Below are 270,403 nucleotides of genomic sequence, written 5' to 3' on the forward strand. Positions count from 1 at the left end.
ATTTTCATTTATTTATTTTTGTTTGTATTGGAATTTTAATGGCATTGGCTCAATAGCTTACATACAGTCGATTAGTCTGATCAGCAGTTTACTATTTGAGGTTATTTCCTTTTACAGTTCCAATAAATGAACAATTAAAGGGCTTTCTAGGATAGTTGAAGAATAAGAATGCGTATGATGTGAACTCATTTTCCAGAATAGTACATTGCCTGTGCAGGAGCTCATTTTCCTGTTATAAAAATAGATGTGAATATGAGGCGCGTACAAACTCAAGATGAGTGATATAAAAGCATACAGAGAGACTGTGAGTGTGTGCATTGAAATGAAGCAGTACAGCATTCATACCATTTTCTGTGACATAACAGCGGGTTTCTGGGTTTGTGTTTCTGAATACAGTAGATTTCTGCTCTAGGCAGTGAGTGGCTTGAGTTGTCAAGACAACCATGGATACTGCAGAGAAATTCAGCCTTTTCTCTCTTTCTTAGATTATGGCGGTATAGAGCAAAATCAGATGGAAACTCCTTCATGTTTGGTGAGAAGCTGAAGGGTAAAAAAATATGTCTGTCTCGCTGGTATCATTTAGAAAGCCACTTGTCTTTTTGTGGCTTACTTGTGACTTCGGTTTCCTTTATCTCAAGAGAGTGTATCTTGGTTACATGTCAGCAATTCACTGGGCTAAGATCAAATGCTAAAACAGTTGCTAAATATAATTAGAATAAAAAGAAGAGCGTGTACAGTCATGTGAAAAAGTAATTTTTGTATGTCACAATGTTTTGGCCATAATGCACAACATATCAGCACGAACACCTCATACTAACTCTTAAGCACGGTAGTGGTGGGATAATGAATTGGGTTTGTTTTGCAACCACAGGACTCTCTTCTAGAATCAAATGTGAGGCCGTCTGTCCTAAAGCTAAAGTAAAGCTTGGCAGAATTTGGGTCATGCAACAAAAGGATAGTGATCCCAAGTGCAGCAAATCTACGAGAGTATAGCTGAAAAAGAAAAGAATCGAGGTGAGGCAATCGCCCAGTCAAAGTCCAGACCTCGAAATGCTGAAGTGGAACATGAAGAGAGGTGAGCAATAAACAACAACATGCCCACAAACCTCAATGAACTGAAACGCTGTACAGAAAAATGGGCCAAAATTCCTCTGCAATGATGTGAGAGACTGATAGTCATACCGAAACTGCTGGGACGCCCACTCCCGCAGAAGGTCCTGTTAGAAGCTACTGAAGCATGTGGGGTACACGCGACTGCATAGTGCTGCAAAAACGTTCTTTTTCACATGACTGTAGCTGGGCTTTAAGTTAGTTAGATGAGCATAATCTGCAGCTTTTTGACTAAATGTGTTTATTAAACTCTTTAGTTCAAAAGGGGTCATGAATATTTCATAAATTTAATAACAGTAAATTTTGAGAGTTTTACATTGCTTTAATCTGATTCCATATGCCTGTGTTTATAACATTTACTCATATTGGGATTTGCTGGATGGCATAAGGCAGTTTAAAGCATAAGGCAGAGACAAATGGCAACATACTGAAGTATCTATCCAGCTCTGAGCTACAGCTCAAGAGTCACAGAGGCTGATGAACAGCCCCCTGCTGTGTGAGTTTGGTATTGAGCCTACAGTCCAGTATGACGGGAGGAGCTGGCAGTCTGTCACTGGGGTCACTGAGGTCACTTCAGTCCATGATGGATTTCTTGACAGGAATATTCAAATGTTGTGCTCATAACAGAGGAAATGTGTCTGTAGTAACTTTGACTCTGTCGTAGTGATAAATATAAGAAGACTGTGTTATTAGGGGAGGTTATTACTCATTACTCTTTCCTGTCTTGGCTCACAAACCACCCAGCAAAACACTTGCGAATGTCTTTAGAAACTGCGATTAAAAGGCCAACATTAACTTTACTTCCTGGCTCCACAGTGTGCTTATTTATTTATTTATTTATTCACAATTTGGTGTCTTTCTGATTCATTTGGTTCGAACCCCACTGAGCTCCTGCAGTGGCTGTATTCCTCCTCCACAAATCACTCCCACCCAATCCTTTAGTTGCCTAAACTATGTTCTGGAGATGTGCGTAAGCAGTGGCTTGCTATTTTCAGCTGAATGAAAAGAGTCTTGGCACTTGGACTCAGGATGAAATCTGTTTTGTTCTGCTGAATTTGGCTCCCACCACATGCACAGTATCTACATGAAACAGAGTTAAAGAACTCAGTTTAATTGTGTCCTGCAGTAAAACCACCACCATCTGACTGAGAGGAATGACTTTTAGAGTGATGTTTTGTCGCCATGGGAATCTGTCGTATATAACGATGGCAAAAATAAACCCATTTTGATAGAATGCATTTGTTTGATGTCTGTTGAAAATGTTAATGCTAATCTTTCTGATCTTTCTGATGTAACAGGTTGATTAAAAGGTTGTCTACTCCTCCACATCAAGCATCAGCTGCTTAAACTATGAATCATTTTTTAGCTCTTGTGTTTTGTAGGGAAAACCTTCAGACCCTGAATCAACAAAACATTTCCTAAAATCTACAGCTGACCTTGACACTATGAAAAGTTTTTTCAACAGCTTATTTTTTTTTAAATGTGCTTATTTATTTATTTTTTTTACAAAGACCCAGGGTAACATTTTTTTTTGAAACATTTCAGTGCTTCATCCTCTCGCTTACACGTCATTCCTTTCATCTTTAGATACCCAAGGACTCTGTTCAAGGTCACTGTGAGCACAACAATTGCTCTATTGTAATTAAACCTCCACTCCTGTGATAATCTCTCACAGAAGCCCAAAGTGTACAATATCCCCCGTTCAAAACAGTGAAAACTGAGTCGATTTAATATTCGCACACCTCTCACGAGAGCACGCAGGACCCAAAACAAGAGGACGGGTCGGTATCGCCTGCCTCGTGGACCTGCTGTCCCTTTTTGCTCTTTTCATTAACTGCTAAATTCACTGGCTTTCAATAGGCTCTTTCAGCATGTCATGCTACACCACCACTGAGCTACAGCCACGTTGCCACCCATCTTTCTTAATGGGGACTGGAGACTGTGGAGCTGCCTTGTTGCCATGGCAGCAAGCGCTTTCACATTCTCCCCACATAGAGTGGAGTATGCATGTTGTCCTTCCAAACTGGAGCGCGCCACAGCAGAGACAGGTCTGCTCTCAGACAGGACTAAGCCAGGGTTATTTACCTCCTGCTCTGATACCAACTGCCCTCCTAATCCCACCACCCACACTCCACTTTCCATTCTCGTCATTACTTATGCATTCCCTGTGGCTGCTCTCTCACAGAGAACTTTGCTCCAACAGGTGCTTTTTAAAATATTTCTTAAAGCTTGCTTGTTATTTTTCACAAGGGTGTAGCAGTGAAGTGGAACTAGTCATTGGGGGCTAGGAACTTATCTATTGTTTAGATGTTGTGAAGGAGCCTTAAAATGAAATAAAAAGTCTGGGTTTTAACTGCATTTTCCCCATCTTAGTAAAGATAATGTTAAGAATAATACATCAGTAGCCCTTTGAGTGACCGGTAATCTCCCCAGGGTGTTCCTGGCATTATACACCTTGTATCTGTTGCTGACTTTAGCTCCCCTACAATCCTCTAAAAGATAAGAAGGTCCACGGGTGAATAAATCAGGTTTGTATTATTAATAGTTTATTTAATTCATGTTACTAATATATCTCCAACAATATAAGGTAATACCAACATGGTAAATCCTGAAATTAGAGGAGTTGGGATGTTTAGTTTAGTTGTTGTATAGTTTTCAATTGTTTTGCTTGAAAATATTAATCAGTTAAATGGTAAATGGTAAATGGCCTGTATTTATATAGCGCTTTACTAGTCCCTAAGGACCCCAAAGCGCTTTACATATCCAGTCATCCACCCATTCACACACACATTCACACACTGGTGATGGCAAGCTACATTGTAGCCACAGCCACCCTGGGGCGCACTGACAGAGGCGAGGCTGCCGGACACTGGCGCCACCGGGCCCTCTGACCACCACCAGTAGGCAACGGGTGAAGTGTCTTGCCCAAGGACACAACGACCAAGACTGTCCAAGCCGGGGCTCGAACCGGCAACCAAGGCGAACGCCCAACTCTTGAGCCACGATCGCCCGTTATCAAATTTGATTGTTATTTCCTGTCCATCAGTCCACCAAGGAATCTGTTCAAGGTCACTGGGAACACAACAGCTGTATTGTAATTAAACCTGCATGGGGACATGTGCATGTTTAAAGCCAACATTTTCATGTAAAACTAATGAAGCCTTAAAATGCTGACAAAAAAATTATAAAAGGCTGGCATAGAACATATAGGTAAAACAAAATATTGGTTTTTTTGCAAACCTCCTTATAACACAGTAATAGGGGGTTTATTACAAGCATAGAGTGTCTAACGAGTGCTGAAAAGAAAGTAACCCAATTACCATTCAGAAGTATTGTATTTTTATTTAATTTTGCATGCTACTTCATCTTATTATTAATGTGACACTTTCCACCCCACTCTGTTCCCCTGTACAGGTGGCGTTTTTGATAAGACTACTTTTTCAGACAGCTGATTCATACATTTGTTTCTTCTAGGCTGGCCTATTATACATTCTTTCTATAATGTTTTTCTAAAAGTTCCCTGAAAAAAAGCCTGCAGATGGTAAAAAAATGTTGCAGTGAGAGTACTGACCGGGGCTACAAAGACAGATCATATTTCTCCCATATTGGCTTCTCTTTATTTGCACCCTTTAAAAAATGACTACTTGAATTTAAAATCTTTCTTCTCACATAAATAGCATTGAATCCCAATAGAGCACTTCACTCTCACACTGCTGACTTAACTGTGGTTTCTCGAGTTTCTGAAAGTAGAATGGGGGGCAGATCTTTCAGCTTTCATGCACCTTTTCTGTGCAACCAGCTCCCAGTTTACACTGGGGAGACAGACAACATCTCTATTTGTAAGATTAGGTTTAAAACTTTGCTTTTTGATGAGTCAGGACTGGATGTCATGACCCCGAACTGTAGTTTAGTTATGCTGCAATCAGCTCAGACTGCTGGGGACTTTCCATGATGCACTGACCCTTTCTTCTCCACCCCCTCTTTTCACCACCCACATAATTTACTACTGCTTGCTATAAAGTTTTGTCTTCTCTCTCATGTTTGTGTTCTGTCCTCGTTTCACCAAGCCGTCCTTTTTTTCTCCCTAACCGGTCCCGGCAGATGTCTAGCTGCCTTCCCCCCGATGCTGGCTCTACCAGAGGTTATACTTCCTGTCAAAAGGGAGTTTTCCCTTCCCACGATCACTAAGTGCTTGCTCATAGGGGATTTTATGATTATTTTCCCTCTAACATTTTTTATGTGTCTTTTACCTTGCTGTATAAAGCAAGATGATGTTGTAAGTCGACGCTATATAAATAAAACTGTATAATTTCATAATTCATAATTTTTTGATGGGGGATTTTTGGCTAAATATTTATTGCATTATGTCAGTGCTGTTTTAGCTCTCTGGTTTATCTGAGTGTGACTTATTGTGTGGAACACCTATACCTGCTTTGGACAGATGTTCTGGGGAACATTTTGAGAAACGATAAATGACCTAATGGCTACAAAAACAACTCACTATGGAAAAACAAACAAACAAACAAACAAACAAACATTCATTTCGTTTCCCAAATCATGTGACCATTTGCATCGTGCAGGCTTCCCCTTAGTTGTGTGTAGTAGAAGCGCTTTTGCATGTCTGGACATGCCTTCCGCAGTAGTGGATGCTCACTTATGCCCGGTAAGTGGTGTGGATGCAGGACAGAATGCGGGTAATGATGCTTGGATAATTGTTTCTTCGACACCCACCAGGTTCAAGGTAGGCCTAATATGATGCATCTCTTTACATTTAAAGCTCAACCTTGAAAGAGTTGCCCCAGAACTTAAATTGGTACTTGGACATGTTTGGCTTTGGAGTGAAGGTCATACAGCGTTACTGCCCACAGCAAGTGGAACCCACTTGAGTTTTCACGGTTTTTTTTCCCTCGCTGAAAACTACTGAGTGCGTGAGTAGGAGAGAGCGTAGACTCAGTGTATAGGAACATGTGTGTGTTTACAAATGAAAGGGTACGTTGTTTATTTTGTTAGAACGATGATATGCTGCTGCTAAAATCACTATCTATTACTAGTGCAAGTACTCCAGGACTAGTACTGTCGCTACTGCACTACTACAGTGTAAACATTTGGTTTCATGCACTCACTCTCATTATGTGTGTACCATACTGAGAAATGTTGCTTAGACTGTGCAGCTAGGCTAGCAAAACAAACATATCGGGTTGGACCACAATAATCAGCATCCGATATTATTCAGTGTCTGTGAAGATGTCAACAGGGACTCAATATTCTGATCTGTGGTGAAAGCTTTCCCGACATACTAATGCAAGGAAGCCTTTGATCGAGATACAAACAGCCAGACACATTTGAAAGCTCTGTCTTTATGCGACTTCACGCTTGATGTGATCTCCTCTATACACTGCACATTTATTTCACCCCATGCAACTTAAGCTGGATTTGTGAATTCTCGGAAGGCAGCGTGTCAGATCACTTGTCTGACATTAATTCTGACCTTCAGTTTACAGTGAGCCATTTTATGGCAGTGCAAACCTCTGTTTGTTGTTGATGCTTGTTTCACAGCGGTTTCGCTTCCCTTTCTGTGGGGATAGTGTTGGTCCTGAGGTTTACATTGGCTTGGCAGCGTCTTGGTAGTAATATCAGTCATTGTAGGAAGATGAGGCTGTACCCCTTTGGCAAGAAAGACACACTGCAAGTTTATTTTCTTTTTCTCTCAGGTTCAACAGCTGGAAAAACACAGCTTCAGTTTGTACATTTGGCATGTGCTTCTGCATGCCTGTGGTCATTTGTATCTCTGTCTTCCAGCTCGCTGAAGCTTCTGGCAATATATTAGGGTTTAATGTCTACATGGAAAAGTATGCATTTATGGTTTCACCCATGCAACACAAAAATTACAACTTTATACATATATATATTCATAGGTCCCACATCCTTTTCCTGCAACACTGGGATTGCAAATATCTGTAACACTGGGATTACATTTGCAGTAGCATTCCAACAGTTCCCTATTCTCATCGGTTGTGATGCCTTCTTGTTCCACTAGCTCACTTCTCATCAGAATGTCCTGGTTCCTTAACACGTGCAGCTGTGTTCAGTCATATTCTTCTTGATTGTACCGAGGTAGACTTGGGGGGCCTTGCCAGATGCCACAAGCCCTGGTTAGGATTTGAACTCCTGACCTACAATCAAGTGACGCCCTATGAGGAAGCACTTGGTGACAGTGGGAAGAAAAAACTCCCTTTTAACAGGAAGAAACCTCCAGCAGAATTGGGCTCAGAGAGGGGCAGCCATCTGCCACCATTGGTTCTGTATAAGTTCTATATAAGAAGGACTCATGCAGGCTGGAGAAACTGATCAGGAAGGCTAGCTCTGTGGTCGGCATGAAGCTGGACACTCTGGTGACACTGGCAGAGAAAAGGACACTAAAAAAACTGCTGGACATTATGAACAATGCTGGGCATCCTCTGCACACGGCCATTAACAACCAGAAGAGTCTGTTCAGTGACAGGTTGCTTCTCCCCAAGACAAGAACTAACAGACTTAAAAACTCCTTTGTCCCACACGCCATCAAACTGTTTAACTCCTCTCTGGAGGGGAGAGGGAGGGGAAACAGGAGGACAAAGGAGGGGGAAACAACAAAGCTGTAGTGCCTCTTCACCTCACTGTGCAATACCTTGTGCAATACTTTTTGTAAATAGTCAATGGTGCAATAGACCTCAATACTTGAAATGTGCAATTCCCTTCGTATATTTTATTTATATTTGTCTCTGTATTTATATATGTGTGTGTGTGTGTGTGTGTGTGTGTGTGTGTGTGTGTGTGTGTGTGTGTGTGTGTGTGTGTGTGTGTGTGTGTGTGTGTGTCTGTCGGTGCTGTGCTTTTGGAAAACGAATTTCCCAGAGGAACCCACCCGAGGGATTAATAAAGTTCTATCTTATCTTATCTTATCTTATCTTATCTTATCTTATCTTATCTTATCTTATCTTATCTTATCTTATCTTATCTTATCTTATCTTATCTTATCTGTATAAGGGGAAGAAGAGAGGAGAGAAGATACACTGTGGAAGAGAGCCAGAGATGAGTAATAACTAATGATGAAAGAGTGGTGTGTAAAAACACAATGTGCGAAAAAACGTGAGTGAAGAAGAGACACTCAGTGTATCATAGGAAGCCCTTGCAGGCCAAGGCCTATTGCAGGCTAAGTAAGGGAGAATTCAGGGTCACCTGATCCAGCCCTAACTATAACATAATATATATATATTTGTGATTTTGCCTGTGTAATACTGGGCTTATTGATGCAGTAGAAATGATTTGCTGTATTCTATAGCCTGTTTTTTCCCCCTCATTCAGCATCCTCTAAGAGCCTCCCCTGCTTGCCTCACCTACAGAGGCCCAGGAAGCTGGCTGGTCTGGTGCTGAGTGCCTCCTTGTCTTTCTGTTGTGAACTGCACAGGATATGCAGGAAGCCTTGAGGAGGGCCCCGGTGCCAACTGGCCCTCCCTGCCTGCACCAAGGGAAATATCTTTGGGGAGTCCTGGGGAGACCTATGGTGGGTGTACTCTGAGCCATTTTGCAGCTGAATAAAGGCTGAGAAAGTAAACTGTAGACCAGCTCATAGGGCAGATTAGGAGATTTGGCTCTACAAGAGGAAAAATGCATATGAAAATGAAAAAGTGCAAGGCGGAGCATTAACAAAGCTTTAGTGTACTGAGCACCACAATCCTCCCCTGGCTTGTGTGTGTCTGCATGTATGTTTGCAACATTAATATCCCACGGTTGTTCTCATCCATGCAGTATCTGCCTGTGCAAACCCTTTCTGAATCTCCAGCTCTCCCTCCCTCGCCCTCCGTCTGTTGCGCCCTCCCCCTCCCTGCTCTCGCTCTCTCTCTGTGTGAGCGTAGTCTGGGCGCTGAGCCAAGTAGAGTGTGTTTTTTTGAATGAATACCTGATGCGGCTGATGAGGCTGGCTGGGGGAGGAGCTGTGTCAGTGGAGTACTGCGAGAGAAAGAAAGAGGAGGGAGGGAGAGGGAGAGGGAGAGAGGCAGAAACACACACTGAGTGAGAGAGAGAGAAAGCGAGAGAGAGAGAGAAGCAACCAAGCAGAGAGGGAGCTGGCGGTCTGGTGGCCTTGCATAACACACGTTAGAGCAGCCTTGCACGTAGGTCTTGGTGTGAGCTCTAGAAGTGGGGAACTTCCTTTACCGTCAGCTCGTTGCAGGGGCAGCATACCCTCCAAAAACCGGAATTCAGAGGCAGAGACAGAGAGAGAGGGGGAACGAGAAGGAGGCAGAACAGGAGCAGCTTTACAGCACAGGCTCCAGGAGAGGAGAGCAGCACAAAGGAGAGAAACGGGAAGAGGAGTCCTACTAGGAAACACGTCTCTAACACAGACGCACACGCGCTGACAGGCAGGAAGAATCCTCGGACATGCTCTGCAAGCAGTGGCTGTGGTGAGACTGGTGAGCTATTCTTAGTACTTTAAACAGAGGAGAGGAGGAGGAGGGAGGAGGAGGAGGGGGGGGGTCTCTCTTTTCTTCTTGATTTGTGGCATAGTAGTATTTTCTGCCCTGCTACTACACTCATGCGCTCTCACTGTCATCCTTAAGCCCCCCAGAGGCTACAGCTACAGCCACAGCATCAGTCCCACTGATCTGACCACAGTCACAACCAGCCGCTGGGACTGAACAGCAGTGACCACGCTCGTTTGCAGGGGTTCTCGCTGAGAAGGGGACGCATGTATGCATGAACCGTCTGCTGTGTGTCAAGCCGTGATGCAGAACTCTGGAGTCATTGTGAAGACAAACAGCCTGAACCCCAGTGCCTGTTCTTACTGTCTGCTTTAGTCTGCCACACAGTTAAGTCCGCCTCTTAAAGGCACAGGCGGCACTGTTGTACAGAGAAGCGGACAGTAAAATGGCTCTTTTGAATATTAGAAAAAGCAGTACGCTGTATTGATTTTTTTCCCCTGTGCTTGAAGCAGCAGTAGGTGAAGTGAGGTCCTATTTGCGTGCAGCAAATCATAAAACCGAGGCACACATTGTCTTCCACAATACCTCCCCTTTCTGTTTCATGCCAGAGCTCAGATTGATAATGATGTTTTTGTTTTCTATATATAGCCATTTGCTGTGCAGGGTATTCACTAACTGTCTGTGTCTGCTCTAGCAGGTGAGCCATGATGTATAGTCTTGACAACAGGTTCATCACCCCGGGGTCATTGCACTAGCTTTCTGTGTAAATATTTGCCTAGATCTAAAAGATATTGTCATCAAATAATGTCAGTGCCTCTCTGCATAATCTGACTCCAGAGTAATGCTGCTGCTATGAAGCTGTGATCAATGCAAGGAGTAAATAGTAGGTCTAGGAGAAGACTCGGAGCTCTGGCGGAGGAAGTTAAGAGGCGGGGGGACTGGAAGAGCTGGCAACTGCTGCATAAGAGAGGAGATGTAAGTCTGCTCGGGGGGGCCTCTCACCTGGAGACAGCACACAGAAGAGGCTGAATGAAATCACCTCATCCGGACACACACCGCTGCACAAACCTATTTCTGTGGTTTATGTAGCTTTTTGTGAGTGTGTGTGGGAGTATGAAAAAAAGGGAAAGGGTGGCTCCATCACTCAGTCTGAGCTGAAAAGCATCAGTGTGATGAGTGGAACAGAGACAGTTCTGTCCACCCTCTCTCTCTCCCTCTGTTGTCATCCCTCCATGCATGTCTTAAAGGTGTCCGTCCCGGTCCGGGAGACTGACTCGGGGATCCCGTGCTGCGTGGCTCGGTGTGACACTCACATCTTGAAAGCTCGCCTTTGTTCTCCATAGTATCGCGTAGGCCTTATGTTTGTTGGTGTCAGTGTTCTAATAATAGGCTGACGGTGGAAAATCTAGAGAGGTTTTGGCTGCTGAGCCGTATGCGCGTGTGTGTATGTGTAACTGTGTATAGCGAGTACTGTGTCCAGGAAAGGAGAGACAGCTTCCTGTTTTAGTCTGTTGACACTGATGCTGCGTTTTTGTGGCGTTTGAGAATCAAAGCGTGCTGGCTTTGTCTTCCAGTGCTGCTGTGATGATAGGAGGTCCTTGTGCTTCAGATGTGATGTCATTACGGTGTTGACACGGTGTTGCTGAGGTGGGGTTGTTGCCGCCGAGCGATGCCGCACAGTGTCTCTCAGACTATAGCGGCGGCTGCGCCGCCGATGGGGGATCTCTCAGCGAGGCGGGGGCAATGGCGCTCTGATGCTGCAGGCGCTGCTCAATGTGGGTCAGGAGAAGCAGCGTTCTCTGTCTCCTTCTCATTCCCTATTATTCCTCCTTCTTCCCAATTCCTAATCTTCTTTTGTCTCTCCTCTCGCTCCCTCGCCTCCTTCCACATCCTGTCGTTTTGCTTTGCATTTCTCCTTCTCCTCCCCCTCATTCTCCTTCTTTCTTTTTCTGCTTCTGTTTCTATCTCTGCTGTTTCCCCCCCCCTTTGTTACATCTGGTGGCTCTACTTGTCTGCAAGGCTAGATAAATTGCACAGGGGTTGTTGCTGCTTTTCGAGACAGTGACCTTGCCAAAGCTGGTGTCAGGGGTAGATGTGTTTGAGTAAAAAAGGGACCAAGATCGTCTTCTGTGCATTTTCCCCCCCTTTTTTTCTTCCTTCTGTTTTTATGTAACATGTCTGTGGTTGCCTGCTGTAGTAAACCTCGGCCGTAAGATGAAAATACACTTTAGCATTTTCCAATAGTGGAGCTTCTATGAAAGGAATGGAGGAAGAGAAAACGAATGGATGGATGGATGTGTGTGTCATATAGTCCATTTCAGTCATTCCTCTGGCTAATGAACAACTCAGAGTCTTGTGCATTGACCCAGAGATAAGCCTGAAGAAAAAAAAACTATCTCTCAGTAAAAGAAATAAAAGAAACACAGAATATGAGCCAAAATACTGCATGTTATTGTGGTTTGAATTTATGGAATTTGCATTTCCCTCTATGTGCATGTTTTACAGATATCATATCTGCGAGTACAGATGCCTGAATCTAAACTGAACCTTCCACTAGCTACTAACTAACCGACCCCCTACACATCAAACTTTCCTCCCTATTCCTGTGAATAAACACATTGTTTCACTTCTCATTTAACTCAGCTTTCACTCTGCCTCTTGCTAAACCGGGCTGTTACCAAACTCATTCATTGTTTGCTTTCCGTCCTGTATTACATTGAACTTTGATACCCTTTATAAATAAGGTATAGATGAAAAAAAAAAAATCAAGGATCTTGCAGAATGTAATACAATCAGTTTTCAAATTGTTGAAATCTTGTGTGCATATTGTTTTTGCTTCATTTTCTAAAGTACTCATGATGCCAAGGTCTTAGACTCTTAAAGTAAAGACAAAAACATATGGTCCTCTGGGGCTGTTTCTCTGTGTGCTGCTATCCCTTCACTCTGCCCTGCTTTCTTACACTAGACCCTGGAGCAAGATAACAGCCAATAGCAGTGCACATGAGACTGCACACAGACACGAAAACACGGCAGTTCTGAAAACTCCTGCCTGGTGAAAACATGAGAAACCCTTTCCACATTATGCAAATGGTGACACACAGCATTGCACTGTATTTTCCTGTGTATTGCTCGTGGAAAGGCAGGCTGAGGGTTGAACTATGACTGACGAGTCTTTGTAGATCCTTGCAGATAGTATTTGGAGTCTACTCACAGAGCGTCATGTAGCCTACACAGACTGCACTACGTGTTGTGTTCAAGCACATAGACCGACACGAATTACCTGCAATGCTTACACCAGCTACCACCTAGTGGCAAAACATGGAGCAGCAGCTTCACAAACATGGAAGCAAGGGGGTAGTGGTTTTGTTTTTCTTGTTTCCACCTCTGCAGAGCATTTTGAAAATATGTTTAATAATCGCTGCCTGAGCAGACTGGGATATTTCTACAGTGCCATTAGACGAATGCGATTTAATTCTAATTTCAGTTTATTTGTTTAGCACAAATGCTGACGTTAGCTTCTCTCTGCCTTCAGATTCCCATTGACATTGTGGAAGAGGCGGCTCGATCAGAGATGATTCCTCATGAAGTCTTTGGGGCTCATTTTGTGAGCAGGAATGGCTCCGTCTTCTCCGGTGTGAGACCCTGAACAGTGAAAACAAACAACAGAGGCAGAGTCACCAAGCCCAGAGAGGCTGGCCCTGCATATAACCACTGAGGGGAGGTGAGATAGAGAGAAAGTAGCCTCAGAGGGACCTAGAAGCAGTGCCAGGGAATATTAAAACTGCAGCGGCACAATGAAATCTAACCAAGAGCGAAGCAATGGATGCCTTCCTCCTAAGAAGCGTGAGATCCTGGCTATGGAGCAGAGGCCAGTGGTAGTAGCAACAGCAACACCACCTGCTGCAGTTGCGTCTGATAGTCCCCACACAGAAAACCTAGCATGGCTGGCCAGTGTAGCCAGTGAACGCTGCAAATCCAGGGAAGTAGATAGCCCTAGATGTCCCATCTCCTCTGCTTCCTCCTCTTCTCCCTCTACTTCTATTCCTTCTTCAGCCACACCTATATCTGCCCTACCCTTGGCCTCTCTGCCTGCAGTTTACCCCGCAGCTCTACCCCAGCAAGCTGGAACAATCCAGTTTGCTCAACTGGGACCCAATGTTCAGTTCATCAGCTCTGGGCCCTATGCAGGATACATATCCTCTCATATTATTTCAACAAATGCTAATACTGTGCAAAACAGCTCGACCATAGTCGGACAGCGTCCCCAGCTGGATGGTTACACCACTGCCCTTATCTCGCCCAACACCAAAGGGGAGCAGCAGTTTCAAATAGGCCTCTCCCCCACTGAACTGGCCCCCGTGTCACTCCCAAGCTCTCCTCAAGTCACCAGCCAGTACATCCACCTGGACAGCAGAGCACCTCTGACTGTCAGCGGAAATGCCGTCGCCTCACCTACGGCCCAACTTCAGCTCCACCCTCACACAGCCGTCCTCCCCCAGACGCTTACGCTTGCTCCTTCCCAGCTCGTGGTCCAGTATGCAGATGGTTCTGCTGGAAAGAAACCAGAAGGGCACGCTAAGGCTGTGCTGAATGGGGAAGTGGAAGCAGCCAAACAGGCAAAAGCCACTAGTCAGCCAGCAAACCATCAGCAGGTGCAGAGTTATGAGGCCAGACATATCCTCCTACCTGCTGACTATGGCCAAAACCCTGCAGGACTCCAGACCTCTTTGGTGCTTGTGGCCCAGCCCAACCATGGAGTTGAGCACGAAACTGGCTCAAATAAGATCTCTTTAGTCCAGACTGAGAAAGGAGGGATTTGCTTGGGAAAGCCAGTGTCCAGACCTTCGTCTTTTGCCTCCTTTTCTTCGTCAGAAGTGGTGAAGTCTGTTGCTCCACATACTGTCATCCAGACCACTCTACCCCCTGACGAGATGCCAGCCAGTCTCTACTCTTCCACACAGGCACCGATCATTGGCTATATCACAAGTGCAAACCAGCATACTGTCAGCTACCACGCAGCACTGCCTCCGCACCTGGTCATCCCGAGTGGTCAGTCCCTTCTCATTCCAGTCAGCAGTTCCAATAACTGCACAGAAATGGAGGTTAGTCGTACTGTAAGTGCCCTCACCTCCACTACTACCCCTCAGATATCCACCGCCATGCCTCATGCCTATCTGGCCACAGCCCTGTCCAAGTGTGAGGCACTAGGGCCAGATGGAAATCAACCACCCAACGCAGTTGCTCAGGCTCCAGCATTGTCAGTACTGCCTTCAAACCCGATTCCTGCAGTGGTGGCTACTCCCTCCCCGACTCCCACTCCGGTTCCCGCTTCTGTCCCTGCTGCCATCCAGGCCTCCCCCTCGGTTTCCGCTTCCTCCTCTCCTGTGGCGCTTCCTCCTTTCTTCATGCGGGGCTCCATCATCCAGCTGGCCGATGGAGAGCTGAAGCGTGTGGAGGACCTCAAGACAGAGGACTTCATCCAAAGCGCTGAGATTAGCAGCGAGCTCAAGATTGACTCCAGCACCGTGGAGCGTATTGACAATGGTCAAAGTCCTAATGCTGTGGTTATACAGTTTTCTGTAGGAGAGCTCAAAGCCCAGGTAAATGATGTCACATTCATTTTATTGTTTATTTTTTAAGAGTCTTTGCAATCTCTAGTCTTTGGCACCCCCTGGTGAAAATCTCAAAAGATACATTGGCAGCAAAAATCTGTATTGCTTCCAAACAATGAAATCATGAAATCGTTGACAGCATTTCTGTAACAATCCACTTTTGCTTAAAGCAGCAAAGTACTTTAAGCTGCAGTGTTTCAAAATTCATCCATAATTTAGAAATGAATTAAATTTAAATTAAAAACACTCTTCATGCTGCGCATCTTTATTTTCCAAACCTCTAACTCGCTGTTTTAGAACAGATGCTAAAAATAGATTTTACACAACACAGCACTATATTTGAAAGGCTAAAAGTCATTACTTTTATAGATGGGTGAATCTGGGCATGTTACAGTTGTTTTAAAAGCCATATGGACTTCAGCCTGACTGATTCTAGAGTATTAAGGTCAACAAACGACACCACAGCTAAAATAAATAAATAAAATCTAACATAGAAATCCATGCTCAAGTGGAATATATATATATATATATATATATATATATATATATATATATATATATACATATATACATATATATATATATATATATATATATATATATATATATATATATATATATATATATATATATATATATATATATATATATATGTGTGTGTGTGTGTGTGTGTATATATTAAAATACATTATATTGAAAAATGTCACTGGTGCTCAGATTTTGACACTTTAAAAAAACAAACAAACACTTTTTATTTCAGTCAATTCAGTTCAGTTTTATTTATATTGTGCCAAATCACAACAACAGTCACCTCAAAGGTGCTTTAGATCTGTGAGCAAGCACTTGGGTACAGTGGGGACGAAAAACTCCCCTCCTCATGGAGGGCCTGCCATCTGCCTCGACTGGCTGTGGGAAGAAGGGAAAGGAAAAAAAAAAAGCAGACAAGCGAATCATACAGTAGATGTGGCATCACTGTACTCTTTTTAGTTGTTCATTAAGTATGGATTTATGTTAAATATATTATAGAGTGAACAGCTGATGTTTATGCATCATTAACACACACTAAACACAACTTTGTCATGTTTCATTACCGGTGCAAATCTACCAATGCCGTTGACTTAGGCAATCAAGCATTCGTTTTTCAGTTGTTTTTTAATTGTTTTTTTTAATTGTAAGGTAAGCATTTCAACTCCAGGTCCCTATGACTCAATTTTTTCCCCCAATTTCTTTTGCCTTTGTCTCTTTCTTAAGTGAATTATTTGCTGCTCTTGGGGCTCACTTCAATCCAGCTGGCCCAGTAAGCAGTGACAGTTTGACAGTGAGCTACCATCCACCTTACGGGGACCCTGACACTGAAGCAAAAATAGAATCCACCCACTTGAAACTATTTTTTTGGTGTTTTTTCTACTTTTCTTTTATTATTAACATGCTGTATGTATTTGGCTTACGATGGTTTTTGTTTTCCTGTGGTGGACTAGCGACCTGTCCGAGGTATGTCCCACCTCTCACTCCAGGACAGAAAAAATAGACTCCAGTCCCCTTGCAACTTTAAGTTGGATAAGCAGTCCAGAATATAGATGGATCATTGAGGTGGATGCATAGATGGTTAAAGGTTTTCTGTGTGTCTTTTGCAGAAATTTGACTGACTCTGTTGTGCTTGTTCTCCTGTCCAGGTGTGTGTGGAGGTGCTGGTGGAGTATCCTTTCTTTGTCTTTGGCCAGGGCTGGTCATCGTGCTGCCCTGACCGGACCACACAGTTGTTTGAGCTGTCCTGTGCTAAGCTCTGTGTGGGGGATGTGTGTGTGTCTCTGACCCTCCGTGGCATGAGGAATGGTTCTCTAACAGACAGCTCAGCTTTGGGGAAAAAGCTAAAGCCTGGCCACCTCTCTGACTCCTGTCACAACATGGATCCCAATCTAAGGAACAGTATGAGTGCAAACTCTGTGGGCAGTAACAACGGTCTTCTCATGAAGGCTTCCAATGGAGACAGACTGGAGAGGCAGCAGGCCACTGGTCCGGGACCAGGAGTAGAGCTACCAGCAGGATTGGGAATACTTCCAGGACAGGCAGAAGGGATCTACAGAGCTGGACCTGTGCTGGCAATCTCTGGGACTGGAGACATAAGACAGGAATCAGTGAAAACAGACATGTCTACTCTGTCTAAACAACAATGCAGTGAGACAGAGAGACCTGCAGTCCGCAAGAGACGCTGGTCAGCACCGGAGCGAGACCAGACTGAGAGAGCTGAGGACGAGCCTCCCGTGACTCTGCCCAAACCTTCCTTCCTTCCTCACGAGGTCAAAATCAGCATAGAGGGCCATTCACGTACAGGGAGTGAAAGATGCTTGAACAAAAGAGTAGACTGTTGAGAGAATTTTAAACACCTGCAAGATGAGTTGTGTTTAGTCCCCACCCCCAACCTCCTTCTTGTTTCTCTCTATCCAGACTACTGTAATATAAGACTAAGTTTACGCAGTATTTACATGTTTTCTTTTCTTTCATACAAGTCTGATACATATAATTAAGGACAGCGGAGTACCTTCATAAGTGGTATCACACACAAGATCAGTGCAATCAATGCTGAAAGCAAAAATGAATGCAGAGTGAATGTTGAGTACGAATGGCTGGCACACATCTGAGAGTCATTAGGTTTGCGTGTCACATATCATAAGCTGGCTCTCCGTTGGAGATGGACTTTAAACATGGTGGATGCAGGTCAGTTAACCATTTAACAAGAGCAAGCACAAACCCTGACGTCAGTGTTTAGAAAGTTTGGTTGTGATTCACTGTTAATTTGGTGTGTTGTGGTGCAAGGGAGTCGAAGAGAGACCTTCTGATGTTTTGATGAGAACGCTCAGTCATAACAACGATAAACTCTGAGTTTTAGTTGGTTTTTTTTTTTCATGCCGTTACAAATCCATATGCTACTGCAGGTGGCCTTGTCTGTGTATGTGTGTGTGCGTCACTGACTGTTTGTGCCTGAGCGTTGGTCTCTGTGTGTGTGATTTTTTTTTTCCATGTCTGTTAAACAGACCACAGGATTAAAGCGTACATGTTGCTGGAAGCTATGAGCTCAGTTGTTAACCTGTAAATCAAGACTGATAAGGCCTGAATGTAAACCACTCAGTCTGTCCTCAGTACTGACTCGCGTTTGCCACGCCACTCACAAGATAAGGTGACGGCAGCTGCACATAGATGCATTCCTCTGGTAAAGTTCCTTTGTTGACTTTGCCTCAATACCTTGACCTTGAGTTTTAGTCTCATACTTTCAGCGATTGCGTGCTTCACTAAATTACATCTGTCGTTAGCTGTGGCTGCTGTGTACAGTGTTTCAGATCCATACAAACAGAGATAATTCAAGTTTCAGCTAATTCCTGTGTGGATTGAGCCCTAATACTGCAATGCAAAACATAGCTGGCTAACTGCATTAACTAATGAGGCACCCGGAAGACACAGAGCAACATTCATTTGGGGTGTTTTTCAGACAGCCAGGAAGACGTTAAGTCCACTTTATCATACTTTTTAGCTTTTTTTTGTAACCACTTCCTGAAGAGTATATCTGGCGCTTGCTAATCTCTGCATCACCAGCTAGTTGCTGAGATGCTTGTCTGCTGTTTGGTGCTGGACGAGTACAAGCTAACTGAAATCAGCTGCCAGTAAGAGTGTAGAGAGTATGTTGCAGGCCACAACTGCACAATATTAAACTGAACGATGCTGAACAGCTCTGTGGCTCTCTTATTATTGCAGTGAGCTTGCTTTCATTACAGAATCTATGGCCTTAGATCTATAGTATGTATGTAGTTCACAGCAGCACATGGTTCTTTGGGTTTTTCTGTTAAAAACCTTAAAGGCGGTGTGCCTTTCTTAAGCCCATACATGTATTTCAGAGCACTGCTGTTCCGATTAAAACAGCAAACTTTACTTTCTGACAGTAGATTAGTGGACATGTTATTTCTTTCCTAAAGAAATATCCTACAATTCATACTCAGGAACAATATATGTCTGTGTGCATGTGAGCAGCCAGTGTATGCTGTGTGTGTGAGTGTGTGTACGGCCTGAAACAATGTTGTTTGTCCACAGTCATGTGTACATGTGTGTTTTGACAGCAGCACTTTGATGAAGCGTCCGAATGGAGTGTGGTGGCGGTGTCCCTCCTACTCAGCTACTATGAGATATTATGAGAATAACTGACTGTTTTTCATCGCATCGCATGTCCTAAAGGTTTATCACTGAGAGAGAGAGAGAAAGCATTATATAGCGGAGCAGGGAATGTAAACACACATTGGGTAAACTTTATTTTTGATGATTTATAGAGCTACTATTCAGAGAAAGAAAGAGAGAAATGCAGAGTTAACTAGCCAGCTAGTGTTGATCATGTACAGTGCATTGTAATCTAGAAAGTGTACAGTGTGTATTTAACCCTTATGTAGCCTATGTACTGTATGTGCCACGGCACCTCCTTCTTCAATCATTCCATTAATGCACCAAAACCAAGTGGTCCTATCGTTTCCGTCACTTCTGGTATTGATCAAATGTCAATGAATGTGCTATACATCTTCATAATTAGGGCCTCCTCAGACGTAGTTTGATTTGCACACTGCAACGTTACAGTATGTGTGAATATGGACTGCAGTTTCTCATAATAGCCATTGAACTCCTAAAAGGTGTTTATTGTAAACCCAAGTAACCAGACTGTTCTGTTTGTGTTTGACTGCTCAGGCTAAACACTGCCCAGTGACTGTTCTCCAAAGCTACGTGGTCTTATATCCTACTCACTGTTACAAAGCAGAGCTCCTGTTTGATCCATTTCCTTTTCCTAGCCTGGCCCATGTTTGTATTTTCCTAAAGCAAATTATTTTTCAACTGTAAGGACTCCATGACACAGGAAAAACATATTTGAAATGTCAAGTTAATGTTTAAAGGAAAAAAGTTTTTTTTTTTAACTTTTTCTTATTGTCAACAAATCTCTTCGCTGCCCCCTGTCTGTGGCATCAAACTATACTCATTTCTACTGAATAGTTGGTGTTAAAGCTAAATCATAGTTTATATTTCATTGGACATAAATTAGGAACTGAACCATATGGACAAAAGTACCAGACCACTGCACATTGGACCTACAGGAGCTGCTCGGCCACGGAAACCCATGCTATGAAGCTCCACTTTTGAATGTTAGTCACGATTTCCTTTGATTACGAATCGTCATGTTTTTTTCACGTGTTTTTGTTGACAATAAGAGAAACATGTTACCAGTCTTAACGTCAAAAGCCCTGCAGAGTCACACAGTTATTGTTGTTAGTCAGTCCTCTACTCAGCTGTGCGTGCTGTGAATTAAATGGTGTGTATTAATAAAGGTAAATAAAGGTGGACATCACCACACTAACGGGGGCGGAGTTTGTACTTGAAAGGTTGGTCTGCACTTGTAACCACACGTGTAAGCGCTTTACTGCAAGTTCAAGACCATTGGTTTCCCCCCACAGCAGCCATTATGACACAAAATGACACGTAAACGCAGAAATCACATGAATTATAACGCCGCACCTAAACAGAACAGATGGTTCAATAATGTCAATAATAACTCCTGCGTTTTCCAGCTAATTCATGCCAGAATGGCTGCTGTGAAGTAGGTCTATATCACACTGTTGGAAAGGTTTAGTAATAATATAGATCCAACCCCTTTAACTCTAATTTATATTCTAAAGATGGGCCCCTTAGAATATGTAATTTTCACAGCTGTTCTGTACAATGTTGAATATGGCATATAGGTGCTGCATTGTGGTGATCTATGGAATTGCACTTTGACATATGGGTGTGTGTGTGCGCGTGTGTGTGTGCGTGGGGAGGGGTGAAAGCGTAACTGATAAACACAAGTAATGTACAGCATGTCTGGGAGGAATTGTACGCTACCTGTACAACATCTCAGCGATTTGTAAATAGCCAAAGTCTTCCATTCTAACGTTGGTATGACCTTGTTGCCAGTGGAGAGGAAAAACACTGATCCCCATGTACAGACCTTTAAAGTGACATTTTATTTCTATAAATACTTCATCATTTATTTGACAAGGATACAAGATACCGCTTCACCTAAGATATTTTCTTTTTGCACCAGCTCAAAAACCCAGGAAATAACGGGAGTCAAAGACTAAAATAAAAAAAATAAAAAAATTTTTTTTGTAATTTGGGTCTGTTTGGATAAATCTTAGCTAAGATAGAGTATGTCCTATATGCGTACATTATGTAGTAAGTATCAATAATGTTCCTTTATTTTGATGGTGTTGATATTTGCTAGTCAGAAAACTGTTAAATCTTTACTCCAAATGTTTGATTTTACATTTGATCAAATATATTCAAAGAAATAAAGAGATGATAAAGAATAAATGCAGCACGTGTCTTTTCATGTTTCCTTTCCACAAGATGTCCTTGCTTACCGTATTGTAAGGGTGAAGGTGGGGAGGGGGTGTTTTTGTGTTTGTGAGTGACAGAGGTAGAAGGAAAGGGTCCGTCAGCTGTGTTTTCATGTTCAAATGAGGCTTACCATCTGTGAGAATATGATAAATGTTTCCACTCGAGAGATATCCGATAACGCCTTCGCTTCCACTCTCCTGCTTTGATATTTCTGACAACGATCTTTCGTATTCTGAATAGCAGTCACAGCGCTGCAGAGAAGCTCTTTGAAGATTGTGATTGCCGAAATCTTTGCTAAATAACACAATCCCATTTCGTTTCTTTCTCATAAAACACTAAATAGTGTGGGTTTAGTGTGGTGCCCATTAAGTCTCAGTTCATATTGAGAACATGCACACATTCATATTAAATGAGCAGATTTACCTCTTGCAGGATATTTTATCAGGAACATCTTCGTGTCCTGAAAACCGAGAACTTGTAGTGTGTATTAAATTTGAAATAGCTGCTCCTTAATGGAGAAACTCCCAAGGAGCAACGCTACTCTCAACAGATGTTTTCCTCTTCAAGGTAAGGAACTTCAATGAAGAAATCAGCTTTGGAAAAATAAACTGTATACAGAGTGTCTGTACATCAAACTAGTTTTACATTCTTAGCCACACCCACTTAAATCTTTATCTTTCTACGTGATAAAGAAATGCTGCTGTAGTAAATGAAAGAAGTCTCTCAGTACGGCTTTTTGGCCTTAAACTGTAAGAAATAAACATGGAAAATGACAGAAATTTATTTTTTTAAAGCCACTGTAAAAACACACATTTCTATATTAGATAAAGGAACAAAACAGAAACTTTCTATAATTTAATTGTTTATTTATTACTTATTTACTTGGTTCAGTATGAGAAGCCATAGGTGAGGTCTTCAGAAAGGACGATGCAAAATGTATGAAAATACATTTAAATATCCAAAGTTTATGCCTTCCTCCACTTTTACCAAAGCCACCCCGCAGGCCCCTGGACCTTATGTTGGACACCTCTGACACAGAGTGTTGTAAATAACTGTAAATTAACTATAAAGAGGGAGTTGCTTGCATGTTCTCCCCGCACTTTTGTGGGCTGTCTTAAGGTACTCTGGCTTCCTCCCACAGACCAAAGACTTGCATGCATTTGGTTAATTAGCAATTCTAAGCTGATAGTAGGTGTTAACGTGAGTGAGAACAAATGTCTATATGCGCCCTGTTGAATTGGATAAACGGAGTATTAAAAAAATGGATGGATGAACTATAAAGCCCTTTACATGCCATCATTATCCTCTATGCAGAAAGTGTATGGCAAATGCACGGCACGAGATGGCACTGTGTTTCCTTAGATAACATAGTTTCTTTGCACAGACACTTCTACACTCCACCACCTGGGGGAGCAAGAGTCCTTCCTCTGATTTGGAGACAGTAGACTTAAACACAGACTGAAATACCCAATTTATTTATTATCCTTGGGTGCAAAACTTCTTTAAAACTTTGTAAAGAACTGCAGAGGCTGTCATATTGGAAAATGAACTCGTTAACCTTGCTCCTCTGACAAGGCACAAAGCTATTGTACACAGTCTATCATGTACAAAAAGTTCTTTACTGGTTTTCTGTGCACTTTGCAGAAAATACATTTACTATTTCTTTAACTTGTAAGCGGACACGGCAATGTGAAGTTCAGCAATCAATCAGTAATCAAGCAACACTTTATTCTAATAAAACTTCCCAGGCGATACAAAAATCGGAAGCAGCTCAAACGTACACGTTAACTTTTAGTTTTTAATTGAGGGAAATGCTGATGTTCTCAGTGCTTTGTTCTCCATGTCTGTGCAGGATACAGATAATTAACAAACATTAAATGTACTGTTAAGTAATACACAGTGCACGCAGTAATGTACACCATCTCTGTCTCGGACTGCGTTGCGTTTCTGATACGGACTGTGGCTTTGCAGCAAGTTTTTGAAGTCTTGTCAACCGCTATTTTTTTTTTAAACATCCAACATGACAGACAAAACTTTAATTATCAGGACAGCGCTTCAGCCGTGAATATGCGGCCTGTTCCTCGAAGATAAATTCTATACTCACTATAAGAAAATAATAAGTTATTTTGTTCTAACTGGTATCGCTTTGTTCCTCTCTTTTTGATTGTTACGTGTTGGCTTAAATCAGTCTAAAGAAACGCTCCATTCAGCAACAATAATATCACAATTAATCAATTACAGTATGCACACAAACAATGGAAACGTTAAGCTCTAATAAAAATAATGCCAGTGTAAACAAGCTTAAGTATCACACAACTCTCAAATTATTGCACATACATTCATAAATATACAATTCAACTTTGTGCCTTTTCTGTTTATGCATGTGGCTGCATCTCATGTGTGTGTGAACTTGGATAAATTAAATCTGGTGGTGATAGACATCAATAACTGAATGACACAAGTGACACCTATTAGACACGTATGTACAGTACCTGCACACACACCGACTTACACATACACACACTCACAACAGCACTTGTGCATAGATCTAAAGTCTCTTTCTCTGTTACTCAAACAAAAATGTGCAGTAACACATTTAAAGCATTGTTTTGGTAACAAAGTCCAGTCTGTCTTCAGTTCTGGTGCTTCATCGCAATCTATAAACAAAAGACATGTGTGTGTGATGGAGCTTGTTAAGTGTGCTGGTCCAACTTTGCTTTGGTCCCAGTCTGTGTGGAGCTGCAGTTTTCGGTTTGTCCTTTCAGTTCGGTTGATTCACAGAGAGACCTCGAGCCAAGGAATGTCGGTCCCGACTAATACAGATCCCAGATCTGATTTAAGTCATTCAGAAGGTGCGCATCCCTCCTAAACCGCTGTCTTACAACCAGCAGCTGTCACGTCTTATGCATCACCTGTTTGATCAGACGTCAGTTTCTCCTGGTCAGAGATGTCATCATCGGCAGGTGGCCGCGCCCGGTCAAAGAAACCACACTGAGGGAATCACATTAGCCAGTTAGTAGAGTTTTTAATAATTAAACTACCACAAGGAGTTCTGAGGATAGTGGATGATCTATGTACCTTCCACATGGCTAATGTCAGGATGGCCAGGACCAGCAGCCCCAGCAATATGGCCAAGATGATGACCCAGAGTGGAACAGCGAATGATACATCAGGAGTCCCCCATAACACCAGAGTCCCCATCTGCAGGGAAAAAAAACTGTCTATAAATTTTTCCTTATTTCTCGAAGCTTGGCATAAAGACTCATTTTTATTGCTTTTTATCATACCGCGCTTCTGTGCTGAGGCAGCGTGGCGGGTTGGATGCGATAAGGCATCGATGTGACCGCAAAGGACACGGTAGAGTTGAGAATGTAGGGGTCATTACGCCGCTTTAAGATAAAAAAGTTATTATTTTAAAGGTGGCGTGTTACATATCAGACCTTCCTGCTGAGTGAGTTGAGCGATTAAAGTAAAACAAAAAGTTAACACAAAAAAATCAACTGACCTGCAGGAAAGTGTGCGCCCAGAGTCGCGATCGGATCTTTACCACAGCACTCTGCCCGCGATCCAACCGGCCGACCACACACATTATCTTCAGACAGGAGACATTAGTGCAGTTCTGCATAAGGAGAGGGTTGGTGGAGGGAGAAGAAATATATCAAACACCTGTGAATGGCTAATGAACATTTGGCTTAGTTTGTTTTCTTTAGAGACTTTACAGTTGGCTCACCAAGGTTTTATTGCTGTAATCCTGAGCGGTGCTGATAGATCGTTTGTGGCGGTGAGGAGGACTGCTGGTGTTCCTCAGGAAGCCCAGTAATTCTGGTGTGTCCTGGAGAGTGGAGATCTGAAACAAACAGGGAAATGTTATCAATGCTTATTGTTCAAGCAAGTAAAAATGATCATTTTACATTTGAAAGAAAAGAAAATTTGATATATGATTCTCCAACTGGTCCCGGCAGATGGCTGTCCCTTCCTGAGCCTGGTTCTGCTGGAGGTTTCTTCCTGTTAAAAGGGAGTTTTTTCTTCCCACACTCACCAAAGCACTTACTCACGGGGTGCCATATGATTGTTAGGATTTTCTCTGTTTTGTCTGTATTATTGTACGGTCTTTGCCTTACAATATAAAGCGCCTTGAGGCAACTTGGCGCTACATAACTAAAATTGTCTGCCTTTTTGTATGAAAGGTACCTTGTAAATTAACTTGCCCTGTCTGTTTCAGTGCTTACAGTTTATAGTGCCAATTTAATCGTACTCTAACATGTGTTAGTGTATTCTGTCAGTCCAGACACCTTATTAAAACTCGTTGTTTCACTGCGGCCTTTTTTAGGATTTTCTAAGATGTTTTAGAAGACATAATAATATTACGCAAAACCTCCAGCAGAGGAATAAAAAAAGCAAAATGTTAAGAAATCTCATCGCTGATCTTTTGAAGGGTTGAAAACGATTTAATTTCCTGGTCATACCATGAAGCTGAGAACAGCGAAAAGCAGACACGAGCGAACAACCTGAGACTCTTGAAGTCACAACTCTGAGATTACAGATAAAGAGCCAGAATGGTTTCTCCTCTAGGTGTTTGTCTTCACTGTATAATTACATTTAAACATTTTAAAAACTGGACCAGTTGTGCAGGACATGAAACTACTATGACTCTTACATCAGCTAAGAAAGCAAAGGATAGCAACAACAGGTATGCCTTTATCTTCCTGCAGCTCAGTGATTAGCATCTCTGCCCCAGAGATGGCACTCAGAAAACAAGCCACAGATGCACGGGTAACTGATTTACCGACTGTAAGTAACACGGATGTTGAGACGCCAATTACATAGAAGGAATTTGGAGAACATTATGTGAATCTCTTTGCTTGTGCGATCTTGGTATAACACTTCGCAGTCAGGTGAAAGAAGTAACTACTGTAATCAGTCTCCTCAGAGGATCTGACACATGCTGCTGTTTTCATAGATGATTACACATTCACATTTTCAAATAACTCCATGTTTTCTTTTCCAATTATCCTACGCGTGATATCATAGATACTGGAAATGATTCCAGCTCTCATTTCTGCTTGTAAACATAACAATCCATCTTACTTGTATGGAGCCTATTGGGGGAAAAAAACACACAAAGAACACAAGAATAACGGCAATAAGAGTGAATGGCATAAATGGTGCCATTAAGGGATAGAAAAAGATATAACTAATGGTATGAATAAAAAAATGTACCTAAGCCGGTTTGTATGAGTAGGTGCTGTAAATGATCAGTTAGAAATGCACAATGTGCAAACAGACTCATTCTTATTAAAAGCAAAACACCCACATGTCATTCTTGAGATTGTTTTTTGGCTGCATACTTGTATTGCGCACTGTATATTTCATGTTACCTCTAAACCATGCGGGTTAAGGCTGGTGTTTGTCCGGCAGCTCACTGGTCCGTCAGTTTTAATCTCCATGGCATACAGCAGGTTCTCATCGCGGAAGCGAGACGGCCAGCCAACGTGAAGCTCAGCCTCCCCGATGCTGCTGGGACCGGAGTTATGGAGCTGCGGGTGAGAGCGAGGCGGCAGAAAAAACAGCGAGACTTGTCAGTATTCTCCGGCCTCGGTCTCAAGCGGCCAAAGCTCTAATCAGGTTATCATAACTGTGGGATGATGAAACGGGCCACCTGTGTTTTCATAATAATGAAGATAATACTAATGCAGCCTCGAGTCTCTCGGGATTGAAATACAAGACAAGTAAAACCTACACCATCACCAGCTTCATCATTCCATATCTAATTTAGGATGACTGAATTATGAGCTTAAATGAACCATCAATTCAATAAACCCTCTTTTGTACTCGCCCCTTTCTTTGTCTATTGCTCTCTCACACACACACACACACACACACACACACATATATATATATATATATATGTCCTCACATATGCACACGGTCATTAACACTGAAGCAAGTCATCCAAACAGGACATGATCCTGTTGCTGCAGGGCAGGAATTCTGCAAGAGGAAAAGAAAAAACCCCCTCTGTCCTCTCTAACTAGAAGCAGCTGCCCACTGGGAAAAGTACGGCAAATGAAAATCATTATCAGCTGCGGGACAGACCAGACACCGCAGCGCTCCGGTTCAACAGAGTGAGAAGTGGTTTATGCCAATGAAGTGGTTTAAAGGGTTTTCCGCTGACAATGTAATACTTCTTGTCAGCATCACAAGGTGGTTACTATTATTAAAATTTCAACTGACCACAGCGACCGTGTTTAAAGACGGATGAAAGTGCAAACTTTGAGCAACCAGCTGGAGGATTAAAAGTGATTTCAAATCAAGATCATGGATCACGTTGAACTCACACTGCTCTCTTTTTCCCTGCACACCTGACTCTAAACTACACTACCTGAACAAAAGTACACATTACTACTCATCATTGCTACAAGAGCTGCTTGGTTAAATACCATGAAGCTCCCGGCTCACATTTTGTGTGCTGATGTTAACGTCAGAGGTTTGGAGCTGTTACTGAGTCAGCAGAAAGTTGGTGATTTTTACACACTGTGCGCCGCAGCACTAGGAAACCTCAGTTTGTAACTTTACGTGGTCTGCCACTTTGGGGTTGAGTTGCTGTGGTTCCTAAATGGTTCCACTTTGCAATAACAATTCAATTCAATTTCATTTTATTTATATAGCGCCAAATCACAACAACAGTTGCCTCAAGGCGCTTTATATTGCACAGTAGATCGTACAATAATAGATACAGAGAAAAATCCAACAATCATATGACCCCCTATGAGCAAGCACTTTGGCAACAGTGGGAAGGAAAAACTCCCTTTTAACAGGAAGCAACCTCCGGCAGAACCAGGCTCAGGGAGGGGCGGGGCCATCTGCTGCGACCGGTTGGGGTGAGAGAAAGAAGACAGGATAAAGACATGCAGTGGAAGAAAGACAGAGATTAATAACAGATATGATTCAATGCAGAGAGGTCTGTTAACACATAGTGAGTGAGGAAGGTGACTGGAAAGGGAAAAACTCAATGCATCATGGGAATCCCCCGACAGCCTACGTCTATTGCAGCACAACTAAGGGAGGATTCATTCACCACATAAAACCACTTACAGGTGATCATGGAATATCTAAGCTGCCATCTATTTAAAATAAAAAGAAATCACATGTATAGGAGACAGATGCACGTATGCACATGCCCCTATTGTTAAGTGTCGCCGGCCTGTCTGCCACCCCCCCCACTATCCTGTTTGACCTTGTTTTTCCTCTTAATAATTATTATTTATTACACTATGACCCCAGTTAAGAATGTTTGCATCCATGCTCCCTGCTCGCCTTGTTTTCTCGTTGCTCCTGGTTCCCGCTGTCTTGCTTTTTCCTGCCTTTGCAGCAGTAATTGCTCTTCAGCTGGAGACCTTCGATCAGCCAGAGTTTAATTCTTTATAGAGCTACTGGTTTTACTGTGTCCTTCATCTTGCAGAGCCCCTACCCTTTGATGTGGCCTAATACACAAGTTTCCACACCTATTTTCCGCTCTTTTCATCCAAGACGAGACTTTCTGAACAGCACGATAAACACAAAATAGCTCACCTTTCCATTTCTCAATCTCTTCATCTACAAATTCATCCTGTTCATTTCCTCACAGCTGATTAGACTGCCCAGCTGTGTTTCAGTGTAAGGGAGGGAATTTACCTCATAGATGTGTGTGACTTGTGGTCCAACATCATCCTCTTTAATGGGCTTCTCTTTCGGTTCCCAGTTTGGGAATGGCAGCACCACCTGAGAGGGATGAGACACCCTGGAAAGAAGAGGGAAGAGAAACAGTGTGGTGATAATAATGCATGTACACATGGATAGGTTTGGACTTTTTCTAAGTGCATTTGCACATATAAATCCTGATTTAATACTTTTCAGTTTTTATTAGAAATATTGTGTTTAAAGGCAACAGGAACTTTCTAAATTTGTATTTTTCTTATTTCTAAATATGACAAAAACAGACCATTTAAAATATCCCTGACAATGCTGCCTGATTATACAGTGCAGCACCAATACTAACTACCTTAGTTTTAACATATACTCACTGGCCACTTCATTAGGTTCACTTGTTCAACAGCTTGTTAGCACAAATATCTAAACAGGCAACCCCACATGTGCTGCAATTCAGCACATTTAGACATGCAGACATAGCCAAGTCGATTCGGTGAAGCTGAAACTAAGGATCAGGAGATTTATGCAACTTTGAATGTGGCATGTTTGTTGGTGCCAGATTTTCCCACACAACCATCTCTAAGGTTACAGAGAAAGGTCCAAAATGAGAAAACATCCAGTGAGCTTTGCTGATGTCAAAGGTCAGAAAACAGCCAGACTCCTTGAAGCTGATAGGAAGGCAACAGTAACTCAAATAACCACTTGTGGCAACCAAGCTTTGCACAAGAGCATCTTTGAATGCACATGAACCTTGAACCACAAGACCACACCAGGTCCCACTCCTGTCTACAATTCGCGTAGACTCACCAAAATTGGATAAAAGAAGACTGGAAAAGTGTTGTCTGGTCTTATGAGTTTCGATTTCTGCTGCAACACTCAGATGGTGGAGTCAGAATTCGTTGTAAACAATTTAAAAATTTAGATCCATCCTGAATTGTTGTGGTTTGGGCTACTAGTGGTGCTGGTGTAATAGTGTGGAGGATATTTTCTTGGCACACTTTTGGCTCTGTAGTACTGAGTAAACACAGTACTACAGCCTGTATTTTATGATCACAATGTACCCATCTTCTGTTGGCTGCTTCCAGCAGGATAACACACCGTCATAAAGCTCAAATCATGTCAGATGGTTTCTTGAAGATGACAATGAGCTCATTGTACTCAAATGGCCGACACAGTCACCAAATCTCAATCCAACAGAGCACCTCTGGGATTTGGTGGAACGGGAGATTCCCATCACGGATGTGCAGCTAACAAATCTGCAGCAACTATGTGATCCTATCGAGTTAATATGGACGAAAACCTCTGAGGGATGTTTCCAGCACTTTGTTGAATCCATGCCATAAAGAATTAGAGCAGCTTTGGAGGCAAAGATGTACCTAATGAAGTGGCATTGTTAGTGCAGTTATATATATATATATATATATATATATATATATATATATGAAATAGTAAAATGTTTGAAGATTTTTCTGGTGTGGAATTGTCAGTACTGTGGGCTATGATTGCCTCTTGATGATGACATTCTGATAATTTCATGGTAGTCTAAGCTAAGTGGGCAAAAATGTTTACATTCCCCACTGTGGGCATAATGTTTGCAGCTAAGTGGACATAACTGAGCCAGTTTAGCAAACAGCAGCTCTCCATGATGAGCTTAATTAAAATATCTTACTTAATTCCAGGATTAAAGTAGACATCGCATCAGACTGAAGCAAACACCACCCCCACTAATAACAGAGAATTAAAATGTGAATTGCTAAATTTTAAATGTTCATCTGAGCAGGGACATTTTTACAGTGCAAACATAGGAGCATGCCCTCGTCTTGCTTATACCAGGTCCCGCTGTGTTTGTGTGTACGGCTGACCACACCCAAACAACAACAAGTAAGGCTCCAAGCTTTGAAGTGTGTGTGTGTGTGTGTGTGTGTGTGTGTGTGTGTGTGTGTGTGTGTGTGTGTGTGTGTGTGGTGTGTGCGCTTGTGTGCATCAGCAGGCATACGGGAATCCATGAACATGCCAGCGGCTCCAAGGTTTTCCATGTGCACGTGATTAGCTTAGATTTATGACTAGAGATGTGTTTTTATGCTCTTTGTTTCTATCTGCAGATGAACAGGGAGCACAAATTCAAGCATTTTAATAATATCCTACAATAAAAATAAAGAAGTTTAGCCTGAAACAAGATTGTCATATTAACAAATTATCTTTAGGATAATTAGAATAATGCTTTGTTTCAAGGCAACAAAGCATTCGGCGACCGTGTCTCAGAGACTTAAGCAATGGTTGACTCACCCACGTAAATCAAGCTGAGCTTGGGCGGTGACAGACAGATTCAAACTGACCAGGTTGCTGTCGGAGTTATCTTTGTTGGAGCTGTGGAGACATTCATACGGTTAAAATAAAAGAACTATAAAAAGAACAAACTGATTTTATTATTTCCAGTGAGGCTTTGATACAGTGCAAACAGAACCAAAACTCAAGATGAACTCATAATAAAGCCGGATTTTCAGGTTCAGATGACTCTGACAAGAATTCCCCTAGCAGGGGGATTGCAAAAGTCAAACATCTGCATCTAGCGATGTGAGATATTGAAAATAACGCTATTAAGCACACAGTGGGCATCTTGTGTAGAGCTTGTCTCCTGTCTGGAGCTCCTCGGGGCCATCTGTATTTTTCTGCGTCTGCGGTTAGTTTCATCAAACCACAGACAGCAACATGATCGGGACAGACACGAAACGTATTTACATGGATCAGATGAAACACAAACAGCTCTTTGTGCGTGTATGAAAGAGACAGAAACAGTGACGATGGTTGGGGGGGGGGGGGGTTGAGCATGACTGCTGGTGGGTGTGTCACCTGTGGATCTGTAGTTCAAAGCTGATTTTTGGTCCAGCATCTTCTAGCCTTTGGACTGAAAACCTCAAGCCAACAGACAGCTGGTGAGGGCAGGAGCATGTAAAAAAACACACAAAAAACAGGGAGAACTGATCAAAAACATGACAGAAAGAATGGGTGTTGGGGCAGGGGCTGTTAAAGAAAGATGACAGAGAAATAAAATCCATCTGTACATAAAAAGTCACATTAACTAGATCAGTTTCTGAGTTCTCAAAGGCAGATTATCAAAGTTGTGTGTGTTGATAGCGCGCGAGATTCTTAAATCAGAAAAAAGCCAGACTACAGACACACAGACACATAAAAGCCACAGTTAGGTTTCTTGTGTCTCCTCAGTTTAAATTCTCTGGACTAACTCGAAACACATGCAGGAATTAGTTCATCATCGACGGCATGGCAGCGTGCGCATGTGTGTGCACGGGTATGTGAGTTCTGCTGAACAACAGGTCAAGCACATGGATCAGAGAGGAAAATGACAGCATGCAGACGTGCACTTCAAGAGGGAGACCTGGGGGAGGAGAGGGGGAGTGATGGTGGAGTGTGGGACTACAAAGTCAAGTTATCTTTATGGATACACATGTGAGAGATGAGCAAGGCAGAGAAGCTCTACAGAGACAGGCACCAAGTGAGAACAAACCATTTGGAGAGAAGTCATCACTTTTACCTCCCGTTTCAGAGAGGGTGAAGCTTAAAATTTGTCTTTAGGGCACCTGGAACTCTGTGGTTGAAAGCTGGGAGTTAATGTTTGCAGTACTGTCCTTCAGTCGCTGTGGTCAGCTTGAATTTAGGTCGGTTAGAAAATGGGTTGTGCTTTCATGGTGCAGAAAATCTTCAAAACATCCGCCTAAACCTTCTCAAAGCAATGCATCTTTGTTATATTCTCTGCCTTACGTCAGCGCACTGTGTATTCCAAAAACTGCAGCTTGGCTAAAATACTCGGCTCCTGTGTTTGGCAGCCACAACGCTTCGCGCAGTGTGTTTAGCTCATAATTTAACAGAACAATGATTCTTTGGAACGACAGAGTGAGAAGTGGTTTATGCCAATGAAGTGGTTTAAAGGGTTTTCCGCTGACAATGTAATACTTCTTGTCAGCATCACAAGGTGGTTACTATTATTAAAATTTCAACTGACCACAGCGACCGTGTTTAAAGACGGATGAAAGTGCAAACTTTGAGCAACCAGCTGGAGGATTAAAAGTGATTTCAAATCAAGATCATGGATCACGTTGAACTCACACTCCTCTCTTTTTCCCTGCACACCTGACTCTAAACTACACTACCTGAACAAAAGTACACATTACTACTCATCATTGCTACAAGAGCTGCTTGGTTAAATACCATGAAGCTCCCGGCTCACATTTTGTGTGCTGATGTTAACGTCAGAGGTTTGGAGCTGTTACTGAGTCAGCAGAAAGTTGGTGATTTTTACACACTGTGCGCCGCAGCACTAGGAAACCTCAGTTTGTAACTTTACGTGGTCTGCCACTTTGGGGTTGAGTTGCTGTGGTTCCTAAATGGTTCCACTTTGCAATAACAATTCAATTCAATTTCATTTTATTTATATAGCGCCAAATCACAACAACAGTTGCCTCAAGGCGCTTTATATTGCACAGTAGATCGTACAATAATAGATACAGAGAAAAATCCAACAATCATATGACCCCCTATGAGCAAGCACTTTGGCAACAGTGGGAAGGAAAAACTCCCTTTTAACAGGAAGCAACCTCCAGCAGAACCAGGCTCAGGGAGGGGCGGGGCCATCTGCTGCGACCGGTTGGGGTGAGAGAAAGAAGACAGGATAAAGACATGCAGTGGAAGAAAGACAGAGATTAATAACAGATATGATTCAATGCAGAGAGGTCTGTTAACACATAGTGAGTGAGGAAGGTGACTGGAAAGGGAAAAACTCAATGCATCATGGGAATCCCCCGACAGCCTACGTCTATTGCAGCACAACTAAGGGAGGATTCATTCACCACATAAAACCACTTACAGGTGATCATGGAATATCTAGGAGGGACGAAATCTCATGTACTGACGCGTTTGAACAGTCACATCCCATTACAGCATCATGCTTGATTTCAGTGTGCTCTTTAGAACGAGCCACTCTTTCAAAATGTTTGCAAACCGACTGCATGGCTAGATGTTTTTGTACAACTGTGGCAATGAGACTGAAAACACCTGAATTAAGAGATTAAGACTTCTGTGTGTTTGTTTGAAAAACAAATGTATTTATTCAAATGTGGAACTGGCGACTTCTTTTCCAAATGGTGGAACAAACCGAGAAGCTGCAGAAACTCTACTTTGGAAAAGAAAAAGAGCCACAGTGTCAGAGTAGTCACAAAAAAAGATGAAGCAAGAGAGCAACAGAAACTAAAAGTAGTGCAAAAGAAGAGGGAACCACTAAAGTGAAATGTAAGATTCAGATTTCTTCCTTTGCCTTATATATGTGAGCAACAAAAGCGGTTAGCTGAATACATCTGGGTGTTTTAAACCTGAAATCAGTCTGGATTCAACGGTGCTAGGGTGGGGAGAGTTTTTTTATTGCCATTATAAATAAAATCTGTATTTCTGATGTGATGTGGCTAGAACTGATACTTATGTTAGATCACTTTGTGGTTTGGAAACTGTGTGCAGCCATTACTCATTCCATTAATGCTCTCCAGTAGCCTCCAGCTACTATAAATATGATATGTGTATAACTGCATTTCTCCTATAGCAAAAATTTGCAATCAATTAATTTAGTATTTTTCATTTATATTTTGCTGGAATCAGTAATTTAAGCACTGCAATTTTGTGAAACACTAACAAAAAACACATCTTCAAAGTAGGACTCCACTGATTGATAAATGACTGAAACTAAGATTCTGACCAGTAGAGGAAGAATGATGACAGAGATGCAGGCAGGCAGATGAATGCAAATACCAAAGCCAAAAAAACTGCTTCCCTTCAGGCGTGTACCCTTAACTCATCGCTCTGTTCATGCAGCAGAGGGTTGACCACCAGTGATGAGAACTATTTAGCTGCACAATACAACCAGAATCTGTACGGGGGACATGGAGGTATGTTCTGCATCAGCTCATGGATTCCTGAACGTTCAATGGGGCAAGCGCAGAGTTCAATATGGGAAACATCTGGATAGCTGGAGAGCTGCGCATGCACACACACACACACACACACACACACACACACACACACACACACACACACACACACACACGTGTATGCATGCCTTGTCCTTTTACACGCTCTTGTTATGCTCTCCTCCCCCAACAGTGAAACATGACCGCATAATTGATTTATCAGAATGCTATGTGTCACCTCCAAAGAGCAAATGCACCTCTCTGCCAGCCTTGACGCCTTTAAAAAAACAACAAAAGCCCACATTCACACACATGTCATGCTTTGTAGCACATCTCTGTGTATCTGAGTGGTAGAATTTCATGTAACATGGGACCGCTCTTTACTTTACAAAGCCTTGGCTTCCTGCATGTGTCAGCCACGCACGACCTAAATGGATTATTACTACACATGCACGCTTGGACTGAATGCAAAGCCTAGCCCTGTGAATCAGACTGTGTGGAATGGAGGTCAAGGTGAACATCAGCAATCACTGGAAAGCATCAATCAGGGCGAATTAAACCTGAGGCCTAACAGTTGCGCCTTCTTAGCGTGGGTGTTGTTGAAACGTTTGTGTGTGCGTTTGCGCTTACGTGCGAGAACTCACCTCCGTCTCGGCCACCATCGGGTTCCCGAGGTCACACACCACCATCCTGGACTCATTGATCAACTTGTACTCACAGTTTAACTGAGAGAGAGACTAGAGGAGATCCAAGGTACGGAAAGACAGTAAGAGTGGGACAAGAACAGTGAATGAAAGTGACAAATAGAGAGCAGTGAGAGTCAAGTGGTGAGCGAAAAGACAAAGGGAGGCAAGTATAACACCATCAAAGGGGGATGGGAGTGAGAAGGGTGAAAAAGAGAAGGAGAGAGGCAGGGGGGAGGACAGGAGAGGAAGAGTGATGAATGCTCTGACAGTAACAATGTCATCAATCAAACAGCCCCATTACACACTCATTAGCGCACACACGTGCAAACACACACACACGCAGACGTAAACACACATATGCACACAGAAGTTGACCCTATCCATTTCCGTGGTCACTAATGCAGCTTGTAAATCATAATAGGGGCTTTTGAGCTGTTGCCAGTAGAGCATACCCGGCTGATAGCCTTGCCTTAATCATGTCTAACAAACACAAACCACAAAGACACAACAGGATGTGATGCCGGACTGTAACTGAAGCCTCAAATAGCCCACTTCCCAGTTTTTGAACTTGGCTTCAATGATGATGAGACAACAGTTTTGGTCTTATCTATTTTCAGCATCCACCCTTCTGGCCCTTAACATTAAACTGGGATAATTGATGTCAGACAAATCTGTGTGCAATGTGTGTAAAAGAGTGTGCGTGAGTATTTACCTCCACCCTGCGCTCTACTCCGATGTAGTCAGCTTCAGGCGGTAGCAATGCGTAGAGCTCTGTCTCGTAGGCTCCCTCTCCTCGGTTCACCGCAGTGATGGTCAACATGACCAGGTTGTCATCTGCAATCACCACCTCTGTGCGGTCCCTGTGTTTGTGCGTTTTATTGCAGGAAGAGAAAAAAGCAGAGGCAGGAAATAAAGCACTTTGCTGTAATTAAATATAAAAAAACAAATGTGTTTTTTTCCCCTGTAAATTCTAGTTAATAATTTTCGGGACTGGACATGTGCAATCTCATCAGCTGCAAAGAATGCAGTACCTCCGACCCCAACAATAACCCCACCAGCACACGCGTGTGTGTGTTAATCAGTCAGTAAATGCTGACAGGATGTTTGCATAATGCTGCCATGGAGATATCGAACAGCTGGAAGCACTGTGGAGAATAGGTTAATTCACATATGCAACATGCACACGAGCACACTCACAAACACACGCTCCGTGGTAAACGGGGCCATAATGTGAGCAACTTTAGTGTAAACTTGGCGCATTGTGTGAGGAATAACAGACACAGTTGCTTTGGTTTCGCTGTGTGTGCGTGGGTGCCTGCGTTTGGCTGTCTGAAGTGTTGGGTGTTTAGAAGTTCAGGTCAAAGGGTGCCGCCGCGTCTTACATGCTGGCAGAGAGCTGGAGGTCCGGGATACAAATATTGTCGTCGCCGCAGTCGAGGAGGATGTAAGCCTGAGAGGAAGAGGGGCACAAAGAGAGGACTGAGATGAGGACACGGAAGGATGCAGGTGCTCTATATATATAACATATACACATTCACACAGGCCTTTGGTTTGTTGTGTTGCTGCCTGATTTGGGCAGAGATCTGACTTCTGTCTCTCTGCGGCTACTATGATAGTCCTCGGTTTGTTGCTGTTTTGTTTTATTACGACACTTAACGTCCAAAAATTTAAGGAAGTGTAACTGAGCGAGCTAATTTTAATGGAAACAATAAAATAAATCCTTCTTATTAAAAACGATAAACAATATGGGCAGTGCTCCTCTTTTCACCATGACCTCATATGATCCATGTTTCCAGTGAACATAGTTCAGTGCTGAAAAGCTTCTTAATGTTTATATTAACTCAATTCACACATGGGAGCGCAACCAAACGAGTGCATATTCTTCCATCATAACAAGTCTGAAAATGGCCTAGAGCTGGATCTTAGCGTACATCAGGGCCTTTCTTAGTTTTTTGCTATTTTTATTAAGTAAATATACTGCTCCAAACTCTAGATTATAACAGTTTCATCTGCAAAGGTAAACTGCGCTGTCCCATCCCGGGAAATGATAGACTCCAAGTTGATTTTAGGTGAATCAGATGGTTTATATTTGGGAGTCAGTCTTTTTGTGTCCAAGACAAGCATTTTAAATCAAGCAATGACTGAATAAAATATGATCTCAGGTCGATTCTGGATCTCTTTTGGGCTTAGCGAAGTTGAGTTAGTTCAATTTTTACAGCCCAGTGTCACAAATCACAAATTTGTTCCATAGGTCTTCAACAACCTAAAGCCTCCTTTCTTCTGATAAAGAAAAGCTCCCCCAAAGAATCCATTAAACAGGGCCAACTAAGGGGAAATCCTTCTTTGATGTGCCGTGTACACTGTACTGTACAGCATTATGTGTTTATATGTACATACAACATGTATGCTTACATGCTCTTGGAGGAAGGTGCTGCTGTAGTGGTTAAGGACAGGTGGAAGACTTTGGTCAAGAGTAGCTGGAGCCAGGCTGTAGTTGAGAGCGAGTGAGATGGGGCTCAGCTTGTCCCTGAACTCATCCTCCTCCTGGAATAAAGTGTGAATGAGAATGAGAGAAACGTGCTGTCAGTCATTCACAACCTCACTTACAAAGCTCATTAACTATTTCTTGTATGTGTGTTCGTGTGCACGGTTTGATTTGCTCACTCTGAGGTAAATTGTGTAGCTCAGGCATGCACGTGGGCGACTGTGACCCAGCCTCAGGAGTCCCATGCGCTGAGGCTGCTCGGTGTCCAAGAAAAGCACTCTCTTCACTCCACCCCTGGAGCCTTTGAGCCAATCGAGCTGCAGCTCCGCTCTCAGGTCTGCACAGAAGATAATAATAAATAAGTAGAGATTAAATTTGAGTTAACAGGTAGACGATTCAGCCAATCCGACACTACTTAACTGTTGAACCTAAAGCGGAGATGTCAAACTCATTTGACATCACGGGCCACATTCAGCCCACTTTGATCTTAAGTAGGGCAAAGCAGTGAAAGACATTTAACTAAATATTTAATTCCTGAAAATTTCTTATTGTAAGTAAAAGAACTGCAACTTCAACAGTGGGTGTTTTCTTTATAATAAATAAATAAAATTACAGGAAAAAATCTGTTAGCAGATTGCCCAGGGTGCCCTGTACAAAGAGAACATACAGTTTTTATTAATTCATATTTTTCCACTGTGGACTGAAGTCTTTGTTGGGCCTTATGTTTCACAGCCATGCTCTAAAGGGTCTGGGTTCGATGTGACTTTCCATTAGATATGGGATAAAGTCCTATTTGCATTTGCGTGTTTGTGTGTCTTCTATCTCATCTATTGCTCCTCACACCCACCTTTGTTCTCCACTCTGATTGGTGTATAAGAGCAGAAGATTCCCAGCAGGAAACTCTAATAATGATACAGTATGTACAGCAGAGCCGATTTCAGCTACTGCACAGCTGCTTACCTACAGAGCTGGGGATGCCCACACCACTCACGGCTGCACAAACATCCACTTTGAGGCTACGAGAAAGGAAAATTGGAAAAAGAGACAAGAGGTAACAAATTTGAGTCTCACTCATATGTGTTCCGATGGTAGTTCTAGTTAATTTGTGTGTAAGAGAACGCAAACTGGTGCACACTACTGGAAATGTCAGGGTTTTTTTTTTAAAGGGATTTCCCAAGTGCTGTTAAAGAGAAAGGATTTTTTTAACATGGCTTTTCCAAAGATCCTAGCTAGAAGTTTCATTTTAATTTAATTTTTATTATTTATTCATTTATTTGCTGCATGTGTTCTCCACACATTCTCATGACATTTGTATAAATGTTAAAAAAAAATCAGAATGACTAAAAAAAAACAACAACCCACAAACAAGGCACTTCTTCCTTCCTGCACTCCACGGGGCACGGGGAATTACCACAGTGCCCCCTGCCCATTAGACACACAGATATGGGAGACTGGGAAACACTTCTGCATTTCCTCAATTTATGTGGGTATTACCCTATGTGCAAGTGTTTTTTCTGAGCGTGCATGTGCGTTATCGCCACTTTAATCAAGGACAGGAACTCTCACACAGGAAGGCCTGTGCTGTTAATAACCAGTAATCTGGGGAAGCTTGTGGATGCAATGCTCCTCTTACACTGACGACTCAGCAAGTGTGAGCCAGTGTGAGGGAATTACAGTGCTTCATGTGATCATTATTTCTTTGGTTTCAGTTCACCAACACTAACAAGCAGAATGCAGCTGTTGCAGATTCCTGTGTTTGCTAATAATTAGGTTCCCAATTAGATGACACAATGATGATGAGCTGGTTTTTCTTCAAGTGTGATGCAGATGTTAGTTTGCGTGTGTGTGTATGACAAAGTGCAGGTTCTCTTTTGTTAAAAAATGCTCCCCTGAGTCATTATAACCTCTTCAGGTAGTTTCACACGTAGTAAATATGTGTTGCATGTGTGCGGTGTTCGAGGGTATGCTCGAGTGTGATGTTAATAAGCACTGTGTGCCAAACTTAAGTGCACGCAACACAGAAATGACCCCTAGTTTACTGCCGACAGCCCCGGCTCTTTATTTAGCTGTTACTGTATAGAACTTTCCTCCTCTAGCCTTAAATAAGTCACAAAATAGTTGAAATTAACTGATATTCTGCATCAGAGCTGCTTCTGAGGTTGCACAGTGTCGGAAACCCCCCTCCCCCAGACCATTATGACATACAATTGGAGAGGGGGGGTTAATGGTTTCTGTTGTCGCCGCCCCTCTTTTTTATGAGTGTTTCTCTTGACCCTGGCCTTGAGTGTAGCCATTTGGTTCATATATAAACACTTACATTTCCAAGACGACTGGATAACATGTTGCGCAGTTCTTTTCTAAAATAACAGGCCCTAAAACTTGCTACAGACCAGTCGCCTTTTTCTCTTTCCTCTACTTCTTCATCCTCTTTTCCCAGCGCCAGTTTGTGCCGCATCTTAACCACTACATTGAAATCAGAGAGCTGAGCATGAGATTTTCTGAAAAAATAATTACCAGCTAATCTTTAAAAGGGCTGTTTAAGCTTGGGACAAATTGTTTTTGGCCTCACAAACAAGCTATGAACAGAACATGCCGTTGCCTCTTGGGTTCATAGGGAAAACATGTCAAGGCTCAGTCACACCAGAGTAAAAATAGGATCACATCCTCTTTGTGTCTAGGAAAATCGGTGGCTGTCCGGTGATCGCACCGAATGTTTTTGCTATCACAGGCCGATTGCAAGTAGCTGCAGCCAACACTTTTGATTGCAAGGCAATTACAGACGTCACAAAGTGAGATGTCACTATTTGTGGGAGGATTTCAGAATTTCTGTTTCAAATTTGTGAGGTTCTGTCCATATATGAATTTCTGTTTAATGTGAATTTCTGTGTCTGTAGATGGCAAAGATCTGCGATAAACAGCAACAGATTCATCACATTGACTATTATCAAAAACAGACTACGTGTGATTTCCAACTGGACCCCATTCAGTTGCAGACTGAGAGCAGACTTCACCTTATGGCTGACTGTGAGTGGTCACAGATCTGGTAACCACCATCGAAGCAACCATTGGAAAGGCGATGAATGAGTTTGCACAAAGTCACAATCATTTTGTCATTGTTTTCCCTCGTGTGAGCGTAACATCAACAAAGATTTCCCCACTTACCACCAAAGAAGTGAGTGGGTTTCCTTTTAAACTTTGCCTTTTCGTCTCCTCTAACTGATCTGTCAAGCTAAGAGAACCCACAGTTAAAAAGCTCATTTCCCTCACATTTAAAAACTGGATAAGAAAATACTGGTTGAACGTCTCTAACCTCTTCCAAGTAACAACAACCTAATCAAGGAAGCTGGAAATGACAAATAAAGAACAAGCATCTTATTTAAAAAACATGTAAACATAATCGACGTATGCTTTAATTTCAGTTCCTGTTGTGCAAGAACCTGTTTCATCTAAAGCTACCATGTCTGTTTGTATTTGAGGGGGGAAAAGTACAAATGTTTTATTCTTTTGATCCTGGAGCAGACAGAATATTTTAGAAGACAGTGGAAGCACTTCAGACAAACACTCAGTGTTGTTGTACCACCTTCAGAGTCAAAGACCGCTGGGTAATTATTTTTTAGGAAATCAGATACTTAACTATGTGACTGAAATGTAATGGAGATGTATGAAGCACAGGCTGGAGATTTCACCCTTTATGCTCCTTTCTAGTTCAAATTGCAGGGAAATGTCTCTGAAACACAAGAGACTCAAACAGCCTTTAATTCTATTGCTGCTGTTTGAATCACTGCGTGTTTGCATATGTCCAAAGTCCTATTTGATTCCATACCTTGGACCATAATTTTATAGCGGTTTATTTAAATAGGCTGAGTTTTGTTTTGACAATACTCCACAGTATAAGGCTCTATGTCAATCCAGCCCAAACCCCTTTCTTTTTTCTCTCACTGCCAATATTCACACACCACTACGCAGACACCGCGATGGCATAAAGCCGAGCCCACTTCTCCGTCCAAACAGTCCTACAGCAGTTCCTGTCCCAAAAAGTCAGGACCAACAATAGACTGAAGCGAAGCCGCAGGAGCCTTTAGACTGGCTCCCCTCAACTAAACTCACCCCCAGACCGTTCAAAGCCAGCGTGCTCACCCCCACCAACAATAATATAATCAAAACAGAATTATGCCGTTTCAGATTAATTGCAGAGCCCCGTAAATCTGAGGTTCCGGGTCATATGAGTGGGCTTTTTCAGTGGGCTGCTGTGTTATTGCAGCAGAGACACTGACAAACGGACTTTGGCCGATGGCAGACATCTAGAGCGCAGAGGTGAAATATTTGTCACATGTGTCAGTGAGGGTGTAATTTGTAAAATGGGAAACTTTATACTGCACAGCATATTAGGATACAGTACGAGCAGGATTGTTTCTTTTACAGATCTGAGGTTCAGAGCAGCAGTGGGCCTCATTAGTCTTATGTTTGCTTAAGACTTTGATCCCTTTAACTTTCATTCACCTGCACATGCACTCACACATCTGCGCACACACAAACACACGCAAGGTCCGTTTTTCCAAACTGCGAAATAATTTACAACTGACCAAAGGCGTTAACGCTGGAAAAGTGTCTAATTTAGGTACTAAGAGCTGTCACTCTTCATTTTTAACTCGACCGTAGGTGCGGATTCGACTGCCTTTTTCTCACCATGCCATGCCAAACGGAAGCGGCAGAGTGACCCAGCTGGAAAAAATTACAACAAACTGTAGACTGTGGTGACGAGCTAGAGAAACATCTCACAAAACAAAAGGAAATCAACGTTTTATTCTGTGGGAAAGGATTCGCCTGTTTAATTGCAAAATGTGCAGCAGAGTCAGAATATAGATTTCTGTAATGATGCACGTTCTTTTATTGTACTCTTGTAGATTTCTGTTTTTCTTTGATTTTGTTTATTTAACCTTGAAAAAAAATCTGACTGAGATCAAAATCTCTTTTTCAAGAGGGACCCTGCCAAGAGTGCTGCATGAAAACATTGGTACAACAATAAATATCCAGTTAAGATGTATAAATAGGTCCGTTTCCAAAAGTCAGATTGAAAGTAAACAATGGCAGTGAAATTAGAAGTGGATGAAGGAGGTTTTTGACTAACCTCCTTCAAGCTCAAGGAGTCAGCATCTGGTCAGAGTAGTACTGGTTTCAAAAAATGTGTAACGTTTATGTCTATCGGTAAGGAGAGGGCAGCTGAAGAAGTTAATATACTGGTGCTTTCAATCACAGTTAATACACTGCCTGGCCAAAAAACAAAGGTCACCACCTGGATTTAACTAAACCAACAGGTAAGAGCCTTCTATTGGATAATTACTGCAGTGATTAAAACATTTCGGCTGGCAACTAAACGGCCAACCACCTTCAAATTAGAAATGTAGATGGAAAAAATCTTGACTGTGATCAGGGATCATTTATGCTGGGAAAATCAGACTGTAAAGAAATCAACAGTAGAACGTTCATGTTTAACAGTGAAGGTAAAAACATTTCCACATGCACAATGTAAAGACGGCTCATGGAGTTTGGGACTAAACAGCTGTGTAGCCTTAAGAAAAACACTTATCAGTAATGTTAATTTAAAAAAAGTTTCAATGCGCCAGGAAGCATAAAGATTGGACTCTGGAGCAATGGAAAAAGGAGTCCAGATTTACCCTGTTCCAGAGTGATGGGTGCACCGGGGTAGGAAGAGAGATGGAGTGATACACCCATCACGCCTGAGGCCAGATTTACTAACACTGGATTTTGGCAAAAAATCCAGTGTTAGTAAAAAAAAGAAAGAAAAAAAAAAAAAAACAAATAAAAAAGAAACTGCATAACTTTTGTAACCACACCTATGAGCACTATTCAGGGATTGTGTTCACACACAACTTTGCCCCGTCTAGTGCCTGTCATACAAGCCTGTGGGGCAGTGGAGTCAGTTTAACTATCTGAATATACAGACTCATCGGGTTTTTCCATCAACAGATTCTTCTTCCCTGATGGCAGGGCCACATCTGTATATGATAATGCCGAGATTCATCAGGCTCAGGTTGTGAAAGAGTGGAGAATATTATTGTAACAGTGCAGAAGCTTATCGAGACGATGCCATCGTGAATGTGTGCCGTCATCACCTGAAGGTGGTCCATCAAAATATGAATGTGTGACTTTATTTTGACCAGGCTATGTTATATTAATACATGGTTATGAATCGGAGAGACTGTAATTACCAGGTAACCATGATATTCATCTGAGGCAGGTGACACTGTCGGTCGTCGGGATTAAGGATTTTGGGGGTCAGGATCATTTCAGCTTCCACAGATACCACAGCTTGTGACCTGCACATACACAAACAAACAGATGCATACCTGTAACACGATCCAAAATCCCCAAACTTGGGAGTCTTGCACATTTTTTTGTGTTTACCTGTACACTGACACCTTGCCCACGCCAAAAGCCCCCACGAGCAGATCTGCGTAGTGAGAGAGCAGCAGAGAGCTTCAAAGAATGCCACAGATGGGACTGATTTCAAGGTCTCCAGCAATCTTCATCAGACACAGACTTCTCAAATCAACTACACACAAATCAGCTACACACACACGCAGACTGTCATATAGAATTGATATTCTGATATCGTGTTGCTTTGCCTTTCACACATGACCCTCTTCAGACTAAATTCACAAACAGCGTTTGCACGACTGTGTCATGCGTGTGCTTTCCCTGTGTGTTTGTGCTGTCAGACAGGGACCCCACGCTGCATTCCAGGGCCATTAGAAAGCTCACAATCACATTTCGCTAAACAGCAACATTTCCCAACAGCCCGCGTAGCAACGACTCCTAATTGCAAGCAGCACCAGATTTCATCTATATGTGATTTTTATTTGTTTTCATGGGATTTGTGATGAACACACACTTTTAATTGGCTCTCAAAGTTTAAAATGGAGCCGGTATTTAATGGCTGCGGTCGGGGGACACATACCAATGAAAGCCGCACGCCGACACGGACTCACATATACACACACACACACACGAGAGCTGATTAAAACAATGTGAAACTGAAGAGAGGCACTTAATGGATGCAAGCCACCGCTGCCAGATGCAGCAGAAACCTAAGCCGTGTGATGTTGAGAGAGACTGCACAGCGAGAGGCCACGGGGGCTACAGCAAATGACTATTTTCATTATTAATTAATCTCTTATTATTCTTATGATTAGTTTATTAATGTTGGGCCTTTAAATAATTTAGTCTCCATGGTTGGGTATAAGGGCAAAAGTTCAAATCTCCACGGTGGAAAAATTGCAGCATCTCAGATTCCATCTAGAATTTCTTTGATATATCATAACAAAACTGTAAAGACAAACAGCGAGAGACACTTAATCAGTTTTGTGCTGATAGCATCATTAATCAGCTGACTATTTCAGCACTAATATCAACTACCAGCCCCTTCGTGTTGTGGTAACCTGCTGCATGAGGACAACGGATGGAAGCAAGTGGAAGTGTAGTCTTGTAACCCTCGCTTGTCATTTGCTGTGCCACTCCTCTCCTGTGTATTTAAGAAGAAAGGGACTAATTGAATCTGAGTGAGGCACATCTGTTTCTGCCTTTGGCTGCAGTCGCAGAGTCCCCCTGACACCACAGCATTAAACATTTAGGCCTTGTCTCTTTTCTCCTGGGGTGTGCTATGTCACTATGTAAGTGTGTGTGTGTTATACTAAAAATGCTACAATGAGGACGGATGTGAAGATGTTGGTATTTTGGAGTTTGGGAACGGAGGGGGAAAAGCAGAAGAAGGTGAGGTGTAGACAGAAAAGGATGATGTTTGGCTTTTAAATCACAATCTGTGAAAGCCATCAGAAGAAGGTGTGTTTTTTAGCAGAAACAGAGAAGGAGGTGAGAGGGAGAGCCCATCCAACTGTAGCAGTTATGTAACCTGGAAAATGTAACTCCACTCATGTCATCAGCTGGCTGTTTTATTTTAATGCTTGCATTTGCTAAAAAAGACGCATGACATGAGGCTTATTTGAGGATAGGGTGCCTTCAGGGTTAAGAGTTTAAGTTTGCACATGGCTTCATCTGGAGCTAAATCAACCAACGGCCTACTTTCCTTTTCCATGTCATTTCCATTTCCGTATACACAGGAAAGCTTGCCCACCACTGTTGATTTGAGGTTGGTGTGTGTACAGAGACCCACTGAGCCATAGCCACACACGAGCAGGCTGCATCACTCAACGAGGGCATCTCTAGGTGCAGGTATGATTTCGGTAATTGAGCTGCTAGCTGATGGTGTCCATCCTGGGCTATGAAAACACAACCTCCATCCAGAGTTTAGACAGACTGTCAAGCTGTCAGTGGATGTATGCCCTGAAAGCTGCGGGGGATCGGACACGATGATGAAATGCCAAAGATCAGTGGCTCTCAGTGGAAAAAGAGGTAGTTTTTCAGAGAGAGGTTTTCCTCATTCTTGGATTCATGTGTGGTGTTTTAGGACAATTCAATAAATTGCCAGCCATTACACACATTTGAAACACTATTTTTACACCACAGAGCAGGATAATTGCCTGGATTATTTCTAGATTGCATAGTATGGCAGGTTTTGTTTAAATTGCACCTATTACACACTTAGTGCTTTTATTTATTTTGTCATATATACCCAGTGCTGAGAGGTGGTTTATATTAAACACGTCAGAGATAGTAATCCCGGTGTGCCAAAAGCTCAGATTACTCTAAATGCTCTGTTTCAGGCAGTTTTTGCTACTTTCTAGGCTCCGTGAGGTGTCACTGAGAGGTTAAATCCTTAATACGGTGATCTCAGGCACTGACGCGCCACCCACCTGCTGTTCAAAAAACCCTGAGAGGGGCAGCCAATCAGAGGAAAGTTACTTAGAAGGAAGGTTAACCTGTGCTAGACTGAGTGGCTGTACCAAGGCCCTGTATCATGCATGAAATGAGAATAAAAATGGGCGCCAAATATTAGAGTTGATTTGGAGGCCTTTAATCAATTTTGCACTTTCCAACCAAATAAACACGAATCAAAAAGTCTTTCAGCGAGAGCGACTGTCGGGTAAACATTGTGGGTTTTTGGCCTTTAACCTGTTAAATGAAACCAAAATTGCATTTGAAGGCAATGTGATACACAACTGACCCCGGCCGTTTTGCACAAAATCAGATATGTCTGTGATTTAATGAAGCTTGATTTGAAGCAGTGAGCTGTGTGTGTTATTTTGATCCCTGTACCGCCTGCTTTTTCAGGTTTTGTCCTATCTACCTTTCGTTTAGTTCCACGCTGCTTGATCTGAAATCCAAAGACAAATATCTGAAATGATTCTTAAAGATAAAAATCCATAAAACTGGAGCACAGTCATCATCCATCTTCCTGTGGTCGACTAATGACATTTAATCACAATGAGAGCGCATGGCAGCTGTAGCAGGCCTCCCAGACGCCTTTGCAGTCCTCTCATAATGCTGATCAAACGTCTCAGGCTCCTTTGAACAGTGTGACTTTACTAGCCTGCCAACGACACACCGTGTGCGTGTGTGTGTGCCTCACTTCCGTCAGCAAGCTCTCTAATGACAGACGACACGAGCCCTGCACGTCTGTGTGCGCGCGTGTTTATACGTTTGTGTGTGTGTTGGCAGAAAGCTGTGCCACCCATGAGTTTCTTCTCTGCGTGCTCCTCCCAAAGGGCCTCCGCCAGTTTTAACCTGTAACTCCTGTGTGTGTATTTATTGTACACTGTTTTTAATTCTGATCTCTGATTTGCAGTGGGTCTGCGCAGGTCTAACTATGACCTGGAGCCTGGCCCGTGCTCAACATACACTCTGCTAGCTGCCAGTGAAACTGATCACAAGCCATGCATGTGAACTTGTGCGTTATTATTTCCCTTTGTATCCTGTTTGTGGAATGAAGAAATCTGTTATTGCAGCAGAATGAAAAGGGAAACCGCCAAAGAGGGAGTAGGAGGGGGCAAAGACAAAAGGTGAAACTAAACAAATTCTCATTTTCAGCCCAATCTGTGGAAGCTTTAAGCAAAATTAATGCTGAGAGCCGGATGGCTCCAAATTGGGGAGAAAATGAGGTAGTAAAAGCGTGGTTTTACAGACCTGCTTTGTTTCAAATCTTTTTCGTGGACTAGAAACTTGTGTGTTCTACAAAAACCTCCAAATGGCCCCTTCTCTGTGTGTTCCAGTTTAGTTTTGACATTATATTCAGAAGACATAAGGTGAAGGTGTGTGGTATAGTAAGAAGGTGCCAAAAAAGGCTAGGGAGTTGCTGCATGTAAGTTGATTGAATGCTGCTTTGTCTGCTCACAGTTTTGAGGTTATACACAGAGGCTTGTAGGTCTGGCAGACTGAACATGAGGAGAATGTGTTATTGTGCTTCTTTTTTTTTCTCCCACTCTCATGTCTTCTCTCCTACTTGAGTACTGTAAATCTCTAAAGAATGGATGCGGCAGAAGTTCATGGCACAAATCCCTATACCCGCTTCTGATGACTTTACCAGAGAAAAGGAGGAAAGCAAAAATGGGGAGAACATGGAGATGGTAGTGGAGGGGTGCATGGGGGAACGGTGAAATGTGGAGGTTAAGAATGAAGAGGAGGAAGGCTGTAATGAGAGGAGCTGGAAGGAAAGTCGAGAAGCGAAAGAATGCGAGCCTGAGAGAGAATCTTGATTATAACGCGGGGAGCTGAGTAGAGACGGGCCGATTTGTTGAGTATTTACCAGGGTACTGATTGTTGTCCACATCTTGGCCTCCTCTCAGAGTGAATCCAAATCCAGGCAAACTGTCACTTGGGGCGTGGGCCGCCCTCAGCTCCTGGCTGAGCATCATACCTTGTGTGGATATGTCTTTGTTGCCATTAAAGATCAATACTCTCCCTCCACGCTCCTCACCTCCGAACGGACAGCCCACTGCCACGTCTGAAGGATGACAACACACACACACACATATGCATGGTTTAGACATCAACAGGGTTAAAGTCCCTTTGAGACGGGAGCAGAGGAAATTATACAGGTACAAGGAAATGGAAAGAGGAAAGGAAAAGAGCTTGACCGTCATAAACTGAGCGATCATGGCAGCTAGGCCATTTACTTACGTCTTTTTTTGTTTGTTTTTCTACTTTTTTTTTACAAATTTATTTTTAATCTTGGCTCAGCTTTATCTATCCTTATCTCTATAAACACTGTTTATGTTATGCTCAGCATGGGAAATATTTGTTTAAATAGGAAATGGAACAAGGTACCAAGTCATGGAAACAGAGGAAAAGAATATTAACTCGTTTTCTTATCTGCTTAGGGTTATGGCAGGGATGGAGCCTATCTTAGCTGTCACTGGGTGAGAGGCCAGATGAAAACCGGAGCATAGCAGTTAACCTGGCTAAATGTAAACAAACCTGCCTCTCTAAATTGGAGTCATTACCACCGTATGCTTTAAACTTCTAAAACAGTGCATAAACAGCTTGTTGCATTTAGCGGTTAATGTCTTGGATGAAATATTGTACTCTAAGTGTAACGTGTAAAAAGTAGGTAGTTGTATTTTGTTACTCTGGAACATATTTTCTGATTTAACTCTCAAGAGGAAAGCAAATCAGCACATCGTTCACCAAAATATTAACCTTTCCTTTAGAAATATCTTCAGACATGTAGATATATACACTCAGCCAATCGCAATGCATTTAGGTGTAGACATGGTCAAGACAATTTGCTGAAGTTCAGACTGAGAGTGATCAGAATGGAGAATAAAGGTGATTTAAGTGACTCTGAACATAGTATGGATGTTAGCACTGGTTAGGATGGTTGGCTGAGTATTTCAGAAAGTGCTGATATACTGAGATTTTCCCACACTCTGACATAAACATACCTTGTTTATGTCAGAGGTGAGAGGAGAGTTGCCAGGCTACTTCGCGCTGATAGGAAGGAAACAGCAATTCAAATGCCCACTCGTTACAACCAAGGTATGCACAAGAGCATTTCTGAATGCACAGCATTTTGAACCTTGAAGCATATGGGCTACAGCAGCAGAAGACCACACCAGGTGCCACTTCCATCAGCTAAGAACAGGAAACTAAGGCTACAGTTAGCACGTTCACCAACACCGGACAATAGAAGACTGGAACAACGTCGCCTGGTCTGACGAGTCTCGATTTCCACTACAAAAACTGCTGTAAACAACATGAAAGCATAGACATGAAAGCATCTTGCCAAATCTCAATATAACACCTTTGGGATGTGGTGAAATGGCAGATTTGCACCACGTACTTGACAAATCTGCAGCAACTATGTGATACAATTATGTCAATATGGACCAAAACCTCTGAGGAATGTTTTAAGCAGACTGTCGAATTTATGCCATGAAGATTTAAGGTAGATCTGAAGGCAAAAAGAACCAACTCGGTACTAGCAAGGTGTGACTAATGAAGTAAGTATCTGTAAAGGAAAGGGGGATCTAAATGCAAAGAAAGAGATATAAGCATTCGGATACAGTAAGCTCCTGTGCAGATGAAGTAGAAGCAGATTTGAGTTTATTGTTTTACCTCTAAATTTCTGTGTCACACCATCCTGTATTAAAGTACCCATTAGCACTGTAGCTGTCCAAGCACCTCGAGATATCCTGTTTGTCTCCGGACCCCCCCTCTCTCAGTCTAAACAACTAGTTCCACATGAAGCAGATTGTGGGGTAGAGACGATAAATGCAACCATGTGTGTGCGCAAGTGTATATATGAGCCTGTGTGAGAGTCTGTATGTCTATGTGTGGGTATGTGTACATAACTGAATAGCTGAGTTAAGAAAATTTTTTTAAAAAGTCTTCACATAATGTGAAAGTCACTCATGGGCATTGCTCAACAACATCTCAGAATGTGCAGCAAAAAGAAGAGCATCAAGAACACCCACTGAACACCCACTGTGATCACTGAGACCAAAACTACAGAACTGTTTCTCAGACAAAAACAGCCCGACACTTTGTGAAAAATACTGACAGCGTTGGCCGATAAAAATGAAAAACAAAAGAAACCACATGGAAAATGAAATTAGCTAAATTGCAATGTGTTGACAGTTGACAGCAAGTAAAGCCACGGAGATGAGACAAAATGGGTATGGTTCCACTTTTAAGAAGAATCTTGGAAATGGAGTGATGATCATGATGTGGAAGAGCTCATCGGAGAGAAAGAAACCGGTCTGTTTCTGATTATACACGGACACACGAGGGCACAGGTATGGTCCACGGTTTGGGTTTGACATTAGCAAAGAAAAGCCGCTGAAAGCCTTGATCACAGTCCCTCCTTTGAGATTCTACACTATAATACTGAATAATGAAATCGTGCACAGACGTGGATGTGCACTCAATAGATTAACTCTCAGTAAGTACTTTGTCTCCATGGCACTTCAGGAGGCAGATCTTAGGTCACATCAGTGCCCCTCAGAGACTGTTGCACGCTAACAGAGAGCAGATGTTATTTACATTTCTAGTCTGAAAAACCATCAGTATTGATCCAGTGGTTATTGATCTAATGGTTAATGACTGTAAAGGCGTGGTAGGCTCATTAACACATGCTCTCCATAAATAAATAAAGGACAATTCAGCGGGATTGATGTGATGGGAGGCTTAGATGCGCCTTCATTCATTCAATTTTTTTATAGCTGCAATCAACAAGCCTTAGTTTTGCAGAACATTTGGGCTCCAGGCTACATGGTGTGCATTTGTGTGTGTGTGGCTGTATTTGTACAATCAATATGGGGATAAAACAAACACATCGAAGAGGAATGAACTCCGGGCTGCAGGACAAAAACTCCCAGATGATTTTTATCTCAGGGCACATCTGGTGAGCTAAAAATAACTCAGACACACATAGACACATGGCCTTTGGCGGATCGTCACAGGAAGACACCACTCACACGGACAACCTTTCATCACTACACTTCCTGATTGGCAGGAGAACTTTAGGTTTTCTCACACAGCAGCATCTGATAGCATTTCCTCAGCCAGTGACATAACCATGCAAACAGCACAGGAACAGAAAAAAAGATTTGTTCTTTTATCACGTTAACCTGAAAATATTGGCCCATAAAAGAAGGTTCATTCAGGTTTAGGAAAAATATAATCAAACAAATTTTCCCTTCTCCATATCTGTCCCCTTCTATAGCTCTACTTGTATCTTTTCATTTTTCTGATTAAGTTAATCCATGTCAATTTATCTTTTTTTCCCCTTTCTCCTTTACTTGGAAAGGCTCAGACCTACCATTGTATCCATCTTGGTTGACATCTCCTAGCGGTGCGATAGCTGTGCCGAAGCGTCCAAAAGTGTAGGTGCCGGTGAGAGCGACAGGTTCAGAAAAAGTGAGTGGAGCCAGCTGGAGGTACAGGTATACCCTGCCCACCTCCTTGGGTTTGCTCTCCGTCTCTCTTTCCATGAAAAGGGGTGCTCCAACCAGCACGTCATCTGTCCTGGGAGGGCAGGGTGAAGAATTAGTGATCATACATAGAATAGAAAGTGTAAGCATCTGGAGAGACCGAGATGTTTTCTACTTACTCATCTCCATTTAAGTCAGTTACAGCCACAGAGTAGCCAAAATAGGAGGCCATCTGATGGACAGACAAGGAAGGAAGGCTACAGCACTTTAACCAAACCCCGACAAAGCTGCATGACTTTCATCTAATACTAATTTCAAATACGCTGCTTCGTATATGTGATAGTCTGAGACTGTGATGTGTTGATGGCCCTACCTGTTCCCCTGTGAAGTTCTGGATGAACGTCATGTTGGTGGAGTTGATCATCGCCACCTAAAGCAAGCAGACATGACTAATAAGGCACCGAGCTTTGTCCCCCTAGTGTACGAGCAGTAAACACGGCGGAGCAGTCTGACAAACAGGCACATAAAGAATGTTGGAAAAAAGTCAGAAACCGCATAAAAAAACTGTTTTATTTAACCGAACACCCCCCCCCCCCCACCACCATCCTCTTTGTGCTTTTACCATTTTCCCCTCATCCCCCCCCCCCCCCCCCCCTTTTAACCCTGGTTGCAGGGAGAGATGGAGGAAAGGGGGGGAAGGCTGAGAATTCCTTCATAAGAACTGAAATAACAACCACATGGAGGGAGCCGGAGGCAACACATACACACACATGCACAGACACACACACACCCTCACATGTGGAGGATACAAGCTGACCCAATCACACATGTCTCAGAGACGTACTAAAGAGGGATAGACTTATGAACACAGACGGATGAGGACGTGTAAAAAGAAATATTAAATCAACAACTTGAGATTTCATTTTCCTTTGCTGTCAGTTGTCAAATATGTTGCAGAGAGATTCTGATCAGGACTGACAGCTACTCCACTGTCAGGTCTACCTGCATCACTCCATCTACTGCACCAATTACCAGCTACATCCTCCTACTCTGTGGCATCCAGTCTGTACACCAAGGGACAGTCTTGCAGCAACTACAACGTCGGGATGAGGAACACACTGTCACAGGTCGTGTGTTTGTGTATTTGTGTGTCAAAGAGGGCTAGCGGGGTTACGTGGGGCCACTGGCCTTCATATGCAGCAGAAGCTGTGTGTCATTACGGAGGATTGACACAGTGAGCCCCGGGGACAAGTTCCCATACAAGAAAAAGAGGCAAACTAAAGTTTACTGGCATACGCGCAAACATAAGTAGATTTCTGTGTCAGCAGACAAATTTCAAAGACTTCATGTTGCATGTTTGTGTCTGAGTGCAGGTTTTTCACACATCTTCACAATAAAAGTTTACATGCAGATGGAATACAGATGCAAGACAAATTAAAGGAAACATCTGCATGAAATGTCTTATTAGGCTACCGAGCCGCCAATTATATCTAAGATATCTGTCGACAAGTCACTGGCACTCAACTGAATGAACATCACTCTTCTCGAAGATATTTCTTTGAAAAGTGTTTGGTCATGGTGGAGTAAAGCATCAAAAATCCCACATATGCAATAAGTTGATTCAAGATCTGGTGACTGTGAAGGCTACAGCATATGATATTTCTTCTTATTCAAATATTTAACATACTTTAAATAAGCATCTATATTTGCTGGACTTCCCACTGTTTCATTTTTCTTTTGTCTCTCAGTTGGTTGTTTCTAAATGAAACTGCGATCTTCTAACTGGCTTGTCCGTCCATACTCACATATCCAAAGTTCTGCGCTCCTCTTGGGACTCCAGCTAACAGCTCTGGAAAACATAAAAATAAAAGCAAAGAGTCAAATTGGTGCGAGAAAGATGCACAGCGGAAAAGACAGTGGGGGAAAAAGTGACAGAGGTTTGTCTCAAAAGCCTGAAACCCCCACCGACCTCACAGCCAAGTGTCGCAGAGAACAAAGTAAGTGATTGGATGCTCGGGCTCTGCGTGTGTATTGATTGATGAGTGCAGTGTTGTGAACTTAAAGTGACGATCTGAGGGTCCCACCCAGAGCGAGAAGACAGAGTCCCCACTTCCTGCCTTCTGGCTCTACTCAACAGGCTGAACCGCGGGCCTATTAACCAGTAATTCTCAGCTTCATCTTCACTCAGAGCTCCCAGTTACAACCAGTTCTCCAGTCTGAAGAGGGTTTAGGGAACAAGACCACAACAAACTTTGCACCACAACACAGTGCATCAGCAGGCATGTGTAACCTCTTTAGGCTCTCTTTAAGACTCTCTGACATGTGTTGCGCTTTAGGCGGTTCAGGGCCTTTGCAGGGTTGGTATGGGGGTATGTAAACACAAGGTTGTCCCGTAAAAATCCCACTAAATGCTGATTAGCAAAGCGACACTGGGGAGGGGGGGTGTATAAAGCTAACGTGAAACCGTGTGGTGACGCTGTTTAAAGAGGAAGTAAAAAAAATTGGTTTAAAAAGTGATGTGGTGACACTGTGGCTGGAAACATTTTGTTTTCTTTTAGTTTTGGTTGAAATTGTCCCGTTTGAAACACACACAAAGTTATGGCATCAAAAAGAACTTTAGCAGCACCTAAAGAGAAGCCACGATTATATACCAGAGTGTATCTACGCGGTACAATACTTAAAAAATGAAAGGATTTGTACATTTCTAGTACTCATAACTTCTATGAATTTATTCTGGCTCTAAAAAGCACACATTTGAAAAGCTGAAGATAAATTCAAAGGCACTTTTCCCCACCTGCAAATCCTTTATAAAACACAAATATGTGCATGCCTGAGCGCTTTTTCACCTAATATTTCAAATCCAGACGTGATTCTGGACCCACTCTAGACATGAAGAGGTTTGCAGAGTCTGCCAATAATCATTCTAATCACTCCAAATGGAGGACAGGAAAGCCCTTTATCAGTAGTCCTTGAAGTCCTGTCCACTCAGGGTCATGACCCAGACGTACAGAGACAGTTTTAATTACTGCTGCTAAGTTCAGACAAAGGCAAAGTCACACAGCTGTCCACTCTCTATCGCTCAGAGAAAGCGCAAACATGCAACGTTTTAGACGGCGCTGCAGGAGAGACTGCCGATGTTCTCAGGAGGTTCCTCAAATCTAATGAATTCTTGCATTTCTCACCTTGTTCTGAGTCTCCCGTAAACTCTCCCACTGCCACAGAGTAACCTGCGGAGAAATCAGTTGCACATGTGGTTATAATTCATTTGCAGTTGTCTAATATTATCAATTGTGTTATGATTTGTTCATAAAGTTGGGTCCATAAGTATTCCGACATTTCCAGAGGCTCAAATGTAACAGGGAAAATGAACTAATTTAAAACATGAAGGTTTTTTAATACTTCAATGAAAATTGTTTGCAGTCAATGACTGCCTGAAGTACAGAATGAACCACACACTCTGTAGGGTTGAGATTATGTGACTGACTTGGCCACTGAAGAATATCCCATTTCTCTGCCATGACAAACTCCTGGGTCACTTTTGCACATTTTAGTATCCTCATCCAATCAGTTTCGCTGGATTTGTCTCAGAGCAGAGAGCACAGCCCCCACACCTCACATTTTATAATGATACTTCTATCAGTGGTTATATCAATGAGCAATAGTGACCCACTTCCACTGGCAGCCATACATGCCCATAACATAGTATTGCCTCCACTATGTTTCACGGGTGATGTGGTAGGATTCTGATCATGAGCTGTTTCTCTCCTTCGTCTTGCTTTGAAAATGTTCAGCGTCTTTTAAATGTCATCTGACAGTCAAATCGGATCTTCTTGTCCTTGAGTGTAAAGAGTGGTTTGCACTATGTTGCAAAGCCTCTTGACTTTCCATCATGAAAGTCTTTTTTATTGCAAAGTATCAGAAATACACAATGTTTTTGCTTTAGTGATGTGTTTGAAGGGCTTTTTCTTAACCAAACAAAGAATCCTGCAGTATGTTTACCTCTGCGGTCATTCAAGCCTCAAGGTGTTGCTGAGCTGACCAGTGCACTCCTTTTTAAGAATGTACCAGACTGTGGATTTGGCCACTCTCTTAGGGCGTTTGCTATCTGTTTGATAGGTTTATTTTCCTTTTTAGACGAATGATGGCCTCCTTTACTTGTATCTCTTTGGACCTCATATTAAGAGTTTCATTGAAAAGATAAAAAAGAAAGCTTAACAATTTGCGTTTAATTTCTGTTTAACTTAAAATGATGTGAGAACAACCTCACCTGCTTGTCAGTCAGCTGTCCAGCTACATTTGAGCCTCTGCAAATGGGGGACTGTGTATAAAAATGGCCGTAACTCTTAAAGAATAAATAGTAAACTTTTGTTAAACCCCTGGAATTAAAGCTGAAACTCTAAACTTTAATTAAATCTTGATTGTTTGATTTAAAAATCCACTTTGGTGGTGTACAGAGGCAACAATTACAAAAACTGTCTAAATAATTATAGACCTGAATGTAAGTTTGGGTGTGTGTTTGTTAATGCATGTTACCAAGGTAGCTGTCGTCGTGTGTGTCTTCAGCAGCTCTTGTGTGTTTCTCTCCTGAAACCTGTCTCAGCACTGCCTTTAACGAATAGCCATTCAGTATCTCGGCTATCCCTGCTGTCATCACCTGACCTGCAAACACACACACACACACACACACGGATGGAGAAAAACAATCAATCTGAAAGCCACATCTGTTTATAGGCAGCGGTTTAAGCTCAGACTCCGTGTAGGGAGCCCTGCTGTCCACTGTTGCAGATAACTGCTGGAGCTGGACGGCTCGCTCCACATGAAAGACACAGACAGCGCACAATCCTCTCAGAGGCAGAAACACTTACACATCTTAGTTCTTGCAGAACAAAAAGCTGATACGTTTGGCCAATACGCCTTTAAAAACTCCCAAGAAGAATGCTGCCCTCTCCATCACAAGGTTTCTGAATTATAGGTGTGCGCACACAAACAACACCCTTCCTCTGCTGTAGAACAAGAGGTCAGACAAACAAATGATTTTATCTCTGGCCGCCTTCAGCCTTCCATAAATCCTCCTTAATGTGTGTGTACTGATGGGGAGGGAAATGTGCCCTCTTAACCCTCCCCTCAGCTCCTCTCGCAGCCCTTCATCCTCCCTCTCTCACACACTGTGCCGGCTTTATCTCATATCACCGTGTCGACTCATTATTAAACTACAACCTGATTGAGGAGATAAACTGTTAACAGAGATGCATAAATCAGTGCTGCTAATTTCGAGTTATTTTTCACTCAGCGATAACAAGGCTTTATGTGAGTTTGTTGGAGGATGAATCAAGCTGAAGGCTGAAGATAATTGTTGTATATTAGAGGCCATAAAATCCAGGCTGAGTGCTTTTATAAACATTTGGAGGAAGTGTTTTAACTGGAGGCAGGCTGCCGTGCCAGTGCCAGAGAGCAGTCCATTAGGGTGTGTATGATGTCTGTCTAGTGCAGTCCTTTATGCCACAGCATTCATTATTTAACAATAAGTAATCATTGTAACTCTGAATAAAAAAATGAATCTATTTCCTTTCTCTCTTTTTTGAAAAACACATTATGTCTTACGTTATTCTTTTTTTTTAAGCTGCTGATGTGCCTCAGAGGTCAAAGATCATTAGGTTACAAAGAAAGCAAAGAGAAATGAGTTTGTTCAAGTGATGAATAATTGTGTCCTTTCTCCTTGCAAGCAGCTGCACAATGTTGGATAACACACACACACACGCGCTGTAACACCTGGAGCAGGGGGAGTACCGCTACACTTCCCCAGCTTAACTATGACACACTCAAGCTGTGTCTACACCTATTAAGACACTTCATCCCTCTGCTTAGACTACCCATGCATATCCAGCAATCTGACTGACCTCAGCTCTGACTTTATCAAGGAGATAAATCGTTCTGCTTCTTTGCTCTGTGTCTGACTCTCATCAACATACTCCATCACTTCTCTCTCTGTCATCTCCATCGCCGGGCTCTATCACTCAGGCCGTCCTGTCTGCTCTCTCTCTCTGCCACCCCTTTCCTTTGTCCTTCTCAACCCTGCTGCCTCGGCTTGAGGTTCTTCCTCTCCCCTCAGAGCTCCCCAAGCTCCTCTGAGGAGCAGAGGGGCAGGTCCTCCACTCCATTACCCCCTGATCAGCTCATTACAGAGCCCAAACACCAACTTCCTGTTACACCGTTTCAGACAGAGCGACGCATTAAGTAAAAAAAAAAAAAGGAGGAAAGGAAAAGCGAATATAAAAGGGTTGCAGAGAAAGGGACGCATTTTTTTTCCACCTTCGCTTAGGTAAGATTTGGAAAGTGTGTCCAGTGTGCATATGTGTGTAGGTGGGCTGTCCCGACTGCTAAACTCATCTCCATTCTTTTCTCTGATTTGAACACTGTCCCACTGATGAAATCACTGCAAGAGAGAGAGCAAACAAAGGTTTACACACTGCTGTTTCAGTTACCTTGCCAGTAAAAGCTTCCAGGTCCTCCTACCACCAGCTTTCCTTCCTGGAATAAATACAATTAAGTAGGCTTAGTCATATTGGAGGAATTGTTATTAAATAAATTGTGCAAGTGTGACTAGAGGTTTATAAAATGTGTATAGCTGTGTGAATGTGCCCATATGATTCCCACTGCCTTCTGACATCTTGAAGAGAATGACAGCTTCCTGTACGTAAGGAGGGTAAGGCCGGACCATGAGTGAAAGGTCAAGGTTCATACTGACTATACAGTGAAAGAATGCGTGTGTATATGTTAGTGTGTTTATGTGTGCCTGGTCTATTGTGTTACGAGGCGATGGGTCACATCGGGCGTGGAGGCTTCTCTAGGGACAAATGCTCTCTGATCTTCCCATTGCCCATAAATTTTGATGGGAGTCTTCTCTGCGTGAACTCTGAGAAGCGACAAATTGTGTGCAGGAGGTTTTTGGGTAATAAAGGGTAACTGCCGCTCCAGTCTATACCTTGGTGAAATCCACACTGAAACCAGCCTGGCAGAATCCCTGTCCCTCTGGGTCTGGATCATCTGCAAGCAACATGAACACACATGCAAAAACTGAAACAACAGAAGCGCTCAAAGGAATATCTTACTTATTTTAGGGCAGTACTTTTGGCTTGCACATAGAAACTACCTGAGATTGAAGAGAGAGCGAGAGGGCAATTAGGTCTCACCCACACAGGAGGGAAGAACAGTTCATGGTTCTCCACTGACTTTCTTAAGCACAAAGGGGCCTCGTCATCAAGTTTGCAAGAAAAATACTGATAAATGCATGTGGAGTGGGACGCACGCAGACCTACACACAGTGCAGCTCTAGTAGGAGTGTTTTTTGGGTTTTTTGAACAAACCGCATTTTACCGTCTCATTGGGAATAATGCAGGGCACAAGTCTTCACAGGGATTAAGTAGAATTAAAAAAGAGGGAATTTGTGATTCTGCTGTATTAATGTTGAATGGTCTGACAAAATTCCAACAATGCAACAATTAATTGGTACTTTTTTTTGTCTTGAGACAATTTCCTGGTATTCAACTGTGCCAAAATCATAGCTTCTAATAGATGAAACCATGTAACTACAACCTACTGTCAAAATAAATATTTAGATAATTAAGATAATCAAGCACTTACGGCATACATAAAAATGTAAAACCACTGATGTGTGTGTTTCTGTTTAAATTACTTCATCTAACAGCGCATGAACACACAAAACATGTGCCAATCATAAATTGTTCTCCATCTCAGTGGCCCCCTGGAGTGACCTTTAATGATGCGGAACTACACAAGCGCACTTATAAACAATGTGTTACAGCCTAACACATTGTTTATAAGTGCGCTTGAATGGTTGCACATACATGTTAAGATAAAGAAAACTAAAAAGAAAAAGCTTAGAAACACGACGCAGAAATACTTCCCCTGTAAAACAGGGCACAGTCGTTCCCTCCTCAGGAAGAGCTGAGTTTACGGCTTTGAACCAACGACCAGAGGGAGCACAAGTATGAATGTCTGTGTATGTGTGGACAACAAAGGCTAGGTTTTCTCTGCTGTTTATGATGTGCCACCTGATAGCCTTCATTTCTCCTTATCAAATTTTAATGCCGGCTCATATCGCTGCACAGGGGGAGAGAGATCACAGGAAGGAAGTGAGAATGAAAAAAAGAAAATCCCATAAATTCCATTTACAGAACTGATGACAGAAAGAAGAGGGCCACAGAGAGAGTCTGATAAACTGTTAGTGACGGATATATTTTCAGGTTACTGTGGCAACTTGTAAAACATCAGAGAAAGTGATTTATTCTGGAAGCACAATTCCATACCTTCCCTACCCGGACCTCGCCACGCACACGGTTTTTGTTTTGTTCGTCTGGGTTTTCAGATATCTTTGTAATCCTGACTGTGATGGTCACGGGAGAGAAACTGAGGATTATTCTTGCTCCGAGCAGCTCATTTTATATACGTGCTGGAAATCTCAGGCATATATCTCAAAACCAAAACTAAACCAAATGCTATCTGTAGGTGCAACAACATCACAGATGATGAATGCAAGTTTTTATGAAATTTTAGTGAACATCAGCTTTTTCCTGTCCAGTAAAATGAAAAATATGCACTTTGTATACGTCATGTGATATCGTGGTGTCTTACTGGTCGACGCGACGTGGTTAATTTTCTGTTTATCCTGATAGCAGAGGCAGAAAACAAAGGGAGGAGAGGATGAAAGGAGCAACAGGTTGATGGAAACATTTCCAGACAGGGCTGCAGAGTGACTCACTGGTCCTGCATGGCGAGTATTCTGCGTAGGCGCTGAAGTTCTGGACGGCTACATAACAGGTCCCGACTGGGTCTTTCTCCCCACTCATCTTCACTGTCCGCCAGTGGTACAGAGGAGCGCATGCCTGCCCAATGAAAAAAACCCCACTTTGATTCCGGTTTTAAAAACAAATGACGGCCATAGTTAGTTTTGTTTATTATCCATTTGGAAGTTCCCTTTCTGTCAGTGCAACTGCCAGATAAATACAACCACAACAGAAAGGACATTACAGTTACAGGAAATACATTTAAGAACAAAGTGCTCTGCAGCAGCGTCGCAACAGTACACAAAAAACCAAAAACTGTGTGACACCGCGCGAGTGCCAAACTCCTCAAATCACCTGGATTTGTTTAACAGTTATGTTGGAAGGTATGATGGAGAAATTGGCCACAGGAAGTCTGCAAAGGCGGTGTCTTGTACTCCCACCCTGATGGTGACAATTTCTTTTCACCAGACAGAGTGTGATATATTTCTGAGGAATGCTTGCTCTTACGCCATTACATGGAACTTTGTCATTTCCATTTATGAAAAAATCTTGCAGCTTTTGCATGAAATTGTAGTGCCCTTGTACCTGAATCCCCTGACACCAGTTAATCACCCTAGATATTCTTATTAACTTACGACTTATTATAATATGGTCACCATGAAGAGCTACTTGCTGGTGCGCCTTCCCTCTTGATCTGAAATCAGTTAAGATTTCATCAGTTTTCTTTAGAAAAGAGGGGAATGTAGGGGGAAAATCTGTGTGGGATAAGTTAAACGATTCAGATAATATCTGACTTTATTTCCACTCACCACCACTTCGCCTCTGTGTGCTCTGACCGATGCTCCAAACCACTGGTGCGACTTAAACTCCAGAGGCTCTCTGGTACCATTTACCTTAATCATTCTGTTATCTGGAGAGAGAAAAAAAATAAAGACATAAAGGGTATCGTAAGAGTACAGAAAAGATATAATGTATAATGGATGGCAGTAAAAGCGATATTGAGATATTGACCATTGAGGCTGCCTGTAGCTCTGCTTGTGAGCACAGAAAACATTTGCCCTAGATACAATAAAGAACAAACAGCAACATCATAAACAGACCAATAACACACATCAGAACAACATCTGTCCCCCACAAACAGACATTTGTCGAACTACAGAGACTTCGTTTTTAAGTTAAAGCTCATAAAAAATAACAAGACTTAAGAGACTCATTCTGACCCTACACAGATACATAGCGCCCCCACCCCCTCCCCACAAAGCGCACATGGACATGGTTCCCCATTGAGATTACAATTATGTGTCGACTTGGCGTTTAGTGTGTGTACATGTTTGTTTTCGCTCTGTTGTAGGTAGTTTTCAGTGTTAATAAAGTCCAACCATGCAGTGCAGACCTCTCTTCATTAAACACCTTCTTTTAGCAAGCACACACTAAAATTACAGACAACCAGATGTACAGTACAAGTTTGCCAGCTAAAGTCAAGATTGATTTTAGATTATATATAATGTAGATTATATATATATATATATGAGAGTGTGTGTGTGTGTGTGTGTGTGTGTGTGTGTGTGTGTGTGTGTGTGTGTGTGTGTGTGTGTGTGTGTATTTTTAAAAAGGATTGTAATCATTAACATTGCAGTGTTGGCAATACAGGTTCAATTAAGTATCAGTGCCACTTTTATTCCCAAAGCCTGAGTAATAGTGGATGAGGGTATTGAATGATTAACTTCACAGCATAAAACCACGATCGGGTTATGCGAGGTGTTGCTTTCAGATGTGCATGTATTTTGTGCGATTGTGAACATTAGCTACATTTCTTCTTGGAAAAGGAAAATAGAATTTCAAAAATATTCATCATTTTTAAGTGTTTCTAAATGAAAACATCATTTTTCTGGTAAACTGAGTAGCAATGCATCAGCAGAGCAGATGTGAAGCAGTGGAGTATTCAGCTTTACTTTCCAGACTTCTTAACTCACACGGACATCCAATCGATCATTAATCTGTGATAGCATATCATCCCCTCTCCTGTTCACTTCACTTCACTGGCATGACTTGACACATCTGCATAATGTCACTGAAACCATGCACACGCATAATCAGACGCACGTGAAGTTGATATATGGACATTAACCAGTCAAGTGCACACAGATGCTCAGCACTCTGCTCCGGATACTTTGTACAGTGTGCATCAGTGTGTGTATGCATGTGCCTCCTACCTAGTCTGGTTTATACCTGTAAGAATGGGTCTGCTGTAACTCTAGAAATATCCACAGTGGCCACGGTCATCAATCAACTTGTGCATAACCCCCCATTGTAGTGGAAAGATGCACACATGACTTCACACACAAATTTGTTCCACTAAGTTTATGCCTCTGTCCCTCAAACCTGAAATTAACCCCCAAAACACTTCAAATTAAAACTAAACCCCCCTCGGTGAAAAATAACTGTAATTAACTTTAGAGAAAACAAAACATCTCAGTCTTTATCTTCATGGAGCCTTGCTGTAGTTCAGGCAGAACACTGAAGCAGTGCTTTTATCAGCTGATCAGCTATCAGCAGTTGCATTTCCGCATCAGCTGCTTGTTGATAAATTATCCAGTCATAGTCACACTGTGGTATAATAATATGACAGATATACGATCTCTGCAGCAGTATGGCTTCCAACTGCAGCGTCATCTTCAAAGGTTTTTTCTTATGGATTGAAGGTTTTTATGTTAATTCAGTTACAATCTGCTGTTTATATATATGTACATCTTTCTCTGGATCCTGTTGGATATGTTAGATCTGCCCATAACACTACAAGAGAGTAGAGTTACTCCTATCACTGCACTGATAAGCCAGTTGCTTCACCACTTCACTTTTTGTGGTCATCACAAAGATGTTAGAAGTCCTTGTAATAGGTGAGAGAGAGAGAGAGAGAGAGAGAGAGAGAGAGAGAGAGAGAGAAGGACAGACTGATGGAGGGGAGGGAAAGGAGACGGTTACATTTTCAAGATCTAATAAAAAGCAGACCTCGCCCAATCCCCCTTTCTTCCGAAGGGAAACTAAATTCCCATGTGCATTCAGTTTACCCCCTCCTCTCTCTCTCCGTCTTTCTCTCTCTCTCACACACACACATGCCAACTCAGATAGAGAAGCGTGTGTCAGAAACATTAGACCCACCAACAAAAGTTGATTGGACACCACTGTTGATAATATACTGGATACCATAATCAACATGATGAAGAAATCCACCAGCAAACCTGCCATACTTTTTTTTCCTTTTTTTTATTGTTACAGGAAGCTGATGAGACCCACATGTCTCATCTCTCTCTCTTTTCATCCAATAACACTTGCGCCAACTTAAACAGACACACACAGGTCATAAAACAGTGGTTTCAATTCCAGTAACATCTGGGGCCACCTATGATTCTAAAAGGAATTATTACAAGTGAAATAAATGATGGTTCAATTTCATCTCTGGTATTAAATAAAACACTTATATGAGAACTCATGAAACAATGACTGTGACAGGTTCACGGTTTGTCCAGCTCAAACGGGTAATCCTTTCTATTTACTGCAAAGAAACCAGCAGTCTACCTCATGTTTATTCAGGTCAGTGAGAAAGACAGAGAGAAAACAGGCTTCAGGTAACTCACTGGAGTTGTCAAAGGGTATCTGTCTGCAGCTCTCAGGCAGCCCAGGCCAGGGGCAGTAATAAACGGCTCCAGCCTCTACGATGCCGGGCTGGGAGGTGTTGGCTTTGGGAGCCCCAACCAGCACACTGATCCTAATAGGCAAAAGAAAAACCAAGACATATGCAAGACAATGTACTCTTCAAACAATGCATAAACTCTCATACATGGCAGGTCCTTTTACTCTGTTTTCCTTAATCTGTCAGAGGTAAGACAGATAATGACGCTCATGGATTTTCATTATTCCCCCCATCACTCTTTTTCTTTATTATTTTATTAGTATTAGTGTTAGGCAATGTGTTGAATTTGTACAGGTACAGTTTAAGAAGAACTTCTGCAGGACAGCTTCAGCCCTGATGTTGCCACTCACGTGTTGCTGTCGGCGGTAGCTTGGTAGAAGTCCACAGCATAACCGAAGTAACTTCCATCGGGTCCCCTATAAACTGTGGGATGCTCTGCGTAAAAGTTAAACCCCCAAACTCCGTTTAGCGCCGACGAGAGCACGGACAGAACACCCAGAATACACATCCCAGCATATGAAACACCGTCCCATCCACGCTCCATCCCAAGGAACAGCAAGCTTCCCACTATTCCCAAAAAGTGAGACAGGGGGTGAGAGAGATTCCAAGATGCAGGTGAGGTTTGCTCGCACAGTCCAGAGTTTAAGCCCGCCAACTCTCCCTGCTCCCGGTTTCCTTCATGCACTCTGCTGCGCTCGCCCAGAACTGACTCTTGACACCCTGAAACCACCAGTCTGCCCAGAGCCTCCACACTACACAGCCGCGCCCCCGCCTTCCGCACAAAACTTTACCCCCCACACATGACAAGGCAACCCCCCCCCCCCCCAAAAAAAACAACAAAAAAACCCACATCTGAGCGCGCAGAAGAGACTGGCGCGTCACCGCTCCCTTTATAGTACAGGAGCTTTTCTAAGACATCCCGAAACAATAACTAATATTAAACACTGGGCCGAGCACGCGCAGATATGGCCAGTGCGCACGCAAACGCAAAGAGACTGGTAAATTAAAGCACATTAGAGCCTACTTTTACGGGCTAACCATGCCGTTAAACAGGGCTGCGTTTCCTTCCGTGGAGAATAATCACTTGTAATTATGTCAGTAATTATTATGTCGACTTGCAGGGGAAAAAGAAAAGAAAAATCGAGGTATGTGCTAGTTTTGTTAGGCTGCATATCTTAGAAAAAACACCCCCCTTCAAAAAAAACTTTTGAAGAGGTGACAGACCACGCAGTAGAATATATTTAGCTCAGCACACATCAGAGCCTTTTTTTTTAAATTGAAAATAAAAGGAAGGAAACAAAAAGACACAAACCCGCAAACTGCCTCTTATTATCATGGGGAGTTTGTTTTAATTAAACCAAGCTTTATGGGACGTTAGTGATAAATTAAGTTCCCCTGGCAGGCTCGCAGGGTTGTAAAAACACAGTGAAGCAGCGCAAAAGTGAAGCGTTTTTTCTCATCCCCCCCGCAAAGGTGAGAAGATGTAACCGTCACCTAACAGATAAAAAGAAAACTTCCACACCTGTACAAACCCTGCCTGTGTACCTGTGTCCTCTGCTTCATTTTACTTTATTATCACAGACTTGTTCGACTTTGTCTGCACATCTCTCATCCCCCTTTTCCCTTTTTGTAGAGGAGTGAAAGGTTTGTGTGTCTGCCCGTTTGTGACAGAGAGAAAATGGGTTTAGGGAATGTCTCTGTTCTTTCTCAGCTGTTTCAAAGTAAATCTAAGACGAACAGAGGAAATAAAGAATTGAAAACATGAGCAGACAGAAGCAGGCGCAGATGTGTTTCTTTTAGTTTCGCTCGCAGGACGACATGGCGAGAAGGATGATGGAGTGAAGAGACACCAGACGTCCTGCGCTTTTTGCAGTCTGTGTAACGCCATCATTCTCCAGGTTTAGAGTTCAGTTTGAGTATCCGGTGTGCACATTTCCATCCGTAATCATTTTGTCCACTGCCTTGCCTCCAATAAAATGATCACAGACGTCCTATTTCCAAACGTGGAACCATTACTTCGCATACAGTTCGTGTTACTTCCTGTCAATCTGCCAGTGTGTCCTGATCAGAGATTTACTGCAGGTCACTGTGGATTGATGACTGCACGAGAACAGTGGTGGTTTATGTTTTAAACACTTTGACTTCATTTCTCTTCTCTCTGTAAAACCTCACCATAAGACTTTTAAAATGAGCGTTATGTCGGATTATAACCACATCCCTTCTCCATTAGAGACACACCCAGGTAATATTACACATCTCCTGTGCATAGACGGAGAGAGGAACAAGCGTTCTGCATCCACATATAAACACACAAATACATGTGTGCTGAGCTACAAATGCTGCTGTCATAACCCCGAATCGAGACTAAGTAGCTAAAATGGTACAAATTTTCACTCTGCAAACATTCACCACTTGTTTTGAATTATGAGGGACCAAAGTGTGAGGACATACAAGACCGAGTACAGACTGTCTCGTTTGTCTTCAACTGGGACAATTTTGAGCAAACAGAAACATGCATTTTTTTTCCTCTCCTGTTTATAGGAAGGTACTTAAGTGACCATCAGTGTCTTGTAGATTTAGAGTCTCTGGGGAACACAAAACATTCGTTCGTGCAATTTAGTGGTTAAGGTCCTGACCGAGCTGGGATATCCGACACCTTATGTTGTCCCATGTTTGGTCATGACAGGATACTTAAGAAGGGAATTTCTAGGATTTTAAGTTACCAAACCACACAGCATGTCAACAAAAAAAAAGGTGTTTATTTCACAATTTTTGAGTGTTGGTAATAAATACATGAGCACATGTCCAACATCCAAGTGTAGTGCATGAAGCACTCACACAGAGCACCTAAACCAGCTCCGTCTTGGTTAAAACACGGAAAACCTCCTGTCATATCTCTGCGTCCGGGTTGGTCCCTTTTACGCTGTAAACTCTAAGCAGTCCGTCTCTGTGTTCTCTTATGTGGAAGGCTTTGGTAGGTTTTCCCTTGAACAGTCCTATAGCTGGGTTAACAGTAGTGTTTCACAGTCGACTGGCTCTACATGCGATTCAGCATTTGATTTGATGACATGCTCCAGTCGAATCAAACTAGTATGCTAACGGTTTACTACCAAGCTGTAGCACAGGTGTCGGCACAGAGCAGACCTGTAAAAATAAACAGTCACTCTTTTTGTTTTAAATAATCACATCATAAACATCTTCAGTGTCAGTTACAAGCACTGGTGTACAGACAATAGCATGAAGTGTAGAGGTGAGTTTGTGTGGAATGTGAGAATGACAGAGTGGATCTCTGGCTTTAATGTTTAGTCCATGAACATGTATCGCTTGAGTGCATTTGTGTCTTTTTTTGTTTTCCTTGTTCTCATTCATCTGTGTTGCATGTGTTTCAGTTTTGTAGCCTGCCGACCTTTTTGGGGTCATTGTGCAGAGAGGCGTGCTGTGACACAGTAGTGGTCCATCTGCATACCAAGGACCACGCTGCTTGTTGTGTCAGTGCTAGTTTAATGACGGAGAGCGATCGGTAGTCCACAAGAGCTCGATGTATGGCCACTTGGTCTGTAGGCAGCGCTTCACTGGAGTGTCATCCGTCCGCACCATGGGGTCCTCAAAACCAAGCACCAAAGCAGTCCCCTCCACGTACTCGACCTGAGAGTGCACATAAATGCAGGTTAATACACAGCAAATATCCTCCCCCCAACATCTCTTGAATGACCAATTAACCTAACCTCATGCATGTCTTTGGGCTGAGGGAAGAAGCCAAAGTACTTGGAGAGAGCCCATACAGACATAGAAAATATGCAATCTCTACACAGAAAAGGCCCCTGTTGGGATTTGAACCAAAGACGTTCTTGTTGTGAGACGATGGCGCTAACCGCCCTAAATGCAAATCAGTGTACTTCAATTCTGACTGTTCCTCTGAGGGTGTCAGCAGAAGGGATGCAAGTACACAGCAGTCTTACACAGAGACACAGGCACACAGTCAGCAGGCCTGTTATTCCCATTTGGAGCTATAGGAATGGAAATGCCATCACAACCTGCCTCTTATGTGAGTAGGTGTGCACTTTTGTGTGGGCACACATGGTGCCATTCCTACAATTTCAGGTAGCGGTATGGGAAAAAAATTAGCAATTTTACACACCAGGAAACGTGACAGATGAAGAAACTGATATTTTTGACTGCCAGGTTTGTGCAAAGCCACCAATGGCATCTGCTGATAATCATCCATCAAACTAATCCTGCTTAACAAGCCTGTGTTTGACCATTTATCACAGAAAGCCTGCTGACAGTGGCCTTCGTGTTGAAATGGCTCAGAGAAACGCGAGGCTAAGCCAGGGTTTTCTTTGGATGGACGGACAGGCTATTAGGCTCGCAACAGCTACTGTTTATTTTGGAGTGGCCGGCTGCCACCAGCTGTGTGTATGTGTGCGCATGTATGTATGAATGATGACGGGAAAAGGAGCGGAGGTAATTGGGAGAGAGACAGAGAATATGAAAAGGGAACCAGTGCCATTAGTTACCGTGAAAACCCTGAGTGTCTTACCCTCTCTTTGTGGTTTGACTGTTTAAGACCATTGTAGTGGTAGACGGGAAATGAGTCTGGGATTCCTGAATCCTGAAAAACAGGCACAGAGTGAACGGGGTGAAAAACATGCTGTGTTGTTGAAGACTCTCTGAGCAATCTTTTCTCACTGAGATGGAGGCAGAGACCCACAGAGGCAGAACCTTTGCCAGCTGAAAAGCAAAAGTCAAACTGTCACATCTCTGGCTGCAACCGAAGCTTAATGTTAAATCCCAGGCGTTAAACAGAAATGCGTGCGTAACTCCAAATTACCACAAAACAGCCTACGCTACAAAAAAAATGATCAAAACAATGAAAGTGAGCCAAAACACTTCCAATGACTTTTCTTGAAGGTGCAGAAAGCTAATTGGGTGTGTTTTTTGAGAGCGTGTCCAGCTTCTCGTGTTTATACGGTATATATGAAACTCTAACCCTCGCCCCAATCCCACGTGTGTCTGCATGTGTGTGTGTGTCCAGTTGGCTAATGGTAGTATAATTTTTTTGCGGCTCGGGGCCATTCTTCTGGCGAGTCCCTAAAGCCCTGATCACTTTAACACAGTTCCCCTCTATCTCCCCCACCTCCCCGTCTTCCTCATTCGCCCGGCCTCATAAAAGCATCTTACTGCTCTTTCTTAAAACTTCTCGGCAAGCAGCATCATATGATGGTGAGCACACACAGGCACACATGCATTTCACATGAGACACCACAGGAATGTTATTGGCATAATGCTAAAGCAGCACTCCACATATTCTTTGAAAACAGACCTAAGTGTCACCCATATGTGTTTGGGCACAAGGCCTCCTCCATATGTTTTAACTGTGATATGGATTGTATAACGGATGGAAGGCATTTATCATGCAGGGGCTGTATTGTAGAAGCTGTAGTTGACCTCCATCTTCATGCGCGCGCACGCACACACACACACACACACACACACACACACACACACACACACACACATACCTGATCAGGGAAAAACTCCAACAGGAATGGGCCCAGAAGAATTATGCCCAAGTTCTCTGGATCCAGCTTACTCTTAACCAGAGTCACACTGAGAAGGAGAAGAGATTAAAAAAAAAAGGGGGAGTAAACATACAGTGAGCAGACGAAAACAGACTTACAGACAAAAACAGACCAAAAACAAAACCCAGCATAAAATGCCCCAACAAAACAGATAAAAACAAGTTTCAGGAGAAAGGAACTATCAGCACAAAGGAAACAAGATTTGTGTATGAAAGTTGATCCAAATTTACAATCACCTCATCACTCAGTGTGGATTCATGATGCATGTTTTGGGAAAGCGCGTGCATATTTTCGTGAATACTGTGGTACAACTAAATATACCTCTGTCCAGACATTCCTATGTGTTAGATCAGTGTTATTATTATTCCACTGTGATAGAAAAAAAATCTGATCAGATTGCCCTTTTAAGGCAGTGAGGAGAAAAGTGAGGAGTATACGCAGACACAGAAGGAAAAGAACGATTATTTCTTCATCTGCCGATTTGTTACCAACTGTACATGCAGCAGGAGCACGCAGAGTAAGACTCAGTGTCACTGAGCAACCCTCTGAAATACTAACAGCTTCTAGCTGACCTTCTGCACCTTTTGTATGGAGGAAAGAAAAACACGATGAGAGGAATCAATAAAAAGAAATAAAAATCCCACTATGAAAAAGTTGTGTTGATGGGGCTCAGCAGGGTCAGTTGTTTTTGGTGGGTTATATCAGTAAATGCTGCATGACTTACATCACTTAAAAACTGACTGGACGTGAGATTAATCTGCACACACTGAGTATGCCACATTAATTTCTTCTCAGATCATGTTTGTTTGTTTAGGAATTGCACAAAGACAGTAGATTAGCAAGATTGGTAATATTTGATTAAGATTACACCTAAATATCAAAATGTAGACTACTTGAATTGTTCGTCAGTGAATTTCTTGCACTGGATATGCTGGATTTGCTCAAAACATAGTAAGGGTGCAACAATGCCATCTAAGTGCTTGTAGATCGCAATAAGGAGACTCGTTTATATTCTTCTCACCCTATAATAACATTTCACCTCACTTTTTGGTTCCCATTATGCATCACAGCTGATTACTTAATTTCCAGACATACAGAAAGTGAATCCACATGGAATCCACATGTTCACCAAAACAGTCTATAAGTACATTTCTATTAGTACTTATAGAATCAAAATCAAATTATATAGAAATGTATCCATGTGTTTAAAATCTCAAGAAATAATAATTTGCCAAACATAACAAAAGTCTTAGAGCTGCTGACTGTCAAAGGTCACAGGATAGATGGAAACAAAAAACTTTCACTGCTCTCAATGACGATGTTTACTTCCTAAAGTCTCGATACTGCTATTAAATACTGATGTAATCAAGATGCTATTTTTAACATAGGAATCCCGGTGAGATCTTGTAGTGTGGTAAGGAATGAGACTCTCCTGTTAGCACTGGGAGTCTCCCGTCAGTTTGCTGTGTTTTGTTGTGATGTATCGGCCATCTGGGGGTCTGTAGACCAGATTATTGGTCCGGTTACTTGGCAAGTCCAGTAACTACAGCATTAAGGCTTACTGTTCCTCAGAGGAGAACGTGCTTCTGTTTGAAGCGGCACTTTAAAGTGTTTCCTCGATCTCTCAGTCTTTCTTCCTGCAGTTAACGATCTCCCCGTAAGCCTCAATTTCTGACTCTTTCTTCCCCAGCCTTTATAGCGGGCTCTCTCTGGTCTTGCTTTATAGCAGCCTGGTAGTGAAACATGAGCAAGGAGGTGCTGACCTGGCCTGCCAGTGACTTTGGAGGTAGAATCTAAGAAGCTCTACAGGTGCCACATGGAGACGGACACACACACAAACATGCACACACAAACATAAAGCGTTGAACATGCAAGCACTTACTATTCAGGCTCTGAGACAAGGTCAAGAGCTTTCATCACATCCTCCAGCAGAGACTCTGGGATGAAACCATTATCTACAGAGAGGGAGCGAGAGAAAGAGACATAAAGAAAGGGTGCTGACTTTAGACAAAACATAAGATACAAACTTGAATTAAAAAACAAGGCAAAGCCTTCACCTACACACATGTGGCATAAGAACTATTTACATCACAAGCCTGGGCAATGAACTCATCTGACACACATTTCACACAGACACCTTGTCTTTTCTCTCTGACCTACATTCCTTAAGCGTGATGATCGCTTTACCTGAGAGGAGAAGCTTTAAACACTAACATGTGTTTCTGTCCGCTGCTGTCTGGCCGTGCAGTTTTATGTCATTTAAACATCAGCATGTGAGCCTGTGCGGTCTCGTGTTTAGATATACACATAAACCCCAAATGCGATCGAAAGAACACTAACTGACAAGTGTGCTGCTAGTTCGCTCTCAAAAACTCAATCTCGTTCTACCAAGACGGAGAGATATTTTCTTAGAGTGGCAGCTGATGGTGTGACAGCGAGCAGAGGGCAGACAGCAGGGACAATGGCAAACAAATGTTTTTTTAAAAAAAAGTGCAGTGGGTTACTGAGTTTGTAGTTCTTGTGAATCACTGTCGTGCGTGTGAATGTTTCTGGCGCCATTTTTCCAAAACACAAGGGGCTGTGTTGACCGTACATGCGACACAGACAGATTTATGGCCCTGTTACGCAGCACTCATCTGTACAGTGCATTCTTCCTTCATGTGTGTATACGTATCCCTATAAGATTGTGGGTCCAACTACTGGAGCCCACGCATGTGTTTGTTTGAACAAGTGTTTGGGAGAAAAGACCATATGGCATGCAGAATGTCCTGGCAGATGATAGCAGAAGCGGATTTGACAACAAGCAAAGTGGTATTCTGTGCAACAGGAAGAGACAAATGAAGAACAAGGAAAGTGCAGACGATGGTTGTGTTTACATATTTGTTGTAAAAGCTGTTGGAGCCTGCAAGCTTGTTGTCAGCTGGTAGGATTTAATCATGCGGTAACATCACATCACACCACATTAAAGCTGCGCTATATCATATCCTCAACGTAAAAACATGATATAAGCAAATGTAATTTGGAGATATAATTTCAGCAGCCAGCCACGTGTCAACATCCTATGACAATTGACCTGAAAAGGGAGCTACTTCAACAACCTCCAACAAAAGCACAATGCTTTGAAAAATATGCACGACAAGTGTTCCTGCCAAAAGCTAGAAACAACACTCGCTTCACCATTTGAGGCAAAAAACACTGTTGAGAACAACCAGGCTACAAAAGAGGAGACACTAGCAGCTGGTGATGCGAGACCCAGATGTAAACAAATGACTCCACCGAGCTTTGCTGGAGCACTCATTAGCTGCACGCCATATGACAGGAAGAGCAAACGGTGGATGGAAATTACTGATGCGGTCAGATCGTGGAAAAGCAGCGTTTTAAGCAGCTGGTTAAAATCCCTCAATCCAAGATTCAGGAGTCAGTATCCCAGGTAGAAAATATTTTTATGTGACCACCTTGCACAGCTCTTGAAGTGTTACACAGGAAAGTTTTGTTATTGTTAAGTGTTAATCAGTTATTATGTACTTTCCATTTAGAGTTTCCAGGTAAAATACTACCAAGGCTATTTTTGGGCTTATATATAATTTACGCTGTTATAACACCACTGCACTATAGCGCTGGCACCTTCAAAATCAGAAAGCGTGTCATCAATGACAGTTATTAATTGTTAAAAAAATAAAAATAAATAAATGCTGCTGCCTGCAAGTACGGATAGTACTTTTGTTTTCCTAGATCGTCATAAATATCTGGATATCATTTAGAGAAACCCGCCCCTATACAAAATACAGAAAGACCTCGGCACATATCGTGAATAATGCAGCTTACAGCAATGAAGAACAGCACAGTTCCTTTGAAAATAGGAAAACATAAATATGTGTTATAACTGGTTCCCAGCTGCACACTTTAATAATAAAATAGTTCATGCTCACGTCCTGTGTACGACTCCTGACATCTCTTTACTGCTCACTTCACTCTCTTGTATTCAAGCAGGAGGAAAAACACTGCACGGCAGATGTTAACACTAAATGTTTCATTGCATGTTTCTCTTCTCTGAGTGAACATAAATATCTAACAATATAATCCTGAAGCTGCGTGAATGAAAATTACACACAACATTTTCATTTCTACTGACATGACAACCTGCTGCCTCTGCTGTCATTGTCCCACTCTCTCTGTGTCTTTCCTGTGGTCTTTTTACACAGTGACTTGGAAGTGACAAGAAAGGTTTAAGAAAATGAGGAAGAGAGGGGGAAGAAGCAGGATGGTTGACTCAGCTGTTAGCTGAGCTGATCTCACTAACCTAAACAACAACAATGAAGATCAGAGGAGGGACAGGGACCCTTGTTCTCTTTGCAGAAGAAAATAATGGTGATGAGAACAACAAAGAAAAGAGGTTATGACTGCATCTGCAAGCAGGGAGAAGGAAGGAAAAGACAGTTGGGCCAGGATGTCTTTTTCTCAGTTTGTGTGTGTAGCTGTGTTAGTGAAAGTTCGGAATAACTAAAGTACATCCGTGTGCCAGGTTACATATAACTGGTGTATTAATAAGCAAATAAAGTAAAGTGCTCAATCAAAACCTGTGCACAGCTGGTGACAGACAGAAGGTGAATAACATGTGGACTGTATATGAATCAAACTGAGGCAAGCCAATCAATACTTAGTGTATTACTGGATCAATACTGGATAACAGCCTCAGTGCTGGTTCAGGTGTTCAGGGCAGGGAGCCGACCTCTTAAATTCAAGTCTGTGTTATTCTAAGTTTAGTATGTCAGCCATCAGCAGCAGTGCGCCCATAAACTCTTACATTTTGCAAACAGAACTTATATAGCATGGAGAGAGCTAACAACAAAGGGTGAGTGGCCTGGATGCATTTCACTTTTACTGCTAGAACAAATTCTGTTAGTGGTTTTTTTTTTTGCACTGTAGTCTTTGATGGTGAAATCCTTTTTGGTTTCTCTCCTCCAGTTATTTTAGTTTTTTTTTTTAAATTATTTATTTTATTTGGTCAAGTTTAGACTTTTGCTGCAAAGCTTTTTAAACTTCACCCATGCCTGGTCTGCAGATAGTGAAATAGACACATTCACAGACTTGGTGAAGCAGGGAGCAGAGGAAGAAACTATTGCAAACATAGTTGAAAGTCTCTTGTGTTTTATCAAACTGCTCTCAAATGAAATAAGTGCAAGTAAATTAGGCATTAAAAAACATTGAAAAGTTTAAAAAAAAAATGCCCATTTTACTTTTTTTCCTTGGCCTTGTTCCTTAAGTAAAGCCTGATGCTGCCTTACATATAGAAGAGTCATGCAGAGTCTCTTCTTCTCCTTCTGTAGTGAGGACTACTAATTTAAAACTGGTATCAGTCAAAGCTTAAACAGAGCTATCAGTAGTACATCTTAAATGCAAACACTTGATTTTCCGTTACCTTCAGGATCAAATGACTGGAAAACCCTCCTTGCCTGTTCTGATGGAGACTCTGGACCAACCAGTGACATCTCCTATTTGGAGACAGTAGGGACAAAGAGACAAGACATTAAAAGACAAGAGCAAGTAAAAAACACGTGTGCACTAGAACGTGAAGAGGTTTAACCCTAAAGTGACCACACACACATCCAATATTTGTATGCAGAGTGAGGAGAGAGAAGGAGAAGAGTTAGGTCATATTTCTGTCATTTCAGATGATCGTCTATATATCGCTATCTTTTTCTTTATCTATATCTCTACTAAGAGCAGATTTCAATTGGTCCTGCCCAAGTTGAGCAATACTAATGCACCAAACCCACTCTATATTCTAAACATGCAGCCAATACAGAGCACCACTCATAGCAGTAGGTTTGTGATTCACTGTTGGTACATTAAGCATGTATGTGTGGAACCTAAGGGGCCTGTGCAATCACCAGAGTTCATTGGGTTATTAACTGATTTGCTGATAAAGTTAGATGGCTTGTTTTCACTCCAAACACAGTGTCAGGAAATCAAGTCTTAAATATCTAGCTTGTGATTTATGACGAGCTCTGCAATGTTTGTATGTTGGTAAAGTTTGGAGAGAGCAACGCTGACAGGCGCAGCAGATGTGAAGAGTTGTGTTTATCCATCTATAAGTGGTTGATACATCGTACAGCATGCTTATGCAAAGCCTTCATTACTCTTTCTATACTGAGGAAATTGGGAATAAAAAAATAAAACAAAAAAACCCCCCCACAACTTATCAGACTGTTAGACTCTGAAATTCTTCCTCCCACTGCATTCCATTTCCTGACTTTGTAATTGACATTTTGTCTTACTTCCCAAAACTAAAAATATGAAAGCATGAACTAAAATCTTCAGGGGTGATAAAGGTTTAGACCCCTTTTTTTGCACACAACTGAGTTCCAATAGTAAAATCAGGAAAGTATTTTGACCCACAAGGAGGACATGACCGCAAGGTTTTTTACCCATTTGGAGTATAAACAATTTTGCCTCTGGACGCTGTTGGATGATGTGTTTGAAAATCAAGTTTGTTTAAAACATACCAAACCCTTAATACAGCACTTTAACCCCAGAGGCCTGCGATAGATCTTGTTGGACACTCCCCCCCAAAATGAAAAGAAACGTCCTGACTTATCTTATCTTGCATTTAGGTATTATTTGATATTTTCAAACTTGGTGTCAGATCTTGTCAAGATTATACAGGTTTTAGAGTCGAATAACCAAAGTGTCTGATAAGCAACACTGAAAGCAATCAGTGATAAGGAGAGCGAAGGTAAATGTTAAAGTGCCCTATAAATATTTTTCATGTGTAAACACTAAAAAGAGTTTAAGAAAAAAAAAAAAAGCTCACGGGAGATGGAGGGAATATTTTTAAGAGAAGAGAAGGTAAAGATGAAATACTTGTTCAAAACGTGAAGACAAGAGTCGGAGGGTTCTCACTGTTCTTCTTTACAAGACTGTACTTATGACAATGAATCACTGGACAAACACATAATGTTTTGGGAGAGCAAATGAACCCTCCACATCTCCTTTAGCCAGCCTTTATTAAAGCTTGAGCCTCTGATCCACACAAGCTGCTTGGGTTTCATGGTCCACTTATTACTGTATTCGGGGCTTATTTAAGGAGAGAGGAGGCTTTTTTTTGGGGGGGGGGGGGGGGGGGTTAGGGAGACACGTCCAAGAAGAGATGACTCCCAGCTGCAGGCTCTTCAGATGCAAAGAAAAACAGTCACACCAGCAAACGTACGCTCACACACTTTTCTGTGACAGAGTACAGCAGAGGCCTGATGTGTTAACATTACAGGCTCCATAAATCTGACAGAAGATTTTTCATTAGTTAGATGCGTCTATGCTTCACTTCCAAGATTGAACAATTCCCAGGGGAATCAAGTGCTGAAAAAAGTTCAGAAGGAGTTGAACAAACGTCCGTATCATGAAACATGAACTGTTTTGATAAAATGTAATTAAACCTTCTACCCCAACTGAGAAAATAATCCTCATTTGAAAGACACGGGGCTTAATTAATTTAAGGCTACATATAGAGGTCGAATAAGCCTCGTGAACTGAGAGTCCGTTTGCAATGTTCACCTGATAATCTAACATTTACAGATTGCGTTCCAACGAAGACACAAACACTACTAAGTGGTCATCAACACACTAAACAAAACATATCATTATGGCCGACCATTACACACAGACTCACACCAATATGAGCACAAGAAAGGGACTAATAAAGACAATGACTCATGTGAGCGTCAAGACCATGCACAGGCACATAAAATGACAGCAAAGCCTACATGACTGTGTGTGCAATGATAGGTCTGCTTGGCCATCTTTGATCTGTGTTTTATTAGAGGCCTGGGGAAGACGCTGCTGAGTTGGAAAACATGTCATGGAGCTAACAAACTCTGCAGGGAAGTGTGTGCATGTATGTTGTGTGCCTCACAATTTCATTCCACTCAAACTAATTGAGTAACAGTTCATGTCAGTGTGTATGTGCGAGCGTCTATGCAAGAGGTAGTGTCAGTGCAACAAATAAATTGCATCCTGTGATGAAATTCATTTGGTACAATGCTAATGCAGAGAACCAGTGCAATGATACACTGCAGCACCAAAGCCAGGTCTGAGATGCAAACGCTGTTTGTGAAGGAGCACATTCCAATCTCTGCAGTGCAACCTTTTCTGTGCAAACCCGTGACCTCAGCAAGGGAGCGAAAACAAGCTTCTCTAAAGGAACAAAGCAGGAACTACAGTCATGCAATCACAAGGACTTAAATATACAATGTAATGTAGAACATTTGCTCCAAGTAAAACTGGAATACATTTACGGTCCTTGCCAAAAAATTTTAAGAGACCGGAAAGAGGATCCGAGTAAGAATTCAGGAATGTGCGTTTGTCTTTTAATCAACCGTCCTTTTCAGCAAATGTCTTTTTATTAGATCAAGAACATTGTTAGACAAAACAAATTACAGATAGGAAATAAAATTTGTAATTATGCGTATTTTAGGTAATTAACTCATGTTACACAGAGAGGAAGTCTTACTTTAGCCAACAAAATATTTAAGATCACAGACCTACTTGTGCAGTAGCTATTAAGATGATGATAGACGAATACTAATTATTTAGGTTTACTTGCAACCTTCGATTTCATGTAACAGGTGATGATGTTCTTATTCTTTTCAGATGAAAATACTAATTTCTTTTTAAAAAGTCATGAAAGCAAACACATACAGCAAGAAAAACCCTAAGAACAAACATTAAACTGGATGAAGGAGTGTTTTGTGTACTATTGTTATCTGATGAGCACAACCCAATTTTAGGAAGTAATGCCTGTTGGATTTTGCGATTGCCACCTCCGTACCCAATGCCGTAAGAGTACGAGAAATGAGTGCATATCTAATGAGATCAACCATAAACAATCTAATTTTGTATTTTATCAACACAGTTAAAAACAAACAAACATTATTTTTCCTCCCTAGCTTAAGAACAGCAGCTCAAGATTTACTGCAACATGTTAGATAAAGTACAATGCTCGGCTGATCTTTATTATTTGTGTTATGTTCAAGAAATGTTTGCTGACTACTGTCTTCAACGTCACCTCTATCCATCTGCTTTCATGCTGCACTGTGCTCACCAGGCTGAGAGGCTCTCTTAGGTTGACGTCTCATGTCCTTCCTTCTTCCCCTTTCATTCTTTCTCCCTGCCCAGCTCGCCCCCCCTCACTTACCCTTTTCTGTGCTAAATAGGTACTCCAGTTTTGGAGTATTTCCTCCCCTCCCTCCCTTAACTTTTGTTCCATTTTCTTTCCACCTTTCAGCCTTTATCTCCACATGCATGTAGCTACTTCAGGTAAGACAGGTAGACATAGCACTTTACTAGAATTACTCTCTTTCTCACCGGTCCATCCAAAGAGCTATTGTGTTGCTGAGAGGCTTTGAGTGGCCATAGAGTGCGTCTGTAGAGATCAGTTTCAAAACAACAAAGCAGAGGTCTTGGGCAGTGTCTCCCATCTTGTTCCTAGCAGGTAACGACAGACTCACTACATGACAGGCTGAGAAGAGAGTCTGTGAGTGAGGGCTTGTTATGTAGACTGTATGTGCCCCTTTAGTTCATCTTAACTAGCCTGTGTGATCACAAGTACAGAGAAGAACAGAAGCTCCGTGTCTCTCTTGCTACATAATGAGTGAGTGCAGTTTCAGGTGTGACAAAGCAGGATAAGCAGTGATTTATGAAACTGTCTTAGATGGGCAAAAACGTGTCTCACCAGAAAAGAAAGGAGACACCAGAGAATAGTTATACAGTGTAATGATGCGTCTTATAACAAAGAGCAGCACCTGAGGGAAAAGGAAGAATAATGCACACATACAGTGACAAAGATAGACTTTTATCCTACTACAAAGACCTTTGGTCTGACCTGTCACAGATTATTAATGACTGTTAATGTACACCGCTTTGTTAGTTTGTGTTTGCGTGTGGCCCGCGCCCACTGATCATATGGAGACCAGAAATTAATCGTAGATGACCAAACAAATTTCATAAAGGCCCCGCAGATTATTTTCCTGTTGTTGTTTTAAATATTAATTCTTTAAGAACGCAATACATATGTCGTTTTGCAAACATGCACTGATTGAGTAATGATTTGCAATTTACTTTATTACATCAAACACACGAGTTGAAATAATATGTTACACATTACACTGAAGAATACTGTGAGCTGCAGACAAGATATTTGAAAAGGGATGGCAAATGCACCTTAAGTTTGGAATATTTTATGTTGAAGATTTAAGCCATATTCCAGTAGCAGTAAAACACCAATGAATTAAAGCTAACTGTGTCTGCACACAGCTTCTTCCTCCTTACCAGTCCCTGAAAGACATCCTCTGTCTTTGCAGACAGAAGCTGGAGTCTTATGGGACACAGAGCGCCATAGCGGCTGCTCGCTCTCCTAGTAAATCACTGACCCAGAGCACAACTACTGTACACACATGCACACACATAACTCCCCGGAGAAGCGCAGATACAGCCTGTGAACCTCATCACTCAGTGAGGGCAGAGTAAAGAGCGATGAGAAATGTCACAGGGGGGCTACCCCCACCTCCTTTCCTGAGTGACCACCACACTGCTCTTTAAAGTGCATCCTTCCTTTCTACTTCCTTTCCTCCTCTTTCCTTCCCATGAGGGATCAACAATCTGAAGAGACTGGCTAAGGTGCGCTGGGGAGTCCTTCACTTGGGCAATAGACCAAGCTTCAGCTACTTCAAAGAAAGAAGGAAAAGGAAGGATGGAAGAATCTTTTTTTGTTTTTTAAAAAACATACTATATGATACGTCTCATCTGTCACCCATCTCTCCACTTCTTTGCTTTCTGTCCTTTTTCCGGCGTCTCAAAAAACTCTCGTCCAGAAACAGATCCCATTACATGCCATTATACACACTCAGACTCTCTCTCTTTCACATGAACACACACATTAATACAACTGAGAACAGAGTGCAGGAGGTATTGTGGGTACAGATCAAAATTGGCAGGATGGTCTTTGTGTAGGCAGATTAGATAAAAAAACAAAACAAAACACTAATGGCATTAAGCCGATGGCCTGAAAGCCACAGTCACACTGACAACCACTCAGGGGAATACACACCCGTCCCCAGTGACAGAAAGAAGGAGCCACTGACACATCAGAGGCGGGGATCAGGTTTTCTGTTTTTGTGGCGATGGTTCTATATCGGAGCTAAAAGCTACATAACCAGGCACGTTTATTTTTGTACCATAAAGCCCAGAAAAGTATTCTCGAAACACAGATTCACTTCACAGTAGGACAAGGTCACACTGAATGAGGCCCCACATCTGCCTTCCTGACCTCAAGCTCAAAGTTGTAGAGCTCATTACTGTTGGCATAGTGTACAACTAGCCTATGTTCCTCAGTACATGTGCATACATGAATGAGTGTGTTCAAGTGTGTTTCCAGTGTCTAGAGGTACAAATACATCCAGATGAGAACATGGGAGTCATATTTCCTTCAAGAAGCCATCCACCTAAAGCAACACACACACACACACACACACACAACTAATGCTAATCAGGATTAGGTTTCATGTGCTCTGGAATGTGTGTGTATATGCGAATATGTCACTAGTGCTGGGGGAATTGTAGAAATTGGTAAGTCATCTGTTCACGCATGACAACTTTAGGTCATAGCGGAGGCAAAATACAATCCACTCACATAGTGGGCATGAGATTATTCTCGTAACTGAGCTTTTAATCAATGATATATTAGCAGGGTAGCGTTATGATGGAGATGATTACTTGGGAATTTTTTCCCCCCTTCTGGTGCAATTTTCACAACAGCAGAGATAATCGATTTGCTACAACTGAAACTTCCAGCTTTAATTCACAAGCTAAAGCAGCATATTAAATTACATGTTCACTAATGGAGAAGGCTTGAGTGTATAACTCAGATGCAAGTTGATACAAGTAAAAATGGGACAATAATTCATTCATACTCCCAAAAACCAAAGATTTCTTTTTCCTCCCCTCAGATTTCCAATAACATGTTTGGCCACAATTAGAGCCCCTCTGGTATATCAGGACTGAATCAGTATAGTGTGTTACAGAACACAAATCTCCAGAGCGCCTCAACTTGTAAAGCAATCTCACACAGTGCTACAGTAATATACTAGTGCATCTCATCTTCCTCTTTACAATGTTCCATAGGTTCTCATTTGGGTTCAGGTCAGCTGATTTGGCTGGCCAATCACAGACAATAATAACATGATCAGCAGCATGGTAGCAGTTTTGGGACTGTGGCCAGGTGCTAAGTCCTGTTGGAAAAGGAAATTGACATCTCTATAAGATTTGTCAGCCAATGGAAGCATGAAGTGCTCTAAAAATCTCCCGGCAGTTGGCTGTGTTGACTTGGATGTGATAAAAAAAAAGAAAAGTAACAACTGTTAACATCAGCAAGTGACATATCCATCCTTGCCACTGTTCCTTCAGACTCCAGGACCTTGATTTTCAAATGAAAAGCAAAATGTACTTTCATCTAAAAAGAGAACTTTGAACCACTGTGGAATTTTTTCCAGTTTTATTTCTTTTTAAACCTGGTAAGACGTTTCTGATACTGTGTCTGAGCGGTTTAATATTAGGAATGTGACAGTTGCTGCTCCTTTCCAGAAGAGATCAACCTCAGTCAGCTCTTTGTGGAGCTCTCACCAGTTCTTGAATGGACTTTTCTCGACAAGGTTAGGGTACACCTTTTCCTACCATACTTTTCCCTTGTAGTCGGCTTGCTTTGAAACGTGACTCTTAAAACAGCCAGCCTTTTCAGCAATGACCTTCTGTGCCTTACTGTCCTTAGAAGGGTGTTGATAATCGCCATCTGAACAGCTGTGAAGTAACCAGGCTTCTCTGAGAGAGAAGACTGGACAAGCTTTTATACTGCTTGATTGGCAATTTTCTCAAACTTAAAATATTCTAATAATCTGGGATACTGGACTTCAGATATCAGAGAGTTTTACATGCAATTAATATAGAATATAAGTCTATATTTTTTAACCAAACTACCAAAAATATATTTTCATAATATCCTAATTATTTGAGATACAAGAGTATGTGGGAGTGCATTGACATCTGGGATTATTAACATTAAAATAACTATTATTTCCCAAGTACTAACAAAACAGACACTGGATTAAATACTTAGACCAACATTCTTTGTGCTGTTTGGGGCAAAGTTTTATCTCACTATCTTGTTTTTAGTGTCATTCAGATTATTTTGGCATCTTGGCTCACAGTAAAAATCTCATACCAAACCACTGCCAATAATCAGTTGTGTTCCATTTGCTTACTTACTTACTGACATTTCCTGAAATGCAATGGAAAAATCGTACATGCACTGGGAGCTACTTCTGATTGTTGTTTCAGAGGCTTTAAAGCTCTCGTGACAACGCTGTATAAAAAAACTTGTGCCAGAAGAGAAAAATCTGTGATCCATACTGATGGATTTAACCTGACAGTGAAGGTGGTTAGAAGTGCAGACTCTTGCTGGAGCACAAACTCAGCAGTTTGCATGCTTGCAATACTTTAAAATAAACCACATATTGTTTAGTTGATCACAGATGGTTGATAAATTAAAACTTTGTGTGTTTGTGTTTGAGAAGTGAGAAGGAGCGAGAATGCAGACCATGTCTGTGTGCCAGTATTTGTTAAGTTCATCTTTGGGAACTGAGCATTTTTTCCCCCATACTTGTTAGGTGAAAAGCCAAGAAAGAGCACCGGCCATATATGACTATCTTCTGTACTCATTTTTCTCCCCCCCTCCCTCTGGTTTTCCCCCCACATTGATATCTGATCTGCACTATTTTAAAGCACCTTCCATATTCTGGTTTTTCTAACCTGCTGAGAACACTGGCTTATGTTACACATTGTATGTCTCTGTGTGTGAATTATATGCTACCTCTCCAATGGATGTGTGTATTGAACTTGCCTTGGTGAAAAATACAGAGAGGTGAGTTTCACTGCCAAGGATCCAAATAGGGAACTTTGGAGACTTGAGGAACGCCCCGACCTGCAACACACACACACACACACACACACACACACACACACACACACACACACACACACACACACACACACACACACACACACACACACACACACACACACACACACACACACACACACACACACACACACACACACACACACACAGAGAGAAAAGGAATGCATAACCTGTGAGTGTCTATTTCAGTAAATTTCATCATGAATCAGTAATTGCTTGAAATGTAACATGCAGATTTTCCATTCAACATTAATATTTAAATAACAGCGGCATGTTATTTCTCTAAAACCCTCGACAATAATATGCATAATGAAATGCTGTAAAATGACAATGATAACTTAAACCGCCATGAATAGCATATAAATGCGCTGCTTTGTAACGTCGATCTTAAGAGCTCTTTAGTTACATTGGCAACCATCTACTTGCCATTAACCTATTACAGCTGCTTACTCACTTTACCTGTTCACAGGCTCCATATCTCAACTTCAGCTATTTTTGGCTTGCTTATATTGATAAATGAGCATTCCTGTTTTTCAAGCCAGCTGAATTATTTTGTGGTACAAGCATTTTTATACGTTTTCGTTGTGATTGGTCAGCCTTTCAGTACACGTTTTCCAAAAATAACTGTTCCTTCCAAACATATTTTCCCCTGGGAGTACAAACTTTGGCCTATGGTTCACAGTTTGAAATGTCAGAATTACAACTAACAACAAGTGTTTGTGTCTTTATTTGTATTTGTAGTCCTCCTTTCAGTTTTCACAATGGGCGTCTTTATTTGCATTCAAGCTTTCTTGAACAAACACAAATCCTCTGAAAGCTCACAAATGACCACCACTGGACAATTTGTTTATACTTTTAAATTATGCTTCGTGAACCTACAGAAAAAAGTTGGCAAGCTGTGTAAAATGTAAATGAAAAAACTGAATGATTTGAATCCATTTCAACTCCATAGCTAATTGAAAACATCTTTAATGCTGGAACTGTAGAAAACTGTAGTGGTTTTTGAAAAACAGAATTGGGACAGCAGCTTTAAGAGACTGGAAAAGTTGGGCAATACTAGACAATCACTTTGTGGAGAATTTTATAACTGATTAGAAACTGGAAACAGTCAGGATGATGGCTGGATATAAAAAGAGCACCCCAGAGATGCTGAATCTTTCAGAAATAAAGATGTGGAAGGCATCATCATTTGTTGAGAGACCATATGGTCATAATGTTAAATAATTCAAGAGTGTTTCCAAACATAAACTACCAAAGACTCGGGGCATTTCATCATCTACAGTTCGTACTACGGCCAAAAGATTCAGAGAATCTGGAAACATATCTGTACGCAAAGGACAAACCAGAAAACTAACATTTTTCTGATCACTATTATTATAAATGGACATAGACTATTGCTGGTAAACACAATTTGCAGCTGTATCCACAAATGCAAGTTAAAACTCAACTATGCAACCAGAGAAAAACAAACATCCTGACAAATCCACATTTAAAATTCCTTTTTGGAAATCTTGGACATTGTGTCTCTGAGGAACAAATGAAATGGACTGTCTGGCTTGTTATCAGCATGAATTCAAAATTCAGCATCTATGATGGTATGGCATTATGTGTTTGCATTGGTGCATAAAGTAAGGGCATCTCAACTTAATTCAAATGCATTTATAAAGCACAAAAAACTGAATAGATAAGAATGTGCTAAACATAGGAGCACAGGAGACACAATGGGCAAATCAGACACTCAAATGCCAATTAGTACAAATAAGCTTTGACTCAATGAAGGAACAGATTTGACTGTGAGGGGAATGCTGTTCCACAGTTTGGGGGAAACACAGTGAATGCATGACCTCTCCCAAGTTTAAATCTAGAGCGCAGGACAGTCAGAAGCATCCGATCGATTGAGCAGAGGGACCTGGAAGCAGCACATTGATGTAAGAGGTTGGACATGTAATAATGAATCAGACCATGAAGGGCTTTGTAAACAAACAGAGCCTTGCACATCGGGCAAATAATCATTATTTCTTAGCAATATATGCAGGAATCAGTGCTACACTTGCTAACCACATAAAAATGTCAAATGCATTTTCAAGAAAGACCTCGCTTGCTTCACTAAGACAATCCTAAACCACAATTTGGACTCATTACAAAAGCATGGCTCTTTAGCGCCCCTGCAGGCCAATCTGTTGCAGAGCGGATATTTTTCAAAAGCCAATACAATTTCTAGGCTTCAAAATTTGATGTTCACGTAGTCAAATGACATGCAACTACATGTAAGTTTCATTTGATTTGAAAACGATGTTTTGTGACATTTTAGAGAGCTTCCAAGCTTTGTGAAAATGTAAGTGTATCTGTGTCTGTACCTTGCAGTAGCGTAGTGATTCCATCAGTGTGAGAAAACCAACACATGCCTGTTTATGAATTCCCTGTAGTTCTGCAAGACAAGAATGGGGAGAAAAAAAACAAACAACAACAACAACAAAATAAGAATTCCAATGATGTCAAACTGGTATTCATTTTTAGTTTTGTGCAGTGCTGTGAGGTTTAAGAGTTATGACAGTCTGGTGACCAGAGTTTAAATCTTAGACCACAAATGACTTCTGCAACTCTCATATGTGTAGATGTTTCTTTTGTGCGGATTTGGTGTCTTTAAGCATCTCCGTGCAATGCTTAATTGAAGTCTTACTCATTCCAGAGCACTCCCTGTCTCCATCCCAGACATTAGAGACAGCATGACCAGTTATAAGAAGGTTCACCAGGCTTTGACTGCAAAAGAGGGGAAAAGACGCATCAAGAGGGTGAAAAAAAAGAAGAAAAAAAAAAAGAAAGAAGATTTGCTTCACTACCTCCCATGGCCATGTACAGGATCTATGAGAGGCTCCATTGTGTCCTGGATCTCATTCCTTATATTTTCAATGCCCTGCACAAACAGAACCAAAGGAAATTAATGTATTTAATTTTTGGTTAAACTGATGAATGACGATGATTTAATGTAAAAAATCAAGGTCTTAAAATTCAGTAGCAGTTTCATTCACATCATAATTATTTCAGTATTGCATTTCTTTACCTTAGTGAGGATGACAGAATAAAGGAAAAGCAAGACTCCACAGCACCCCCTCCAGGTGTGGTAGAGAGACAGCACCTCCTCTCTGAGATGGGCCACTGACATGACCGTCCGTTTGCTGCAGGAGGGAAACAAACACAAGAATGATGTATGAAACACATGTGCTGGGCTTCAGGAGGTGTCAATTTGACAAATGCACTAACTGAGTTTGTGATGCCCAGATGCCCTTTCACAACAGGGCAGGCATCAAATAAATGAGAGGTTGAAGAATAATCTGATCTTTTGTTTGGAGCCACTTCCCTCCTTTGTTCAACCTTGGAAAGTTTGGTAGTGAAGCTATTCGTCTTGGTTTGCGTGCACTTCCTCACAGTGAGTCAGCACTGCTTTTTGCTGACTACCGTCTCAACTGCCAGTGCGCTATTTGATGAAATTTCAATATTTGTCTGGCAAACACACCACTGCATTTATTTGGCTTGTGTTTGTGTGGCAGACGGTGTGAGAGAAAGGTAGTTCTTTTTTATTAGGCAATCAGTGAAAATGCTGAATCAGCAAATTGTGAGCAGTGAGTGAGTGAAAAAGGTAACACCGATGTGAAAGCCAATTCTTGCAGGCTTAGATTAATCTAGTTGAAATGTGCTGCTCTCTAGTACAGTAATGCATATTGACATCTGTCCCACATTGACTTACAAAGTCCAAATCCCTCCAGAATACCAACAGTAATTACTTAATATCAGGATTTTATGGGAATTAAAGAAGCTAATTGTTATATATGGACAGAACATTTACTGTCACTTACTGGAGAACACTGTGAAATTGCTCAAAGCCAAGCTCCTCAGCAGCCAAAGCAGCTAGGCACAATAAAACACACAGAAACCATAGTGTTAGAGCATGTCACATTAAAATACTGGATCAAGTGATTAGTCATTAAAAATTTCTATTTAACAATTAAATATTAAGACAAGTCTTCATTTAAACAGTAAAAATACTTCTGCAGTTTCATTTTCAACGTGCATCTTTTATGGAAATGTGACAGACGTAGGACTCACTGGGTTGCTGTTCCTGTGGTGGCTGACTGCTTGCTGGCTCTGGCATGTCCTGTGTTTGCGACTGTGCCTGTGTGATTGTTTGTGTGCTAGTGTGTGGGCTCTGTCCTTTGGCCCAGGTCACCAGGCAGAACCCCGTAGAGGTGCTGGAGCAGACAGACTCCAGGATTTCGCTTAGCGTCGAACAGAGTGCCATTTTCTGCTCCTCCTCTAACATACACAAACATAAAAACGTGCTTTAAAAAAAAAAACAAAAAAACAAAAACAAAACCCAAAACCAGGCAATTCAGTGAATGAGTTTTTTTTTTTTAAGAAATTACCTGACATTTGTCTCCAGTTGGAACTCTCTCTGCTAAAGAGGACATTTTTTAGGAGGAAAGCCTGCAAAGAAACAAACTCTGTAACCAAATTTGCAAGAAATATTGCATGGTGCAATGTGCTTTATCTCTTAGACATTGTTTGTCCAAAATCAGCAATCACAGACTAACAGAAACTAATATTTACTTCATTTTATACAAGTAACCATTTGTATGGGGCAGTGTTGGGACTAACGCATTATTAAGTAACGCGTTACAGTAACTACGTTATTATTGTGGTAACGAGCACGGTAACTAGTTATTATGCCAAAACCAGGAACGTGTTACTTGTTACTGGGATTTAAATATGCTCGTTATTCGTTACTTCGTGTGGTGGCTATCGCGGAGCTTCCACAGATTCAATAACATTTGCAAGTGGTGAATGCCAGCAGGTGGATGGAGGAAAAGGGAGGCAAGAGGAGAGACCCGAAGCGGCCGCCGGTCCGAGTGTCAGGTGAACTGAACTTCAGGTAAGAAGTTATGACCTGCAGTCCATCTGGGTCAGATATAAACCAAGTTTAGGTGGAGTTTATTTTCGTTATGCTGACTTTTTCGTACTGCGTGCTAGCTAGCATGACAGAGTTTCTATACAGCTGGGTGGGTGCTATGTTACTGATGTTGAACTTTATTTTGTTCATAAGGTTAATTATTAGAGTTGCCAACCGTCCCGTAAAAAACAGAATCGTCTCGTATTCAGAGAAAATATTACGCGTTTCGTATTGAGGTGAAAAGGAACAGTTTGTCCTGTAATTCAGCTACAATGAAAAAGACACAAAGCTGGAGTTATTCTGTGTTTACGCTGCACAGCTGCCCCTTTTTCCTCTCATTCTCTCCTCTCCTGTTTCTACTTCAATCATAAAACTTATCAGTGATCAGCGTATCGGCTTTAGCGCAGGTGGCAGAGCAGGTCAGCCACTAATCAGAAGGTCGGTGGTTCGATCCCAGGCTGCTTCCTGGCTGCATGCCAAATATCCTTGGGCAAGATACTAACCCCATGTTTGCCTACTGGTGGTGAGGGCCCGGTGGCGCCAGATTAATTTCTAGTACAGCTGATGTTTGCTGGAGCCACAGCTGTAAAGCTGCTGGTCATGATGTCAGTTTGGTTATGTGGTGAGAGGGAAACATGAAGATGAAACCAGGAGACGTCCTTACTGAATCATCAGAGCTGAACAGGTGATGGAGAAACAGGTTTACCTTTTAGGTGACATGAATGAGTTGAAGGGAAGTTATGAACTGTTTCTGAGAGACAAACAACACCAGGATCCTTTTTTTACTTAGCTGACAGCTGGTAACTGTGCAGGGGCGGGTCTAGCAAAGTGTTGCCATGGGTCCATGTAGGGCATTAACGGGGAAAGGGGGGCACAAGGAAATACTTTTCTTTCTTATTCTCATTTAAAATGTCTAGCTTTTAAAAAAATAATTATCTGAGTTTTTACAACAAACGATTGATAGATTGATGCATATATATATACCATCAGAACAGTGTACATCACTGTCACAACAGCGTTTGTTTTCATTCAAAGGCTTTATGATTTTTCCTATAATGGTGGGCTAGTCATATTCCCCGGGACGATTTTTTTTTTGTCCCAGTCCAGCCCTGTATGCAGCTCATCTGCAGTCTGGTGTTACCTACATCTTCCTATTCCGAAGGCAGAATTTCCGAGTTCTGAGTACAATCGAAAGCACCTCGACTGCAGTTTTTGTGTTGGATGTAAAAAGCAGGCTAGAATCATGCGGCGGTCAACGACGGTCCAGGCATGGGATTTCTCTCGTGGAAATGTGCACATTATTTTTTTCCTTTCTATTGGTAGGTGGCACAGTACACTTGTGGCAAGTAAGCAAGCTAGAAGACTGGCAAACTTGCTGGGTATCCAGTTACGGAAGCAACACATTAACAAGAGAATTCTGAGTAAAACCAAAGTTACTTTCCCTAGTAACTAGTTACTCTGAAAGTAACGAGTAACTTGAAGTAACTGAGTTACTTTTGATAGAAGTAACTAGTAATGTAACTAAGTTACTAATTTAAAGTAACTTACCCAACACTGGTATGGGGTGGCCAGTTATACAAATTTTATTTTTGATCAAAACAAGATGGTCAAGATTAGATTTTTCACAATATTTGTCTCACTTTGTCTTCTTTTATAAATCCAGTGTACTTTTTTTCCTCATGATGGGATCTATTATACTTTTCCTTAATGGTGGATGTTTACATAAAACAAGGAATATGTTTCAAAATGTGAGGTCAGCATATGTGCATATAACGCCTCTTAGCTAAACGCTCAGGTGCTCTAAAGTGAGCCACACATGTCTGGCTGTGAGTAGCCCTACCTACTGTTAAATAACACTCTGTGTTTTAAAACAGAAAATTGTGTTCAAGGGAGGGTAAAAGTGGCTAAAAATGTTTTATAGAATGTGGATAAACTGAAGAGCTACACTACAGCCCAGTGTAAGATAAAATACAATTATTTTAAACTATAAGTCAAACAAAGCTATTTTTGAGACGAAGACCACATCTCCTTTAAAGCAGAAAACCTTATTGTCATCACATAACAGTTGGGGCACATTTAGTTCAGTTTGCATTTATTATAATCTCAATTTTAACCAAAATAATTGCATACAGATATTTTATCATAAATGAGCAGGACAAATTGTCAGAAGGCTGAATACGATCTTACCTGGACAGGTGCAATTACAGCACAGGGCCCTCCTTCAAACTGCTCCAGTGCTGTGAGCTCACTTTCACTAAAAACAAATCCTGTGATAAACAGCAAAAAGATTTTGTGTCAATAACAACTTACAAAAACAAAACAAACAAATGGATATCCAGCTGAAGATCTGAGGGCCACAGACAAAATCAGGGCGTAAACCTCAACAGGCAGGTAAGTATTTATACTTTCATTTTCAGTATTTTACATTTTAACTTTGTTTCAGCTAGAATTTCAAACAAAATCACTGCTTCCTGTCTTTTGGTCTTAAAGTCTGGATACAGTGGATTATTGCTTCATACCCCTTTTGGGGGAAATTAGTTTAAACTCTTATCAACATACTGAGAAAAAGTATCATACCTTGGGCCCATCTGCGGAAAATGGAGACAGACACTCCACTGGAGGGTCTCCCCCAAACCAAATCCACCACATCTTTATTTAACTCTGACATGTTAGCTTTCAGTGTTGGATGATCCAAAGTCAGTCCCTCTTCAGTCCAACAGCCAGGTGGAGAAAAGATAGGTCTGTTTACGCCAACTTGCTTTTTCCTCTTGCTGCTGACAGTTTACTTTTCCGGGCAGGTCGAAACCTGTGGCATTGGCCACAAGCTGCCTGTACACGACAGCCTGACTACAAGTACTGACAGCACACTGGCGGGTAGGAATGACATCAACGTAACCACAGAAGCCTACCAAGTGATAGAAAAGACACCGTGCAGTTTATGAGAAAAACACATATTCATGTTTCGGTCTGTGGCGGAAAATGTCCATTAGGAATGGCAGATTACTTTCATATCCTCGATGAAGACCAACTAGTTTTTTACTTTGGTAAATGAATACTAATTTATACTTCCCGGGGTTATAAACCAGCTAAACATCTACCAGTTACTTAACGGCAATTTAAGAATCGTTTATTAAAAACTGATAACTAGATAACAATTTTCTTGTTTTTGGCGACGTTGTTACCTTGCAAGACATTTAAGAAAATAATGCACCAAATTTTGATCTTAAGAACCGAGTTAGTTTGGTAATGTCAACAGTTAGCATTAGCATCACTACTAGCAGCTAATTTTTCATTGCTTTGTCACTCATTTACTTTGCACATTAAAACGACGGCTAGAATCGTTACATGAACTCGTAGGTTTTCGTTAGCTTTATATTAGAGGCCTTAATTACCTTAATACACAGTCCGGTAATGGTATCCTGTATTGATGAAATTTTCTGGTAGCAATTTCACCGTCAACCGCGTCTCTGTCATTCGTTTATTTACAACGGAATTGTGTGGGAAAAAGAGAAGAGCGTACAATTGACGTACTTGCCCATTGGTTGAAATCCAGAAAGTTCCAGATGCGTCAAGGGCTGCGGCGCCAGCGCGTCGCCTCAATAGTCTAGAGACTTGTCAATCATATTAAAGAACCCCGCCCATAAATGGAAAGTGGTTTAACCGAACTAAAGCTCTCCTTAGCAACTTGGAGAAAAAAAATATCATTATTAAAGTCTCGGAAATCTTCTCAATTAAATATTTTTTAAATAAACGGGCTCATACCAACAGGCATATAAAATATCCTCGTTCAGCGTTTCATTTTACCAGCTTTAGTCAGGACCTTTGCTTTTTTGGCCGCTACCCCTCTCCGTAGGAGCAATAGAGTCACCATCCGGCGCATGTGCACTGTATACTTTAAGCTAACTTTAACTTACTGTCCACGCGTGTTTAGAGTCTCACTTTGGGAAAAGTGGGGTTTGAGCCCAGGGATTTTAGAAATATACGACGCGTTTTTCTTCAGAATGGGTGGTCAAGCTAAGGGAAAAAAGAAAAATAAACCGAAGAGGAAAGATAACCGTCCAAACAGGGGTGAGTTCACTGGTTTATCATTTTATTTACTGTGTATAACGTCAAATTCGTACACACGTTTATAGAAAGGAAGAACTGTTATGTTTTGTTTTGAGTGCAGCTCTAATAAGAACTATTGTTACACGTGCACTTGTGACATCTCAGCAGATGAAGGATTTGTTGGTTTATCACCTCAAGAAAGGATGAAGGTAAGAATGCAAGAAAAAGCCAAGAAGAAGACAGCGGAGAAGTACTCAGTAGAGCAACTCCTACAGAAGGTAATGTTTACTACATATCCACAACAAAGGCAGGACCCAAATATGTCATTGCCTTAATATCCTTTTATTCTTTAAATTCTAATCAGCTACTGAGCTTTCCTTATGTACTGTGGTGTACAGACTGAAGAATGCATGGACAGTTTTGACTTTGAAATGGCCAGCCTTTTCTGTCGAAGAGCCCTGGATGTGGAGCCCACCAACCTGCAAGTTCTAGACATGCTGGGACACGTTTCCTCTGAATTAGGAGACACACAGAAAGCTAAAGAAATATCCTTTCTCGCTGCTTGTGTCCATAATTTTGTAATTTCACTACACTGCTGTGATAATTTCATTCTACTCTAATGCAGTGATTGTTGTGGCTTTCTTGACTCCCCTCTCACGTATTTCTACGTGCTGTGGAGCTTAGCCCAGATGTTGGCCACAGTAAGTACATGTACCTGGGACAAATCCACACAGGCCGGGAGGCTGTGGACTACTATACCAAAGGCATACAAGTCCTACTGAATACATTGGAGAAACAAGGAACAACAACAGTAAGTGATTACACATAGGACTACCCCTCTCTGTTTCTCTGGTTATGGAAAGTGAACTAGATGTCATGACTTTGTGTTCAAGGCTCCTGATTTTTTTTCATTTTCACAAGAGGGTGCTATTGGACAATGCATGTCTTAGTGACATGCATTGTTATGACAGATTTATGTCAAACCTATAAGCATCCTGTTGTTTAACTGTTACTGCAGACCTGTATTACTAATTTTAGATATTTACAAAACACTTTATCGACACTACAATGCACTAAAAACTATGAACTGTGAACTCAACTTTGAAACAAAACAAATTTTACACCGAAAATGTGAAAGAGTAAAATGGTAGTTTTGGAAATGGTCAGATGATGGTAGTTTTACAACTTCTGTCTTTTTCCCCCCTCAAATATAGTTATTTATTTAAAAAAGAAAATATTGCTCATTAAGCTTTTTGCAAAAGCAAAGATAAAATGTTTTCTCATTTAGAGGACATAATAATGTGCCATGCATTACAATGTTAACATTAAATTAGAACAAATGGAAGGAAAATAGAATAGAAGAATAAGGTTTAAAAGGTTAGGATACATTGTATTAATTGCACATGTATTAATGGTCAATTTTACATTCACTTATTCAATATTGTTGTTGTTTAACTTTGTGACACCATGTTTATTAATATCATTGTGAGGTCTCTTTATTACTCTCATTCAGATGTCTTAAATATATTAGCTAGAAGTGTCACTTCTAGCTATATAAGTGTGTCAGTACTCAATAACTGTGACAATGAGTCAACATGAACAGAGCAATGACTCTGAAAGTAAATTGGATAAATTTAATTCACGCAGTTTGCAACTCTGATGTTACTGCTTCCTTCCTGCTGTGACATGTTAATATGATTTCAGAGGAAAAGGCTTATTCAGATGGTGTCCCTTTTTATTCTGATCATATCAAAAAGAAAACCTGTCTTAGATTCTGTTTCATATAAGTCTCGTTCAGTCTCTTTTGATTTGTAATGAGTAATATGAACTTTAGAAACTAAAGAAGTCTGCCCTTTGATTCATTCAGGCTCTGGCTGGAGCTGCTGCCCCACCAGATGAGGACCCCGAACTCCCCACAGAGAAGGATGTTAGTGTAGCCTACTGCTCCATCGCTGAGATTTACTTAACAGACCTCTGGTACTGGAGCACACAGAGTTATGCACTTGACACTGATAGGCCTGCCTTTGGTAATATTTTGAGATTTTCTTTTTCTGTGTGTGTGTGTGTGCATGTAGCATGGAGGAGGGGGCTGCCGACAAGTGCAGGGAGTTCATAGAGAAAGCATTACAGTATCGCCATGACAACCCAGAGGCTCTACAGCTTATGGCCAGTTACCTGTTCAGTACAGAGAGAAACCAGGTCAGTCCTCTCTCTCTCTCTCTCTCTCTCTCTCTCTCTCTCTCTCTCTCACACGCACACACACTTGAGATGAGTTATCACCACATTAAAGCGGGAATCTGCTGAGTTAATAATTCTGAGCAAATTGAATCGTATGCGATTAATCAGCAGATGGACAGGTCATGCCGATAGGAATGTTAATTACTGGGCGGATCATTAAGGTCATGCAGTCATCTGCTAAAAAGAGAAAAGATGAGGGAAAAGCATATTGGACTAAATTTAGAAAACATTCCACAGGACCTTTTGAGTGTAACATTTGACAGTGAGTTTAGAACAATATCCTAAATAAACTTTCTGTATTTTTACATTACATGTATATTTGTGCATGCGGGAGACATTGCTAAATGAAGAGCATCTTAAACCACTGTTAATAGAAGGCATTCAAGGCAAAGGCTTTTTTGAAAGTATTTAAACATGTTTATTGTTTACTTGAAATGTAATCTAATTGAAATATGGCCTTAAATTACCACGTGGAAGTATTTGTTGGCAGTGCTGTCTGCCTCAATCATCCTCAACATGCACTGATGATACAACGAACAACATTCAGTTCACCTACCACTGTTTTTTGCAAGCTATATGTAATGGGCATTTTCAAACCTCTGTACTGTCTCTCCATACTCTCCATGCACTCATATCACCAAACTGAGCAGCGAAGGATCTGTAATACTACCTGTAAGCTGTAGGGGTCAGGCTGGTTCCAGTCTCACTTCACACCTTTCCACATCCTGTGACAAAGTCTCTTTTTCTTTTTAATTTTTTCTAAGAAACAAGAAAAAATAAATTGTTCCCAAATTAATCCAGGGGTTCTTGGTTTCTGTAGAAAATCCAATAGCTAGTCTGTGGAAGTAAATTATACAGTGGGATTAGTCTGTAGGAACTGATTTGTGTGAAGAGTGCATTCTCCAATTACTAACCCTTACTCCTTACTTACTCCTAACCCTTGCACAAGAAATGAAATGCATATTTTTTATAAAGCCTTTTATATTTATATGCTCTTTTTCTGTGTTCAGGAAGGCAAAGATTACCTGTTGAAGAGTGTTGGAATGTGGCTACCTGCGCTTAAACAGAGAGCAGCTTCGTCCAGCGCAGGGGAAGACATTCAGGTAGGCTGTAGCTGTGGGCTGGTATTTGTCTCACTTCCACCAGCCCCAGTAAGATCCTGGTTTATTTATAAAGCCCCTTTAACTAACAAGATTTTCACAGCATGCTATGCTTTATGCGCAAATATAAGGACAGCTGTACAGATTAAAAACAAAAAAGTAAGAGATAAAGAGGGAATGATAGAAGATGAAAGGTGGAGCACAGACTTCACAAACCTGTATGTATTTGTGTTAGAGTGCACAGAGAGAAAGCAAATAATAAATTCAACACCAGGAAGGGTTTTAAAGTATAAACAAGCAAAGTACAACGTGGAAATTGATAAAGGAAAAATGGCTATAATGTCAAAGCTGGATGGGCTTTGAATAGCTCAAAATAAATTGCAGATTCAAATAATAAAAAAAGTGATGTAAGAGGGTTTGGTGTGATGATTTGATACAATAATCCCAGTGACACCACTCTTATGACTCTTATCTTCGGGAGCAGGTTGATGTGAACACAGCCTGCTGACACTTTGGCTGTGATTAACAGCCACATAGCTGAAAAACGTTTTGTACCTTGAAATTGGATTGTGTTATTATCAGACAAAAGAAGAACTATGTTTGTGGATGCCTGTGAAAGCACTTACTGCAGAGGTGGTTGTATTGTCCTTGTTTTTTGTCTTCTTTCTTTCTCTCCTTCAGAATGAGATCCCTCCGTATGAGTCTCGCATCACCACAGCCAAACTGCTCATTGAGTCAGAGGAGTACGAGGTAAAATGTTTGCTGTGTCGTGCTCGTACACTCCCTTGTTGTTGTTGGTCTGTGTTTGTTTCGTGGTGGGAGGGCAGCCTGGCATTTTTTGCGTGTGCGCACATCTGTGTGTTTGTATGCTTTCCTTTCTGGTGAATAGCACTGAAGGTGGGAAGGCCATGCCTGGTCTTTATCCCCTCTGGAGTTTAGTGTCAATAATTGAAGAGTGGTATTTACAAAAAGGGATAGGGCTAAGGGGGGCACACAAGGGTGGAGGGATTGGGAGGAAGAGTAAAATAAAAAAAAAATAAAAAAATTGAAGCTGTGGTCTGATGAATTGCGGCCATATCTCGAAACAGCATACTTCTCTACTAAATCACTCAGGAATTTCTGGTATTAATGGCCTTGATTTCAGTGGCTCACTGCCTTCAGTTCAGTGCTAAAACTCCTAACGCTGTCATTAACGCTTGAAGTCATTTTCGGTGATTACCGCCACACCAACAGCAGTTTAGCTACTTTCTATTGTGATCCAATGATTAATTTTCAGTCACTCTTGTTGGGTGGTTTATGGTTATTACTTACGGGAAATGAGAACAGTGTCCTTTTTCCCCCCCTTTTTTTTCTCCTCTTCCCCCTCCTCACATCCAAATAGCTCAGCTGCAGTTATATCTTTGGGTGCATGTGTGCGGGAGATGGGCTGTCAGGTGTATCAGTAAAATGACAACGTCTCGGTCCACAGTTTCTGACATGTCGTTTGTCTTCATCCTGCTGTTGGTGTCATGAAACCCGAACCACAAACCGCACCCATTCCTACTGCTTTATAACGTCAAATATTTTGCCATGTGCTCAAGTATGTGTACACACACACACACACACACACACACACACACACACACACACACACACACACACACACACACACGCACGTGAAGGGCTATTTGGAGTTTCTGGCAATTGCATTTAAGGGTGAAAGTAGAGTAAAGGCAAACAATTTTCTGTCTGTCTCTCCCAGCCTGGGATTTGGGACTTGGATTTGATAGGATCCTCTCAGCTCTTTGCTTCCGGTACTTCTCTGTCACACATACTCACACACACATTCTCTCACTTTCACATTTAGCATCTCTCACTTAGAAGGATCTATGCACAGTTTTATGCTCTTTGTAAACTTTGCGTAAAGTTGTTTACTTCCAGTAGAGTTATTAGTTGGAAGGCTGTCTTTCGAAAATGGTGCCAGAATATAACCAATTGTCTCTTTCTCCCCATTGAATAATTTGTTTGGTCCCCAAAGCTGGGCCAAGGCTTTGAAATTTGCATTAATATATTTGCCAAAAAATAACCCCAAACATATTAAATAATTTTTTTTCTTTGTTTGTTTTCTGTAACTGCATACAGCAACGTCTAGTAAATAAATGTTAATTTTAGAATGGCACAAGGTGTAGCGGTACTACCATGTTCTTTGGCAGAAACTTCATCTCATGGTCTTTGTCTGTACTTTTGTGTTATGTGGATTGAATTCAAATTAACTAGGCCACAATAAGGCAGTGTTAGTGTGGTTATTATAGTGCATAGTGGTGGGAAATAGAAGTTTACTCAAAGTCTCCACTCTTCCCCAGAAGTCTCCACTGTCTGGTCTTATTTTCCACCCCACAAATTCAGATCAGCACCAAAATTGAGCGGGTTCTTTCTTTGCCTTATGCTCTATCTCCCTCCACCAATTCTCATCAAAATGAGAAAGATTTTGCTGAAAAACACTGGGAAGATGTTTTCAAGACAAACTGTCTTTAGTGGGTAGACACTGTCACATCTCTTGGGCACTTTACTAGGTCATAGACCCGTCTCCCCACCGTCTTAAAACTCAAGGTTTCTTATGAGGGTAGGTGGTTGTCATTAAAAAGCGTCAGCAATAATAATGTCAAACTCAGAGCATGTGCAAATATTACAGTTTATTTATTTTTAAAATACATAGTTATCTTTTATAATAAAAATTTTGTCAAGACTGTGGCTTTCAGTTCTTTTTTGGAGGAAATCTTTAAAAATAAAAAACCTTTGCCACATGAAAAGCTGAATGTGATAGTAAATTTGACTGAGAAAGGGATAAGAGCATGAAAACCATGACATAGGCTGGTTGTACTTGTGCTCCATTGTGCGATTGTCTTGTTTACTTTAAAAAATGTGATAGAAAACATACCAAACACACCGTGTTAATAAATTCATGAAAACATCAGTTTCACAATTGCTGCTCTTCTCTTCAGTCAACTGTTTCTGCAAAACATGGATCTGTGCCACTTAAATTAGAAGAGGAGAAAAAAGTCACCAAAAAGGCTTTTGCGAGTCTTTTTTCCCTCCCTCTTTTGATTAGTTGAATAACTGCCAAGTTTGTTTGTGATTTCCAGAATGGAAATAGATTAAGAGCGCACGAGGGTGCTTGAAAGCAAAAGAAGTGAGAAGTGAGACAAACGTGTTGGTTTTATTGTCAAATATCCCCATATTTGTGAGAGCGCTTGCAGTGCTTAAACAGGTTTGTTATTGGTTTGATTGATGGAAAATTAATTAGGTTTTCATTTGGTTTTTGTCATTTGTCTTCATTAATGTTTGGTTCCAGCGTTTAATATGGGATACTTTGCTGCTGTTAAAAATCTTTAATCTGAATATATCTGATATTTTCAAGCAGTTTGAAGACCATGTTTTCTGAGGTTTCCTGATGTTTTATAGAATAAACTCTAAACAGTTTAATGCAATCAGTGTGGAGATGATTGGTTGCTTACTTGTTTGTTTATCAAGCAAAAATACCAACTATCATATGGTGCCCATCTTTTCCAATATGAGGGTCTCTGTAGTATATGGTAGGAAATATCATTAAAATAGTCACATCAGTCTTCAAGTTTGTTGACCTTTGAATGGGAGTGGGGGCATCAGTGATTTATAGGAATTATGTTAATATATATATTATTTACATACATAATTTATTTTGCTTTATTCTTCTATGGCATAGTTTGCACAAGGTGCTGCAAACATTTTAGACCAGACATCTCTGAATCTGCTGTTCCATCCCACAGGTGCTCTGTTGGATTGAGAGCTGTTGACTGTGGAGGCCATTTGAATGTATTGCCATGTTCAACAAACCACTGGGGTACACCGTGTTGTTCACATAAAGGAATTTACATGGTCACTAACAATACTTGGGTAGGCTATGATATTTAAATGAGGCTCAGGGGCCCAAGGCATATCAAGAAAATATCTCCCACACAATACACCACCACTTATCTTAGCATATCTTATCTTCTCATCAGACCAGGCTGTGTTTTTTCCAATCCTGGGTTGTTCAGTTTTGATGAGACTATGCACATTTTCCGTTTCCTGTTCTTAACTGACAGGAGAGACACCAGGCCTGGCCTTCTGTTTCTCTTCTGCATACTTTGGGTGTCATAAGTGGTTGTTTGAGTTACTGTTGTCTTTTTATTAGCTTGAGGCAGTTTGACTATTCTCTTCTGATGTCTGATATCTCATCAACAAGGCATTTTCTCCCAAAGAACTGCCACTCACTGGATATTTTCCTTTATCGGAGCATTGTCTGTAGCCTAGACACATTTGTGTAGGAAAATCCTAGTAGTTCAGCAGTTTGTAAAAATACTTCTGGCACCAACAACCAAACATTACAAGTCACTTAAATCACCTTTCTTTTCCATTCTGATGCACAGTCTGTAGCCTCAATGTATATCATTGGCTCATTAGATATTTGCATTAACTAGCAGTTTGAACAGGTGTGCCTAATAAAGTGGCTAGTCAATGATATATTTTATAGTCTTGATTTAAAAAATCAAAAAACAGCGTGGTGACAGCGTTTTCCCTACTGTAACACGCGCACAAACATTACCGTGATCACCCATCACAACCACTGATTCACTTGCCACACAGCAGACAGACAGACAGACAGGCACCCTCCCCTGACAGCCATTCAAGTGTCTCTTAGCTGAGGCGTCACAGAAGCTGATGGGTAGTTACGCACCTTGTCATTGTCACTCTTCTTTGGCTGTATTTTATTTATTGAATGTTTCTGTTCTTATATTTATTTCACAATGTACAGCTTGTACTTTCCTATATTGCTTGCAAGTACAGTTAGCAGTGACATCCCCAGGATTTATTTACTTAAGTCTCGATGCCCCTGTTTACGTGCGTGTGCGTGCATGTGTGTGAGATATAGCTTGCCCTTGCTTGTAAAGTGATTTGTCTTTCTCCTGTCTCTGCTGTGCGCTCCAGTAAAATGATTCTGTTAAACAAAATTGCCTGAAGATTACACAAATGCAGAAATGGATACATGAGTGCGCGCACACACACACACACACACACACACACACACACACACACACACACACACACACTGTGCACATGCCCACGATGGACATTATAAATGAGTTCCTCCACAGAATGCAGGGTTTTTTTTCTTTTGGTTCCTTCAACAGTCCTTAAAATAAGGAGGACAACATGTATGTATCGTCTTGCATGTGTTATTGGTTGTGTGTCTCTGTAGCGCACTGTTGTTTTTCTTGAACCACTTTTGCAATGTTTATTAAGATTTTTTTTTTTTTAACCTCTCGTCCAATTTTCTGCCTCCCCCCCATCCTCCTTCGTAGTACAGCCTCTTTTTCTCCTTATCTTCATGGGAATATTAATCTTGTTGTTGTTTAGAGCATGAAGCGGCCTAAGAATCTCTGAATCTTTAATTACTCGCCCCTGGGCTGACCGGTGTAGTTAGGAAGATGTGCAGTTGGAGACGATATAATGGTTATCATTGCTCACTTATCCTGGCTCCCAGATATCTCTTGTTCTATTTTTGTAGCTCCAAAACTGCCTGTTCTATCACTTGTTTAATACCCAAGCAGATCTTTTCTCCTATCTTTTATATCTAGTGCTTGGCTCGATTTACTGTGTGTGTGTGTGTGTGTGTGTGTGTGTGTGTGTGTGTGTGCGTGCAGCTTGTGTGTCTGTCACTTTGTAGTGATACAGTGAAAGTAGATAGTAGATCATTCTGAAGCTGGACATGAATCCATTCATCATCGGCTGGGATTAGATGTTTTTGTTTGTGTATTTTTAATCAGTCATTAATTAATTAAGGACAATGGTATTTCAGCTGATAATTGGTCTGGCAATCAATCAACTGACTCCCTGACATGCATATTTGCACAATCTTAATGAGATACTCTCAATTAACCTGACACCCCTTACTCTATGCAGCCAACAGACCTCTTTATTGCCACCGGAACCGCATAGACTTAATGAAAAGAGCAGAGAACTCCAACGAGCAGGAGGGGGGGAATTAGGAAGCTCTCCATCTAATAAGACTCCCTTAACAAGAAACAAGTGCTGCTTGTTGTGCTCATTGTTGTGTGCAGGCTTTTTTGTAGTGTGTGACTGTAAAGTGGTGTGTGTGTGAATGCACAGGTCTGTGCGTGTCTTTTATTCTTGCCCTTCACCACGGGTGATTGGCTAACAGTCGCCTCCAACCTGAAGTAGACAAAAATCAATATATCATCACCTGGGGCCTCACACACAAACACATGCACACACATATACCACAACCACAGGTTCCACAAGGAGGGAGACAGAGCAAAACAAACACCCAGCCTACTTTAGTCAAGGTCTGATTTCTGTAATGGAAACTTCCCACAGAAACTGACCCAGACAGTGCTGTGACAAAGGTCACCTAACATTAAACCCCTTTGAGACCTCACATCGCCTCCACAGGACACTACAGGGAGGAAATCAGACAAATGCTTTAGAGGAAGGAGAATACTGGCTCTGGGTTTGGTTGGTCTTTAGGTTTATCGTGTATCCTAAGGAGTGGAGGGGGCTACTATGAATATATGGTATTGACTGCTCTGGTCTTTCCCTGCTGCTCGTCTCCAATAAAGACAAAATGCTGGGAAAAAAGGCAATGGTAGACGGTGGCTAAAGTGACTATCGACTGTGTGATAAGTACTTGTAAGTGTATCTATTGACGATCATGTCTGTTGTCTTGTTGGTATTGACGGTGCTGTGTATGGGTTGCTGACCTGTTCGATGCTTATCAGACCCTCTGATCCATTTGATTGATTGGGCTGACTGGAAGATGTGCTAGATCGTGTGCAACAATATTGTCTTTACCTTTATGCATGTTGGTTTGTCAGTCAAACCTGAGAATAGAGGGAGTACTGATGAATTTCTACAGACAAAAATGAGTGTAGTATGATTGTTGTTTGTAATTTTAATACATTTTTAAAAATGGTAACTATCTGTTTGTCTCTCTTTAAATTAGATGGCAGTAGATGTGTTGGAGAGTCTGCTAGAAGAGGATGACGAAGTTGTCCAGGTAAGCGATGAAGTCCTGTTCCGGCTGTTGTAATTTAAAGTCTTTTTTTTTTTATTCTACTTTTCATCGTAATTATTTCTCTCTCTGAACTTGAAAATGTAGCGTTTTGCTTAAATGCATGTTTTCTCTTTTGTTATGGGGTCTTTCAAACCGGTCGTGGCAGATATCTGCCCCTCCCTTAACCTGGTTCTGCAGGATGTTTTTTCCTGATAAAAGGGAGTTTTTCCTTCCTACTGTCGCCAAAGCGCTTTTGGCATTATATAAATACAACTGATTTGAATAGGAAGTTGTTGTGAGCACATTTTTCTTGTTTCCAGGTTGCTTACCAGCTTTGGTTGTAGAAAGGATAACATTACCACAGATTTTTAGGCAGGATTAACTTCATAAGCTACCAACCTGTTGGAGGTGTGATCAAAAAGTAGCACAAAAACTTGCCTGATTTAAAATGTGCCTTAAATGTAAGACTAGCCAATCTTCATGGTTATGTCAAGACAGCTTCTAGAATGGTTATTAATTTTAGATCAAGTCCTGTTCTGAGGTGTTACTCTGTGATTTCAGCTTCTGCAAACAGCAAAATTCAGTTGCAAACAGCTTCAGATTTTTTTTGTTATACCTTTTGTGTACCTATGTACAAACTTGCAAACAGCAGAAACAGTGTTGTATGGATCAAAGTGTGGATGTGATTGATACATCTGTAAGTAATCCTGCAGAGACAACTGAACTCACGTATTCGCTCGAATGTCTTTTAAAATTGGCAGATGTGAAAAACTTGATTTCAGTTTGACCAGGGAATACAACCAAAAATACCTACCATTCTACTATTTACCTGTCATAATACTGGTGCCAGGCAAAGTGGGGAAAGAAAGCAGCTGAGTCTGAATTTCAGGGTAGTCTGTCCAGACTAACTTTGGCGATTCTTAATCTTAATCCTGAGTTGCCCATTTTAAAACTTTTTTTTTTTTTTTAAATATTTTGTTTCCAATGAGCCAAACTCTTGGTAAAATTTTTTTAACATGGTCTAGAGCAATAGTTCTCCAGGCTTTCTTGTGCTCTCTCAAAATTGTTCTTTGGAGATTGGCTACTTTTTCACTCATTTTCATTTGTTACACCACTTATGAATCATCAAGCATAAAAAAGCCCCTTTACTCAGGGAAAGATCCAGTGTTGTGTATACATATAACAGACAACTTGGCAAACAACCAATTTTAAATTGTTTCCGTAGGCACTTTATTACTAACAGTCTGTCACAAAAACACATAATTTGTTCCCCTTTCTTTTGTCGAATCGATGAAAAATAACAAAGTTAACGCAGTTTGACAGGCGTAACATACCATTTTTACAACAGCAAGGTGATTCACAAGAGATATTAGCTGAAAAACATTCTCGATATGGTGCGTAGTGTGTCCTTAGAAAAATTAAGGAAGCTGGACAAGTAGAATGCAAAGAAAGACAACAAAAGGACTAAAACAAAAAGTACCTGCAGGAAATGAACAGCGTCTGAAAGTCAAATGATTTAGAAATAAAAAATAAGCAAACATCAAGGACCTGACAAACAAATATTAAAGGTTGCTAAAGGAGGTCATACCAAATATTGACTTTCAAGCTTGTTAGAATTGCGCAAACTCTGTTTTTGCCTTGTATACAGGATTCCCATGTGTGTTTGCATATGTGTCAATAAGTCACTGCACTTGTTACCCATTTTCCTAGCAAATATCTAAAAAATGATTAGAGTGCTTGTGAGTTTTGCTCTCTACTGTATGTGTGCGATAAGATTTGATGTCATTTTTGAGTCCAGTTGATAAGATGTTTATATACAGTCATTGGTCCTCTTGCATACAGTCTTTTTATAATACAGTAGAAACTGCTGGGTAGGTATAAAGCAAAAGCAACTCTTTTTCATTTCAGTGGGAAGGATCATCTCAGTTTATATGCTTAGACAGTATATTAAAAAAATGAATGTAGACTCCAGGTTCGCAAAATTATTGAATTTTGTAAATTTTGGACTTTATGATAAAGCAGTTTGGGCGAGCGTATCTTGTGTTGGCTATAGTAAGAACTTGTCACATTCAGTTTCAAAATGCGAAGAGTGCAATGACCAAAATGCTCACCTCAAGGCTTCAAGACAGAAATACAGTAATCTTTGGATGACGTCATAGCGGTTCACACATCTAGAGCTTAGTTCCTTCTGCTGAGCTCTGTGTACTCCCTGCATTTGCATTGCTTCATCTCAGCACTTATGTGCTCACACATAGAGTCTGGCGCTGAACTTATTAGAGTGAATTGCAGTATTTTTCTGTGCTTTAGTATGAGCTCTGTGCTGTCAGTGTGCTCAAAATCCCCACTGTCACTGCAATAGAAAGCGAAGGTGTGCCACTAAGTGTCAGACAGAAAAGCACGGTCGTGTCTCTCTCTCTCTCTTTCCCCCACTCCCCCTCAGGCTCAGCCTCCCACACACCCCTCAGCTGACAGATTGAGAGCAGTCATCAGGGGGCTGAACTTTTAAACTCACTTCAGAGACGCACTGCTGTGACACTCAATTTGAGCATGCCCACAGCCAATCAAATATTGGTACTGTCACCAGTTCTGGTGGTCAGAAAGTGTATCGTCTGATCACAACATGGGTACATTGTTAGAGTCATATCTGTGATGTCAGAAATGTATGACAGACACATTTAAAAGCATTATATTCTCTCTCTCTCCCTTTCTTTCACCTCTTTGTCTTACTTTTTCTCTTATTTCTCTCTTAAGTGCAGCAGATAAGAGGTTAGCGCTCTACTCCTTCTTCTTTCTCTTGCATATCTCAAAGTTGGAACCTTACTTATATAACGTTAAGTCTGCAAAAACAAGTGAGCTACTTTCTTGCAAATCTTGTTTCAAAGGTATTCTGTTGATTCATGATGCTTTTGTTCTTCCTTCAGTAGCACCATATGGAAACTGAGATGTGCCTTCACTTTGAAATTTCAATAGTCCCAGCGATTTGATTGACACACACAAAATGTATTTTATTACGTGTGCCTCGGTCTGGGGTTGGAGTAGGACACAGTGGATTCTCTGAAGTTCTTAATTAGCAAACTTTCACATGTTTTAATTCTGAGTGCAGATGCTCAGGCAGACTATACTACAGACGCAAATATTTCACAGTGGACCATCTGCACAGAATTTCCTAGCATTGTTCTGAGTGTTTAAAGACAGGCTTCTTATTTCTGAAGTTAAAATTTTGAATTTAAGTGACCCAATTACACTGTCTCACTTGAATTTACACATTTTATTCTAACTTCTGCATTCAGGGAAATGTTTTAGTGATAAAAATGTCGTACCGCTGAGCCTGCAACAACACTACATTTCTCCAATGCTGCTGTTGTTCTGATAAGTATGGCTGCAGGGGGTAGCCTCCCACTCAGCATGCTGAGTGGCAATTCTGAATTCAGTGTGCCATGCCTTGATGTGTTTGTTAGCTAAATGGTTGATTTGGCAGGGGCGCTGGTCCCTACTGCCTCTGCTCTCAGTGAATAATGAATAAAGCTAATATTTGTGTCTTGATGCTTGAAGAACAGTGGGTGGGTGATCTTTGGCCTGTGATGAGAGGCGATCTCACACCTCCAAGTTCACTGAGAGTTGAACGTGAGAGTGTTTAGAGGTAGAGGATGAAGCACAAGTTAGTGTTTGAGATTATGCAGAGGCAAAAATGTGTTATTGTGAAAAAGAAAGAAAATTAGGTACTTTGGTGTCTTACAGCAAAGTAACTTACAGTTAAAAATATCATTCCCTTTTTGAACTCTGTGGAGCAAATGATCTATTTTAAAAATATTGCTCTAGGTTTTTTGATATATATTCAGCTGAGGCGAATCTTAGTGAACTGATTCTAATACTGTGAGTTTGCTAGGTACACCTTTTCAACTGCTCATTAACAGAAATATCTTATCAGCCAGTCATGTGGCCACAGCTTAATGGACATGTAGACACGGTCAAGACATGACCTGCAGTTCTCTGGATGAAAATACCTCGTTCATGCCAGAACTCAGAGGAGAATTGCCACACTGCTTCGAGCTGACTGGAAGGGAATAATAACTCAATACCCAGTTATTAATCCAGAGGTATGGAAGAGAACATCCCTGAATGCTCTTCATTGAAGCAGATGGGCTACAGTAGCAGAAGACCACACCAGCTGCTCAGCTAAGAACAGAAACCCGAGGCTACAATTTGCAGCAGCAAAATTGGACAACTGAAGGTTGGAAAAATGTTGCCCGGTCTGATGAGTCTCAATTTGTGCTGTGACCTTTAGATCGTAGGTCAGAATTTGGTGTAAACAACATGAAACCACTGATCCATCCTGCCTGGTATCAACAGTTCAGGCTGCTGGTGAGGGTTTAATGATTTTGGGGTATATTTTCTAGGCACACTTCAGCCCCTTAGTACCAAATGAGTATCTTTTAAATGTCACAGTTTGCTTCCACCAGGATATTGTGGTGTGACGTGAACAGTGACGTACAGTTCGCTGTGCTCCAATTGCCTCCTAAGTCTCCATATCTCAATCCAGTAAACCAGCTTTGGGATGTGGTGGAAAATTAGATTTTCATCATGGACGTGCAGCTGACAAATCTGGAGCAACTGTGTTATCCTATCATGTCGATATGGACCAAAAATCTCTGGAAGAATGTTTCCAGCACGTTTGTTGAATCTGTGAAGTGGAGTAACATAGTAATAGCAAGGTGTACCTAATAAACTGTCTGGTGTATATGGTACAAAACTCTGATTCATACATGATAAATAATTGTTTTAGCATATTAAGTAATACTTCAAAATGCAGTTAATTTAATCTGGTGTTGTGTCAAAAGATAAAAACATATTTTAAAGCACATATTTGAATATTCTCACATTGATAGTGAGCTAGTAATTCTCTGGTGGGCAAATCAAAAATCCACAATCATATTTATTGGTTTAAAACTGTATGGTATTTAAAAGCTTGACTCAGTAAATGAGTATTGCACAACTGAACAGATGTTTTTCTTCTAAAGCAGACGCAAGTAGTAAGTGGTAGAAAATCCCTCTTTGCAGTTTATGAGCAAGAAAAATACCATGCTGTGAAAACATTTAGACACTTAAAGAAATGAAATGGCATTTATGTTGCATTGTTCTACTCCTATTCACGCCCTTATAAAGGTCTTTATTGAATTTGTACAGTGCTTTGTTTATTATACACTTATGGATGGATGCATTTGGAAGTGTGTGTGGGTGGGTGTGTGGGTGTGGGTGTGTTCTAAGGTGTCGAACCATCAACAGTCTAATTTTTGATAACCTGCTCAACTTCCCAGGTAGGGAGGGGTTTTAATAAGCCTCATGACTGTGACTTATTCACGACTACAAATGTTTTTTGTTTATCAGTTCACTTCATTTAGTGGCTCTTCATGTATTCCCAATGTGTAGGTGATGCATCTCAGTTTGTTTGACTAGTGTGATGATCGTATACTGAGCCAAGTGAAAGAGATGGGGCCATTCAGTTGGCAGCTAGATTACCTGGTTAATTCTAAGAAGGTATTTGGATGTGGTAGCCTAATAACAGCCTGTGCTAAAGAACAGCTTATCTATGATTTAGATGCATTAGAGCTGTTGTTTATCTGTGACATCAGGATTTATTCTGTCTCAGAATAAACCTTTAGGATGTGATTGCATGCTTAGGCTCAAAAAGCCTCGACACAGTAAAGGCAGGGAGTCGGTGTTACTTTATTTGAGGGAAATCTGTGTATATTCTTGCTTTTCTGAGCATTTGATAAACAGAAACATCTATGATGTTTGTGTAAATGATACCCTAATCATCACAACTTCTAAACTAGCAATTATAGTTATTCCTAGGGATTTCTTTTCTTCCTTTCAGTATTGTCGCTTACAAAAATCAACAGATTGTAGAACGTCCTGCTTTGTGAAATATCATGCAGTCACAGATAGAGTCTAAAGTGTTGAGACTCCTTGTTCTTATTTTAGTGTGATAGTTCTTGGAGTCTTTTGCTATATGTTTGGGATCACAAAAACATACTTGTGAGGAATAATAAGGTACAACACTCGAATTATTTGTGGAATCAAACCATATTAAAACCATCATTTAATGTAATGGCTAGTGCAAAACTGCCAACAGTCTAAATTGTGAACATGATATGAATTTAAAGGCCCAGATGTTATTTTCCTGAGGCAATTCATTTTTTCATTATGTTATATTATGTTACAGTTGAGTATTTATTTTACTAATTGCATCTTTTGCTACAGAGAGGGGGAAAACAAACTGAAAATTGTGAAAACGAGAATTTTGAAGTTAATGGGAAGCTACACTTATGGGCTATCATTTGTAAATGAGTACATTATGTCATGATTTTGTCAGGGTGAATTATTATGTGAGTGACTGATTGCCTGTGCGTGTCTGAGACTGTGTATTTCTGGTTCCATGTAAAATGTGCGAAACCCGTTTGTCAAAGACGGATGTTGGATTTCATTCTCTCTGAGGGTCAGAAAATGTTTTCCCCTTGTCGTAACTGACTGTCACTCTAAATCTTTGCACCTCACAACACATAAACTGTCTGTGTCGCTTTGCCTCGCAGGTGTGGTATCTCTCTGGCTGGGTGTGCTACCTCCAGTTGGAAAAGGCAAAGGAGCAGCAGGAGAGGGAAGGAAGAGAAGCAACAGAAGAGGAAAAGGAGGAGGGGACGGCATTGAAGGAAGCTGCCAGATCATACTTGACTAATGCTAAGAAGGTAGTCCAGTCATAATGACCTCATATATATGTTTCTAAGCTAAAAAGCTGGGGTGTAGTGGAAAGAGTGAATAAAAACTGAAAGCTGTCATTTGAAATTATCCAAACCCTTTTATTAAACTTGGTACACAAAGTTAATAAAAGGTTAAGATGACTGCTTTAATGATGCACTGATGACATGTGTTCACTGGCAGTGGTTTTTGGAAGTGTCCCTGAGTCTATGCAGTGTTTTTCATTACACGGTCGCATCTGTTTTTAATGTAGTACTGACTAAAGGTCTGAAGAGCAAGGCATCTCGGCACTGATTTTTAGCCTTGTCCCTTGCTTAGAAAGATTCCTTCAGATTCTCTGCATAATTTAATGTTATGTTGCGTAGATGATGAAATCCACCATTTTTTTTTTCAAGCACTGTTCCTAAACTTTTGAATCATTTATTCAACCAGAGTTGTAAAGAACTCCAAACCCACCTTAGAATCTGCTTGGAATACCACATAACTTAAATTAAGACGTGTTCCAGCAGGTTTAAACATTTGTTGAAAGTCTGTGTGCTACAATTATTCAGCTATTTGATGATGCAAGTCATTTTTTTAAATGTGCATTTTACATAAAAGCAAACAGGGTTGTAATATGAGCCATTAAATCTAAAGCTCAGTATAGCTGTCAATTATCTGTGATCTCAAAATAAATGATTCTTTGACACTGCACTGCCATTGTAACACATGTGTGTGTACTTCACTAAAGCATGTCCTTTCAGGACTTTTTTTTTTTAACTTCTAGTACATCACATTTATCCATCTTAGTTATCAGAATCCCATGGCCAGTGCCTCATTGTCTTTTGGCCGTATACATGCAAAAATGGAACAAAATATGTTATGGTCCCAACTTCTCAATGGTGATTATTTGTCTTACATTACAGTTAACGAAATGTTTTTCTGGTTCGGCAAAAACAAAGAACATGAAGATGCCACTCTGAGGTCTGACTAATTGTGATGAACATTTCTTCCTATTTTTTCTGTAATTAAAAATAAAATTCTTCCAAATAGATCAAGAACACAATCTTTAGATCAATCTATAATTAACGCATGATTAGCTGCAGACCAATATACAGTTTGTATTTTTATATTCTAGTTATGTGTTTCCTTTCGTAGTTTCTGAGTAGTAATTGTGGGTACAGATGGTTATATCCAGCACACTGTCACAATAGTTAATTCTTCTGAGAGCTGGTTGTCATAGAAAGGGTACATGCAGTACTGCGAATGTGAGACGATCCTAGCTAAGCTTCATTGTTGCTGCGGAAATGTCTTTGTATAATCTCAAAGAAGTGTAAATATACCCCCTACTCTCTTTCCTATTCCCCCTCACACACACGAGCACACTGTCTAATTCATTCTGTCGTTCTGTCAGGGAGTAATGCCTCTATGGAGCAGTGATTCATGTTAGTCTAAAATCCAATAGGCTTGTAAATCAGACAGCACGGAGTGACGGATGGCAGGCCCCACCTCTGATTTTTCTTTTTTCTTTTTTTCTTCCACTCTTTGCTTTCCTCTCCATTTCACCTCCTCACCCAACTACACACCCCTTTTCCTTCTCTCCTACCCCGCCGTGTTCTTCTAGAGATGAGTAGGGACAGCTTAGTGACAATATATTGACGTCTGTCTCTGTGGCCAGCGGTGTATTGATGGGCCTATCTAACAGGCTTCCACTGGTGATGTCCACAACTGAGATGGGAGCGAGGTGGACTTGGAGCTGCCAAGCAGGAGAATGGAAGAATCTATCAGGATAAAAATAAGTGTGTGCAGTGTGTGAGATTTAATAACTGGGGAGAAAAAATAAAACAATCAGAAAAAAAATGGAACTGAGAAATAGGGTAATTTATTACTAAGCCATTCTTTGCATGGACAAAAAAAAGAATGCAAAGGAATAAAAAGGTGAAAGACTGGCAAAGAATTGGGTGAGGCATCGGAGCATGACAAGTAAACAGCAAAGCAGTTTCTTTGTAGAGTGAGCGAAGCAACAGGCGCAGAATAATGTGAAAGGTAAATGCACAAAGACCTTGAAAAGGTGAGATGGAATGTGGAGGGAAAACAGCCCCCTCGTGGTACATTTAATTCCACAGCTTGGTACACAATGTACAGATGTGTGCATCTGTGCATTGTGTAGCCGCGATGTGCAAACAAAGCTTGGATATAAAAACATTTTTTTAATATATCCGAGCTTTGTTTCTGAGCATTACTGTGAGTGTTAATAATTAACGATGAGTCAGTCTGCTAGTTAAAATGGTCTCCAACATGGAAATGAGGCCTCAAAGCCCAATGGCTTGTTTTGGCGCCGGTCCACTTCTGTGCATACTTTATGGCTTTGTCTGTGTGTGTGTGTGCGCGCATGATATACTGAGCATTCAGGCATTCATAGGTGCTCTTATGTTGATGCATACATTTAATTTAGTTGTGTGTGCCAGCTTGCATGCATATTATTTGTTAAGAAATTGTTTGTCATTCATCTTTTTTCCTGATCGATACTTGTTCACTCTCATGCACTATATTCAGCTGTGAGGCTCTACAAAGGAATGATGGGCAAGAATGGATGGGTCAAGAGGACAAATAGGAAGTGTAGGAGGGAGAGCAGGAGTAGAAAAATAAAAAATGGGGGGGTGAGGAGGGAACAGATTGGATGTTGGGTGTGTGTAGGTGCGGGGCGTGTAGCTGGTGAATAGTGGCGAGGGTAAAATCAATAGTAAACCGGACGTGAAATGGAATTTGAGTCTCAGCCAGATAGGGTGCGATTGAAGAGGGATCTGCAGTGTATGCACAGAGGACAATGTTATATATGTGTGTGTGTGTGTGTGTGTGTGTGTGTGTGTGTGTGTGTGTGTGTGTGTGTGTGTGTGCGTGTGTGTGCGTGTGCGTGTGTGCAAAGAAGCTGCAAGGCAGCTAGGGCAAACAGAGGTCAAAAGCTTTACTATTTGAAGTGTCTGAGACGGTATCCCATGAGCACAGATTGTGGGTAGGATTGGTCTAAGGTGTGCTTGTCATGTAATTTTAATGCCTTTCCCTGCAAGGCTGTGACTGGGGGACTGAGGTGTTAAGTTGTAAGCGTGTGCGTGTGCATATGTGTGTGTGTGAGTTTTTGGCCATCACTTCACATTCAAAGGAGCTCTAATTAGGGGCCAGCCTCAAAACTATATCACAATATTACAAGAAAACGTATTTATTTATGGTTATTTATCTAAAGATGTAGCAAAAAATACTGATCAAAGTTTTATCGATGCTTGCAGACACCAGCATTTGTGTATGTAAGAAATGAAGGGCAATTTTCATCTTCCTTTTCACATGAGCTACTGTCATTGATGGCACGCTTCCTAATTCAAAGTGTGAATCTGTTCAGTCAAGGTACCAGCAGCAGCAGCATTAGTGGTGACTAGGGATGGGTACCGGTGTCCGGTGCCATGATGGCACCGGTTCTGACATAAACGGTAGTAACCAGACCGAAAAGCAGCGCACATTTCGGTGCTTTATTTCGGTGCTTTTTTTTCCTGAGCTGTGATACACTTTAGATTCTAGCCAATCATTTTACGTTTCCGAGGATAGTAGGCGGGGCCAGGTACGTACGTACGTTCTGTTAAAGCAGAGCTACAGATTAAAAATGCCCAAGGCGAAGCGGTTAAAAGTCTGGCTGTACTTCATAGCAAAATATGCAAACTCAGCAGCCTGCAACAAGTGCTTTAAGCTGATACTGTGATACTGTCAAAGGAGGTAACACCTCAAATCCGATGAAACACCTGGCGACGCATAGCGTTTTTTTAAAAAGCCCAGAAATGCGCCGTATTTGATAGCTTGCTGCGAGACCTCACACCGAGCACATCTACTGCGGGTGGGTTGCCTGTTATGCAACATCCCCCAAAAACACGAAGAGGAGAGTCCTGGCCCCTAGCCCTGCCAGTGTAGCAGGGATGATGACGGCAGCAGCAGCCGTTCTTCTCTGCGTGAGTAGGCTAACCACGTTATTACATTAATGCATGTAAGGTGAACTAGCAAACATCATCATAGCTACATGCTGCTGTCTTCTTGTTTGATGGCAGATACTCCCTTCACCCTGGCTAAAAAGGCTAAAATGACCAAAGAAAAAGTGGAAAACAGTTAAACATGAGAGGTTTAGGACAAAGTTTGTGTTTTTTCCATTGTTTAAGCACTGCTTCCAGCCAAGAGTGATACCATATATGCCCCATAGCTGCAGAAAAGGCTAACATTGTTATATTTTTACAAAAAACAGCTGAACATGAGAGGTTTTTGGACCAATTTTGTGTTCTCCATTCTTTAAGCACCGGTTTGAGCACCGTTTAAGCACCGGCACCGTTTCAAAAGTACCGATTTGGCACCGGTATCGGATAAAACCTAAACGATACCCATCCCTAGTGGTGACACACCATTATATCCAAGTTAAATGTAAGCATAAAAGTAGCTGAATTTATGGGTTTTTCTGGAAATTGTAGCACTTTAGAAAAACAATGACTAAAGTAACTTAACCTTGTGAGTGTTCAGGAGCTATGCAATACAACTGAGAAACATTTTATACCTGGGAATGTTTTATCTTTTTAACCAGCTGCTTGAAGCCCTCCTTTACTACCATGTAGCTTCATCAGTAGCTAGCAATGCTTGGTTGTTTATCTTTGGGTCGCGCATCTGCAGCTGCTAGTAGCTCCTCGTCCTTCATAGTGTGGTTCTAATCCACAGTGATTTTTGCCTTGAAGCATGTTTGCTTCATGGGAACTGTTTTCTGGGTTCCCACGAAAGATGTTGGGGGTTGTTGAAGCAGCTTCTTTTTTAAGTAGCAAATTGTCATCTGAGGCTGACATGTGGTTGTTCTGCACACTTTTCCATCATGTCTGAAATTATTAGGGGTTGTTATCGTGGATGATATGATGAGCTCTAAGCACCATTGCTGGTGACGGAGTGTGTTGATGTTTTTGCTGACAGTGATACAGAGAAGTTAAAAGGTAGAAAATGTTTTGAAACAATTACTTTAATTATAGCTCTCATGTTTTTGGGAGTGCTGTGTTTTGGCAAAGAAAAAGATGGTGATAACTTGATTGTAGTCACGGAGAAACTTAAAAGAAGAGTAAGATTTTACCATCATTCTTCAAAATAGTATATGTGTGTGTGTGTGCGCTCGCATCAGTACAAGTGCTTGATGAGTGTAATAAGACCTGTCTGCCTCCTTGACAGGAAGGTCATTTGGCAAGAATGTAAGTGAAAGAAGGCAAAAGGAAAGTGCACTGAGGGAAAATAGTCAGGACACAAGCTGGGAGAATGAAGGTATTACCAAATGAAATAAAGGCTGAGATGAAAGTGGAAGTTAAGCACAGGTGTGGAGCAAAAGTTGAACAATGATGGAATGATTAGGCTTTTACTGCGTAATCAGCCTGTCCTTTTGTGCGAGTTCTAAAAAAAAAGGTTTCTACCAAAAAATGAGAGGAAAATATATTTTCTGCAAAGGGTACGTTTGTGCTTAATAGACTTTCGTCCACTTCGTGCTGGACAATCCTGTTAATCTATGCTGACTCCTACCATAGGAACAACACATCAGACATCTTTGTCTTTGCTTAATTGGAGTGTTGAGTTAATGCATTTTTGACTTTTTCTTCTTTACTGTTCGATATTTCAAAACAAGCAGAAGGCCCCTGCAGGTTTTATTTAATGACCATAAACAGAATGAGGCTTCATTCAGCTCCCAAAGCACCGTTGCTTACTTGAAATAAACATAATTCTGTTTTGAATTAAATTTCATGGGCCCATTCAATTCTATTACCGGTGATCGGAGCTGATGCTGTCGTTATCATGAGCTCAAACTTGCCAACTCTTCTCAGCAGAAATTTCTTCACTGAGTGCTGCCATGTTGATTTATAGTGGATCGCGTTACTAAATGTCGGAGAACCTGGAGCTCAGTGATGAATTATAACTTTCAATTTATTTTTCTCCAGTTCCCAGGTGAACATGCACTGGCAACAGGCACAGCAGAAACATTCTTGAACCTTAAGAAATAACATACAATACTAATACATTTTATGTGCACTCGATATTTTTTTTAAGTTAATTCTAAAGATATTCGATCAAATTTACAACTCACCATCTTTTAATTAAAATTGTCATTTCAGGAATGTCCCATGATGAAATAACAAAATATGTGGCCACACTTTGAACTCTTTGAGGCTCTATTTAGTCATAACACTGGTTTAAGCTTAAAGATGCCAAGATTTTAGTTTGGAGTGACAAGAAGGGACAGGATTAGAGATGAGTACATCATAGGGACAGCTCAGGCGGAGCAGTTTGAAGACAAAGTAAGCGAGGCAAGATGGTTTGGACATGTGCAGGGGAGGGGTAGTGGATATATTGGACAAAGGATGTTAAATATGGAGCTTCCAGGCAGGAGGGAAAGAGAAAGACCTCAGAGAAAGTTTATGGATGAAGTGAGAGGGGACATGTAGAGAGTTGGTTTGACAGAAGAGGATGCTAGGGATGGGGTGAGGCAGATGAACTGCTGTGACGACCAGTTGATGGAAAACAACCAGTTTAAAATAAATACTTAAGGCACTTGTCAGTGTTGGTAAAGATGCTAACAGGCTGAAGAGTATCATTACTTTTGCAGGTATGCTGCTATAAACCAATATATGTTGGCAGAAGTTACATTTTGTTTTGATGATCACCCTGGTAGAACAAAATTTGGTACGTATCCTTTATATAGATACTGAGATATATCTTTGAATATGGGGCACAGCCAAGTCTTTGGTCATTACCCTCTTGAATGCATGCACTAAATGTAATGGCAAATAATCTAATAATTGCTGAGATATTTGGACCCACAAACATCAGATGGAGCTGTATTCACATCTGACAGACAGATCAACATTACCAACCTCTGAACAACAGCATAAAAAAGGAATAGCAAGCGCGCATCGCTGTCGGTACACCTCTGTATGTGCAGGTGTATAATATGCTGCATGTATGTGAGTGTGTCTGAGTCGTTATGTCCCTATTCAAGCGTGCTTTGGGCAGTGACTTAGGGCTTGAAAGTAGAGCAAAGTGGACCATGAAAAAGTTATACGATCAGCCGCATTCTCCCTCCCTCTTCAGGCAGCTCTCTGAGCCGTGAAAGGGAGAAGAAAAAACATAGGCTGTTGTAAATGAGAAATGCTTGTTTTTTTGCGACGGCAGTGCTGATCTCAGCAGCACTCATTGCGGAATGTGTAAAGAATAGCTCTGGTTTGTTTAGCTAGCTGAAAGTATCACGTTGAATAATCGCACCCTGTCCAGCAGACACAATGTGCTATTGATTTGTAGTACGTATATCTACATATAAATACAATTTCCAAGTAACGCTCAGTATGGTAGAACATAGAGCACCTTTGCAGATGTTCACTGTATCTGCTAGATTATTTCCTTTTTGAAAGACATCCACTGCCCGCTACTTATTACCCAAGGCTGCAGTGTGCAATTATTCTGGGTATTGAGGCAAATCTAGTATAAACCCAACCCAACTTTGTTTGGTGTAGAAAAACATCTCTAGGCATTTCAGAGTGACACTGGCAGAATGTGTGTGTGTGTGTGTGTGTGTGTGTGTGTGTGTGTGTGTGTGTGTGTGTGTGTGTGTGTGTGTGTGTGTGTGTGGTGCTCTAAAGAGTCTGAGAGGGTCAAATCCCCTCTGCATCAGACCCTGTGCCTGGACCTAGGTCACACTCCACCTCCTTGGAGCTCCAACCTGCAGAGACAGCATCCACTTAAGTACACACACACACACACACACACACACACACACACACACACACACACACACACACACACACACACACACACACACACACACTCTGCACATTCTAACGCTCCAAATGAGTTCCCATGGGACTGCATGTCTCCTGTCAGGACCTGCTGTTGCTTAGAGACTGGTCCTGGGGCAAAGCAGTCACACACACTCTTCTTCACTCTCCTGGCCTTGTTACACTTTTAGTAAGAATGATGGCACTCAGCTGCTGATTGTCCGTGAGCATAAAACACTGTGTGCTTGGTTTTAACTGCATTTGGTAGACGAAATAGAGTTATATTCTTAGATTATATAAATCCACCAACTGCCTTTTCCCCCCTCTCTAGTTTTGTTTCTGGAAAGAGCAGCAAAAATATGAATCGCTGCATCCTCTCTCCCGTGTTTATGTAATGTATTTGCACACAGAAGCGTAGTCTTGTGCTCGCTGTCCTTATTGGTAGCCCGAGTAGTTTTATCACCCAGCTCCATTTTAAGTTCAGCAATTACACACAAGCAGAGTATTTTACCAGAGATAAATCTACTAGCTGCTTAGAGAACGGGAGTTTTCTATCTTGCTTTCTCACAGCGTGTTTCACTGGGGTAACTCTGATTATAACACAACCATATGCGCTTCGATTCAGGATACATTTCTCCGTGTCTGTGTGTGCATGCATGTTGAAAGAGGAAGATAAATGGTCTTTCTGCCTCCTCGGCTGGATTGTGCATCAAATGTGCTGATTTGCCAAAATAAAGACAAAAACTGTTTACCAGCGTTTTGTGGGCTGCTGTGCTGACAGAATGCAGATGATTTTGGATATTTCAAATGTCCTAACCGGCACTTAGAGACTTAAAACCTGAGGGCTGCTTACTTCCCTCAACTCAAATCTCCTGCTTATGAATGTGGTAGTGACCAAGCTTCTGCTGAGAGCCTTTCACTCACCATATCATTACTTCAGTTGCCTCTACAGTATAATTTTGCACTTTCTGTTTGGATCTCTGCTTTATAACCTACGTTCTAGTCAACATTTTCATGGTTTCCAGTGTACCCACGACTCTATTATACGCTTGCATCATTCTTTGTTTTTTGTCTTTTTCGCTCTGCCAGCTGTACAATAAGCTTCGATGTGACGACCAGCCGATGTTGGAGCACGTGGAGCAGCTTCTGGGCGAGCTGGGGGGAGAGGTGGAGGGAGAGGATGCAGATCCAGCCTTGGATGAAGATTTTGAACCCTGTAGTGATGATGATGAAGAGGAGGATGCAGAAGCACCCATGGAACACTGACCGCACCTCCCTGCTTGTATTTTGTGATTTCACTTTTCTCCCATCATGTCTCTCTGTAGTTCATGAGATCTCAAAGGTGCCTTTTTTTAAATGGTTTTCCTCTTCCACCTGCTTATCAACGATTAAATCTGAAATCCACTGATATGCACAAAAGAGCGGCATTAAAAGCAGCAGTCTCCTCAATCTCTTTCAGCCAGTTGTTTAATGCTTTCACTGAAATAAGTCCGTACTTGAGTAATGCTTCCCTTAATCTCCTTGACAGAAGTTTATTAAGAAATGAGTTTTAAAGCTTTACATCTCAGCAGCAGCAGAAGCTGAGCACCTTTGAAGGCTTTTTTACCTCTTATGCGCACCCACGCTCGGTTTCTACAAGCAAACATACCCGACACATACAAACAACAACACAAAGGGAGCATGTTAATTACTTCAGCTCTTCCTCAGTACGACAGCAGGAGCGTTCCCCTCTGAGAGTGCAGAGTGAGCCATCTCATGTAAGAGTTACTCGAAATGCCAACTTTACATGCAGCTCTGTTATGTTAAGTTTATGTGCATTTCATTTCATTCTCCTGCTTTAGAGCTCATTTAATTCAACAAGACATAAAAGAGAATTTGACTACCTGATGCAGAAAGCGATTCTCTGAGCTTGACTGTTGAAAGTGACTTGAGCCCTTTCAGAAAGGAGAAACTAGCTTTTAAATGCTCAGGCAGGGTTATGTTTTGTCGTACCTCAATAACGGACAGAAGCTTTTCACTTTCTTTAGAGCCGAGTGCAGCAAGGTGAAGAGAGTGCTTTGAAATCTGAGTGGGTGACTGTGTGCGTGCGTGCATGTGTGTGGCAAGATAATTATGTCGCTCGAACAGTTTTATCAACAGCAGAAAACCCCAAAGTGTGAAACATTCACAACATGGCAGTTAACTAGATGATGACATGTTTGAAAGCTAATGTATGAAAAATTTGGATAGAGTTTTTCCACACTGCAACATCGTATTATCCTTTTGTTGCCTTTCAAACATGCAGGCAGTCAGTCGGCGTCTCTTAGCTGCCTCAGTTTTAAGCATCTGTTTGATTAGATTTTTTTAGCATAGAGAATGCGTGTCTCTATGTAGGTGTATGAGCTGTGACTTTTGCGCTTTGATATATTTTTGGTGCGTGTCGAGTTTTTCTCCCTAGATGCCTTTAGCAGGAGGGACTGCTCCATGCGACAGACATTCACCAACGCACAACCTCCACGGAGTATTTCTCCATGCACCATGCCTGTTAAACATGACACACCACAGGCTTTCGCTGCTGCACGGCCCCTTTGAAGAATTTCATAACCGGTAAATGGGAACGTTATCTGAGATCCCGATCCCGATAGTGACCCGACTGCAAGCTGAGAGGTCTGTTTGGGAATGCGGGGGTTCAGATAGTGTGAGTTGATAGTGCGCGTTAGTGTTTAAGGAGCATAAAATACAGCTCAGGAGAAAAGTTACAGATATAATGCTGTGTGTGTATTTGTATATGCAGCAGATTATCGTAGCTTAATGTGATCTGATGTGTTGTTATTTGTGGACTGGGCTTTGCTCAGAAATATTCAATGTCTGTGATGTTTGGTACATGGTAATGTACCAGTGCAGGCCTTGAGGAATGACTACCTGGAGCGATGCTGTCATCTAGCATTTGCCTTTTATAATTAAAACAAGCTCCACTGTGTGTGTGTTTTTTTTCTGTGCGTGTGTGTGTGTCCGTCCATGCGGCTCATTTGTGGTGTGGTGTGATTAATGACTCCAGGGGCGAGTGAGCACTGGCGGTCAGCCCTTTCTGGTTATTCTGAGCTGACCTAGTGTGAGTGGGCCATAGTCGGCACAAAGCCTTAGGTGATCTCAAAATCCTTGGCCATTCTCTCACCTGTGCATCAGCTTCAGCACCGCAGGAATACTTTCTCTCGCTGAGAGAGGGGTGTGCAGATACTACACAAGGACACACATTCAATCACCGGTAAAGGACACTCACTGTTTGCTTGCTTTCTTTCCAGCTCTGGCTGGAAATTCCTCTCTGAAAGGCCAGAATTGGTCTCTGAGTGTGCCAAAAATACAGTAATAATCATACTTCTATTAATATATGGCCATGCCTTTTTATCTATGAAGTGTGATCGCTTCATTGTGTATATAGGTAATGTCTGAGATGCAGTAAGTTGTTTTTACCTGTGTGCAAAAATGTCTTTGAACACACAGTGCAAAGGTCTCCAATCTCCAGAGAAACCAGTCCATAATTAGGGTGTGTGTCTGTGTGCATTTGTATGTGGGTTTTTTTCTTTCTTTCTTTCTTTTTTTTTTTTATTTTATTTAATAATCGACGGTAATGAGATGAGCGGAGGGGAGAATAATCCTGGATTAACAGCTTAAAAATGCATGTGTTGTCATAACAACCTCCTGATTGGGACTTAATCATTGAAATACAGTCACACAAACACTCATTCTCTCTCTCTCTCACACACACAAACTCCCCAATCCAGGAACCACCAGTTGTCCGTGCATCAGATCGCTAGATACTCCTAGCTGTGTGCGTGTGCTGTTTATCCTGTGCTGGTGAATGTGTCGTTGACTTAATTAGAGAGTTAAGCAGGGTGCTCCTCTGAAGGGATTAAGGGGGAAATTATCAGAATCTGGAGACTTAATGCTGAAACCAGTTAAACGGAAGCAGGAGGAGGGGGATCAAAGCTCAGAGGAGAAAAGAGTTTGAGAGGTAGTTTGACTGTTTATACGCACATTCACATGTTCATTTATGTAAACTGTCCCCTTGAAGTCACGCTTAAGCACTCATATTTGGTTTAGGGTATACAAGCAATTTGTTCACCCTTTCAAAGCTGCTGTTTTTTTGCTCTTTTTGAGTCTTGGGCACTCGGGATGCTGGAGAGGCTCATGGATATTCTGGGATGCTAAGCAAGAGCCTAGGAGGCGACAGAAAATCAGATAAGCAGGACAAAGACGATCGGACAAAATCGTCTCGACTGACTTTAGGATTGACAGGAACTGTGCGTCCTTCATCCCCATCATGTTCTTAACGCTGTGGCTGTGCATCCAAATTGTGAATTAACAACGTAATGCAAGTGATGTTATCTAACCAAAGGGTTTTCCTGACAGCCATGAATACATTGACGTTTATCCTCTGCTGTGAAACCATTTCGCCTATAGAACAGTTTCCTAATAGATGAACTGTGTGCACGGCCTGGAAAACCCCGCTGATGAATTGACACACAAACCCCACAGCTTTGTGGGACTTGTGTGATCATTAAAATATTCAGTGAGGCGCAAGGTTATGTCCGTTATGATTTATTTGACTCTTAAATGTAAGATTTGTTGAGGGAAAACTTTGAGGGTTTTTTTTCCTCATTAGTTTTCTGGAGAAACTCTCGTAAATAACTCTCAGAAAAGTCATCTTCATCATTGATCTGTGTTTTTGGTCAATATGGCTATTTTAGACTCTTCCCACTGCTGCTATTGTCTGAGGATTGAATGGGTTTGTGCATCTCTGCACGCTCGCAGTTTGTGTGTGTGTGCATAGTAATCTTTGGTGGGAACATCTGTCTCTCAGAGATAACATAACCGAGGAATTAGGCATGCTGTCTTACCACCGAGCATCACATCTCACTATTACAGCCCCCTAAATTATACCCTATTATACCTCTCTGTGTATATGTGTGTGTGTATGTGTGCAGATGAGTGTAAGCAATGTGCTGACAGTGTCATGTCCTTGGGGGACTGTGCCACATGTTAGAGTATCGCTTAGCCCACCACCTTCCCTAATCCTTAAATCCATTGTAGACCAAAATTCACATAGTCATTTCCACATAATACAAGTCTTACGCAAACAAGTTTTGACTCAACGAGAAAGCCAAGCAAAAAGTAAATAATTGAAATAACACAAAAAAATAGACTAGCAATCTCTATGATAAATTGGCTTTACGTGGTTCAGAATTATACACAGTAATGCAACGTTTTTGATGTAAAAGCTCTAAACAGCCTGGATCCGCTTAGCTTTCCATATTTTACACCTGTCTGAGCAGTATCTCTTATGCATCAGTGGTGACAGATTACTCTTTGAAGTGTACTCTTTTATGGAAGTTCAAAAGCTCACAAAAGCTAACAAGGTGATGCATCAAAATCACAGAAAATTCAGAGTCCTATATGATAAAATATGTGATTAAAGGATCATCTCGCTATTCAACTCACGAAAAAGAGAATTTCTACCCTCTTCTTCTTCTTTTTTACATTATTTTCCTTTTTGCTTCAGTGTCATTTGGTGGTTGAATAAAACAGTTAGAATAATACCCTTGCTGTTAGTATAACACCTACACCTAGGAGTGTACAGAGATCCAGTAAAAAGAGGGAAAATTGGAGAGAAACTGTATTACAGTCTCTTTTACAGCACAAGGAAAACTTTTAATGAATGTCACTGTGGGGGGAAGAGGAATAGGAAGGGCGCTGTAATAATAACACCACAAAAGCACATTGCGCTGCAAAGGTCTGTGCAGTACAACAGCATTCAAACATGTAAAAGATATGGTCTGAATGAAGGGAATTGAGATGACAAAGTGTAATGGTGCCTTTCCTTCTGCACAGTCAGAGAACAGCCGGGGGAGCTGAAGGCAGCCCCACTGACCTGGTTGAATCAAAGAGAAGGGTAGGAGGCGAGATCGCAAAAAAGGGAAAGAAAGGAAGCGAGCAAGAGACGGGGAAGTGTCTCATTTATACAACACTGCAATTTAGGTCGATGGAGCATTTCAGTAGCCGTAAGGGGCTCTTTTTGCTCAGTGCAATCTATAGCCTACCCGCAATCTAACAATCAAATGCGGTGCCAATAGAGGCGACCCTGCCTCAGCAGTGAGCTCTCTGTGACTGCTGGTGTATTTTGACCGAGTGCCAGCTTTAGTTTTTATTCCTCATTAATTCTCAGAAGCGATTGACTGAAGAAACCGCTTCCTCTCCATCATAAATCAACTCACACTCCTGAGTGTGTGTGTGTGTGTGTGTGTGTGTGCTCACACAGCAGCAAAACATGTACACACCAGGGGGCGAATCTTGGGGCTTAGGTAATGGTTTAATCAGTCACTGACAGAAAGTACAGTGATATTGCGATTGCTAATTTTCATGTGACCCCAGTTTGGATAAGTGTGTGCGTGGGAGCCTAAAAATCTAGTGATATAATAATGTGAAGATTCCGCTATTGCCTCGCTATTCATGGATAAATAGGCTTTTGAAATGACACGCTGTGTTTAGCGTTCAATCTCCACCTCTTAGGTTCTTTTGTGTGCGACTGTTTTCATGGATTTCCCCATTAGAGAGTCGGAGTTATGAACTGGAGCAGTTTGCTTTTATATGATCTCTGTGATTATCAGCATTTGAGGACGCAGAAGTTGCAGCACATTTGAATGTCTCCAAATTAAACTCTGGGAAAGAATGGGGTAATAGTGAGTGTGCGTGTCAGAGAGGGAGAGGTAGCGATAGAAAGGTTTGATGCTGTAACAGCTGCTAATTATTGCTGCTCTATATTTCACACAGTCTGTTTGATCTCCGGTCCTGTGGAGAGAGATAGGGATTCTCGGTTTCTGTTTCTCCCAAATTCGCGCGCTTTACACACAGGCTCAAGGGTCACAGGGAGGAGAAAGCAGACCCATGCTCTAATTACCGAATCTCTGCAAGAGATGACTTATTTGTAGCCAACGCTTCAGGACAGAAAGTGTACATTTTGTGTATTGCTTTTGAGCCTGTATTTATGTCACCCCTTGCTGAAGCCCCCCTCATGTGTTGGGCTGTGTTCACTGATATCACGGAGGGCAAATCAATCCAATCTCTCAAAGCGCTCTGGGTAGTCTAAGCCCATAGACCATCTGGATACCGCTCTGTTCTCTTCTGTGTTCTGCTCCCCGAGTGCCGGCCGCTGCAGTGATCAACTATTTGGCAAGCAGCTTTGACACATCACCAATCACCAGGCTTGAATACATAGCAACAGTTACCAGCATCCATAACCCTTGGCGAGATATGTAAGAAAGTCATCTGTGTGTGTGTGTTTATTCTTGTTTTAGTGATTAAATAAGTTTTTTCTTCTATATACACTTTTAAAAATTTGGTTAAAGAATAAACAGATCTTTAAAAAATTGTAAAGGATAATAAGATGTGCAGAATGTTTCGAGTCTTCTTCTACGGCTGACAAAAGAGTCACAATTAGTTTTTCTTTCGTGCCTCTGGGATGGTCAGGACACACAGTAACTGCTTTCCAAATCAACAAATTGCTGCATTTCTAAAAAAAAAAAAACATTATGATAGAATAAAAATCTAATAATTTTGTACCATTTTAAAATCATCCATGTGCACTCTTTGACAAAGGCTTGCATGAAAGATGTAACCACTGCAGAAAAACCATGCAGTATTAATTCTTAATTTGGACTTTATCAACAAGAATGAGACGGGGGAGAGAAAAAAAGCATGAAAGCCCATTTATTTTCACTCACGCTTTATTGTAACTTATCAGATTCATTCATTTCTGTCTTACAAACTGATTTGTTAAATGCTTCATGGAGGAAAAAAAAACAGTTTTTAATGTCACACATGGAAGGTTGTGTAAAAGGTCTATCACTGAAGCCATGGAGTGTGGGGTAAGCATTGTACTACTGGTCAAGGTTAAATTCACATTTTATTTTGGTGTTTCTCATCATTCTAATATTATCATATACTGTCAGAATATTTACACTATAGAGAGAAAGCAGGTCTTTACACGTGTCAGATATGGAAATTAGATGTTGTTCTTCCTGCTGTGAATGAGTGTGTGTCATCAGAATTACCTTACACCCGCACATACAGTCCACAAGAAGGTTAAAATGTCTTTGCCATATTCACCGGCCACTGGAGCGTTATTTATGTTAGCTGAAAGTCACTCTCTAACTCAGATAACCTGTATGAAATGGAGATAAGGGGAGAGTATTATCACTGTCTCTGTCCCTGGCATGAAGGATACTTCAAAAGGCAGCTGGTCTGTCTGTGGTTCAGAAGGAAAGAGAGAAGATGACACAAGCTTAGCTTGTCTTTGAATAGCAGGTGCACCTTTCTCTTTATTTTGCTTGTGAATGAGGAATGATGGAAAAAGCAAGGGATCAAAGTCTGTTCTTTCACTGTCTGTTTAAACACAGCAAAGGCTAAATGGAGAAACAAATTCTCATTTGAAAACAGTCAATAGTTTGGCTGTTTGTGTGTATGCATGCGAACGAGCATGTGTGTCTCGGTGTGTATCTGTGTCTGAAGGCATATGTGCAATAAGAGTTGGAGTTGATACTACTAAAAGCACTGATACATCCCGATTTCAAATAGCAGGCCTTTCTTCAAACCATACATTCCTCTTTTCTCTCTCCCACAAGCCAGTGCTGCCAAGAAAGATTAATAAACACGGCACCCACTCTCAAAATCATAACGCCTTCTGTTGAAACTTCACTGGCCACGATCTGTCCATGATAGGCTGTGGATTCAAAGGTTGCAGAGCTACTGGGGAGAGTGGAGAGATTGGGGTTGCGTGGAAAGTGGGCGACTGGGGAAGGAGAAGGGTGGGAGGATGTGATAGCAGGATGGAGGGAAACAGGGAGGAGATGGAGAAAGGGGCGAAGTGAACATGATGAGGGAGGGAAGGGTGGCGAGGGGTGAGGGGGTGAGGAAGTGGAACTGGCTGTGGGTGGATGGCAGGAGAGGGGGGTGAGCTGGAAGTCGAGGAAGAGTGAGGGGGCATGGATAGGCCTGTGTGCTGTAAAATGATGTGATGGAGATTCGAGAGAGGGGAAGATGGTGCGAGTGGGGTGAGGTTTGGGACACCCAGAGCTATGGGCTGACTAAAGTTCTCTTGTGGGTTGACGTGTGGAAGTGGGAGACTGACCTGGAGGGTGTGGTGTACTTGCTTATGCATCGTGTCTGTGTGAATTAACTGGGCTTGAGGCTGCGGAGATGAGTATTGCTCCTCTGAATTCCCACAGTTCTCTGTCTGCAGGTTGTGTGTGTAGTTTGCCTGCGTGTTTTTGTCTGTGTTTTCTTGTATGTTTTCCAGGACTTTCTGCATGTGCTCTCTTGCCTGCTCTTGCAGGAGACGATATTTGTCCATCTCTTCAGCGGTAAAGCTGATCGGCGGAGCTGTCTCTCCACCTGTCTGTTCATCGTCAGTTCTAATCTGTGATGGGCAGGCATTTGGCATGCTGCTGGGATTTGACCCAACTGGAGAGCATTTCTGACTGTTAGTGGTTGCTCCAGGATCTGTGCCACAACTCTTAGCTTCCTCTTCCTCTTCTCTCTCCTTCTCCTGACTCTTCTCAAGCAGCCCCTTTTTCTTCTGAGCCTTTCGCTGAATTGCAGGTAGTTTTCCTATAAGGGGCAGAAGCAACCTAGATGGTTTTTGTAGCAGTAACTTACTGGGGGATAAAGCTGAAAGGGTTGCGCCTGGGCCCCTCGTGTTGACAGAGGCAGAGGGCCCTTGGCTAGACTGTGAATCCTTTAGCTGTGAAAGACTTCGGTCACAATTATGTGTGTTGACACTTGGAACTGTCGGTGAAAAAGTGGATCTGTTGGGAGATGAATGTGTGAACGGGCTCGAGGAGAGGGCAGATGAAATAGACGTGAGGCTGCTCTGCTTTTTTGCCTGCTGACTGGCCTCTGCAGCCCCCGAGGACGTCTTGCAGGAGCTAACTGTCAACCCATCCATAGTGACTCCTGAGCAGGTGCTACTCCTGCTCCACTCCCAGCTCAGCTCAGACATGTTGGTGCTGCTACAAGGGCTGCAAGAGCGTGGGCTGTGGCATCTGCTGTCCTGTGTGTTGATCACACTCTGGCAGCTGTACGTCTGTCTGCTTGTCCACCACTCAGGGCTCGAGAAGTGTGTTGAACTTGAGCGTCTGGTGCCTGCACATATCCTTGCACCGCCCGGGCTGTCTCTGCTGTCAGCTCCTGTCCTGGAGCCTGATGTGGACCTGTGTGTCCCCCTGTCTTCCCAGCTGTCACTGCTGCCCCATGTCCATCTATCCCAGTCGACATCTTCAGTGCTAAGATGTCTGCGCCTTTTGCCCCAGCGCTTAGGACTGGGGCTAAACCTTGCAGCCTTATCCCACTCCACTGCTCTGCTTCTCGAGCTCCACCCAGTCCTTGACCTCACCTCCTCACTACCTCCAGGACAGGCCCCTCTCATCCACTCCCACTCTTCTGTACCTGAAGTCAGGCCTCTGTCTCGGCCACCTGAATGCCCTTGTGCTTCCCTCCCCCTCTCCTCCCAGAATTCACGATGCCTCAAACTCTTCCTCTTACTATGAATGAATTTCCTGTCCCCGTGGAGGAGTTTTCGCTTTTTCATCGAGCTGTTACAGCAGCTGTTGTCAGGGTAACAGCAGTCAATGAAACTCCTGGGGTTGCTATGGTGACCCCTTTCCCAAAACAGCTTTGAGTTACATCCTGGTGAGAAGGAATGTAAGGAGAAGTGAGACCGCCAGGGAAAAGTCGCCGCGTCTCCGTCTCGCTTTCCCTCCTTCTCGGTGTCTCGGTCTGCTGTGTGTCTGCTGAGATGGGAGTAGACGCTGGAGTGTTCTGCCTGCTCTCTGTCTGGCTGTGACTGGCATTCAGTGCTGTGGCTCCTATGAGGCCTCCTCTTCCTGACAGAGACAGATACTGGCTCAGCCTCACATCTCCCCAGGAGACAGCTGCTCCCTGCTCCCCCCACCTTCCTCATCCTCGTCTCTCTTTGCCTCCTTTTCTTTCCCCATCTCCCTCCAGTTTCTCCTCTCCTCTCTCTTCCAGTGGAGACTGTAGAGATAACACTCCTCACTTTGCACCTTGCTGATTGGCGCTTGTCTGAAGTTTTTTCCTTCTCAGCCATCTTTCTCTTCCCCAGCTTGTGTTTCTTTGTGCTGGCTTTCCTCTTTTTGTGTGATACTTCAGAGACACCCACATACGGCTGTGGAGCACTGGCACACTTGCACATTGTCTCACTCCCACACTCACACCTGGATGGACTGATGCACATCTCCTGTGTGCCAGGCTGGGTGACAGACTCTAATTTACAGCTCAGGGCTGTGATGGCTTTCTCCCTGATCCCTCTCGCACCCTCTAATCTGCCTCCCAGAGGATTCTGGAAGTTTGTGTCAGAGCTGTCACTATGAGTGGGGTCAAATGGATGGGGAGCTGCCCGCATGCAGTTCTCCATACTTAGCATGCATCGTTCTTTTTCTGGTCTTCTTTCTGATGATAAAAGGTTTTTGTTCTTTAGGAACAGGTGTGCTTCTGTCTCCACATCGATATGTTGCTCTGCTTTGAAAATTTCCGCAGCTTTTTTCTCCCTGTGTGCTCTCAACTCTTGTCTTATCTGTCTTTGTAAACACGATTGAGTGTCTGGTTTAAGAATAGCTGGTACGCGTAGTTTTGATTCATCTGAAAGGGAACACAACTGATTTTGTTGTGAGTCCTTCAGATCCTCTGCGACTTTTTCTGGCCGTTGAAGGTTCAAGCAGAGCGGGTTGCAGCTGTAGGAGATGTGTGGTTGAGACTTGGTGAACTTAAGCAAACTGACAGGCCATCTCAGACGGGTAGAGCCATCCTTCCCGAGCACACACACATCCTGACTCGCCTCCCGCTCGCTCTCCGTTTCTTGCTTTTCCTCTGACTTGCCTTCTGTGTGTTTGGTATCCGTGTGTGCTACTGCTGATCCTATGCCCCATACGGTCACCTGAGACGCCGAGAACAGCGAATCATGACTCTGATTATCAGGTGCTGATGTGGAAATAGGAAAGTGTTCTTTTACTAAGTCTCTTTTTTCAATCTGTTCCTCCTCCTTTATGGCCTCTCTTGGGAACGGGTGCATGTCGCTTGGTAAGACACTGTCAGTGCCAGACTTATCCTTTTTTTCACTTGCGCTGTGTTTCCTCTCATCTGCTACCCCAATTTCCCTGTCAATATCTTCAATTATTCCCCTTATCCTTTCTTTCATTTGTTCCCTCTTCTCTCTCTCCTCCTCCTCCAGGTCTGAAAAAACAGAGGCAGAAGGCTCCAGCCTAGGCCCCCTGCGTGAGAAACAGAAGGATACTCCAAGTCTGCCTCCCACTCTCCCCTGTGAAGAGAGAGGCAGCTGAGGATACAGGCTGTGGCAAGACTGGGGGCTCACTGCAGGAGTGTTTGTATCGGCTGTCTCAGTCACTAGTGGGGATTCTGCTAGAGCAGTGGCCGGTGGTACTTGGGAAACAGAGTTGCACAGATTTTCTGACGGGTAGCTGACAGTAGTTGTCCTGGGCTGTGTAGAAGTGGATCGCTGGGGCTGGCACAAGGGTTCAGGTCTGTCCTTAGGGCTGCGGTCTCTTTGTGTCACATCTTTATCACGCTTCTGACTCACAGCTCTGACTGTGCGTCTTAGGCCATAGGTCCTTCTTTGGACTCTGCAACGAGATGTGATAGGACAAGCATATGTGACTTTAGCTGATAATACTTGTCTAAGTTTTCCTGGCATCACTCTAGATTTACACAAAGCCACTTACTGTGGCATCGTTTTTGGGTGAGGTTATGCAACAATGCAAACTTTTCTACCACAGCTCAAAGCTGCTGTTACGACACTTACTCTTAAATTTAATGCAGTCATGAAAACATTAATTGTTTGAATAATATGGAAATCGATAGAGTTTTAGACTAATAGATGGCAGAGTATATAAAAAGGAAAGGGACCTAAATTTTTAGTATAGACTCTATCTTTATAACCTAACAAGGAAAAAGAAAGAAAGCAAGAAGAGAAGGAAAGGAAAGGTGCGTTCTATTGGTAGTCACAGTAATGCTGTTCACATATTGCTACCTGATTATAGGAAACACATTTAATTGCACAGGGAATAGTTGCAATCAAGTTGATTATTGCATGATGTATTGTCTTATTGTATTAGTTGTTTTGATTGCTTTAGGTGAGCAAGGCGGGAAGCAAGTTTCCTCTCACAATTCACTTTGCTCATTTTATTTACTCATGGTTATTCTGCTGCTAATTTTTCACTAAAACCTCATGTCCTCCACCTACAAATGAATCAGATGCTCCGAGTGTCAGCAAGAGTGTGTCTTCATGATATATTTACTTCACCTGTGGACCTGTGGCCTAGCTAAGCCAGCTGAGCGCTCTCACATCTGTGGACGCATCCATCAAGCCTACGAATTGTTGACTGGATGTGACGCACTCTGACCCCCTCCCCCAGGACTCTTGCCCCTGGTCTCATTACACACATGCTGCCACATGCACGAATACACACTCCTCCCACTCACCGCTGAGTTTCCTGTTGCAGCTGTGCGAGCTGGTGCAGACGCCGAAGAGCCTTCTCCTGCTTGCGCTGGTCCTTCCATGATTTTGAGGCTACGTTACGAGCAAACTCTCTGTGCTTGAGCTCCTTCAGCCTCTGCAGGAAATGGCAATAAAGAGATAAAGAGGGATGGAGAGAGGGACAGAATCCATATGTGGACGGAGAGGGGAGATGCAAGGGTGGGAGAAAGAGGAGAAGTAAGAAAGAGTTAGTTTTAGGAAGCTCTCTGCAGGCAGCTGTCTTTCAGATCATACACATCAGTCAGCAGTGTTTGCAGATGTTCTCCTCCAAACCTCATGTCCAATTAACTCCATTCAGTCTTCAAGAAAGGACCCTTCCTTCAACACACAGCTTGAAACCAAACACCAAAACTAGTGAATAGTAGATTACATGTGTGGTTGAGATGAGCGGAATAGGCAGTTTCATGATGCTGCTGCTCTTTCTGAACCATTAGAGCAACATTTTTCATTTTGGTTAGCGCCCTTCAGTCCTACTGTGTGCCATAGATTCAGTTTATTAGTTATCACAGCTCAAATAGAGGTACTTTTGAATCTATGAAACAGGGAAGAAGACATTTTGTTTGATGATGTTAGAATGACACACTACCAAACACAAAGGCACAAGATTAAATGCTGTAAAGGCCTGACATTTTCTTCTAGACTGCTTTTTGTGTTGTGTGTGTCTGTGGGCACTTTGTAAGCAAACTGGTTGGTCTTTACCTCCATTATATTACAGGATAATTATTAATTAGTTCAGCTTTACATATGTGTGTATTTATATGAACTTATATGTCTATAGCCATAGGTGCACCAGTTCTCTTGGGGAAACAATGATTCATGCGCCTCTCTCCAGTTTCCATTTTCTGACACACTTTAATCCCTTCTTTATCCATGCTTGGCAGGTATATGTGCACGGATGCTGGTGTCTTTCTTTTTGTCTGTGCATGTCTGAAGGGTAAGGAGGGACTCGGGAGTTTGGGGATAGCTGCAGTATTGTGCACCACCATCCATCCTATTTCCCCTTTTTATTGAATCACATATTCTCATAATCTCAGCTGCTCCATAGCTTACGCATCCAAGATTTGTTGTTTACAATATATACTCTTATCCTGTAGTGCAAGTTGCGACAGGATTACACCGCACTCATTTTTAGATTATGTTATACCATTATCTTATCCATCCACGCAATATGTGTCACACTCAAACACACACATGCACACACGCACGCATGCATCAGATTAGGCTCTTACGCATCAGATTTATTTATACAGTCACTCTCTTTCACACCCAGATGCTGTGCAGGAGCGGACAGTTTTCAGGTTAATCCCAGCTGAGTCTTGCACAAGCTGGTGTCTTTTTACATTATCACTCAATGCTTAGCATCCATGTCAGCTCACTGAAGACAGCATTAGGTATATACCATAGAATCAACACTCATGCGGTTCGTATTCCTTAAAGACACTATCTAAGTTCTTGTGGAATGTCTGCAGATGTGAGCAATCATATGCTAGTGTACATCAAAAAGCCCTGAGTCGTTGTGATGCCAATGGTATTCTATGGGAAATATTAATCTTGTTCAAGCACGGAGGCATTCATAATGAACAACTGTGAATGGAGCCAGCAGGCCTAAGGATGAAAAATTTGTTGCACTGCATTGTGCTATAAAAAAAGAGTTGTTGTACTGTAAATGTCAGTGGCAATGCCTGAGAGAGAGAGCAGTCTGTAATAGATGAAATATATGAGGATAAATACTTCCTGCTTCCTGCCGCATTTGCACTCTTCCAGGTTATTGTTCTCTCTTAAACCATGTCCTACTGCAGGCAGACCTGAAACTATATTTAGAGACAAATCAAATATTGCACACAGTACCATTTTGGCTCAATACACAGGACAGACATACTTCAACTTTAAAAGTGGCTACTTTTGTCTTCAAAGTTGATGTCATGTCCCCAACTGCAGGAAATGATGTTCCTGCTCTCCAACATGCAAGCCTTGCTATGTGCTGTGAAGCTCAATGCGTCTGTCAAAGCTTCGATCAATATTCCTTTAGATGTGTTAAGGAGTGCTCAGGCTGAGGCAACTATGGATGAGTCAGAGTTGATTCATATCCACTAGGGCCCTAGAATGAAGGATGATGTATTCTTAGGTAGCATTTGAGTGGCCATGCTAATGGGCTGATTGCCTTTTATTTAAAAGGGAGTGTAATTCTGTTGTAATGAGCAATTTCTGTAATCAGCAGTAAATGCTGATAAAGCCCTGTATTCAGACATGTTTATCCCTGAATCGATGACAGCGAAAGAAGACAGAGCAAACGCAATCAGCTTCCATTCTCCAAAGCCAATACTCCTGCAGGGAAACTGTCTTCAGCTAGAATTTCATCTGTTGTCTGCTCTGTGGGCAGAGTGTACATGCATTTCTGTACTTGTGTGTGTGCGCGTGTGTGTTCCTACAGCGCCAGTGGCTACTGTCAGCTCAGTGCCTCATGCAGCTCGTTTCATGTGCCTGCCGCTGGCTAAAACAAAGCATTAACATTGGCCTGCAGTTGCCTCAATTTATTTTCAAAGAACAATGACAGAGGAGGAACAGTCTTATTTAATGTTTATTTCATGATACATAGTGTGGGTGTTCAGAAGTGGGAAGCGGCTTGGCTTGTTTGAGAAATTGCCTGCATTTGAAGATGAGTGTGTACACGGGTAAGTGCATGTCTGTATGTTTGCGCGTGCAAGTGTACGCCTTGGCAAGACAACAGATAGCTGTAGGAGAATGAGCTATCAGAAGAACCTACAGCTTGTTAGTCCAGAGTGGAGGTTGTGTATGAAAATGGATGTGAACGCAGAATGCAGAAGAAAACCTGCTGCTGAGGCTTTTTCTAATGGTCCATTGGCCTTATCTTGTCCAAACTGGAATAATGGAATCATACTTAAGCTATGACTAATAGCTCTGTGTTATTTGGTACTGAATATTTTTCTTTTTGAAGGAAGTACAAGCTGAGGAATAAAGTGAATTTTAGATGCATTTTTATGTACCAGTGACATACAAATCAACAGCTCTGAGATTTGGCCTAGAGGTAAAAAAGAACTATTCTATCATGAATTTATGGCTTACAAGCCTGGTGTACATCTGCAATACTGTGTTGTATTTGTTTAAAATAGTCATTTTATTTTTCATGCAGTAATAACTCAGAAGCTATGTTGAAATTTTCCTGGAAATTCCTGGAGACCCTTTTAAGCACTCATACTACACACTGTACTATCACCTTATTTCTAAAATTAGGAGATTTGCTTTGCTTTTAATGCTCTGCTAAATCATTCTCCCTATTTGGTTCACGGAGACATTAGATTCCAAATTACCAAATTAGTGTGCTGTTACTTCTGTTATCGGTGATTTTCTGATATGTGCAACACAATGAAAGCCAGCCAAAGACACAGACCTAGAATCTCAGCTGCATACCAAAACTAAGACACCATCAAGAACACCGTACTTTCCAATATTTGTTATCTTAACCTCACTGTCTGCAAATATTTCTCTAAACTATATCTGAAAAATGTATTTTGAACAGCTTCTGATGTGTTAACTGAAAATAAACAACATGCTGTTTTTGCTTCAAACCTTCATCCGGCAAACCTCTCAGCTTCGAGGGGAAAACTCCGGCTATGCGGGCCGGCCAGTCAGTCAGTGAAAGTTGCCCCATTAATGATGATGCTGGTGACTTTTTCCGTGTTTAGCCTGTGGTGATGGTGCTGTGTGGATTGCAATCGATTGAGTGTTTTTTGTAAACCGAGTAGAGTTTTTACTAGAAATGTGATCATTTACAAAAGGTGCTATAAGTGAGTATTCATCTGTTGGCATTGCTATTGAGCTACAGTATTTCAAAGAATGCACAGTCTGACTTCTTTGAGATAAAAATCAATAGGTAGATAAATGACCCCCCACCCTTTTTTTTGCTTGAAAATCTAGAAGTTTTGAAACAAGATAAAGTACAAGAAAATTTTGGACTTCGCCCTGGTTTTTGCATGCTGCTTGGATAAAGTTCTTAACATTTGTCAGATCACTGACAACTCTATTGGGTCATAACAATGTCCCTATTTGCCATCACACAATAAGAAAGGCTTTGTGAATAACTTTTTACTTTCCGATAATTCCCATTAATATTACCTTTTTTGATTCATGCCCAGTTTGCAAAGTTATAACGCACATTGTCAGACAAAATGACCCATTTATTAATATCTGTAAACATAAAACTTGTTGTAGCAAAATACTTATTTACTGTGTATGTCTAGTATATACAGCACCACAGTTACTTTATTAACTCTACTATAGCATTTATACTAGAGACTCATTTTTTATTATTATCTTGTTTTTATTATAGCGTCTTTGGATATTTGCTTTAGGTGCTACGACTTCAATTACCCTGTGCTGGATCAATGTGGGCTATTTAATTTTATATCAGCCTGTTCAACTGGAAATCTAAAATATAATTGGAGTGCTGGGTGTGTGCGTATAGGCTGTTTGTGTTTGCTTGTGTGCTTTCTTCAAGTTGAAGTGTGGCACCTCAGTATGTGTGCTTGTAAGAAATGATGCGGTTGTCACACTCCTACTGTTACCTGGTGAGAAACTGTGCCCAATGGGCAGACTGACATGGACATGTAAAGCAGCTTTCCATCAAAACGCATAATACTAACACACCCAAACTCTACAAGAAAATACGGTTAAAAAGAAAAGAGAGAGAGAGAACCCGTGTGTTAGTTTTTGTGTCCCTACACAGTGTGTATGTGTGCATCTCGTGTACCTGTTTGTGTGCATGGTCGTAGGAGTTGATGTGGTTGTCAAACTCCTGGTGTCTGAGGTACTGCTTGTCACACAGCTCACAGTAGAAAAGAGCCTTCAGATCCTCCACCGAGCAACCCAAAGCCCTCTCCGTGCATTCCTGGAGAAAGAGATGGAAAGAATGAGTGAACGTGTTGGACGGATTGGGAAAGAGAAATGAGAAAGACTCAAGCTAGAGGCATAAACAGACAGCGATATAAAGGGTTAGAGAGGTAGAGATAGAGAGCAAGAGGAGTCAGGGAGTGGGGAGGGGGGGGGGATCAAGAATGGAAGATTGTTAGCCATTTAGAGGAAATCTGCATCCCAGAGAAATCAGCAATATTAGCCTCCGCATGTGCTCTGCATAAAACTGTTAAACGGCTTGCCATTAATGCATGATGCCTTTGCTGCCACTGCTGGAGGCTGGACAAAGCCCTGTGCTCATGGCAACTTGAGCCGGGGGACACGTTTAATACAGCCGCTATAATAGAAACTTGTGTATGTGCTAAAATGGCAAATAGTCTGAATCTCTCTGTGAGGAAACTGATGTTTGACAAATGACCCCCCCCCCCCCCCCCCCCCCAAACAAAAAAACCCCCTAAGCATCTAAAACGCACAACTTGGACTTTTTGTACAGACAAATACACACAGAGACATGCAGGTAAATAGCACATGGATAGAGATACAGATACACAACCGCTATGCAAATGGCACACGGACCTTAGGGAGTAAATCGCTTGTCTGCATGCTCACATCAGCCAGAGGGCCTTTTTTATGGTCTGAATACATGCACAGTGTTGTGTACAATAGATGTGTTTGCTTCCTTGTGTGTGACTGTGTGTGTGTGTGTGTTGAGGAGTGTGTGCATTCATGCCATGCTCTGCTTCAGAATGTAATTTCCCTGAGGCTAGGGGCTGCCAATAAACACTATTGAATTCTGTTCTACACTGACATGATGGGAATTTAATTTGAGGTTGTCACTTCTTTCTCTCTCTCTCTGCTTCTTTCCTTTCCTTCTGTCCATCTTCTATCTCTCGCTCCCTCTCTTTTGTAGCACTTATTCCGTCCCTCCTTTTTATGCTCCTCCTTCAAATCACTCTTCTTCTCTTTCACTTCACACTCCCCACTCCCTTTCATCCTCTCTATTTGCCTTTTTCTCCCTTTCTGGCATCCTCTTTTTTTCTGTTTGAGTCCCGGGTCAGGCAGTGACAGAGTCTATTGGCCCCAATTTGTTTCCGTAATATGCCTGCACACAGGAACAGAGGTGAGAGGAAAAGAAGGGGAGGATAAGAATGCAGGCAAGAGGAGAAATAACCCCTGCCTGCATCACAAACACACATACAGACTCTCACAAGCACCTCAGCGTTATTATTGCCAGTAACAATCATCATTAAGCGTTATTTGCTACATCCAGGTACTCTACTCACATACATTAACCTGCAAAATAACTTGCTCTTCCTCTGGCTGTGCAGGAATTTATCCAGTATGTGTGAAGGGTAAGGGAGGCTGAAGGACAGGGTGGTAGGACTCTCCTATACTAAAATCAACACAAAGGTAACTAATATACATTGATCCTGTGACGTTCCAAGAGTGCATGGTATTGATCTGCCTCGCGGGCTTAAGTCACTGCAAGAAAATGATCCAATCACCCGGAGCAGTGCTCATTTGAGCGCTGCCGGTGTGATAAGACTGAGATAATGAATGCTGTGAATTGGTCAACTGTATGGCTTATGCAAGATTACATAGGAACCGTGTAAGTGAATGTCAGTGGATGTGTGTACATGAGAGGTTTTGTATATTTCTGTGCGCTTGCCTTTCCCAAACCCTTTCTTCTCACCTCTCTGACTCTGTCAGGATAATTACTTTTAACAACGAGAAAAATATACATAGAAAGACGTGAGAAAAGGTGTGAACGCATCATAGCCGAAACGTGCACTTAAGTGTGCGTGCGTGGGCCAACTCGGAGGCCATTTGTTTATGTCAGAAGCGTCTTGGCAAGAGGTTGCCCATTTTTCTTCTGAATGCTGAAATCAAGCGCGCTAGCTTTCATTTGGTTTAAATGTTCACATCTCATACAAGTTTCCACTATAGGCACTCTTATAGAAACACCTCTACATAGTTAGTCCCCTCTTATACACACACTTATGCATGCACAGTCACACATAATGTGTCAACCTGATATACTGGTGCCAAATTAATCTAGACCTCAATTTACCTCACTGGCATGAATCTGTTTGCAGAATAAGCACAACTGATGTATCTGCAGACCTGAATGGACAGTGATTGTTTGCATGATTATGCGTGTGAGTGTTTGTGCAGAGCTGTGAGCTTCCATGCTTTTTTTCTTTTTCTTTGCGCTTATCCACAGTTTGTAGGAGAAGTGCCAATTTATCCCTTTTTATAACTGAAATTGTGCCACAAATAGGAGTCGTTTTGGACCATGACCAGAGTTTCAGACACACAGTTTAATGTCTTTGAGCTGCTGTGGAAATGAACAGGTCACGCTTAAAGTGTTTTACAGACGTGGTTTGTCAGCATTTGAGAATATGTGCACTGCAAACTAATGATATACAATATATTCATGAAAAATGCCCCCAAACATGAATATCCTTTTGGGAACGTCTGGGAGTTCTAGAGATTTAAACTGTGGCAGCACCTTTTCTGATTCACTGCCATCATTACAGTTCAGACTGCCCCTTTTTTTCTTTTTGATGACTCCTATGGTATATAAAATCAAAAAATGCTCATTAGCAGTGAACATGCTGCACTGAGGCTTGTGGAGATGATTTTTAAATAACTGTAACTACATTGTTTTTTTTAAATTCTTCATCTCTGAGTTGACCTTCAAGACTGCTGAACAGCACCATAAATCAAAGAACCATGATAATATGCTTATCAGTGTCATAATGTAACTCTTACATCTTGACATTGAATTGAACTCAGGTGGAACCATGTCAAGGACAAAGAGGAAGCTGGATGAATTTATGAGGTTTTCAAGTAATTAATTAATAAGATTTCCAGCTAAAGACAGCTATAGGATACTTCACTGACTGAGCTGAATTACAGCAGCAAACCATGCAGGCCATAATGAGAAACTTCTTGCAGAATAATTAGGACCCTTTAAAAATACAAAATGGAGTTGGTGGCATATCTCTGAAATATATTATAACTTAAATATGACTCTTTGAAAGCCACTTGAGCTAATTTCAATAGGATAGTCAAATATTTTGAGTCAAAAAACAAATTTATGTGGTGTCTGTGTAAGAGTGTATGAGTGGTTATGTATTCTGAAAAATCAAAGAAAACTCGGGCTGAAAACACTTTACTTGAAGCTTTCATTTTATGCTCGGCGTGGTAAACAGTGGGAGAAATAGTCTGTAGTCGTTTACAATTTGTTGTCTGCGTGACTGACGTGACAGTTTGTTATGATTTAATCAAATGCATTATAATAAAGAATTAAAATCTCATTCCCTGCCTGCTGCCCTCGAGCTAAATTGTTTCTCCCTCCTCACTGGTCACTTTCTTGTAAGTTGTAATTAAATATTGAACAACATTCTTGTAGATTCAACTCAGTGATAGAATGAAGAACGGTTACAGGCTTTTGCGCTGGTATTATATTAAAGCTATACTGTAACATTATTTTGAGAGCCATTCACTTCTTTGATCTAATGTAAAACAAAAGTGGTTGTTTGGGTGAGACATATGCGGAGAGATCATGGCCTCCTCCAAGGACATGATGAATTCACTGCCAGGGAAGTTTTCAAGTGGAGCATGGTCGAAGGAAAAACATTCATTTTTGATAAGGATCGAGGGATGAAGCCAGTCACACTGTCTCGTGAATAGGCGTGCCTATTCACAGCTGCTTGGGGACCCGGGCCCAAAGGGGGACCACAGATTTTATCCCTCGCCAATCTGCAATGACATTTTAGTGGGAAAACTCCCTAATGGTGGCCCTGCTTAGGGTGTGTGCTAAGAACACCAGCTGTTTCAGATTGTGAGCATGTGCTGAGCTCTAATAGGCTTTATTGTAAGTTGCTATTTGATGTTATGTTGTACATAGTTATTATTTGTTAATAACCCAGTTGGACATTTGGTCAGGATATTGGCATTTGTTGAAGCTGGCACCTACTTTGTGCCCCACTAGTTAAAACTGTAGACTAAATTTGAAAAGAAACACCTTTTTATTTGACTAAAGAAGTGGAATGGCCAAATAAAAAAGCAATATGTTTACACTTACCACATGACACCCTGAGATATACACACAGCCAACACAGAGATGTTGATATAAAAATATTGTAATTGTATTACTGCAAATTTCGGAAGCATTTCATGTACTTTTTCACTTTATTTATTTTCTGCCTCTCCCTTTCTCTGTATATTCGTCAGTGTGCTTAAAAATGAACGGGAATAGATACAAATCCGAGTGGAGAGCACTTGAACAGTATTGGAAAACAAGTGCAAATTTTGCATCTCCTCAAAATTATGAGGCACTTTGGCTCGGACCTACTCGAATGTAACTGATCAGATGTGATAATTGTTAACAGCACTGCAACACGAGCTTTAATCGCAATCCCGGTTCAGTGTGAAATCCAAAAAATAGGGCGAAACAACACTCGTGCATGCATAATAAATCCACGACGAGAGAGCGAGAGCGAGCCTTGTAGCACAGAACTGATAGAAACAGATTCTCTCTGTTCATATATATTAACTTCCACTGAAGAGAACTTCTACTGCAGGGGGTGGAGGAAAAAATATGGTAAAAACTTGATGAGTATGACCAACTTTGAAGAAACTATTGTTATAGAATTTACCGTCGCAGAGCAGCTGCAGACACAGAGCATACAAAATACAGGCCAATTAGCAGTTTTCTCGTTATTGCTAATTTCGCTTCGCTTATGCATGCCATCTGTGATGATGCCTTAATCTTACTATTAGAGAGTATATTTTAATTTTTCAATAATGTGCTGTTGTTCTTTTAATTTACTTATATAAAAGGATTGATCACTATGTTATCAGCTGATGCTCCTGTTTGTTATTCACATGAATGTGTGTATGGCCTATATGAAGCATGATATCCAAAAGTGCTCTCTCTCTTTCTCTTACTGGCTGAAATCTTTTTCTTCTTCTCGTTTGTTCTGGAGGTTTTAGATGTTTCAGCGGTAAAGAGATGAAAAGGAGACGAGGTGAGAAGCATAAACTATGACAAACAGACATGTGACTTTACAGAACTTCTAATTGTTACCTCTGGTTTTGAGAACAATTCAATAAACAATTCCAAAAGTTTTATCAAGCCCAATTAAATCTTTAATTATCTTCCGCTATAATTATCACCCTAACTTAGCAACGGCAATGAACAGAAAAAAAATGAATTGAAATTAAAAATAATTCAGCAAGTTTTTTGTTTTTTTTTGCCTTGTGCTTCGCTCTGCTCTCTCAAATCATTTACATTAATCTGCCACTCTTTTTTCTCTCTACCTGTGTCTAAAGCGCTCCTGTGACGTGTTTCCGTCAGATGCGTTCACACTCCTGCATTTTTTTCTGTAGCCGGTGACAGTTGTTGACCCGAGGCCTAAATTACTCATTACTGTAATGACCTGTAAAGCTCAGTGGCAGACATTTTTGTGCACAAACATGCATGCCAAGCAGGATAGCTTAGCGTTAATGAGCTGATATTTGCAGCCCCGATGTATCTCCCTTGACTGCCTTTAATATGCCTGCGTGCTCTGTGCTACCCAAACATTTTTCCATTTACTGTGGAAAAATCTACGCCCAGGCTTTACGGTGTTTTTGTCTGTGCGCAACTGTCTGATGTTGTTTGTACGTGTGTTTGTATATCTTTGTTTACTCCAGATCGTTACTGCCAGTTAGAGGTATGGCCAAAACAAGTAGATGGAATAACCACAGCCAAAATCACAGATGTGTTGACCATACATATGGTCATTAGGGCTTTTTCACAGCCAAAAGGACAGATGTTTTAGTACCAGTGAGTTTCATAATCTCTCAAACTACCAGCGACTTCTGTTAAAGAGAAAGTAGAAAGGCTAAAATATTTCACAAAGTGAGACTCCAGCAAATAAAAGCACAATGTGTATTCCAGTAAACTTCTGTCAGGTGTGCCATATTTCATTGTTTGTGTGTGTGTGTAAACTGTAACTATCTAAAGCACAATCCTCTACACCATGACATCATCAGTGAGTACCGTGAAGTATAACAAATTGTTACCGCTCCTTCTGACCTTTTAAGCTGAGCTGCATGCACAAACCAAACTGAATAAGTAAATAATAGCGAGAGATTTTATTTGATTATTTCTCCTGCCCCCTTTGTTGCCATTTCTGAAACAAAGAATAGATTCAATCCTTAATTTCTTTGCATCCATTGTAGCTGACATGGACATTTATGTTTACTCTTAAATCTGATTCTTATTTTTAATTGTTGCTATTTCAGTCCAGTAAATATTTACACACATATAGCATATATACAACACATTTGTATGGTCTCTCTATGGACTTTGAATGAGGAAAAATGGGAAAGGATAAAATTCCAGTTTTAATTACACATTGGATGTAATATTCACAATAACAATGAACCTCTGTTTTGTCTAGACGCACAAAAAATGAGGAAACTGGAGAAGTGGAGGACAAAAGAAAAAGTGAGAGGCCTAAAAAAATATCTAATGCAGATAAACAGTATCTGAAAATCATGTCCTTCAGAAACAAAAAAAAATCCATTAAAGACCTGACACAGGACCTGAGAGATGCATCTGGCCCATCTGACACCGTCAGAAATGATCTCAGTGGACGGTGGATGAACCCATTCTTAAGGAAGGGAAACGAGGAGAAAAGGCTGAGGTGTGACAAATTACACATGAAATTTATATAATGCAAAATGACAACAAAGGCGCTTTATATTGTAAGGTAAGTAAGTAGGGTAAGTATTTTACGGCACCCTACAATAATGCAAAGAAAACAGAGAAAACCCCAACAATGATATGTTATTATTTATGAGATGAATATAACAAATAGTTAAATACAGAAAGGTGTATAAACACATAGTGAATGACAAAGGTGACTGAAGAAGAAGCACTCAGTGCATCACTGGAATCCTCCAGCAGCCTAGACCTGTTGCGATGTAACTAGGGATAATTCAGGGTTACCTGATCCAGCCCTAACTGTATACTTTATCAAAAAGGAAAGTTTTAAGCCTAATCTTAAAAGTAGAGACGGTGTCTGTCTCCTGAATCCAAACTAGAAGCTGGTTCCACAGAAGACGCGCCTAAAAACGAAAGCCTCTGCCTCCCATTCTACTTTTAAATACTCTAGGAACCACAAGTAAGCCTGTGGTCTGAGAGCAAAGAGCTCTAATGGGGTGATTGGATAGGGTAGTATAAGGTCAGTAAGATTTTTCAAGACTTGTATAGGAGGAGCAGGATTGTAAATTCTGGATTTAACAGGGAGCCAATGAAGAGAAGCCAATATAGGAGAAATGCGCTCTCTGTTTCTCGTACCTTTCAGTACTCTTGCTGCATTTTGGATCAATGGGAGGCTTTTTAGGACTTCCCGATAATAATGAATTACAGTAGTCCAGCCTAGAAGTAATAAATGCATGAACTAGTTTTTCAGCATCACTCTGAGACAGGATGTTTCTCATTTTGAATATATTATGCAAATGGCAGAAAGCAGTCCTACATAATTGTTCAATATTGAAGGAATATTGAAGTTGAATATAGAAGCACATGTCCTGGTCAAAAACAACTCCAAGATTCCTCACAGTGTTACTGGAAACCAAGGTAATGCCATCCAGAGTAAGCATCTGACTAGGAACCATATTTCCAAGATTTTCAGGGCCGAGTACAATAACCTCAGTTTTATCTGAATTAAGAAGCAGAAAGTTAGCGGTCATCCAGGTCTTTTTGTCTTTAAGACATTCCTGCAGTTTAACTAATTGGTTTGTGTTATCTGGCTTCATGGATAGACAAAGTTGTGTGTCATCTGCATAACGGTGAAAATGTATGCTATGCCTTCTGATGATACTGCCTAAGGGAAGCATGTGTAATGCAAACAGAATTGGTCCTAGCATGGAACCCTGTGGAACTCTATAATTGTGTGAAGAGGACTCTCCGTTTACATGAATAAATTGAAGTCTATTCATTATATATGATTTAAACCACTTCAGTGCAGTACCTGTAATACCTACAGCGTGCTCTAATTGTTCTAATAGTCTAGCAGGACAAGCACAGAGATGAGTCCACTGTCAGAGGCCATAAGAAGATCATTTGTAACCTTCACTAAAGCTGTTTCTGTGCTGTGCTGAGCTCTGAAACCTGACTGAAACTCTTCAAATAAACCATTCCTCTGCAGGCGATCTGTTAGCTGTTTGACAACTACTCTTTCAAGGATTTTTGATATGAAAGGAAGGTTGGAGATTGGCCTATAATTAGCTAAGACTGCTGGGTCTAGAGATGGCTTTTTGAGTAAAGGTTTAACTACAGCCAACTTGAAGGCCTGTGGTACATAGCCGATTATTAGAGATAGGTTGATCATATTTGCGATTGAAACATTAATTAATGGCAGGACTTCCTTGAGCAGTCTTGTAGGAATGAGGTCTGAAAGACACGTTGATGGTTTGGAGGAAGTAATTATTGAAGTTAACTGTACATAATGTTACATCTGTGAGATGATTATGAGCAAGTTTTTCTCTAATGGTTAGAATTTTATTTGTGAAGAAATGATTTCTCCAGCTTATGAGTTATCTGCTTTAAGGTGAGTGTTTGAGAGTTACACTAGGAAATCAGGTACTTCTCTTTTTCAGAGGAGTTACAGTATCTAAAGTGGTATGCAGTGAAGAAGTATAAATATTAACAAGATAATCAACCTCTGTGGGAGTAGCATTCAGATAGCTGCTCTGAATTGTGTTGGCGCAAGGCACTGAAGAAGATAACAGTGGATGAATTATATCCTTAAACTCAATTACAGCTCTTTCAGAAAGACAGCTGCTGTGATGAAATCTTTTCCGTACCTCCGTGTAATCCATTATTGTAAATGTAAATGTTATTAGGAAATGATCAGACAAAAGACGGTTTTCAGGAAATACTGTTAAATGTTCAGTTTCTATGTCATATGTCAGAACTGGACTGAATAATCAACAAAAAATACTGTCAGCTTTTGATCTATCATGCAATGTCATCTGGAAAGAGTCTCCTGATTGTTGACAGCATCATGTAAAACACACTGCCATTGCACTAAACGCACACCTGGATAAAAAACACACACACAGTGGAACACCTGCAGTCATGATTGGCATCGGACCTCAAAATAATTGAAGCAGTGTGGGATCATACTGACAAAGAGCAGAATAAAAGACAGCAAACAGCCAAAGAAAAGCTTTAAAAGTCCTTCAAGAAGCCTGAAGACCTATTCCTGAGAGCTACTTAAAGAAATGATGAAAAAAGCTTGAGAGTTCAGGCTGTGTTGAAGAATAAAAGTGGCCATAGCAAATTTTGACTTTCAAGCTAGTTGGAAGCAAGTATTCTAGTTTTGCAGTCTATGTTTTATTAAAATGCACATCAGAAAGCCTAGAATTTGTTACTATGTAAATACTTTCAGTCTATCTGTATGTTTGGCTTTCACACATTTCTAAACAATGTTACAGCTGTAAGCAAAAACTGGTCTGAACATATCTGTAAGAATATATATTCTGTTGATAGATTTAAAGGCAATACCACCCAAACATAAAAGAAGTGGAAAAAAAATAATAAAAGAACTTTATTCAAAAGCCTCAAAATAGCTGCACTGCTTTTGTGTCGGGCTACAGTAGGGAGTCTGTAGCATCGACAAATTGCAGTGCTCTCCTGTTGAAGCCATAAATCTATGATTAGTCACAAGGCCCAACCAAACGATCACTCAGCAAGCAATCAAAATTTAATTCCCTGTCCATCACAATGCAAGGCCAAAAAGCTCCCACTGCTGATGTGTCCACCCCTCCCTGCCCTCATCCCCTCTGTCTCTCTCTATTTCTCCTCCCTATTCAACAGGGCTACCTTGTTTTCACGGAGTTATTCAAGCGCTCTACCATTGATCAATCCTATTCTGTGCCCACATTTAAAATCTGTCCACCTCTCAACATCGCCACCCTCCTCACTCAATCTCTCTGTGTTCATACTATCCTGAATACAATGTGAACTTAGCCTCTGGCTTGTGCGGCATGAGTTAAACTGATTCACTCGGGTAGAGCATAGCTTACAGACACAAAAAGCAGAGGACATCTTAAGACATTTTCGCCACTTGAACAAACATAACCCATAGGTGCTTTCTAGGATTTTTGTGAATTCAATTTGCGCTCTTTGGGAGACACAAACACAAAAGCGTGAACGCCTGCATGTAAATTCCTGGAATACCCAGGTGTTCTACAAACTGTGGTCTCCACTGTGGCTTTGAATGTATTTTTTATGATCCTACCTCTCACTTACTCGCTGTGCTCTTCAAGGACTTGCATTTGTTTCTGTGAAAAAGACAAAGATTCCCTTCCTGTTCTTTCACTGCACATCAAAGCGAAAATCATATACCAATTACAGGGAGACAAAGGATGGTGAGAACAATGGTGGGTGAGCTGAACTTTACCCGTCGTCTCTGCTGTTTCTAAATGCGTATATTGTCAATGCTTTGTGTGCCGTCTCTTTTTTTGGCAACTCTTGTTTTCCTCTTTGATTCTCTCCAAAGCTGCTCTGAGGGGTGAAAATGATATCAGAAGAGCTTTAGAAGGATAGACTGGTGAGATGTGATGATCTCTTATTCTTTCACTGTTTTCTCTCTGATTGCTCCACCCACCATTTCTGTCAGTTTTTTTATTTATATTTTTTCTTCCTCCAAATTTTTTCCTCCTTATTGGTTCTTCTTTATGCACTAAAAACACTTGTCAGTCATATGTCTTTCAAACCTTGGGCTTATTAGGCTTTTCTCCTCTCTTGCTAAATGTCACTTCCAAAATTAATTTTTTTTTCTCCTCCCAGATAGCAGAAAGAAAAAAAAGTAGAAATATATGGACGATACACTCTTGACATTTAAATTACAGACACAACTGAAGACTCTGCATGGATAAATGGATATACAGCACTGTTAAGTTATTAGACCTGCAAACATAAAGCAGACACACACACCCACGTTTTCTTTATACTCGTGTGCTGTCAATCACACTCCAGACAAGGCAGCTGACTGACTGCTTCAAAGGGGATTGAGGAGGATCTGTTAAAGGGATCAAACAAGGGCTGTAATCTGTCAGAGTGCGATGATACAGATTAGAGTGAAAGACAAGTTAAGGAGATGAAGGTAATCAGTTTGGGAAGTGACAGATTTAAAGGAGAGGATTAATATGATCGAAGATTACGCACTACTCTTAATGCTCGACTAAGTCTCGCCAAGTCAGAAACTTGCAAAGATGAGTGGCGAGTACGCGCGAGGAAAGAGTCGCTGAGGAATGATTGCTTTCTTTCAGACATTGTGCTTCCGGATTCTTTTGAAGTTTTCATGTAGGTGAGTGTTTCACTGTATGTGTGTTGGCTCATTTGTGCTATCAGAGGATAACACGAGTGTGTCCAATAAGTGAGTGATCTTTTCTTTGGCACATTACAGTGCGAGTGCATGGATGGCTAGAGATACTACAGATCAGAGGCTGAAATTGGAGACTGTCTGGGGACTTACACGCCAGCTGAGTGAATTGCTCTGTCATGCACAACAGTCCAACTTTTTGAAAGCTGGTTTTGCTGTGCTATATGATTTTGTAGCAGTTAAGACCTGGAGCTGGCCAGGATTGAAATCCCGCCAGGACTCTCTTCTCTGCTTTCAACATCCTGCTTGCCACATTCATTTCTTTCTCTGGGTGTCCCGTGCTATCATTCCTAACTTGTATCCAGCCCTCAGTACGGCTGCATTAGTATGTATGGCCGTGTAGCTCAGGGTTTAGAGGTTTATGTCCCCTAATAGACAGAGATTTGTCCTGTCACACCCACAAAGAGCTTACAGCGAGAGACAGAGGCAGAATGGCTCCTTCCACTCTGTGTGTTGTGGGTAAAGAAGGAACATTTATGTTCCCGTCTTATCTCCAGAGAGAAGGTTTCCATTTCTGTACAAATCATAAAGCCCTAATTTGTGCTTTTCTCTTCTTTTCTCCTGCACTTTCCATCTTCTTCTTTCCCCCCTCTTGTTCTCGCTCTCTACCCCTTTCTCTGCCTCTTTTACTCACTATGATTGGATTAAGACCAAAGAAACAGAGTGTGGAGATGAGGAGGGGATGAGAGCTTATTAAGCATGTGAGAGGTGAGATGACATTAAGCTGTACAGAAAGAGATTGAGGAAGAGGTGTGTGACCACATGCACAAGTGTGTGTGTGTGTGTGTGTGTGTGTGTGTGTGTGTGTGTGTGTGTGTGTGTGTGTGTGTGTGTGCATGTGCATGTACCGCACACTTCTGTATTTATCCTTATAGAAGGTAGGGTGAGAAGAGGGAGGAAGTGAGGCGTTTAGCTGTGGAGCACTTTAATCAAGGGGCGAGCAATCCTGCATGACCCACTCTGTCATCCATTATTGATGCCTGCCTCAGCCAGGCTGATGAATCATTAAGCCACTCATCAGGCCTGGGAATTCTGCCTTCTCCTCGGCCGATGACACTCATTTACATAAATCACACGCTGCTATTTTTCACACTCTTGCGCATAAACACAAACACACACCCACAAACAGCCAAATACACAAAGTTCATACATGTTGGCTTGCTCTCTGATGGGCACGGCTCATACAATTTTTAATGCTTTCTGCAAAAAAACCTCCCCAAAAAACCTCATTTGTGTCATACCTTGAAGAGCCAAGTTCATTTGAGCTGTGAATACAGATTCATAAAGGTTATACTGTACATGACAATAGCACTCAACAGCTGCAACCCTACAATACCCAGTGATTAAAGACAATATGCTCAAAATCCCATGGACTGCACAGAACATGTGTTGCCTTTCCTGAAAGACAACCATGTTTTGCACTCAAGCTAAACAATCGTATAACAATGCATAGGTAAGTGGAGAGGAGAGAGTGAAAGACAAGGAGACAAAAACAAGCAGAGAGAAATAGATCTTACAGAGTTTGAGTTTGCCTCTGGGTTATATGGCAGAGGAATCTTAGGGAAACTGATGAGCACCCACGCCATGCAGGCACACACGCACTCCACCAACATATTTCTTCTCATCGTTGTAGGGTTTCCCTTCATCTCCTCTCCTCCCCTCTCCATTCACCTCCACTCCTGCTGTTTCCATGTCTTCCCATTCACTGTTGAAACTAATCCAGTACTACAGGGTAAGAATATACCTCACAGCAAGGGTAAGAAAGCCCCCCCCACCCCAGGGGCGGCTTGTCCAAAAATGCTGAAACACAAACATGCCAAACATACATACCACAATCAGACAGAGGAAACAGGCACACTGCCCATGAAGCCGTTAGCCAAGGCCTAGTGCGTAGCTGGAGGCTGCTCGTAGACCACTGTGATCCTGCCATCCCTGCAGCACGCAGCCAGGGCATTTCTGCACAATGCTAAGCTGAGCGCCTGCCATCTCCAATCTGCTAAACGCAGGAATGCTGCTGCTCATGATAATTACGGCGGGTTGTTTGCTCCATCACTGTTGATATGAAGACGCAAGCAAACGGCATGAATTATTAGTGTCTGCATCATGGCTCACGCTGCTGGTGGAGGTAACTCTGATATAATTCGATGCACTGTTACTGATGCATGACCGACTGCACTATCAGAATGTCCTAGTAGGTCCTATCTGCTGTAATACATAAACATGAGAGCACATAAGAATGAACACACATGGACTTTCATATGATGTTATGATAATACTACATGTATTTTTGCCCTGCTTGTACTATGATTTTATCAGGTTCACAGAGACTTTAAAAGAAAGGTAATAGCTCAGTAATACCCTTTTCAACGTTCTGAATCCTTGATCCCAACAATGACTTTTTTCAGTAAGTAAAGGTTTCTAACCATGTTGTACTAGATCGATTGTACATGTGCCATCATAGCAACTTGATAGCAGAGCACTACATCCCTATTTTCTAGACAATGGAGAAACCTTTAAATTTCATATGTTTTACAGTAATCTAAGTCACTCCGTTAATTTAATATGTGGTATGACTTTGAGCCGTCTATGTGACTATACTGGCGTACCAGCAGTACACCAGTATAAGTCACATAGATCGCAGTGCACCATAACAGCCTATTCTGTTCAAGGCACAGCAAAGCACAACATGAAAGCCTTGATCTTATGTCAACGAATCCAGGGAAGTAAAACTTGTTCATATGCATTAAAATTCCTCTGCCACTTTGATCTCTAAATGCAAAGTGCCTGCTCGATTTCTTTCAGTCGTAGTTATTTTTATAAATCACCCTTATGCACATGAAAAGTGGAGAAAAAAAAATGATGTGAAGATCAAGCTGTGAAAGAAATCCAAGTTGCTTTATTCAGAAGGAGCCCCTTGGTCCCCGTTAAGCTGGGAGAATTTCCAGGGCTTCTGCTCAACTGGGAGGTGCTGGTTCATAGCCTCTCTTTCAGTGAGTCATCCCTTCTTCAGAGGAGAGATAATTAATTTGTCTGAGCTGCTCTTAACCCTGGCCTCCGTGTCAGCAGCCAAAACGCACGCAGGTAATCAAGAGTGCAGGTGCAAATTTCTGTAAGGCAATGCACATGCAAATATGCAGGCTGTATTTAGCGAGTTGCAGCTACATCACCTATATGAATCTATATGAAAGAATGAATCCAGGTAGAGTGGCAGAATAAAAGGCAGAGGAGTAAAACGGAGGTTATTGAAGAACAGAGAAACCGACCATCAAATAAAGCGCACCCTCTCTGCACTTTCGTCCCTTGAAGGATTTTTCAGCAATATTGCTACTGCAATATTACTCCCATCACCCACACGCTCCCGTACAGGCATACTGTACACAGATATGCACACAAACACGCACACAGCATACCTATCGCTCCTCCTCTGTCTCTCTCTCTCACACACACACACACGCATACACACACAATTCAAACGCCTAAACAGATGAACCTTTGACCTGCTAAAAAATGAATGGGCTTCAGAGATGAGATGAGAAGCAATAGGAGATGGATATAAGAGGTGTGTCAGGGAGAAGGGGCTGAGAGCAAAGGTAGTGGCTAGAGAAATGGTTAGAGGGGAAGACAAAAGCTAGCTGCAAATTATAGTTTAAAAGAAAAAAGGGAGGGTGGGCGGGGAGCAAAGTTTATACTGCAGAGAAAATCATGTCAAGGGAATTAAAGAGGATAAGACCGAACCCAGAATGAGACGTGACATCCTAATGACTGTGAAGCAAAAATGCTTTCATCTTCTCTTCTCTCACCTGTCTTAGTTTATTTTTTGCAATTTCACATATATATTTTTTTTCTAGCACAAGCTCAATGATACACGTTTGATTACTATGATTTGGGTATTTGTGTGTATGATTTTGTTATGAGCGTGTCTTTCAGTTTCCGCCTGAGCTGCTGTTCCAGATGGTTCATCAAACATCCAGTAATTATCAAACACTCACTAATTGTACGTGAGTGTGTGTTTATGTGCTGGTGTGTCTCCAGGTGATTATCTGAAGCTGTGATCACTAATGACCACACAGACAAACATCTGTCCCCAGGTAATATACAGAATGAGAGCTTGGCCATCTGCTGTGCCTGTGAGCAGACACGTATGAGTCTACAGAATTCGTGTCTTTCCCACAACATGCGTATAATGCCAAGATCTGTGCTTTAAAGATGCTTGCTCATCCTGTGGCTATAAAATCAGCACGAGAGGCCCTCGCTATTCTTTTACCACAACTATTACCAAACGCTCAGCCACTCTTTGCCCTCTAGATATGCTCGCACACTCCTACGCAAAGCCCTTGCAGGTTAAATCAGCCCTGCAGGCATCTTTGCCCTCGAAGCCATAGACATCGGACCCAAACTGGAGTTAATAAATTCTTCCAAATTATAAAGAGGTCAGGTAGAACTTTTAGTCCAAATGGAAGGTTGTAAATGTGTAAAAATACAATCTCTCGGGGATGAATCATCAAACGTTTTGTGATTGAAAAATACTTTTTTTGTGGAAGTTCAAATGGTCGTTGAATTCATTCAAGTCAAAGCTGTGTGTGCGTGTGTGTACATCTGTGTGTGTGTCAGGAGGTAGCAAGTCAAAGATGCACAAATAAAGACTTGTCAGTAAAATATATAAAGATCATCTCCATCTCCAATGAACAAGCGCCACAAAGCTAGCGCGCACACAGGAGTAGAAGCACAAAGGCACCTACAGATAAGTAAAGGCTGAGGATGCTCAAACATCTTGCATCTCCTTCATTTCTCCATTCCTGAGGGCACGCTGCGCTGTTGTTAAGAGACTGGCAGGTTATGTCACCTCAGACGCTGGGTTCATTTACAAGCTACACAATGCATTCCAAACAAACAGGGAAGAAACTTGCAGGGTAGAAGGAAAAAAAGCTAAGGTGGATTAATAAAAAAAAATAAAATGAAGAAAGCTGAGAATCAAACTGGAAGAGCCAGAAAATAGAGAAGCAGCAGAGTATAGGCAGCACTATTCCTCTGGGGAATCATCCTGGTTATCAAGTAGAGGTTATTATGCTATGAAGCACTAATGAATTCATTAGCTAAATGAAATGTCAATAAAGGCTTGAGAGAGTGTTAAAATCGATGCCAACTGTCTCTTTCTCCTGCTCGCCCTCCTCCTTCTTTTCATCCTATCTCACCCATCTGTCCCAATTATCCACCTTTCTCTCCAACACACACACACACACACACACACACACACACACACACACACACACACACACACACACACACACACACACACACACACACACACACACACACACACACACACTCTCCAGAGTGTTGAGCGTAAACTGTGATGGAGGACATTAGCGGTGATCAGTGGGAGCACTTTGCAGTGGTCAGCAGGAATGGTCCAGTCATACAGAACTTTCACATTCAGCAGCACTCACCTGCTCACTCTCAAACGGCTCTAATGCCACTTAATGGCTGACTTGGTGCGTGTGCACGTGTATGTGTGCAATAACATTAGACTTTGTGTGAGCGACTGCAGCAAAGAGAGCCTTGACTCCGCAGCTGTGACAACACAGCAAGTCAACAGCTGCTCTTGAGCTTTTCTCACAGACATTTCTTCATCTCAAGCTAACGTTTAACTCTTTTTCTTTCTGACATTTGCTGAACCGCAATTACCACCTTGATCCTCTCTTCTGAGTCCTTTTAACACTGAGGCTGGATCACTTACTATTATGATCATCATTTAAGGCCCCTGGGTAAGATTCTTGTGGAATGCATTAGCATCCACGAGAAAACTAGCAAGCTAAATAGCCAACCGGCTGGCTCATCTCACCTCTGTCCCCTTATTATGGCTTAATATTTAAAGCTAACCACTTGGCTCGCTCTGAACACGGCACTGTTTTTGTGCAGCTAAACAGTTGTTTCAAGGTAATTGTTCGGGGCATATGTTTAAATGCCACCTCATTTACATAAACACTGTTCAGCTCCCTGTGGAATCAATGAAAACAGGGGGGAGCAAATGTGGAGTCACAAACACACACACACACACACACACTGCCGCATTGGCACTCACTTTGACACCATGCTGGATAGCCAGTGATCTGTTTCCTGCAACGGCAGTGAAATATACATCAAAGTGGTCTTCAGGGGATGAACAGTAAGTATGCACATACACACACATACACACAGTCCACCCCCACTTCTAGTAGAATATTATAGCCGTGAATGTGTGTGTATGTGTGTGTGTGTAAAGGAAAGCGAGAGAAAGACAGTTTGGATCCATTGGAACTGAGAGAAGCATCATGCATGACTTTGTCCTCTTTGCACACACCTTTTCGCTCCTGCTGTCCTCCCTCAATGTTGACGCCGAAACCAAAAAAACCAAAAAACCTTTGAGGTGTTAACAAGAGATTTAGGAGTGACTCATCAGTGATGATTAAGTACTAATATACATGCAGGATCCGAAAGTTAGAAACATCCAAGGGGCCTATCGCAGTGACTAATTGGTAGCAATAAAGTAGTAATAAATGAAATCCCAATCTAGATCTCCCATGCTACACTGTGTGGATGCTAACTAAGCAACAAAACAAAAGGATTTTAACAAACACAATTCTTTTTTTTGTGGTAAAAAAGGGGGCAATGTGTGCATTGATTGGCACCCAGTGTTTGCTTAATGCCGCCTTATCAAAGTGTAGACACAAGAAGTTACTCCTGACAAATCCCAGCTGTAAAATCCTTTGTAGTCAACTGATCTGAGCTAAATCAAAGAGCGTCTGCTGTTCTGCCTGGCGTGGCGTTCCCTACAACAGGACGGACGGGGGCAAAAGATGCTGCTCAGCATGTTTAACCACCTTGAAGAGATGCGTTCAATTCACTGGTTCCTGACTGAAGGGCTAACTTTCACCTAACGCAGGCAGTCACATTTGAACTCCTTGACCACGACCGCAGATTCTGTATCATGCTGACAGGCTCGAGCCTTGTCTAAACTAATATGGATAAATCTGAAAGCGAGGTTTTTTTTTTGACCTTCTAAACATGCTTGGCCAGCGTTTTGCTGAACTTTCCACATGTAGATTTATGTTCATTAGTTTGGACATGGCCTTGGAGGTAAATGATGTCCTTCGTACCATGAATAACACCTGAAAAACAGAGCTTGTAGTCTAAAAAATGTATTCAGTAAAATTCTAACTTCTATTTTTACTTGTCTCTGTCTGTTCACATGGAGGTCAGCTACAGTTAAGCCTGTAAGCTGCTATGGATTCAATGTTTTTTCTTTCTTTCTTCTTTTTTTTTGTCAGGAACGCTTGAATCTACTGTATACTACGGGTGAAAGGGAATCTTCAGAGCAGCTGCTGCTCATGTTTTTTGCTTGAATGGTTTTCTTTGATGGGATTTCTTCTTTTTGATGATATTTGAAGGGTTACAGATTTGAAATGTGGCCTGTAGAGATTCCTAATTTTCAGTGTCATATCTGTTTTGATGGTTCACTGTAACAGTTCAACTATTTATAATCATGGGGCTTTTATGCTGAAGCCATGATGCCGTATCACATCAGGTAAATCCCAGGTGTGAATAATAAAATGATGATGGCAGTTTTGCTGTTTTCATATTGTTTCTGCTTTTATCATATGGTATAAATCAAGTAGCATTTTGCCAGGATCGCACCTGTGTGTTTCTATTTTAATGTGAATTTTCAAAAGGGTGAAAACTCCCAATATCATAATGGCTTAGGTTTGTTGTATATACACATATAAACCTACAGCTTATTAGCATTTTATTGAAAAGAGAATCAAATGGGTTGTTGTTTATTACTTATTGATTTTGTGATGTGATATCTGTTCCTTAAATGTGGAAATGTATCCAATCTCAGCTTGAGTGCTGCTCTCTCAAAGCACGTTTTAATGACATTTTACTTCCACTTTTTTATCTTATTAACCACCTCGTGACAAATCTGTTTCCAATATTGTTCTGCAGTCGCTCGGGGAGAGAGGCGCACCTCTTTGTCTTTATTGCTGAGTGACTGGGCACCCAGACAGAGCCTCTGTGCTTGGGTGCAGGTAAAAGACATTATGTTGCTTTTAACTTTCACTCTGAGTCTTACTTTATAACATAGCAGAGATCTCAGCATAGCCCACGTGTCCATCAATTCATATAAAACTGATTAGTTAGCAACTTTGAACACATCCTTGCCACCATCTGATATGTCTTAGCTTTAAACCTTTATCATAATAACCCCAATGAAGCCTGGGAGGTGATATGCGTCATTCACGCAGTAAAGTTGTTCTATATACTACGTAACCACTGCAGGAGCTTTGACCTCTTTAGAGTTTTTCCTCGCCTCCATACAACTTGGAAAAAGGTAAAACTGCACCAGAACTGTTCCAGAAACCTCTAAATTACTCTGATATTACACAACATATATCTGGATACAATATATCCTTTATACTTAGGCCAATTGCACCCAATGTATAATCTGGTATTAAACTGCTTCACACGTACTTTCTCAATGCTAAGGATGAGGATACTAACGGATTTTGGTGTGCGGGAAACAACTGTAAGCTCATCCTATGTGTGTCATGAAAGTTTGACAAATCTTTAAAAGACATGCTACACTCTAACGGATTACTTATCCCAAACAAGTGACAAGTAGTTCAACGATTCTTCATAACATGCCGAATTTGGAAAAGAATGGCTGCCCGGGAGCCTATGCATTCATTAGTCTAAAAATATAGACATGCCTAAAATAGTCATTAAGCTTCAAATGAATTCAAGTAAGAGTTCCTTTGAGAATTTAGAGTGATTTCTGGGAGGAGGTTAAACTTGTTGCAGGAGCAATAAAGACTGAGTGTTTAATGATCTTACAAGAAGATAAGAGGGTTCTGAGAAATGATCAAATACAACAGAAGAAGCCCTAATTTGTAGAAATGGAAACATGTGCTGCGCATGCTGAATCTAAACTGTGTGGCAGACGCACAGAAATCATTTCCGTGTGTTTAAAAGTTTGCAAGAATATTCCTTGCACCATCTCTGCCAGTCTGACTGTGTCTGCTCAACACTGTTCGCTCATTCCCATCACACAGTGAACGCGGGCCGAACATGACAGACTGGTAATGACTTCAGTATGAACACACACATACACACACACACTCACGCACTTATACACACATACCAGCTGCTCCTTTCCTCCTTTCTCATCAAACTTGTCATCAGCTCCGCCAGTTTGTCTCGTCTCACATTAAGAGCTCATGAATAATGTGTGATTACCAGAGACCCTTGGAGCAGCTCCTGGATGTACAACACACAAAACGCAAAACGTAGGCTACAAACGGCGAGAGATATGGAGATGCAGAGACCACCCTAATTCACACGGTCTAAAATATCACATACATATTTACATTTGCTGCCATTTCTTTTGCTTCTCTCTATGCCTTGTTTTCATTGCTCTCTTACTCTTACTCTTACTCTTTTTTTTTTTTTTTTTAAAAACCCTTTCTACTACACATATTCCTTTATCCATACAGGTGTGCACACAAACATGCACAGACCCTCAAATACACTGAAAGACAGTTTACAACTGAATGCCAGTTTCTTGGCTCAAAGGAATCATGAGCAGCGTGGAAAGGTCAGGAAACTATACTCTACAAGCCTAGACTGGTTTTTCTCTCTTTCTTTCTTACACACACGCACACACACACACACACACACACACACACACACACGCACACACACACACACACACACACACACACACACACACACACACACACACACACACACACATACAGAGAGAGAGAAAACAAACACGTACAAATACTCCCCAGGTAATTAGGCCTATTTTTGTCAGGGCAACTAATTTCCTCCTCAAAGAACTAATGTAATTTGATTCGTTTAATTCCCATAGCCATGAGAGGGAGAAGGGGGCAAGGAGGGACAATGGCTTCATGGTTGGATACACCAAATTTTTTCCCTAAGCTTAAAATATTCACATCTCCTGCCCCCCCCCCCCCCCCCCCCCCCCCAAATCAAAAAATCTCCTTAAGGCTCAGGAAATTATCATCCTCTGCAGAAATATTCACCTATTCAGTACCGTATGACAGCACGGCTGGGTCTGCTGGGCACTTGAGTGTTTCTCCCACAGTTTACACACACGGACACACACACACATTTTCCTCCCTATACTTGGACTTCCTATGACATCACTTAACTTTACATACGTTATAAATCCCATATCTCCAAAAATAGAGGGAAAAAAAAACACTTCACTTGAACTCTTTCAAACTTGATTGCTCAAACCCACACACATCTAGAGAAATCTGTCAGAGCCTGTATGCTGTCCTACCGGTGAGTCACTGTTTGCGGATGGACACAGAGGTCCTCTGAAGACTCCCTTGACGCGCCTGAAGTGTCCATTACTCAGGTGTGTGGAGCTGATAACCAGGTAGTAGCACGCGCTGCACGCCATCCCGGGGGCCTCGCGAGGTTTGGGGCCCATAAATGTTTTTTTTCCCACGTTGGTCCTGGGTGTCGGCGGTGTCCGATGAGCGCCAAGTCAAGTCCTGCTGGAAGGCTGTGCAGGTAGGAACGTTGTCGGAGCGGTGCGAGAAGAGGAGGGGGGTCTCACTCCTGCTGTCCTCTGTTGGAAAGTCTCTGTCTGCGCGAGAAAAAGACAAGAGAGGAGAATTGCTGTTTATTAAGACTGTACCTGCTTCTTAGATGCGCGCGTTCGTGTAAATGCGTGAACACAGAAGAGACAAAAAGACTAAAAAGAATGAGAGACAGTTTCATAGATGAGGATGCTAGAGCCTACTGACCGAGCTCTGATGCTGGAGTCTGCGTTTGGCATGCTGTCGTCGGCCAGGCTTAAATAAATGAATGAGCGCCTGTGGAGTGCCAGAGGAAGAGAGGGATCCATCCAGTCTCTGTTTCACACACACCCCCTCTCTCGCTCACCCCTCCTCTCGCTCTCTCTTCCCCGTCCCCCCCCCTGTCCACTGGTCGAGTCTGTAAAGTGCAGGCAGCCTCAGCCAAACAGCAACAGCGGCACCCCAATTTGAGTTCTCAGTAAAGAAGAGTGCAGCAGACACTCTCGCAGGTGCGCCTTCTCTTCACGCACCTCCAACAGAAAAGAAAGGGAAAACATCTGACCTCTCTGTCTCCCCCCCCCCCCCCCCCCCACACACACACACACACCTCCCCCTTCCTCCCTTCTGCTCTATATTTATTGGCAGAGTGGTTTACAGTCACCTGTCTTGTGAATGAAATTCCGCGATGCTTGGAGGGAGGGACGGTAAATCCATCCAGAGCAGAGCTAGTTGTTATTATCGTTCTCCAGCGCAGGCAGGTGGAAGTGGCTCAGATTCTTTCTCAGAAACACACACACACTCTCTCTTCTTCTCTCCCCCCTCCTCACCCCCGCGATCTGTATGTGCGTGCGTGTGTGCCTGCTTTCTCTCCTAGGGGGCTGCACCGGACCGGATTTCTGTCTGCTGTAGACTATAATATGCAGTCCGTGTCCGCGTGGGTCTGGGATGGACGGGGATCACTTCAGTGCATGTTGTGCTTGAGTAACTCCGAACTGAAGCCCCCCCGCACTTTCTCTTTTTTCCAGCTTTTCTTCCCTTTTCTTTAATTCTTATTGTGCGCATCAACAAGGAAATGGGAGAATCTATTTTGAACTGTATATCCTTGCATGTGATTTAAAGATTTAAACCCACCGATGGCAACCCGTGTTGACGTCCATCTCTCCCTCTCATGCCCCCCCCCCCCCCCCGACACACACACACACACACACTGAAGGCGCGAAAGTTAAAGCGTCATGGTTTTATAAGATCCTGGCATCGTCTGGTGGGGGAGAGGAAATCTCTCTCACTTGCAATCTCGGGGCTGATGATTTGATTACAGATAAAAGCGTATTTCCCCGGCTCGGCCTGTCAAACTGCGCCGGTTGCCGTCAAAGAGCAGCTCTGGAACAAGCAGCAGCTGAGGCTCACGGTGTGTCTCAGCGGCGTATGGCGCTGTTCCTTAACGCGGTGCTGAAATTAAACCGCGAACACCCACAGCAGTGCACGGCGCGTCATGCATATTCAGCCTGGGATTAGGGTGCCTTTTGTGCTCAACGTCAACCCTGAGCGCTGCAGACAGCTCTGGATTTTAGAGGTAAACACTAAAGAGGACACCAAAGGACGCGTTTAAAAAAAGTGAAGTCCACTTTGCTCGCTTTTCGTGTTTTCTGTGTGGGTGGATGGTAATATACACCCACGACGAAGTTTAAGCAACTTCTACTTTGCAATAAATGATAAAACCGACAGATTCAGATGCTGATCGTGTAACTTTTGACAGTCTTTATATTGTTGCCGTTGCTGCTGTTATTAACGCAGGGGTAAGTAAAGCTTTAAGGACAACAAATATGTAATGACGAAATCCGAACAACACAAAAAATCCGTTTTCACTTTCAGTTTAAAAGCAGCAGCAAAATCTACTCTTTGTGAGACATCTGGGCTTCCATATATTTGTAGCACACAACTGTGGTTGATCCTTGTGCTCTTGATTTGCAAACATTATGTCCGCAGCAGCCTCTTACTCTTTGTCAAACTGTTGTGGCTCTGCACTCGACTCATTTTCCTCTTCAATAAGTTTCTTTCTAGTCCTAGAGGCCAGTTTTCTTGCACTTCTCAGCCCTCCTGAACATGTGTGAGCATTATTACATGAACTGGTCTCAGATGCACTTGGGTTTTGGTTTAAGTTCATTATAGTCCGAGAGAGTGTGATGCTGCTCTTTGGTCCTCTGGAACTCCATAATGGTCAATTGAGTGCTTGCGGCATGGCTGGCTGATAGATCGGTAATTACATTTACCCACCCAGTGCAAGCCTGTATCACAGGCAGAAATTTGCTTCTGTGGGTGTCTGTTTGTGTTATTAAGTAACAGCAGACAAGCAAACAATCTATTTTGGTTCATCTTTGGTTACAACAGCCCACCTCTGTTTTTAATCTGATGCATGCATCAACATAATAAGCAATGGGAGGCCATACATTCTGTGATACAGACCTAACCCTGGGACTTCTTTATGGCACAACTTTTATTCAAAAATCTTTCCAAAGCAAAACTTAAATTAAACCTTATTGATTCTCTCTGAGGCACATTCTGGTCTCCAGATTAAGCACTAACCATGGAAGATGTTTTAGATTTTACTTACAGGCTGCTTGCACATAACGCATCTAAGTTATGTCAAGGTTTTCAATCATTAAATTCACATTTTTCTATCTCTTTATGAACGACATCTATCAGAAATCGTGTTTCAGTTTGTGTAATACTTCGTATAAAGTCTTGTGCATGTCTGTTCTTATAAACTTGGTGATTCATGGTGACAGTAAAATAATTATATGATATAAATCATGTCTGTGTCTGCCTATGCTTTTTCCTTTTTTAAAGGAGTATGTACTTGGGCTCATGTAGGCAATATTTCTGAAGTGTTGGCTAATCGTGAATTTTTTCCACCAGTGTTCAAGTTTGCATGCACATTCCCTATCGCAGCAGTGTTTCTTCTGCTCATTCAAATGAATCTCATTTCCTGCTGTGAGGCTAACCCTGTGAACAATTTATTTTCTGAACATCCTGGGGTCAACAGTAAGTGTTTGAACATGTATGTAAGTATGTGGCTGCAAAAAACCCTATGAGAATACCTGTTCCCTACCTCCTCTGCAGTCTAAATTCAAACATCATGCTGCTGTCGCAATTTTCTCCTCCAGCTGCCTCTGCTCATAATACTAACACAACCCCCTAATGACAATAAAACTGACTGGGCGCCAGGAACACATACAGTCATGTGAAAAATAAAGTTTTTGCAGAAGTCTTTGCAGCCCTGTGAAAAACTATATGCATCCCATGATTCAGCAGCTTGTAGAGTCACCTTCGGCAGCATTAATGATGTATGATTTTATCAGTTTCTCACATCACTGTGAGGTATTTTGGCCTGCTCTTTTTTTTTTTAACAATGTTGCTCCAGTTCAGTTGTGTTTTGTGGGCATTTGTTTAAGCACAGCTCTCTTAAGGTCCCATTTCAATCAGGTTGAGGTGCGGACTTTGACTGGGCCATTTCAACACTTTAATTCTTTTCTTTTTTCCAGCCATTCGTTCCATCAGCACTTGAAGTTTTTTAATTGACCGATGCATTTCAGCATGCAGCTGGGTCTTCAAGAACAATACTGCAATCAGCACAGGAAAAAAATCAGAACGGCAAAACGTGTCCAGTATACCTATCTACCAATCCACTCAGTTGTGTGATTGCACAGAAAAACAAAGTAAAATATATTTGTGATATGAGGCTTTATTTTTAAGTGTCCTTCATAGTGGATGTTTGTAACATTGGATAAGGAAAAACCTAAAACACCCCCCAAATTTATATGCTTCCTGGTTTGGTACCAAACACATCTAAGTTTGACATTAATCAGTCCTAAACTGGCCTTTTATCACACTGACAGCATATCAGCACAAGCACCTCATACCAACTGTCAGGGGTCCAGGACACTGTTCTTGTGTTTTCCTTCAGATGCAACTTTGCAAACCTAAGCTGTGCTGCCATGTTCTCTTTAGAGAGAAGATGCTTTCTTTTTGAAACCCTTCCAAACAACCCATATTTGTTCAGTCTTCTTGTCACAAACTTTAACATTCAACACGCTAACTGAAGCCTGTAGAGACGTAGATTTTGGATTATTTTTTTTAAAAGATTCTCTGAGCATTGCACAGTCTGACCTTGGGATGAATCTGCTAAGACATCCACTTCTGGGATGATTGTGAGCTTATGTCCAGACCAGCAAACTGCCAAATCTTCTGCTTTTATAGAGATGGATACACTTGCTAATTATCAGCTAATGGTTATCAGCACCTGGAACAACTTACCCACTTAGTTCCTTTGGATGTCCTTCGTTTTTTCCTCAGTCATGTGAAATCTTTTCTTTTTTGCATGACCATAAATGCCAGCAGATATTCGCACTTGGTTCATTCACATGTGTCTAATGCCAATCTGAATGAACCAGAGTGTGTGATCTTTCTAGAGTTGGGAAGTAACAATGTAAATTTACCCAATTATGTTTCTCTAGTACAGTTTTGAGGTACTTGTGCTTTTTATTTATACTCTTTTTTGCTACTTCTTCCTTCTACTAAGAGAAATCTGCATGTCTTTTATTAGTCTGTTTTAGTCCCTATAGACATTTTTACATAATAGATGCTATAATAACTTTTAAAAATACAAAACAACACATGGTTAAACTCAGTTTCCCACCTTTTTGGCTTCTGATATTGTACAAAGAAGCAGTGTGTAGTTAATGAAAGCCACATTTCAGATGTCTGTGAGTTGGTTCACCAAATGCTGCTTTGTTTTGCCCTTTCAGCTTTTTGCATGGTTTTGTTTCAATAAAAGGTCGAATGGTCAGATATCTAATTAAAATATCAAGGACTGGACATAAAGTCCATAAAATGAAAACAAATTTTGTGCCTCTGCTCTCCTCTCTCATTAGTCCTCCCAACTTCTTAGATTTATCTGGTATTCAAATAAATAAATAAATAAACAAATAAATAAATCTGTTTATAAAGCAGCTCAAACTAATTTTATCTCCAGCAGCTAGAAATGAAACAGGCTGCTTACACACTAATGCTTCCTCCAATAATAATCCAATGATGTCATTTCAGTAAAATAATGTACCAATCACAGGCACCAGAATAGTTCTTTTGCTTTAATATTTTAACTACATTTGGCTTTCACTTATTTTCTTTCACTCGAGTAGTGTTTTTTTTCTTTTGCCATGCAGGACTTTTATTTGTAATCAGATATTTTCAATAAAGATCCATACTTTAACTTAAGTAAAGGATTTGATTACTAAAACCGGTGTTTTTCTTTCTTTGTTTTTTTTAAACCACTTTACCGCCTGGGAATACTTTTTCCTTGACACACGAAAAAAGAAACCAATTTCACACAGGAAATTACCTTCATGCTGTCTTCTAGCAAAAGGTTTAGTTAATGTCTTACACACTTAAGCACTGCTAAGTAATGCATTTTCTACGTCTTATAGTGCCAGTGAAAGCAAAACAGTGTAACCTAAACAATAATGTAGTGCAACACAGTGATACAAACCCTTAAAAATGGTGTCTGATAAACAAGCTTCTTTGCGGTTATTAATAATGTTAACAGTAATGCTGGGGATCAGACGGTGCACAGTATGCAGAGGTGTTGTGCACTGATTCACTACCTGCTGGTAATAGTGGGCATATGTGCAGGAAGGGGGGGGGGGACTATTTGCACTGATCACCCACAAGAGGAAAGCCAATGTGTATATTTTAAACACTCTAATTCCCTGAAGTACCTCCCCTCTCCCCTGCTCTCTCCCTGCTCCTGGTGCACTCATTACTGTTGGAAATGATGCAGTAATACTGAGAGGAGGGAGGCGGGTGGGGGAGTTGGAGCAAGTAGCAGACAGTGAGTGAGACAGAAACAGAGAGAGAGAGAGAAGCAGAGGGAGAAGGCAAATTCGTGGTGGTATTTATTTCCCCCTGTTGCTGCCTCTGGGTCTTTTTTCCCCCTCCTCGCTTTCTTCTCTCCTTATAAACTTTTGAAATATTACAGTTAGCTTTTGGGCGCATATTGCTGTCTTTTATGCACAGCGGATGAGATTGCTTCTGAATGCATTATGATCCAGTGTTGGTTAAGTGTGCGCCTGTGTGCCCGTGGTATGTCTGTGTGTGTGGGACACCAGAAGTGGGTTTCCTCTAAACACCCACCGTGGCATCAGTGTGAAAATACTGAGCAAAAAATTTGTGTACGTGTGGAGGCAGATAAATATTCTGACAGAAGCATTTCTGTACCACTCGTATAAACAAGACCAGAGTTCCATAGAGGGGGTGGTTAAGGGTGATTTCTTTTAACAGCTAAATATTGCACAGTTCAAGGCAAGCCGAAGCTCTTTTCCAATGCCGCACTCAGTTTATGAACACAACATACCTGAGCTATTATCTGAGACACACCATCATCTGTGAGTCGCTCTGACCGCACTGTATGTTGTTGGTAATCGCTTGCAGCACCCAGAAGAAATTCAGATAAACATAAAGACATCTTAATAGAAGATGTTCTCCATGCTCTTAATAGACCGATACTTTCTGATCTAAATTGCAGACAGACCGCTAAACGAAGCTCTAGGCATTTCATGCAATTGTGGAGAGGGTTTAAATTAATATATAAATGTTCATATGGAAGAAACAGTATTAACCAAAATAGAGTTAGGGGCATCTCAATAATGATGTACTGATGCAATATTACCGGTGATAATGTCCTGAATACTTTTTGAATTTGCTTTGTTTACTTATTTTTTTTCTAGGCTTTTGTGCAGCTGTCACTCTCAAGCAAAGACCCTTTCAATTCACCGTAAAAGTGAGCATGGAGGCTATGGAGATAATAACCTAACCTCCAAAATCCAGGGACAGGCCATCCTCTGGCACAGATATATGACCATCAATAACCTTTGGATTAACAAAGACTGGACAAAGAAAAGGAGAAGCACCTTTTCTTGAAGCAAAACTTTTAAGAATTTCAGCAATAAGACTGAAACACATTGAACTTTACAACAAAAACGTGGCCATATTTAAAAATATCTTTGAGATGTCTCTCTCTGGGCCCCAATTTCCTTTGCTACAGACAGAGAGAGATGTTGATTTCGCTCTCCTTTTATTATTCTAAATTGAATAATTTGGAAATGGTTAAATATGAGCCTGTGATGTTTGGTTTCATAGGAATCAAAATGGTAATAGTAGTAGTAATAGTAGTAACAAGAGCCCAAAATGTCCCCAGTATAACTATTAATCTAAGGTCTGGTTTCTTTTATAGTTTCATTAGAAGTAACCCCAAAAGCCACATTTGTACGAATCACCTTTGACTCTTTATTGGGCAGGAAGGAAGAAGTCAACACTGCCACCTGTGTAGAAAGATCAGTATGATTGTCAGATGCTTTTTTTTGCATTCAGTCCTGTGAAAAACAAGACTTTCACAGGAGTGCACAGAGTCCACATAAGTATGCCTCATGATTTAATAACGTTCAGAACCACCTTTAGCAGCAATAAACTGAAGCAATATGGACCAATTTTTAGCTGTCAGACAGACGTTTGCACATTTGACTTTAAATAGTTTGGAATACAGAAGAGTTCATGGCTGCAAAACAAGCAGAAATCATCAGCTTCCACCATTGTGCTCGACAGTAGGTAAGAGTTGTTTGTGCTGATGTGCTCTGCTTGGTTTTCATCAAAGATTTCATTTTGGTCAAAGAGCTCCACTTTCTCGTTTGTCGAGAGGACATTATTGCAGAGGTCTTGTAGTTTGTTAAGCTACACTGTTGCAAACATGTACATTTGCACCAGGGATGATTGTGAGACCGTGTCAACACACAGCTGAACATTCAACACCAGCCAACTGTCAAAAATATCTCCTTTTAAGGTTGTACAAAGCTTTTTTAAAGGACTGAACATTTTCTGTTTCACAGAAACTGAGTATGAAAACTCCTTCATTCTGGATGCAACTTTTGCTCATCACCCTTCAGCTTGATGCTGATCCACAGATGATTCTGCCTCACCATGGCTCAGCATCACACGTGCAGTAACCAAACCATCTTCTCCGTTAACTTGGTATTCTGAATTCACAGTTGTCTTGTTTTGTTTTTCCGAAACACTAATCTAAATTCATGACCACATTTATTGACTGTTAAGGTGATGTCAAGGCTAAGATCACGTCATTCACATTTGATTCACATCGATCGTTTGTTATTAGTGTAATTGGCATCTTTGTTGCTTGCTTGCTTACTTGATAAATGATAAAAAGAAACTCTAAACTCTATTATTAAGCTGAATGTGTCTCTGAGGCTGTCACACGATAGTAAATCATAGATAATACAATATTGCCCCATTATCAATCAAATTTCCGTACAGTGCATTCAAATTGACATATATTAGTATGAAATTAGGATACAAATATTTATACAATTATCTGTGTGGGAATTTTTTCTTTACCGCTGAATGTATTTATTATTATCTGTGAGCATGAGTGTGTGTGTTGCCACTTACAGTACCTAAATGTGTGCGCATAAACTATGCACTTGCACAGTTTGAGTGCAAGCATTTGTACTCTCACCCAACGTCGATTTCCAAGAGTTTGCGTCAGTGAGAATATAAAACGCCATGAACAGTTGCGTCTGCATATGGGCAAAGTCATGCACACATTGGTCTTTCACTGCAGATTGATGGGAATGAAATATTCCTTAATCTAAATGTAAATGGAAGTGAAATTTACCGGTGGGTTCTATGTAATTACCACTGCCACAATTTATTATACTTGTGTTTGTGTAAGGTGGAGAGCAAGAAAAGGAGAATATGAGAGACAGAAAAACGGAATTGGAGTGGTGGAGAAAATAAAGAGAAGAAATTCGAAGGCCTGTGGAAGGCCTATCAGAATGACAGAAAAAGAAAGGGGAATGATTTATATTTAGGTATGGTTTCATGCTTGAGCAAAGTAGGTGTAGACTCATGCTTAAGCGAGAGAGAATAGGAAATAAGAAGCTAGTCAAATCTCTTCAAAAGCGCCCACTGAGACAGAACCCCGAAAAAAGGAGGGGAGGGTAAAATATGGGACAAGGGCCAGACTTTGGTTTGGCTGAGCTGACAACCTGACTTAGATGCGGACCTGATATCATGGGCGGTGGTCAATTAGTCACTCTCTGGTAAAGGATGATATGTGTGATATATGGTCAGAGTATGAGTAGTGTTCTGTCCTGACTTGAACCCTGCTGGCCCCGCAGTCGATGTGAAATCATGTCAGAGGCAGATGCACTAAGAAAGATAGGCATCATTAAGGTGTGCTGCTGTTCCAGTGCTATTAATGAGACCACAACTCTCACTCATACATATTTGTAGAAAGTGTGTACGTTTATTTGCGCATATTTTTCATTTAGTTTCTCACTGCGCGTTTGCATCTGTATTTGCATACGTTCGCTCAAGCTCCTTCTGCCATGTTCCGGTGGGTAAAAGTTTGAAGATGTAGTTTTTAATGCACTTCACCAGAAATTCATTTCACATATCTCACAAAATCCTCCCAGCACCTCCACTTTCCTCTTTTGCCCCCTACTCCCCCTCTGCAGCCCTCTCACCTCCCCTGGCTTACTCCCTGGAAGCTAATTAGCATATATTCTCCTGCAGATGAAAGTAATGGCCTTAGAGTTAGCACTGATATAGACATACACAAAACCAAATCCAGAATGGGTCGTTATCTGTCCTGAGTGTGTGTCTGCTCGGACACACATCCATTGGCTTCCCGGCCCGTTTTGTAAATTTCTCTCCTTTTGTTATTTGTGTTTGCAAGTCACTGCATGTGTGCCATGAACTTTTACTGCATCGATCAACCCCATACCTGTTCGGCATTGTGGAGCCCTATTCAAAATGCTATTCACTACATCAAAAGATGCTGCTGTGTCTGGCTGCCTGAAAGCACATGAATATGTTTCTCTTGTTTGCGACAGTAGAGAGTTGTTTAGAATGGCACTTAGGTTATTTATTGGAATATCAGTGGTACTGTGTAAATAATACATAAGGTCTGTTGATGGGTCGTTGCTTCGTCCCAGAGGACAGTGTGAAACACACGGAGGAAGCACACACGGCCAATTTCAGTCAAACAGGGGAGCACACTCAAGAGTCCTCTCATCTACAGTTATTGTACTTCAAAGCAATGACAGTTAAGATTAAATGCGATGTTAGGGAGCGCAGAGGCTGCGCCACCCCACATCAGTAATTGTATAGGTGGAGAGGAGAAAAGGGGGGTTAGAACAGAGTGGAGTGAGTAAGGAGGACAGCTATCATAGCGGTCCAAGCTGATTTGGAGAAGCCCTTATCGGGCCTGGCTTGGTGCCCCTCTGCGCTTGGCTGCAAGCCACGCCAAAGAATGCCTAGTAGGGTCAGAGGAAGTGAGGTCATGTGAATCACGGACACACTTAAAGATCCACTTGGCAGCAAATGGTGAATTCATCACTGAAGGTCAGACATCCACCACCTAAGAGAGAAAGACTGGCGTTTTGCTGCACTAGAAAGCGATAGAAAGGGTCTATAAGGGAAGACAGGGAGTACAGAAGGAACGAGAGAAACAATTTCCATCTTTCTTTCTGTTGTTCTTTCGAAACAGAGAAGTGCAGCTGGTGCAGAGAGCAGTATGTTGCAGTAACATATAGCCCACCAAGGGAGCTTTATAGTGTTGTTCTTATGCTTGTGCTTAAAAGGAGAGATGCCATGCAGATAAACAGCAGCTGCTCCTCTATTCATTTTGTCCTTTCTTCCATCCAGATGCACGCACAAACACATTTTAATCTCAACAAAAGAATTGTATTTCTCAGAGAATTCAGCGCAAGCTTGTATCTGTGTATCTTAGCTCTGGAGTGTGTCATCCCAGTGGTGAAAGCTTTTGGAGCCAGAGGACCAGTACAGTGACCCGACTCAGCCTGCTTTAATCTAATCAGTCTCTTCAACTTCCTAATAGGCTGGTTTCCCAACAGTCTGCTCCACTGGGACAGATGCTGCTTTTATCTGTTGTACGGCTGTTTACTGATCAGGGGTCAGGAAGCTGCCTCACTGTACAAGAAACCAAAGCTCCATCACAGCACATTACATCCAGGCTTACAGTGATTAATGTGCTAGGGTTTCCACTTCTGTGTTTACTCTATGCACAAGCGTGTGTGTGTGTATGTTTGTGCGTGGCCTTTAATGTGCATGGCTGGGTCTATCAGCTGGACTTTAATCTAATCTGGTAGCAACCCTGCCACGGTGACCTGTAATGATTTAGAGCTGACCCCATCTCTCTAACTCAATACACTCGTTTCCACTCAGCTGCAGCGTGCATTTGTGTGTATGTGTATAAGTGTAAGATCAAGCTTGCTTATTTGTCAACGGCCTTGTGTCATAATGCCCCCTTAATCTCACCCCTCACATGCTCAGTCATCGATCTTCTCATTCATACACTTGAGTTCAAAAGCAGCTCACACATAGCCACTGTTATTCTCTGTCTTTCTCTTCCGTTTACTTCTTGACCTTCAGTTTGAGTTTATGGGAATAACCTCCAATCCTGTAAACAGGCCACAGCCACCCCCCCCCCTCCCACACACACACACACACACACACACACACACACACACACACACACACACACACACACACACACACACACACACACACATACACACACATACACACACACAAACGTACATGGGTACACACAGATAATGGTTATTGGATTCATAACTGGGGAGACTCCTATCCTCATGCTCTCTGTGCAAGATGAGAGGCGGTGAAATGAAATTCTCCCACAGCAAAGCTCTGCTCTTACCTGGGATTTAGAAAAGCTCTTGTAGGGCTCTCTCTCTTTCTCTCTCTCGCTCTCTCTCTCTCACACACACACCTCAAGGCTAGAAGAGGAAGTACATCCAAAGTCTGAGAAAAAGAGTGGAAAATAAGCAGAGAGAGCAAATGAGAGTCAGGGAGACATCGAGGGATTACAATGAGGCAAACTGGGAATGGTAGCGGTATGACAGGGAGGGGAAAAGAATCTAGGAAGATACTCAAAAAAACATGAAGTGAACTGAGTGTCAGACAAAATTGATCTGTCTATCTAAGAGGCTGAAAAGAGCCACCCTAGGTGACCAAGAATGGTCCAGGGACTAAGAGGAAGAAAGAAAAAAATAGCACCAGGGAACTTAGTCTTTGGCTACTCTTTCACCCTCCAAAAAAAAAAACACAAAATAGTCAAATCTTTTAAGATTTTTCCTCAAAACGATGTTAAAAACACCCCTTGTGAGTTTGCTGTTGTCATAACTAGAAAATAAAAAAGATTATTTCACAATGTAAAATAACCTACATCCTCAGAAAAAAAAACAGGAAAAGAAAAACGCCCTGCAAAAAGAGCTGCTGTAACCCTGCAGCAACCCAGTTCATTTTATACCTAAAAGAAACTGAAACATTACATATGCAGTTTTATTTCAACCTGTGATCAGTTATACTTCAAAAGAATCAGTCTTCTGAGGTAACATGCAAACATGAATAGTGACAAAAACACAATTTGTGGTTGTCATAATTACAGCAGTACAGTGCATAACTCAAGGAACGGTTCTCTTAAGAATCATGCATTGATTAAACTGAGACCACGGCAAGACAGTGAATCTCTCAATAACCTGCCCAAAGCAATTAAATGGCTGCCATGACTGTGTCCATAAAATACTGTGTTTCTTTCACAGATCATCTTTTCTGTGTTGTTAAGCGGAGTTATTAAATCGGAGAAATGATTTGTGTTGATGGAGTAAGTGTGGCTGGAAGAATCCTGTGCAGGATTTCATGGAGTTACTATTTTAATTATGTCAGAGCAGGGAGAACAGAGATGAGGTCTCAGCGGCCCTCTTGCTCTTCTGTGCAATCGGTCTATCTTTTAATTATCCACCACTCCTGTATGGAAAGCAGAGGGTTGCTGTGGAAAGGCGGAGATAGGAGGGGGCTTCTATTCTCTCATCAACTGCCTGATAGAGTAGTGTGATGACTTAACGATTGATTCCCCTTTCTCCCTCTCTCTCTCTCTCTCTCTCTCTCTCTCTCTCTCTCTCTCTCTCACACACACACACACACACACACACACACACACACACACACACACACACACACACACACACACACACACACACACACACCACATATCTATCTTTCATGTGTCTTTTATTGCAGTGGCGGAATAATCTTTGTCATTTTAAAAACATCTCTCCCAAATATTCACAGTATAAAATCACCTTTGCATACTTTATACTTATGGGGGGATCCTGAAGTTGAAAGCAGAAGAAAATAACATGACCTAAAACTTCAGGGACAAAGTGTTGGTATAGTATGGGGGAAAAAAAAAAGGAAAATACCGACCTGATAGGGCAAAGACCCGAGGGGCAAGCACGAGGGGCACATGAAGAATGTTGAACGCACCTTCAAACAACAATCTCCAAACAGCTAAATCTCTGTTACAAGGATACAGTGAAGGAAAGCATTATGAAATCTGTCACCAAACCATGACTCACTCTCAGCAACCTGATATTTAACTTGACCCACGAGTCACTGCAGCTTATTCACCGCTCTCCCTATAAAAGAAGGCCCGCCTTTTAACGGCTGCCAAAGCAGATGATCTTAAAGGACAACACCACTGTTTTTTTTTAAATTAAATATTTTATATTTACATGAAAGTAAATAACATTTTGCAAATGTTGCTGTTGTTGTTTGGGGGGTGAGAGTGTCATAGTTCTTTTCATTTTTTAATAATATGATAATTAATAAGCAGACACCTGAAATGTATCGAGTTTTCTAATCCATCACCTTGAACATCACGTTGACACAATTTTTTCTTTTTGTCATTGACTGGTATTTTCATTTACATGCAAATCAGAGGAGAAGAGCCTGTGATGCATTATCACGCTTTTGTAGGTTCTGCAAAAATAGTGCTGAATTAGTGCTTACAGTGATGGATTACACAATTCCTGAGACTGTACTAAGTAATCGTCATCCCTAACTGCTTTGAATAGGGCGTGGTAAGCAACCCAAATGATGATGATAATGATTATTATCATTATCTGTTTCAGAGCACTCCTTCCCATTTAGAATTTCAATACATTTTAATTTTAGTTGATTGCTCCATCATACATATTCATTCACTGATTCAAAATAAGTTTGCGTTTTTAATGATCGTGGACTAATTGTGACGCAATCGTGCCACTATGTTGAAGTTACAATTTAGCCAGTTGAGAGTTTAGATTTTTCAGCCAACAACTATTCAATGTCCAAATATTTTCTGGGTTTGATGGCTGGCAGATTTCCACAGTCACCTGTAGTTTGATGACTTGTCTGCAAATACTCGCCAATTAATTGCAGAACCCTAGTGAAACTATAGAAAGTGTGAAACAAAGTTTTTTGCTGTGGCGCTAAGGCAAAACGTAATTTTTCCCCCACACTTTCAAGTTTTAAAAGCACTTGGCTACTAGTTAGACACTGTTTGCAGGATTACAATACAAACTATGGGTCACTTCAGCAATCTGCCAGTGTCGAAAGTTACATTGAAGGTGCAGCAGTCTCTTTGTGAACATCTCCCTTCATCTCCCCAAGAAACCACTTGCCACCTGGTCAAGGAATGCACATTTTTCCCTAGCCACCGACAGCTACAACTCTTGGACAATGCGTGTTATGACATCACGAGAAACCGCTTCATACAGGAGAAAAAAAATGTCAACAGAAGGACAAAGCTTGTAGCAGCAAAATCACTTTAACCCTTTGTGATCTCAAATGGGCAGTTTCAGTTTTACAACAGGGCAATAGCCCTAATCAAAGCTAGCAGCTTACCTGATTGGCTACCTCCCTCGACTTTTTGATGGGGGCAATAACAAGAACAACAAAGACAACAACAACAATAATAGTAATAATGTGCAATAAACATACACTCATTCTTTTTATTTATTAAGTTAAGTTACTGTGTTGTGTTGTGCGTAATGCCGACGTGGGACAGTAATAGGTATGACTGTGCAATGACAATAAAAACTTATCTTCAGAGAAACTACTAAGAAAACCCCCAAACTGATTATAAAAAAACTTCTAAATTTGACTGTTTCTTTTAGAGTAAAGTAGCACATTTTAATGAACCATCCATTTATAAAAACAGATGGTACCCCTACCCCATGTTCCTCCTTACACATTAGGGGGATCTATCTGGTCTGACAGCTGCTGACAATCCTCATTAATACCAGCACCAAACTAATGACTCAGGCCTAAGTTGTTGCTCACCTTCTATTCTTCATTCTCTATCATTAAACACTGTCTAGTTGTTTTTGACATTGTGGTCCTTACCTAGTGAAGTGCAGTTTGCATTCGGTTAATCTATTACAATCACAAAGCTACTGTTGTAACTCAGAGAAACTTGTTGGCATCGCCTCTTTGCAGAAGTGTCTTACTCTGGGGCAGGGCAGGCCATAGGTCATGTCTTTGTCAGTAGGAAGGCCATAAAGCTGACAATGATCAGACCTCTGGCTCAGATTAAAATAATAGTGCAGACATGACGTGATGTATTCTTTACGACATGCAGCACAGTGCAAAGTATAGTGAAAAGTCCAAGAATTATGCTGTTATTCTCTGTAATTTTCACATTGGGATGGCTGGTCGATTCGGCAGTGTCAGACATGCAGTTAAATTCCTCTAAGTATAAATTGTAAATATCTTGTCTTAACCAATTTTTCACTGCTCAATTCTAAAGTAGGGTCTGAATTTATAGGGCTCATACTATAAAGTGCTGTCCACTTCAAAGTTTTGCTTTAAGTATGTTTTTTTTTATGCCAAAACCTGTTTATATTTTTATATACTGTGAGTAATACTTTCTGGAAAAACTTTTCCTTTTCCTCTTTTTTTACAAGTCAGTTGTTTAAAGTCAAAGGAATTTTATTACCTCCTACTTTATTATATTAGTATTTCAGCTGTTTTGTAAAGTTCAAAATGAACTTACTGCTGTGCTTTGTATTCAAATCTATTTAGAAATTTAGGACGTATTGTGATGTAGATGTAAAATATGAGTATGTTTGTGCGTGGGAATTTATTGTGTGCATGTATACACTTGCTTTTTTACTATAATTTGTAATCTATAATTAATCATTGGCTCTCCTCCTGATTCTGGGCTTTTTGCTAGCTTTTGTGAAAAGCCACTCTATCATTTCTCTCTCTTTTTCTTCCTATTTTTCCCAAGGGAAGTGTCTATTTTAGGAACCTGATGTTCTCTGACAGCTCTCACACATTCCTCCGTGGCATTAATGCCAAAAGAGGCGCACAGACACGATAACACATATACACGCACACATTAAAAGAGAAAGCGTGTACAGCTACACACAGGACTACTGGGTCTTGCTAACATCAACATTTACAGAAGTCCTTGGGTCATGTCAGCTGCAGGACTAAATTGGTTGCAGGACAAAGAAAAATCCTACACAATAGAAAACAATTTCCCCAAACATGCACAGAGCATTACCAAATACAGTATGAAAAATTACCATACAATGCAACACGGTGTGGCATAGCAGCACTCTGCTCAGAGCACAACGTCACCGTACAGGACAATAAAATTTGCTGCATTTTCCCTCATCCGTTTAGTATCGAGTGCAGTCTGGCTGTCTGTGTTTGGGGTCTGCCGGCCACAGTGATATGATATCTTGTCATAGTTTCTGTCATAACCTGTCAAGTAAGATTATGACCAGCTTCAGACATGCTATAGAAAGGGTGAATCACATTCTGAGGCTTTTTTTTACTGTGAGTGTTTGTGTCTGTACACATGAAAATAGGGCAGAACAATACAATATGATCATTAACTCTGTTCTTTTTTCTTTTTTCTTTTTTTGTGGTGAAACACACACCAAAAAAGGATGATACTTAAATGTCATTGTATAGCTCAGGAAGTCTAATTATACTCGTCTGCTGACACAAAGACGTTCCACTGGCTCCTTCTTTGAATCTCCATGGGTACCTGACACGATACGTGACCTGGACAAAGCTGGAGGGATTAATGGCTTTAGGACCGTGCGGACACACACCCAGACACATTAGCAAAAACACAATAAAGCACGTGCTCTTTTAACACAAAGGTACTCCTTTCACAAATAAATTATTTGACATGTTGGGAAATATTTGTTCACCATATTCACTTCTGTAGAGATGAAGCTAATTATGAGGACTCTGTCCCACACATATGTGATTGTTAGCATTATAGTTTTCGCCAGTGTGAGACAGAGGGCAACCTACAGCACTGAAAATAAATCTAAGGCAGCAGTAATTTAAAACAAACTGAAAAACATCCCTACAGCTTACAGCCTGGTATAAAAGAGTTTTGTGATTAAAACAAAATATATAAAAAATCATCCATCTAGAAACTGGCATTAAGGTTGTGGCAGCACTGATTGATAGGTGTTCTGACACAGTCAGCTGGACGGTCCAAACCAGTGAGTGGGTCAAGGTGGTTATGTCTAAATCTTTACAGTGTCCAGTGGCAAGGTTATAATCTATCCAGAAAAGGTGAAAAAGTAATTAGAATTTAGAAGGAAACTAATGTCTGTCATGTTACTCTATTTCAAAAATAATGGGGCTGTGGCCCTGTCAACATTGTGAGTGCCTGTGCCTCGCTTATATATGTGTTCTGAAGTGTTTTCTGCTGATTATGAAGGCTATCAGCGAGGCTTTTCTGAGTAATTATAGATTTTTTCTCTGTAAGCCAATCAGAAAGGACTATGCCTGACTCCAAGCATGTCAGAGTTCACTGCTCTCAGCATGGTCACACAGCAATTAACCTGCACTTGCTGTACAAACTGTCACTCCCCTTAACTCTCTGTCTCTTTTTCGCTCTTTCACAAATACACACTCATATGATTATACTGCAGGTATTACACATTTGAATTGCATGATTCTGCACCACTCCTGAATAGATTTCATTTTAAAGCAAAATATTCTCTACAGCATGTTTTCCTCATCAAATACACACACAGTACGAGTGTGTCGATTCCCTGCATCAACACACTCTGTCTTTCCATTCTCTCAAACATACACACGGGTTCCTACTACAAGACCTACTCTAACACTAATCGTGACTTGCCTAAACCTAATTTTAACCAAAACCTAACCTCACTCTAACCTTCATCCAGAATTGAATGATTTATGTCATGAGGAGGCAGGTTCCCTCAATGTCAGTAATACAAAATAACAGGCGCACGCACACAATGCATCATCCAGTGTGCGATTTTCAGCCTGCCGACACCTGCCATTTCAGGTTTGCAAGCTCTGCAATTTTCCCACAGCTTTGCAGCAAGGACGCTACCTCAGGACACACAAACCCACACACCTATCCACACATACACACTTCATTCATGATTCATGCCTGAATTCCCTAATATTTGATTGCCACAAGTCATTAATTATTTGTGCTTCTCTCAAAATATATCTTCCTGCATGACAAGGACATGCACCATCTTTCTGTCCATCACAGACTTTCATGCTACACATGCTCAGAGTTTGAAAAAGGCCATAGGCTTATTTGCATGAATTATAATTCTTAACAACTTTTTTGTAATTTGCACTTCAGTACTAAGCAAGCTTCATAAAATAACAAATGCGGATAACAAGTATGTCTTACATTTAATGTTATCTATGCATCCGCAGCAAGTTAAATTCTTTGGAATGATAGACACTCAGGCCTCTTTGTACACACATGCACACGGAAATAAGTGAAGAAATGTTGTTTTTGTTATGGCGGTTTGGCAGTATATGAATATTAGATATTACTCCCCAATCATCATCCTTATTTATTCATTACCTGCTAAATGCGTGTTTCTTATCGCTGCCAGCAAGCCATCTGCTATTTGGAAACACAATAGAACATCACAGAAACATACGCAATGGCAATCAGAAGTACAGTTTTGTAGAAATAACAGATTTGTTGAGAAGACAATGAATAATTCTCCTTTTCTATTAAAAACCTACACGGGACTGCAGAATGCGCAAGAATCTGGTGTTTCTTATCAGCGCTGACAGTTTGTACAGTTGTATTTTCTCCAGGGTCGCTAGAAACATGGAAAGGCTGAATAGTTGTTAATTACTGGGAATAACATATTAACACACGCACATATGCACACACACTCTCTCTCTCACACAGACATATATATATAAATTTGACAGACAGAGATGGGGTAATTTAAGGGCAGCACATCCATGTGTATGTTTCTGACCAAACTGTCAGAAGAAACCTTTAACAGGACCTGTGCTCACAGCCGAGCACCTTGCAGCTTGACTGACATTCACCAAGGATTGGCCTCCCCAGACCATCACTGATCCACCACCGAACCAGTTATGCTGGATGATTTTGAAGGCCGCATTATTTTTGCAGCGGTGTCTTCAGTCTCTTTCATGTCTGTCACATGTACTCAGTGTGAGTCTGCTCTCATCTTTGAAGAGAACAGGACACTAGTGGACTTTCCAGCTCTGGTGTTCTCTGCCACCCACATTTTCTTTGTAGCGACGGAGAAATTGAAGTACAAAGAAAGCTTTTGCTTTGAGCATCCACTAGAAACTCAGAGCTAGATGGATGCCCAGGACTCATAACACTAGAAAACAGATAACCAAGAAGCACAGAGGGCCTCAAAAACAAACAGACATGCATAAAATAGATGTAAACACTCAACAAGCATATAAACAAAGGCCGTTCCAGATTATCTCAAGGGATTTAGAGAGATTTTTAAGCATTTTCTTGCTCTGTTAGTTTGGGTTGTGTGCACTCTCTACACCATAAACAGGAACTGCAGACTGTCAGCATGTTTCGAGATAACTTTGTTGTAGTGTGGTTTGGACTTACAACAAAACGCTGCTAACAGGGTGTGACAAAATATCAGCTAATACGCTTACTCAAATAAAACACAGTATAAACTGATGAGTACATTCATGTTTCATAGTAAGTGTGCACACTTACAAAGAAGGGAAAGTCTCTTATTTTTATGTAAGCTTAATTTTAATGAAGTGAGACAAAAAAATAAATCTAAAACATAAATTCCAAATTCAATTCAATCAAATTGAATTGAATTCTATTTATATAGGGCCAAATCTCAACAGCCTCAAGGAATCTCATATTGTAAGGTAAAGAGCATAATATAGAGAACATCGATATATTCAAAGAAGCCCCTTTGAGCAAGCAGTTGGCAAGAGTGGGAAGGGAAAACTCCCTTTTAACAGGAAGAACCCTCTGGCAAAACCAGGATTGGCAAGACCATATGACTCGACCAGCCGGAGGTAAAGAAAGGAAGAAAAACACACTTTATAAACTAATGTTCAAACATGAATCTAAACATCAGTTTATACTGTGGTTTGCTGTATTTGAGTCAGTGTATCTGAGATTCTCTCACACCCTTAAGCTACATATTGTGGTGGTTCCACAGCACAATAAAGTTACCTTGAAATACACTGAGAGCCTGTGTTTCCTGCTTATGGTGTGGATACTGATACAAATCAAACTAAAAGAATAAAGGATGCTTAACAACTCCCCTTAAAAAAAATCTGAAAATGACTTTGTTTATCTGTTTGCTGTGTGTTTACATCTATTTTATGTATTTCTGTTTGTTTTTGAAGCCCCCTGTCCTTCTTGGTTTTCTGTTTTCTAGTCTGATGAGTGCTGGGCATCCATCTAGCTCTGAGTTTCTAGTGGGTGCTCAAAGCAAGAACTTTCTTTGTACTTAAATGTCTTCATCATTGAAAAATGTGGGTGGCATGAATGCTGGCCAGAGAACACCAGAACTGACAAGTCTGTATTAATTCAAGAATTTTTATATTTTAAAAGACAATTCCAGGCAGTCATTCCTGGCTACAGCTCAAATATCACCTGGAAATTGTCTATCATCTCCACATACCGGAGAAAGCAGAGATTTAACCTTCTTTGAAAGAGACCTTATTAATTAAAAGGATACACAAACAAATGCCACAGCTTTGTGTTGCTTTTCACGATAATAAAACAATAAATACAAACAACAACAGATGAGACGCTCGTTTTCCTTTTGTTTTGCTTTGTTCATTTGTCTCTTTTAATTCTATTTTGTTGTACTTTTTCAACATGTTCAAAACAAAGAATCAATCAATCAATCAATAAATACAAACAACAACAGATGAGACACTCGGGGAAAAAAAGTCACTAATCCAATATAACTCTACATGGAAAAAAGGATAGATATCTAGCTATGATCTTGACTGCCAGTCAGGGCCATACACAAACATGGTTACCATGCTGCTGATCTAAGAGGACTGTTGGCTCATAATTATTTTTTGCACCAATCATCAGTAACCTCATTTAGGCATTGCGACCCAGAGGGTAGTTTGAAAGGAAATTAGAACAAATGCCATCGTTGGCTGTCAGGAACGTTCTTGTCGCCTTGTTAACTATAGCTTTGCTGTGAAACTGTACCTAGCAACAACAGTTTGCCTCATCACCATTCACAACCATATTGCCTGTGAACCTGAGCATACTGCATGCTTCCTGACTCTCTGTCGTTTTCCCTCAGCACACCACCTGCGTTAAAAAATACAGAGTAGGGAACCTGCACCTCTGATGACTATGAGGTTTTCATCATTACAGAATTAGACTTCCGTGTCAGCTTTTTCCTACCTTGTCAGCTCTTTCACTTGACTGGAGGTATGGCTGAGGAGATGAGGCGAAAAATTCTTTAGGCCTATCTCAGCCTCATAATGGGCTGTCGATTTCCCTTCAGCCACAAAGGACGAACAGTGGGGATGCATGCTATTTGCAGACCACAGCTGTTTGTGGAGATATGACTATGTAGAATGACACAGATACATTGGAGATCTTAATCTCAACCTTTTCAGCATGTAAACCGAAAAAGACTGTTCAATTTCTTCTATCTTGGATCACACAAAGAACGGCGCAGGGTGGAGGGGAGGAAAAGAAGTTAAACGAGGCAAAAAGATTATCAAAGCTTGCTATCCAAGGAGAGGATAAGACAATCCCATGCAAGCATTGTCTTTCTGGAGATATTTTCAAAGTGTCCCAGTCCCCTCTGTTCTTAAAAAGCCTGAGTTCTGAAATAACCAAGGCCATATAATTCAGCAGCGATGTGTGCCGGACGAAAGAGGAAAATCTCTAAATCTGCAGTTTCATGCAGCTCCTCCCAGCCTCTGATTTCTGACGCTTGGCTTGCCAGATAAGATTCTGAACATCAAACATACAGTCAGGGCTCATCCTGTTAAAGCAGAGATAGGGGATGAGGCTCTCCGAGTTGAGATGCTTCTATAATGCATGTAGGCCTGTTGTAGACATGATAAAAATGGAATATTGACTATAAATTTACACACATGAACATTTCTTTACATCAGTGAACATGTTGAGCTGGACAGACAAACATAACCCATAACAGAACACCCACACCATATGTGTACATGCTATACAAAAGGACACGCACTATTCATTTATCTCAACAGCCCTAAAGCAGCAACTTCATCAAAGACAAACATCTAAAAAAAAATAGGGTGCACTTTCATTCAAAGTGTTTCTTATTCTCCTTAAACCTACTCTAAGTGTTTCATAATGAACATCCCAAGTGTTTCTGTCTGGAAAGCTGGTAATGGAATATTTATAGAATATTTCTGGGAATACTTATGGGAAACTGGTTGTAACAAGCATCTTTGTTCTACTGAAACACAATTTTTTTCAATTTCTTCTTCTTGGTGTCTTTCTTTCTGTGCCTGAGTCTCTCTGCTATGCTCCCTATGTTTCTGTCTTTGTGTCTCATCGTATAGCCAGTGTGTGTCTGTCTTCCTACCATTTTTTTTCCACTGCTTTTTCAACAACCTCAAAACCTGAGCTCAGTCAGAGCCTCAATATGAATCTCATATGTAATGCATTGCCATAACAGAAATCTCTTAGAACTCATCTATCTTACAGGCTGTTCTCTGCTCATTGTAACACCATGGCACTATGTATAATAGGCGCACTCTCACTGAAAACTGTCTTTAACAACTGCCCCTCATTGTGCGTGCCTCATGACGCCTGGAAACAGCTGTAATCTCAAGTAATTCCCACCACAGCCATTCACTCTTGCTTGCAAATGTGAATTCTTTATTTTTGTCCATTAAGCTGGCAAAACAAATGTTCAACGCTCACTATTATACGCATGTTTTTAATGCACTGCAGAGTGACAGATAACACTGGAAGAATCTGAGTGTGCTTTCTCACGTGTGCTGTAATTTGCAACTCCACCCTGACATTTATAAATTGAAGGCTCAGCATATGCTCGATGTAAACATGTCCCAGAGCGCATTACGGTTAAATGTTGCAAGATGTTTTTGAAAAAGCACAAAATACTCACATGGTTAGAAAATCTGTCTGCAGCAGAAAGACTGTCCTTAAAAATGCAATTAAAAGTTTACGTGTGCTTGCTTTGTCATACAACAGAGACAATACAACAGTTTAGTTTAACTGCTTCCAATGGATGTCTGAGACATTTCATCATATCAGTGAGACTCAGCAGCAATGTGAGTTTCTATGGTTTAGGTTTTGAATTTTGGAGTTCTAATCCAGATGTCCATGGCTAATGTGCGATGGATGAGTGAGTAATATGAGTATCCACTGTAGTTCCAAACTAAGGAACAGTGTTTATTGTAACTGTCATAAACAGGATGTGGCAAGTTTTAATAATAACAACTGCACTGCATTAAAACATCCACAGCAGTTGGGATATCCAATCTTTAAGTGATGACGTATGAACCCTGCTTCCGGATACAAACTACTCTGCATTTATTAAGGCTGTTGTGTTTTTAACCTGTTTAATGCTTTGAATTTTGTTTTATTTAATGTGAACCCCCCCCCCAAAAAAAGTCAGTGACCACTGTCGACTTCTCTCGGTTGTTATCATCAGTTTTCATTTTTAAAGCTCAGTTTTTAAAACCTTACAATGTACCTATGGCCCAGCCCATGCAGCAGTATATTAATGACTAACCTTGTATTGCAGTTGTTCTCCTGACTGAAGTTTGGTCCGTTTACAGCATCCTGCCATGCAATTACATTTGTCCCTAATCATCGGGAACTCTCAGGTTAACTTTTATTGAGTGGAAAAACCTTAGCGTTCATCCTCAAGCTTCACTGTGTTTATGTTGTGCTAACCATAGCTGTGTAGCCAGCCACCACGCAGCACATCATTATATACCAGCTAGCCCAACTTCAGTTTTCTGTCTTCATTTATGTCGAAAGTGATTACAGAGCTGCACGTTTAAATTTTTGCTGTGGCAGTTAAGCTGCTGGATTTTTGGCTTCATGACCCTCCTTCGTGGTTCGTGCACATTGAAGCTCAGTTTGCTCCCCGTGGCTTTTCAGCTGACGACATGAAATACCAACACGTGGTGGCCTTGCTGGATCCGCTGTCCAACCGTCCTGTGATAACCGTTTTCCGGCATCCCCCCACCCATGCTGTCCTTCCTAGGACGACAGCGAATTCCTCTTCAGTCACATCTTCTTCCTGCAGATGCCGGTGCGAGCTGGCTTCGCCAACTCCCCGCTGCTGGCTGCGAAGACCCACATTATGCAATTCATTTGCACAAATGTGTTTGATCTGCTGCTTGATGGTCACTCTCAAAGTGAGAGAACTCATTGAGAATCTATAAGAAAATCAATAAGTAATCAAACTGATAACTGATATCAATAATACAATTGGAATTGCTTAATTCTTTCATTTCCCTTCCTTAGACAAGACTGTGACAAAACTAGCTTAGTGCCCACACTGTGCGGCAATTATGGCATACTGTGCGTGGTTGAATGTAGCTGGAATTGTTTACATGTTGATCTGATCTGCGGTTGATTTAGCAGGGTCTGAGTATGAATTCATTGTTTCATGTAACTTATGTGTGGTTATTTATAGATATTCGTGTAATTTTCATGCAAATTAGGTCTACCCAACAAGTGGACCATAAATTCACCCTGTGGCAAGACTTCAAAAGTAGCCCAGTTCTGTGGGAAATTACGGACTTGGCAACACTGCCACTAACTGTCTTTGCTTAGTCACTTCAAAAGAGTATAAAGTGATGAATTCTTTCAGCTCTGTTTCTCTTCTTCTATTCCAGGGACATATTTGCTGCCCCATGTGAATGACACGTGAGAATTTCACACTTTTCTGGAATCTATAAAACATGAATAGGCAAATCAACCACATATATAGACAAACATATCAAGAGCTATTTACAGTCACTAATGATGAAATACTTACTTGAAAGAGTTGTGGGAAAAACTTAAACTGATCACGTTAGGTGGGAAGAACTATTCTTGAAGGTTACCTAACTTTCTCGGATAGACAGTCATGGCCTTGGACAGCATAATTAAAGCCAACGTAGGTTTAATTTACTCGGTGGGTTCAATAATTATTAAGTTAGAGAAAGCTTGGCTAAGAGGTGGGAGAGCACTAGGAACTGAGTGCACAGAAAGAACGCAGACTTTGGAGGAGAGGGCTAAGTGGCGATGCAAAGAGAAAAAGAAAGAAAGAAGAGGACGTGAAAAGAGAGTTGTCCTGGAGGCAGAGCTAGTAAATGAGTCATTGGAGTGAATCTGCTATCAGGTCTATTCTAACAGTGCTACAAGTGAATGGATGCCTTAAAGGTTAGGCATAAAATGATTTCTCATTTTGCTGCGATATACCCCCTGGTAGACATTAACGCTTTGGTTATGGACTTGAGTGTAAAAGCTCCTGAGGTAACAGGCTGCTTGTCTGCCATAAATATTTCTGGCTATATGTATGTATATTGTTATTTGAATGAGGCTGCTTTTATGGAGATGAGTATATTTTTGTGCAAATAGTTAAAGTTGATGTGATGCTGTGTGTCATTTCTATAGCCAGGTAGTCATTCTGTCTACACAAAGCCAACTCCCCTGTGTTATGGTTCAAAAATATTGGAGATGGACACCAGAGGAAAAACCCACAATAACAACACTGGTCCGGTCGGGTTGAGTCAAACGATGATTTAATGATGACACACACGTGGGAGATGGACACTGTATGCAGACAGTCTCAGATCTCATCTCAAAAAACACATCTCCATAGTTTTATGAAATCAGGGTATTAGAACGCCCCCTCATGCGTAGTGACAGGTGTAATACAATCAATGTTGACAATTTTATTTAACACAAAGAATAACATTGTCTCCTTCCCGAGGGCAGACGCTAACTGCCCCCCTCTCCTGGAACCGTCTGTACCCTGCTAAGACACAACATGGCAACTACAAGGACTCTTTCATTTATTAAGACCATCAGTGTGTATTGCTCTAAATCAAGTATATAATATTAAATGAATATTGCTGAATCAGCTACTTCTACTTAAAACATATTAAAACATGACTAAGCACAAAATCACCAAGAATGACATCTTATAAGTGCTGTGTAAGCGCGTGCGGCCTTCCAAGCTCAAAGCCTTTGCCCTCCATAGATCAGCCAGACTCGCGCTGGCTGTAGCTTTTAACCTTTAATTACCTTGAGCACAACTCTAGAATGAGCAACAAACTGCAATGTGTATGGAATGATCATGGTTACATCTGCAATGGAAAATCATGTTATTATTCTGGTACCTGTAAAAAAAGATCAAACTAAAGTTATCACCATCACTGTAATGCAAAGAATAATGTAAGATCAAAAACTTCAATTCATGCTTAATGCAAAGCTGGTTATATACTTCTAATGAACTAATAATGGCATATTAAAATATTAAATGATAATGAGAAAAACGTCCCCTCCTTATTCTACACCTGGTACCTCACATCACAGCTGGGACTCTGTTCAGCTCCGATCCTCCTGACCCATTTCAGTGCACAGATACACACACACACGCTCGACCACACACACATATATACACCAACTGACAGTTGCGAACAGACCCATGCATTCATACAAAGCAAAGCAGCCACACGCAAAACACTTACATATGTGCCAAGCTTCATTTCTGCTCTACTGAGTCTGTTCGTGTCACAACTTTGCAGATGTTTAAGCCATGGGGACATGAACACTAAATTTGCAGAAATTCTCTTCCCGGTTGTTTGGTTGGAACAGCGGGTTTTGAAATGATAATGAATCTGTGGGCCGGGATTTCCCACATGGCATCATGTCTAGAGTGGAAACAGAAGAAATAGAATAAGGCAGCACTGGAAAGCAGCAGCAAAAGATTTTTTTTATTATTACCAAATGTAAAAGTCAAATTCTGGCTGAACTAGGTAGATGAAGCAGTCGGCGTTTCTAAGAATAATAAAATGTTAAAAAAGTGCGAATCTGAGGTTAATGTTACTGCTGCAGAGTGCAGATGGCTCCCCGTACAGTTAATTTAGAGTTCAAAGTCTTGCTCTATCAGCCAATAGCTGATGAGCACAAGCAATATAAAAATAAACTAAATATACATCCAAAAGAAATCATGGATAAAATGCTGACTCACATTGCATAAAAAACAAAACACAGATATGAGTTATATTGCATTCCAACACATGCGATTTCAGATGTTGATTTCAGATGTAATAAACAGCTATAATAACTTCATTACACACACTTATGTCACACAGAGGTTAAAGCGGTTAAAAGAAGAATCACGCACAAAGTGGGAGAGGCAGTGTATAGGTCAGATTCCAAAACATTATAAATACGCAGCTAAAACTGACCATCCAATCTCAGTGTGTGATCATAAGTGTGGAAAAAGAAATATCAGAGAACATGAAGACAGAAGGTGCGATGCTGCATCCACTGGCATCGGGAGATGGCCCTGAGCCTGAGCTGATGTGTATCTTTGGGACTGGGGACTTAGGACGCTCTCTGGGCCTGTGTCTGCTCCAATCCGGCTACAGGGTGGTGTATGGCAGCCGCAGACCTCACAGCTGTGGCCCCTTGCCTGAGGGAGCTCAGGTATGACTTATGGCATTATATTGAACTGAATAGAGTTTTTAAATTTAGAAACATTACTGTACGTATCTCAAACATGTTCTGTCCTTTGTTTTGCGGAGGTGATGACCCATGAAGAATCAGCCCGGTCTGCCAAGATGATCTTCGTTTGTGTTCACAGAGAACACTATGAATTTCTGGAGAAGATGGCACCTCAACTTGAAAGAAAGGTTAGTCCAAAGTTAAAATTGGAATAAAAAAGATACACCTTTAAATCTTTAAACACCTTTAAACTCTTTTTTTTTCTCTTTCTTTCTGTGAATAAACATTTCTACATTTTCATTTGCCAGCTGGCCTGGAAACAATATTTAACATATTGTGTACACATAGGTTATTACATTTGTTCCCACATGTGAAACATGATAGCAAGAGTTTAAAAATGACATTTTCACGGAATTATCATGGCGATTTGTCAGCAATAATTCATGTTATTTGAGAGAACATATAAATATTAACTGCTGTGTCATTCATATATCAAGGAAATAATTTTTAGACACATGTTATCTAAATCATGGGTCTGACAATCAATGACTGATTAATTGTAACTCATTTTGATAACAGCATTACCTAATGCAAGTTCATTATGTTAAAGGTCTAACTGGTGTTAGCACAGCTGATTAAAGAAGCAATACATTGGTCAATCTGAGCCTGCGTAGCTTCAATTACAGTCTCAAAATACTTTAAACATATTCACACTGGATAAAGCAAAGTGCCGCCGTAAGACAGGAGAGAGGACGTCTGAAAATGGGCTTTTGTATGCGTATGTAGGTAATCCTTGACAGTGATTTGTGAAATTTTTTTTTTAAAATAAAATAATCTCAAGATCTCGGAAGTTTATTACTTCGCTTGAACATCTTCTGACACCTCTGCACTCAGTTGGATTGTGGAACAGTTTGTCCTCAAGACATTAACCACAACATTTTCCTCAGTAAATGTTCTGAATTGTTAAGAAAACATTAAATATTAGCATTACTTTAGTTCTGTTACAGATCAAAAGACATGAAAAAACGATTACTTTTAGGTTTGCATTGTTTTATCAATTAAATCCTGCTAAGATGATTATGCTACTTTGTAACTTTTATTTGCAGCATGAATTAAGGATTAAATCTTAACAACAACTAATGCCATGCAACAGCACAGTGTAATACTACTACTACTAATAATAACTATTCTCATTTTAAAACAATGGCCAAGTTACATGTGGGAATATTACATTTTAGCCCATGATAAACAAAAATAACTCAGGAAATTAAAAACACAAGCAGATCAAAATGGCCCATTATTTAGAAATATTTGAAGTGGAAACAAAAACTTTTAAGGAAAGCAAATCAGAGACAAAATTATTAGTAATTTATTATTTGTTGTTGTGACGTTATCTGAGGGCGGTTTAGTTGGCTCTAGACCTTACAGTATTACAGAAAGACACTGAACAAATCCCTCTTGAGGAAGAACCTCTGATTGAACCAAATTCAGGCTGAGGGGCTGTCTGTCTGAAACGGTCGGGGGTGACAGGAGAGTGGAGAGAAAAAAAAAAAGAGCACTTGAAAAATAACAAACAGTGAGCAGGTTTGCAGGGACAGTAACCACAGGTCAAAACCAAGCAGCTATGGATCGAGACACATCTCCAGAAAGGTACGGAGAGAGGAGAAAGCATAAAATACAGGAGAAAGAACCAGAGGCTACTGACATGTAATCATGGGAAATGAATACACAGAGTGAGGAGGGTGGACAAGAGGTGCTACACAAAAACACAACGTTATCCAGTCACACCTTATGTGTGTGTAATGTCAGTGTTTTCTGCTGTTCACATCTTAACGGAATCATTCACATGATTTTTGTAAAAGGATGTGCATGAAATAAATGACAAATATTCTAACTACTTTATTTTTTCTCTCTACTCAATCAATGCTGATGGATTTATTTCAAGGTGCTGGTGGACCTCAGTAACAACTTGAAGAAAGACATGTACATGGAAGCAAATGCCGTCTACTTGCAGAGGTAACATACGCCCTCAAAAGTATGGAAAAGAAAAAGAGTCTCTCATTCATGAATACACTGTGCATGCAAGTCATTCCTTCTGTTCACCAAGGGAGCCTAACCTTTTTTTGTTCAATCTTTATTTGTTGTCAAAGATATCTTTTTCTTTCATTGCAACTGTGCCTATTACAAATCTATGTGAGAATGACATTGTTGTGGAAAAATGCTCCTAAAGACCTCTTGGAAAATGAGAGATCAAAACTCTAAACTGAATCCTAAAGAAGTGAAACAAATCAAGTGGTTGCAGCTCCCTTGACAGGTGAGCCTGCTGTGTATCCATTCGGTTGAAGTGGAAACATTGATTCTCATCGTTTTGAGACTTTTTCTTTCCCCTGGGCGTCTTTGTAAAAGAAACAATAGCAACTAAAGTCCTTTCTGTGTGTTCTCTAGGCTGGTCCCTAAAGCAGCCGTTGTTAAAGGCCTTAACACCCTGTCCACCTGGGCCCTGCAGAATGGACTTCTAGCAGGAAGACAGGTAAGACAAGAGTAGAAGTAAGGGATCTGTTAAAAAGATGTCAGCTGGCTTAAGACAAAACAAAGTCAGGAAGCTTCTGAGCCTTAAGGAAGGCTATGGCTGACAAGAATAAAGATACAAACAAAGCAGTAACAGAAAGAGGAGATTACTAAATTGATCTGATCACCATGAGAAACTACAAACTACAAAATAACATCTGCTTTCAGCATTTTCTGTTTTACGATGGGAAAAAATGTCTCTTGAACTGCTTAATAACAGGAGACTGCTTCAACATACGCCGTGCAAAATTTAGGGAAGCAATTGATTTCAGTTTTGTTGCTGCTGATTATTGATTTTGCTGTCTTACCATAACAATGCGAGAGAAAATGAGGGCAGCGCTTGTAAAAATACACAAACAAGCACACTTCATGATCTTACAAAGTTGAAAGACCAGTGTTTATTGCAGCTTCCGTTTCACGGCTACAAAGAGAAACACAAACATGCTCAAACCTCTGGAGACCAAACCTGAATCTGCCTCAAATCCTCTTCAACACAAACAAGCCCCCATACGTGTGCACGTAAACACACACACACACACACACACACACACACACACACACACACACACACACACACACACACACACACACACACACACACACACACACACACACACACACCACTGCAGTGTTCTATTTCTTTGAAAACAGGTAGCTGTGAGAGAAAAGAGGGTGTGTGTGTTTGAATGTGTGTTTCTTTATCAGCGCATATGTAGTTACAGTATATATCCACACACACTCATGCTTTTAAGTGTGTGCTATTCCCCAGCCAGCAATTTGATTAGATCCACAGCGGGGCTGTGGCTCTGTCACATTTACATTCAGATGGAGATTTAGTCTGTCGGCTGTCCCCTGCTGTTACTGGTGCAGTAATGTAGGGAGACATGGCTGGCTGCCCGGTCCACTTACACACACACACCTGGGGAAAACTGCTCAATCCCACTGACTCTCCTATATGCCTGTCAAACTGCTCTCTCTCTGTCACACACTCTCTAGCTCTCGTTAGTTCTCGCCTTTTACAAACAAGTTAATCGTCTTATCACAGAGCTGTGAGTGCAGTAATAAGCTTCACCATGCTGTGATCTAGAATGGGATTACATATTGAGCAGCATATGTATATAAAGTAGGCACGTGTGCTTACCTAGTAATACATTTTCAGGGGCTTCTTCCCAAAAAACTGAAGGAGCGGTGGGTGACAGATAAAACAAGGGTAATTCTGTGGACACACAATGTAGGTGTAGCTGTGCAGTCATTCACTAGATATTCGCATCAGGTGAGTCATCTATTAGTAATAGAAACACAGATCATAAGAAAGTGTTGAGAGAAAAATTTTAATAAATGTTAATATTCATATTATTATTTTAGAATCTGCTTTCATCAATTTACCAACTAATACAGTTTGTAACTGCAAAGAAAAGATAATATTAGTGACACGATGAAACTTCACAGACAGCTAAAACCGCATCATCTTCCATTTTGGTCAGAAACGACTAAGAATAGATTAATGGTCCGTGCTGTTGCACTGGTAAAAATTCTCCTGCCTGCAGACATGAATGCAGAAGGTGTAGGTTTTTGAATCAGTCGCACATATGCTGTCCTGCTGCCTTAATACTCATTAGAGAACCAGACTGCCGGCTGAAAAGCCCCCAACAAAAGCATCATTTATTCCTGTTTCAGGAGTCTTTGATAAAACCTGCAGTGCAAAGCTTAGTGAGAATTTTTCAAACCTTTAAAAATTTTTAATTTTTATATTTGTGACAAGCTCTATATGCCTTTGGAGAAATACACATTTATAGACTATTTCTATTTATGCCCTAGGTGTACCTGTGTGGGAACAATGGAGAAGCAAAACGGGATGTGGCAGAGATGGCCACCAAACTAGGCCTCACTGTTGTGGACAAAGGGTCCCTGTCAGCTGCTAAAGAGGTGGAGGACTTTCCTCTGCAGCTGTTCCCAGAGTGGAGGATGCCTTTGTACGTGGCTTTCGGCCTCTCTGCCTTCTTTTTCTTGTATTTGGTCATTAGAGATATCATCTATGCATATGTGGAAAATGATGAAGATATCTCCTACCGCATAATGATATCCCTGGCCAACAAGGTAAAGATATGCTCCTCTTTGTTTAGTTGCTCGTAAAACGGTATTTTACATTTCTCATTGTGTTTTTATTTTCCATGTGTCAGATCACTCCAGTTGTGTCCCTCATTATGCTGTCGCTCTGCTACCTCCCTGGAGCTATAGCTGGGTTCCTTCAGCTCTACAGAGGGACCAAGTACAGGTCAGGCATCAAACATAAACATTTTCATTCCTGGTACAATGTAAAAAAAAAAAAGGGCATGATTTTTGCAGCGTAAAGTGCCTAACTCATTTTCCTATGTTCCAGGCGTTTCCCCAATTGGCTAGATCGCTGGATGCTGTGCAGGAAACAGTTGGGTCTTCTTGCACTAGGCTTTGCATTGCTCCATGCTATCTACACATTAATCATTCCTGCCCGCTACTCTGACAGACAAAGAGTCATCTCCAATGTGTTGAATGAGGTAAAGTGCAGCAGGCTGGTGCAAACTGATTGGAGTGTTTCTGCAATCCTGCACAAAGAAAAATATTAAATAAAGCTTATATGTACATGTAGAACATTCACTGCAATAACAGTCCCTCCACTTTTCTCTCTTCCTTGTAGGTGAAGAAAAATACTACCACTCCACTTTACTTTGACAATACCAGCGCATGGCGCACTGACTCATTATATGCACTGGGAATCCTGGGCTTCTTTCTTTTTGTCCTGCTGGGGCTAACATCCTTGCCCTCTGTTGGAGGCACTCTCAGCTGGAGAGAGTTCAGCTTTGTTCAGGTCAGTGCAGATAAAAATGCACAGTCCTTCACATGTATGTGCTGTGTGTGAATGTGCATTTTCTCATGCACACCTTTAAATTCTCATGCTTTATCAGTCACGTGTTTCATATCAGTAAAGGCATATTTTAGAGCCTTCTAGATAATCTACATTTAGAACTTCTTAGATTTTTATCAGTTATTAAAGTGTTGTAAAAGCAATATAGCAATATGTCACTGGCACTTGTCTCCCTAGAGCCTAGTTAACTAGCCGCCTAACACAGGCACACAGAGAGACTTTAGCCAAGGATTTTAAATGTTAAGTTATTCATTAAATAGAATTATGATACCTGGTATAATCCTCCAGTGAGAAGATTTTTAATACAGGTCACAGGCCCATTTGTGTAAAGGTCAGGTCCATAGATAGACCTCAGACAGCGAATGGTACTCAGAGATGGAGGTGAAAGTCAAACTAATTCTTATGATCTAGTGAGGAGAGTTATGAAATAAGACATGAAATAACAATAATATGCTTACATAAGCTTACTTTTTGCTTCTAGTTGTGATCACTGTTGTCAACATGGGAATATAAAGCCCTGAATACAAGCAAATATCCAAAAATGCTAGGACACTGTGTAATATGATATTTGCTCTCCACTGGTTTAATAAGGTGCAAGTAGGTGCAAGATCCCTTATCGTCATCACACAGGGGCACAGTTTATTACTGCGCCATAGCAATAGCACTGTTTGCTTTCTCTGCTGTTTGCCCTTATTGCAAATGCTAAAACATGGAAATGGAGGCACATTATGCACTAGGTTGTTTGTTATTATGTCTGCGTCTGTGCATGTCAGTCTTAAATTCAGCATAAAGCATTTCCAAGGATAGTTTGGTAATTTGGGAGATAGCTCATTCTCATTCTCTTTCTTCCACAGAGTTAGATGAGACAGTTGATACCATTAGTTTGTCTGTGTGGTAAATTTGCTCGTACCAGCCTAGAGTTGACTTATCCTAGCTTAGAGTAGCATGACAAAAGGAGAAAGCAAATACTGTCACAACAAAACTGAGCGCCTCTAAACCTCACCAGTTAATTTGCTTTTTAAAAAAAACCTTCTACCTTTGGACAAAGGTTCCACACATTTTCAGTATTTTTGCTAAGCTAAGCTAAACCCATATTTTTTACTTGTGTTTGATTAACTTTTGCTTTTATGCTCTGTAAGTTTATTTTAAAGCACTTTGTGATGTTGATCACAAAGTGCTTGAAATAAAATTTTTATTACCTACTTAATAAACTCAACACTAGTTTCATGTTTATTTAACAGATAACAGAAAGCTTATCGTCTTCTTGTTGAACTCTTTTGTATTTAATCTTTAATTTTTACCATTGTGTGTGTGTGTGTGTGTGTGTGTGTTTCTTTTTCCCCACAGTCGACGCTGGGCTACCTGACTCTTTTTCTCTCCACTGCACATTGCTACATTTATGCCTGGGATAAATTCCTTCGCAAATCTACGTATAAATGGTACACTCCTCCGGACTCCATGCTCTGTCTAATTGTTCCTTCGGTAACACTGGTGCTCAAGCTGGTCCTCGTCCTCCCCTGCGTGAACCGTCCGCTCATGCGCATTCGCCAAGGCTGGGAACGCAACCGGTTAAAGGATGAGATGGGTGAACTCAAAGCCACTAACATGTGATCCAGGGTTGCTGAATGTTTCAATGACATGTTATATTATTTTTCATTTGTAGACAATCATAAAGTAGGGAAAATGAAATAGCATAACAATCGTTTCGATTTTGCACAAAGTAAAGAAAAAGAAAGACCAGTGGTTCCAGTGGTGAGTTATTGTCTGATCCTGCCTGTTCCTGACTTTGCAATACTGAGAGAAAAGTTAGGTTTATGCCAAATTGACATGCTTCTGTTGATATAAATATTTTTAATGTGTATTTTCTTTTTGAGTGAAACCCCCCAACACATTTCAGATGTTTGTGTTGTATCTTTTTCACCAAATGTGCTGAAAAATAGATTGCTATCCCCTGTTGAAATCCACTGTTTTGATAAACATAGGCAATAGTTTCTGTATTCCACTCTCCTTTCCCTTCAAGTGGAGCAATTGTATCCCTGAGGTTGCTCTCTTTTCAGGATGTTATTGATCTCCCTGCTTTCTGACACAAATATCTCACTACCCGTACCTGCCTCCGTCTCAAGAGCACACCAGAGTGCACACTAAGACACACATGCTTATGATGCACATACACAGCATGAAGGTAAGTAAGTTAATTGGATTTCTGCATGCAGATTATATGAAAAAACAAAATAAAAACACGAAGCACTTAACTTGGGGGCGGAACAACAGATTTTGTAGTCAAAAGCAGATTCACAAACACCTTTACTACCATAGGTCTAGTGCAGTGTTACAGTCACCAGCAAATTTACCCGGCTGAAGCAGGTAGGTAGTAATAAAACATGCAGGCTGCCCTCAAAATACCCACTACTACCGAGGAATTGCTGAGAAAGCAGATCCAGTTAGATTTGAACAGATGATGAGCAGAAATGGGAAACTCAATAGTGATGGCTGATGAACAGGTGCAGGATGGTTAGAAGAGGTTGGTATGCACATCCCTAATGATACAGAGACAGAAAAAGGAAAGAAGAAGATGGAGTAGCTGTCGCCATGACAGATTCTGGTGCTATATAAAGAAAACGCAGTGCCTCTCGCCTAAAGCAGAACATTTAGGCAGAGACATCCTGTTATCTAGCATCTAACAGCATTATCTGCATACACAATCTGTAATCCCTTACATCCTCTCCTATTGTATTAGCCTCCTGTTACCAGTGAACCGATTTTACCAAACTGTCTGCTGTTCGTGTGCATTGGTGTGTGCGTGTGTTGGTGTGTGAGTTATTCCATTATTCCAGTATTGCCTCTGGAAAGAATTAAGATGTAGCAACATGCAGAGCAGAATAGCTGTGAAACAAGCTAACTTACATAATTCATTTCCTCTCATCTTTAATTTTACACACCTAGACAGCCCTGAAACCTATAATAACTTGATTTGTGTCTAGCCTTGAAGGCTTAAACCTGTGTGAGTGTAAATAAGCTGCAGAAATTGTGGGTTAATACAGAGATCACTGACATTCAAGCTCCACCTGTGAAATGTACAACTAGATATTAAATGAAAGGTGTATAACAAAATAGCATGGGGACTTCAGAAATGTAAATTATGTATCCCAGAATTGTGACAGAATAAAATGCATTTAATTAAGAAATTATGGTTTATTTATGAGAGCTTTTCTGCAAAGGATTTTGTTTTTATTATTCATTAGGTCCTTTTTTCTTCATTAAAACCACTTCGGAAAATGACAAATTCTGCAAAATTGGACATCCACAGACATTCAGCCGTCATTATATTTTGGTTACTATTCACATACAGAAATTAGATATTTGAAATTGTGCGCACAGGAGTGTGCAATACCAACACTTTTAACTTTAACTCACAGAAGACGATAATTTGACTGAGCCAATACTTACAGATAAATCATGAGGTTTGCCTTTGACTTGTACAGCCACAGTTCCAAAAACGTTGGGACTGTAAAATGAGATCAAACAACGTAATGACCCATATTTTATTCACAATGGAACAACAGGTCAGTAAATTAAAAGAGCATCTTAGAGAGGCAGAGTTAGTAAAGTAAGTAACATTTATTTATATAGCGCTTTTTGAAACTGGAACTTTTTTCAAAGTGCTTCACATGGGAATAAAAGCATATCAATCGATACAATAAAACACTACAGGGAGTGCAGAATTATTAGGCAAATGAGTATTTTGTCCACATCATCCTCGAAAGCCTACTACCAATTAAGCATATTAGGTGATGTGCATCTCTGTAATGAGAAGGGGTGTGGTCTAATGACATCAACACCCTATATCAGGTGTGCATAATTATTAGGCAACGTCCTTTCCTTTGCCAAAATGGGTCAAAAGAAGGACTTGACAGGCTCAGAAAAGTCAAAAATAGTGAGATATCTTGCAGAGGGATGCAGCAGTCTCAAAATTGCAAAGCTTCTGAAGTGTGATCATCGAACAATCAAGCGTTTCATTCAAAATAGTCAACAGGGTCGCAAGAAGCGTGTGGAAAAACCAAGGTGCAAAATAACTGCCCATGAACTGAGAAAAGTCAAGCGTGCAGCTGCCAAGATGCCACTTGCCACCAGTTTGGCCATATTTCAGAGCTGCAACATCACTGGAGTGCCCAAAAGCACAAGGTGTGCAATACTCAGAGACATGGCCAAGGTAAGAAAGGCTGAAAGACGACCACCACTGAACAAGACACACAAGCTGAAACGTCAAGACTGGGCCAAGAAATATCTCAAGACTGGTTTTGGTTTTTCTAAGGTTTTATGGACTGATGTAATGAGAGTGAGTCTTGATGGGCCAGATGGATGGGCCCGTGGCTGGATTGGTAAAGGGCAGAGAGCTCCAGTCCGACTCAGACGCCAGCAAGGTGGAGGTGGAGTACTGGTTTGGGCTGGTATCATCAAAGATGAGCTTGTGGGGCCTTTTCGGGTTGAGGATGGAGTCAAGCTCAACTCCCAGTCCTACTGCCAGTTTCTGGAAGACACCTTCTTCAAGCAGTGGTACAGGAAGAAGTCTGCATCCTTCAAGAAAACATGATTTTCATGCAGGACAATGCTCCATCACACGCGTCCAAGTACTCCACAGCGTGGCTGGCAAGAAAGGGTATAAAAGAAGAAAAACTAATGACATGGCCTCCTTGTTCACCTGATCTGAACCCCATTGAGAACCTGTGGTCCATCATCAAATGTGAGATTTACAAGGAGGGAAAACAGTACACCTCTCTGAACAGTGTCTGGGAGGCTGTGGTTGCTGCTGCACGCAATGTTGATGGTGAACAGATCAAAACACTGACAGAATCCATGGATGGCAGGCTTTTGAGTGTCCTTGCAAAGAAAGGTGGCTATATTGGTCGCTGATTTGTTTTTGTTTTGTTTTTGAATGTCAGAAATGTATATTTGTGAATGTGGAGATGTTATATTGGTTTCACTGGTAAAAATAAATAATTGAAATGGGTATATATTTGTTTTTTGTTAAGTTGCCTAATAATTATGCACAGTAATAGTCACCTGCACACACAGATATCCCCCTAAAATAGCTAAAACTAAAAACAAACTAAAAATTACTTCCAAAAACATTCAGCTTTGATATTAATGAGTTTTTTGGGTTCATTGAGAACATGGTTGTTGTTCAATAATAAAATTATTCCTCAAAAATACAACTTGCCTAATAATTCTGCACTCCCTATATAAATAGGGTATAGTAGCACATCCAATAAAACAGCTTGCTACACATGAATATTACCTAAATGCCTGTCTAAACTAATGTGTTTTGAACTGTTTTTTAAAAGTAGCTACAGAGTTGATGGTGCGTAGTGGGCGAGGTAAACTGTTCCATAATATTGGAGTCAAGGCTTGAAAAGCGCGATCCCCCTTCGTTTTCAAACGGGTCCGTGGAATGGTTAGAAGACAACTATCAGTTCATCTAAGGATCCGGTTTGGAGAGTAGGGTTGGAGAAGCTCTGATATAATTGGGAGCCTCACCTTGTAGGGACATGAATGTAAAAGTGAGGATTTTAAACTGATATCTATACTCAACCGGAAGCGAGTGCAAGTATTTTAACACAGGGGTGATATGGGCGAATTTATGACTGTGGGATAAAAGCCTTGCTGTGGCATTTTGGACCACTTGGAGGCGATTGAGGGAAGCCTTAGACAGACAAGAAAAGAGTGCGTTACAGTAATCTAAATGAGAGGAGATGAAAGCATGGACAAGCATCTCCTATTCGCCTTTGGATACAATAGTCTTGAGTTTGGCAATGTTTCTTAGATGAAAAAAACAGGAGCGGGTCAAGGACTTGATATGAGCGTCAAAAGACAGAGACTGATCAAAAATTATCCCAAGATTCCGAACGGTAGCTTTTATTGAGGATGAGAAAGGACCCAGACGTGGACTAATTTGGGACTTGATGCTCTCTGGGGCAAAAATTAAACACTCTTGGCGGGGCCTGGTGCCTGTTGCTCGGTCAGGCCTCTTCCGGGGCAAAAGGGGCCCTCAGGCCTCCGGGCCTGCGGCTCAGCTCACTCTGGCACAGCTGGCTGCTGGCAGAGCCGGCGTGCACGCCACTGCAGCCCCCTCTGGCTTCTTCTCCGTGGCTACTGGGTGACCTCTCATCTGGGGCTCTCCTCAGCTCTTTCCAGGAGGGTGGCACGGATGCCCCTCCGGTGGTCCTCCTTGGGCTCTCGCACTCTGGGGCCTCTGGGTGTCTGGACCCTGGATGATGAGCCGTGGTGATCCGTTTGGCAAAGTAAATCCACTGGGTATCCATGTTGGTCTTCAGACAACAATTCTGATGGCTACACAGCTGGGAGAAATAAGACCTAACGAGACAGGGAGAGCAAAGCCGGAACACTGACATCAGACGGGAACAGGAACCTTCAAAGTAAAACAGGAAACAAAACACACTTTACTAAGACACGGACTAGACAGAGAGAGACAGACTTGACACTGACCAAAGTCTACTAAGTAATCATCATAATCAAAACAGTATCACTGATAAATCATAAATCATAATCTAGAAAAACACCAAAGCATGAAAAACAGAAAGCTGGGTCAACATGACCCAGAACCGTGACACAAACCTTGCGGCACTCCCCATGACAATTTAGCAACAGCTGAGCGAAAGTTTCCCACTGAAACTAAGATTGTTCTTTCTGTCAGAAATGAGGTGAGCCATTTCAGAACAGATCCAGATATCCCTACCATGTGATTTAAGCGGTGGATTAGGATCTGATGATCAACGGTATCGAAGGCCGAGCTAAGGTCCAATAGGACGAGGACTGAGCAATCACCTCTGTCTGCGGCCATCAAAAGGTCATTTGTGACTTTGAGGAGAGCAGTTTCTGTGTAGTGTAATTTTCTAAATCCTGACTGAAGGTTATCAAGAATGTTATGTTTCCCCAGTGCCTTTTTTACTTGGGACCAAATGACTTTTTCTAATATTTTAGAAAGGAAAGGACGTTTTGAGATGGGTCTGTAGCTTGACTGAAGAGTCGAATCCAGGTTCGGCTTTTTCAGCAGAGGTTGAATAACACCCTGTTTAAAACACCTGGGGACAGAGCCAGACAGCAGAAAACAGTTTATCAGTGTGACCACAGAGGGCTCAATGGTGTCAAAAACTTTGCAAAATGACGAAGTAGGTAGGATATCAACTGGACTCATTGAGGGTTTCATTTGGGTCACTATTTCTGATAGGTCTTCTACAGAAACTGGGTGAAAGGATTCCATAATTACAGGGTGTGGAAGATCATGGTTGAAAGGACTATCTGAGGGAGCTATGTTTCCTCTTAGGTTACTGATTTCACCTTGGAAAAATCTTAGAAAGTCATTGCAGCCCTTATCTGAAAAGGCAGGTACACACGGAGTTGGGGGGGACACTATGTTATTTACTATGTTGTTTCTTTTCCCTGCTGCGAGTAGTTTAGAGAAATAAGTGGCTCTCGCATCTTTCACCATGTTGTTGAAGGTAGATAATACTTCTTTTAAGTGGAGCTTATGAACCTCACGTTTTGTGGCTTTCCACGGCTTTTTACGGCAAATTCGCTAAAAGCTGTGAATAGCTTCAGAGGTTCACCTGTCTACAAAAAAACTGCATCTACAAATTTTGGAACATTTTCAGAATGTTCCTTTCATTATAAGATTCAGGGAATCTGGGGAAATCTGTCAGAGCAAGAGATAAGCCTAAAATTCAGTACTGGTTGCCTGTGATGATCAGGCAACACTGTATTAAAAACAGCTATGATTCTGTCATGGAAATCACTGCACGGGCTCAGGAACATTTCCAGAAATCATTTACTGTGAACACAGTTCACTGTGTCATCCACAAACGCAGGTCAAAGATCTGTCATCCGAAGAAGAAGCCATATGCGAACATGATCAAGAAATGCCATTGTCTTCACTAAGCTAAAGCTAATTTAAAATGGACTCAAGCAAAGCGGAAAAGTGTTCTGTGGTCAGATGGCTCTGATGGTTTGAGGGTGCATTAGGGCCTGTGGAACTGGCGGCTTGCACATCTGGAAAGGTCCCATCAGTGTTAAAAAGTATATACAGGTTTGAGAGAAACATCTGCTCTCATCCACATTATGTCTTTTTCAGGCAAGCGCTTGCATATTTCAGCAAGACAAGGATAAATCGCGTACTGCTACTATTATAACAGCATGGCTTTGTAGTAAAAGAATCTGATGCTGAACTGGTCTGCCTGCAAAATACAACAAAAACGAACTGCTGAACAGCTAGAATCATATATCAGACAAGAACGGGACAACTTTCTCCCAAAAAATCAGCAACTGGTCTCCTCAGCCCTCAGACGTTTACGGCCTGCCGTTAAAAGAGGAGAGGATGCCAAATCGTGGTATAGAAAAGCCTCTGGGCCCTGTCCCAAATCTTTTGAAATGCACTGCTGCCATCAAATTCAAAATGAGCAAATATGCTTTTCTTAAAATTGTATATTTTTCAGTTGAAAGATTTGATGTTTTCTGTGTTTGCTTGTGAATAAAATATGGGCTTATGACATTTCCAAATCATTGCATTCTGTTTTTATTTACATTTTACACAGTATCCCATTTTTTTATTCTTTATTTTTGGGAATTGGATTTGTAAGATTTCAAACCTTTTTTGAGATTGTACCGTACTAATGTCCCTCTAATGCTAAAATATTTTGCAAAAGAAAAAAAAAATTTGGTAAAGGTTTGGTAAGGCTCAGTTATATCTGCACACTGGGCATTTAAAAAAAAATTCAAACAAAAAGACTTTTTTTTGTTTTGCTGTTTTTCCTGTGGACTTGTGCTGGAATCTGCTGATTTCAGTGGAAATATAGACATGACTTTTATTTTTATTGCACAAAAGGACAAGAGCACAATGGTAAAATACAAACTGTGTCCAGGACAGAAACAACTGCATTAAGCTGCTAACAGAACGTTGGATCTTTGGATGTCTTTGCACAGACAGCATGCTAACATAAAGCTATCCATGAACCCAGAGTGATGTTAAAGCGTATGTTGACTTCTGCCCAGCAGTCAGAACCTGAACTTCAACGGGTAATAAACGCAGTGATGAGCACTCAGGCTTGTTGCTGTTTGTGTTTTTGCATTTCAATCTGCACTTTGAAGACTCTTGGGGTTGCTCAGCTTTCATAAAGAACTAAAAGAAAGACCTTTATCCTCAGGGATTTGTGTCACTGTGGAATAGTAGCCTAAGGTTTATGCTGGTAACAGGAAATAATAAGACAATGTGTTTCAGGTAATTTATAGAGTAAAGCAACATGTACTGTAACTAATGACTTTCACTGGCAAGTAAGTGAAGTACTGCAATACTTTTATGGGTACTGTGTGATATATTACTTTTTTGAGTAACATTCCCAACACTGGGTAAGGCCTCATAGTATCACATCTGTTGTGTAAAAGTGCTTTTGAAATCACAGACTACACAGACAAATGTCTTTAATTTTGTAAAGTTAAAAATATTCTAAACTAAGATTCATGTGAAATATGCCTCTGCATACTTAGCCTGATTATTAATTTATATTTAGTTTAGATTTGAGTGTTGAGCCTTGAATGCTTTTCTGCATTTTTATGAAGAATAGATGGTAAAAACTGTGATGTTCTTTCTTTGTTTTGTCCTGTTTCACATGGTTTCTCTCAGAGAAATCCAAGGCTTTGCAGACATTCAACATTCAGAAAAGGGTCTTAAGAAGTATTCACTGAACTCTTATTAAAACCCAAATAAACACAGTGCTCAAAGAAGGATCTACTTAAGTTTTTTTTCCACTTCACAGTTTCAATATTTCTGCTTTCCCTGAACTATTAAATTTTAAGGTCTTCAGGTTCAATAAAAAGAAAAAAATATATATTTTTAAAAAGCAGTGTTGTTTAAAATAAATTTTGCCATATGCTATCTTCACATTTATTTGTTTTTCATGCAAGCAAACTGTGGAAGCTTCAGGATTGCATTAAAGACTTACATTTTCAGCGCAGCATGAGGTGCACTCACTGTGGCCGAGCACATCAGTGGAGCAAATGGTACTTCAAGCAAAAAGTGTTTCCCATTGTCTGGAGGATTGGACCTTTAGAAATTCTCATCTCCCTCACTCTGTTGAGGTAAAAGTTGCCCTCCATTACATCAGGAAGCAGCTAGCCTATCACAAGGGGCTTTTCTGAGTTTTCACACAGCACATATGCTTAATTGATTCAGCACAAATGTCAAAAGTGAAGTGTTTAAAGTGAGCAGGGTTACTGCTGCAGCTCCAGTCTTGCAGCCTAATTTATTGTGGAAGCCCCTGGAGGTTTGCAAGTAGGCTACAGCATCACCAGTGCCATGGTTTGAGGAAATGTTGCAATTCCTTCAGAAAACGAGCTCAACCTGGGCAAAACAATGTGATGATGAATAACTCGATGTTTTGGTTAATTCCAAGCGCATGTTGAAGGTGGTACAAACCTGCAAGCTTCTGTGTCTGTAACTGGGTGAATCCTCTTTAAAAATATTACAAGAATGCGTTTTGCAACAATAACCACTCTAGGAGATTTATTGTGATTTAAAGTGGATATTTCCACTTTACCTGCTATCTTTTCTTGGTAAGCTCTGCCAAGGAGTTACTCAAAGACAGAAATCACTAAAGTTTTTGGTCTTCTATAAAGTAATACCAAGCATTCATATCTAAAAAAAAAAAAAAAGGCTTAAAAATACGGTCATTAAAGTTGAATTAAGAAGCCATAAAAAGAGGAGAAATATAGAATAATTACAAGCTGCTCAGTTTAATATCCAGGCATTGAACTAAGTAACACTAGTTCTGATATGAACCATTAAATCATAGAGCATTAGATGGATTAATGGTTGTAAAAATGTAGGTGGAAAATTGAATGTAGTTTTGTGACTGTCTATGTGACATAGAGGAAATTCTTTTAAAGCACTGATATTCTGCCTTTCCTCGGGTTTTGTCCTAATTTGATCCTAATGTGAGCTGTGCAGTTTTACAGTGAATAAATCAACATGACTTCACGAGCACACTCGTGCAGGAGTCCAAGTATTCCTCCTATTCTGCCTTCAAGGGCTACAATCATAAAGATAATATAAAGCAGAATTTACTCACATTTAGATGAATGTGTAGAGATGAGCTCCACAAGGAGAGCCAAGAGCTGACTCAGTCTTCATAAACATGGATGATAAAAGGGGAACTGAATTATGTTCAGAGGTCAAAAAGTCCAGGGAACCCTTGCTTTATACTACAGTGTTATAAATGGTTTGTCAGTATAGTCATAAAGGACACTGGACACAAGACTGCAGTTCAAAATGATTGTTTTTAATGAACTATGAAGAAGAACATTAGAGAAATAAAATGACACATGATCACACATCGTAATGCTTCGCTGCACCAAGACAATCTGGCAGAAAACACAGGGAAGAGTATTTATACTGAGGAAACTATTTATTATTATTGATGACAGGAGCTGGTGTAAAAGAGAAACCCCAAACTATTATACACATACAAAGCAATTAATTAACATGTTTTTCTTTAAATTGATTATTCTGATTAAGCATGAGATTGTTTTTTTCATAGAAATGAAACTGATTAATGACATTACCCTACCCAAAGACCAGCTGCAGATGTTTTCAAGCTTCTTCTGAATGACTTGATTTATTTATAGTGTAACTTTATTCACAAGTCAGCTTATTTTCTACTAGCACTCTGCCTGTGGCCTCAAACTCTAGCGCCCTCCAGTTTATCACATTCCCAGGAGTGAAGTTCAGATCTTCTAAGCTGGATCTCACAAGGGGAAAGGTCATAGTTCCACATGCGGACATCAGACATCATCCCAACAAAACACTGATTGATGTCAAATCCCCCGCCATGGGAATCCTGCTCCTGTATAAATTGCAGAGAGTTAGGATGAGTTCTCACAGAAATATATTCATACAATAAATAAATTCTCCAGAATACCCAGAAAGTATGAATTTACCTATCCTATGATAACAACTGGATCAGTGATGACCAATCCCCCAATGAATTTCTTTATTGAGGGCTTTCCGTTAAGCCACAGCTGCACCAGTTCAGATTCGGAATCCCAAGTGGTGCAAATAGTTCGTCTTGTAATCGGAAGGTTGCCGATTTGAGCCCCGACTCGGACAGTCTCGGTTGTTGTGTCCTTGCGCAAGACACTTCACCTACTGCCTACTGGTGTTGGCCAGAGGGGCCGATGGCGCGATATGGCACCCTCGCTTCTGTCAGTCTGCCCCAGGGCAGCTGTGGCTACAACTGTAGCTTGCCTCCACCAGTGTGTGAATGTGAGAGTGAATGAATTGTGGAATTGTAAAGCGCTTTGAGGGTCCCGAAAAGCGCTATATAAATGCAATCCATTATTATTATTTTCATGGCCCCATTAGCCATTCAGTATATAAATATAAATTGAACTATTATTTAATACAAGATTTAATGATGTACAGCATGTGCAAAACTCTTGATCCACCCTTTTATTTTTTGCTAGGAAAACATGTCCAGCAATTTGCTGAAGCATGCGAGGGCAAAAACACAGTTTATACAACCAGATGATCATACCAAACTACACTTAATATGACCACACAGCCTGAACTCCCTGAGACAAGCTTTCTTTTCCAAGTAGGTTTAGTAGTAGTTGCTCTTCTTATTTCCTTCGTACTTATTCTGGGTGGGTCTTTTTAAATGTCAACCATGTTATTAAATAACCTAATTATTAAAGTGTGTCTGTGAAGGTTCTCAGTCATCCAGGTCATCGTAGTCTTAGGAGCTTGGAAAGAAAAGCGTCTGGACTTCTTTGAGTTGCTTGAAGACGTTTCACCTCTCATCCGAGAAGCTTCTTCAGTTCTAAGGTCAAATGGTGGAGAGTCCCAGATTTAAACCCAGTGGGAGTTTCTCCCCAAAGAGGGACAAAGAACCCCCTGATGATCCTCTACCTAATCACATGAGCCAAGGTGTGAAAGTGGGTGTGGGTCCCAATCAGCCAGGGTTTTGGGTGAGCTCATTGTGAAACCTGGCCCCACCCTATCATGTGATTTCCTGAGGTCAGATGGCCCAGGATGTGAGTGGGTGTTAAGGTGTCTGGGAAGGGATCTCAAAACTGGATTATAGATGGCAGACAGTTGGTGTCTTAAGCCACCGCCTCTGTTCAAAGATGGTCGCTCACAGTGGACATAGATGGCTTCTTTCACTCCTCTTTCAAACCATCTGTCCTCTCTGTCCAAAATGTGAACATTGGCATCCTCGAAAGAATGACCTTTGTCCTTTAGATGCAGATGGACAGCTGAGTCTTGTCCCGGGAGGTGGCTCTTCTATGTTGTGCCATGCGCTTGTGAAGTGGCTGTTTGGTCTCTCTGATGTGGAGGTCTGAGCATTCCTCGCTGCACTGTACAGCATATACCATGTTGTTAAGTTTTTGTTTAGGGTTTTTTTGTCTTTCGGGTGAACCAGTAGAGGAAGAACACACACACACACACACACACACACACATATATATATATATATATATATATATATATATATACATACATATAGTATATACACTGGGTGAATGTGCAGTAGTAGCAGCAAGCAGGTGAATTCTGTACATTAATATGAATAGACATCTGACTATTTTACAGGATAGACAATATAAACATATTTAAAATTAAAGGAATTTGAAATGTACATTGTGCCTTGGTTTAGAGTGTCTGGAAGAGAGTCCTGTCTCAGTCAATTATAGATGATGTGAGAGGGCGGGTGTGTGTGTTTAGGGCACGGATGGCTTGGGGATAGGAGCTCCTCTTGAGTCTCTCTGTCCTTGCCCGGAAGATGCGGAACCTTCTACCAGATTGCAGAAGTTGGAACAGTTTGTTGCCAGGATGGGACGGGTCCTTCAGTATCTGCGCTGCTCTAGTCCGGCATCTCCTGGTGTAGGTGTCCTGAAGCGGGGGGAGAGCAATCCTGCAGCAGCGTTCTGCTGTACGGAGCACTCTCTGGAGAGCTTTTTGGTCCTTCACACAGCTGTTCCCAAACCACGATGTCATGTTCTGTGTGAGGATGCTCTCCACAGCGCCTGTATAGAAAATCCTGAGGATCTTTGGAGAGACCCTGAACTTCCTCAGTTGTCGTAGGTGATACAGGCGCTGCCTAGCCTTTTTGGTCTGGACCTGAATGTGGGCAGCCCATGTCAGGTCTGAGGAGATGTGGACACCAAGATACTTGAAGGACTGCACCCTCTCCACTGGAGCTCCATTGATGATAATGGGCTTGTAGTCTCTGTGCTGACCCCTTCTGAAGTCCACCACCAGCTCCTTGGTCTTGCTGACGTTCAGCTGGAGGTGGTTGTCCTGGCACCACGATGCCAGATTCTTCACTTCATCCATGTAGGCCGCCTCATCGTTGTTGGAGATGGCACCCAACACCACTGTGTCGTCAGCAAACTTCACAATGGTGTTGGAGCCATGGGTGGCCACACAGTCTGAAGTGTAGAGGGAGTAGAGCAGTGGCGAGAGGACACATCCCTGAGGTGCTCCTGTGTTGATGGTGATGCTGTTGGAGAAGCACCTTCCCACCCTCACCACCTGAGTTCTGCCAGTGAGGAAGTCCAACACCCATGCACACAGACGGCTGTTAAGTCCCAGATCCCTGAGCTTTGTGAACAGTCTGCAGGGCACTATTGTGTTAAACGCTGAACTGTAATCAACAAACAGCATTCGCACATAGTTACCCTGTTTCTTGTCCACGTGGCTGAGAGTGGTGTGTAGGACGTGGGCGATGGCATCCTCTGTGGATCTGTTGGATCTGTAGGCAAACTGCAGCGGATCTGTGGTGTCTGGGATGGAGGAGGAGATGATGTTCTTCAGCAGCCTCTCAAACACCTTCATTACTACCGAGGTCAGTGCAACTGGCCGGTAATCGTTCAGGGATGAGGGTTTGCTGTTCTTGGGCACAGGGATGATGGTGGATCTTTTGAAGCATGTGGGGACCACAGACTTCGCCAGGGACTCGTTGAAGATGTAAGTGAACACACCTGCTAGCTGGTCAGCACAGCAGCGCAGCAGACGGCCGGTGATGCCGTCTGGCCCCGCCGCTTTCCTTGTGTTCACTCTCCTCAGTGCCGCTCGGACGTCATGCTCCGCGATGCTGGTCACCGGTCTCTCGCTGATGACGTCACTGTCCTCGGTAGTCAGGCGGTAGATAGCATTAGCCGCCTGGCTAACCTTGAAACGGGCGTAGAACCGATTCAGCTCGTTGGTGAATGCAGAGTCAGCGTTGATCGGCGCAGTGTCCCTGGCTTTGTAGTCCGTAATGGTGCGTAGTCCGTGCCACATACTCCGTGTGTCGCCCTGGTGGAAGCGGGACTCCACACGTTCCCGGTACCGGCGTTTGGCATCTCTCACCGCGCGCCGCACGCCGTAAACCAGCACACCGCAGACCACGGCCTCTCTGTGTGAGGATCTAAACGTATTCTACGCTAGATTCGACACAGCGAACACCATGAGACCGGACAGTGTGCGCACCGCGGATGACGTCAGTGCGCACACTGTGTCTGAGGAGGATGTGCGGAGGTGCTTCAGGAAGGTGAACGCACGCAAAGCTACTGGTCCGGACGGGATTCCCGGCCGCGTCCTCAAGTCATGCGCGGCTCAGCTGGCTGGAGTGTTCTTCAACCTTTCCCTCTCTCTGTCTGTAGTCCCAGCCTGCTTCAAAATGGCCACCATCGTCCCTGTACCCAAATCCTCCACCATCTCCTCATTGAACGACTGGCGACCTGTAGCCCTGACCCCCATCGTAAGCAAATGCTTCGAGAAGCTGGTCAGGGACTTCATCTGCTCTGCACTACCCGACTCACTGGACCCTCTACAGTTCGCATACCGCCACAACAAGTCCACTGATGATGCCATAGCCCTGACACTACACACTGCCCTGTCACACCTGGAGAAGAGAGACACGTATGTGAGAATGCTGTTTGTAGATTACAGCTCAGCATTCAATACCATCGTTCCCTCGAAGCTGGATAGGAAACTGCAGGATCTAGGACTGAGCAGCTCTCTCTGCAGCTGGATCCTTAGCTTCCTGTCTGACAGACGCCAAGTGGTCAGACTGGGCAGCATCACCTCATCCCCCGTCACACTGAACACTGGTGCTCCACAGGGGTGTGTACTGAGCCCTCTCCTGTACTCACTCTACACCTACGACTGCACAGCCACTAACAACTCCAACATCATTGTGAAGTTTGCGGACGACACTACAGTGGTGGGTCTTATCACCAACAGTGATGAGACAGCTTACAGGGAGGAGGTCAGCACCCTGACCCACTGGTGTCAAGACAACCATCTCACCCTCAACGTCGCAAAGACAAAGGAGTTGATAGTGGACTTCCGGAGGTGCAGAGAAGTACACACCCCCATCACCATCAGCGGCGCTGCTGTGGAGAGAGTGAGCAGCTTCCGGTTCCTTGGTGTACATCTGGCTGAGGATCTTACGTGGTCAGTACACACAAACAAAACAGTGAAGAAGGCCCAGCAGCGCCTCTTCTTTCTCAGGAGACTGAAAAGATTCGGCATGAGCCCTCGCATCCTCAGGACCTTCTATCACTGTGCCATTGAGAGCATCCTCACTGGATGCATCACCACCTGGTATGGCAACAGCACCGCCTACAACTGCAAAGCTCTCCAGCGAGTAGTGCGGTGCTCTGAACGGATAATTGGAGGTGAGCTTCCCTCCCTCCAAGACATCTACAGGAAGCGGTGCCTGAGGAAAGCGGGGAGGATCATCAAGGACTCCAGTCACCCCAGCCATAAACTGTTCAGACTACTTCCATCAGGAAGGAGGTTCTGCAGCATCCGGTCCCGTACCAGCAGACTGAGAGACAGCTTTTTCCATCAGGCCATCAGACTGCTGAACACTTCATAGACACCTCAGCTTCACTACTGGAACTTTAACATTATGCACTCCATACTGTACAGTAATGCCACTGTTTTGCACATGTCTCACTCTGTATATTTTATTTTAAGTATTTTATATATTCTATTTATTGTTTACTCTATTTAATTTGTAAAATATGTGTACACACACACACACACACACACACACACACACACACACACGTAGAAAAATATTTAGTATACACATCCAGAAATGCATATACTATTATATATTGTACATATATTTACCGTATTTTCACGACCATAAGACGCACTGTGCTAAAAGGCGCAGTCTCAGTTATGTGTGCCATTACTGTATTTAACACACACATAAGGCGCACTGGATCATAGGGCGCATACAAGTACCGTATGCGTATTTAAAAATAAAGCGGGAGCAAACCTGAGTTCGGTACCTTACTCACATTTTTATTACCAGTAATCGTCATCATCAACAACACACAAGCATACAAGTGTGCGTATTTAAAAATAAAGCAGGAGCAAAACAAAGTTTGGTACTCACATTTTTATCATCAATCAAACCCATCGAAGTCCTCATCCTCTGTGTCTGAATTGAACAGCTGCGCTAAATCTTCATCAAACATGCCAGGTTCACTGTCTTCACCGTCAGAGTCACTTTCCGTGCCGTGCGGCTCCTCGGAAATGATGCCGGCTTTTGCGAAAGCTCGAACAACAGTGCCAGCAGACATGTTAGCCCAAGCATCTACAATCCATTGGCAAATTATGGCGTAACTCGCCCGGCGCTGGTTTCCACTCTTAGTGAAACTGTGGTCTCCATCGGTCATCCATCGCTGGATGTGTTTGTCGCCGATGTGTTTGCTGCAGTAGGAGCGGAAGATGGCCAGCTTTTCCTTATAATCCGCTGGAAGTTGCTGCGCTACCGTAGTCCTGGTCCGGATGGAAAAATGGCACCGTTTCATAAAAAGTGAAAGTGAAACTGCTTTTAGCCGAATGGTGACCGTCGAAACGCTTCTCCCGCTCGTTCTTTGCTCGATGATCGCCTTATGTCCGCGGAAACTCAGCTGCGTCTTCTTGACCTGCCGGAGCTTGTTTTCCAGCTTCCTCCACGTGCGAACCATCGATTCATTAATCTTAAATTCTCTCGCCGCTGCTCGATTTCCATGTTCCTCCGCGTAGCTGATGGCCTTCAGTTTAAACTGTGCTTCGTAAGCGTGTCTCGTTGCCATTTTCAGGGTTGTTAAAACAACGATGTCCTGCATAACGCACATACCTGTTCTTTTATACAGGTATGTGCAATAAAGTCAACGCACACACTTCACCCTTTAGCGTTCTCATGGTGTTCTCTACTACGTCCTCCTTACAACACACAGGGCGCACTGCGCTATAGGGCGCGCCGCACTTTTTGAAGAAAATCTAAGACTTTTAAGTGCGCCTTATGGTTGTGAAAATACGGTATTAGTTTCAGATGTAGCCATTCTTGTATTTTGCTTGTTTACATTATTGTATTTTGCACAACTCTGTTGCTTGTGAAGCTCGCACACAAGAATTTCACTCACATGTGCTGTACCAATGTACCTGCACATGTGATGTGACAATAAAAGTGATTTGATTTGATTTGATTTGATGAGCCCGCTTTGTAGGCGCTCATATCGCCAGTGGTGAGACCCGCGTTGTAGGAGGCGGTCCTGGCGTTTACTGCAGTGCGGATCGATCTGTCCATCCACGGTTTCTGGTTTGGGAATGTGGTGACTCTCGCAGTGGGGATAATCTCCTCCGCTAGCATATTGACGAAGCATACTACTACTTCCGTAAACTCGTTGATGTCGACTGCGCATGCTCTGAACATGTCCCAGTCTACGTCGTTGAGTGCGTCCTGTAGCGTAGCTTCTGATTGGGAAGTCCACCGTTTTACTTCCCTCGTGGTCACGTCTTCCCTCCGTATGCTTTGTTTATACTGGGGAATGAGGAAGATGGCGTTGTGGTCAGACTTCCCAAAAGCCTGGTGTGAGACAGCTTTGTAGCCCTGCTTGTATGGCTTGTAGCAGTGATCCAAAATCCGATCCCCTCTCGTTGGACACGAGACATGCTGGTAAAAGTTTGGCACGACTTGTCTGAGGTTCGCTTTGTTAAAGTCTCCTGCTACAATGAGGGCTGCGCCCGGGTCCTTGCTGCGAGCTCAGCACATCATGTAATTCGGACAAAACCGAATTACATGATGTATATATATATATATATATATATATATATATATACACATGTATATATACATACATATATGTATGTATATATATATATATACATATATATATATATATATATATATATACACATGTATATATACATACATATATGTATATATATATATATATATATATATATATATATATATATATATATATATATATACACATGTTTATATACATATATATATATATATATATGTATATATACATACATATATGTATATATATGCATGTATATATACATACATATATGTATATATATACATGTATATATACATGTATATATACATATATATATATATACATGTATATATATATATATATATATATACATGTATATATACATATATATATATATATATATATACACACATGTATACATATATATATATATATATATACATGTATATATACATATATATATATATATATATATATATACACACATGTATACATATATATATATATATATATACATGTATATATACATATATATATATATATATATATATACACACATGTATACATATATATATATATATATATATATATATATATATACATATATATATATATATATATATATATATATATATATATATATATATATATATATATATATATATATATGTAAAAAAAAACAAAAAAAACACCCAGCACGCCCCTGCGGGCGGTTTATCCTTCAAGCTCGGGTCCTCTACCAGAGGCCTGGGAGCTTGAGGGTCCTGCGCAGTATCTTCGCTGTTCCCAGGACTGCGCTCTTCTGGACAGAGATCTCCGATGTTATTCCCGGGATCTGCTGGAGCCACTCGCCTAGCTTGGGAGTCACCGCACCTAGTGCTCCGATTACCACGGGGACCACCATTACCTTCACCCTCCACATCCTCTCGAGCTCTTCTCTGAGCCCTTGGTATTTCTCCAGCTTCTCGTGTTCCTTCTTCCTGATATTGCTGTCATTCGGAACCGCTACATCGATCACTACGGTCGTCTTCTTCTGTTTGTCTACCACCACTATGTCCGGTTGGTTAGGCACCACCATTTTGTCCGTCTGTATCTGGAAGTCCCACAGGATCTTAGCTCGGTCATTCTCCACCACCCTTGGGGGCATCTCCCATTTTGACCTCGGGACTTCCAGGTTATACTCGGCACAGATGTTCCTGTACACTATGCCGGCCACTTGGTTATGGCGTTCCATGTATGCCTTGCCTGCTAGCATCTTGCACCCTGCTGTTATGTGCTGGATTGTCTCTGGGGCATCTTTACACAGCCTGCACCTGGGGTCTTGCCTGGTGTGATAGACCCCAGCCTCTATGGATCTTGTACTCAGAGCTTGTTCTTGTGCTGCCATGATTAGTGCATCTGTGCTGTCTTTCAGTCCAGCTTTGTCCAGCCACTGGTAGGATTTCTGGATATCAGCCACCTCCTCTATCTGCCGGTGGTACATACCGTGCAGGGGCCTGTCCTTCCATGATGGTTCCTCGTCTCCCTCCTCTTTCTTGGGTTTCTGCTGCCTGAGGTATTCACTGAGCACTCGGTCAGTTGGGGCCATCTTCCCAATGTATTCTTGGATGTTTGTTGTCTCATCCTGGACTGTGGTGCTGACACTCACCAGTCCCCGGCCCCCTTCCTTCCGCTTAGCGTACAGCCTCAGGGTGCTGGACTTGGGGTGAAACCCTCCATGCATGGTAAGGAGCTTTCTTGTCTTTATGTCAGTGGCTTCTATCTCCTCCTTTGGCCAGCCTATTACCCCAGCAGGGTACCTGATCACGGGCAGGGCGTGCGTGTTGATGGCCCGGATCTTGTTCTTACCATTCAGCTGACTCGTCAGGACTTGCCTGACCCTCTGCAGGTACTTGGTGGTTGCAGCCTTTCTAGCGGCCTCTTCATTGTTCCCATTTGCCTGCGGGATCCCCAGGTACTTGTAACTGTCCTCTATGTCTGCAATGTTGCCTTCTGGTAGTTCAATCCCCTCAGTTCTGACTACCTTCCCTCTCTTTGTTACCATCCGACTACACTTCTCCAGTCCGAACGACATTCCAATGTCATTGCTGTATAGCCTGGTAGTGTGGATCAGTGAATCGATGTCTCGTTCACTCTTGGCATACAGCTTGATGTCATCCATGTACAGGAGGTGGCTGACAACTGCTCCGTTCCGTAGTCGGTATCCGTAGCCAGTCTTGTTAATGATCTCACTGAGGGGGTTCAGGCCTATGCAGAACAGCAGTGGGGACAGAGCATCTCCTTGGTAGATCCCGCACTTGATGGTGACTTGTGCTATGGGCTTGGAGTTGGCCTCTAGTGTTGTACGCCACATCCCCATTGAGTTCCTGATGAAGGCTCTTAGGGTCCCATTGATCTTGTACAATTCTAGGCATTCCAGTATCCAGCTGTGGGGCATTGAGTCATAGGCCTTCTTGTAATCAATCCAGGCAGTGCACAGGTTGGTCAGTCTGGTCTTGCAGTCTCGGCTGACTGTTCTGTCTACCAGTAGCTGGTGTTTTGCGCCTCTGGTATTCTTGCCAATTCCTTTCTGTGTCCCACTCATGTATTGACCCATGTGCCTGTTCATCTTAGCCGATATGATGCCTGACAGGAGCTTCCATGTAGTACTGAGGCAGGTTATTGGTCGGTAGTTGGAGGGGACCGGTCCCTTCTTGGGGTCCTTGGGGATCAGGACCGTCCGACCTTCGGTTAGCCATTCCGGGTGTCTCTCGTTAACTAGCAGCTGGTTCATTTGTGCTGCCAGACGCTCGTGGAGTGCAGTCAGCTTCTTTAGCCAGTAGGCGTGAACCATGTCGGGCCCTGGTGCTGTCCAACTCTTCATACTGGAGACCCTTTCTTGGATATCTGCCACTGTGATGGTTACTGGACCCTGTTCAGGGAGGTCGCTGTGGTCTGCCCTCAGATCCACTAGCCACTGAGCATTGCCGTTATGGGTTGCGTCCTTCTCCCATATGCTCTTCCAGCATTGCTCCGTCTCCAGCCTTGGTGGTGCTGTTCTCTTATTATTGTTCCCTTGCCCTTCCCCTTGCCACTGAGAGTACACCTTTGCTGGTTCTGTGGAGAACAGCTGGTTTATTCTCCTGCCTTCTATCTCTCTCGTGTACCTCCTCAAGCGGCTGGCCAAGGCTGTGAGTCTTTGCTTGGCAGTTTCCAAGGCCTCAGGTATGGACAGCTTGCTTCTTTGTCGCACCTTTCTGCAACTCCGTTAGTTGGCTAACCTCCCTCCGTGCTACTTTGATCTTGCCCTCTAGCCTCCTTCTCCATGGAGGGTACTGCCCCTTGTGGCTGTTCAACTTGTAGCCAAGCATCTCACTGATCACTGCTGCCGTATTGTAGATCAGCTTGTTAGTGTCGGTAATCGTGGTTGTAGGTATTGTCCGTAGTGCTGCATTAACATCATCTAGCAGACCTTCTGAGGGTACTTCACGTAATCTTGGTAACCGACTACGAGGGATCCAGGTTTCAAGCTTGGCCATTATCCTATTTTTCAGGTCAGTTCCTCTCGCACTCAACGATCCTTCTCCTATCGCACTTGGGGCTATGTACCCAATCTCGGGTGGGGGTGATGATATCTTTGTCATTTATTAAAATTATAAATATATATTTTAACTCAAAAGTACAGTTCTTAAATTTAATGTTGCTGAAACAACAAAATAATAAAACATAAATAAATCTATCTGATTGAGGAAGAGAGTTTATTACAGAGAAATGGCTCTTTCCAAAATAAAAGCTATACTATACGCTTCTTCTGGGCTATATTCTCAGCAGCATATTAAACATATCAGGTCCCCATAAGGAGAATCATGTGCTAACGGCTGTCTAAATGACTCGGGTAAAATCTGTAGCATCCGTGCTTGTTGTTTTTGTATGCTTCCACTTGTCTTTGCAGTAGGATGCTGTCGGAGTAAATGTGGTCACATTCGTTGTGTTCCCACTAGTGCTGTCAGCGTTAATCTCGTTAAAATGACATTAACGCCATAACGCGGCAAATCTCCGTTAACGAGTTACCGCGGATCGCCCCGTGTGTGGGGCTGGACATGGCGTCAACACGTTAACGAGCTAACTGCGCTAATGCACTAGTTCCCACCAATGTAATTGAGATTGCGTAGCCCATCCAACATACTGTTTTACTTTTGTCCATGACGTACTTACCATCAGGGTCATGCTTCACATGAAAACCAAGATAGTTCCAAACGCCAGATCTGAATGAACGTGGTGGAGGTTCAATTTCGGGTAACGTTGAGGCAGTTGCCATGTTGCAACCAGCTTGGCGTCTGTCTTGCTAGCTTGCTCTCTCTCTTTCTCTCTCTCTCTCTCTCTCTCTCTATATATATATATATATATATATATATATATATATATATTAGGGGTGCAACGATACACAAAATTTACGGTTCGGTTCGGTTCGATACTTTGGTGTCACGGTTCGATATTTTTTCGATACAAAAAAAATGTTCATGCCTTTTTAATTTGTCATTTATTAAAATTATAAATATATATTTTAACTCAAAAGTACAGTTTTTAAATTTAACCCTAACCCTTGTGCGTGTTTTTTATTTTGACAGCGAATGCGCACCTGCGGACCACTTATGTGCAGCCCTGGTTATTTAGCTCGTCATATTGCAGCCACAGAAATTCTTTTGTCCATGAAACCATAAAGCTGCACTTTCTTTTTGCCTTATATTCTGATTTGTCATAACTTCTCCGTTTTGTGGTAAGCTTTTCTTTGGCTGTCACTTCTTCACCCTGACCTGTCTTATTTGGCTCAGCAGAACTAAAATATATATCTGTCTGTGAAGGTTCTCAGTCATCCAGGTCATCGTAGTCAAATATAAATCCTGCTGCTTTTACACACGCACTCACATAAGCTCAGCGATTCTCTGCGCGATCAACCTCTCACATGTTTAAGCTGCGGGAGATTTCACTTGTCATGTTTGCATAGTAAGCTAACAATTAATAAGACGATGTCAGAGGAATTGGTGCGCAAATTATCATCACTCACAGATCAGTGCTGTCGCTCTCTATACACAGTTCGCGCGATTGCAAAGTGAAAGCAAAAAAACAAGCGCAAATCAAACGCGATTTCAATATGTCACATATTGACAGTGGCTCACCGATGCCAATGACATAATTACCCAGCTACATTTCCGAAAGAATGCAAAAGCATTGACATATATTTTTCCTTCCTACAATAGCCCGACGGGCAGGGCAGAGAAAGATTTTGGTACCCCGACTGAAAAAAATCGCTAGCTCCGGGACGTCGGGCTAGCGATATTGCGAGCCCTGTATCTGATTGAGGAATCACTCATCTTTGGAAAAGAGAGTTTATTACAGAGAAATGTCTCTTTCCAAAATAAAAGCTATACTATCCGCTTCTTCTGGGCTATATTCTCAGCAGCATATTAAACAGCTGTCTAAATGACTCGGCTAAAGTTAGTAGCATGCTTGCTTGTTTTTTTTCTGCTTCCACTTGTCTTTGCACTAGGATGATGTCGGCGTAAATGTGCAGTCATATTCGTTGTGTTCCCACTAGTGCTATCAGGTTAATCTCGTTGAAATGACCTTAACGCCACAACACGGCAAATCTCCGTTAACGAGCTACCGCCAATCGCCCCGTGCATGGGGCTAGACGGCCAACACGTTAACGAGCTAACTGCGCTAACACACTAGTTCCCACCCATGTAATTGAGCATTGCATGGCACATCCAACATACTGTTTTACTTTAGTCCATGACTCGCTTACCTTCAGGGTCATACGTCACATGAAAACCAAAATAATTCCAAACGCCAGATCTGAATGAGGTTCAATTTGCCTGTTACAAGGAGAGCTTAACTTCTGTCTCGCTAGCTTGCCCTGCGCTCTTCCTTCTGACTATGCTGTCTGTGTTGAGCGCTCAGTGGATCTGCGCTGGACAGTGCAGCCTAGGCGGAGTAGTCGAACACAGATTCACAGAGCGCTCAACACAGACAGAATCGTCAGAAGGAAAATTGATAAAATAAATTACAAATGTTGTATTGTTCGATACATATGCGTACCGAACCGAAAGCACTGTATCGAACGGTTCAATATCGATACGAATATCGTTGCACCCCTAATATATATATATATATATATATATATATATATATATATATATTAGGGGTGCAACGATACACAAAATTCACGGTTCGGTTCGGTTCGATACTTTGGTGTCACGGTTCGATATTTTTTCGATACAAAAAATTTTTCATGCATTTTTAATTTGTCATTTATTAAAATTATATAAAATTATTAAAATTATAAATTATATATTTTAACTCAAAAGTACAGTTTTTAAATTTAACCCTAACCCTTGTGCGTGTTTTTTATTTTGACAGCGAATGCGCACCTGCGGACCACTTATGTGCAGCCCTGGTTATTTAGCTCGTCATATTGCAGCCACAGAAATTCTTTTGTCCATGAAACCATAAAGCTGCACTTTCTTTTTGCCTTATAGTCTGATTTGTCATAACTTCTCCGTTTTGTGGTAAGCTTTTCTTTGGCTGTCACTTCTTCACCCCGACCTGTCTTATTTGGCTCAGCAGAACTGAAATGCTTTTACACACGCACTCACATAAGCTCAGCGATTCTCTGCGTGATCAACCTCTCACATGTTTAAGCTTGCTGCGGGAGATTTCACTTGTCATGTTTGCATAGTAAGCTAACGATTAATAAGACGATGTCAGAGGAATTGGTGCACAAATTATCATCACTCACAGATCAGTGCTGTCGCTCTCTATACACAGTTCGCACGATTGCAAAGTGAAAGCAAAAAAACAAGCGCAAATTCAAACGCGACTTCAATATGTCACATATTGACAGTGGCTCACCGATGCCAATGACATAATTACCCAGCTACATTTCTGAAAGAATGCAAAAGCATTGACATATATTTTTCCTTCCTACAATAGCCCGACAGGCAGGGAAGAGATAGATTTTGGTAGCCCGACTGAAAAAAATCGCTAGCTCCGGGACGTCGGGCTAGCGATATTGCAAGCCCTGTATCTGATTGAGGAATCACTCATCTTTGGAAAAGAGAGTTTATTACAGAGAAATGGCTCTTTCCAAAATAAAAGCTATACTATCCGCTTCTTCTGGGCTATATTCTCAGCAGCATAAGGGGAATCATGTGCTAACAGCTGTCTAAATGACTCGGCTAAAGTTAGTAGCATGCTTGTTGTTTTTGTCTTTGCACTAGGATGATGTCGGTGTAAATGTGCAGTCATATTCGTTGTGTTCCCACTAGTGCTTTCAGGTTAATCTCGTTGAAATGACCTTAACGCCACAACACGGCAAATCTCCGTTAACGAGCTACCGCCGATCGCTCCGTGCATGGGGCTAGACGGCCAACACGTTAACGAGCTAACTGCGCTAACACACTAGTTCACACCAATGTAATTGAGCATTGCATGGCACATCCAACATACTGTTTTACTTTAGTCCATGACTCGCTTACCTTCAGGGTCATACGTCACATGAAAACCAAAATAATTCCAAACGCCAGATCTGAATGAGGTTCAATGCCTGTTGCAAGGAGAGCTTAACTTCTGTCTCGCTAGCTTGCCCTGCGCTCTTCCTTCTGACTATGCTGTCTGTGTTGAGCGCTCAGTGGATCTGCGCTTGACAGTGCAGCCTAGGCGGAGTAGTCGAACACAGATTCACTGAGCGCTCAACACAGACAGCATCGTCAGAAGGAAAGTTGATAAAATAAATTACAAATGTTGTATTGTTCGATACATATGCGTACCGAACCGAAAGCACTGTATCGAACGGTTCAATATCGATACGAATATCGTTGCACCCCTAATATATATATATATATATATATATATATATATATATATATATATATATATATATATATATATACAGGGAGTGCAGAATTATTAGGCAAGTTGTATTTTTGAGGAATAATTTTATTATTGAACAACAACCATGTTCTCAATGAACCCAAAAAACTCATTAATATCAAAGCTGAATGTTCTTGGAAGTAGTTTTTAGTTTGTTTTTAGTTTTAGCTATTTTAGGGGGATATCTGTGTGTGCAGGTGACTATTAATGTGCATAATTATTAGGCAGCTTAACAAAAAACAAATATATACCCATTTCAATTATTTATTTTTACCAGTGAAACCAATATAACATCTCCACATTCACAAATATACATTTCTGACATTCAAAAACAAAACAAAAACAAATCAGCGACCAATATAGCCACCTTTCTTTGCAAGGACACTCAAAAGCCTGCCATCCATGGATTCTGTCAGTGTTTTGATCTGTTCACCATCAACATTGCGTGCAGCAGCAACCACAGCCTCCCAGACACTGTTCAGAGAGGTGTACTGTTTTCCCTCCTTGTAAATCTCACATTTGATGATGGACCACAGGTTCTCAATGGGGTTCAGATCAGGTGAACAAGGAGGCCATGTCATTAGTTTTTCTTCTTTTATACCCTTTCTTGCCAGCCACACTGTGGAGTACTTGGACGCATGTGATGGAGCATTGTCCTGCATGAAAATCATGTTTTTCTTGAAGGATGCAGACTTCTTCCTGTACCACTGCTCGAAGAAGGTGTCTTCCAGAAACTGGCAGTAGGACTGGGAGTTGAGCTTGACTCCATCCTCAATCCGAAAAGGCCCCACAAGCTCATCTTTGATGATACCAGCCCAAACCAGTACTCCACCTCCACCTTGCTGGCGTCTGAGTCGGACTGGAGCTCTCTGCCCTTTACCAATCCAGCCACGGGCCCATCCATCTGGCCCATCAAGACTCACTCTCATTTCATCAGTTCATAAAACCTTAGAAAAATCAGTCTTTAGATATTTCTTGGCCCAGTCTTGACGTTTCAGCTTGTGTGTCTTGATGTTCGATGATCACGCTTCAGAAGCTTTGCAATTTTGAGACTGCTGCATCCCTCTGCAAGATATCTCACTATTTTTGACTTTTCTGAGCCTGTCAAGTCCTTCTTTTGACCCATTTTGCCAAAGGAAAGGATGTTGCCTAATAATTATGCACACCTGATATAGGGTGTTGATGTCATTAGACCACACCCCTTCTCATTACAGAGATGCACATCACCTAATATGCTTAATTGGTAGTAGGCTTTCGAGCCTATACAGCTTGGAGTAAGACAACATGCCTGAAGAGGATGATGTGGACAAAATACTCATTTGCCTAATAATTCTGCACTCCCTGTATACACAATTCAGAAGGAAAACAAAGTACAGCCACCTTAACACTCTGGCTCTTTTCCATTAGACAAAAAGCCTTTGTCAAGATCAACAATGAACTGTAATTTTGAGTTCATGCCTTCACAGCTTCCCCATTCTAGCTGGAATCGATGTGCAATTCAGTTGGAGCATTCATGATTACACCATGTCCTGGTAAATAACAGTGTGCAACATGTTTTTCACTGGTTTACTGTAAATGTGACCATCTTAAGAAGAATGAACTTTAAAGGTCAGGACTGTGCTGGTGTTAAAAATATTGTCTCTTTATTTTAGAAAATGTTTTAATGGAGTTGCTGAGAGTGGATGAGAGGAATTAGGTTGATCAGTAATTCTAAATTGCCCATAGGTGTAAATAGTTGCCTGTTTCTCTGTGTTAGCCCTGCAACAGACTGGCGATCTGTCCAGGGTGTACCCTGCCTCTCACCCAGTGGTAGCTGGGATTGGCTCCAGCCCCTCCTGATGACCCTGATGAGGATAAGGAGAAGACAATGGATGAATGGACAGTGTGAGAGAAAGTTAAAATAAAAATTCAAATGATAAAAATTCAATAATGTGGGTGATAAAACTCATAATAATAAAACAAGGAAATAAATCAGCGTATATGCAATTTAAAAAAGATAAACACACCCTTACATCATTAACTTGAGGCAATAAGGACTACAAGCAGACCCACTAAAAGGTAATTTGGCTGAAGTCCTAGTCATACGGGACGTCAAAATAAAACAGACTACAGCAGCTTACAAAGTGTTTCTTTTTAAAATCCATGTGCAAACCAAGACACTGGGAAAGCTACATGTAACTGTCAGTGGTGTTAGATGCCTCAATCTGCTAAAGGATGCAATATATTAGAGATGGAAGAGATAGGGAAGAAATAGGGGAGGCATGATTAGATAACTATCACCAGCTGCGCTGGCCAGCCTCCCCTGGCATTACTCATGAACCCACTGCACCTTTCCTGCAGCTGATCCACAGACCACACCCCACCATCATAATATGGTACTTTAATTTATTGCCACCTTTTCAACAAATGCAACCAAAGTTTAGGATCGTGCTCCAGTCCTCTGGTTTTTCATGCTGCAGTTATCTGATCTTTTCGTTAGTCAGAAGTCCAGAATTTCTTTATTTAACTAGCATTGATGAGAGTGAGAAGCTCTTTTGTGAGCATCCTTTTTTGTAAACGTGTGCATTTTGATATGCGAGACAGTATTTCCTGATTTCTTTCTTTTTTCCTTTACGGTCTTTTTGCTTACCCTTTTCCCATCAGACTTAATTTAAATAAAGGTTGATTACTTGTGATAAGCAGCTGCCGGTTGTCTGATAAAGTCATTGCTCTTGATAAGCTGAAATGGCTTGTCTAAGCACAACATCAAGGGCCTATTTGTACTGTCACATCCAAATATTACACCATGTCTTCAGAGGACATCTGTGATGTGTCTGTCATGGAGAACAGAATCATGAACTGGAGGGATGAACCCTGGAGAGGGATCAGACTGAAATGACAAGGCAGAGCACACTGAACTCAGCAGGGAAAGACTCCCCAAGTTTCACCTCCAGACAGGATGAGACGTAGTTGGCAGGCAAGAAATGGAGAAAAACTTTTGAATCAGTTTGAGGAACATTTTAATGGTTTTTACACTCAGGTATGAAGCTGGTTTTAGATATAATCATGAATATAAAATGCTGTACTATTTTAATCTTGTGTTACTACTGAAAGGACATGAGTACTATTATTCTTTGTTACCCTTCTTAACAAGAGAGTGCAGAACAACAGGTGTAACTGGTCCTCAGGTATTCATACATTGAAGCATCTTTGTATATATCTGTGCCCAAGACATTACTTTTGTTTAGAATATGCAATATATCAAACTACTACAATACTACTCTTTCATAATTTATAACTTCATAAAAAAGTTGCATATTTTTCTAAAGCAATTGGAGTCTGCATCAAATTTTAATGGCTTCATCTATTGCTCATGCTCTACCTCCATCAAGTTTCAGGAAATTTAGCTAAGCATTTTCCCCCCAACCTTATCTTGCTGAAAGACAAAGAGAAAGATCAACATACAAAAACAGAAGAAAATGACTTTTCTGTGACGGTTCTGGGAATCGACCCTGTATTTGTAAAACATTTGTTATTAACAAGATTTAAATGCAAAATGGGTGTTCTTATCAGTTTCTCAACACAAGAGGGAATGTTTCATTCTCACAAATGTTATCACAAAGTAAAAAAAGACTCTAATACTACAGAGGTAGCAGTAGGAGGTGTGGTATTTTATCAACAAGAACCACACTATCATAATGAAAATAACAGATAAATAATAATAACTAGCTAAGCCAAAGGCTGCATTTTGAAGTAGGCCTCAGTGAGGCCTGGCATCTGTGAGAGAGGATGACAAATAAAGAATGAGGAAGGGAAGAGCAAGAACGAACATATATGCCAGCATTTACATGCCTATGATGGGAAGAGGAGTGTTTCAAGTGTGAACCTGCTTCTCAACTTCATATGAAACAATGTGAATAAACAACTGTCAACAATATAGTGTAACATAACAGACATAAAGAGGAAATGGCACAAGATGCAAGTTATTCTCTGAGAAGTTTGTTAAAACAGCATTTGTATGGTGCAGCAGAGGACAACACTAAGCAGTGACCTGCATAAAGAGCCTTAGGCAACTGTCAGAGTGTCAGACTTTACCTTGTAACCACTGAGCTGCTGTGCAGAAATTTGGCAATGAAAAACATAAAATGTAACAGCCTGTCAGTAAAACCACAAGCCATGATGGTGATGAAACGGTGAACAAAATATTAATTATACCTATTATCTTGATGGTAATGTTCCTTCATATAAGGGAATCATGATTTCACTACACACAATAGTTTTATTTTCCCTCTGTGCGTGCAGAAGTCTGGTGAATTACATTTATGTCTAGGAAACATTTTTAAGTAAAACTGGGGAATGACAAAAATCCTAAAAACCTTTTTGTGCCATGTAAAATAAATCCGTTTGCATGACTGGTTCGTCTTGTATGTGGGATGTTTTACAGGGTGAAAAAAGTTAAAACTACTACTACTGAAATGAAGACCACAAGCGCACATACACATGCACAGGGCTACATCAGGGTTTTTAAAAACAGTAATGTCCTTGACACAGAGCTGAATACAGCCACTATTAAGTAAAAAAAAAATTAAATGATTAGAATAGTAATAATTAAAGGTAAGAAAAAATAATGAGTCTGTAGTATAAAAATGTTGCCATTTCCAAAAACATAAGGATATGTGTATGCTGAGCAAGTGAGGGATGAAATCACCATCTGACCAGTCAGTTCTTTGGATATAGTGCCACAATTCCTGCATTATCCCTCAGACCTCTTAACGTCCCTCTTAGACCTCTATATGCAGAAATCTATTTACCAGATTAGTGCAAATGCAAATGCTAGGGATGCAAGTGGTGCACTGGTACTTACACCCTCACTCAACATGAAATAAGCACACTAAAGTGAATTAAGGGTGCCCTGGTTGTATTAAGTGCACTGTTAGCCTTTGCAGTAATTTCCAGAGCTTAGTACTGCAAAATCAACAGTAAAAAACTCTAAAGGATGTTAGCAGTTTAGTACTGTAATTTGCATGTAATTGTGGGAAAATTCCATGAGATTACATTATTTTTACGGTAACTCATCGTACTCATGGAAACAGCTGTAAAATACAGCAAATGTAACAATTGGTGATGTTACTGAGATTATACTATTACACCATCCGGATTTCTGTTGTTTTCTACTGTAGATCTAAGAGTAATTACTTAAATTCTTATTCAGAGTGTATTACTATAAAATGTGATTCACTGTGAAAGTAGTATAACATATAAACTACAATATACAGCATAATTTTTAACTTAAGGAGTAAGTTGCAGCCACACTAAAATTTAATTCCTTGAACTGAATGGAACCTCATATATTAATAAATGTATTTGTTTATTCAAACAATGTGAAACATTATTAATACTATTAATTAATAGTATACTTGTAAGGTTAGCATTGTTATAGAGTCGAGTATATTTTAACTATACTCTTGTAGACATTATGACATTATGCTAGTACAATTATGGTGAACAAAAAGTACATCTAAAAGTTAATTTCAAGAATACTGTTATGTACTAAAACGGGGGCCAATATAGTCCCAAGAAGCATTATTAGTATACGTACTAGGTAAGGTATACTTGGGAAATATAACTGAAGTATACTTATTTTTTGTATGGCCAGCAACAAAAACTAATGGCTACATTTAGAGTAATGTTTAAAAATGACTTCATTTAGCAGGGTGTTCCCTTTTTTTTCTCTTCTTATTCTTTCTTATACTGGACCTTCATTTGTTTTGTATAAGGTGGTACTTTTTAAGACACCTCTGCCTAACTACAGTGAACTAACCTAATAATATGCTCTGGTCGTCATTTTACACAAGTTAAGGTGTCACATCCATGAAACCTACACCACTAGCCAGCATCAGTCCTACAACTTCACTCTCAAAATTAATAAATTCTGGGACAAGCAGAAACTGTATTTTTAGCGGTGCATTTTGTTGCAGGCCAGACTGCTATTAGATGCACTGTCCTAAAGAAATAATTCCTTTGTAGCACCACTTCGTCTTGGTTCAGAAGAGATGTCCTGGATATACGTGATAATGTAACACATTACCACAGTTTAGCGCGTTGGGTTGTGTTTTTAAAGCGATCGTTATGTTTTTAAAGCTTTTTAATGTGACAGGTGTGATAGCCGACACCACATCTTCACCTGACGTACAACGTGACGCACACGTCAACAATGGGGATAGAAAATAGATTTCCCTGGTTGCCAACCACCATTAAATAACAACAAGAAGAAAATATTGATCTGCTTCTCTTAGTTTTGCACGTTTAAGCCGCAATTCTCAAATAAAGCTGCAAAGCAGGAGAACAACATGGCCATCAACTATTCTGTGCCACAGATCCAGTTCGCTGCAGCACAGAGTGATGATGAGACCGTTAACATGTGCAACTTAGAAGTAGTCAGAGGTAACTGGATGTTCAATCGGGTTAAATGCAAGGTTGATTGGATTATATCTGAAGATCATATGCTATTCGTGATAACTCTGCTAGACTCCAAATTGCTCATCCATGCGGGAGTATCTCAAAATTAAATGAAACCACTTAACACTTTTTCCCTAAAACGGACTGACATGGGACACATTAAAGTTTGATCGGAACCAGCTAATCAGTCTGAAGGTAAGTGTTTTTTTTTTTCACTTATTCGAGAGAAGTCCGAAATGCGTTCCTATTACTGTTTGTTTTGACTTTTAAACTACCCTTCCAGGATATTTTCATTCAAATGCTAAGACAAAATGTCAATAGCTATGAATGTGGAGACTCAAAAGACTAGTTTGGTAATAGTTGCCGATGGATTTATGAGACTTGATAGAAACTTGGACGTTTCCAACAGGTGAATTGGTGAACTACCGAGGTTGCGCCCAAATGCTTAAAGCTGTTAGCTGGTCAGTGTTTTCAGGTGTGCTTGTACTACCTGTACGGTGCGGAGTGCTGACTAAGTCATGTTAAACCCATTAAAGCGTCGAGCTCAAATATCTTTTCATTTTTCTGCACTGTTCTCTTGTCGGCACACATTTTCTGTTTCCTGAAGCCTTTTGTGAATAATTTTGATCATGTAAAAACTGGGAATTGGTCCCTATTGACAATACTCTTATTTTTTGCCATTTAGGGAAGGTAATTGGTCACTGAACTTTTTGCAACTATGTGTATTTCTAAATTTTGTGGCTTCAGTGCACGCAAATTTATATTGTTCAGTTTGCATGTTAAAAGCCTGCCAAGCACCCCAAGGCTGATTATGCTTGGTAAGAAGTCATTCATGAAATAGAGCTGATTAGACCATATTAAAATTTCTGTTTGGCACAGGAGCTTTTCGTGGACACAGGGATCCAGTCTCTGTTTTGTTAGCTCAAATTTCTGTAATTTCCTTTATAAACCAAGGTTGTTGGACATGTGTCTCAGTGAATCCAGCAAAGTAACAATATCAAATTTCACATTACATATTACTGATCAACATAGTAGTCTAGCTAGACCAACAGCAGAAATACTGAAGTCAATACTGTAAAGTTTAACAGCAGCACAAACTATAAACTCCTAAATAACCATACAGTTGATTCATCTCCGGTAATTTAACTGGGCTGACTCTTTGTTAGGTGTGTTTAATGTGCAGAATAATTCCCAATTATGTACAATTATAATATGTTAATATGTACTTATTTATGTACTTATGTACATAAGGCCATTAATAATTAACTGCACATAGCTATTTTCTTTATGACTATCAAGACAGTGTGAAGAAGTGAAGTACTGAAATTATTTTATGTTGCATAATGACAACATGTTGCCCCTATACATTTAAGGACAAAGTTCAATGACCGCCACCTGCTGGATGGTGAGTGCAGAGGGGCGTGTAATTGTTGAGCTGGACAAAGAGAACATCTTTGCTGATGCAATGTCAGTCTTCTTTGGTTCATTCTATGTATTGAACCTGGAATACCAGGAGTCAGTGTGTGCAAGGTTTTTTGTAAGGATAAACCCTGATGAAGCGCCTTGAGGCGACTTTTGTTGTGATTTGGCGCTATATAAATAAAATTGAATTGACTTGAATTGAATTGAAGAGGGAACAAAATGTACCTCCAAGGTTGGGACAAGCAGAAGGACTGAAGCGAAAGGTTGTTCACATTAACCCTCATGTCACAACTTTCCTCCAGCGGCTTACTGAATTTGAGTGGAGAACTTCAAATTAGGTAAGTGTTTTGGCCATTTTTAGTGAATTTCTTGTATAATTTAAGTGTCCAATGTGTTGTTACCTGTGTCTCCACAGATGATCCATGGCCCATGCTTTCTGGACATTTACACAAGACGAACAACAATGAAGACAAGCTCTCTTGCCATCTTGCAAGACGCTGTCTCTGTCCAATAGGTTTTTTGAGTGCAACAGTTTTGATTTTTTTCCCTTCTTTTACCCATTTGTTAAAAATTATTTCAGCTACTTACACTTTAATTGTCACATGTATTGGCTCACCCTACAAATCAATGAACTCAGTCCACAAAGCAAGATCAGGGTTCAGTGCAGGTCAGTCAAGTTCCTTCACACCACACACGCTCATCCATGTCCTTGTGGACCCTGTTTTGTGCATTGATTTGGTAGTGTGAGCCAGTATTTTGGACAAAGTGTATATAAAGGCAGAAGTGTGGGGCTTGATATTATATTCATTACAATTCAGTTTATTTGTATGGTGCCAACAAAATGAATGCCAAGGCACTTCACATTGTAGGTTTAAGACCCTACAAAATATAACTAAGAAAACCCAACACTTGAGCATATGTTGTCTGCCATGATATGGATATGACATAATATCGTTATTGTTTGTACAACCATCTGAGAAAATAATGGATTACATGGTTTAGTAAAAACAAATGCTTCCTCAATGAAAATATGTTTTCAGTTCTTTTCAGTTTTTGATTTTGGAAATGTGTATTTCAGCAGGGAAAAATCAGAATTGAAATAAAGTGGTGTAAAGCACATGAATTATATTTTGTTTGTGAGTGTCTATGTATCTATCCATCCATCCATCCAATTTTTTTGGAACCCTCCAGTCTCTTACAGTATGTTACTGTTAACTGAAATTACGGTAAATTGCGACCTGTTAAACAGCAAACGACCGCCTGTTGGGACACGGTATCCTCTAGCAGAGATGAATATTTTTGGTACTGATGATGCGTGATAACGGTAAGTTACTGGTTAATATATTGCAGTTTATTACCTTGCAGCGGGCTTACAGTGACATACCGTGAATAAACGGTAGTATACCAATTTCTTAATCACAGTATGATGTTACTTTGTTGACGTAATTTACGACATAACGACATAACGGTATCTCACTGGCGCCAGTGACGCCAGTGAGATACCGTAAAAAAAGGCTGCAGGTGCGTTACCATAATTTGTCCAAGAGTATTATACCACACCAGCAAAAAACGGTATCATCCTGCAGAGCGGTAAGCTACCGTAACACGGCGTCATGGTATGACGCTGGCAACAGTGACGCCAGTATGTTACCGTAAAGTGGCGATGAAAAGCCTAACAGTGTGTCATATTTTAGTTCTATATCAAATTAAAAAAATAAAGAAAAACATATAGATGTGGATATTTAGTGCAAATGCACATAAAGTATGTGTGCAAAATGATCAAAAAAGTTTGTAATTCAATCCATAAAATGCACAATACCTTTTTTAAATTTGGCTGATTTCTGTTTCAAGTTAATCTCTCTGTGGACCTCTACAGCACTACCACCACACCTGCTTTATTCGGATCCCTGGAAACATTTTCTTTCTTTTTTTTATGACTAGTTTCACAAACACTTTTGCAATTTCAGCCATCATGTTAAGGATCATCACTGATGTCGAGAGCTTGGTCACCATGTGTGGGCCAGAGGGCAAATAACAGTCTTCTGTGGAAGAGCCCAAAGGCAACATCAGGTAAGCAGGATTCATGTTATTTTCTGTAACATTCACAGGGCTATACAACATGTGTGTGTGTGAGAGGAAACTTAGCGCAAACAACCTGAATTGTGACATGAGACCTCATGTCTTTGTAGCTCACCACGCACTGAAAAGACAGGAGGTTTTTTGCTATTTTTTTCTGTAAAACACAAGGAGAACCTCATATGCACAAAGACCAAAATCTGCATGCAAATGATTGAGTGCAGAGAAGATGAGAGAGAGAGGAGTCTGGTGTTACACGACAATACATGCAGCACCTTTTTTGCCCAAAGCTCAACATTTAGCCACTGAGATCGCATTATCTAGCATCTAACAATGTTACCTGCACACACAATTTACAATCCCTTTGCACCAACTTGGATTGAATTATTCTTCTATTATTCATTTCAGCCTATTTCCTGGGTGCACTATTGTGTTTGTGGCTGTTTTCAGGCAAACATAAAAACAAACATCTTAGAAAATCGAAGTTTTTTCTTTTCAAAGTTCTTAAAAATGAGGCAGACCTGAGTTTTTATTTCCCTATTGTTGTTAGGATGCCTGGGTCGTTGACCCAGGGTTTTTGAGTTTATTATATTATTTATAATTTCTAGTCTTTGGGTTTTTGTTAGAGTCATGTCTTATAGTTTGTTTTAATGTGTAATCCTTAGTTGCTGTCTCCCCTGTCCACTATATCCCCGTTTCCAGTCAGTGTCTGTGTCTGCCCTGGTCCCACGTCTCTGTTCCCTCTGTTGTAGTGCCTGCATGTGAGTCTGTGTCTTTGTTCAGTCTGTGTTATGTGTTTCCTGTTTTACTTTGAAGGTCTCTGTCTTATCTCAGTGTGTTCAGTTTACGCTTCCTTGTCTCGTCAGTTCTGATATGCCCCAGCTGTGTTTCCCTCCTGTTGTCCATTCCCTGATTGCTCCCTCTATGTATTTAAGCCCTGTGTTTCAGTTTGTCATTGTTGCGATCTACCCTTATTTTGCTGTGTGTTCTGTCTGTGTAAAGTTTACCTTGGAGTCTCAGTTTTGTTACTTTTTGGAGTTCAGCATTAAAGCTGTATTTAAGTTCACCTTTGATTTCTGTGAGTCTGCATTTTGGGTCCTTCATATCACCACCCCTGCGTGCACACAGCCTTCACATAACAATTGTAGATATATAAATTTATATTACATTATGACCTCAGCCTTTATGACCCTAAACTTCAATAAGTAGTAAAGGCAGAATGATTTGCAGCATTTTAGCTTTCACTTCTAGTTGCAGGATCTCTAACATTAGAATCATAAACTGTGCCTCATATAGGTTTTATTTTGGTACTTTACACGTCACACAGTTTCAAACATTGCTTATATGGCAAAGTTCCTCTTTTCTGTGTCTTATCTATTAATATGCCTGTGCACTAAAACTTCCTGTTTTTCAGTCTGGCTGAGCACTTTGTGAGTCAAAAGTGGCCTTGCTCTACAAGCCTTCATTATTAAAGTACATAAAACAATATAATAGGAAAATAAGGATACTAAGGATATTGATTTCATGACACTCTTCAACAATGAGACCTCTGGCCACGGTCCACTAATATGGTATTTATAACACCACCCAGTTCTCCTGCTTTTTTTGCGATTGTCCAGTAAAAGTGTTGAATTATCATACTATTACAAAAGACATACATATGAAATTAATGCATATTGAATAGAATTTAAATGTTATTATAAAAAGCAAAACTTCTTGCTTTGATCATGCCTCCAGTACACAATTAGTAAAAAAAACATACATAGATAATTGAAATGGAAAACAGTAACACAATTTGTTATATGTATAAAAAGATAACATATTTGTCAAAAATTATTTCAACACTGAGCATTTTCAAAAATATGCTGTAAAATTTTACGTCAGTAATGCAGCACTCACTATACAACAAAAATATCAAAGAAACAGTGCAGTTACGCCCAAAAATTATCAGACAAATATAAAAAACAAAGAAATAGTGTCGAAAAGTAAAAATTCTTAAAAAAAAGACTTGATTTTAGATATATACATTTACATTGCAACACATAGACAGTAAAGTTTTTGTACTTTTTCAGAAAATTAAAATTTAAACCTTTGACTTAAACATAAAATCCAACTTCAGATATTGATTTTTAAAATCTTATAAGAATTCAGAATTCTTGCCTATTGACACAACTCTTGTTTGTTTTCTATCAGCACTCTTCCAACTGTCTGAAACTCAAACGCATACCAGTTCAGCACATTGCCTGCTGTGAAGCTCAGATTATTCGAGTAGTTCTGGATCTCACAGGAGGAAAGGGTGTGGTCCCACATGTGGACATCGGATATCATGCCAACAAAGGACTGATTGATGTCAAATCCCCCACCATGGGTATCCTGATCCTGAGAAATGGCAAAGACTTTAATTAGAAGATGTATTGTTATATTTTGATATACCTAACTGTATGGTCTCAAGCAAAATCATCTACAGTTAGACATCAGTCAAGCCGTAATCACTGGCTAAAAACAGTTTGGTGATATCACTGACACATCTTTAAATTGTATGATCTAATAAACTTTGAGTATTTCATTTATGTGTTTTAGTATTCAAATGTATAATTTCTTCTAGCTCCAGAGTATATTATACATATATTGGATGTAGCATGTAGCCCACAAAACATACTCTAAATATAAACGCTCTTATGCCACAATGAACCACATGTCCATGAACATGAACAAATGGATCAAATTTTGAATTTGTATTATATTTGTCAGTGTCTGTTTGTTTGAAGATAAAGTAAAAGCTTTCTATGTGTGGTGCTTTGTAAAGGTACCTGTCCTAAGACAATGATAATGGGTCCATTGATGTTGGATCCAGAGCTGGTGAATTTTCTACTTGAGGGGACTCCATCGACCCACAGCTGCATGAGTCCAGAGGTAGCGTTCCAAGTGGAACAAATAGAATGCCATGTGTTCAACTTGTAGGCAATCCCTTCAACTGTATTCGACTTGCCCCTGGCCCACAGTTCAAATAAGCCATTTGCAGCTTTCTTGAATATCAGGAAGTTATTGTCAGCAGAGGGTGTAGCCAGAGAGAACAAGGAATGGTCTCTATTGAGGTCAGTAAAGGACCTAAAAGCAGTGAAAAATGGATTTAATAGTCTGATATGCGGTAGTTACATGTTTCTTTATTTAATTCAGTTTGTTTAATTAAAAATACCTGAAACACACGGTTACAGCCTTCAGATCTTGTCTTGATGTAGTCACCCTCACATGAGCTGTATTGGTTTGTTGTGGGAAGGTGAATATTTTATTTGCCAGATCTTTAAAAAAATAGAGAAACATATGAATAATGCAAATAGAAAAGGAAGTAATAAGCAGCATACTATAATAAAAATGAATTAATAAAAGAATATTTGAGAAAACCTAAAATCAAAACAGAAGAATGATTTTTGTTGAAGCTGTTTGTCTTTACGGCAAAGTTTGCCCTCCACAGAGCAACAGCACTAGTGCAGCTAATGCTTCACAATACAACAACACTTCACATTCACATTAAATATTAACTATAGGAATTCTGTTCCTGAGAAATGGCCGAGAGATGAATTAGCAGGTGTATTTCACTCTTATGTTTTTATGACAGATGACAAAAAGTCTAATAGAAGAATAATGAGCTTTTTTTGGAAAACATATTGCAGACATGCAATGATTTATGCAATATGATTTTTCATTTATGCAATATTTTATCATTACCAATGTGCATTCAAATGAAATGTATACAAATTTAATTGGTAGTGAAAATGTTAAATGCAACCTTTAAAAGCTCGAATTTTCCCTCCATAATACCTGCCCATATCTGTGTGCCCTGAAACATTCTAGCTGGAAACTCAGATCACTGCATATTAATATTTGCCATTGTTTGATTATTTCTGACATATTTGGAATTAATCCCTGCCTCTAACACTAAGTATCAAATGAATTTTAATTTTTTTTTTACAATAATAGGTATAGAATTTGAAAGGAAAGAAAATTGGTTTAGCCATAAGTTTTGCCAAGTGAACGTAAGGTGTGGTGTTTAAACATATTCTGTCTCTTGTCATCGTAAGCTGTGTAGCAGGCAGTCTATGGACCCAAATGCAGGACTGAGATGCAGTATTAAACCCGAAGGCGGCAGTTTTTATTCACTGGCAGAAAAGGAACTGAGAAACACAATACTTGAGCACTAGAAAATAAAACCAAAACTCAAACTAGGAAGGATGATCTAAACTGGGAGTTCATGACGAGACCAAGGGAAGCGAAACTAGAAACTCTAACATGAAATAGGACTTTCAAAGTAAAACAGGAAGCACACGACAGGCACAGACTTGACACTGAGCTAAACCTACACTGAACACGAGGACACAGGAACAAAAATTTACAGAACATAGAAGAACTTGAGTGCTAGAAATACAAAACTAGAAGTCATAAGCCACCATGATGAAATCCAAGACCAAAAATAATAATACAAAAAACTGAAACACCAGGTCACCGACCCAGCACCGTGACATCTATTCCTGCTTTCCTTTTGAATAAGGATGAAGGAGTATATATCTAAAATGGTAAACATGGACACCTCTAATGTTAGTATTTATCAACACAGTAGGCTACACACTCTAAGTCTAATACACCTTCATTGTTATTAATTTTGGTTGCATATGTTAAATACTTAATAATTAAGATAAAAAAAAAAAATAGAAGGTACTTTGAGGGATTGCAGTGCACGATGTCAGCATCACCAGTAGAAGCACCAGCAGCATCTACAAAGACATGCAAACATACCAATTCACATTGTTTATTGGTACTGGTGATACAAACAAATCTGATGTCACTTTCATCATCCGCACCACAATACACGTAAAAGGGTTTCTGCACATGCAATACATTTTGTTTCAATATGAAAATCATATCTTACCTTGGATACAGTGTCAGGATAGAGCCTTCTATACTCTGGGTCCTTTTGTGAATGGTTTGTTTTTTAACAGTGCAGAATGGTTCCTTTTATACCATGGCTGCTGCTGTAAATGGTTAATTTTTTATGGCAGTCATTGTTTCTGTAAATTTCCATGTTCCTACTTCCCGCACGTGTGTTTACAACTTATGGGATTAGATCCGAGGAATCTGAAAACTTCCCCTTCACGCCTATAGCGAAGTTTGAATCAACAGTCACTAACATTCATGTCTTTGGGTTATAGAAATAAGTTAGAGTATGCGGAGTAGAGTCTGTTTTGACAATCTTGTCAATTATAAGTGACACAAAAGTGTGCATTTCATTCTTACAAATGAAACAAAGAAGAAAAAGGGGTACGTATCAATATATTACACACAAAGCCCAGCTTTGAAAACTCCAAACTATGTAATAAAAAATGCAATATACGCTTTAAAACCATTTTTATTGTGTAACATATTAATAGTATAGATTGGAAAAATTCTTTACATTGGGCATAAAATTGGTATTAACAGTATTAACAGTAACGGTATTGCTTGTCTTCTATCAACACTCTTCCTGTTATCTGAAAATCCAGAGCATTCCAGTTCAGCACATTCCCCAGAGTGAAGCTCAGCTCATCTGAGTATCTTTGGATCTCACAGGAAGACATGGTGTAGTCCCACATGTGGACATCAGATATCATGCCAATAAAAGACTGATTAATATCAAATTCTCCACCATAGGAATCCTGTTCCTGAGAAATGGCAAAGAGTTGAATTAACAGTTATATTGCACTGTTTCTGACTGACACAATGTCACAAATAAGGAGAATGAGAATATTTGGAAAACATAAATAAATAAATGCTGTGAAATTTCGAAACATTTTAATTATATAACATAATAATAGTATTGTTTGTCCAACGTACAGTGGTTTGGCTTGTAAACTTTTCCACATTTTGTCACATTGTCACTCTATTTAGTCATTAGCACTCATCAGGCAATGTCTATGGGCAACTGACTGCACTCAGACCAAAGGGGGCTGAATAATTACGTGACAAACACGTGTGAGCTGTGTTTGTCGTTTGGAATCATGTATGATTTTCGTTCCACTTCTCACATGTACACCATTTTGTGTTGGTCTTTCACGTGGAATTCCAATAAAATTGATTCATGTTTGTGGCTGTAATGTGACAACATATGGGAAAGTTCAAGGGGGCCGAATACTTTTGCAAGCCACTGTAAGTAGTCTGAGTCACCTTAGCATAGTACCTACATAAAATGGAAATGGGGAAATCTAAAGCAATGCTGATCCCAAAAATACTAAAACCAAACCAGGAAAAATGCTTCACTGGAAGTTTGGAGCTGCACTCCTTATGGATATCAGCACAGGTTCCAGACAAGTATTGTCAGGTCTTATACTCTTTTTGTTAAATATAAAATTGTGGTTTTCACTTTAATTCTTGTCTTTAATATAAAGTGAACTTGAAGCACTAGTATGTTGGTTACAGATCCAGAGCTTCAGCCTGTTCTGTTTCCCCATCGCTCTGTGCTAAGCTAACATAATTAACCTCTCAGACCAAATCACTGTACTTTATCTAATATAGCAACTGTACACCAGTCACAGTGAGTTTGAACTGTACCTGTCCTAAAACAATAGACATGGGTTCACTGATGTTGAATCCAGAGCTGACGAATTTCCTGCTGGAAGGCTTTCCATTTACCCACAGCTGAATTATTCCAGAGGTAGCATCCCAAGTGGAACAAATCGCATTCCACGTGTTCAACTTGTAGTCTTGCAATGCAAATTCAGCATTTTTGTCCCTGACCCACAGCTCAAACAAATCACTTGCATCTAGTTTGAATATCAGAAAGTCATTGGAAGCAAGCGATGTTGCCAAAGAGAAAATAGGGTGGCCTCTTCTGAGGTCTGTAAAGGATCTGTAAGCAATGACAAGACACTGACATACATGATGATGCTTATGATTATGATGATGATTATTATTATTATTACTATTTGATTTTGCATATTCAACATTACCTGAGACAGACAGTTACAGCACTTAAATCTTGTTTTGTTGTTAACAGCTTCGTGTGAGCTGTGTTTGTCGCTTCTGGGAAGGTCAACATTTTACTTTCCAGGTCTTAAAGGAATTAGAGAAATAAATTAATAAAATGATCAGTAACTTTCCGTGATGCTGATAACCAGACCAGATTTCTCACACCTACAGGGAGTGCAGAATTATTAGGCAAGTTGTATTTTTGAGGAATAATTTTATTATTGAACAACAACCATGTTCTCAATGAACCCAAAAAAACTCATTAATATCAAAGCTGAATGTTTTTGGAAGTAGTTTTTAGTTTGTTTTTAGTTTTAGCTATTTTAGGGGGATATCTGTGTGTGCAGGTGACTATTACTGTGCATAATTATTAGGCAACTTAACAAAAAACAAATATATACCCATTTCAATTATTTTTACCAGTGAAACCAATATAACATCTCCACATTCACAAATATACATTTCTGACATTCAAAAACAAAACAAAAACAAATCAGTGACCAATATAGCCACCTTTCTTTGCAAGGACACTCAAAAGCCTACCATCCATGGATTCTGTCAGTGTTTTGATCTGTTCACCATCAACATTGCGTGCAGCAGCAACCACAGCCTCCCAGACACTGTTCAGAGAGGTGTACTGTTTTCCCTCCTTGTAAATCTCACATTTGATGATGGACCACAGGTTCTCAATGGGGTTCAGATCAGGTGAACAAGGAGGCCATGTCATTAGTTTTTCTTCTTTTATACCCTTTCTTGCCAGCCACGCTGTGGAGTACTTGGACGCGTGTGATGGAGCATTGTCCTGCATGAAAATCATGTTTTTCTTGAAGGATGCAGACTTCTTCCTGTACCACTGCTCGAAGAAGGTGTCTTCCAGAAACTGTCAGTAGGACTGGGAGTTGAGCTTGACTCCATCCTCAACCCGAAAAGGCCCCACAAGCTCATCTTTGTATGATACCAGCCCAAACCAGTACTCCACCTCCACCTTGCTGGCGTCTGAGTCGGACTGGAGCTCTCTGCCCTTTACCAATCCAGCCACGGGCCCATCCATCTGGCCCATCAAGACTCACTCTCATTTCATCAGTCCATAAAACCTTAGAAAAACCAGTCTTGAGATATTTCTTGGCCCAGTCTTGACGTTTCAGCTTGTGTGTCTTGTTCAGTGGTGGTCGTCTTTCAGCCTTTCTTACCTTGGCCATGTCTCTGAGTATTGCACACCTTGTGCTTTTGGGCACTCCAGTGATGTTGCAGCTCTGAAATATGGCCAAACTGGTGGCAAGTGGCATCTTGGCAGCTGCACGCTTGACTTTTCTCAGTTCATGGGCAGTTATTTTGCGCCTTGGTTTTTCCACACACTTCTTGCGACCCTGTTGACTATTTTGAATGAAACGCTTGATTGTTCGATGATCACGCTTCAGAAGCTTTGCAATTTTGAGACTGCTGCATCCCTCTGCAAGATATCTCACTATTTTTGACTTTTCTGAGCCTGTCAAGTCCTTCTTTTGACCCATTTTGCCAAAGGAAAGGACATTGCCTAATAATTATGCACACCTGATATAGGGTGTTGATGTCATTAGACCACACCCCTTCTCATTACAGAGATGCACATCACCTAATATGCTTAATTGGTAGTAGGCTTTCGAGCCTATACAGCTTGGAGTAAGACAACATGCATGAAGAGGATGATGTGGACAAAATACTCATTTGCCTAATAATTCTGCACTCCCTGTAGTGTTTAATGACTTAATACATAAATTTACTTTGAGGAGTGGCAGCACATGTTGTCAGCGTCACCAGTAAAAGCAGCAGTGCCATCTGATACAAAGAAAATACAATAATTCAAAACAAACATTGCTCAAATGTTCACCTTTCAACTTTAGTATGGAAATAAGGTGTCTGTCACTTAAGGCAACCTGCTATAATATATAATGCAGGCAGAAAAATTTTAAAACTTTTGTGTGGAAAGCATTAATTTAATTTGCCCTGTGTATCATGTCTTACCTTGAATTCAGTCTCAGGAGGTTGTGTTGCATGAGGCCAGCGAGGGAGTGAGTTTTCTAGTGGCAGTGTTTGTTGGTGAAAATAGGTCTCCTTCATTGAGGTCATTGACTCTGGGTTTGTCCTACCCTTAGATCAAGAACACAGCACATTTTGTAATATTACCTCTGTAAACAACCTCTGGATTTTAAATCAAACAATCAACATGACTGGAGTACAGATTTTGATACAAGGGTTTTTTCCAAAGTGTTGCATTAACTTTGTAGGAATTTTAACCATTCTGATTAATTGACCCCCAATTTCACCTACTTTATAATTGCTTCCTTTAAGGCCTCAAACTCTTACAGTGAATTACAAAAAGAGAACGCGTCTCAGAAAGAGCTTTAGCACACTTAAGCAAACGTATAATTAATTCTAGTCAATTCTCTAAAATCCTATCAAACACTGGTTAAAAAAAGAATTAAGTATTGTACTTGTACTTGTTTTGTTACTACTGGGGAGGCCTGGGCAGGAGATCCCCGGACCAGCAGCCAAAACCAGTAATTTAATGTTCTCATTAGGCTGAAAGTCTCAAAATTTCTCAACCAATTTTAAATGGAAGAACAACTTGCTACCACAGAACAGTAGACCCGTAACACTTAATAGACATTTTGATATACCATGTCATTTACTCATTGAATACTATATAGTTGCATTTTTGTGAAGGAAAAAAAAGGTGTTAAATGTAAAATCCATCAGTTTACTGCACTCGGTGACCTATTGCGCTCGACTGCACTAGGATTTATGAAAGCAATAGTAAAAATAATGTATTACGATGTCATTCTAACATCTGAAACATGTGGGTCACATTTTCAAGTCTCTGAAAGGATGCTTCACATGACATTGTGTATTTACTGCTCTAATTATAATGGCTGAGAAGAGGTCTCTTCTCCAATGAAAAGTGAATTCCATAGTCCTCTTTCTATGCTACCATAAAGCTTGGGAGTCTGAGTTAGTCAGATTAAATTGATATTTTCGAAAGTTCTTTTCCCTCCTTTGTATGACCATAGACAGTGAGTCCAGTAACACAGAGGCATTTTGTACAAAAGTGCACCATTGAAAGATCCTGTTATTTTGTCTAACTGAGATCTCTTTATGGCCACTATGGGCAAGAGGAAGCAGTTGTAGTAGCAATATTACTTTAAAACAATATTACTTTAAAACAATATTACTTTAGAGCATTGAAATGAGCATTATCTACCCTGTGAAACAAAAGTAGTTCAGTGTACTTTTGCTTTAGTGAGGACTTGGCCGTCATTTTTTTCCCTCCTTTCTAGACACACAAATGAGTTGTGTTGTTGTCATATCTCAGTCTAAAACAGTCTATAGAAGTATATGATAGAATATAATAGTTAGATGCATGTCTTCTCTGAAACATTAAACATTTTAAAAGCTGCTCTACCAAAAATATGAACTTCGTCCTTGTGAGCTGCCAAAATTCCCGCTAATCCACTCTGATATTTATGTTTGCCAAAGCTTCATTATCTCTGACATGCCTTTGGACATTGGACTTGTTTACTTAGCCTGGTGAACTCCTTGTTAGTGCACAACAAGTCAGTGAATTTATGGAGCAGCCAAAAGTCAAAATACAGTCTATAAGACAATAGATATACAATTATGGACAACCTGTATAATTTATCTATTGCTGTTGCTGTAGGAGGCATGGGTTTAAGATCTAGTAATGTTAGTTTCATCCTTAAATCAAACCACTAAGCGATAACAAGCATTAAAACTTAACACATCTAAATCCTGCACACAATTTTCATCAGCATGAATTTTCTTTGAGTTTCATTTTAATATTTATCTTCTGTACTTTTAGGACTGGCAGCAATGATGCCAGCATCAACAATAGAAGCCACAGTGCCATCTAATACAAAGACACTACTCATATTACAAATCAAACATTGCTTAGATTTTTAATATTTGACTTAGAAATAAGTTTTCTGTAGCTCAGGGCATCCTGCGACAATGTATAATACAATATTATATATTATATAAAATTGTATTATCTATATGAGTAGTTTCATGGCCAAATCAGATCTGTTTATTCAATATTTCATGTCAGATTTAACAGATAAAAGATCTGGAGATAATTCAAAGTGTTAAACTTGTAATTTGGTAGCTTTTTCTTGCATCTTATGACCATCATCAGGGTGAAAAATAAAATAAACCTGCTGCACACTAAATGCCTAAAGGCCTGGAAGACCATTGTTAAGAAACTACAATCTCAATGAAGCAGATATATTATTTTTAAAGTCTGCAATCAAGCTAAACCTTCCTGAGCGTAAATGTAGAGAGTTTACAAAGTGCTAACAACTGGTTACACTTGGAACAAAAATGGCTGAGTAGACTTTGCCAGAAAATATGTAAAAGAGCATGCACAGGAAACAAATCTTTGGACAGATTAAACCAAATTTAACTTGACTTAATTAGTTTTTCAGTTTCCAAAGACAAAACTGACGGCTGAAAAACCCACAAACAAGCAGCAAGTGAATGTGGCTGCTATAAAGGCCTTGGAGAGCATCTAAAGCCAGGAAACACACATCGGATGATGTTCATGGGTTCTGGATTCCAGACAGTAAAGAATTTTCATCCTATTGTCATATTAAAACAATCCTTATATTAGTTTGATAAACTTCCTTTGAGCCTCTGAAAGTGGGAGAGTGTAAATAAAGCTGTAAGTCCTACTTTGGTCACCAGTTGCATTACAGTTTGGTCCAAACTAAAATATCTTACGCACTTTATAGCATTATTGTGTCCTATTTAATTCCAGCCAGTGCTAAGTTACATGTAAGAAATGCAAATTTACTGTTGAATTTATTTATTTATTTTTTTTTTAGTGGAAATGCAGAAGGTCACTAACACTAAGAATCGGGCCTTCAAGAGGTTCTCTTTAGTTCCCAACAAAAATATCAAAAATAGAGGTGATTGGTGAGTTGTTTTTCTACCAGAGCTGATATTCTGCAGTCATTTACAGATCAAGTCTCTGTACTTTCACTTTGATTTTGGACGCATGAAAGGCAGAAGTAGTTTTATTGACTTTTATTGACAGTTAGTATTTGTTTGGCTGAAGAACGACCTGCACGGCAATCAAAAGTCCACGTGAGTGCACGTTTCCCCCCATTTTATTAGCAAAGCACTTGTTTGCTCCTGCATGTGCTCCTTGGACTTGTTTACTTACACTCATTGATCGTTTGAACATTTGAACTGAACATAGCAACACAATTTTCATGGCAATGCCATTTCTGTATTGTAAATACATGAAGATTTAATAGATGTGTGCGTTAAACAGCTCTATGGTAATCTAAAAACACTTTTATGTGTTTTGTCATGTTTGATCTAAACAAATAAAACAAACACAGCTTTCAGTGTTCTTACACAGTGTGTGTTCATCTGTGCGTTTCACAGATTGCACCACTGTGGGGCATCTGTCAAAAAGGAACTACTCACATAAACAATAAAAATCCCAGAGTCTTCTGTGTATATGGTATAGGTCCATTTAATCATAAAATTACACAAATAGTACTCGAACGATCTGATTATTTTTTAAAAAGCCAAAACAAGGAAAAAAACTGCATTTATCAGTTTGGGCCAGTAGAGGGCGACATCTAAAACACCACCTTTTAGATTAAGTTGAAATACTTAAGTAGAGATGCAGAGTTTTCAGATTTAATGGAGAAGTTTGGACTTCTCTGTCGATTGCACTTTGTGACACAGTGCTGATGGTGATATTTTGGCAAAAAAAAGCTTCTTCTTCTTTTCTTTTCTTTTTTTATACATTTTATTGTCATGCACTGACTAGAAAAACATTTATAGCACAAGTTGATGAATTGTCAATTTATTGTTCACTTTACAATAAATTTACAATTAGAAATTCGTAAAATTATTTTTTATTTTTTATATTTATGCTCACCAGTTTTTGTTCTCAATGTTGTTCATGAATTAACCAACATGTAACATAATCACAGCGACCAGTGTAACGCTTTCATATGATTATCGTAAAAGGGTTTAAAAAAAATCATCAAATATTCTTTATGATGGACATAAAAACAAAGTAGTTTTTTTGACCAGATTTTTGACTTTGTAATTTTCTGATTAGTGACACGTCATGAGTTTATTTTCTATCAGTACTCTATCTATGATCTCAAATTCCAGTGCGCTCCAGTTCAACACATTCCCTGGCGTGAAGTTTAGTTCATCCACATAGTTTTGAATTTCACAGGAGGAAAGGATGTGATCCCACAAGTGGACGTCAGACATCATGCCAACGAAAGACTGCTTAATGTCAAATCCGCCACCGTGGGAATCTTGCTCCTGTAAAGAATGCAGTGTTTGAGATACAATAGATTAAAACTACATTGTATATTATAGTACATATAGTACATTATTAGTATATACAGCGTCTGACTGAATCTAAATAAGTATTTATAATTTATCAATAAAACATGTACCTGTCCTAAAATTATTATAACAGGTCCTACGATGTTTGTTCCAGTGTTGACAAATTTCCTAATCGAAGGTAGCCCATTAAACCAAATCTGCACCAGTCCAGACTCAGAGTCCCACGTGGTGCAGATAGAGTGCCACATGTTTGGCTTGTAGTCTCGTCCTCCAAATTCAGCTTTCCTGTCCTTGATATGGGGCTCAATCTCTTTATTTGTACCATCCCAGAAGATCAGGAAGTTATTGGAATGAACAGGTGTAGCCAGAGAGAACAAAACGTGGTCTCTTTTAAGGTCTGTAAATGATCTGTAGGCATGGCAAAGGATGACTTATTTCACAATCAGAGATACAGTTGCTTCTTATAGGAAATGCATGCATATTCATTGCTACCTGTGACAGAGTGTTAAAGAACTGAAATCCAATCTCGACGCATTCAGCCTCACATGAGCTCTGTTGGATTCCAGTGGGAAAGTGAACATTTTACCAGACAAATCTGAGAAGAGAGAAAGAGGAAGACACTTTTCAAGTGGTTTTGCTTTTTTTACGAAAAAGGAAAATGCAGGAAATTATGAACACAGAGAAGCATGTGCGCGGGGTCCCGCCAACACTCAGATTTAATAAGAAATTAATAAGATTAATAAGAAAACTTAAAAGAAGGAAATACAATTTTTTTTCAATGAGTCAAATTCACATGAAGCCAGAAAGAAACAACATTAAAAATACAAATTTTAAATGTATGTAAATCCTTTTTGTTTCTCAGTCTTGTTACAAAGATTGGCTAGAAATTTTAATAACGTCATTAAAAAACAAAGTATCATTAAAAGTGAATAACAAAATACATGAACATCGTAGAAATCTGCTGTTGTATTCACTTTGTTCAGAAAAAACCAAAATACCTTGAGGTCTTGCAGCACATGCTGTCAGCATCACCAGTACAGGGAACAGCTTCATCTAATACAAGCACAAATTATACTTAATTATATAAATGGAGTTTTTTCGAATTATTCTCAAGACTAGTGACACCAGTTTACTGCTTGCTTTGGATTCCTACAATAAACAATAGAGGCGTAAATTATCTACTTCACCTGTATTGCTCGTTGTAAAAACAAAATGAAGTTTTGTATATAACAGAATGAAGGTTACGTTCTTACACATGCCAGTTTTGAATGTCTCAACTTACCTTGAAATCTGTGTCTGGTACTGTCTGTGCAGCAGTTGTGAATGCTGTGAAAGTTTGAGTTTTATATACTTCTTCCCCATTTCTGGCGGTTTGTCTGTGTCAGTGTGTTCACTTCCTTCATCCACTTCTTCTTTTTTCCTACTTTTTTCTTTTTTGCTGTAATCTGCAGTATGATGATAATTCTACAGTGGTGAAGGTCAGTTCAGTTGAAACTTCCTTGGTTTGTACTACTACTCAACTAAACCATGAACTGATAAACGGGAGACTAATGAGCTCAAAACGTTTGACTAAGGGAAATAAAACAGTGAGATATGAAATTATTATGGAAAATTCTCAAAGTGATGCCTAAGAGTTGTAGCTGATGCTACATTGTATAGCTAACAACACAATAAAGGCCAAATTTTGGTGGCATATATATTAAAAAATCGAATGGTATCCAGGACCACAGCTATTACTTGCTTATATAAGCTACTTGTTCTTTCATCTTCCTCACTGTTTGATGGCGTGATCGTGGACAGAAGAGGGACGCCTGCTGTCGATCTCTGTCTTGCTGTTTTATAACATGTCCTTTGTTCGCATAGAGCTGTCATCGGTAAATTCAAAGTTAACGTTGTACATGATAATTAATGGTTATTCTGTATTACACTAAGGCATTCATAATGATAATAATAATGTAATGAACAATGGTACTGATAATAGTTCAGTTTTGAACATTCCAAAATATTAGACTAATGATCACGTAATTATTTCTGCTGTCATACAAAGAGTGAAAGTGACTTCTCTTGTGCATTTTAAAGTACCTTGCATTTGATAAGCTAATTTTGCGGTATAATTGCTAATGTTTAACTGCCTAAATTGATGTGTTTTAGAGGTTTTTAATTACATAGCAATAACAAATGTGGATGAGGCCAGTGCAGACACTAATGTTACCTGTCTGTAATCAGTAAAAGCAGGTCTGAGATGTGACGCTGCTCCTCAGAGCTCTTCAATGGCACGAGCAACTGATTGTGACAACAAGGAAAGGCGATGCAGGGGCCAGGGGGTGTACGGCATTGCAGAATTATAAAAACACAATTGTTGGGCATTACATGCTTTCAATTAGGAATTGATGCCATGGGACTACTTTGAAATTAAAATGTAAAATTATAAAATAGACACACGTGGGAGAAAAAACTTTCCTGTCCAAAGGGTCAGGTGCTTGAGCACCACCTGGGGTCTATCTGTGCATGTGCCTGTTCAGCACTCTTTCTAAAGTCTGTAACTCCAGTGCCCTTCAGCTGATGGTATTCCCAGGTGTGTAGCTATTTTCTTGTGGATGTCACAATAAAACAAACAAAAACACACAATCCCTCACATGGACATCACACATCAGTGCCAACAAGCACTTGCTTTATTTCTAGCATCTTGCAAAACAGAAGGTAATTGGTGTTTTGAGTATTTGCTTGGAAAGCATCATGGTCATGGTCCTGAATTTTTGACCCAGCATTTTGATTTTTATTGTGCATTTTTACCTTAAGAAGATGATTTACGTTTGAGCTTTGTGCGGTTTACTCTTGAGTCTCTAGTCTTGTTTGACATTGTTAGGTTGCTTTTGATGTTTTTTGTTTTGTCCTCATCGACTTCTGTGAAAGTCGGCCTCGTCTCCATGTTTACCTATGTTTCCCCATGTGTCCCTCTCTCCTTCTCTGTTCCTCAGCCCGGTCATATCCCACTGTCTAGTTCACATGTCTTAGTCTGGGTCTTACTGTGTGTTACTTCCTGTCTTATTTTGATAGTCTCTTGTCCTGCGTGTGTTATGTTTTGTTTTGCCTCCCCCGTGTATTTAAGTCCTCAGTTTCCTTCTGTTTCTTGTCATGTCGTCAGTCTTCATGTCAGTCTTGCCGCTGAGTTTTCTCTGCGCTGTGTGCCCTGTTTCATTTCTTGTGTCTAGCTTGAAGTTCTGTGTATGTGGTTCATGTCTTGCCACGTCAAGACGTTGTATTTTGTATTTTCATTTGTAACTCCCAGCAATAAAACTGCCTCTTAGTTTATATTTTGTCTCTGGAGTCCTTTAATTGCTTTATTAAGTGTTATCATTACCAGGAGATAGCATTCCTTGGACTGTCCTTATTAGATGCCGTTATAAGGGCACTCCTTCATATCCTAACTGGCTCAAGTTAGTTGTTATCACTTCACCCGTTTATGGATAGGGCAAAAAGTTCAACTTTGACTGACACCACCAGCAGTGGTATAGATCTTTAACTGATAAGGCCCATTTAAAAGGCAACTTTATGAGACCGGAAGGTTTTTATCTCAGTGTGATGGCTGCACTTACAGCCACACAGTGGTAATACCCACCATGTTAGTGTAGAGGCTTATAAGTAACATTGCATTCACATTTGTCTTTCTTTACATATGGGAATTAATTTACAGGACAATAAATAACTGGTTTTGGTTTAGAATTAATTCACATATCCACATAACACTGCATTCTAAAATAAGTGCGCACATTTTAGTTTACACTGTTATGTATGATTAATCTTTTGTTTTCTGAGTTACCTTAGTTGCAGCTGTTCCAGTCCCTTGATTAAGGAGCCAAGAGGTGGAAAAGGGGCGGAGCGAGCTTTAAAGGAAGACTACAAATTGGTTCATGCCATAACTCGGGACCATGGGGGGGAATTGGAGTTCATTATGCTAGGTTTAGTTAGGTTTTGTGTGTTTTATCCCTTCTCGTGTTTTTTGTGGGCTGGTCAGCCACTATTTAAGTTTCCCCTTTGTCTCGTTAAGTTAGGTCAGTTTGTTTGAGTTATCAGTAGTGCTGTCAACTTTGAGAAGAGTTCTGTTATTTTGACCTCTTTTATGGGCCCAAGATTTTGATTCTTTTTGCACGAGTTAACCAATTATGTTTTTTGGGTTAAATAAAAAAATCTTTTTTTTGGACTTTAACCTGTGCCTAAGTTTCCTTCACTGCGCGTCCATCACACTCAGCAGGAGTCACAGGAATGGTGTATCCTTTACTTTGAATACATTCTTTCACATCTACGCCTGTACTTGTCATGATTAGATTTCATTTACAGCTACTAATAAAATGACGTTTACGTGTTTACGTGTTACTCACTTCAGGAAATGACTTGATGCAGCGCAACATCACGGGGCTATCTGAACTGTGACAACCCAACAATAGATTCTTTCAACAGACGACGGTGATGGAGGAGTCTTAAATTCCTCTTTCCTAGTGATGAGATCCAGCGGTGACTGGGGAGAAGGCTGGTTTTCAGGCCAAATGTTTCTGAGAGAACGCTATCTGATCAGCCAGAGGGATGAACCCTGGAGAGGGATCAGATCGAGACGACTAAACGAGACACAGCCAACTCAGCAGGGAAATCTCCCAAAGTTTGAGCTTCTGGATAGAAAGAGATATTGAAAGAGAGACAAGACAAGACAATCTTGGTCTGTTACACTGCTGTTTATTTTAAAGAGTATTTACAGTGGTTACAATTAACATAATGGGTGTTTAACAAGAAAGAACAAAGGAAAAGCAGTGAGAACCAAATACGTAACTATAAATGCAATAAACATAACCCACTACACACTGCAAGTTCAGATTGATAGTTTTTTTTCTTTTTTCTTTATTTTTTATAAGGATGTCATAGAGGACACAACACAGAATCTCAGATTACATTGTGTAACACTTCTGGATGTGGAAATTATTGAGCTTCAATGGAGGCGAACACAAAGGCAAAGGAAAGCTGCTTTTACATGTACCACGTTTACAACACTGAACAGTTTTCTTGTAAACATATAATCCTGGCTCTATGACATCTATGCCTTTGCGTCTGTGTTTATAATTCATTTGTACCTGCAGTGCCATTGCCTTATGTTAGGAGTAATTTTTTGCGTTCTTGCTCGGGATCAGTTCTCTCCCAGCCCTGTCGAATCCGGGTGAGAGTGCTGTCCACGCAAGGCAGGAGGAGAAGCAGCTTGAGCACTAACACCACGGAAGGCACCACCAGACTAAGCATGTAGCCAGGGAGCATAAACCATTTGTAGGATGAAGGCTGAAGAAACTTATCCCAGCCGTACAGGTAGGTGTGAAATGTACAGAAGAACAGTGTCAGGTAGCCCAGCTTAGACTGAAAGACAGTAAAACAATGAAACAGGTTCATCATGTTACATTTCATTCACCCATTTATTTTCAGAAAGCACTGATGTTATGATGTGCAGTCAGTTTTCTTTCTGGCAGACTTGTTTGCATCTATGCATAAGGAACATGTCGTCTGTGTGTGAATGCCTCAGCTACTCAGAGGAGAGAGGTGCTGAAGGATAAATGTGAATAAAATAAAAAAAAAGAATAAAGATAAAAGACAATTTCTTTTCTTTTATATGAAGTCAAAAACTGCAGTGACAAGCTGACCTTAATAGAGACATAGCTCCATATGTGCAACGCATGCACTCTTTGACTTTGTGTACTCATATACATAAAGGTACACATACATACTTATGCACATTTAAATACATTATATACACATGAACAAAGCCTTAGGACTGAGGCCCAGGATAATATATGCCCCCAAATTACATCTGATGCATAACTTAACATTTAAATCTCTGCTCTAATTTGGGCTGGAGTAAAGGGAGGGGTGGAATAAGAATATGAGCTTGACATGACCCAGATACATTTATGAATGAGTTTGTTCCCTGTAGTGTGTCCCATTTCATTTTTGATTGGTCAGAGTGGGAACAAAGGTAAACATTATTTGTGTCTGTTTAAGTAAAGACAGAGTTAGAAAGAGAAGGAGGGAAATATAACTAACAGATTTCTGACAGTTTGTTTCCAGTGGGAACTTTAACACAGCTGCCTGGCCCATGTGTGTGTTTTCCTATCCACATTTGTACTTGCCAGTTACAGTTTGTACCTTTGCAAATTAGACACAATGTGAACAATTTACCAAACAATTTTTCTGCCAGAATCGTTCCTTGAAGGCGCAGTAGCCTCTCTGTCTATTTTCACACTAACTGCTCCTCAGCAGCCTCGAGTATAAATAGGGGCAATAGTGGAGTAGCAGTACGTGGAAAATTTCAGGGTGCATTTGAAAGCATCTCCAGCAGACATATTAGAAGTGAGTGCCAACGAGGGATATTTCATAAAAAGCATCCGTGTGTTAACTGAATCATCAATCTGGTTGTCATTTGCAGCTTTTCCTGGCCAAGTGAAGAGATGATCAGTTGAAACAAATTAAATTTACCAATGAGCTTTATTGTATTCATTTTATGAGAAATTGACAGATTAAATATCACAGAAATGCTCTTTCCTACCACTGTGTTTATTTGTTCTTTGTTTAAAAAAAAAAGTGTTTTGAAACTTCTGTTATTTTTGTTTTTATTTTTAAGCGTGATTGAGTAAACCAGAGACTAGCAAAAATACTCATTTACTGTAGATCCGGGATGTCAAACACATTTTATCTTTGTGACATCTTTAAATTATAGAAATCTATAACTTAATTAGTTTGGCTTTGTATGGATAGCCACGGGGAATCTCTTTATCATCAGGAAAATCTGTAAAACTTTTGAAAATACAGATGTAAATGTCCAAATGTTCTGTTTTCCAAAACCATCCAGTTGGTTGGTTTGGAGTCTTCACCGGGTTGATTCTGGCCCCCAGGCTTTATGTTTGACACCCCTGCTCTAGATGGAGAGCATGTTTTCCATTTTCTATCTGATATTAATTGATTCCAGTAATAAGCAAAGATGCCAACTTCTGTACAAGCACAAATCTGTTGGATGGATTGCTCGGAACATCAGTGGGCCAGCTCCAGGGAAAAATCCCACACTCTCATTCCTCCACTTGTGACTTGAAGTTTTTCTTCTTATAAACAGGATTCACTCATCAGGCCAAGAGTTTTGTTTCGCTGATGTGCCAATATGAGTTTGCACGAATCACATACTATAAATCAAAGATGGAAAACCTACATTTGTTTTAGTGACCATCGGAGGACAGTTCCTCTGATTGTAAAAAGTGGTGTGATTATATACAGGGAGTGCAGAATTATTAGGCAAATGAGTATTTTGTCCACATCATCCTCTTCATGCATGTTGTCTTACTCCAAGCTGTATAGGCTCGAAAGCCTACTACCAATTAAGCATATTAGGTGATGTGCATCTCTGTAATGAGAAGGGGTGTGGTCTAATGACATCAACACCCTATATCAGGTGTGCATAAATATTAGGCAACGTCCTTTCCTTTGCCAAAATGGGTCAAAAGAAGGACTTGACAGGCACAGAAAAGTCAAAAATAGTGAGATATCTTGCAGAGGGATGCAGCAGTATCAAAATTGCAAAGCTTCTGAAGCGTGATCATCGAACAATCAAGCGTTTCATTCAAAATAGTCAACAGGGTCGCAAGAAGCGTGTGGAAAAACCAAGGCGCAAAATAACTGCCCATGAACTGAGAAAAGTCAAGCGTGCAGCTGCCAAGATGCCACTTGCCACCAGTTTGGCCATATTTCAGAGCTGCAACATCACTGGAGTGCCCAAAAGCACAAGGTGTGCAATACTCAGAGACATGGCCAAGGTAAGAAAGGCTGAAAGACGACCACCACTGAACAAGACACACAAGCTGAAACGTCAAGACTGGGCCAAGAAATATCTTGAGACTGATTTTCTAAGGTTTTATGGACTGATGAAATGAGAGTGAGTCTTGATGGGCCAGATGGATGGGCCCGTGGCTGGATTGGTAAAGGGCAGAGAGCTCCAGTCCGACTCAGACGCCAGCAAGGTGGAGGTGGAGTACTGGTTTGGGCTGGTATCATACAAAGATGAGCTTGTGGGGCCTTTTCGGGTTGAGGATGGAGTCAAGCTCAACTCCCAGTCCTACTGCCAGTTTCTGGAAGACACCTTCTTCAAGCAGTGGTACAGGAAGAAGTCTGCATCCTTCAAGAAAAACATGATTTTCATGCAGGACAATGCTCCATCACACGCGTCCAAGTACTCCACAGCGTGGCTGGCAAGAAAGGGTATAAAAGAAGAAAAACTAATGACATGGCCTCCTTGTTCACCTGATCTGAACCCCATTGAGAACCTGTGGTCCATCATCAAATGTGAGATTTACAAGGAGGGAAAACAGTACACCTCTCTGAACAGTGTCTGACTGGGAGGCTGTGGTTGCTGCTGCACGCAATGTTGATGGTGAACAGATCAAAACACTGACAGAATCCATGGATGGCAGGCTTTAGAGTGTCCTTGCAAAGAAAGGTGGCTATATTGGTCGCTGATTTGTTTTTGTTTTGTTTTTGAATGTCAGAAATGTATATTTGTGAATGTGGAGATGTTATATTGGTTTCACTGGTAAAAATAAATAATTGAAATGGGTATATATTTGTTTTTTGTTAAGTTGCCTAATAATTATGCACAGTAATAGTCACCTGCACACACAGATATCCCCCTAAAATAGCTAAAACTAAAAACAAACTAAAAACTACTTCCAAAAACATTCAGCTTTGATATTAATGAGTTTTTTGGGTTCATTGAGAACATGGTTGTTGTTCAATAATAAAATTATTCCTCAAAAATACAACTTGCCTAATAATTCTGCACTCCCTGTAGATGTCTTTGAATCACAACTTAAGTTAACAGGGTACAGTATATAATTCTGGCCTCTTTTATTCAATAAGAACATTTTAAGTCAGCTATATTTTCTAAATAAGTGGATGAGCAGGTCAATTCTATTAACTTGTTAGGACAGGTTTACAAGGCAACGTTGGGTCTAAGCTTTCTCCAGTTAACGTTTTTATTACTTTCTTTTCTTTACTGTCTAGCAGGTCTTGCTAAAGTGCTCCATGCTTTCATCTCATGATGTTTGGGCTGCTATAAATCCCTCCTCTTCTGCTTCCAGCTCATTGAAAACTTGGCTGCCAGACTTCTAACAAATTCAAAGATCAATCCCCTTCTGCTAGAGATACATCACTTTAGATACTACATTTTATATCCGTCTTACCTGTATAAAGCTGAACTCTCTCCAGCTGAGCACATTGCTGACAGAAGGGAGGGAAGTTATTCCCAAAAGGAGATACAGGCCAAATCCCAGAATCCCAATAACGTAGTACGAGTCAGTACGCCAGGCCATGGTGGTGTCAAACGGTGACGTTTTGTTCTCCTTGATCTTAAAATCACAGTAAACATTTTTACCAGCTGTTTACGGAGTGGTGGAACTAGGTATGATTAATAATGTTTCCAAGTCTTACCTGTGAGATAGTATGTGCTGCCAGTCTGTATCTCACATAATATCTGAGGGCAAAAATGATTATTTAGAGAAAAATCATGTGGACAATTCAGATGGGCATAACTCTTTAAGATCTGAAATAAAACCTAGATGAAGACTTCACAAGAATTGCTGAATTAACATTATTCACAAGTTTATTAAAGCATGATTTAGCCTTATCATTATAGCTGTATATATGTGAAAGGGTTACCTAGGCAACCAGACCCTGACATGTCATCTATGGGTAGTCTAAAACTAGTGCTTAAAGTTGAATCCACACATGAAGCATTTGTCAACGATGTGGCGACCAGAGACCAAAAGAAAGTCAATGATATTTGGGACCATGTACATCTTCCCAAACAATGTTATTCTAGTGAGCAGTTATAAACAGTCCCAGATATGTTTAATGAAGAGGCATGAAGATGCGCAGCTCTTACACACCTGATAGGGATGATAAGAGTGTAGAGCACATGCAGAGAAGCCAAAGCAAGAGCTACGAGTCCCAGCTGTTTCCTGCACAACATCCAACGATCCAACCAGTCGGGGAAACGCCTGAAACATGGGTTTGAGTAGTATGGCACAAAAATGATTAGAAAATTGCACACCTCTCTGCTGGGATTAAATATAATTGCATCCTATTTTGATTACTGACTTGTATTTAGTTCCTCTGTAGAGCTGAAGGAAGGCAGCTATGACTCCAGGCAAGTAACACAAAGACAGCATAATGAGCGACACGATGGGGAACACCTGAAAGAAGGAGACAGGAAGTTGTTTTGAGGATAAAAACCATGAGTTTTAAGTGAAAACTTTTTATTTGTTCAGTCATTTTTTATGGGATACATTTGGCGGTGACTTTTCAAAGTGTACCATGTGCTAATTTGTAAGGTAATAAACAGGATTTACCTTGTTGGCCAAGGATGCCATGATTCTAAAGGAGATGTCTTTATCATTCACCACATACGAATAGATGACATCTCTGATGAGTAGATAGAAGAAGAAGAAGGCAGTGAGGCCAGTGGCCAATTGCAAGGGCAGCCTCCACTCTGGGAAGAGCTGCAGAGGGAAATCCTCCAGCTCTCTGGCGGCAGTCAGAGACCCCCTGTCCAGAACAGTGAAGCCTAATTTGGTAGCCACCTCTATTACTGCCTGCTTTGCCTCAAGACTGTTCCCACACACGTACACCTGGAGAGGTAAGAAAAACAATCTATATTTTTTAACGCTCAAGAAGCGCCCCATGTGAGAAGTGCAGGTTTTCATCATTCTACATTTACACATTTATGTTTATGAATCTCACACACATGATGATCAACCAACAGAGACACACTGACAGTCAATGTGGTCATAGGAATGCTCAACACCTATGCAATGTTGCTGATGGTGCTCAAAATTAAACATAGTCCAGTGCATAAACATGTACTCCCCACAACACACGCGTTCTCCTGTGGTTTTTATTTTTTATTTATTGTCCACTGGGACTCCGAAACTGGATCAAAATGAGCAGAAAAATACACACATGCTGCAGTGAGAGAGCAAAACACATGACGGGATGCTTAGATCTAAGAGAGAGTGTGGAGTTAATTGATTCAAGGATACCACAGAGACAGCATTCTCAGGAAAGACATGAGGCTGACTCCTCTCCTCTTTCGCTTGGCTTTGGTTTGATCAAAACTTCAAAATGAGTTAATAATATAATTTGGTTGGAAATATTTTCCTTTAGGAAAGAGATTATTATTTTTAACTTCTTGGTCAGCAGTTGCTGTGTGAACATATCAGAGACTGTCAAATGCATGTGGTTCTGCATGCAAATACGTAATAGTTTTTACTATAAGGCCTTTTACATGACCCCTAGTATTCATGCAAGCAAGGAGATTGTAACACAACAAGCAGATGTAGCTTTTACCTGTCTGCTGGCATCTGAAGGTCCATTCTGAAGGGCCCATGCAGACAAGGTGTTAAATCCCTTCACCACCTGAGCTCCAGGGATTAGCCTGGTTATTAAACAACAATCATTTGCCTCATGTTCTTACATTTTTTTAGGTGATTCAACCCACATGGTCCATGAGATATCCCAATATTTCATATTATTACATTACTGCCCTAGTTTCCTCTTACCTCTGCAGATATTCAGCATTGGCCTCGGGGTACATATTCTTCTTGAGGTTGTTGCTGACATCCACCAGAACCTTCCAATCAATTAAATAAATACAGTGGATGAAAAGTTAGAAATGATCCAAGTGCTTTGTCACACAAAGTCATCTCACTGTGCAACAAGGTACCTTCCCCTTGAGCTGAGGTGCAAGCGTCTCCAGGAAGTTGTAGTTTTCTCTGTGAATACAAACAAAAACCAGCCTGGCTGATTGGGCTGCAGCCACATGACTCATCGCCTGCACAAGACATAAACACAGGAGAACTGTCACGCACGGCCATGACACATAGTAACACGACCGCTGACAAATGGTTTCATTTACTTTGACATTCTAGTTCAGTCGGGACAAGAAACAAACCAATGCACAATGTAGAGCACAAACAAAAACAGCAACATCTGGAGAGATGCTTGCATGTCCACAAATTATCAGCAAACATGTTTAGCTAAACAAGGTCAAGTCTGATTAGAAGAGCTGCTTTTCTCACAGCATTAACTATGCACTTTGAATACGGGGTATTTGTTTTGGTTAAGGACTATCCTTCAGTTCACATGTTGTGATATCAGCTGTCAAATAAGAACAAGAACAACAAAAACAACAGACATCATGCTCTGTACCTGAGTTCCCGGAGGCAATGGGCCACAGCTGTGGGGTCTGCGGCTGCCGTACACCACCTTGTAGCCAGTCTGGAACAAACGTTGGCCCAGAGAGCGCCCTAAGTCCCCCGTCCCAAAGATACATAGCATCTCCTGCTCAGTGGCTGCTGGTGTGCTCAAAGGACACAGCGATACGCTCTCTGAATTCACCTCCTTTGACATGCTGCTCAGTCTGTCACACAATACGGCCACAGTCTGACACAAAAAGGGAGAATACCTCCTGTGGTTCTGAAAGAACAAAACGCTCTACCAGGTCTTCTGCAAGCCCAGTGACAGCTGGGTAATGTGTCCAAGTTCAAGACAGTTGTAACTAAATTACTGTTACTTCAAATAAGGAAATCTTCTGGAAAAAGTGCCAGTGGACCATCTGACTGCCTCTCAAGTTCATGTGTCTGTTCTGTCATTTTCTAGACTGACAGATTTTTCAGTCCTGAGTCAGTTTTTGTATTGGTCTATCCCCTCCCATTTTAGGATTGGCTCAGACTGAAGTCTGTTTAATCTGGGAAACTCCATGGCAAAAGGTTGGAGGCAGGTTTCAGAGAGCCCTAGTTTTCTATCTGAGCCTCTCTGTCTCTCTGTGCTTTGCTTTGCCAGGAAAACTGTGGCAAAGTAAAGAATTATGGCAGGCTTCTGGGAAACCACACATATTATGCAACACTGGAAAACAAGACTTCAATGTACTATAGCTGGAAAAAAATATTTTCCCCAATTTATCACATAAAGTCACAGCACAAGAAACCCAGATTATGCAGTAGATGAAAGTTGTTGATATGAGGACATGAAGGAAATGCGCAGTTAAGAATCAACGTGTGGAATGTTTCTGCTCAGACAAGCTCACCATAACAGGTTCATACATGTAGATGGAAACCGTGCCTCAAATTAAACACACACAAAAAACTTCATAGACAAAATCACAGTCACCTCATATTACATGTAAAATTCCCACGTCCTGTACCTACATAATTGCTTGGTCTTGAGTGCAAAACAAATAACACTTATTTTAATATCATAAGGATAATTGTGGTTCACTGGGAGTCAAAGAATACAATCCTCATAATCAGTCAGGGATACAGTGGTCAGAAGAGGTGCACCCTGATTCATGGAGTTTGTAGGCAAACCCACCAATTACAGTCTAAGCTGCACTCATGTGTTGTCCCAGTGAGTAATTAATGTTCTTAGCCTCATAACTTAAGCTGGCCTCTGAGTGCAGCCCTTCCTATTTTCCCAGAGGTCCAAAATAGCTCCACCGTTCAGGGCTGAGGTAAACCTCAGGCCTAGTGACCTGTCCTAATCTGTAATTACTCCCTCTGCTGTGCTGCATCACTAAGTGGTTGGCGTGTGGATGTATTGTGCACAAATATAACTATACTTTACTAATGCAAACAGACACACACACACACACACACACACACACACACACACACGAGTATATATGCATATATGCACAAAGAAACAAAAAAAGTAATGAAATTTGTTGCTGATCTGGGTTCTTGGCCCATAATTAGCCAGAGACCTTAACTGCAATTAATCTCCTACTTGGTAAACAATTACTCACTTGCTCTTCCTCCCACAAGATACCAAGGTCAGAGGAAAAGCAGTGTTCAAGAGAAAGCATCTGGCTTGATCAGATCAGTAAATACAGTAAGAAGAAAAGTAAACAAATGAATGTCTGCTGGGTGAAAAAAATAGTTAAAGTTTATGTAAATCTAGCAGGTCAGTGTTATTTATATGATACAGTGTTTGTTTTTTCCCATATCAAGCGGTCAGTTATAACTAACCAGGAGTCCCTTAGCCTCTTAGACAAAAGTTCAGAGTTCAATCAGTAAAAGCCCAGGCACAAAAGCGCAGAGCTAGACCTCAGTGAGCACAAGAGCTGCACTTAAGTACTTCTGAGCTCTATGCACCAAACAATTTAGCTTAAAACAGTGTGGGTGGATTTCTGATGATCAAAACAAAACTGAATGGAAGCGGCAATCACATATCAAATGTCAAGTCTGAAAAAAGGCACTCTCAGGCTGATGATTGGGCCTTCCAGTATTCCCAGGCTAAAGCCATTACCATGATTGGCTTTACACTCTGCAATATATGAGTGTCTAAGCAAAAGCCAGACTGCATTACAGCCCCATAGTATGTCAATAGATTTTTCTGCGTGAAATGAGGCTTATAGAGAGAGTAACATCCAGCTTTCTTTGGTGTTATAGTGAAAAAGAGAGACTTTTAGTCACGCTGTTCAAGGTTTCGGTGCATACATACATGAAGAACGTTGATCGCAGAAGAACTTAGACCGTGATCATGTGTTACTGGATGAGATGGACACCAGGTTATAGATTATCTGAGTGTGATGGTCGGTTGTAGTGATAGTGACACACAGCAGAAAAATTTCCTGTAGATTGTGATTGGATGTCTAAAATCAAGGTCGATAATACAAAGAGGTGGTTGGTTTGTTAGAAGTCATTCTAGATAATGGTTCCACAATATTGTAGAGGTTTGACGGGTAGAGGTCATTGGATCTGAGGTGTGACCAAGCAAACAAGCTCCTGTGCCACTGGGCAAAAGAGAAGGGCAAAAAAACATCCTGGTCTGAGGCTAGAGTTTAGTACAGTGACTTTTCCCTCTTCTCGCTTCACCTCCTCTACATGACACATCTGCTGTTTGTGTTTACCTTAAGGCGCTGAATGTCCTCATGTGAACCTCCTTAGCTATCTTTTTGAAGTAATGTTTTGGGTTGCAGGCTATGACCCAACACAGCCAGAGACCACATCTAAAAACACCCTAGGACCTGGCGTCCACATATGTGGACATCACATTTTGGGTTATTTAGACCAAAATACTCAATTTTGCTCTACACAAGGGCCTTATATCCACTTGAGGACATTATACTGCCACTGTTCTAATGAAATTTTAAACAAATATCCTCATATGTGGCTCTCGTTTTTCTTAGAAACAAAAATAAGGCTAAAAAAAAAAATCGGGTAATTCTTTGTTTTTATAATTCATCGGGTGCCAATATGCCCAAATATCAAAGAGGAATTAAAAAAGCATGCTTTGGAAGAGTTCGGGTCTTAGGAGGTTAAGGCAGAAATATGAGAGACCCAGAAGGAAAAATAACCCAGGGCTAGTTGCAAGAAAATGTTTTTGAACATTCACCAGGATTTGTGCATTGATTGTACATAAAATCTGATTCAAAATTACAGACAGAGTTTGAAAAAACTAATAAGACAAAGTTTGTGTTTGTGTGACAAACTTTGAAAAAATAATCACTGTGCTCTGTACTAATGACTTCATCAAAACTTTAAAAATAAGATTTGATTTGTGGGCTCCAGATCAGTACCGGCTTAAAACAATATGGTGTATTTAAGCTGATTAGGAACAAAATCAGCTCTCGTAAAAGGTTGGATCACAGTGATAGTAATAGTATAGTAATAAGCTACAAAACCTTTATGAAATTTTGGGGGTTCACCAGTCCTCAATAAGGGAAACTTTCAATACATGGAGAAAATTCAGAACTGCTGCTGCAGCGGGCTCCCTACAAAGATTCCATCTGCAGCACAACGTGGAGTGCCGAAAATAGGTGAAAATAACCTGTGTGCAGCAGAAAAACACCAGCAGCCAACACCTATCAAAGACCATCCAGAAACCATTTGTGGACAGATGGGACAAAAGTTGAAGTTTTTGGCAAAAAAAAGCAAAAAAAAAAAAAAAGCACAATATGTGTGAAGGAAAAGCGCAACTCTGAAATATGATGAGGAATATGTCACTGGCTGAGGGATGTTTTTCTGCCTGACCCAGTATTTGTTTGTGAGAAAACCCAACTCAGAACCCAACCTTAACCCACCCATGATGATTTAATATGAACTGCAGAGAACTGTTGATCAAGATGTCCTGGAAATGTTGAGAACCAGACACAGTTACATAAGTGTCCAAAATCCCTCCTCCTCTTCCTCCTCAACGTCCAAATCTCACAAACAAAAACATGTGAGGAATGTCGCTGCCGCAATAAGCTGTTTTTTTAGACACAACCCAACACAGTTTGCAGTTACTTGATTAAATGTGCTCAATAAACAGACGAGAAGTACAACTGTTTGTGCATTACTAGTTTAGTCTGATTAGGTTTGCCTAATCCTCATAATTCAGGAGGGTTTATGAACTCTTTTATTTTTTTGCCAAAGGTACTTTTTCACCATTTACACTGAAAATAGCAAAGCTGTCAAAACCTCCCTTTTGCAAATTGTTTACACGAGTAACAGAGGAAAATAAAGTCCAGCTGGCTGTTTTGGACGCAGATGACATCCATAGTGAAACTTATCTTGGCTTTGGACAGAGTCAGAAACATTGCTGCAAGCTGTGCTTGCTCGTTGCTCTGCTACTCTCCCTCTCTTTCTCCCTCCCTCCCTCTCGCTGTCCCTCAGCTCTCTGGTCTATCATTTTGATCGTTTTAGAGATTTACAGTGAAATCTCCCTCCTGACCCCTAGTGCTCTGGAGCTCAATGAGTGATCTGTAAAGTTAATGGGTCAGATCCAATCTTTCCTTGTAACACACTTCACTCCACACGCACATCCGCACACACACATGTGCTCCCTCGCCTCCGCTCATATATCTGTCTCTCTATCTCTTACAATGCAGAACAACATCAGGCTATGGTCTCAGCTTTATGAGCCCTAATCACAGTGGTTATAAAACCTGACTAAAAGATTGAACGGTTGTCTTGGTAACACTGATGTATGCAATACTGGAGGGGACCTGAGACTCTGGATATTGGGTCTACTTAGTGTGTGCTGTTGACTCGGCCCATTCTGCCCCCTCAAAATAACATTAAAATTATGTGGAGACGTTGGGCCCCTAAAGCTTCTACAAACACTCACAGGTATCTGCTTGCCTGGTTAGACCTTTACTCGGGACTGCTTGTCCAAACTGGTTTGGGTTGGAGGCAGTGCAGTTCCTTCTGTTATCATTCATCATGTAGTATCCTGCATAAAACCACCAAAGTGAAGCTTACTATACCAAAAATCCAGAGTAATTGAAAACATGTTGGTGGGGAACATTTCCTCGTGGCCTGCCGTGAACAGTCAGCTTGATCAGTGATAACATAGCAAGCAATAACGTGATGGACTGTCCCAGCGCAGTGTCTGCAAAACAAGGGTACATGTGCTTCAAACGTCTGCTGCTCTTTTACGGGTATTATGTAGATTAGTCATCCTATAATAAGGGAAAAGTGAAAGGTTTAAAAGTAAATACAACTATAGAACCGCAGATGGAGCCACCACAGATGTAGCTACAACCTACTTTGGTGTAACCTCTGTTTTATTTCAATTAATGTGTGTGCAAAGTTATTTAATAACTTTAATATCCTTGAATGCAAAGGTTAGAGAGCCAAAGTTAGAGAGACACAAATATGGGGAGCAGCAGAGAGATCACACAATCAATGAAGTATTTATGCCCCAAATTCTGACATTAAGCAATTTGACAACTTGTAAAACCTTTACATATGATCTATTTACATATAAAATGATAACCTTAATGGAATCTGGTCATTCTGGAACATTCTGTTTAAACCAAGCTCATTTTCCTTCATGATTAATTATCTGAATAAATAAACCTTTGATTTTGTATGTTTCAGTTGCATTTTACTCAAAATTATTACTCCATGTTTACTGGAGTAAACTATTTTTTGAGTGCACACTACCAAGTACACTTTAGTGCACACCATTTGACCTAACTAAATCTATTTCTTTCTGTTTAGGACTAATTGTATGTCTGTTGTGGTACTACACCTGTACGTTTGTATGTGCGGGGATTAGTGTATTACGTTTTTGCACTTTTGTAACTCAGTTTTCAGTCTTTTCCATTAGTTCCTTTTTGTGTGTTTTGTAATACGGACTTTCCCGGCAGAAGAACACAGTGACCAAATTAATTTGTAATCTGGTACTTTCTATATCAACACATAGCCTACAGTATTATCTCTCTGGTGCTTTGCACAAATAGGTGGACTTGCATGGAATCGGATTTTGGGATTGATTTATTATTTTGGTCCAGGCATGACAACACTAACCACATACTTAACTCACAAGTGAAAATGAAATATGAAATGTTTTAGCTTCTGTCTTTGCTCTTGTAAAGTAAATGACTTCTAAGAGGATTTGTTTGTTTGTTTTTTGCCAATTCTCTTAGCTGGCTCCTTCATCGCTCTGCTCAAAGATATTTTAGGCATTGAATTTCTATTTTTTTTTTATGAGCAATGGAGCCCAGTTAAATGATCTGATGTTTCAAATGTTTATGTACAGAATCTGACAACAGCCACTGGGTTTTAGTCAGCTGGATTAAATCACATTTTGGAGTTAAGATCTTAATAAATAATGCCTGCATTTGAAAGCCTCATATGTGATAATAAATATTACAATAGCAAGGTTTTTAGGCATGCAGTTTGAATGATGCGGTGTATAAATCCGGGAGCAACATCAGAGGCAGACACGTCTGTCATATGTGCTGTATTATGCGGGACTTTTTCCGTCATCTTTGACTATTTTACGACCTTGAGCAACCATCTCCCAAGATAAACTTCTATCTTATGAGCCCTGTGTGTGGGTCAGGTACCAGCTGTTGATGAAATTTAGCAGCAGCAGAAGCAGCGGTAACCGTGGCAGCACGAGTTGCAAAGTGAGCCATAAAAGCAGCTACACTGGCAGAGCAGGAGTGTAACCGGGGCTTTTGACAGCTTAAATACACCACCTTATTACAAAGACTCAGTTGGATGTTGCAGCAAATACTGTGTCACATGAGAGTCTGGAAGTGCTGTGCAAATTGTCTGCCTGAACTAGCTTTGTAGGCTTTGCTCCATTTATGCCATTTAGGATTTATTCTTTGTGTATTCTGACAAACATGCTATAGGGAGTGAAAAGCAACCTATTCTAAAATTTTACTGCTATTGCAATAAGTTTTATGATTTGCCAAAAACACCTCTTTCCCAACACACTAAAAACAAGAAGTGAAACGGTATAAAGTGGAAGCAGAATGAACCGCTCATCACTTTTGTAAATATGTATGTATTATGCTTCAGTGAATTATCTCTAACTACAAATGACCAGAAGGACGTTTACTCAGTGTTTAAACTGCAAGTTTGTGAACAGCATATGTTAGAGTGAAAACAACAATAAAAAAAAAAACTGTGTAAGGCTCTAAGTTGCTTGTGCCTGGCATGCATGTTTCATGCACCTAGAGTATTGCAGAGATCTGCGAGCTGTTGAGTAAAACTTCACTTCCTCCACATCTGACCTAATGTGGCCACCCTTCATGTCTTTTAATCACACCGCTCACTCCGTTTCTGTGTTTTTCCCCTCCATTTGACTCCAGAAGCCGTTCCTTCTCAGCACCTACAACATCAAATCCCACTCTGGAACAGAAGTCCTCACAGTAGTGAATATATAATTCATCCCCATGACCACACGCTGCTGAATATTTCACTCTGACAGTCATGTATAATTATGACTCTGTGTCAAGCTGTCACTCTACTGCCCCCTCTCTGGTAGTTTCTCCACACAGCCCTTCAGGCCTCAAAAAAAACCCCCAAAAAACTGTTTCCTTGGCCGTGTGGGCTGCCTTCTCGTCTTTGGGAGGAAGTGGATTGCTCAATTACTGTCAATCGCAGGCTTACAAACCACCATTCATACCTGGTCCTACCGCCAATGAAACACATAAGGAGTCGCAGTTACTTGCAAAAATTATGTGGCACTGAGCAGAAATCCACAGAATGCATACTGTGGTGTTTAGGTAATGAGATAAAGGAAGCTGTAACGACCCTCACGAGGGAAGTAATGAGACTTAATGGGAGTTAATGGGGTTACACTGATCAGGAGAGCAGAGAGACCCCAGGTTAATACCGCTACTAACAGGACAGAGACTGAGTGAGGGGGGTATACACACACACACACACACACACACACACACACACACACACACACACACACACACACACACACACACACACCCAATATAAAGGCCTATCTCAGCATTCGCACCTCAGCCTGAAATCATTAGATTGTTATAACACTTCTCAGTTTAAGAATTATACATGAGCCCTCTGGAAGGTTCCAGCTTTGATTTTCTTGTCCTATGCAACTGTTAGGGTTATACAAGCTGTGTGTGTGTGTGTGTGTCTGTGCACATGTATGTGTGTTTGTGTGCACGTGTGTGTGTTTGAAACAGTGTGCTCTTTCAAGTCTTGTGCGCTTAGCAGCAGTTAATGAGATCAGGGTGAGTGTTACCTGTGTGCAGGGCCTTTGATGAAATATGTTCAGAAAGAGAGAGAGAGGGGGGGTCTCAGAGAATGAGATGGGAAGAGAGAGCTACGAGGAGCAAGGAGGGAAGAAAGTGTCACTGTGTGTGTGCACGCATGTGTGCGCGGAGTGATATATAGAGATAGCTTGAAGAAAATAGAGAGGATATAGAGGGGATAATAGTGAAAAAGAGAGGGAGTGGGTGCAGAAGCAGGGAAAAGTGACAGAGAGCAGAAGGGGAGGCATTCATTTTTAATCGAGAAGAAAAGTCACCGCAAAAAAGAAGAAGAAAGGCAGACGGATGAGACCCATTCACTTATAGCCACTCACAAAGAGACACACTTTATCCACACACCTACAAACACTCAAACATTTTCATGCACACCCAGAGAAAACATGCACAAACCCGCTGACAGCTTTACTTAAAAGCAAATCATGTTTGGTCTGTTTAGCTCTGTTCACTTGAAAGGTGGTATTGCACTGAATTTTTTTTTCTCTTTTCAATAAGGGAGAGTTTGGATTATTTTTTCCTTCATCATAATCAGACTGAAATCCTCCTTTTTAACTCTAATACTTTAATTCTAATTACTAAACACACGCACAACGAGCTCTAGGCTGGGAGGGTCTTTATCCCTTGGGACAGAAAGAAGGAGAGACTGTAGGAAACAAAGCCAGACGGAGCCAGAAAATGAGAGCGAAAAAAGAAACAGACAGTTGAAAGTGAAAAAATGGGGAGAACTAAACAAGTGGGGATAAGAGTACTACTTTGCGCTCCACTATTTCATTGAAGGCTGGCTTAAAACCACTTCGATTTATAAATGGCAGGGCCAGCCCACAGCACTCCAACAACGACTTAAAGGTATATTTTATTTGATGAGGTAAATGGCAGCAAAAATACAAATGTGCCATTTAAGAACGAGTAGGTGAGCCCAAAGAAAGGTTCTGTAATATTGAAGAAGTTTTTAATCCGAACCTACCTGGAGACAGTATATATTCAAATGCATTAAAAAAATGATTTCTTGCTGATTTGCAAAGGAGCGCCTAAAGCCAGGTTTTGCCACTGCTTCTGCAGAATTTTTTCTCCTGCTTCACTGATAGTGTTTTTGGTGCGTATGTTCCCGAGAGGGCGTCGTTATATCTGCCAAAGAGCACTTATTTAATAACACAAAAGTCAGTCATGGTCCAAAATGTGGCAGAAAGATGAGAAAAAGCTTCATTTTGGTCAATTGCCTGATTAAAAATGTATTCACCAGCAACTTTATTTAGACTCCCTTTTGCCTTCAGAATTGCCTCAATTCTTCACGTCATAAACATTATCGTTCATGATAACATGAAACATTGTTGCGGATTTCTCGGCAGTGCATCATTGATGTGATTTACCTGTTCCACCACATCCCAAAGGTCCTCTATCAGATTGCAATCTGGTGACCATGGAGGCCATTTGATTACTGTCAATTCATTGTCATGGTCAAGAAACTAGTTTAAGATGATTTGACCTTTTTGACATGGCGTATTATCCTACTGGAAACAGCAATCAGAAGATGGATACGCTGTACAGTGTGGTCATAAAGGTAGGCTGAGTGTCTTACTCTCCTTACCCCCAGCTGGTCACAGCAGATGGCTGCCTCTCCCTAAGCCTGGTTCTCCCAGAGGTTTCTTCCTGTTAAAACTCAGTTTTTCTGTCCCACTTTCGCCAACAGATTGCTCATTCTGTCTGGTTATTGAAGTTTCCTCTGTATTATTGTAGGGTCTTTACCTTACAGTATAAAGTGGCTTGAGGTAAATGTTGGCATCTGTTTATTGCCATAATAAAGAAATTTGAATGGAATTGAATTGATGTGTAAATGCCTAAATGCATTGTATTTCTGCCATTTGATTGGCTGATTAGATATTTGTGTTAATGAGACGTTTAGACATTATATCTACCAAATTAGTCAGTGATTGGTGAATTTAAATGCTGTGCATAATTAAGTCACTGTTCTTTTGGCACTGTTAAAAAACGAGCAGCAGAAGGTTAAAGTGTTCTTATCTGCCAGGCTAACCATTAGGATTGTTTTCTCGCTCTTTTATAAATACAAATGCCTTTCGATTGACCCAAACCTGTCCCAGAATGCACTAAATACCTACCACATTTACAACTATGTCCTTTGTACCTTAAAGCAACAACATTTAAAGGATTATCTGCTGTATTGCCAATCCAAAAGACAGATTCTCTGTGGGATCTAATAACACTTTACTGACCACTGGCTCGATGGGATTTCCGTTCAAACCAGATCTGAACATAAAAACGAAACAGTAAGGATGTTTCATCTTCCCCCAGGGGGCTATCTCCCTCTTTTAGCTCATTCCCTACTGTTATCTCTCCTCACATTGGCTGCTTTCATCCTGTTTCCAGAACTGAGATGATACACAACACAGGGAGACACACAAAATTAAAATAAATAAATAAAAAACCATACACACAGCAAGAGGAGGAAGCATATAGAAAAGAGAGATGCTCACACACAAACATACACAGACACACACGGTCACTTATATACAGACACAGCGGGCCCTATTTCAGGATGCTGTCAGCAGGGGGACAGAGGCTAGAGGAAACACAGGATGAATTCTCCTTTGCCTCATTCCATCACACTGCCATGACACCCCTATTTACCTCTTCCATCTATCTCCACACTGGCTGTCTACTACCTTGGCTTGTTTGTGTGTGTGTGTGTGTGTGTGTGTGTGTGTGTGTGTGGGTGCTTGTTGTGTGGGTATAGCTGTACATGTGCCACCCTAAGCACATTCACAGTGATAGAGTGAGTGAGTTGAGTTGAGCTGGATACTGTATATTGTGCACTGCGGTGTTAAAACATGCTGTACGGCCCATCAGCGTTTGTTTCTCAGGCTGAAACACTGACGCTCGCTCTCGCAGGAAGTTTCCTTATCAGCGTTTGCATTGGTACAATTCTGGATGTTTCCCAAGCAATTTCTCCAAATGATGAGCTCTTAATTCTGCTGCAGTACTTTTTTTTCTTATCAAGTCTTCGAGATGCTTGGGAACCCGGTCGTGATCCAATGCCTTTGCTTCACACCTCATACGTCCTCCTGCGATATGAGAAAGCCCCTTTCATTGGAGGGGTGGAGGAGCGTTCTATCCAATTCCCCAATCTCATTTTTGCTCTGAGAGAAATGTTCCTTTTCTTGATGCCTCTCGCACATGCACTTATACAGACACATTCTCACAAATGGTCTCTACCCTGCTGTCCTTCTATTCCCCAAGGCTACGGTCATGCATTTTCACTTCATATTAATTTTTTTTATTTGTACTTCCTGGCCTTCTGTGATTCATGACCACAAGAAGAGAGAATGAGCAGTGAGGGCAAACAAAATGAATATTAGCGGTACAGACATGCAGGATTGAGCTGTCCAGTGGCCTTATCGCTCACTGAAATATTTGCTTGCACTTCTCAAGGCAAACAAAAATGCTTTCTGAACTTTTGAGTTTTCTCCGTATCGACAGTGACTTACATTTATACTCACATATTTGCACTATAAGATTAGCCGATTTTGAGCGGTAGAAGTAGATTCTTGCACTTGTCACAAGAATTTCTGACTTCAGCATCCTTAGGCTAAATTAGTTTCCGAAGATGCATGTAGTTGAAGTTGACTATTTATTGGTAAATCCCACAGATACAGATACCTGAGAAGAGGTATGCAAATAAATTAGAATTACACTAGTGAAAGCTGGACAGTGCGTGCAAAAGCTCCTGTTACAGGCTTCTTCTTCTTCTTTCAGCTGCTCCTTTCAGGGCACAGCCTCAGGTATCTCCATCTCACTCCATCTCTTGCATCCTTTGCTGTCACGCCAACTGTCTGCATGTCCTCCTTACATCCATGAATCTTTTCTGTGGCCTTCCTCTTTTCCTCCAGCTTTGGCAGCGCCATCTTCAACATCCGATTCGTAGTAAATCCACCATCTCAACCTTGCCTCTTTTATTTAGTCTCCAACTCGCTCAACCTGAGCGGTCACTGATGGGTTTGTCTGGCACAGACCCACCGCTGGAACGAGACAATTCTACTACAATGGCAAAAGCAAGACGCAAGTCACCAAAGTTCTTTGGTAATCACGTGCACGAGGGACAGAACTGTGACGAGTGCTGTTCCTGATGCTCGAACCCCAGTCACTCTCAGTCAGCCCCCCCGTAGCACTGTTGTTTATTGAGGTTACATGAATATGCATAGTCTCATTAAGATATGACATCTTACATAGGTGTACATGTGAACAAAGAGTACCATCTGTGTGTATGTGTAAGTATGCGTGTGTGTGTATGTGGGGGGGGGGGTGACCCCATGAACGAGTCACCTGCTAAACAAAAGGCACTTATACCTAAACGGACATAGATGTGATTCCAGAGCACTCTGGAATGCATACAGTCTTTGCAGACCACTAAGGATCACACATCCTATCACTACACAATCGATTATACACCTCTAAGAATATATGGTTATATATTTCTAAGCATAAATGACAATCCACAATATAAACCTAACAGTCACTCTGATGTACTCTTTTCTAATCACAAAGCAAGCCATACTATTTGTCAGATAATTGTTCAGGTTTAGTGAGTGGAATTAGCAGAGGTGAAGACCAGCATACAGCTACTGGCCACATGTGTTACAAGTGTCAGTCCAGGCTGTCAGACTCTTAATTATACAGCCTTTAAGTAATATAATTTAAACATCTTATAAAAGCTGGGAAACTTGGACACATCATCTCTACCACATTATAACCATGTTTATTTCTGCTGTAAAGTTGCACATTTTAATATGGGAGTCTAATCAAATTCTCATTTGGAGCCAGCTTCAAGTGGCCACTCATGTTAGTGCGGTTTTTGCCACTTTGAGGTTGTTTTAATTTTCCAGACATGGAGGCTGTTGCTTGTACGCACTGCATCTCTATCGAACATGACCTTCGTAAAAGTTAATGAAATTAGACTGCAATGGGCTGGATGCATTAATTCCAATCATGACTTACAGCCATGTGTGACAGTCAGGAAGACTATGCTTATATTTGTATTTGAGAGGGGCACAATGGTGCCAAATATCTTATTCTATGTGTAGTAATGCAACAATGCTCATTCACATTCGACTCTTCAGTGCAGTGAGGAGGCAATCAGTTCACAGCACTGGAGGAGCAGCAGATTGAAGCACAGATACAGTTCTGCATGTACTGATTAATATCATAATTTCCTATCTGCTAACACACTGAGAAAGTTCCTTAAATCTGCTCTAAAGCATGTTTGAAAATCTAGTCCGCTCAGGAGTTACTATTTTTATCATGAAATATTCATTAACATGTGATAGTCAAATACCCCAAGGACGTATGTATGAATATTTGAAGAGTGCTTACTTGCTGTAATGTGGTTTAAGATGTAATTCCTGCTGGGTTTGCAGCAGTTGGTTTGATTAAATTCCATGCACGAACTCAGTTCATAATACTCACACTCTGTTCATTGTGTCAGCTTAAACACAGCAGGGTGACAAATTGTTGCTCATATGAAAAGGCCTGCATATCCATATGCATAAGCAGTTCTTGGATATGCATGCCTACTGGTGGATGCAACAGACTGCAGGTGACCACTGGCAAAAAATATCCTTCCTATCGTTCAAGAGTTGATGGCTGAATATTATTCATGTCTCTCTCCCTCTCTTTCTTTCTTTCTATGTTTTTCTATGTGTGTGTGTGTGGGGGGGTGGGTGTGGTTGACAGTCTGCTGATGGACTAACACCTTTTTTCCCTCTCACTAGAGCTTTGGAGACCCATTCAGCATAATAAATGTCCCTCAGATCCATCTATCTCTATATTCACAAGCATGCAATTAAGTCTGTAAGTATTCGGACAATCCAAAAATTGTCCTAGTAGTTTTCGTCCTCTGTCCATCACAGTGATCAACATGTGATTGAAGTGCAAATTTTCAGCTTAATTCAAGCGGTTTTAACAACATTTTGGGATTAACTGTTTGGGAATTACATACATTTTATACACAGGACCAAATTTTAAATATGAAGATAAATGATGAAAATCATTTTCCCTCGATGCCTGCATAGCCATGAGCCAGTGGACATCACTAAATGCCATGTCCCCTTTGCTGAAATGATTTGGTAGGCTTTTACTGCAGCCGGCTTAAGGTGTTATTTGTTTGTGGGTGTCTCATGCTTTTGTTTTGTCCTTCATAACTGAAAATCATTCTCTGTTGGGTTGACACAAGGTGACTGACTTTTTCATTAAAAATATGCCAATTCTTTGGTTTGACAAACTCTTTGGTTGCTTTTGTAGTATGCTTTGGGTCATTATCCACTTGTCAGTTTTTCAGCATTTGGCTGAATCTGAGCAGAGAGCATAGCCCTGTACGCTTCAGATCCTGCTACTTCCATCTCCACTCACATTATCAATAAAAGCTAGTGACCTGGTTCCACTGGCATCCATACATGCCCATGCGTAACACTGACAATCTTTCCTTCTTGTTCTTAAATGTAACCAGGGGTTTGCATCTTGTTGTAAACCAAAGATGTCAAACTCGTTTCACATCAGGGGGCACACACAGCCCTCTTTGATGGTAAGTGAGTCATTCCAGTGAAACTTTGCTTTCCACAAGTGTGAAGA

General features: G+C 41.0%; 10 protein-coding genes across 20 annotated transcripts; 3 read left to right on the top strand and 7 right to left on the bottom strand.

Annotated features, from left to right (window-relative positions):
• Nucleotides 1–5,753: 5,753 nt before the first annotated feature.
• atxn1b (ataxin 1b) lies at nucleotides 5,754–20,564 on the top strand. 7 transcript variants are annotated; one of them, XM_026185221.1, is made up of 4 exons: nucleotides 9,178–9,563; nucleotides 9,711–9,840; nucleotides 13,105–15,172; nucleotides 16,858–20,564. In XM_026185221.1, exons 3-4 carry the CDS (start codon nucleotides 13,367–13,369, stop codon nucleotides 17,551–17,553), a joined length of 2,502 nt encoding a protein of 833 aa, XP_026041006.1. In that variant the 5' UTR covers nucleotides 9,178–9,563; nucleotides 9,711–9,840; nucleotides 13,105–13,366; the 3' UTR covers nucleotides 17,554–20,564. The 7 variants fall into 7 exon arrangements, with proteins under 7 accessions (XP_026041010.1, XP_026041009.1, XP_026041011.1 ...); XM_026185225.1 differs by lacking the exons at nucleotides 9,178–9,563; nucleotides 9,711–9,840 and adding an exon at nucleotides 5,754–5,773; XM_026185224.1 differs by lacking the exons at nucleotides 9,178–9,563; nucleotides 9,711–9,840 and adding an exon at nucleotides 5,809–5,851.
• Nucleotides 20,565–23,293: 2,729 nt separating this feature from the next.
• On the bottom strand, nucleotides 23,294–65,986 carry itga8 (integrin, alpha 8). Its single transcript, XM_026184747.1, has 30 exons — nucleotides 65,609–65,986; nucleotides 65,203–65,333; nucleotides 62,377–62,477; nucleotides 61,543–61,666; nucleotides 59,746–59,807; nucleotides 59,246–59,291; nucleotides 57,297–57,422; nucleotides 55,946–55,990; nucleotides 54,569–54,612; nucleotides 53,137–53,193; nucleotides 52,943–52,995; nucleotides 52,652–52,857; nucleotides 49,136–49,333; nucleotides 44,842–44,887; nucleotides 44,646–44,753; nucleotides 39,376–39,431; nucleotides 38,595–38,752; nucleotides 38,343–38,474; nucleotides 37,313–37,380; nucleotides 36,643–36,790; nucleotides 35,889–35,981; nucleotides 32,126–32,205; nucleotides 31,562–31,642; nucleotides 29,261–29,366; nucleotides 26,965–27,123; nucleotides 25,317–25,433; nucleotides 25,092–25,205; nucleotides 24,874–24,975; nucleotides 24,665–24,787; nucleotides 23,294–24,577 (listed from the first exon to the last, which is right to left on the bottom strand). The coding sequence occupies exons 1-30, from the start codon at nucleotides 65,800–65,802 to the stop codon at nucleotides 24,488–24,490; spliced, it is 3,168 nt and encodes a 1,055-aa protein (XP_026040532.1). The 5' UTR covers nucleotides 65,803–65,986; the 3' UTR covers nucleotides 23,294–24,487.
• Nucleotides 65,987–67,997: 2,011 nt separating this feature from the next.
• Nucleotides 67,998–93,402, bottom strand: mindy3 (MINDY lysine 48 deubiquitinase 3). Of its 2 annotated transcripts, none has more exons than XM_026183610.1 (16): nucleotides 93,340–93,402; nucleotides 92,386–92,713; nucleotides 91,996–92,075; nucleotides 89,285–89,345; nucleotides 88,968–89,174; nucleotides 88,718–88,769; nucleotides 87,925–88,039; nucleotides 87,704–87,777; nucleotides 87,544–87,623; nucleotides 87,221–87,291; nucleotides 84,786–84,866; nucleotides 76,260–76,332; nucleotides 72,723–72,795; nucleotides 70,781–70,868; nucleotides 69,799–69,870; nucleotides 67,998–68,903 (listed from the first exon to the last, which is right to left on the bottom strand). In XM_026183610.1, exons 2-16 carry the CDS (start codon nucleotides 92,474–92,476, stop codon nucleotides 68,754–68,756), a joined length of 1,368 nt encoding a protein of 455 aa, XP_026039395.1. In that variant the 5' UTR covers nucleotides 92,477–92,713; nucleotides 93,340–93,402; the 3' UTR covers nucleotides 67,998–68,753. The 2 variants fall into 2 exon arrangements, with proteins under 2 accessions (XP_026039395.1, XP_026039394.1); XM_026183609.1 differs by lacking the exon at nucleotides 93,340–93,402 and adding an exon at nucleotides 93,201–93,332.
• A 223-nt stretch (nucleotides 93,403–93,625) lies between these two features.
• LOC113031488 (probable assembly chaperone of rpl4) lies at nucleotides 93,626–121,773 on the top strand. 2 transcript variants are annotated; one of them, XM_026183607.1, is made up of 11 exons: nucleotides 93,626–93,876; nucleotides 94,021–94,133; nucleotides 94,254–94,400; nucleotides 94,514–94,666; nucleotides 95,723–95,832; nucleotides 95,931–96,054; nucleotides 97,104–97,196; nucleotides 97,875–97,943; nucleotides 104,215–104,268; nucleotides 110,856–111,008; nucleotides 119,904–121,773. In XM_026183607.1, exons 1-11 carry the CDS (start codon nucleotides 93,687–93,689, stop codon nucleotides 120,078–120,080), a joined length of 1,383 nt encoding a protein of 460 aa, XP_026039392.1. In that variant the 5' UTR covers nucleotides 93,626–93,686; the 3' UTR covers nucleotides 120,081–121,773. The 2 variants fall into 2 exon arrangements, with proteins under 2 accessions (XP_026039392.1, XP_026039393.1); XM_026183608.1 differs by having other exon boundaries at nucleotides 94,024–94,133.
• Nucleotides 121,774–126,556: 4,783 nt separating this feature from the next.
• Nucleotides 126,557–160,200, bottom strand: znf804b (zinc finger protein 804B). 2 transcript variants are annotated; one of them, XM_026184313.1, is made up of 5 exons: nucleotides 160,056–160,200; nucleotides 159,151–159,462; nucleotides 137,186–137,323; nucleotides 132,363–132,493; nucleotides 126,557–131,503 (listed from the first exon to the last, which is right to left on the bottom strand). In XM_026184313.1, the coding sequence occupies exons 2-5, from the start codon at nucleotides 159,301–159,303 to the stop codon at nucleotides 127,519–127,521; spliced, it is 4,407 nt and encodes a 1,468-aa protein (XP_026040098.1). In that variant the 5' UTR covers nucleotides 159,304–159,462; nucleotides 160,056–160,200; the 3' UTR covers nucleotides 126,557–127,518. The 2 variants fall into 2 exon arrangements, with proteins under 2 accessions (XP_026040098.1, XP_026040097.1); XM_026184312.1 differs by lacking the exon at nucleotides 160,056–160,200 and adding an exon at nucleotides 159,623–159,924.
• Nucleotides 160,201–186,935: 26,735 nt separating this feature from the next.
• LOC113032289 (metalloreductase STEAP4-like) lies at nucleotides 186,936–194,430 on the top strand. The gene is made up of 9 exons (XM_026185115.1): nucleotides 186,936–187,328; nucleotides 187,427–187,534; nucleotides 189,292–189,362; nucleotides 189,792–189,876; nucleotides 191,733–192,011; nucleotides 192,095–192,189; nucleotides 192,295–192,448; nucleotides 192,589–192,759; nucleotides 194,164–194,430. The coding sequence occupies exons 1-9, from the start codon at nucleotides 187,140–187,142 to the stop codon at nucleotides 194,425–194,427; spliced, it is 1,416 nt and encodes a 471-aa protein (XP_026040900.1). The 5' UTR covers nucleotides 186,936–187,139; the 3' UTR covers nucleotides 194,428–194,430.
• Nucleotides 194,431–231,077: 36,647 nt separating this feature from the next.
• Nucleotides 231,078–235,098, bottom strand: LOC113032228 (serum amyloid P-component-like). Of its 2 annotated transcripts, XM_026184996.1 has the most exons (5): nucleotides 234,716–235,098; nucleotides 234,506–234,560; nucleotides 232,988–233,090; nucleotides 232,602–232,899; nucleotides 231,078–232,170 (listed from the first exon to the last, which is right to left on the bottom strand). In XM_026184996.1, the coding sequence occupies exons 2-5, from the start codon at nucleotides 234,558–234,560 to the stop codon at nucleotides 231,952–231,954; spliced, it is 675 nt and encodes a 224-aa protein (XP_026040781.1). In that variant the 5' UTR covers nucleotides 234,716–235,098; the 3' UTR covers nucleotides 231,078–231,951. The 2 variants fall into 2 exon arrangements, with proteins under 2 accessions (XP_026040781.1, XP_026040780.1); XM_026184995.1 differs by lacking the exon at nucleotides 234,716–235,098 and having other exon boundaries at nucleotides 232,988–234,571.
• Nucleotides 235,099–235,174: 76 nt separating this feature from the next.
• LOC113032227 (mucosal pentraxin-like) lies at nucleotides 235,175–238,908 on the bottom strand. Its single transcript, XM_026184993.1, has 5 exons — nucleotides 238,789–238,908; nucleotides 238,548–238,602; nucleotides 236,769–236,871; nucleotides 236,371–236,668; nucleotides 235,175–235,484 (listed from the first exon to the last, which is right to left on the bottom strand). Exons 1-5 carry the CDS (start codon nucleotides 238,891–238,893, stop codon nucleotides 235,266–235,268), a joined length of 780 nt encoding a protein of 259 aa, XP_026040778.1. The 5' UTR covers nucleotides 238,894–238,908; the 3' UTR covers nucleotides 235,175–235,265.
• Nucleotides 238,909–242,307: 3,399 nt separating this feature from the next.
• On the bottom strand, nucleotides 242,308–244,528 carry LOC113032229 (mucosal pentraxin-like). The gene is made up of 5 exons (XM_026184997.1): nucleotides 244,448–244,528; nucleotides 244,164–244,218; nucleotides 243,658–243,760; nucleotides 243,276–243,573; nucleotides 242,308–243,138 (listed from the first exon to the last, which is right to left on the bottom strand). The coding sequence occupies exons 2-5, from the start codon at nucleotides 244,216–244,218 to the stop codon at nucleotides 242,920–242,922; spliced, it is 675 nt and encodes a 224-aa protein (XP_026040782.1). The 5' UTR covers nucleotides 244,448–244,528; the 3' UTR covers nucleotides 242,308–242,919.
• A 3,349-nt stretch (nucleotides 244,529–247,877) lies between these two features.
• LOC113032541 (metalloreductase STEAP4) lies at nucleotides 247,878–255,983 on the bottom strand. Its single transcript, XM_026185516.1, has 10 exons — nucleotides 255,445–255,983; nucleotides 254,960–255,067; nucleotides 254,796–254,866; nucleotides 254,584–254,671; nucleotides 253,587–253,865; nucleotides 253,336–253,430; nucleotides 253,125–253,235; nucleotides 252,667–252,709; nucleotides 252,420–252,584; nucleotides 247,878–248,559 (listed from the first exon to the last, which is right to left on the bottom strand). Exons 1-10 carry the CDS (start codon nucleotides 255,643–255,645, stop codon nucleotides 248,302–248,304), a joined length of 1,419 nt encoding a protein of 472 aa, XP_026041301.1. The 5' UTR covers nucleotides 255,646–255,983; the 3' UTR covers nucleotides 247,878–248,301.
• Nucleotides 255,984–270,403: the final 14,420 nt, after the last annotated feature.

The sequence above is a fragment of the Astatotilapia calliptera genome, chromosome 11 (genome assembly GCF_900246225.1).
Source record: "Astatotilapia calliptera chromosome 11, fAstCal1.2, whole genome shotgun sequence".
Taxonomy (NCBI): Eukaryota; Metazoa; Chordata; class Actinopteri; order Cichliformes; family Cichlidae; genus Astatotilapia; species Astatotilapia calliptera.

Bases quoted from the DNA above. Each gene is read 5' to 3' on its own strand.
- atxn1b (XM_026185225.1), top strand. From the start codon at position 13,367: ATGAAATCTAACCAAGAGCGAAGCAATGGATGCCTTCCTCCTAAGAAG. The intron at 15,173-16,857 runs GTAAATGATGTC...TCTCCTGTCCAG, and splicing joins TAGGAGAGCTCAAAGCCCAG to GTGTGTGTGGAGGTGCTGGT.
- itga8 (XM_026184747.1), bottom strand. From the start codon at position 65,802: ATGGAGCGTGGATGGGACGGTGTTTCATATGCTGGGATGTGTATTCTG. The intron at 32,206-35,888 runs GTGAGTTCTCGC...TGCCCTCACCAG, and splicing joins CGATGGTGGCCGAGACGGAG to CTGTCTGTTGGCTTGAGGTT. The intron at 25,434-26,964 runs GTAACATGAAAT...TGTTTGTTTCAG, and splicing joins TTAACCCGCATGGTTTAGAG to ATCTCCACTCTCCAGGACAC.
- mindy3 (XM_026183610.1), bottom strand. From the start codon at position 92,476: ATGTCAGAGTTAAATAAAGATGTGGTGGATTTGGTTTGGGGGAGACCC. The intron at 89,346-91,995 runs GTAAGATCGTAT...GTTTCTTTGCAG, and splicing joins CTGTAATTGCACCTGTCCAG to GCTTTCCTCCTAAAAAATGT. The intron at 88,040-88,717 runs GTAAGTGACAGT...TCCCTCCTGCAG, and splicing joins CAATTTCACAGTGTTCTCCA to CAAACGGACGGTCATGTCAG.
- LOC113031488 (XM_026183607.1), top strand. From the start codon at position 93,687: ATGTGCACTGTATACTTTAAGCTAACTTTAACTTACTGTCCACGCGTG. The intron at 94,401-94,513 runs ATATCCTTTCTC...CTCCCCTCTCAC, and splicing joins ACACACAGAAAGCTAAAGAA to GTATTTCTACGTGCTGTGGA. The intron at 95,833-95,930 runs GTACTGGAGCAC...GTGTGCATGTAG, and splicing joins ATTTACTTAACAGACCTCTG to CATGGAGGAGGGGGCTGCCG.
- znf804b (XM_026184313.1), bottom strand. From the start codon at position 159,303: ATGGGCCCCAAACCTCGCGAGGCCCCCGGGATGGCGTGCAGCGCGTGC. The intron at 137,324-159,150 runs GTAGGACAGCAT...CTCTTTCTCCAG, and splicing joins CCGCAAACAGTGACTCACCG to GAATGCACGGAGAGGGCTTT. The intron at 131,504-132,362 runs GTGAGTGGGAGG...ATCTCGTTGCAG, and splicing joins CTGCAACAGGAAACTCAGCG to AGTCCAAAGAAGGACCTATG.
- LOC113032289 (XM_026185115.1), top strand. From the start codon at position 187,140: ATGAAGACAGAAGGTGCGATGCTGCATCCACTGGCATCGGGAGATGGC. The intron at 189,877-191,732 runs GTAAGACAAGAG...TTTATGCCCTAG, and splicing joins GACTTCTAGCAGGAAGACAG to GTGTACCTGTGTGGGAACAA. The intron at 192,760-194,163 runs GTCAGTGCAGAT...TTTTCCCCACAG, and splicing joins GAGAGTTCAGCTTTGTTCAG to TCGACGCTGGGCTACCTGAC.
- LOC113032228 (XM_026184995.1), bottom strand. From the start codon at position 233,151: ATGCTGCTTATTACTTCCTTTTCTATTTGCATTATTCATATGTTTCTC. The intron at 232,900-232,987 runs GTATTTTTAATT...CACTGCTTTTAG, and splicing joins GCTGTAACCGTGTGTTTCAG to GTCCTTTACTGACCTCAATA. The intron at 232,171-232,601 runs GTACCTTTACAA...GCCATTTCTCAG, and splicing joins TTATCATTGTCTTAGGACAG to GATCAGGATACCCATGGTGG.
- LOC113032227 (XM_026184993.1), bottom strand. From the start codon at position 238,893: ATGACCTCAATGAAGGAGACCTATTTTCACCAACAAACACTGCCACTA. The intron at 238,603-238,788 runs GTAAGACATGAT...TCTTTGTATCAG, and splicing joins CTCCTGAGACTGAATTCAAG to ATGGCACTGCTGCTTTTACT. The intron at 236,669-236,768 runs GTAATGTTGAAT...CATTGCTTACAG, and splicing joins GCTGTAACTGTCTGTCTCAG to ATCCTTTACAGACCTCAGAA.
- LOC113032229 (XM_026184997.1), bottom strand. From the start codon at position 244,218: ATGAAGCTGTTCCCTGTACTGGTGATGCTGACAGCATGTGCTGCAAGA. The intron at 243,761-244,163 runs GTATTTTGGTTT...CTCTCTTCTCAG, and splicing joins ATGTGCTGCAAGACCTCAAG to ATTTGTCTGGTAAAATGTTC. The intron at 243,139-243,275 runs GTACATGTTTTA...CATTCTTTACAG, and splicing joins TTATAATAATTTTAGGACAG to GAGCAAGATTCCCACGGTGG.
- LOC113032541 (XM_026185516.1), bottom strand. From the start codon at position 255,645: ATGTCAAAGGAGGTGAATTCAGAGAGCGTATCGCTGTGTCCTTTGAGC. The intron at 254,867-254,959 runs GTACCTTGTTGC...ATTGATTGGAAG, and splicing joins CACCTCAGCTCAAGGGGAAG to GTTCTGGTGGATGTCAGCAA. The intron at 253,431-253,586 runs GTAAATCCTGTT...TCCTTCTTTCAG, and splicing joins TGGCATCCTTGGCCAACAAG to GTGTTCCCCATCGTGTCGCT.